At 39.0% G+C, this 288,358-nt stretch overlaps 6 protein-coding genes and 7 long non-coding RNA genes across 14 annotated transcripts; 6 read left to right on the plus strand and 7 right to left on the minus strand.

Moving 5' to 3' along the window:
* The first annotated feature begins 27,365 nt into the window (after window positions 1-27,365).
* LOC124261428 lies at window positions 27,366-31,059 on the plus strand. Its single transcript, XR_006894319.1, has 2 exons — window positions 27,366-27,934; window positions 30,878-31,059. It is a non-coding gene; the product is annotated as an uncharacterized LOC124261428 (long non-coding RNA).
* On the minus strand, window positions 28,002-31,774 carry LOC124261429. Its single transcript, XR_006894320.1, has 3 exons — window positions 30,872-31,774; window positions 30,013-30,015; window positions 28,002-28,030 (listed from the first exon to the last, which is right to left on the minus strand). It is a non-coding gene; the product is annotated as an uncharacterized LOC124261429 (long non-coding RNA).
* A 1,589-nt stretch (window positions 31,775-33,363) lies between these two features.
* Window positions 33,364-78,966, minus strand: LOC124261393 (sphingosine-1-phosphate lyase 1-like). Its single transcript, XM_046695707.1, has 17 exons — window positions 78,848-78,966; window positions 66,974-67,119; window positions 65,429-65,543; window positions 65,349-65,397; window positions 64,927-64,966; window positions 64,206-64,285; window positions 63,109-63,237; window positions 62,450-62,541; window positions 57,429-57,465; window positions 56,966-57,073; window positions 52,052-52,114; window positions 51,047-51,193; window positions 50,026-50,146; window positions 43,545-43,662; window positions 42,193-42,339; window positions 41,078-41,198; window positions 33,364-34,171 (listed from the first exon to the last, which is right to left on the minus strand). The coding sequence occupies exons 2-17, from the start codon at window positions 67,074-67,076 to the stop codon at window positions 34,031-34,033; spliced, it is 1,611 nt and encodes a 536-aa protein (XP_046551663.1). The 5' UTR covers window positions 67,077-67,119; window positions 78,848-78,966; the 3' UTR covers window positions 33,364-34,030.
* Window positions 78,952-121,201, plus strand: LOC124261391 (PH and SEC7 domain-containing protein 2-like). Its single transcript, XM_046695705.1, has 12 exons — window positions 78,952-79,059; window positions 81,039-82,560; window positions 92,219-92,412; window positions 93,825-93,883; window positions 94,616-94,749; window positions 95,432-95,516; window positions 97,072-97,153; window positions 98,076-98,304; window positions 98,999-99,143; window positions 100,259-100,402; window positions 101,090-101,283; window positions 120,719-121,201. The coding sequence occupies exons 2-12, from the start codon at window positions 81,122-81,124 to the stop codon at window positions 120,807-120,809; spliced, it is 2,796 nt and encodes a 931-aa protein (XP_046551661.1). The 5' UTR covers window positions 78,952-79,059; window positions 81,039-81,121; the 3' UTR covers window positions 120,810-121,201.
* On the minus strand, window positions 112,275-128,643 carry LOC124261394. The gene is made up of 4 exons (XR_006894308.1): window positions 128,632-128,643; window positions 117,926-117,931; window positions 113,516-113,518; window positions 112,275-112,379 (listed from the first exon to the last, which is right to left on the minus strand). It is a non-coding gene; the product is annotated as an uncharacterized LOC124261394 (long non-coding RNA).
* An 11,088-nt stretch (window positions 128,644-139,731) lies between these two features.
* LOC124261392 (40S ribosomal protein S14-like) lies at window positions 139,732-153,710 on the minus strand. Its single transcript, XM_046695706.1, is given in 6 exon segments — window positions 139,732-139,828; window positions 139,830-139,846; window positions 149,785-149,861; window positions 151,245-151,406; window positions 152,544-152,690; window positions 153,604-153,710. Coding segments are annotated over 5 exon segments (453 nt in total). The 5' UTR covers window position 152,690; window positions 153,604-153,710; the 3' UTR covers window positions 139,732-139,777.
* Window positions 143,410-149,864, plus strand: LOC124261396. Its single transcript, XR_006894310.1, has 4 exons — window positions 143,410-143,423; window positions 144,257-144,260; window positions 146,938-146,942; window positions 149,761-149,864. It is a non-coding gene; the product is annotated as an uncharacterized LOC124261396 (long non-coding RNA).
* LOC124261395 lies at window positions 150,070-151,238 on the minus strand. Its single transcript, XR_006894309.1, has 2 exons — window positions 151,015-151,238; window positions 150,070-150,976 (listed from the first exon to the last, which is right to left on the minus strand). It is a non-coding gene; the product is annotated as an uncharacterized LOC124261395 (long non-coding RNA).
* A 20-nt stretch (window positions 153,711-153,730) lies between the features above and the next one.
* On the plus strand, window positions 153,731-212,978 carry LOC124261390 (zinc finger SWIM domain-containing protein 8 homolog). Its single transcript, XM_046695704.1, is given in 25 exon segments — window positions 153,731-154,177; window positions 182,547-182,700; window positions 183,911-184,005; window positions 185,760-185,938; window positions 186,293-186,400; window positions 187,220-187,301; window positions 187,930-188,050; window positions 192,808-193,003; window positions 193,878-195,020; window positions 195,907-196,078; window positions 197,875-198,050; window positions 198,475-198,673; window positions 198,946-198,999; window positions 199,546-199,670; window positions 200,038-200,423; window positions 201,488-201,591; window positions 202,681-202,873; window positions 203,753-203,839; window positions 204,204-204,252; window positions 204,254-204,488; window positions 204,990-205,158; window positions 205,160-206,165; window positions 206,167-206,221; window positions 206,824-207,001; window positions 207,949-212,978. Coding segments are annotated over 25 exon segments (5,661 nt in total). The 5' UTR covers window positions 153,731-153,999; the 3' UTR covers window positions 208,166-212,978.
* A 2,880-nt stretch (window positions 212,979-215,858) lies between these two features.
* On the plus strand, window positions 215,859-231,833 carry LOC124261462. Of its 2 annotated transcripts, none has more exons than XM_046695777.1 (8): window positions 215,859-215,940; window positions 216,194-216,261; window positions 216,488-216,568; window positions 222,731-222,772; window positions 223,284-223,340; window positions 224,098-224,154; window positions 224,424-224,480; window positions 231,711-231,833. In XM_046695777.1, exons 1-8 carry the CDS (start codon window positions 215,934-215,936, stop codon window positions 231,771-231,773), a joined length of 432 nt encoding a protein of 143 aa, XP_046551733.1. In that variant the 5' UTR covers window positions 215,859-215,933; the 3' UTR covers window positions 231,774-231,833. The 2 variants fall into 2 exon arrangements, with proteins under 2 accessions (XP_046551733.1, XP_046551734.1); XM_046695778.1 differs by lacking the exon at window positions 231,711-231,833 and adding an exon at window positions 224,762-224,844.
* Window positions 217,334-218,299, plus strand: LOC124261463. The gene is made up of 3 exons (XR_006894329.1): window positions 217,334-217,393; window positions 217,897-217,953; window positions 218,240-218,299. It is a non-coding gene; the product is annotated as an uncharacterized LOC124261463 (long non-coding RNA).
* A 4,447-nt stretch (window positions 231,834-236,280) lies between the features above and the next one.
* On the minus strand, window positions 236,281-241,920 carry LOC124261412. The gene is made up of 2 exons (XR_006894316.1): window positions 241,483-241,920; window positions 236,281-241,252 (listed from the first exon to the last, which is right to left on the minus strand). It is a non-coding gene; the product is annotated as an uncharacterized LOC124261412 (long non-coding RNA).
* A 142-nt stretch (window positions 241,921-242,062) lies between these two features.
* On the minus strand, window positions 242,063-258,024 carry LOC124261457 (vesicle-associated membrane protein 7-like). The gene is made up of 6 exons (XM_046695772.1): window positions 257,878-258,024; window positions 256,933-257,094; window positions 253,582-253,678; window positions 251,460-251,561; window positions 246,120-246,281; window positions 242,063-243,087 (listed from the first exon to the last, which is right to left on the minus strand). The coding sequence occupies exons 2-6, from the start codon at window positions 257,079-257,081 to the stop codon at window positions 242,878-242,880; spliced, it is 720 nt and encodes a 239-aa protein (XP_046551728.1). The 5' UTR covers window positions 257,082-257,094; window positions 257,878-258,024; the 3' UTR covers window positions 242,063-242,877.
* Window positions 258,025-288,358: the final 30,334 nt, after the last annotated feature.

Below are 288,358 nucleotides of genomic sequence, written 5' to 3' on the forward strand. Positions count from 1 at the left end.
GCATGATTCAGCAGGTACGAGAGGTATAAGCAAAATAGTGCGTAAAACGTCCATCAACCGTAGCGTTTCCGTGGTTGCCAGGCACGTACGCACTACCGCTGGTCGTGAGATTGGCTGCTCGGGCATTGTTGATTGTATGTCTTGGTATCCTATTTGAGTGGAACAATGCTCATTAGGTCAGTCACTGGATTGCCTGGTCTAGTCTTGATAATGTACGGACTCGTGCTATAATATTACGTTCAAACACAAAATCAAGAGTGTACTCAGTCAGTACGCTTGGTGTAGTTGTTGAGTTTTAGACAGGAAGACTCTGGATGTAGTTGTTGAGTTTTAGATTGGGAGACGCTGCGCTGGGTATAGTATAGTTTTAGACAGGAAGACTCTGCGCTGGGTATAGTATAGTTTTAGACAGGAAGACGCTGCGCTGGGTATAGTATAGTTTTAGACAGGAAGACGCTGCGCTGGGTATAGTATAGTTTTAGACAGGAAGACGCTGCGCTGGGTATAGTATAGTTTTGGACAGGAAGACTCTGCGCTGGGTATAGTATAGTTTTAGACAGGAAGACGCTGCGCTGGGTATAGTATAGTTTTAGACAGGAAGACGCTGCGCTGGGTATAGTATAGTTTTAGACAGGAAGACGCTGCGCTGGGTATAGTATAGTTTTAGACAGGAAGACGCTGCGCTGGGTATAGTATAGTTTTAGACAGGAAGACGCTGCGCTGGGTATAGTATAGTTTTAGACAGGAAGACTGCGCTGGGTATAGTATAGTTTTAGACAGGAAGACGCTGCGCTGGGTATAGTATAGTTTTAGACAGGAAGACGCTGCGCTGGGTATAGTATAGTTTTAGACAGGAAGACGCTGCGCTGGGTATAGTATAGTTTTAGACAGGAAGACGCTGGGCGTAGTATGGTTTTAGACAAATATTGCTGCTTTAGCACAATGTGGGAGATATTATGTTTATGTTGACTCTTTATTGAGAGTTATTAGATACTGGTTGAAACTTTTGAATTTACCTAATGGAAGGTACCCTAAGCAATGTTATATTATGCTGTGTAATATTGACAGAGCTGGTAGGAAGACATGATGGTATTATGGTAAACATACTTTATTCAATTATGGATTTGGTTATGTATGGGAGTGCACAAGGAGTGGGGGATAGGGAACTATTTTTACAAGAAATTAATCTTAGAGTAAAGGATTGCCATCAACAATCAATTTTTGAAGATTTACATAAATTATCATCTTTAGATGTTTACTCATCAGTTAAACAGATTTTCGGGATTGAACCATATCTAACTTTTATCAAATCTAAAGATGCAAGACGTAGAATTACTTTTCTAAAAATAGGTGCACTTCCTTATTTAAAAATACTGGTTGACAGGATGGATTACCCAGGCAGCAAAGACTTTGTACATTTTGAAATAGTGTTAATAATGAAGATGAATTTCACTTTATGTTTGAGAGCCCAATGTATCATAATCTTCGACGAAAATATTTTAAAGGTATGCCAGTGTACATCGTTAGGCATTATTTCATTAATACACTCCTTTGTAATAATTTTCAGCTTGCTACCAATTGTGCACATTATGTAAAAGATGCGCGTAAATCATATATTTAGTACAAATGTATTATCAAAATACTGATTGATGGACAGGAAGACTCTGGGTATAGTATAGTTTCAGACAGGAAGACTCTGGGTGCAGTTGTTTATTTTTAGACAGGAAGACGCTGGGTGTAATAGTCTAATTTAAATAGGAAGACGCTGGGTGTAGCATAGTTTTAGACAGGAATACTCTAGGCGTAGTTGCTTAGCATTAAATAGACCTCGGGTGTACTTGTTTTGCCTTAGATTGACAGATCATGTCTCAGTAAGGCGCGCATATCATTACTGCCACAGAAGCATCGCTGAACCACAACGTGACTCGTCATATACATGTGCACGGAAAGGCTGATTATTTATTGCACGGTTGTATAACTGTGTACACTGCTATCGTACACACGTCGGCATAAGCTTGTCTCTGAAGTCGGTGCAGCTAATTATTTGATTTAACACCTCACGATAGAAAATCAAAAGTACGCTAGCAATGTATTACTTACATAAGTCTATTCGCCTCGAGACATGGGACTGTGAGATAAAACACACGCCGATCTGGTTGTGCCCCTACAGACATGTCCTAGGGGAACATAAAAAGGGTTTGTTTATCTCAGTTCATCTTATCTTTCATAAGTTTCCTGCGATAATTTTATTTTGCAGTAATCCTGCGGAATACGAGTCTTTGGATTACCAGGGTCTGAAATAACGAGGTTTAATTCTACTGTTACCACCCTCCCCCAGCCCCATGGAAGGAATGTGAACTAAGAAATAAACAAAGTCACAAAGTGGATTGGAATCTGTTTTGGTTTCATCGCTATATTTCACCTCATTGTTCTTTCACATTACACACACAATGTCTCATACAAACAACACACATTACAAACATACAAGAAAGTAAGGGAGGGCACATACGCCGCCCTATCCCCCGAACCCCTCCTCCTTCAGCCCTGTTGTGATGCATGAGATGCAGGAGCTAGATACCGAGACACCGAAAGTTCACATGGGTTCATGTGGTTATTATAAAGCCGCCATTGTAAACCGGTCTGTGAGATCATGTGCACCTATTATCTGTGTCATCCAACTGAAACTTAGTCATCCCACTTACAGGTTGTTTGTTGGTAGAGACTTGAGCCAAGTCACAATCTTCCATGCGGGACGAACCTTTCTCTAATAATACACACGGTAATACACACAGTTAACCCTACATGTGCTATATGACTATGGGTGAGTATTTAGTTTTACGCCGCTGTTAGCAATCTTCCAGCAATACCACTGCGGGGGACACCAGAAATCGGCTTCACACATTGCACCCATGCGGGGAATCGAACCCTGGCGAGCGAACGCTTTAACCACAAGGCTACCCCATCGCCCCAATATGACTATTGCTTTACAACAGCTTTTTTATAGTTTTATTTGAAATTTGCTGTATTTGAGAATTATCCGTGTTCTTTAATTGTCAGCAGTAATTTGATTTAGGAATGTTAAAAGTACAAATAATCCTCAGCCCACATTTTTGCTCTAAGACTGTTGTAAGTGCGGGAGTTACACTGGTCTTGTGAGTGAATGAATTGATCTTTACTCCGCTTTGAACACGACTTCATTTATAACCCGTCTTGGGGGCGGCGGGGTAGCCTAACGGTTAAAGCGTTCGCTCCTCACGGCGAAGACCCGGGTTCGATTCCCCACACTGTGTGAAGCCCGGTTCTCGTGTTCCCCGTCGTGTTATTGCTGAAATATTGTTAACAGCGGCGTAAAACCATTTCACTCACTCGAAATAACCCGCCTTGTCATTATATTAAGTGAGGGAGTACCAAACTGCTGAAACCTATGAGCAAACCAAGGATTTATACCTACACAAGAGCATGCTGGCACGGCCAAGGGACGAAACTCTGTATGCACACAGACAGATCTGATGAGACATACGGGGTTAACAGCATTTATGAAGTCCGTGTGTCACGTCATACGTGCTATTTCCACATATGTGGAACTGGGCACAAGGGCGTGGGTAGGTCAGTTGTTGACACTGATGTCCAGGTGATACCGTGAGATACCACGCCGTAATCTGAGAACGTCAAAGACAGGCACCCTCACGGGTGTGTTAGTGACGGACCTCCCTCCTCTGTACCGTCGCATCGGTCTGGGGTATAGTGTTCTACCCAGGCAACTAGATACCCAAACACATTTCAGTCGGTTGGGCTACATTACATCGTTGAGTGAGTGTTAAAGACTCGTATCTTTGACGGTGAATAGCTTGTAAAACTATCTATTCCACGTGGTGACACTAAGGTCTTCGCGTTATATGTACTGGTGGTAGCTCGGTGGTAATCTCGGAGAAGTAGGCTAGTGATTAAAGTGTTCGGTTGTTACGCCGATGGCCCGGCTTCGATTAACCACCCGGGCACCAGTTGGAACCAATTTGTGTGAAGGCGTCATCTCGGTGGTGACTGTTTGATAGTGTTTGTTGCCAGTATCATCTGTCATGAAGTCATATTTAATGAAGTGTCATCTCGGTGGTGACTGTTTGATAGTGTTTGTTGTCAGTATCATCTGTCATGAAGTCATATTTAATGGCGTCATCTCGGTGGTGACTGTTTGATAGTGTTTGTTGTCAGTATCATCTGTCATGAAGTCATATTTAATGGCGTATTTCATGAAGTCATCTCGGTGGTGACTGTTTGATAGTGTTTGTTGTCAGTATCATCTGTCATGAAGTCATATTTAATGAAGTCATCTCGGTGGTGACTGTTTGATAGTGTTTGTTGTCAGTATCATCTGTCATGAAGTCATATTTAATGGCGTCATCTCGGTGGTGACTGTTTGATAGTGTTTGTTGTCAGTAATCATCATCTGTCATGAAGTCATATTCTGTCATGGCGGCGTCATCTTGGTGGTGACTGTTTGATAGTGTTTGTTGTCAGTATCATCTGTCATGAAGTCATATTTAATGAAGTCATCTCGGTGGTGACTGTTTGATAGTGTTTGTTGTCAGTATCATCTTTCATGAAGTCATATTTAATGGCGTCATCTCGGTGGTGACTGTTTGATAGTGTTTGTTGCCAGTATCATCTGTCATGAAGTCATATTCAATGGCATCATCTCGGTGGTGACTGTTTGATGGTGTTTGTTGTCAGTATCATCTGTCATGAAGTCATATTTAATGAAGTCATCTCGGTGGTGACTGTTTGATAGTGTTTGTTGTCAGTATCATCTGTCTGTCATGAAGTCATGACTGTTTGATGGTAATGTTGTCAATGTTTACGTCAGTATCGTCATATTTAATGGCGTCATCTCGGTGGTGACTGTTTGATAGTGTTTGTTGTCAGTATCATCTGTCATGAAGTCATATTTAATGGCGTCATCTCGGTGGTGACTGTTTGATAGTGTTTGTTGTCAGTATCATCTGTCATGAAGTCATATTTAATGGCGTCATCTCGGTGGTGACTGTTTGATAGTGTTTGTTGTCAGTATCATCTGTCATGAAGTCATATTTAATGGCGTCATCTCGGTGGTGACTGTTTGATGGTGTTTGTTGTCAGTATCATCTGTCATGAAGTCATATTTAATGAAGTCATATCTGGTTGACTGTTGCCAGTATCATCTGTCATGAAGTCATATTTAATGGCGTCATCTCGGTGGTGACTGTTTGATTGTGTTTGTTGCCAGTATCATCTGTCATGAAGTCATATTCAATGGCGTCATCTCAGTGTGACTGTTTATATTGTGTTTGTTGCCAGTATCATCTGTCATGAAGTCATATTCAATGGCGTCATCTCGGTGGTGACTGTTTTGATAGTGTTTGTTGCCAGTATCATCTGTCATGAAGTCATATTCAATGGCGTCATCTCGGTGGTGACTGTTTTGTTGTCAGTATAGTGTTTGTTGCCAGTATCATCTGTCATGAAGTCATATTCAATGGCGTCATCTCGGTGGTGACTGTTTGATTGTGTTTGTTGTCAGTATCATCTGTCATGAAGTCATATTACCCCGTCGCGAATGGCGTCATCTTGGTGGTGACTGTTTAATAGATGGCGCCAACATCATCTCATGGTGGCGACATCTCGGTGGTGACTGTTTTATAGTGTTTGTTGCCAGTATCATCTGTCATGAAGTCATATTCAATGGCGTCATCTCGGTGGTGACTGTTTGATAGTGTTTGTTGCCAGTATCATCTGTCATGAAGTCATATTCAATGGCGTCATCTCGGTGGTGACTGTTTGATAGTGTTTGTTGCCAGTATCATCTGTCATGAAGTCATATTTAATGGCGTCATCTCGGTGGTGACTGTTTGATAGTGTTTGTTGCCAGTATCATCTGTCATGAAGTCATATTCAATGGCGTCATCTCGGTGGTGACTGTTTGATAGTGTTTGTTGTCAGTATCATCTGTCATGAAGTCATATTCAATGGCGTTTAATTGTTTGATAGTGTTTGTTGCCAACATCATCTGTCATGAAGTCATATTCAATGGCCTCATCTCGGTGGTGACTGTTTTATTGTGTTTGTTGCCAACATCATCTGTCATGAAGTCATATTCAATGGCCTCATCTCGGTGGTGACTGTTTTATTGTGTTTGTTGCCAACATCATCTGTCATGAAGTCACATTTAATGGCGCCAGGCTTACAGTGTTGGGAACATCTTGTCTCCTGCCAGTTGAATTTATTGCTTTGGAATAGTTTCACAGATAAATGCTAAATCTACCAGTGTCAGCAACTGTTAAATGAATCCAATACTCTCTCTCCGTCAAAGCTCTTTGTAAAAGCTCTATGAGTTTTATTTTGATGCAACAGAAAGCAATAATCAAGCTATAAGATACCGGTAGGTATATATATTCGTATAGGGACCAGACACTCAAGGGATTCACACCATGAGCATCGATTTACGCAACTGGGATACGATGACATGCATCAACCAAGTCAGCGAGCCTGACCACCTGATCCCGTTTCATTACCACACGCATGGGTAGCTAAAAACCAACGTTAACCCGGACCTGATGGTTAGGAAGACTATTTTGAAGTGTCGATATAATGGCTGGATAACACGTAATAGTGCAAACGTGGGGGTTGACAGACTCAAAGAGTACACTAATTAGCTGAGCCATGCTGCCCCCCATTTATTTAATGATCTGACCCACAGTAACTACAGAGTATAGTAACAACACACTCCTATCTCCTGTGCCCTTCTCAAAACATATTACTGATCCTTTTACTGAACAGAACAGAATAGAACTTTTTATTCTACAAAATCACATGTAGTGACACAGAGTACATACAGCATATTGATACTTATTAAAACATTGAACGAAGTCCAGTTTTGATTAAATTTGGCAACTTTAAAGTTAAGTGGTGAATAATCACATTTCATTAGATAACAAAGTTTTCAATAGTAGGATGTTTACAGAAATATTGGGAAAGAAATTGATTTCTGAGGGCATTTAGTGCTGGACAGTATAATAAAAAGTTCATCACAGACATCTAAATTCACACTATGTTTCCATTCTTTACAATACTGGGACGACATGCTGTGACGTGACCCCGATTTGTGATAAGGCACATGACGGATGAAAACTTACAAAAATCACAAATACATGTATTCATGAATTATGTAATAGCAAATTTACATAATATCCAAAAAACTCACCGCAAAAGTGAAATGGGAAAAGTGCAGAATTTCTGCCGAATGCTATTTTAGGAAAATGAAGAAAAAATATTGGAAGAATTCAATATTGGAATCAGATTAAATAATGAGCCGTTTGAGATATGGCCACAGGCACGGACTTTAGTTGGTTACATAAGCAGAGATTTTATGTACGCTTCTATAAACGAGAGTCAGTTTGATCGGAATCATATATTTTGTTTTTTATAATCAAAGTATAAAAGATCATTGATAAACATTTTGAACTAATTTCTCAGTAAATCGATCCTTTCTTAAACTGACATATTGCTAACGTTTTGGATATTTGAACTCGGGTGGGTTTCAACCTGTTTTGTCTTCTTTTAACGCGATATTTTGATACTGGTTCTTGTATGTTTTTACAAGTACGAAACGTTAAAAGAATAAAGAAATTAAATGTATTCGACTTGGTGAATAAAGGTTGTGCACTTGCAAGGAAACGTCGCAGCATGAAGAAGTCAATCGACTTTTGAGACTTATTACAAGTGAATTTGTAGATGTACCAATCGCACACGCCCAAGATTTGGATTTGACCAAAACTTTACAAACGTCATCAAACCATTGGTAGGCTGAACATAGTCACCAAAACACTGCCGGCTGCAGGTCAAAACCACAACTATTATACCGTACCAAATACATCACCATCGATAACCGTTTCTTAATGCTTAGCCACTATCAAACATGCAAAGATCTAGCTAAATTGATAAATTCTTATTTAATTAAAAGTTAAACTATTGTTATTCAGTCGTTGGGTATCTTTATCTTTCAGTTTAAGTGACTACAATATCGTCTTAACGGACAAACGCAGTGTATGAAATCCGAATCTTTAATATTCCATGAAGATGTATGTTGTGTAGGTATGATCTTCGACACTACAAAACAACACCAGTATAGGTAACTGCTTGTTGTTGAATCACAACACATGTTCAACACTGGTCACTACTTCGTGTAACAATCTACATGGTTTGAAGTGTCAGCAAAACAATGCAACACCATGTCAATTTTCAACTCAAAGGGTGGTTCCCATGTCGTAAGTGAGGTTTTATCGATGACATCTATCTTGATCTGCCCATGTATATCTCTAAATGTCAGCCTCCGGACAATTCTTCAAAGCCCCGCCGCGAGGAAATACTGACCATTATTATCAAGGTTGGCGCCCAGGGCGAGAAACACAGGTCAAGAGAGCCATGCTGTGATGGTTGGTCCTTGCGAGAGGCATTCATGTGAAGCGTGAAATATGACTTGTCATGTATCACTGTCTTAGAGACATAGAGGCTCAACACATATCACAGTGGAGAACCTAATCACCAGTTACACACAACTATAGTCTGTTTCGTCATTTCCGCTACGAAAATGTATCATTTATTTATATAAAACAAAAAAGTAACTCAAGTTAACTGAACTTTCACTTTATTCGATTTACCTTTTTGTTTAGAGTGAAATTCATCGGTACGTTTTCACTGCAAACAGACTATAAGGAGATGATCCACATTATGTAAAGGAGTAATTCACTACACTCACGTATCACACACCTTCAATTATCGAGTTCTTTTATCACCTTTATATAAATAAATGATACATTTTCGTAGCGGAAATGACGTCACCAACGCCATCTTATCCGTATCAAGTCAACAAGGAAATATTTCCCCCTTGAATGTTATCTGAGGGTGGATATTTAACAGTAATGAGGCTCAAACCGCCATCATAGCGAATCCAATGTATATATTATAAGTTATATTACATAATGGAGTTGTAATAACCTGGAAACTCGCAGATACACTCTAAGTGACCTGAGCATGGCCTCCTCGCAAGAACCTGATGATCTGTGGAGTCCGGAGACTAAGGCGTAGAGTTCAAGTAGATTAAGGATGTGTGAAGATGGCTGGATAAGGGGTAAATCTGTTGGATAAGCGGCTATCTGTTGGATAAGGGAATGTCTGTTGGATTTACTGTCTATTCAGGGTGGGAACTCAGTCTGTCCGTATTGATTTCTGCGTTTACCATCTCCCGCCCGCCCTGAATTTCCATTAGTGAAATATATAAAGGTCTCTCATTTTTTCCAGCCTCTGTGGAAATATATGCCCAGATGTGATAAAAGTAGATAGTCTTACCCTTCCAAACTAAAAAAAAACAAGGTCACCTTGGTCTTTTTTCGTATATTTAAAGTTTGAATCTCAATCTACATCATAAATTAACTCAAAGACTACTACCAAGCGATCTAATGTTTTTAAATTTCATACAATAAGTTACACAATTTGTGAAAAACAATTTCTTGCTGGTTGAGATTGAAGATGAGAAACAAATAATAAATACGGATGGCCTAAGCAGTAGAGTAAGAACTCTTTTAAGGTCAGCAGTCATAAAAGGTGAAGACCTTTCGAAAGGACGTTTTAGACACCATAGTTGAGAATTTGCTAGATGTACACTTAACGCCAAAAGAAACGTTACCTTCCTATCTTTATGAATTACTTAAAAACTATCAAAGATATGTTAGAAGGTATTAGTTTACAAGAAAGCTTAACAGCATAGCTTTATGCAAATCACGAAAACAATTTCTCAAATGCATTCATGCAGTCTAGAATGCATGGTATGATCCACAAGTACGAGAAATATGCCACGATTAACGAGAGAGAGAGAGAGAGAGAGAGAGAGGGGGGGGGGAGAGAGAGAGACAGAGACAGAGACATTGGGATGGTGCAGATGGGGTCGACGCGCCCAGATGCCACGTTTCACGGTTATAAGACTTATTGAGCGCTACAAACAGACTGGGGTCACCGTAGACAGACCAAGAAGTGGACGTCCACACATCACAACGCCAGCTGAAGATAGGTTCCTCCGTCATTAAGGAAGGAGGGTAACGTTTCTTTTGGCGTTTAGTGTATATAATCACGATCTCAGGACCAGTTAAATGAAGGTCGCTTTGGTCATTTTGTTAAAGAATCAACACCAAAACACGTGGAGCAACAAAAGAGACAACTGATTATTACACTACAGTTATAATGAATGAGTGAGCGAGTTTAGTTTTACGCCGCACTCAGCAATATTCCAGCCATATGGCGGCGGTCTGTAAATAATCGTGCACCAGACAATTCAGTGATCAACAGCATGAGCATCGATCTACGCAATTGGGATACGATGACATGTGTCAACCAAGTCTGCGAGCCTGACCACCCGATCCCATTAGTCGCCTCTTACGACAAGCATGGTTTGCTGAAGGTACATTCTAACCCGGACCTCCACGGATTCAAACCGCGAAAGAAACGGGGCCATGCATGCAGGTGAGGGTCTGATTAAAATTGTTCATAATCCACTTGGTCTGTTCTACCACATTGCCATATGTATTTCAGTGAAGCGCTGGATTGTGGTCTCGTTACACAGGGACAGTGCCCGTTTCAAAAAGCGATCGTAACGCTACCCTAAGTCAGTGGTAATGTATAGAGAGTTACGATAGCCTAACGCTACGACTGCTACGACCGCCCTGAGAAACAGGACCAACATGTGGCATAATTAAACCGTCCAGTGGCAGTGGAACAGCTTGGCTTTACGCCGCTTTTAGTAATATTCAAACAATATCACTGACACCAGATATGAGGTTCCCACATTGTACCCATGTAGGGAATCGAACCAGGACCTTCTTCATTATGAACACGTTCACCATCAGGCTACTCAAACCGTCTAGACTGGAAATGGGCTCCATCCCTCTTTAAGCAAGGGACCAGAGCCGTTCATTTGTTGATTAACAATATTCAAGCTATACTCATGCCAATAATGGTTGTCACCCCTCCCCAACCCAACCCCACACACACCTCACACCCCACCCCACACCCCCTCTCCAATTAAAAAAATTGAAGGGGGTGACAACCATTATTGGCATGAGTATATTTGACAGCGCCTGTAAATAATCGAATTTGGTCTTCACAATCCAGTGATCGATATTATGAGAAATGATCAACGTCATCGGGGTACGATGTCACGCAATCGATCAAGTCACCAAGCAGGATCACCTGATGACTCAAGTCGTATATCTTATAACCAGCACAGACACATTTCTAACCGGCTAACCTGCAGCTACAGGCGACACCCATGTAGTACGATTGTAGCGGACTGATGTAGTATAATCCTACTACAAACCTAGACGTTCAAATATCACGAGTAGTCGTATATTTTAGCCGAGCGCCAGGGTAACATCAAGTAACATCTTTAAATCTTTTGTATGACAGCTCTCCGGGACAAGGAGGCGGTTCAACCAATAATTGAATAAAGGTTTTACGCTGCTTTAAACAACATTCCAGATAACTTCTTTGTGTGGCATTTAGAAGTTGTTTAGCATTCCAGATATATCACGGTGTGTCAGCTTGATGTGGGAGGAGGTAGTGAGTGAGTATGGTTTCACACCGCTTTTAGCAATATTGCAGCAATGTCACGGCGGGGTACACCAAAATGGGCTTCACACATTGTACCCATGTGGGGAATCCAACCCGGGTCTTCGGCGTGACGAGTCAACTAACCACTAGGCTACCCCACCGAACCTGATGTGGGAGGTAATCCCAAAGCGATGCTAGCCTCAGACGTTTACCACTTCAGTAAAACCTAGATACATAATCAGAGGATTCTGGCGTGTCCAAGGGAAGCAACTCTGCATTGCGGAGTGCATTACTTTAGACACCTGGACCACCCGTGCCCTCTCAGCTAACATCAGTCAACTATGACAGCAGTGACGTGTACGAAGGAATGTCTGAGGTGGAAACAATAAACCATCTGTAGGGGAGGCGTGTTGGAACTCCTTTAATGGAGAAAATTATCATTTTCACCTCTCCAGGCGTTTGTCATTTTTGATGTTGGACGTATTAGGATCTTTACGGTGACTGTCTCCGTGAGCGAATTTTTTTATAAGGTCATCTCACATAACGTTTACCCTTGCTAAACATTGCCACAACTCATGCACATGAATGAAAACGCACTCTATGTTAAGTTGTTTTAGAACGCTTGGATAACAGCGTTGCGAATGAGACATGTCGGAGTATATGAAAGAAGACAGACATTACAAAGGAGAAAGTTTTACATGCGTGTACACTTGCACATAAAACGAATATCTACGGGGCGTGTGGGGGTTTTAAGACACGGGCTGGCATGTTTTGTTTAATCCATGTTATATATGACGAATATTAAAAACGTGTTTTACACATGGGCCTACATGTGTAAAAAGGCGTTTTAATCCAGGCTATAATTATGACTAGTATTAAACATGTTAATATATTTTACAATGCACACAAATGACAAATTTTAAATACATTCATTTTACGATTTTATGTGTGTGGGTACCAAAATCCACCAGAAAAAATCATAAACTGTCAATATACAGTCACGCATATGACCACATTGAATTATGCAGGACAAAACCCTTTTGTTCGAGTGAAGACTGGGAGTGTTTTGTTACTAAATTATACAACTAATTCAATGGCATATTTGTGGCATAGTGTTCACCGTTACACCAGATCTATAGATTATCGAGTGTGTTTAATCAACGTGTTCTTCTGTCACTTACCCGCTTTTCCTGGCCCACACAGATCGATATCGCGAAGGTGAAAATCCAAATCAAGGGGTAATTCATGCCGTCTTGAATCGATGTCCGCTCATACCACTATTGGAATACCAGTGTCGTCTGCGCCAAGCACTAGCCGCGAAACGCAGGTGTGTCGTCTGCAAGTCAATCAAATGCCACTCTCTGAATCTATGATCAAAACTTCTTTCGTTTGATGAACATTCCCTAAACATACAACCAAATATTCTGTCGATGGAGGACGCTTTTTTCAACCCTCCACTTCAATGACAGGTCGGGCGTGTGGAGCACCTACTTTGTGTTACACTGTGTCGTGTCGGGTTATAAATTAGTAGGGGGAGGCGGCGGGGTGCTTATACCTGTCCATGATACACACTGACAGAGTATCTTCCCGAGCGACGTCCAAGTGATGATTTTACGACGACAACTGTCTGATTTCCCCTAGGCCTATAGTTACTCAGTAGACGGTACCTAGTTTGTTGATAGACTCGAGACACTCACAATACCGGGAGCCTTTTGATCTGAAACCCTAACATCATACTTTATACACATTTCGTCGAATGTTTACATGTTTAGAATGGAATCATAGTAAACAAAAATTTGAACCTTGATTTTTTGCATTTGAAGAAGTGTGGTACAAAATATATTATGACAGGTTAATCCGAAATGTTTCTATAAAGGCATCTCCTTGTATATTGAGGAAACATCACGTATTTCAATTTCAAGAGCTGACATTGTTATAGATTGCTTGAGCGGAAAGGTGATTGGAATATAAACTGAATAACTTATCAAACAAACTGGCTCTAAAGGATGGAGAGGGTGACGGTCCAAAAGACTGTATATGTTACAGTGAATATGTATATTTACTGATTCCGTCAGGGGTTATGTATATTTACTGAAATGTTCCGGAAATAGCCATATTTAGTGAAATCTACACTGATTCATTATACATATTTACCGGAATCATGATCTGATACAGGTACAGTTAGCACATGATCAAACTTTAGCAACAGGTTTTGTTTTTACTACAAAACGTGCCGAATTGACCCGATAAATGTGCAGTCTATGAGACATGGCCAGTACAAGTTGATAATGAATTATTAAGATCACCTCAGAAAATTCTGTGTTCTACGACCCCTGACTTCCAAAAGAGCCTTTACACTTGAACATGTGACATAACCTAAACGTCTATATCATCTTGGTCTGTAAGAGACACAGCCATTTAACAAACACGTGTAGAAGCAATAGATTCATCAAGAACAAGACAAAGGAAGGCGTGTTTACGTTCGCATGAAATGCAGGCGGTGTCAGGTGTCGTGACAAGCGGCTTCGTCAATAAAATAAATATTTTAAAACTCTTCAAAGAGCGCAGGTGTCTTGTAAAAACTGACAGTATGGGTAAATTATCAAAACAATCTGCTAGGCATTGATGGATATCTACACGGTGTTTAAATGCATTTAAATGAATTATCTAGACAAAACAAATAATTTACGTGTACAGTTAAGAGAAACGTTTCGCCAGTTTCTCTTTGTGTTAATAGTGAGTGAGTGAGTGAGTGAGTTTAGTTTTACGCCGCACTCAGCAATATTCCAGCTATATGGCGGCGGTCTGTAAATAATCGAGTCTGGACCAGACAATCCAGTGATCAACAGCATGAGCATCGATGTGCGCAATTGGGAACCGATGACGTGTGTCAACCAAGTCAGCAAGCCTGACCACCCGATCCCGTTAGTCGCCTCTTACGACAAGTATGGGTTACTGGAGATCCATATTCCAACCCGGACCTTCACGGGTCCGTTGCGTTAATAACCCAAGACACATCACGCAGATAAACATGTCCGTTTTGTACCTGAAATGACGGTACAAGAGCATAGTAGAAGGTGCTGGAGGCGACCAATTTTACGAGTTGAAATGTTAAACCAGTGTAACGCTGATAAACAAATGATGCGCACAATACATACCTGTGTTCTGAAATGAAACCACATGAAATACCTGTCTGTAATAAGCCGTGTCTCTACAAGCATTAAACAGAGGCATGAGTAGCAGAGCGTTAAATTGAAAACACACGACCGTATTTAACCATCCTCGCAGTTGATGAATGTTTTGTTCAATAATAGAGATAGACATTGATTTCAACGTTAACCGAAATGTTAATTTCCTGTTGTGTTTACGTTGATCCAACGTCAATACCCAAATTACCAGCAGCGTTCAGTATTAATGCAATGAGCCACTGACACTATTAGCCAAACCATCGAAACATGTCGTAAAGTCCCAGGTAAAAGCTTACCTGTTATCCAAGCTGTGTTGATATCGTATGGTGCATTCTGTCTCCATTAATGCCCAATGTTCGCCAGCGTATTATGATGTAATGAATGATTTACCGATGACCAGGATCAATCGATGGATGACTGAATATTATTAATGGACTCCCAACACTGGTAGTGAAGGCTGGAGAGTGTTTTAACGTTCTGCGTTTTTCGAGTCAAATCATGGCGAGCACATTAACATTGGCCATTCGCTTGTTAACTTAAAACAGGTACCATTGTCATAAATATTATGATACCTTATAATTCGTACTGGACATAATTTCTATGCATATAGCAGAAGAAACAAATACATCTTCTAAAATAACTGTATAATAGTTTATCTGATACATGACTGTTTTCGACTGCGTTGAAGATATATTCTTAAGTTTATTGTTACCTTCATTTTGGGGATGTTCAAGTGTGACGATATATGTCTGTCTGTCTGTGGACCGTATGTCTGTTTAGACATTTCTTTTTATCTCATACACTGAAGAAGCAACATGTGAAACAATATATTATATCTGTTGCTGGGTAATTTGTGGAAAACTGAAATGGTTCAATGCCTGTTGGGGTAATATATGACATTGCATAGCCACGCCCCTTTGTGTTTAATTTCCATGTAAAATGTTGAAATGTCATGTACATGTATTTACTTTGCAGTAATAGATGTTCGCCTCCGTGGGCGGAAAGGCTGTCTTCAGCACTTCTAGCACAGCAGCAGTTCACAGTTGGTAACAAAGACGTTTTTGGAACAGTTAAACATAGCAAACGTTGTGAAACTATTACCAGAATATACTCATCGCCGAATCATTCCAAACTTGAGGCGAAAAATACAACTATACAACTTTTCTATCCGTTTGCAATCCACTCCTCGAAAAGAAAATCATTCCTCATATACTGAGAGAAACAAATAAAGGATCACAGGAAAAATCAAGCGTTCCTTTAATATTTTCCAGTTTTCATCACCACACCACTATTCAAAGCTGGTGATGAAAACTAGAAAATATTAAAGGATCGCTTGAATTTTCCTGTGATCTTTATTTGATTCTCTCAGTATATTTATAACAGTCACAAAATGTATTTTCATGAGCTTTTGACGAGCATACCACACATCTAACAGTGTATTCAAAAGCAGTGACGTATATGACCTTGTCCCAAAGTAATAAACCTTCAGTCCTAAAGTACTTTAAAATATGTTCATCCAACTTTTGATCTGTTCCGATGCTTCCATCATGATTGTTAATTACATGTATAAATTGTTAATGAGCAGATTTAATATGTACTTTTATTCGGACATGTCTGTCTTACAATGTCAGTCAGTCAGTCAGTCAGTCAGTCAGTTAGTTAGTTTAGTTTTACGCCGCACACTGCAATATTCCAGCTATATGGCGGCGGTCTGCAAATAATCGAGTCTGGGCCAGACAATCCAGTGATCAACATCATGAGGATCGATCTACGCAATTGGGATACGATGACGTGTGTCAACCAAGTCAGCGAGCCTGACCATCGGATCCCGTTAGTCGCCTCTTACGACAAGCATGGGTTGCTGAAGATCGATTCTATCCCGGACTTTGAACACGGATCATCTTAGTTCAAAACTGAAATGAATTTAAAAGTGTTCCCAAAAAGATGTGATCTGATGTGATAGCCGATCCCATTAGTCACCTCTGAGCTAAATGTAGAATATCTCCCCTGCTGAGATGCGTCATTTATAAACACACACCCAATATGTTCTAGAAGCAGATTAGATCTAAAATAGTTTATCATCTACAGAAAGGATACATTCAACTACTCAGATGATGCTTACAATGTAGGCTACAGCATCGTAGATGATACATACATGTATGTGAACGCACTACTATCGAATTATCGACTTTGGTGACCATTATTTCTCGAGTAGTTGACAATAGTTCCGGGTCTGTTTTCTGCAACTCAAGACTATATCACGGTCTGAGTAACGTTTCGCACGAATATAGTATCTTATATATATGGAGACACAGGTATCGCTTACGACGATGAACATTTCTTCAAGGCATATGTTATTATCTTCTACGTATATGTAAGTATCTTCTACGTATACGTAAGTATCTTCTACGTATATGTAAGTAACTTCTACGTATATGTAAGTATCTTCTACGTATACGTAAGTATCTTCTACGTATATGTAAGTATCTTCTACGTCTATGTAAGTATCTTCTACGTCTATGTAAGTATCTTCTACGTCTACGTAAGTATCTTCTACGTCTACGTAAGTATCTTCTACGTATATGTAAGTATCTTCTACGTATATGTAAGTATCTTCTACGTATATGTAAGTAACTTCTACGTATATGTAACTATATTCTACGTATATGTAAGTATCTTCTACGTATATGTAAGTATCTTCTACGTATATGTAAGTGTATCTTCTACGTATATGTAAGTATCTTCTACGTCTATGTAAATATCTTCTACGTACATGTATATGTATTTGCTACGAACATGTAAGTATCTTCTACGCACATGTTAGTATCTTCTAAGTATATGTATAGTCTGTTTGGGTCAAAACGATACCGATGTATCCCAATCTAACACCAAATCGGTTCATAATAAAACATTATTTAAACGGAGAATGTAATGAAACATCAGACCAACTGTGGAAGAAGGTTTCATAACGTTTGTCTCAAAAATACAAAAGTTACTTAACAAACTATAATAATTTTGTTTTTCCGTGTAAAGTTTTACGAGGGTAAAGTAACAGTAAGCTGCTCCAGGAACAACCTCAAATGGCGGGTGGCACGTGCAATTGTGACGTCACGTCAAGCATAGCCAACCGATTTACTCACACGGTACATGAGACAGTCCATTACTTCCAAAGTTTATGATTTTTTAAGGCGAAGGTGAAATGGGTCGCCTTAAACATGCCCCTAGGTAAATTTGTTAAAAGCACTGCATGTGCAGCTGGGTTGTCTGAAAGACAATTATTTTGACAACGCGCAACCGAGTCAGACACAACTGAGGAGGTCGTATCAAAATCTCCACTTTTGAACAAACTTGACTGTTTTCAGAAAGAGTTAGTAAGAATGCTATTAGAAGAATATATAGCAAAAATACATTCTTTTCCTTGCATTTTGCAAAAGCACATGGATACAGAATATTCGTTGACTATATCCAAATATCGGTTATGGAAACTTATGCATAAATTTGGATTTCGTTACAAAAAGGTAAGTGGGGGAAAACAGGCGGGTGCTATGTGAAAGAGCTGACATCGTGCGATTACCCTGCACATATTTGTAAACGCACTATCAACGTCAAGAGAGATTCGAAGCAGTGTTTTTTGGATGAAACATGGGTGAACGCCAGCCACACTGCAAGCATGTAATGGGTAGATAGCTCCTCTACAGAACCATGTAACTGGAAACTACCATTGGGTAAGGGTGAGCGAATCATTGTAAAAGTGTGGGGTTTATTGATTGTTCACCCGTGTTCAAGGCGAGATCCAAAAAACAACAGAGATTACTACACTGAAATGAATGGGGAAGTTTTCTTAAGTTTGGTGAAACAACAGCTGGTGCCAGCACTTCCTCAGAAAAGTTTAATTGTTATGGACAACGCATCATATCATAGAGTGTAGGATCCAGATGCGAAAGCTCTAACATCCAACAGAGGAAAATGGATATGGCTAGAAAAACAAGATATTCCGTTTCCATCAAAAGCAACTAAACCTGTTTTGAATGACATAATAAAGCGCAATAAAACAATCTATAAAGTAGACCAATATCTCAAAGCTCATGACCACGAAACTTTCCATTCACCGCCTTACCATTGCGATATCAATCCAATGGAACTTATCTGGAGTATCATGCAGTATCTGATGCTGGTCGCAACAATTCCACGTTCAATCTTCGGACGGGATCGGGTGGTCAGGCTCGCTGACTTGGTTGACACATGTCATCGGTTCCAAACTGCGCAGATCGATGCTCATGTTGTTGATCACTGGATTGTCTGGTCCAGACTCGATTATTTACAGACCGCCGCCATATAAAGCTGGAATATTGCTGAGTGCAGCGTAAAACTAAACTCGCTCACTTAAACTTCGGACGTTGAAAGCGAAGTTCACAAAGCCATCAGTAAAATAACCCCAGCAATCTGACAAAACTGTGTACAGAAAGATGAAAATGAAATAGAGAATCGGTACTGGATAAAAAGTGGTTTAGATTATGCCACCATTCAACAAGTTATGTGTGTACAATCTGAGAGTAGTGAAAGTGAATCAGAATTTCCTCAGATTCCAGTCCGGAAGAGTTTTGATACAACCCCTTAATGTTGACATCCTAAGCTGCACATCCTGAGTTTCCTGCCGTTGAGGCTGTTCCTGCAACAGTACTACTGTTGCTTTACCCTCGTAAAACTTTACACGGAATATCAAAACAAAATGATGATGATAGTTTGTTAAGTAACTTTTTCATTTGGAGACAAACGTTATGAAAATATTTTCCCGAGATGGTCTGATGTTTTCATTACATTTTGCGTTGAAATGAATGTTTGATCATGGACCGATTTGGTGTTAGATTGTGATTCATCGGTATCATTTTGACTCAAACAGACTGTAAGTATCTTCTATGTACATGTAAGCATCTTCTACGCACATTAAGTATCTTCTACATACATGTACGGCATCCTTTACGTACATGTAAGTTTCCTTCACGCACATGTAAGTATCTTCTACGCAGATGATTAAGGCTTTTAAGACTGTGGCGCCAACACGCTTCCGTAGTATGCTAACCCAAACTTCAAATCAAATCAGCTCTTTCAAATAATTGAATTCATCGTGGACTCATCAAATGTTAAACGTACTTTTGAAGCCATCGATAATGGAAACCTAGATATTTTGAAAAGCAGCATTGAACAACAATGAACAGCTGTACACGTGCAACAAATAGTATTACTTTTACTGGTGTCTGTTATAGCATGTAAACACATTGTTATGAAGTAAAGATGCTTCTTGTCAACAATGGTATTTGCCAGAATTTTGTAATATTTCTAATTTGCTCTCACGAAAATGCGGAGAAGTGAAAACGTATTGTGAAACAAACTGCCGCACGCAGCGCTCCCGAACTTACAAACTGTGAACTGAGTAGGTCCGAGCCTTCAGATCCAGCATTTCCATTGGCTGCTGGACCGAAGGCACGCGATACTTAGCTGTTGTTCAATTAGTACTTTAGCTTCATATACTGGAAATAAATATATCCGACATGGTCTTCATGCTGAACTGACTCACCTGAACTGACACCCCGGGATCAGATGTCTGAAGGACTTGCCATAGACTTCCTAAGTTCAACAGTATTAGAGGTAAATTTTACAACGCTGAAACCTTATTTTCAAACTTATGAAAGCTTATTGAAACTTTGCGATTGGGTTGTATTGCAACCATTCTGTCCGACCTATTTCAACATCATGATGTTTTTTCTTATATTAATGTCTGATAAAATTATCATTCTTTTTGATTGAAACTTTTAAAGGCGTAGGACTCTAATCAGCGTGTTTCCAATTTTATTCTATACCTATAGTTTGAAAAGGCACGATGTTAAATATTGTTAGCACCGCGTCTTATTTAACAGGTACAAGTGATTACAGGCATTTTCTTTCAATGTGCCTCAAAACCTGCAGTGTTTCGAACGCAAATCTTCTATTCTGGGACAAATTTTAATTGATTTCAAAATTCCGGCTCGAATTACAATTGCAACTACTGAGATAAATAATGGACATACATGCTGGGTATTAGCAAGGGTTCTGTAGAATGTAAGGGATTCTGTAGACAACGTTGTCTCCCCTGCAGGATTCCATACAGGGCGTTAGCGTTCACCGGAATGGCCGACTGATAGTAAAGATACTTGTTCCTTGGGAAATGTCCATACGATACTTGTGGATTTCAAAATTCTTCTCATGGCGGCATTGGTCTGGGTTATTTCTTACAATATAGATTGCCCACAACATTTTTGGAGTGTTCTTAGATTTTTGTTACAGAGAAAATGTCTTTGCCGACACACATTGTTCTCGGGTATCCTGGAGTGTCCTGGAAATTTGGTTAAATTCAGAATATGGTTATTGCTCACTGTTTCACAATTTCAAGAGACATTTACAGTCATCGTTATAAGCTAAAAGTATATTTTCTTCATTGGACAAAGGAAACTTAAATACTTTTTTCATGATTCTTCACATTTTTGATCGAAACATTAACAGTCGTCTGTCATGAACATATTTTTGTTAATTTTCCTTTTGGAAAAAATACAACTCAACTTCCGCTTCTTTCCTAGTACACAATTGCAATAAAAATATCAAGCAATGTGGTGGACTTTAATCTTTTTATACGTTGCATATGAGGAAAACGTTATTTTAAGTATACAAAAAAATTCTGAGGAATTCAGATGTAGCCGAACGAATAAGTTAAAATCTTCCCGAATTGTCTTTAACGCCGTTTTTGGCCCTTTGCGTTAGGCGTGCGACAAGGTGAGAAAGCTGTCGGCTTTTGTCACCGTAGCTCTGGTGAAGAAGCCGTTTCATTTAACACGCCAGGCGTTGTTTTCGTCAACTTGAGTAATCAGCCTCTACAGGTGGCGAAGCCAATCTACGTAAGTGCCTACGTTTGTAAAGGCCACTTGCCGTTACGTCATCATATTAAGTGATGCGCCAAGGTGCCTTGTTTCCAAATATCCGGTGATAGAAGACCCTGTTTGTCGAAGATCAAACGCGTGTGGTAGACTAGGGCAATTACATGACATCATATAAAGACGGCCCGAAGAATGGCCATGGCTACAGTTTGTGTTAATTAGCGTTTGCCATGGGCCTTTGTTGTTCTGGTACAGTAGATTATGTACATGAAAACGTCATTGCTGTACGTACCGTTAACTTCCGCTCTCTCTTAACTTCTTGTGTTAGAGAGAGCGTAGTTTAGTGTGACTCAAGTCTCGACCATACATACTAGGTACGTAATTACTAATACGTTAATACCCGTGAAGATCCGGGCTAGAATGAACCTTCAGTAACCCATGCTTGTCGTAAGAGGCGACTAACGGGATCGGGTGGTCAGGCTCGCTGACTTGGTTGACACATGTCATCGGTTCCCAGTTTCGTAGATCGATTGTCATGTTGTTGATCAATGGATAGTCTGGTCAAGACTGAATTATTTACAGACCGCCGCCATATAGCTGGAATATTGCTCAGTGCGGCGTAAAACTAAACTCACTCACTCACTAATACGTTAATGTGTGTGACGCAGAATAGCAGATAAATAAGTCGTCTGTGAGTCTATCTTGTGCATAGCTTGGTAGCAATGATCTACGGTTTACGTCCCATTTAAAATAAGATCTGGCTTCTGTATCAAACTTACCAGGTCTGCCAGTTGACATATAGACAAATTCCCCTTTCATACGCACTACCCATCACCTTTATCGAACATATATTATTTTGCAAAAGTAAACTGGCAGCCCGTGCTAAAAGGCACAACCTGATTTTATTACCATTGAACAGTAATTTCACTACCATTCATAAACGTGAATCATAACGCCATAACACTTTGGCTTTTTTTGTCAGAACACTGAAAATACAGAATGGACCGCGATACTCCAGAGTCGCTGCTGCAGTTCATGGACAATGTCACGGAGTCAGTTCGGGCTGCCTTGGAGCGTCCTGTGAAAGACAAGGAGGTCGATCACAGCACATTACGTCACAAGCAGCTGTTCGATAATCAATCGGACGCCAAAGAACAGCGACGTCACAAATGGCACGCCCGACGTCGTCGCCACAGATTGCCACAACAACCAAAGAATAGTCATCAGCCTGACCAATGGGAATGTCGATCCCCTCACCAGCTACAGGTCCTCAGCCAGATCTTGGGGATTTCTGATCACACCAGGCACGGCGTCCGTAACGATCAACACCTTACCGAGTGGGAACAGAATCTTCACCAGAGTCCTAACGCGTGTAGAGAATACAATGACGATTCGGCCGAGGGTATGTTAGAATGGCAGGGACAGTTTAACAAAGAACCTCAGCAAGGATCAGAAACCCGCCCTGAAGCGTCTTCTCACACTGATTTACCAATCTACTGTCAGGCGGAGGACCAGGGGAGCAAGATGTACTCCCAGATGACCCAGACTCAGTTTACGTACCAGCACAACAATGCGCCTCGTACGTTAGATGAGGTGCTAAACATGATGCCTGTTGGGTGCCACCTTCCACCTCCTGTACATCCAAGCGTATCCAACTTCACTGCCAAGCGTCGTCCGAAACAGATGGACGCTGCCTCTAGGAGGCGGAAGGCGCACATTATGGGCGTCCCAGAAAGTGATGGACGATACTCTCCACCGCAAGTAACACGGACAGCACGAGAAGGGCCCCCACGTTCCCAGAATCAATATGCCGAGTATTGCTCAAATGACGTTGACCTCCTTTCACAGCTAGTTACAGAACTGGACAAAACGCAGATTTTTCATAAACTTACTGGCGAGAGTGTTTTCTCGCAATCACCCAAAGAAATGAATACTGAGGATATGCGAGCTATAGGAAGAAGGTATGCCGACAAATCTAATCGGGAACCCGGGGAACGGACAGACCAATCAGAGTTTGTATATGAATATCAAAAGACATGTAGCGGTTCAAACTCGGGTCTGTTAGAATGGCAGGGTCAGTTTAACTTGGAACCTCAGCAAGGATCAGTAACTAGCCCTGTACTTCCAGATGACCGAGACTCAGTTTACGTACCGCACAACAATGTGCCTCGTACGTTAGATGAGGTTGTAAACATGATGGCTGTCGGGTGCCACCTTCCACCTCCTGTACATCCAAGCGTATCCAACTTCACAGCCAAGCGTCGTCCGAAGCAGATGAACGCCGCCTCTAGGAGGCGGAAGGCGCACATTATGGGCGTCCCAGAAAGTGATGAACGATACTCTCCACCGCAAGTAACACGGACAGCAGGAGAAGGGAGCCAACTGTCCCCGCTCTCCCAGGTTGAGAATATCGAGTATTGCCCAAATGACGCTGACTTCCTTTCTCAGATAGTTACAGAACTGGACACAACACAAAGTTTTGATAAACTTACGGGCGAGAATACTTTCCAACAATCACCCAAAGAAACGTATGTTGAGGATATGCGATCAATAGGAAGAGGGTATGCCGACAAATCTAATCGGGAACGGACAGACTCATCGGGGTTTGTATATGAAGATCAAAAGACGTGTAACGGTTCCAGCTGGGGACAGTTTGGAAGTCAGGCTGCAAAGCAGAACAGGTTTGCGACTAAACAACACTCTTTGGATCTGGCTTGCACATTACAGGAGACCCGTCAGAACAGCCATAGGTTTCCTGACAGCAGGAACCTCCACTTCGGCCGTCATGTTGGGTTTGGTCTGAATGGACTTAAAAGAAATTCAGCATCAATGGAAACTCTGCAATTCGATACTGGATTGGACAAAGAAAACACAGGCCGGATGCAACTCCCAAACATTGACGTATCATTCCCCAAACACCGCAAGTCGAATCTTCTCCTTGCAATGAATGAAAGAAGATCCATGCCGAATTTGTACAAACATATTCCTCAACAAAAATGTATGTCAAGTTCCAATGTTGAAAATGCAAATATGAAGTTTTCGAATGAACTCCGGTGTTTTCGACGGGACGAGAAATCCCAAGCTGACAGCCTAGAAGATTTCTCGAGTCACAGTCTTGACAACGGCTTTGGGGCAATGGACTTGAATGGTGCTGTTGTGCCAAAAAGGCATCAAAAACTTCAAGATATTAACTGGCAGAGTTCTTATTCCGACTGTGGACAACCTTTGCAGTCTGAACTCAACACAATTTAGGATTCCTCTGAGCAGAGCCCAGCTGCAGCGGTCACATCCAGGACATCAGAACTTATCACTGATGGAGGCGACCTAAGAGGAAGATGGAGGAATGACAGCTTGACATGAGACAACGTCATCTCCCCAGCTGCTACTATGGCTCTCTTAATTCTCTCACCTGCGTTCTTAAATATGTGGACAGCTTTAATTTATTGTAATTTATTTTATATGTGCCTTATTCAGTGCTGAATGTAGTGGTTGCTGCGTTGTGAAGTTCGTATTTCTTTAATTCAGGACATTGGTGTCAAACATTTGACAATGACAGAAAATATCGTCAGATTATGTTTTCGGACGGCAGTGTTTACCCTGTTTAACCAGTCGGGTTGTGTCAGTCAGTCATTGTTAGTACTCGTATGGCGGCTTGTGTTTAAGAGTGAGTGACTTGGGTTTTACGCCGCTTTTAGCAATATCCCAGCAATATCACGGCGGGGGACACCAGAAATGGGCTTCATACATTGTACCTATGTGGGGCATCGAACTAGGGGCTTCGGCATGACGAGCGAACGCCTTAACCACTAGGCTACCCCACAGCCACTTGTGTTTAAGATATGTTTTTCTTCAAATGTTAATTTCCATGACATTTTTACAATTGTTTATGCGTAATTCGAGAAAACAACGACTGTTCTTCAGTCTCCGAAACCCTGTAATTCGAGGATGTATAACTACACAGTATGTGATGTGAATTTACCCTTGTATATAATCGTATTATATTAAGTAGAGTGGATTTGCACATGTATTAGAGGACATATTCTACAATTGTTTCAGGACAGAGTCTAACAAGTACTGTTTGTCACTCACATTGAAGTGTGGCTATTTATCATATATTTAGTGGGATATTCCCATCAGTAGGATATACATGTGAATGATATTGTTATTTGGGGACAGAGTCTAACAAGTACTGTTCGTCACTCACATTGAAGTGTGGCTGTTGTAGAGAACTGTGTTTGTAAACATAGAATATTCACGTGCGTTTATGTTTCAAACAAACGAACGTTCGCGCAAACGCAATGTACTTCTCGGAAGATTTGATTGCGTGAAACACGTGGAGTTGAACCTGCACAAGGTTTCTCCGATAGCAGTTTTCAACATACTTGATAGAACTTCGGACATTAGCGGTCGTGCTTTCGACGAACTGACCAATAATAGTTTTTCGTTATAGTCAATGAATAGAGTACTATCTGTATACATATGTGCAAAACAAAACAGTGTATTATCTGTATACAAATGTGCAAAACAAAACAGAATTAAAGTTGAAATAGATTAGTCACAGTTTTGAAATATTTATTTATAGAACACTGCGTAACAGAGGCTATTTATCATATATTTAGTGGGATATTCCCATCAGTAGGATATACATGAGAATGATATTGTTGTAAGTGTCGTCTATATGGAAATGTCTGTACAGTTAACATTGTAGAAACATAGTTTCCGTTGAACTGGACTAAACATTTGGAGTGCTTTTGAACCTGTTCTGGCAGTAGGATATATCTGTGAATGTTAATGATGTAATTGTCATACACTTAAATTTTATATAGAAATGTTTGTGCAGTAACACATTGTGAAAATAAAGAGGTTTCCATGGAATTTTACTAAATTGTTGGGGTGCTTCCAGACCAAGGGACACTGCAGTTCAAAGAGGTTCTTCCTGCTCCCTTCCAAACGGAATGTATAGCAGTGCATGAAGCAACTGGCATAAGGATATATTGTAATCCATTATTATTGGATTAGATGAGTTAGTGACTGAGTATGTTATAAAACATCATTACAATATCAGCTTGACCATCTTTAGGTAACATTTCTACACAACAGAACCACGTGTTTGTTGTGAAAGGACACAATCTTGTAACATTTATTCGAAAGTGGCCTGTAAATATTCAAGTTTAGACCAGACAAACAGTTGATTGAAATATAGAGCATTAACAGGGAAAAGGCGATACAAAACTCACCCTAACCATCTGATTCATTAAGTCACCTCTTAGGACAGCACAGCTTACTGTAGCACAAATGTCATAATTGCGCAAGTCGCTGTCACCAGTCGCTTCCCTTGGGCATACAATTGTGGGTTCAAATCTTGGTTCACCTCAGTTGTTTCAAGGTTTGTTTGTATCACTCCAGTGTTCATAAGAGAATCAAATGAGGGCTGAATGAAAATAACTGAAGTCTCAAATAGACAATCCAAGATTGACATTATGAGTGAGTGAGTGAGTGAGTTTAGTTTTATGCAGCTTTTAGCAATATTCGAGCAATATCACGGCGGGGGACACCGTCTTCGGCGTGATGAGCGAATGCTTTAACCACTTGGCTACCCTGTCTCCCCTGACATTATGAGAAGCAACTCACATGATGATCACTGTCATATCACAGAGCAGGAGCAGGGAACAGTTCTAGGCCAGAATCTCTAAAGATCCAGGCTATTACAGGACATATCATACAAAACACTCACGTATGATGATGGCAATTTATTCAGCAAAGACATGTTTCTAATGCTGTTACACAGATTATCACAGTCTGCAATCGACTGAGGTAGAACAATGTAGACACCCCCCGCTGCAAACAGTTTCACCAACCACATCACAACATCCACAGTTGGAAGTCTGGCCATTATAATAGTTATCTACTGGTCATCCCAAATCTTACTCATCACTTTCACAAATTCAAAACGGGTAGATGACTGCACCATTTGGATATACTGTACCTTTAACTACAGTATTTAGGAATAAAGGCTGTAGGATGATGCAGTTACCAAACTGGGTAGATGACTGCACCATTTGGATATACTGTGCCTTTAACTATTTAGGGATAATGGCTGTAGGATGATGCAGTTACCAAACGGGTAGATGACTGCACCATTTGGATATACTGTACCTTTAACTATTTAGGGATAATGGCTGTAGGATGATGCAGTTACCAAACTGGTAGGTGACTGTGTCTTGATACACTGGGATAATGGCTCCTTGGGTAGATGGCTTTAACCTTTAACTAGGGGATGATGGCTGTAGGATGATGCAGTTACAGCTAATGACTGCTGTGTCTTGATACATTGTCCCTGTCTACATCTGGTTGCACAAACTGATATTACACCTGTCAATCGGTACCTATAATACATTAATTGATTTAAGTGTGCACAGTGTAAAATATGTATTAATCTCTTGATCCATCCCTGATAATTCTGTTAGTAAAAGGGTCTTAACGTATACATAAACTACAATCGCACTTACATAACAGATATTTGTTCAGTCAGGAGTTAATGAAGCCTAAACACATACAAACAGTTGTTTGAGGTAACAGACTAGCTACAATACATCTCGTCTATTAGGAATGCATTTAGCAAACAAGCATTTGCACCTCAATAAAATCAGTTAATGCAGGTTATAGACATGATTGAATCAAATGCACCATCCAGGCCAGCTTTTGTTCTTCTCGCTCTAACAAATTTGTAGCCATACATTGATGTTTCGTACATGTACTTCAGAACATTACAAGCATACAACTTAACAAGCCACATGTCTTTCCATAGTTAAATGAAAAAACCATACATATTGTGAAGGCTTTTTATACTTTTTATATGGTTTGGGTGAAACAATACAGACAGTTCATGATACACAGAATATGACACGTATCGTGACACACATATGAAGTGAAATAATGTGATAATTTCTTGACTATAAATATTTCAAAGTAGGGTGAAAGGGAAATACCAGCTGCTAAGGCATTTGTTCCAGCGGTCAGTATAGAACATGAAATGTGCAATATTTGAATGATAAAAAACCCTGGGATCACTGAACAAGTTGTAAGTAATTAATTTTAGTAAGTGTATCAACTTCTATTGAAAAAGAAAAAAAATGTGTCCATGTATCGTACCATCACGTGAAAACACACACTGCCCTGGTGGTCTTAAGAATACTTTAACCCTTGTTTTCTGTATTGTACTTCTGGGGGAATAGGGTTTGTTGTTGAAATTAAAACCAGCACTAAAATCTTTAGTTAGAACAATTAGAATGGAATGATAACAATAACCGTAAGCCTAAGTGTGTGCAAAATATTCTCCAACAAACCTAATGTAAATTTTCTTCAATTACAATGACTACTTCTCCCAACCAAATAAGACCACACATATATATCTAAATTGTTGTTCAGTGGATCTGTACACCAAACGTAGTAATAAAAACTCTCCTCCAACCAGACTCATGTAAAAATAGAGGGATTCTGGGGGGTGAAGTTTCATGATAAATATATAGCATCTCAACCCAGACAGAAAAACAAGAATTTGTACAATTAATATTTTTGACCTGTATGTTCAGGCTAACACTGCAATTATACTAGTTCACACTTGTGTGCATACATCACAAAACCTGCACAAGGAAGCAAGTGACAATAGCATCGACCAGACATACAGACAGTGGTTATAGTCACAAGAGATCAGAGTTGCCAGTATCTGATGAGTATCAACCAGGACATGGGTAAATGAGGCTATTTATCATATATTTAGTGGGATATTCCCATCAGTAGGATATACATGAGAATGATATTGTTGTAAGTGTCGTCTATATGGAAATGTCTGTACAGTTAACATTGTAGAAACATAGTTTCCGTTGAACTGGACTAAACATTTAGAGTGCTTTTGAACCTGTTCTGGCAGTAGGATATATCTGTGAATGTTAATGATGTAATTGTCATACACTTAAATTTTATATAGAAATGTTTGTGCAGTAACACATTGTGAAAATAAAGAGGTTTCCATGGAATTTTACTAAATTGTTGGGGTGCTTCCAGACCAAGGGACACTGCAGTTCAAAGAGGTTCTTCCTGCTCCCTTCCAAACGGAATGTATAGCAGTGCATGAAGCAACTGGCATAAGGATATATTGTAATCCATTATTATTGGATTAGATGAGTTAGTGACTGAGTATGTTATAAAACATCATTACAATATCAGCTTGACCATCTTTAGGTAACATTTCTACACAACAGAACCACGTGTTTGTTGTGAAAGGACACAATCTTGTAACATTTATTCGAAAGTGGCCTGTAAATATTCAAGTTTAGACCAGACAAACAGTTGATTGAAATATAGAGCATTAACAGGGAAAAGGCGATACAAAACTCACCCTAACCATCTGATTCATTAAAGTCACCTCTTAGGACAGCACAGCTTACTGTAGCACAAATGTCATAATTCATGCTAAGTCGCTGTCACCAGTCGCTTCCCTTGGGCATACAATTGTGGGTTCAAATCTTGGTTCACCCTCAGTTGTTTCAAGGTTTGTTTGTATCACTCCAGTGTTCATAAGAGAATCAAATGAGGGCTGAATGAAAATAACTGAAGTCTCAAATAGACAATCCAAGATTGACATTATGAGTGAGTGAGTGAGTGAGTTTAGTTTTATGCAGCTTTTAGCAATATTCGAGCAATATCACGGCGGGGGACACCGTCTTCGGCGTGATGAGCGAATGCTGTAACCACTTGGCTACCCTGTCTCCCCTGACATTATGAGAAGCAACTCACATGATGATCACTGTCATATCACAGAGCAGGAGCAGGGAACAGTTCTAGGCCAGAATCTCTAAAGATCCAGGCTATTACAGGACATATCATACAAAACACTCACGTATGATGATGGCAATTTATTCAGCAAAGACATGTTTCTAATGCTGTTACACAGATTATCACAGTCTGCAATCGAGGTAGAACAATGTAGACACCCCGGCTGCAAACAGGTAGAACAATGTAGACACTGGTCATCTGCAAACAGTTTCACCAACCACATCACAACATCCACAGTTGGAAGTCTGGCCATTATAATAGTTATCTACTGGTCATCCCAAATCTTACTCATCACTTTCACAAATTCAAAACGGGTAGATGACTGCACCATTTGGATATACTGTACCTTTAACTATTTAGGGATAATGGCTGTAGGATGATGCAGTTACCAAACGGGTAGATGACTGCACCATTTGGATATACTGTGCCTTTAACTATTTAGGGATAATGGCTGTAGGATGATGCAGTTACCAAACGGGTAGATGACTGCACCATTTGGATATACTGTACCTTTAACTATTTAGGGATAATGGCTGTAGGATGATGCAGTTACCAAACTGGTAGGTGACTGTGTCTTGATACACTGTACTCCTTGCTTTAACCTTTAACTAGGGATGATGGCTGTGGTTGCATTGCAGCTAATGACTGCTTGCTGTACATTGTCCTGTCTACATCTGGTACAAACTGATATTACACAGTCAACGTCCTATAATACATTAATTGATTTAAGTGTGCACAGTGTAAAATATGTATTAATCTCTTGATCCATCCCTGATAATTCTGTTAGTAAAAGGGTCTTAACGTATACATAAACTACAATCGCACTTACATAACAGATATTTGTTCAGTCAGGAGTTAATGAAGCCTAAACACATACAAACAGTTGTTTGAGGTAACAGACTAGCTACAATACATCTCGTCTATTAGGAATGCATTTAGCAAACAAGCATTTGCACCTCAATAAAATCAGTTAATGCAGGTTATAGACATGATTGAATCAAATGCACCATCCAGGCCAGCTTTTGTTCTTCTCGCTCTAACAAATTTGTAGCCATACATTGATGTTTCGTACATGTACTTCAGAACATTACAAGCATACAACTTAACAAGCCACATGTCTTTCCATAGTAAAATGAAAACCATACATATTGTGAAGGCTTTTATACTTTTATATGGTTTGGGTGAAACAATACAGACAGTTCATGATACACAGAATATGACATCGTGTCGTGACACACATATCAAGTGAAATAATGTGATAATTTCTTGACTATAAATATTTCAAAGTAGGGTGAAAGGGAAATACCAGCTGCTAAGGCATTTGTTCCAGCGGTCAGTATAGAACATGAAATGTGCAATATTTGAATGATAAAAACCCTGGGATCACTGAACAAGTTGTAAGTAATTAATTTTAGTAAGTGTATCAACTTCTATTGAAAAGAAAAAAAATGTGTCCATGTATCGCACCATCAATGCATGAAAACACACACTGCCCTGGTGGTCTTAAGAATACTTTTTAACCCTTGTTTTCTGTATTGTACTTCTGGGGGAATAGGGTTTGTTGTTGAAATTAAAACCAGAACTAAAATCTTTAGTTAGAACAATTAGAATGGAATGATAACAATAACCGTAAGCCTAAGTGTGTGCAAAATATTCTCCAACAAACCTAATGTAAATTTTCTTCAATTACAATGACTACTTCTCCCAACCAAATAAGACCACACATATATATCTAAATTGTTGTTCAGTGGATCTGTACACCAAACGTAGTAATAAAAACTCTCCTCCAACCAGACTCGTGTAAAAATAGAGGGATTCTGGGGGTGAAGTTTCATGATAAATATATAGCATCTCAACCCAGACAGAAAAACAAGAATTTGTACAATTAATATTTTTGACCTGTATGTTCAGGCTAACACTGCAATTATACTAGTTCACACTTGTGTGCATACATCACAAAACCTGCACAAGGAAGCAAGTGACAATAGCATCGACCAGACATACAGACAGTGGTTATAGTCACAAGAGATCAGAGTTGCCAGTATCTGATGAGTATCAACCAGGACATGGGTAAATGACAAAAACAATAGATACCTTACCACTGTGGACACAAAAATAAATATTTATATTAACTATACTACATCTCCCCGATCAGATAAACAAAGAAATGACTGTGATTAACAAATATGTCTTAAATGTCAAACATAATGCAAACAATATTTTACTGGAGAGTTAGTGAGACATATCAATATTTAGGACTGATCATAATACTCTCTGTCATCTTGGCCAGGTCTGTGATATTCATCCTGAATCATACTTCATCAATCATATAAACATGCATTACTGAAAACATATTAACTGTTTCTCTATACATCAATAATTATTGTCAAAGATCATCATGCTTTACTGTTACACAAATACTAACAAAGTTCTACCTTTTGTTGAATATTTCAGCTCCAAGACTTGTTTAAGTCGATTTGATGAACGTTATAGTGTGTAACATGTTATATTTGGGATTACACTTTCTTAGTAAAGTTCTCAAATTCTCGTACTTTTTGGGCTGAGTCCCAGATGGGATTCAAACCAACACCCTCAGAGTCAGGCACCTAATCACCAGCACACAAAGTCAGCCGCCAAACCCACTCAGCCACCGCAACTTTCTTTACTAAGAACGTGTAATCCCAAATATAACACGTTACATTCGACCACTTTCTAAATTTTCTAAATGGCATTGTGTAATCATGGTAGTGTGTAGGTGATATATGTTTATTGTCTGCTAAAAGAAAAGATTTTTAAAAATCTTTAAATAAAAATGTATTTATTTCAACTGCTTGTAAAGTAATAATTCTGTAAAGTCTGCACTTTCAGATAATATTCCAATACAATGACAGAACTTATTTTTTCAGAAAATATGTAGCTTTACCTAAAACCTAGTAAAAGTTTCCTTCTCAAATAGTAAAACATACAATATACAAAGAAGTACAAGTATTTGTTCAAAAGTGTATACATATATAAATAGTAAGAACATATTTGTTGACTATATACAGATTGCATTGTTGAACAAACTCGTAAAGAGTTCATTAGATTAAAAGGCAAGATGCTAAGTTCAAACAAATAATCTGAAATTAAAACTGAAAAAGATATATGTAAACAGATGGTCATTTTCTAATTCCTGATCCAAATACAGTCTAAAAGATAACCAAATGGATCCAGTTTTGAGTAATTAGATAAGGATTTGTTATTTTTGTCATAGTTATGTAATAACATATCAAGCAAAATATACCAGTAGATATTGTTCAACTGTACAAGAACTGAATTAATCAATCACAGAATAGTTGGAAATGCAAACTGCAACACCACGAGTGAAACTTAACCAGTTGCAGTGGTTGTAATCTGACAGCCAGATTACGAAGAGCATGGTCGATGTCGTATGTGGAAGATAGGTACTGTCACTGCTGAGTCAAGCTCAGGTCAGTTTCCATTGGGAATACTATGTCCATTGGTAGACACTGAGGTGAGGGATGTGTCGTAACACAGGTCCAGGAATGTCCGTGTCAACTCTGACACAAGGGTACGGTCGGGGATGCTCTGAGCCATACCATAGATGACAGCCTGTGAACCACAATGTATTTAGGAATCAATTGCTAAAGAGGTATTATTGAAAAGGCAAGGTATTTTATGGACAACTTTTTTTTCTATCATGATGTGACATTTCGTTATAAATCCTTACAGTGCTGTCAAGCAAGAATGAAGTAAAATGAGTGAGTGAGTGAGTTTAGTTTTACACCACACTCAGCAATATTTCAGCTATATGGAAGTGGACTGTAAATAATTGAGTCTGCACTAGACAATCCAGTGATCAACAGCATGAGCATCGATCTACGCAATTGGGATACAAAGACATGCATCAACCAAGTCAGCGAGCCTGACCACCCGATCCCGTTAGTCTCCTCTTACGACAAGCATGGGTTACTGAAGATCAATTCTAAACAGCATCTTCACAGGTCTGAAGTAAGATGGCAGAGTACAGACTTATATACATTAAATTAGGTTTAACAAAGACAACACAAAACAAGCTGCTGATTGAAAGCAGGGGATGTGAATAGAATAAAATAAAGCTGTCAGCTTTACAATATCGTAACTTCACTGTTACTTACCAACTTCTTAAAATTCAAATCAAACTAATCAATGAATCAAAGATATCACTGACAAAAATGTAATTTTTAGAATAAAATTGATATTTTATACTTATCCTGACTTATGCTTATTTGCTTGTCTTCTTCTTCTTTGCGAACTTAGTGGAACACTTGTATCTCCTTATTGAAGCTCCCTTCAATAAAACGTGCGTAAAATCACTAATCACTACTCACCAAGAGTTGTCCCTCCTTCCTTTTGCGCGGGAAACTGGCGCCACCCGTCTCCCACATGCTTCACTCTCTCCTGAATACGAGCCCGACACTTGAACTTACAGGGAAATCCAAAGTGTCTTGTGGGGAGGTTGGGAGGGCTTTCCTCATGAGTCAGGATAAGTATAAAATATCAATTTTATTCTAAAAATTACATATTTTTCCTTATCCTGACTCATGCTTATTTGCTTGTAGAATCCGACGGAATAAGGAGGTGGGCAAAAAGGCACTTAGGATTTCATTAGTGAATTTTACGTCAAAATAAACCCCCTTATGGGAACTTCATAATGGCACTGTAATTATGCTAATTTCTGCTGCTGTACACAAAGAGTTCTTTCAGCTGCCAATTGATGGGTGGACCACAATAGTTAACTTGGTCCTATTTGGTTAATATTTAAATGTGGATTTAGCGACTCCAAAGTGGGGAAGCAACCCAAGTACTAGGAATACAAGTACTGGGTTTAATATTTATGCTAGTCCTGAAACGTGCATAGATACTGAAGCAAAACTCTATAGAGTGTAGTCTTGATCAGTCATGAGAAACACGGCGAGACAACGTCTCACCTTCTGTGGGGAACTGTCAACTGCTGTGCGACAACCAGAGGGCCGAAATGGTGAATGCCTGAGACGTCCTCGGTGGCGATATCTAATCTAGCGCATGGATTTCCGATATCCTGGCTGCTATTGCTAGGGCCAACAGGAATAGTGTTTTCTGTGTCAAAAATTCGATTGATGTCGTTTCTAGCAGTTCGTAAACGTTGCTAGTGAGATGTTTGAGAACAATATTGAGGTCCCATGCCGGAGCGTGAAATCTCTGTTTCTGATCCTCCAATGTATAAGAGCGTAACAAGGCCAGTAACATTGGTACCTTTGTTAATTTTGCACCCGTCCTCATAGTTATCACAGAACTCAAAGCCGCTAGGTATGTTGAGAGTGTAGATCCTTTCAGACGTTTGGTTTGTCGTAGGTGACAAAGATAGTCTGCCACTTGAGGATGTAAATCTTTTTTAGCAGCGTAGGTCTCAAAACTGCGCCACTTGTCGTCGTACAAGTTGTGTCGAATTGCGTAAAGCAAGCGTGACTGCTTTTGCCGCTCTGGCTGAGTAACCTCTCTTGTTTAAGCATGCCTTAATACAGTCCACACGTGAAGTTGGAATGCCTCTGGGTATCTGTGCGCTTGTTTTGTGTGAGGATGTACTAGTAGATTCGATCGCTCTGGTAGTTGCAGATTTGGTGGTCCGAGTTCTTTTATGAGAATGGGAAACCACGTTCTCGCTGGCCAGTAAGGCGCGACCAAAATCAGTTGGAGATTCTTTGTCTGCCTGATTTTCTGTAATACCCTCGGTAGTAGCGCTGGCGGAGGAAACGCGTACGCATTTAGGCCTTCCCAGGATATGCTGAGAGCGTCCGTTGCCCACGCTCGTGGATCTGGGACTGGAAAGACGAATGTTGTTAGCTGATTGTTGAAGCGTGTGGCGAATAGGTCTATTAACTGAGGTCCTATTTCCTTGATAATCTGTGTGAATATCTCTGGATGGAGCATCCACTCTGTCGGCGATGGTAGAGCTGGACGGGATAGTGCGTCTGCTAGGACATTCTTGGCTCCTGGAATGTGACATGCTTTTACATGGATGTTCAGATCGTCGATTAGGTCGAACAGTTGAAAGCAGAGATGTAGTAGGTTCATTGATCTTGTTGAGCCTTGCTTGTTTATATAAAACGCCACTGTTGAGTTGTCTGTGTGTACCATGAGATGCGCATGCTGTAGAATGGTGCTCCAATGGAATATGGCGTTGATTGCTGCTTTCATCTCCAGCATGTTGATATGTAGACATTTCTCCTCCTGGCTCCATATTCCGGATGCTACATGGTTGTCGAGATGTGCTCCCCAACCTTGTAGTGACGCGTCTACGTATAGATGGGTCTTAAATTCCGGCTCTGCTAAATAGGTGCCTTCGCAAACATTCGACTTCCGGGTCCACAAAAGTAGATGAGGTCTGAGGTGATTCGGTAGACCGAAGGGTTGTAGGTCGTCGAGATGAGCATTGATGAGGACTTGTAATGGGCGTAGCTGTAGTCTGCCTCTGACTGTCAAGTCTTGAGCGGACGTGAGGAGACCCAACAGACTCTGCCACTGTCGTATGGGGCACAGAGAGAGTAAGGCTTGAGGAATGGTGTTTTGAATCTTGAGCCATCGGTCCTCTGGTACGATGATACGATTCTGCGTCGTGAGAAATCTGATGCCTAGAAACTGTAGGTCCTGCGTAGGTTGTAGGTCCTACTTGAGTAGATTCACTAACCATCCTAGCTGATTGAGTAGATTGATGGTGAAATTCAGTTGTAGTTTGAGACGGCCTGGATCTTGATCTACTTGAATCCCGTCGTCGAGGTAGAATGCATTGCGTAGGCCTCGATGATGTAGATATGTGACTATGGGTTTCGTTACTCTTGTAAACAACCAGGGGGCCGATGATATTCCAAATGGGAGGACCTTCCATTGGTAATGTAGACCGTCTAGTGTAAATCTGAGGTATTTTCTCGAGTCGGGATGTATCGGGATATGCAGGTAGGCATCCTGTAGATCTATGCTTGCCATGTAGTCCATCGGACGAACGAGCCAGATTAGTTGAGACAGATGTATCATGCGGAACTTGGGAGGTCTGCTTAGATAAACTTTGTTGAACTTGCTCATATTGTAGATGAGTCGAAACTTTTCCTTGGAATTTTTCTTTGGCACTAGGAAAACTGGGGAGTAGAAACCTGGTTCGATGTTGTTTTGATCCACTATTTCTATGGCCTGCTTGGTTAGAAGAGATGAGACAGCCTCTCGTAACTTCTCTATCTGTAGTATGTTGCAGTCGAACTTCTGTGGTTTGACTGTCAGCGGTGGATCGTCCTGTAGTTGGATGCGATATCCGTATCTGAGGATGTTGGATACGTATGGATCTTGTAGTATTTCCCAGTTTCTCCAGTGACGTTGTAGACGTCCACCCACTTGTGAAGGTCGTACAGGAACGGTTGGGGGTGGAAGACTCCAGTCGTTCCGAACCCGTCTTTCATCGTCAATAATTCCGGGAGCCTCTGGGTGCCCTGCCTCTTCCGGATCCTCCCCTGTAGTTGCCGAATGGACAGCGAAAAGAGTCCTTCCCGCCTCTGGAGTTGGCCACTTTCTTGTCACGTGCCCTCTGTAACCCTGGAAACTTGGATCTTCCCGAGTATCGTTGTGTTGTCTGCTTGAATATGCTAGCTGGAGTGTCCATGGACTTAATCATTAAGACCTCCTTTGAATCTTTAGTGACTTCCTTGGCAACTCTGTCGATTTCTCCAGCAAAGATGGCAGGAGTTGACCATGGGGCTGTGTACAGTGGTGCTGTAAATTGTTCACTCCAACTGCAGGAGGCGAGGAGACCTTGACGACGAGCCAGAGTTAACGCTGCGGCGACGGATGAAAGGTGATCTGTCAAGAATTGTTGGTCCTTCTTTTGCATACGGAGGGACGAGTAAATCATTCTGTCTTCCTCCGCCGTGGAGTCTTGAAACTTGGCGATGAGCGTTTCGTTGACTGTGCGAGATCTGTTGAGGCCGAAGAACATTCTTCTGGTCATAGCTTCTACTTGAGCTAGCTTGCGGTCCTCAATCTTGTAAAACTTGGCCTTGGCATCGTTGATTACTTTAAAGTTATCATCAATCTCCTGAGCTTTGAGGAAGGGATCCATATTATGAGTGGAGAACTTCCTGGCGTTGAACTGTGGCAAATGTGGCACCTGAGCTTTAGTAGCTGTCTTGAAAGCTGCGTCCAAGTTCTGTGAGACTGTAGCGATGGGATCGATCGGAGGTAGCGTGAGCGTGTCGACGTTGTCATCTCTCATAAGATAGGTGTGGGCCGGATTATCGTTCTTAGATGGAGAAGCCAGGTCCAACCCGTTAGCCATCCAGTAGCGTATATCAGAGTCCGAGAAGATGATGCCACCATCGTCTTCTGTAACCGGAGTGCTGAGGATGGGATGTTGATATTCCTCCGATGGTGAATGAGGTGGAGTCCTGCCTGACTGTGGCGATCTACGTGGAGACCTGCGCGGAGACTTGTAAGGCGAACGTCGTGATGACCTGTGTGGAGACCTGCGTGGAGACCTTCGCGGACACCTGCGTGGTGATCGGCGAGGGGAACGACGTGGTGAGTGACCCGACGAACTGTGCCTGTAGGAAGACCTGTGGGTTCGCAAAGGTGCTGGTGAGTTCCTTGACGATCTACGGGACGAAGATGTCTTATAAGCTGGCGTGGATATCCTTCCCGAAGCTTCATCTGAGTCCGCACTTGGGGAATGACGACTGGTCCTTCGCGAAGGCTGGTCCGAGTCATATTCCGGGGATGAACGATTCCTCCTCCGTGAACGCCTCTGTGATCGTTGATCATCTGTGTCCGTAGTAGGTGTAGCCCTTCGCGAAGGTCTTCGTGAACGCTGATCGTCTGGGTCCTCCACCGGGGTTGACAGGGTCGAGCTATCGCGGAGGCTGGTCCGTTGAAGTTGTGACGTCCTTCGCGAATGTCCTCGTGATGTTGGTAGACTTGTCGCTGATGGCAGGTCCCTCAGAGGTGTTGTCTACGTTGGAGCCTTCGCGAAGGCTCGGACCCAGGGCTGGTCTCTTTTCCAGGCTGTAGCGTTGCTCCATCATTTGCATGATTTGCTGGGAGAACTGCTGTATGAAGTCGCCTGGGAAGGTCTGCGGTGGTACCAATGCTGCTCTATCTGCGTTGGTGGCGACGGGGCCCATGGGACGATCATCTGTTGTCAGCGTTGATACATCGGGTTGACCATGGATCTGCGCTGACGTCACCGTAGCTGAAGTCACTGTAGCTGAGACCGGTCGTTTCTTGTGATGAATGTCCGGGATGATAATCGGCTGATCATCATAAAGGCCCTGTTCTGCGACAGGGAACGATCTCGGCCGAGAAAGTTCTAGACGACTGTGACTTCTCCTTGGTGTTGGACGCTGCCCTAGGGGTGCGAAGTCTGCGCTGGGTGGTAGACGACTTCCTAGTCTTGGGCTGCGACGATGGGATGTCTTGAGATGCCGGTCGCTTCTTGGAGGTGGCGGACTGCGTCCCACGCCTCTCCTCCGAGGGAAACTCTAGCGGAACACCAGACGGTAGGGGGTCGTCCGACAGCAGTTGACCAGTGAGGGACTCAGCCGAGTTCTCCATGACTGGGGCAATCTTACGCGACCTATCAGCAGCACGTCTCAAAACACCAAGAATATATTTATTAAATGCACAAGTTGATAAAGGTTTGGAGATACTGCAACGAGAGCTGAAAGAACATGGTACAGTGCAACTAGGGCATATTAGGTGTGGGTCAGCAGCAGAGAAACGTAACTTGCATATGGAACAGATTTTCATGAACGTAGACTACTGAACAATCACGGAATAACCCGCGAATAAACAGTGAGAAATACGAATAAATATCAAACCATATTGATGAAGGATACTAGCTAAACCTCTATAAGGAATTAATAGAGGTAACTAACTAATTAATCAAAGGATATAGTGCCGTAAGAAGACACAGGCGCTCTCACAACCTGCTCACTGGGCGAAGAAGTAGAGAGTGAAGCATGTGGGAGACGGGTGGCGCCAGTTTCCCGCGCAAAAGGAAGGAGGGACAACTCTTGGTGAGTAGTGATTAGTGATTTTACGCACGTTTTATTGAAGGGAGCTTCAATAAGGAGATACAAGTGTTCCACTAAGTTCGCAAAGAAGAAGAAGACAAGCAAATAAGCATGAGTCAGGATAAGGAAAAATTTCACTAATACTAAATATAATATACATGTCAAACACAGGTGCCCATCATGTCATTGTATCACAATTACGTAGATCGATGCCCTTTTATGATGGATGTTGATCACTGGATTGTCTGGTCCAGACTCAATTATTTACAGACAGCCGCAATATAGCTGGAATATTGCTGAGTGTGGCGTAAAACTCACTCACTCACTCACAGGACAGTAAATATAAAGTATATGTAAACCATATTTTTCCTGAAACATCTCATATCTCTGTCCAAAATTTGTGTACTCCATCAGGATCATGTATAGCTGCTCCGAGTGAAATACTTACGGCGCCTCCGGTTTTAGCACCTGGGTCCTTCATGATGTCGGCCGTCATGGTGCTCACATCATTTACGAAGCTGTCGATCACTCCATCTTTTGTGTGCAGCAGAGTCAAACAGATGTGAACACTGCAACATAAACAGTGATCACATAACACCACAGTAAAAGAGGTGAGGTGAGGTGAGGTGTGGTGAGGTGAAATGGGGTTTAACGTTGTACTTAAGAATATTTCGCTCATATGACAAGCGTGATTGCGTGTGTATGTGTGGCTGCTTGTACTAGCCCAGACTTAAGCTGGTTTTACAGTGCTAGCTCACTGAGATACCATGCTGCAGTTAAGCATGAATACCCCACTCAGACACATTATACTGACTCCAAGCCTACCAATCCTTTTGTACCCAATAATGCCAAGCGCCATGCAGGGACCAACAAGTACAATATTTTAACGACTTTTGGTATGATGCGGCCTTCCACTCTCCAGGCGGACATTCTAACCACTAGCCACGGAGGTGGCCCCACAGTAAAAGGGAATGGGTTGTTTTTTCATCCCAACAACTCAATGGCTGAAAGAGTAACTAGCAAAAAGACATTCGAGAATTTTTCTTGTTAAGATTTCAAATTTTAGATTTACACAGTAACAGTTCATATCTCAATTTCACGCAGTATATGACACCAGAACTTTGATTGCAATAATCATTTTAGCGCTGAACCTGGATTTTTGTATTATAAACAGTACATTGAACATAATAAGGGCGATTTGGGGATACCAAGATGGTTTGTGAGGTAGTTTGGGATATTTTCAAACTCATTAAATTCAGGTCTTAGTGCTTGCTAAAGCTACATGAACATCTTAAGACAAAACAGGAAAAACAAACTTGGCCATATAGATGACTCACAATAACCAACAGTTACAGTACATAACAGCACATTAACACCTTTCACAGTCAACAGTGTCAAACTGGCACCTCCAGTTCCTCACTATGCTTTGAAAGTATTTTGATTAAAGTTCTGAGCCAGGTAGCAGGAAGGGTCCGTCAGAACAACAAACTGGAGCTATTCAAGATCATATTGAACACGGTAATACAAAAAACAGTAGATATGAGCACTTGAGTAATAACTTACCTGGGAGGGAACTGCAGAGGGTTGAGTGTCCAGCCCTTGGAAGCCAGTGCATCAGAGAGTCTGTAGATGTTGAAGTCATCTGATCCAATTGCTATCACAGACACATCTGGCTTCCCAATCAACTTGATTCCATTGATATTGCGCAACCTGTTAGAGACACGTACTACTCATGTACCACACGTTTACATACAGTGTATTAATCACACCAAGTTTGGTAACATACGAGAAAACAAATCAAATCTTAGGGCTCACTTGGTGTAGCAAGCACAAGGATCTGCTTGAGTGATTTGGTTTTTAAATTGTTTTGAACAGCACTATAATCATATCAGTCTGCCAGCATTACATGTAAGGACAATCACAAGTGATGCAGGTGTTAGATGTTTACCACATGATCACAGGTATGGTGTTTACTGCTCAACATGAGCACAGGACCTCCACTTTGGGAGTACCTTTAGAATTCAGCACCACAAATGCATGTGAGGATGATCTCACCAAAAAGTCACATGTCACTGAGACAAGCAGCAGGTTTGTGAGAATCCGCAACACGCAAACTTGCGACCTTTGGATTGTTAGCCTCACAGTTAACCACCCCAGCTACGTCCATATTGTTGTTTTACTTGTAAATTTGTATAGTCTTGTATGAGAGCTACGGAAATTCACTTTTAGAATGATACCGATTACATTTGGCACACTTGTTCTAATATGCTATTTACATGATTGTGAGTGGTGTAAAGAGAGCTGATATGGTGCAGACTGAAAACGGTTGTAGATGTCAGTGGTCGAAGTACGTATGAGTAACATTGGTTATTGGTTTAATAAACCTTTTCAAGTTAATTTTTTCAAATTGCTGTCATTCATTAAAAATATTGAATATCATAATCAAAACTGACAATGCATCTCTCCTTTAGATGGTGGTTCCTGAATTTGAAAACAATATAACCAATACATTTCAAGTACAGATGGAATTCCTTGGTAAAACAATATACACGTACCTCTTTAGGTCGGGCGTTTAATAAAAGGGCTTTCACAAAACTGGCCCTTGGTATATAATGTGCCAGTGCAGGCCGTATTCAGCACACAAATACTGAAATTCTTACTCAATGACAATGCATACAGAGATGACAGATCACTGAGAGGAGATTAGGCACACTTGACGACCCAGCAACAGTCTGATGTCACAGAGCACTGTTTTTTGTAACAAAGATTCACAAATTATGTCACAAGGTATTGTGATGTGTTTGTTAAGTTTGTGGTGCTGAATTCTAAGGGTAGGGATCTGACCTTAGGATTCTGGCTTAACTAAGGGATGTGACACTGTACAGCTTCCATAGCATTGATTCTAAAGGACTCACTTTTCTTCCATGTACTTGGTGGCATTGATGATCTTCCTTGTGGCATCTATATATCCATCTTCTCCTATGTACATCATAGTCGCCCAGCAAGCTGCTATTATGGCTCCTGCTCTGCTGCCTGTTAAAGGGATGAAGAATCAAGTATTGGCTTAAATGCTTTGGAAACACATTCTAAATTTGATCGCATAAAGATTGTTCTGCTTGTTTCATTTTTTTAATTCCCATACATTAAAGATATACAGAAAACATACCATTTCATGCACACTTTGAAATGTGAAATATTACATAGAAAACATCATCAGGGGCCCTAATGTGCAATACAATTTAACACCTGGGCCCTGAAAAACAAGAAGTCATGGTCTTCAATATCTGAATATTCTGTTCCTATTTTGACAACTATTCATTCTTCGTACAAATAGCGATACATAAGTAGGAACAATTACAAGTATTGTTAGTAATTGTTAGTAAACTTACCTCTGGATTATGGTTGCCTTATTCCTGTGGTTACTACAGACACATACAAAAAAATGGAAAAGAAAAACAATCCCTACGTCATAGTTACCCTGGTGGTATGCCCTTCCCCTATGGAGTTATCTCCCCTTAAATCGTGACGTAAGAGCACGCCCTTTTAAACCTCACAATTTTTATGAATAACAGAATCTTCTGCCATGATTAGCAGGGAGGATAAAAACAAAAGAAAAGAAGGGAGGGTAAGCTAACACCCATAATCCAGAGGATTAAGTTTACTAACAATTACAAAGCGTATGCCATCATGTTGTCCCAAGAACAATACTTGTAATTGTTCCTAATTATAGGCTCCCAGCTGTGTGATCAAAATTCCCTCTATTCTGGATTATGGTTGCCTGCTCGTTGGTCCACCAAAGTATCTCTCCATTGAGTTTCTGTGGAAATGGAAGGCCCGTGTCTAGGTCTAAGTGTCTGTTCTGGTGGTTGATCCATACCTGACACTCCCGTAAAATGGATCCGACGCTGCGTTGAGTAAAATCCTCAGGATTAACCAGCGATCTGGCGGAGGATAAATGAAAGACACTCGAGAGTCCAAGATTGCCCCAAAACTTGATTCTTGAGGTTGGAATTAATTCTGATTTGTCGGGATGCAATAATTAGACCCAAAATGAGTAAACACATGGATGAGAATAAATGAAAGACACTCGAGAGTCCAAGATTGCTCCAAAACCTGATTCTTTAGGGTTGGAATTAATTCTGATTTGTCGGGATGCACAATTAGACCCAAATGAGTAAACACATGGATCCGAATAAATGAAAGACACTTTCGAGAGTCCAAGATTGCCCCAAAAACTTGATTCTTGAGGTTGGAATTAATTCTGATTTGTCGGGATGCACAATTAGACCCAAATGAGTAAACACATGGACCTAATAAATGAAAGACACTCGAGAGTCCAAGATTGCCCCAAAACTTGATTCTTGTGGTTGGAATTAATTCTGATTTGTCGGGATGCACAATTAGACCCAAATGAGTAAACACATGGACGATGAACTTGGTTTTGTTTGAGTAGAGTCTGAGTGATAGTATTCCTTGCTAAAATATTGTCCAGGTATCCGTGAATGGCAATGTTCCTGCGATGGAGGAAGTTTAGTATGGGATTCATCATTACGAGAAGAGCCAAGGCTTAGGATATTCAAACGGAAGCACTAGAAACTGAAATCTCCGGCCGTTGACTGCAAATCTGAGATATTTCTGGGAGCCTGGATGAATAGGATTGTGCAAATATGCATCCTTCAGATCTATACTTATCAATTTTGGTGGAGGACGGATGAGTGTGCGGAGGTTGAATTTTGGTGGTTTTAGAGAAAAGTTTTTGTTCAGAACCTTCAGGTCTATAATCATTCGCATCTCGTGTGTGTCTTTTTGGGGGACAAGAAACACTGGAGAATAAAAACCCAGGGAGGTATCGTGACTGGGAAGCTCTATTACCGTCCGTTTCTCCAACAATTGATCTATTGCCTGAGTAGCTGCAGAGAGGCGAGGTTCCTGTAGAAAAAATCTCCGTCCCGTGGGCTGGATCATCACTGTTGGTAACCTGTCCCATGGTAAAATAAAACCCCTTTTTACAAGTGACAGGATCCAAGGGTCCCGTGTGATCTGTCTCCAATTGTCTATGTACAAGAAAATCCGGCCCCTCACAGGGGAAGGAGTAACTGGAATCATAAAAACGTGATATAGCTCTAACTTGGACATAACCGGTTCGTAAGGCTGAGAGGAAAGTGTTCTTGGAACGTGTATGTCAAAGTCTTCTTCCGCCCGCTCTTGAGGAGCGATAGGAACCTCTACCCTTACTTCTTCCTCTGAAACTGCTCCCGAGAAGGAACAGCAAATGAGCGTGGTCTGGATTCCGACATACGTTCAAAAGCCGATCTTTGTAAAGAGTCCCAACGGCCCAATGATGATGAGCGAGACATCATAGATGATGGAGTACCTCTCCTACTTCTAGGAACACTGCTGGATCTATTTTGAGCAAGTAGAGCAGAAGCTAATTGCTGATTAAGATTACGCGAGGTCACAGCATCCCTAGTCGCAATGGCCTGATGACAATGTCCATTAAAGATGGCAGGAGAGTTAATGGGTTGCTGAAAAAGCTGATCCTTCAATGAATCAGGCAGGTTCTTCACAGAGTGTAAACGCTGAGAAGGATCCACAGCAGTCAAACATCCTAAAGTGTTAACTTGGGTATGTGTAGCATCACTGACCCCCTGGTACACTATGTCAAGGAAAGAGTGTGCTAAGGCAACTTTGTGGGCTGACATCGCCACTAAGGTATCCTTCTTTACCCCCGTGTACTCTTGAAATACAGGGGGAAGCAAGGCCCTAACACCGGCCGCAAACCAATTCACATATGATAATATGTCCACAGAAGCTCTAGCTGCCATATCTAAATCACGCACATCCCTGCTAGATAACTGAATGAATTGTTCCTTAGGAGCCGTAGGATCTAGTTGAGAAAAATCATCATCCAGTTTAGGTGGAGCAGAGGGTAATAATCTGTCATGAATGCTGTAACCCAGTTTTTGAGAAACCCTGGGTAAACTAGTTACATTCTTGACCTTGGCAAGTTGTGTGTTATATGTTTGTAAGGCTGACTTAACTAAGGATGAGTGTGGTAGTGAAAGTCTAGAGACACGTTCAGGTGGAAGACATCCTGATGTCCCAAGTTCCAATGGAATTTCCTTCGCCGGTTGATCAGATGGAGGAGGCACCGTAGACGGATAAAGTTCATGAATGAATTCAATTTTCTCTCTAAGGGACCATCCTGGTATGTAATCATCAGCTTCCGTATCCATGGAAGGGACTGTCAACAAACCGTCTCGCATAACAATGGCTGGATGCGAAACGGGGTAAACACTAGATCCGTGCTGATCCGAAAATAGGAGGATTGTCAATATCCAGTGACCCAGACTCCCCAGCCGCCTGATCAAACGTGCCGCCCGTGGCTAGGGTTGACGACCGCTGAACTTCAGCCGAGCTGCACGTCCCATCCAAGCCAGCAGTGCTAACCCTTACTTGACACTGGGCTGACCTAGTGACAGCTATGTGATCACAGACATCCCTGTCAAGACCGCACGGCCTGTGCTGCATGCTTGCGTCTGTGCTAGTATTAGTAATCAGCTGACTGGCACAAATATTTAGGGAATCTGCCGACCCGGGCTGAAAACCCGAGACAGGCAGGCTACCATCGGCCTGTGCCATGGATTTATCCTGCTGTCTGCCGACACAGTCGGCTGTCCCTGCTCCGCTCGAATGCTGCTGCCCCACCCTGGGGGATCGGCGTTCAGCTTCAGACAGGAGATGCCCCACTCTCTGGGACAGAGCTCCTGACCCGCCTATGGGTACTGACCCTAGACTGTGGCCCTGGCTGGCGTCTTACGGTTCTAATCGACTTAAGGCCGATCGGGATTCAAATTGCTTCTGCAGATTGGAAAACTTGAGATCATTACATGACTCCAGCTCATTTAATGATTTGTTAACCGAAGCCGAAAGTTTGTCTTTAAGGGAATCAAACAAATTAGTAATGGCGGCCAGATCAAATGATGCAGAAGACTTGGTTTTTGAGGAAGAACGGGAAACACCTTTGCTTGTGCTATCCGATTTACTAGATTGGGAATCTGAGGAAGATTTAGCACGTTTTTGAGAGTCAGAAGACACAGAAGATTTCCTCTTTTTAACAGAATTCCTGGCGGCGGCCATTTTGATACAGTCGTCAGAATTTAGACTTGAGCACAATAAACACTTATTGTCTATGGTACAGGGAGGATCCTTGAGACACGCTGCACACAAGGCATGAGGATCAAGATCCGACATATACTTCTGACACTGTAAGCACTTGCTTTGCGCCATAGCGTGGGAAAAAAACGGACACAATGAAAAAGTTATTATAAATGTCACAAAGTTGAGAAGATCTTGATAATTCACAATTAATCGATGATAAACGAATCACAGTAGAATCTTTTCCAAATTTCTGGAAGCGTCCTGTGCGTAGCACATACAGAAAAATTGCGAGGTTTAAAAGGGCGTGCTCTTTGACGTCACGATTTAAGGGGAGAAAACTCCATAGGGGAAGGGCATACCACCAGGGAAACTATGACGTAGGGATCGTTTTCCTTTTCCATTTTTTCTGTATGTGTCTGTGGTAACCACAGGAATAAGGCAACCATAATCCAGAGGGAATGTTTACGCCTATAATTTGGTAAATCAGAAAATCTGTTCCCATTGGGGATAATGTGCACTAAGTCTAGAAATGCATGACAACGGCCATAACTCTGTAAAGAATCATAACACGGTTTCCATTTGCGAACTCCATCAAGACATTCATGTCCTGAAAAAACATACCACATTTGGTTTCCCTATCTATAAGAGTTTTTGAGAAAATCTGGCCCCATTTGGGATACTGTAAACTAAGTCAAGAAACGCATGACAAGGGCCATAACTCTGTAACAAATTGTAACATGGTTTCTGTTTTACGAACCCCATCAAGGCATATATGTCCTGAAAACACATACCAAATTTAGTTTCCTTTATCTATAACAGTTTTGAGAAAATCTGTCCCCATCATCTCCGACAGACGGAAAGAGGTCAAACCTATATCCCCCGTCCACTTCTTGATGGGGATAAAAATAAGTTTATTGCCATATATATCAGTATCACCATGGTTATGTTGCCCACATGAACAGGAAATATTAACATAAAGTTAATAACCAGGCAGTGTAATTACATAGATAATATCTGTAATCAAACCTGCATTAGTTAACTTGGAACATTATCAACAAATATATTAATTCTTAGAATTCTACCTCTAACACTAGATTGTCTTTAAAAAGAGAGCAAGAAATAAAGCAATGGTGTTGTCGCTCTTCTGAGTGGTCTTCCCAAGCACTAGCTGTATGTATTATCACCCTGTAAATTTTCTGAGGGTTTGCCTTTCCATTTGGATATAAATTGGGGTAAATCTAAGGCAAGCTAGTATATCGAGTGTCACATGCTCATGGTAATGACTTGATATTTATAGAAATAACAATTTGTAGTAACAGTAAAGGTTCTCTGATTGCACTGCATGTTATTTGCAGAACTGCAGAAAAAACACTGGATATATATATTTACAGATGTCACCATTTCATTTAACAAATTCCCAAATGTCCTAGGGGAGGAGGAGGAGGAGGAAAGAAAGAGAGAGAGAGAGAAGAAGAAGAAACCCCTCAAAACCCCTACCAGTGGTGCCTCCCATTTTCTCTCCAACAATATTGGGTTGGGTTGGGCAGGGCCCTCTCACATCTAATTGCATGGACCCAGGGCTCTATTCATATACATAAAAAATGATCCCTGATAACATTGATAAAGGAAATTAAATGTAAACTCTGGTCAGTTCAGTTGAATCTATTAAGAAATAGAACAACAGACTGTAGAGAGCTATAATTTCCTAGGCATGAGTCCAAAGGCACAAGTCCAGTGATGAGTTCATTTACTTACATGATCCACTGAATGTGCAGAAAGTGAGTTGGGTTTAACACCACTTGGAACCTTATTCCAGGTATATCATGCCATGTTTGCTTTAGTGAGTGAGTTGGGTTTTATGCCGCTTTTAGCAATATTCCAGCAATATCACGACAGGGGACACCAGAAATGGGCTTCACATATTGTACCCATGTGAGGAATCAAACCTGGGTCGCGAACACTTTAACCACAAGGCTACCCCAACGCCCTCCTGGATATGGTGCTGACAAACCATGAAACATACTTATAAGTCTAAACTTTGGATGGGTAGTATATATCGAACTAGTCTTCACACCAAGGATCAAAGGTTGCTGGTGTGCCCAAGGGACACAACTCTGCAAACTGAGTTATGCACCTCAGGTAACTATGCCTCCCATGCTGCCCATAGTGTTAGATGCCACATGAATACTTTATGTACTATGCATTTTGGATCCTCTGTATACACTAAACACATACCCATGAGAGTTGGTGATGCATAGATGCCGCCAGGCCAGTCTGGCTGGTTGAAGAACTGGAAACTGCGGTATTTCTTGTCCTTGTACAAGATCACTGAGGAACCTTTGGGGGCATAGCCATACTGAAATATCATACACAACATTGTCACTAACAGGATGAACAAAGAAATACTGGTGACTGAGGGACCTACCTTGTGAGTGTCTGCAGATATACTGGTGATGGAGGACCTACATTGTGAGTGTCTGCAGATATACTGGTGACCGAGGGCCTACCTTGTGAGTGTCTGCAGATATACTGGTGACTGAGGGACCTACCTTGTGAGTGTCTGCAGATATACTGGTGACCCAGGACCTACCTCTACGCTTGTGAGTGTCTGCAGATATACTGGTGACCGAGGGCCTACCTACCTTTGTGAGTGTCTGCAGATATACTGGTGACTGAGGGACCTACCTTGTGAGTGTCTGCAGATATACTGGTGATGGAGGACCTACGTTGTGAGTGTCTGCAGATACACTGGTGACCGAGGGCCTACCTTGTGAGTGTCTGCAGATATACTGGTGACTGAGGGACCTACCTTGTGAGTGTCTGCAGATATACTGGTGACGGAGGACTACCTTGTGAGTGTCTGCAGATATACTGGTGACTGAGGACCTACCTTGTGAGTGTCTGCAGATATACTGGTGACACTACCTTGTGAGTGTCTGCAGCAGGTGACTGAGGACCTACCTTGTGAGTGTCTGCAGATATACTGGTGACTGAGGGACCTATACTGGGACCTAGACTTGTGAGTGTCTGCAGATATGGTGACTGGGACCTGTGAGTGTCTGCAGATATACTGGTGACTGAGGGACTGCAGCTGAGAGTGTCTGCAGATATACTGGTGACCAAGGACCTACCTTGTGCATGACTGCAGATATACTGGTGACTGAGGGACCTATGTTGTGAGTGTCTGCAGATATACTGGTGACTGAGGGACCTACCTTGTGCATGACTGCAGATATACTGGTGACTGAGGACCTACCTTGTGAGTGTCTGCAGATATACTGGTGACTCCAGGAACACGGAAGTCAAATGGAGACAGTGGGAAGCCAGCTTTTCCCATGAAGGGTATCAAGAAGCCACCAAGGCAACTGTCTACATGAACAGGAATGTTGTAGTATTTGCCCAACTGTCAACAAGCAATAATAATCAGTCAGGAAACACTAAAGAAAATCTCACTCTCCACAAATGCAATAATTTCCAATACTAAATACTGCTGAATATGAGAGTGTCTTGTGGCATTCTTTTACATATAAATATCTCTATACATATGTAGCAATTAACATAAAGATACCATAAAAAGGGCAAAGGTATAAAGAATCTTATGGAGTAAGTCTCACTGACATATTACAGAGCTGTCAACACCACAAAGATTCACTGGATGACCCATGTTTGTCATAAGAGGCTACTAACGGGATCAGGTGGTCAGACTCGCTGACTTGGTTTACATGTCATTGTATCCCAAATGCGTAGATCAATGTTCATGATTTTGATCACTGGATTGTCTGGTCCAGACTTGATTATTTACAAGCCACTGTCATATAGCTGAAATATTGCTGAATGCGGCGTTAAACAATCGAGTCTAAAGTTTGTCTAAGGTGCCTGACTCTGAGGGTGTGGGTTCTCAAAAATTACTAGAATTTGTACTTTACTAAGAAAGTGTAATCCCAAATATAACATATGTTACATTCAGATTTCTTGTTCACAAGCCAAAGTGTACACTTCATTTTCTGGTGTTGTGCAGTAACTCTAAGGACACTTTTATTATGTACAAATGTATTTTAGTTCTTGTAGTTATCATAAGAGCATGAAGTGTATTGAAGACTACCACTCAAACTGTTACAGAGTTGACCATGTTATTTTACAACACATGAATCCAACACTTCAAAAGAGGAACATAACTAGGGATGTCAGATATGTTAACGGCTCTTTGAAAATACTGTTCCTTCTCTATTCTTGTAACATGAGACTTGCGAAATGAACTTACAGCGGCAATTTCCTCCACTGGATCAATCACTCCATGGGGGAAACCAGGAGCTGATGCAACAAGCTGAAATAATACAGAATTAAATGACCCATTGTTAGTAGAACTTGGAAATTTTTAATATAAATTGTATATTTATATACTTATCCTATCTCACGGTATGCACTTCTCTTTCTTGATTTGACACTGAGTGGAACGATGTAAACTTTTTTCCCTTGGCCTCTCTTGTCCATCTGCCCAAGCACTCCATGCTACCCTCATTATAAGACAGTTTCCTAGTTGTCATGCAAAGCATGCAGCATGCACCACTAGCTACCCACGGGACTATCTCTGAATCATCATTCTCATTCTTGGAGCCACTGGAATATCAATCTTGGAGAATCTGCGTAGCGGGGAGGATGGGCGGGAATCCGTCGCATGAGATAGAATAAGTATATAAATATACAATTTATATTTAAAATTTCCTCTGAACTCCTTGGCTTACTAAGCACAATGTCTCCCAGGGAGATGGGTGCTCCCGAGTGATGTGGTGTTCAGCCGCAACCTCCGGAGAAGGACGCAGCTCAGCGAGAAAGGATGTCACTTCACCACGATTTTCAAGGTACCCTCGTAAATTAAAGTCATAGACAATAATCGGGCCAGCCCCTGCTTCGAGAAGACCCCCACAGACACCGACCAGGGGCGGGTGAAAGAGAAGCACAACTCGGAAAACTCACAGTTTTAACGTTCACTTCCAGTCAACATCAAATTGATCCTCACTTCTTTACATAAGCTTAGTCAAAGGATGAGCCTTGCAACTTCGGAGTCGGAACGCAACGAAATCCACTGGAATTCGGGAGTGACACACATCACTGACGTAATTGCTTCGAAAAGTAGAGGTCAGGAAACGTGAAATGTCGAACCCTTCCACATCGTGATACAGAATTGAGCTCCAGATTCGTCCAACTACCGAGGTGGTAGTATCTCTGTGTCTTAGTATAAAACTAAGTGAAGTAGTTCTAACCCATAGGCAATCAAAACATAAGGCAGACATCAAATTCAGACTTATATTCAGGAAAGAGCAGGGAAGCAGAAACCGCGTGGGACCGTCCCCTATCTGCGTTATTGGGCCGTAGACAGCTGTTGTGCGACGTCCTTGACTGAGAGGTCCCGAAGGTAGTGGGAGGAGAAGACAGAGTCAGATAGCCAGAAGCATCCTTCCCTAATGGCGTGGAGAGAGCAGTTACTATGCAGAGCCATCGTAGATGCTAACGCCCGTGTCTCAGGTGGATTGGAAGCTGTCGGGGCTGGTAACCCAACGAAGGTGTAAGCCCATAGGATGGTGGCTTTCATCCAGAAGGATAATGTGGTGCGAGACACTTCCGCCCTGGATGTTGAGGACAATGAAGAGTCGCTTTCGGAGACGGCAGCAATCTTTAGAAGCAGCAAGAAAAATCTTTAAAGCCCTAACAGGGCAAAGCTGAAGGTCTTCATTGTCATGCGGCTCAAGGATCGTGGACAACGGTGGGATGGTAAAAGTACGATCGGGTTGTTCCGGCAACTGATTCTTCTCTACGAAATCCCAATGTGAGACCGAGGAATACTTTGCCATGCTTCTTCCGTTTGAACTGGACTCTGTTAACGTCCAAAGCGTGGAGTTCAGAAATCCGAGCAGCTGTAGCCAAGGCCACAAGGAAGAAGGTCTTGAAGGAGATCTTCTCAAAGTCCTTCTGAGCTAAGGGTTCATAGTTCGCCAAGGCCAAATGACGCAGCATCACAGACAATCCCATGCAGGAGGTCTAAACTTCTTAGACTGATTGGTCAACTTGAAAGAACGGAGCAAATACTGAAGCTCAGGAACTGTCAAAACCTTAGAGCCTGTGGTGGTAGCCAGGACCGAGTTGATCGCAGCAAGGTAAGTGGCCAAAGTCGAACCCTTGAACTTCTAGACGACCGCAAATGCTGAAGAAATTCAGCGACAATTTGAGGTGAACTAGAAATGGGAGATGTAATGCCGCTGGACGTGCAATATCCCTCAAAACACTTCCACTTCTCATCATAAAGTGAGCGGGTGGAAGTCCGATGAGCAGAAGTGAGGGCCATAGCCACTCTCCGAGAATACCCCTTGGCAATTAAGGACTTCTGCAGATGCGCCAAACGTGCAGAGACAGGTGAGGGTGAGGGTGTAACAGTAGGTCGTCCCGATCGGGAAGAAGAACTGGGTTTAGGTCTGCAAGGTGTGTGAGATCGACAAACCAACTCCTCGCTGGCTAGTAAGGCGCGACCAAAAGCAGTAGAATGTGTCTGGTCGCCCGGAGTTTGAGTTTCTGGATGACTCTGGGTAGAAGAGCACAGAGAGAGCACAGAGAGAGCACAGAGAGAGATAGAGAGAGAGAGAGAGAGAGAGAGAGAGAGAGAGAGAGAGAGAGAGAGAGAGAGAGAGAGAGAGAGAGAGAGAGAGAGAGAGAGAGAGAGAGAGAGGGAGAAAAAGAAGAAGGCGTGAGCGTTGAGCCCCTCACACGAAATCGCCAGAGCGTCGAGATCCCATGCTAGTTGGTCTGGTATCGGCAAGACGGGAGCTGATGGTTGAACCGCGTGGAGAAAATCCAAATATTGGTAGGCGGTTGATCCAAACGGTTCAGTGAACCATGTTTCCTCAACAAAGAAGAAAAACTAGGAGAGCCAACTGAGTTCGGCGAATCACCACAAGATGTATGATCCGGTGAAAAGCGCTTGTAGAAAGCCGTTTCAGTGAACATTGATTAGTGGAATGCCGGTCTAAGGTGGACAGTCCGGCGAGAGTCAAGCCGGAGGGGAGCGGACAGGCGAAGTGTGATCCGGCAAACTGTGATTCGATCTGGCAGGCAGAAGACCGAGGTAGCTGGATGCAAGGAACAACACTTCTTTTCGCCGAATGGGAAGGAGACGGCGAAGTAACCACTGACAGGCGTTGAGGCGAGATAGACTGGTTCCTCTCACTACTGGACAAATGACGAGAGCGAGAACGGCTTCTGCGCAGTCAGGCGTAGAGATCAACTGATTCTTGTCCGAAACAGATGAGCCAGGTTGCCGAGATAACTGGTCTGGAGAACGAGAGGCAGAGAGCATAGTTCCAAGGCATGTGTAGAGGCATCCTGAGGGGTGGTAGCAGTCTCGACAACCACTACCCGGGACGTGGTCGAAGACGAAGGGCTCAGGCTGGAATGTTGAGAGCCCAACAAATTCCGAAGGTCTTCCAATAAGTAAGAAGCTGACGACGCTCTCATGAAATCCTCTTCATTCAAGGAAGGGGACTGTGACCGCCGAGGCGACAAAGTAGGACGCTTAAAGTTAAACTTTCCTTTCATGGAGGGACTGGGTCCGTCAAGTGAAGCGGCATAACGAGCTCTGTCAGCAACATGACGAGCGCAAGCCCAAGTGTAGTCACCAAATGCCTCAAAGGTAAGATCCTTCAATTTATCGCAACGAGAGTCCCATTTACACTGTCCCACACAGTCAACACAATATGCATGTGGATCACTCGTGGAGAACACTTTATTACACCGGGAGCATTTCTTCCTCATTTTTGGCTGGTCAACTTCCCCATGTTGTGGACTAAGTTGAAAACGTTGAGCAAAGCAAAACACGTTCACACTCATGTGCAACAAGAAAGAGAATGATGATTTGGAGATAGTCACGTGGGTAGCTAATAGTGCATGTCGCGTGCTTTGCATGACAAGTAGAAAGCTGTCTTATAATGAGAGTAGCATGGAGTGCTTGAGGGGATGGACAAGAGAGGCCAATGGAAAAAAGTTTATATCGTTCCACTCAGTGTCGAATCAAGAGAGAGAAGTGCATACCGTGAGATAGGATAAGTTTAAAAATATGAATTTGTACTCACTACATTCTTCCATCACTTGTGAATACATACACTTTACTAATGAGATGTACACAATGTCATTTACAAAAAACAAACAAGAAGACAAAGTCATCAATATTCCCGGAACGGCAAAATACTCTTTATGAATATGCTAGTTATGATTATGTCAAATGTTTTGGAGTGTATACAGCAAAGTGGAAGGAGAGTATTGAAAGGTTTTTAAGATCTGCTCCAGAAAGGAGCACTACCACCAAATTCAGTTGAAGCCTAACTTGTTGCCAGGGAAATGCAACAAGATGACATCCTCATAGTCACAGCATAAGTCATGTTTCCATGAAAACCGCAAAAAATAAAATTCATATCAGGGTCTAACCCCCAAAAGGCACATCTAGGGATCATGCTTGACATATGTACCAGGTTTGATGAAGCTAGCAAGTATAGTTTAGGAGATCTGCTCCGGACAAGATGACATCCCCATAGCCACAGCCTAAGTCATGTTTCCATGGAAACAGCAAAAAATAAAATTCGCATCTGGATCTAACCCCAAAAGGCACATCTAGGGATCATGGTTGACATGTGTACCAAGTTTGGTTAAGCTATCAAGAATAGTTTCGGAGATATGCTTCCAACAAAGTGTGACGGATGGAACTCGTTTTTATATCCCCCGCAACTTCGTTGTTGCGGGGGATAATAAAAAAAATGTCCTCTTTATTATGTATGCCATTACAATAATCCTAAGAAAGCCCAGTTAGAATAGGCCTCAGGCACCTTACTTCTGGTTGTGAGGGGCTAAAAAAAATTGGATTGATTTGTTTATTGACAATCAACCTCCAACTGCGTGAAATGATGCTAATGTTTACAGTTACTTGTTTGACTAGTCCAGACTTGATTACTGCCAGTCATATATTGGTAACTTCAAACAACTGATATGAAACAACATTCACTAACTCACTTTTCTATTCTGAATGGGATCTGGGACCAGATCCTCAAAAGGTATGATAAACTACACAATTAAGATAGCATGTAAGTCTATGAACGCGTTGTGGACGGAGACCCTGATACTGAAGTACAGAACTCACCATGACAGTGTTCCTACTGATGGCTCTCCTCATGGCTTTCACATTGGCCTTCCTAGTCTCTGGGTCCACGGGAATGTGTGTGATCTTCATGTGGAGAAGATGGGCGGCCTGAAAACAGACATGAAGTCTCCATGACCATAACACAGAACATCTAAATCACAGATCTTCTTCTACAAACAAACTGGTTTGGTGATCCTGTACTTTCATCTTTGTCTTTTACCATGTATTAACTGACTGAATTGCACTTAAGCAACTTTGTCAATGTCTGAGTAACCAGACCTAAAACAGTGCTCTAACACACTTTTGTACATATGTTTTCATTACATGTGTGAAATATCTTACAGAAAAGATATACTTGTGCCTATTTATTGGCCATCATACTTGAATATCCACTATATTGACAAATCATATTACTTTGTTTCACTGTCTTAATCCACGATGGAGGATATTTAACAAAACTCACCTTATCAAAAGCTGCATGAGCTGTGACTGGTACAATGCTGAAAAGAGGATAACTATGTGAATGGGCTATCTGTTCCCTATACATTCAAAATTTCAAACTTTTCCATACCGTAAATAGGCAGTCATTGACAACCAAAACACTCAAACATCATTCGAGACCTTAGCAATTTTGCTGACACATATCACCAATATGTAATTTTTAGTGTAAAATTGATATTTTATACTTATCCTGACTCATGCTTTTTTGCTTGTCTTCTTCTTCTTGTGAACATAGTGGAACACTTGTATCTCCTTCATTGAAGCTCCCTTCAATGTAAAATCACTAATTGGTACTCACCACGAGTTGCCTCCCTTTGCCCTTTTGGTGGGAACAGGTGTCGCCACCCTCTGGCCTCATGCTTCACTCTCTCCTGATTTTGCGAGCCCAACACTTGAATTTACAGGGAAATCCAAAGTGTTATGTGAGGAGGATGGGAGGAGCTTATTCATGAGTCAGGATAAGTATAAAATATCAATTTTACTCTAAAATTACATATTTTTCCTTATCCTGACTCATGCTTTTGCTTGTAGAATCTGACGGAACCGAGGTGGGAAAACAGAATACTTTGGATTTATAATTAGTGATTTGAATAGATATAACTGTAATAACTCCCTCACGGAACTTCATGAAGGCATAGACTTAGGATATTTCCTCTATTATGAACCATAGGTTATATAATGCCATAACTGGGGTATTACATTAATAATATACTGAGATATATTACATAGATATAAATAATGAAATATAAAAGCGACTGATAGAGACGCTGTATAACTGAACATAATATCAGTATAAGCTTAAGGCTGAATAACTTAAGCTAAGTATATACATAGCCCTAGAACTCCGTAGAGTTATAAGCTAGATAATGTATGTATACCATACATAATAATCTCGTGAGGGTAATTTTTAATGCCTACGAGGGACTGTCAGCTGCTGAGCGAGGACCAAGGGACCGAAATGGTGAATGCCAGATACGTCCTCGGTGGTGATATCTCTCAGATAGTGATTAGCAAACACCATGTTAGATTTCCAAAAGCATCCTTCCATAATTGTGTTCAATGAGCAGTTACCGTGTAGGGCGAGAGTAGAAGCCAATGCCCTGATCTCATGGGGATTTGATGCTGTTGGAGGGTCCAAGCCTGCTGCCTTGTAGGCACCAAGTATGACAGTCCTTATCCATATAGATATGGTGGTACGAGAGATTTCTGTCTGAGTTGTTGCCGACAAGGGGATGAATAATCGTTTGAGCAATCTTCGCCTTGTTTTGGAACGTCGTAAATAGATTCTGAGAGCTCTGACTGGGCACAGCGATAAGTCTAGTGTATCTTGAGATCCGAGAATCGAAGATAGTGTCGGGACGTGGAATAACCTGTCTGGTTGACCTGGTAGTTGATTTTTGGCGATGAAATCCCATCTTAATCCCAGGTGCGCTGTGTTTTGATTGTCATCAAACTGTATCCTCTCATAATCCAGAGCGTGAATTTCGGACATTCTGGCTGCCGTGGCTAGAGATAACAGGAAAAGTGTTTTCTGTGAGAGAAATTCAAAGGTTGTCGATTCCAATGGTTCATAAGCCTCACTTGTGAGGTGTTGTAGCACTACATTCAGATCCCAAGCTGGGGCGTGGAACTTCCGCTTTTGGTCCTCCAATCGGAAAGCACGTAGTAAGGCCAGTAACTCTGGCGACTTAGTCAATTTGACACCCGTTCTCATCGTAAGCACAGAACTAAGCGCGGCAAGATATGTTGATCATGTCGAGCCTTTTAAATGTTTGTTTTGACAAAGGTAACACAAATAGTCTGCCACTTGAGGATGTGTAGCATCTCTCGCTGTAAATCCCTTATTTGCTGCATAATTTTCGAAACTGTGCCACTTGTCGTCGTACAAGTTTGGCGTAGAATACCGTAAGGCAAGCGTGGACCGCTTTGCCGCCCTGGCAGAATATCCTCTCTTGTTTAAACACATTTTAATACAGTCCATACGTATGAAGTTGGAATACTTCTGGGCTTCCGATGCACCTGTTTGGTGTGTGGATGTATTAACCGATTTGAGCGCTTTGGGTAGCTCTAGTGCCGGTTGACCGATTTCTTGAATTAGAATGGGAAACCACGCTCTGGCCTGCCAGTAGGGCGCGACCAAAGTGAGTTGTAGGCTCTGTGTTTGTCTGATTTTCTGTAATACTTGAGGCATTATTACTGGCGGCGGAAACGCGTACGCATTGAGGCCTTCCCAGGATATGCTTAGAAGCGTCGTTGCCCATGCTTGTGGGTCTGGGCCTGGTGACACGAATAATGTCGTAGCTGATTGTTGAATCGTGTGGCGAATAGATCTACTAGCGGCGTTCCTATTTGCTTGGTTATCTGTGCAAATATCTCTGTATTGAGCATCCATTCTGTCGGTGACGGTTGATGTGGCCGAGAGAGTGCGTCTGCTAGTACATTTCTGGCTCCGGGAATGTGACATGCTCTGACATGTAGATTTAGATCGTGGATTAGATCGAACAGTTGAAAGCTTAAGTTCAAAAGGTTCGGTGATCTCGTTGAGCCTTGTCTGTTCACATAGAACGCCACTGCCATGTTTTCGGTATGAATCATTAGGTGCGCATTTTGTAGAATGGTGCTCCAATGCAGTATGGCGTTGATTACAGCTTTCATCTCTAACATGTTTATATGGAGCTTGCTTTCTTGCTGATTCCATAACCCTGATGCCGTCCGGTTGGCGAGATGAGCTCCCCAACCTTGGAGTGACACGTCTACATATAGATAGGTTTTGAATTCCTGCTCTGCTAAACAAATCCCTTCGCAGACATTCGATTTCTTTGTCCACCATAGTAGATGAGGTCTGAGACGTTTCGGTAGACTGAATGGTTGTAGGTCAGACGAGATGCATTGATGAAGACCTGTAAGGGACGTAACTGTAATCTGCCTCTGACTGTCATGTCTTGGGCTGATGTGAGGAGACCTAGTAGGCTCTGCCACTGTCGAAGTGGTAACGGAGAGAGTAGAGCTGGTGGAATGGTCTGTTGGATCTTGGTCCAACGGTCTTCTGGTACGACGATCACGGGTTGAGATTCGTGATAAATCGAATGCCTAGGAACTGCAGGTCTTGGCGATGGTACTAGGTCCCGACTTGAGTAAGTTTACTAACCATCCTAGCTGTGTTAGTAGCTTTATGATGTAGTTTAACTGTAGTTTGAGACGCTGTGGATCTTGATCTACTTTGTATCCCGTCAGTCGAGGTAAAATGCACTGCAAGTGAGCCCCCTTGACGCGATGTAAATAGGCTTACAATCGGTTTCGTTATCCTCGGGTGAGCAGCCAGGGGCTGATGATATTCCAAATGGGCTGATTTCTTCCACTGGTAATGTAGCCCGCCTAGTGTAAACCGTAGGTATTTCCTGGATTCAGGATGTATGGGGATGTGCAGATATGCATCCTGTAGATCTATACTGCCCATGTAGTCCATGGGGCTTAATCAACTGTCGTGTGAACTGAGGTAGATGTATCATACCTAAACTTCGTGGTTTTATGCGAGATAACTTTGCTGAAGAAACTCATGTTGTAAATGAGTCTGTATTTCTCCTTGGAGTTTTCTCTGGGTACTAGGAAAACTGGGGAGTAGAAACCTGGTTCGCTGTTTCTTTGATCTATTACTTCTATGGCCTGCTTGGTTAGGAGTGATGTAACAGCCTCTTAACTTTGGTAGTTGATGTGCCTGTAAGTCTAACTTGTGAGGGTTGACTGTCAGCGGAGGCTTGGCCTGTAGTGGGATAAGAAATCCGTGGTTGAAGAATGTTGGAGACATAAGGGTCTTGTAACATTCCCCAGTTTTCCCAGAGAAGTTGAAGGCACTCCACCCACTTGTGATGGTTGTAATGGAACGGCTGGGGTGGAAGACTCCAGTCGTTCAACCTGTCTTCAACGCTTATAGTTGCGGAACCTCTGGGTGTCCTGCCTCTTCCTGACCCTCCTCTATAGTTGCCATATGGGCGAATTTTAAAGAATCTTTTCTGAGCTGGCTATCTTCCTGTCTCTTTTGCTCTCTGTAGACCCGTGAATTTAGATCTCCTGAGTATCTTTGGTGAAGTCTGTCGGATGACGTGGCTGAGTGTGTCCATCGATTTAATCATCAGGACTTCTCTGGAATCCTTAGTGACTTCCTTTGGAGACTCTGTCTATTCCTCCGCCAAAGATGGATGGGGAAGACCACGGGGCTGTATATAGTGGAGCTGTAAAGTTCTCACCCCAGCTGCAGGAAGCGAGGAGGCCTTGACGACGAGCTATGGTCAGTGCTGCTGAGACAGATGTGAGATGATCCGTTAGGAACTGTTGGTCCTTCTTTTGCATAAGTAGGGCCGAGTAAATCATTCTATCATCTTCAGAGGTCGTGTTACGAAATCTGGTGATAAGTGTCTCATTGATCGTTCTAGATCTATTTAGACCAATAGTTAAATTAATGCAGTAACTCCAACGTGAATCAAACGCACAAGGCGTAGAACAACTAGGGCATACTACATGCGGATCGGCAGCGGAAAAACGTAATCTACAAATAGTACAGATTTTCATCAACGTAATACTAGCTGAACAATCACGAACTCACGTGAATAAACAGTAGAACTACGACTAATTATCAATACAAATTAATGAAGGATACTAGCTATACCTTTATAGTAAACTATAAGAGGTAACTAACTAAGAAAAACCAAAGGATATAGTGTGTAAGGGAGACACAGGCGCCTCACATCCTGCTCACTGGGCTTAAGAAGGAGAGAGTGAAGCATGAGGCCAGAGGGTGGCGACACCTGTTCCCGCCAAAAAGGGCAAAGAATAATAGTATTTTGCATTATGGATGAAATTCATTAATTTAAAAATAATACCTTTATCAGTGAAATATTGTGGCCATACAGAACAAATAGCAGTGAAATACATTAATGGATGAGAATTATGTGTACAAGTTTCTAAGCAAAACATGGCACTACATACATTTCTGCAAACTTGATCCCTCGTTCCTCCCTGGCCATGTTTCTGTAGGCCAGGCATGCCAGGAGAATGCTCTCTGTACCCCCGCAGCTCATCTGTACACACAGTGCAGTGATAAAGTCAGTATAGAAGTCAGTGAGTGAGTAAGTGAATATCATTCTGCCTTAGCCAGCCGTACACCTGCTATATCACTGCAGCTTCCATATAATTAATCCGGGTTAGAATTGGTCTTAAGCGACCCATGGGATCAGGTGGTCAAACTCACTTACTTGGTTGACACGTCATCGTATCCCAAATGTGTAGATCAATGCTCATGCTGTTGATCACTGGATTGTCTGGTCCAGACTCGATTTACAGACCGGCACCATATAGCGGGAATATTGCTGAGTGTGGTGTCAACCAACCAACCAAACAATCCATATACTTACATCTGATAGCCTGACATGTATTGACAATGGCATGACAATTTGTTTTAACTTTACAGCACAAGTGTACACTTAATACACCAAGCATCATCACCAGGACCCATTTAAATCCTGGATTCTGACATGACCAAGGGACATAACTGGACAGTACACTGCTGAGCCTAATACCACTGGCCAACTGAAAGTCTGAATCAGTACTTCAAGTAGTCTTCCAAACACAGCTAGATATTTACTTACTGTTCCACAAGTCTGAGGGCCACCATTGAACATAGAACAGGACATCCTGACAACCTCTGCCTCCATCTTCCTAACATCAGGGAAGACCTCGGGATGCAGTGGGTTAGTCCATGCAAACATACTGTAAGCCTGCATAACAAATACATACCAGGTAACTTACAGGGATCAACATAAGGAAACACTAACAACAGTGACCCCTAATTTTAACATTGTAAAGAATGGGACCATATCATATAATGATTTTTATGGAGAAGCATGTCCAATGTAAATGGGGACACCACCACCCACCCCAATTTATGTAAAAAGTAAGTGACACCCCCACCCCCATATGTCATGTACAAAATCATTGACCACCTCCATAGTCCATGTGTACAAAATTGACGACCCATCTACCTCCCAAGAAGAAAATGTGTGACTGCCACTTAAAATCATCATCACACACACCCCATAAATTATGAACGGTCCCTAAGATACTACTGTTTCCTACTGTTCAGCTGAGTGGTCAATATGCCAAAGTGTACAGATGTACAGATGTTTGATACATCTTTTACATACATCATCAATCTTTTTATTTCAGTTCGTAACTATGTACAAATGGTCGAGTTTGGGACTCATGTTATTGACAAAGGACACCTTGGACTAACACATTTATTGAGTAATGTCTGCATACTGATTCAATAAATTTGACTGATTTGTTACACTCTTGGTTCCTTAAAGGTAGACACCAGCTTTCAATTCATCTGCTTGAAAGCTCAGGACCATAGTTTCAGACCATTGGTGTATGACACCTAATTAGATTCTGGAAAAACCATATTTTCACTAGTTTCAGATTAACAGGCTCTTAGTGTTCATGCCTGGGTCAGTAACATCAAGATTAGGCATGTCCCAGGTGCTGCTGTACAAATCAACCTTAGCTCTGAGACTGCCATAAGTCTATGTTAAGGTATTGGACTTACAATCACCTTAGCACTAAGATCACTTTGTATGACAACATGTTCTAATCAGAGTACCCACTACATAAATGATGCTCATACGTAATATTTGTAATAAATCATTAATTATGAACACAACAAAATGCATATTTTTCATTTCCCCACCTTGGTCATGACTTCTGTTAGTACAGGATCACCACTGTAGACTGCACCAGACACCAAGCCCTTCTCCCATGGGATCTTATCTGGTGGTGAAAATACAGCTCACTTGAACATCAGTTATTAATCAATACAGTTTAACCAGGGTTTTAACCTCAATTCACAAAAATAGGGGTTCCGGGGACCTCTAATTATTAGTTTTAAGGGTCCTGTGTAAGTAACGGTGAAGAGGACTGTATGTTTTGATATTATCTGCAGAGCCTGGAATGAATCATTGATCATGTGGACTGATGGGTGAAATGATGCATGTAACTGCTCTGACAGAAACAACCAAAACTTAGCAAAGTCAAAGACTTGTTGTGGGTACAGTGAATAATATTGTGCATCCCTTTGGAGGAAGTGCTTCCATTCTCTACATTTGAACGAACTGGATGCACATTTGCACGGAGAGTAAAACCCTGGTTTATACGCACTGTTTGCATTTTTCATGAATATCACAGATGAGGATACCCACAATAGACTCAACCCATCAGGGAATATATACCTGAACACATTCAGCACTAGGCTGTTAGACTAATGTGAAAGGTACAGTTATGATAAGTGAACAGTAGTAATGCTAAAGGACATTTTGAATAAATACAAGACAATTCTGAACATGTACAATAGAAAACAAAGTGTAACACAAATAGCTTATTAAAAAAAAATTACATTTCGCACTACTACATACCTAAATTCCTGTATCTCTCAAGCTCCTTCATGAGTTCAACCTGGAAAAACAACAAATACAAAGGTATTGTATTCATAGGCTGCTAAGGGCTACTACCTTCCCATGGTACATCATCAACACTTCCTAGGTTTGTATACAATAAGCTCTAGACTAATCTCTGAAAAATGTAACTCTGAGAGAAACAAACAACTCCATTTGAACTGAGGAAAAGCATCATTTAGGATGTTTGTAGGTGAGTGAAAACACAGCATAAAGCTAAATTTCAGCAATACCAGCAGAAATGGGCTAATAAACATGTGCAAGTGTTTTTGTTAGGACAAGTAAATACTTAAACCACAAGGTTACCACAGCCACATAGCACTTTATGATACTCCATTCACCACCACCATCTTCATCATCATCATAAACAACTGACACCTTACCTCTGTCAGGCCTTCTCTTGGTAACTTCAGGACAAAAGCAGATCCCTCTGTACCATGGTATCTCAGTGGGCTAGCACTATAGAGATTCCTCCATTCCTTTCACATTCTTTTCCAACTCTTCCTCAATCTTCTTCTTCACATATGGAATTTTCTTCACCCATTTGAAGAAAGTCCTTTTGCTCCTTACTTGTAAACCTTGCAAACATAATTCAAATTGTGCAAACCAAAAATCCCACTGGTGTGAATCATTCGATAGCAATAACTTTTTTCATTTCTAACATATCAGGTATAATTAATAGAATATCTTTTACCTATTATTTTCTATAGTCAGTACCGAAGAAATCATGAAATCCCTCTAACTGTCACACATATCAAAGGTCACTAGGTGCATGTGACTGTCAGCTACTTCCTTCCTTACCACTTCAACAATAAAATTTGCCATTGGTGACATATCCCATGGAAAGTTGTCTCATGAAAACTGACCACAGACAGCTCAATACAGCCATATCATTTTTACAATAAAACATTGTCAATATTTCAGATCTTCGTGGATTTGTACATGTTCTTGCATCCCCTGTGAATAAACATAGCCATTGTTGTACAGTAGTGAAGTGTGTCTGTTTTCAGTAAACAATGAAAGGAGGCCATGTATTAGTCATGATGGTCAAATGAGCCCTGTCCGGTACATGTTTGTATGAACTCCACTGTTGTCTGATACTGGAGCAATTGGCAAAGTAAATAGCCAAGGGATTGAGGCATATGTTGAATGAGAAATATTGGAAATTTTGAGAATTTAAAGATTGTAATTTTTTTTTTTTTTCACTCATAACTCACGTAACCATAAATTGTATATTTACAGTACAACCAGAATTTTTATTTTTTTTCACTCATTACTCACGCACACGTATTAAATGTGAATATTAGCAGAACATAACTCCAGATTCAAAGACAGGTGAACAGTTAGTATTTTGTCAAGTCACCATGGGCAGCTATGCAGGCTTCAATGAGAGGGGCAGAGGTCAGGTTGTCAGAGGCCAAGAAGTTTGATTCAACTTAGCCTACAGCACGTTTCCACATATGGTCGTAGAAGAAGAGAGGTGCATACCGTGAGATAGGATAAGTTTAAACATTTGTCATTTGTGCTCTGAAATCTGAGCAGTAGATGGTTTCCTTCTCCAAAGAACAAGGCCATGATTTGTGTTATGTATTAAAAGTAGCAACTACTCTGTAAAGTATATGTATGTATTCACAGGTGATGGGTTTGGTTGTTAACGCTGCACTCAGCAATATTCCAGCTATATGGCGGCGGTCTGTAAATAATTGAGTTTGGACCAAACAATCCAATGATCAACAGCATGAGTATCAATCTATGCAATTGGGATACAATGACGTGTCAACCAAGTCAGCGAACCTGACCACCCGATCCAGTTAGTCTCCACTTACGACAAGCATGGGTTGCTGAAGACCAAAGCGGATCTTCATGAGTGCCCAGGTGACGAAGGAACGCGTCGTTTTATAAAAACACCATTTTTCATTTACCATGTTGACCAAAATATCAAGTCAACAATTAGAAAGAAACAACAGGGCTATTGTTGCAATCATTACATATGATGAGTGAGCCTTACTTTCCTCCCCATTCAGGAAGTCTTTGATCGCTATGGCAATGACAGTTCCTCCACATGTGTACACCACTATCTGCCATGGCTCAAGCCCCTTGCACAAAGTCATTCAGTCGGCCCTTAGCACCATCCAGCAGGGGTTGAATAGGACCCTGAAACAACAAATGTAGGATGTTAGTAACATTCTTTCACAATTGTGCATGGCCCAGCTGTTTTAATTACTTGCTTTATGGTCTACAAAATCTACAAATGTGGAAAAAACATGCAAAAAATTTTTATTCAAAAATCCAAAACTACCAAAAGGTACCAGTAGACCACCAGACCTATGTATGTGCCAAGTTTGGTGAAGAAACATTGAACATTTCTGCTCCAGAAAAGAGCACCAATACAACAAGCAATTTCAAAATCAAACTTGTTGCCATGGAAACACATATAATATTTTCTTTACAAATCCAAAACTAACAAAGGCACACATTTACCACCATACCTATCTATGTGCCATGTTTGGTGAAGAAACAAAAGAGCACTACCACCAATTTCAGACAAAGTCAAACTTGTTGCCATAGAAACACATTTTTTTCCAGAAATCCAAAACTACTAAAAGGCACCAGTTCACCACCAGACCTATCTGTGTGCCAAGTTTGGTGAAGAAATATTGAAGGTTTTTATGTTCTCTGGAAAATACGAAAGTGCACGGACGGACACATGGAAGGATGGACAGAGTCCAAAATAATATGGTTTTACCCCCTGCAAAACGCGTTGTTGGGGATAAGTAGGTTATCAACAGGAAGCAAAACAAACAATGCACTTTGAAATTACTAAAAATGGTTTCACTAATATCTGTGTCTCTATCAGGTTTACGAGTTATATGCATTATGATATTTTCTTGTAAGGCTAAAATCAGTAAAATTACCTTTAGGATTACTAAAATCAATACTAAAATCCATCTCAACAGATGATAAACAAGATCAGATGAGCAGAGTTTGCATCACTTTCTTCATTAAAACTAAACACATACCACAATAGAAACAGTATATTCTTCAGTTACTGAAATCCTATCCAGCTCTTTTGGGTGTGATCTGAAAGTATTCCTTTGACTTGAAAGTATTCCATTGATTCCAAAGGATTCCTATGATTTGCATCTCCAAAGATATGGTCAAGAAATGGGAAAACACACAACCAGTTTGAACATGCTCATTCCTGCTACTACAAACACTGCTCATAGATTAGGCCATCAACTTGATGAGGTGTAATAGATTTGAAATCGACTGTTCGGAAGTGTTAATTCATATGAAATACACCTATTGACAAACTGCAGTACATAGTGTCCATGGTGACTACCTCATTCATTATTGATCAACAGTGATTGATGACAACACTATTGATTCATGCTTAATTATTCAACAAAGTATTTAAAACATTCATAGTGTGACTGAGCTGAGCGTTTGTCAACAATACAGTGCAGGTAATTCCACATTCTGTAATCTCATTCACCTGTGAATTGTTGCACAGACTATTTTGCCTTGATACAGCCATATCCAAACAGAGGATCCACATGAAAACAAGGGTCAGACTGAAAGACTCATAGACTTTCCTATGCAAGACTTGGAGAACCAGATTCTACAAACAGTTAATCATGGGACTACTTGCTGGCGTTGGATAGTGACATTGACAGCAGCAGCACTAGGGACGACTCCATCACTCTGATGCATACAGAAATAGAGACGTTCTTCAAAATAAAGGGGTAGGTTAGACACAAAGGAGCTGTTGCAAAGTTAACATGAAAATGATCTGTTTCAAATGAATACTTGTTGGTATGTTTCTGCTTTCTCTTTAGACATAAAAGACCTGTGCTGTTGCTAAGATAACATGAAAATGATCTGTTTCAAATGAATACTTCTTGGCATGTTTCTGCTTTCTTTTTAACATTGTTGAGTGAAGAAGACTGCAATTTGATTCAAATGATGAAAAATGTCCAAAATTATCAAAAGTTTGGGGACACACATGTCGATAGAACTGGCAGCAAGAGGTGTATACACCTGTAAGAAATGTAATAGAGAGGTATAAATACAACACAGATGAGATATGCATGTTGAATAAATCATTTTATGTAAACAAATTCTTTTTTTGATACATAAACAATTTGCAAGATTTGGTGGCAATCAATAACAAAGATGGCCTCTTCCTGGAGATCATCTGGTGATGTGTTGCTAACTGGAGAATCCTGCTGGGAGGGCATCTGGCAGGGATGGTGTTGTCAAGTTCATTAGTTGATGGGGAGGGAAAGTCTGTTATGTAATAAACAGTCACGGCACTGACTCAGATTTCCTGTCAGCATTGAGCAGTGTTATAAAACAAAGACCAGTGCTTGGTTCATTATGTAACATAAAGTCCCACCTGTTTTGAAGGAGCATTAGGTTACTTCTCCTGTTTACCACTGATTTCATGAAGAAAGATGAATCCAGTAAGATTATGTGCTATGATTACTTCAGAACTCATCAAAACTGAACCATATATTTTATCTCACTCAGATGAGTGCGTGAGTGAGTGTGTGTGTATGGTTTTACACCACTTTTAGCTACATTCCAACAATATCATGAGGGACAGCAGAAATGGGCAATGATGATGATGATGATGATGATGTTTTTTTCATTCATTTTTACAAATGACATTGAAGATATACATTATGTATATTTTCACTCACATAACTCTGAAAACAGTTTCAGATTTTCACTCTACATATACATAATACAGGTTTTAAAAAACTGATGTACTGATGCTACTGAAGTGAAAGTATCTTAAAACATAGAAGTCTTTGATGATGTAAATATAGTGTTAATGTAAGCTGTCTAGCTTGCAACTGCATGAACAGCATGGGTTACCTGTCTATCTTGCTACCTCAGTACATGCAACTATTGCCTATAGATATGATAGTGAGCCATCTGACTTACATATTTCCTTTACTAGATGTCTGGGTGCTGAATAATTTTGCACAAGCTGCTGAGCCAGCATCCATCATACAAAGGACAAATTTGCAGAAAATGTCCATTACTATTTATCAATAAATCACAATATTGACAGTAGCGAGTGACCTTGTCTAGATTTGTCACTATTTGTCATGGACACTTGTCAGAGATGTGTCAAGCTAGTCAAAAAATATGACTAGCTTAGCAAATTACATCCATAAAAACTGCTGACCAAAGCAGATTGTTAGTCATTCATCTGCCTTTAAAGGCCTAGTGGTCTCTGTCTGACTCTGTGAAAACTGCCCTGCCTCATATAGTTGTTCTGTAAGAACAAAAACATCCATTTTTTTGTATGGCACTACGACTCATGCTGTTTGAAGAGTGTCAGAGGTGTTACACAACCACCAAGCCAGCTGTTGTTCATTTCTAAATGAATGTCAGTATGTTGTATGTCAATTGAGTGGAGAGTTACAGAACTGTCAATATTTCACACATCATGGAATCATTAGGACACACCTTCATACGACCTTTACATAGATCATGTATATATGAAGGATAACCAAAACGAAGCCTTTATTTGTTGTTACAGAGCTTGCTTTGCCTCTCAAAAGAAACAACACAGTTTGAAGCATCACAGAGTCTGCTCGTGTGAGGCACTGCCTTCATCAGTTGATGAATGTCAACATATACATCTTCAATCCTTAAATATTTACAGCAGCCAGTGACCTCATGTAGATGAACACTGGCAAGCCAGCTGTCATTCATTTCCCAATGAATGTCAGTATGTTGTATGATTACATTGGCAATTGATTGGAGTGTTTGATGAATGTCAACACATATATAACTTCAATCCTTAAATATAAAAGACCCAACATATAATAGAAGCCCAGCTACAATTATTTGAACAGAGCATATGACCGTCATCAATTCAAGGTCGGCATGTATTAGAGGAAAATAGAGGACATATGGTACACTGTTATATATTCCTTAGTCAGTGTTCACAAATGGTGTTTCAAAGTAACAGGACATTGGGTCCTGTAAGTTTCAGATATGTGTCTGACCAGTTGAAAATTCAAAGGACCCATAGAATAAAATTAAACACACATATCAGATTTACCATTTTTTATAATTGGCATTGAAATTATTAACAAACATAAGATTTATAAACAGGAAACAAGTGTTACATGCCACATATAACAACTTCAGTCAGTCATTGTGAAACATACAGTCAGACACTGGGGCCGGTGGGTTGTAGACTTCTATCAGACCGTTGGCGAATCTGCCGGATTTGGTCAGACGCTATTCGTGAACACTGCATAGTACTTACAAATTTAGTCTGTCTCACAGTCCCTGAACCACATTATATCCCTACTGCCTCACCCTCCCTGCAATGCTGAAGCCCTAAATGAAGCAAGTCTAGATTACCTCAGGTTCTGAATTTCCCACCTCACTTGGGCTCTTTTTCAATTTAAATGGGTTATTTTTAGGGTTGGGCGATAATACCGGTTAACCGGTATATCGCAAATTCGAACTTCGCAATACAATATATTGTGGTACACTTTTCGCAAACCGGTTCACCCAATATGATCGGCAATTTTTGTGACTATGATCGGTAATTTTTTCGTGATGTAGTTAAAAACATCATTATACATTAATAGTTTTGAGAATGTATATTGGTCAATCACATCTGTGTCCTGACAGTGGCATTGTTTCAAATGAAAGGAAGACAGTAATTTCATCACCTTAGTTAACCGATTCAACACTGCAGGCCGGAAAACCGGCCAAGACGTCACAAGTCCCCACACACCAAAAGGCCTGTACACCGGCCAGGCAGTAGGCGCATCAAAATGGTATATAATTTTAGGAACCTACCTAACAAAAAGTAACATATGATTCACTTATTAAATCCATCACTTTTCACAATGTCTGAAAATACATATTACATTTCAAATGAACATATATTATCGACAGAATTAGAATTATAAACTATTTTTCGCAATGTTATTGAAAACCAAAAACGATTTGGCAACGGGTCCATATCAAAGTTGCCAAAGAGCAAAGTGACGATGTTTCAAGGAAATAATTAAACAAATTGAATAAACTAAAGAATAAAATCAAGAACCGTACTCATAAAAGTTGTTCCATCTTTTTGAGTGCAATCATGAAATGTAAGCCAAATAACATTTTGGCTTTCGTCGCCTCGAACTTCACGCTTGCACAGGATGTGTAATGCTAAAATATATGCTTGAAGCATTTAAAAAGTTGTCACAGGTCATAACCAAATACGATGCGACAACTAAGTTCCTTAAGGTGGTGATTTTGTGCGTTACCCGTTCAGAATAGGATGATTTTACCCAAAACTTTTGTCTAAATCTAAAGTTTTCGTTTTCGAGGAAGGTATCCATTGCTGTAATAATATTGGTTGCCTTAGCTCACGTGCATGATTTTGACCAATCACGAGCCATATAGCAGACATTCGTAGCTACTTGTGTCATTCCGGCAAGCCAGATGGCGACTCCGACCTCTGTCGTGGCCATGTTCACGACTAGTCTAGGAATAAGAAAAGCAAGATTTATGGATGTCAACTTCTTTATTGTGGACAACACGATGTTTCGGAGTGAGCTCCTTCATCAGGAGCAAGCATACACTCTGAAACGTCGTGTTATTTTGCTTTTCTTATGCATTCCACTTCTAAATGCCCTTCAAAGATTTACTCTAGGAATATTTCCAAAGAAAGATAACTCTGAATTTCCAAACATGGCTACTCCTTGAAAGGCATGTTAAGTAAGTTTCTTATGTCTTTAACAAATATCAGTAAAAAAAGATAATTTTATAATCCCGGAACTAATAATGAAGATCGATAATCGCAAAGAAACTATTTGACTTCATTCGTAACTACTCGCTTGTTTCCGAGACCTACATTATTCGGCTTGTCGGGAATAACACGAATTGGTCACGAATGTATTTGACTCATTTCTTATTTTACTACACGCGATTTTATTGGATTGCCACAATTTTTGGCAATAATGGCGTACTATACAGGTACGAACGAGTCTTCTTGTAGGTCACGGAAAGAGGCGAGTAGTTATGATTGTTATAGCAGATTGTGGCGAAAAAGCGCGCCATTAGAAACCAATGTTAAACCAATAAAATCGCTTCTTACAACTGCGAAAACAATCCTGTTACTCCGTGTTATTCATAAACCTTCGGAAACGGAGGTATTTCCCGCTGTTGTGTCATGTTACCGAGCGGAAAGCCAGTTTTCGGGAAATAGCCATCCATACATACATAAGGGGATATTATGACATACTACAAATGGAGAAAAAGAATCGTTGCATTTTTTGCTTCATTCGTGGTTTATCTAGACATTATAATGTGTAAACTTACATTTTTATTAAAACTTAACCTATTTAAATTGTTGTTGTATTATTACTATCATAAAAAATAACTTTCATATTTATAAATATGATAGGATTAAACCTTTCAAATGGTGCATGACATGTAGTAGTAATGATATTTTACAAGCTGATATTTTCCTTGATAAACATAGGCCTCATCTATGACCTCAGAGTCTGTGGGAACTCGGTGTCATGGCAGTAAAAGCCTTTGGTTGACTGGTGTTGAAAGAACTAGACCATGTGTCACACTTTCACAATATATTGCAATACGTATTGTAATACGCCAACACATATCATTATCGCAATACGAATATTTTGGCGATACCCAACCCTAGTTATTTTGTTACAATCAAAGTTATAGACTGCCGGGAGGCATTAGTCTATTACAAACTATTCATGTCTATTTATTATATTATCATGGTTACTCAGATGTTGATTGTGTTATCTACTTATAATACACTCATACAGTAAAGGTTATTATGTGTGGAAAGCATTGGGCATGTTGAAAAGATGACCAACCCGTTACTGCTTTACTGGCTTTAGTTTTACGACCGTTTTATAAAATGTCAAACCATATGAAGATAGAGCACACACCAAGGGAGCAGGACCTCACCCATTCTACAAATGAAGAAATGGTATTTTCCAGCAGGTCTGAAGTTAGTTGACAACTCGCCAAATATTAATGGATACAAACACAAAGTTGTCTTCATTGCCCAAAAGAGAAGCCTGTTCCTTTACCCTTTCATGGAAATCAGGAGAATCTGAATTTGGACCATAAATATTCACCAATATAAACCCGTTTTCTGCGATAGTAATATCGATCATGATCAAATTACCCATGCCATAATTAACAGTGTTGTGTATCTGGTACTGTGTATCCTCTAGTTAACATTTTGATTAAACAAGATGGCAACCCCACGCAAGTTGCTGTTTTTTTTAATTGAAATAACAATCAAAACCTAACTGTGGTCTAATAATTGACCCCTGATCTTTGGTTTGAAGTGAAGTGTGTTTAAAGTTACGGTACAACTAAGGAAATAAAACATTGCTGGTTTCTGTATAGAATAATTACTCGAATATTAACCACAAGTACTAACACTTTTTGGCTTAAACATAAACATATTCAGAGTGATCTTTGTGTTTTTGTAATAAGCAAAGGGAAACTATTAGCCACTTATTATGGAAATGTGATGTTATTAAGAATTTTTGGAAAGAGTTTCTGCAATGGTTAGGCAAATGTGATCATGTCTACAACATGCAACTATCTGCAAAGCTTGTCTTGTTTGGTGTAAAGGAAATTGTGATTACTGACAAGATATTTGACTTTCTATTGCTCAATGCAAAGTTTTTTTCTGTGCAAATTCCTAAATGCAAAACCACTTTTTACTCTTTTCGAAAAAGAAGCTTCATATAGATATATACTCGAGAGAGAAATTTACAAATAGTAATCAACTCAAGTTTTATAAAAATTGGATGCTTTATCACAAGCTTCTTGAGAGCAAAGCAGCCTAGTGTTAATGAATTCCTTAAATTACTAATGTATTTAATTTTGTTGCAAGGGATCAGTCAACAGAACGTTTTTCTAAAATAATAGATTATTGAAAACTACAAGCAATATTTCGTCATGTGTGAGTGGATGTTGGTGTGTGTATTTTTGTAATTCTTAAAAAAATTGAGATCAATGTAATGTGACATTACGCTGTAAGGGGTCCGGTGGTAGTTTGGACACGGACCTCTAAATGTAACAGGTTTTTATCTGGAATAAAAAAACCCAAAAATAACCACAAAGTTGTATTCCAAGTACAAAATGAACAAAATGTATTCCGATATGTGTAGACATACATGTACAATAACACATGTCAAGCATAAGTTTAATGCTGCTGAGATTATGTGTGAATGTCAGATTTTATGTATGGTCCTATGCAGATAAGTACTAAGAATAATTTGTATCTGTGTCCATAACAGTGGTAACAAAAGACACTGGCCACAAAAAGGATACAGCTGGGATAGTATCAAAACCATTTTTATCAATGGCATTGTGTGCATTCATTTCTATCAAGATAATGACACAGACTTATGATACTAACACATGGACATGATGGAGAATCATTCAAATAAATAATTATCACAGTAGGGCCATCATCAACACCTTGTCCCTGAGTGTTATTGAGTGTTAAATTTAAAGGGACAAGAAACAGAGAAAACCATAGTATTCGGCTAACCTTGACAACTAGAAACAAGTTATCTGGTGCAAAATGTGTCACACTAATGTTGTCCTAGATTGAGTATAAGATAGGCTTCATAAACTTTCATAGATAACCATTTGCTGAGCTAGTCATGTGCCAATACATGTTGGTGCTAAAACTTCAATTTGATTCACACATTACACTTCGAGTCATATTGCTCCAGCAATAACAAAAATTTCCACTTGTTCAAGGGCAGCTCAATAACAGTGATGAATAGTCTGTCTCACAGTCCCTGAACCGCAACATTTTCCCTTCTGCTTACATGCCTTCAATGAAGCAAGTCTATATTTCCTCATGTTCAGGTTCTGAATCTGCCCGGCTCCTTTATAATTTAATGGGATTACTGTAAATGTAATATATATCGCGGAGGTTTTATTTTTGCGCAAAATATTTTACCGCGAAAATTTATACACAGTGAATAAACCTTTCATTCATTGTATTATTTACAGGGATTAAGATTACCGCACAATAATATAACAGGACGAATTCTGACGCAGTCATCAGTAAAATATAATACAGAATACTATTATTTAACCCAACGAAATATATACTAGCATTGTGTAATTTTAATTACAGTTTTTGCTCTATAAATTAATTAAGATTAAGATTACCGTGTGTATTTGAGTCGGAAATAGCAATCAGCTGTGCACACGTTTCCCGGCGAACAAGTTCAAACATGCACAATAATATAACGGGATGAATTCTGACGCAGTCATCAGTAAATTTTAATACAGAGTACTATTATTTAACCCAAAGAAATATAGCCTAGCATTGTGTAATTTTAATTACAGTTTTTGCTCTATAAATGTAAAATATATATAATCAACACTAACGTTATACGGACCCTCATTTCTTACTATCAAACTTACATATATTCAGAAAATATGCATTTAGCTAAGTGGTGAACTGTGGTTCTACATAATATATGTCATATAGGAATAAACAGTTTGTGATTGCATTTCACTGATAAACTCTCAAGTGATGACTATGGATGTCACAATAAATGAAAAAATGTGTCACAATAAATGTAAAAATGTGTAACCAATGGTAACACAATGTAGACAACAGCAACCTTATCATCACATTAACATTTAAGATCTTTTTGGCATGTCAAGTGTAGATTAGACATCTTTCCAGTTCTGAATCATTGTGAAAAGGGCATTTTCAGAGATACACGTATCTTCCAGATTGTGAACATAGTTAGCAATAGTTAGTGTCAAACAATTGCATTCATGAAAGAACCTGCATCTTTGGGTTATTTTAGGTCAAACAAAAGACCAAACTCATAATAATTTGGGGAACTTAACAATCTGTATTGCAAGGACAGGTTTTCAAATGTAAACAATAATGACAACCAAGAATGGTTTAGCATGGATGTGATATATGCTAAACAGGCTAACCACACTAATCCACTGATATAACATTGTGTAGCGTCACTGAGCACCAGCGAAATTTAGGCACTTTATCATGTTTATAATGCATTATCATATCTGAATATAAACTTAATGAAATAAACATGATAAACTTTGACATCCATACAACATGCATGATGTGAGGGGTTATAGCTGAAACGGCCCCAGGCAGAACGGCCCCTAATTGGCTAAAACGGCCCCATGACTATACGACCCCATATTTGCCAAAATGGCCCCAAAATAATCAGTTTATTTCAATGTGTGTCCTTAGTCATAAATGATGGATCAAAACGCATATTTTTCAATTACTTATTAAATTAATTAACTTTGACATTTTCATCATGATTTTATTCTGTTTAAATGGCCATGACGCCAATAATACATGTGGAAGATATGAATCAAACGAATTGAATAATGTACAGATCTCCTAACAATATTCGATGTGAGCAGCCACTCATGATTATACTAAACCACAATTCAACAATTGTAAATTAGTAATTGATGAACACAATAAATAAAAATACAATTTGGAGAAATTCCTTATGACTATATTAATGCTAAATGGGATCATAAATGATTGTGAAAAATGGGCTAGATTTCTTCACCTTTATCATGATTTGGGTACCCTAAGTGTGTCAGCTGTGAAAACTTGATTGCTCGGTTAGTAAAAGAATTAGTTTTTGATCATTATTATTATAAAGAGAAAAATACTGTAAGTCATAAAAAAAATTACATTTTATTAAGCATTTGTTAAAATGGTTGGGGTTGTGTTATTTGCTAAGCTCTAAACATGCTAAATGTAGGCACATGTATGAAATGTGAACGTTTGTATGTGTTGAGAAGCTTTTGATATTTGTCAGTTGGTTTGCTTTAAAATTCTTGTCTCCAGATGACATCTAAATATGAAACAAAGTCAGTCCAATTCCAAAAGTAATTATTTTTACTTATTTTACTGTTTTAATGTTGTCTAATTTTGTGAACCAACTGATATAAAATTGACCCAAAGAGTTCTAAAAGCATTGTTGTGGCTACAGGAACCAACCATGTCAGTTGCCCTGAATTGTCACACAAAGCATTCAGGACATGACCCCAAACTCTATCCATGAATGAACGTGTTATCTGGTGTCATCAACCATGTACTTCTATCATGTTTATTTGAAGAGCCAAGCTATCTCAGTATCCCCATATAAGCTCCAAAGAAAGAACCGACTATAATGCAGGGTGGGTGGAATACCAAATCTGTTTGATCATGATATATTTCCAAACATAAATATATGGTGAAACAGAACTAATTGTGGTAGACTGGATTTGGGGAATGAATGAAAATGTCCGTTGTTAACCTCTTGAGGAAAATGGCCTGCAAAATAAGGCAACATATACAAAGATTTCAATCGTATTCTAACTCCCACTAAACGTCATAGCTTCAGGCAATGCAGCCGCATGGCTGAACATGACATCATGTGATGTGCTTGCGTTAGACTTTGAACTTGATATTCTTGCAATTTATGTAAGTCGAAGAGAATAATTATTTTTTAAAAAAGAACAGTGGCTATTGTTCAAGGTTACTTGACAACCCGACCAAGTGTAAGAGAACAACAGGGTGATCAACGATGAATGACTTATCAATCATCCACCGTAAAAGAATGCTAGCAAACAAAAACGTCCAGCTGATCTGTCGTGTGTCAGGCCTGGAGCAGACGAAATAACACACGAGGATGGTAACATCGACCGATATATCAACACACTGCATCCAAAACTGACCACATTAGAAACAACATTCGTCTGCACTTTCCTGTCAGTTATCGCTACACACTGTAAAATACGTCGCAGTTATAAATGATTTTTCGATCAAACTCACCACCACTGTTTTCACGATTCCTGCCATGTTATTCTACTGATCTCGCAAGTTCTCGTCCAATTTTCATATAGCATGAAAGGGTCACGTGACGGATAGCGGGATTTTGCGATACGACAGCATGGCGGAAGTCGACCGATGTATAAGGATGTAATTCCTTGTTCTTCCATCAAATCATACCTCCAACATTCTCTCTATCAGTGAACTAATTAAAGGTAACTGATTATTGATAGCTTTGGTTCGATTGTATGAACCGATATTTCATCTAATGAGGCTATAGTTACGACGATAAGACTTGAAAGTAGAGAGTCCCTGCGGGGAAAGTTTATTTTTGGTGTTTTACACCCAGTACTTTCCGTATTATTCCGCCCGCTGTCAAAATTTAAGAATCCACACATGTGTCTCTGGTCACGCTTTGATATATTTCTATTCTAGGTTGAGAGTAGACTCAGTTTAAATCAGACTCTATGCATCTTAATATCACATTTACGACTGACCCTCATTATACACCCCCAAAACATCAACAAAATGGATCTGCCCCTTTATTTATTTTTTCGCCCTAGAGATAAAACTTATGTCTTGCAAACGTATTTATGTGAGAAATATGTTTCTTGTTAAATGTTCATAATCAATGAATTCTTGTTTGTTTGTGTATAATGAATTTGACCTATTTGTCATTATTGACACAAGTGTTTTACACACCCCAAAACTATTCAGTATATATGTGTATTGTTTACCAATAGTGCATTCCGATTATGTCTACATCATTAAATTGTTTGACATGTTACTTGTGCAAAGTAAAATACTGAGTCAGCATTGCTAAAATCTTTGAAAGGACAGCTTAAGAGTGTTGATCAAGTCAGAAGCCTTATGTTTAGCAGATACAAATTCTTATGATCATGAATAATCACAGGTGTGATTAGCATAGTTATTTGTTGTATTGACATGTTCATTCATAATACTCATATATGAACATTGTTTGGAAATAAGGATAAACCTGAGCAGTTTTTGTCATAACTCCAGTGTTAAGACTTAATGGTTTTGGAGGTCACACATCTATAAAAGGTAATTAAAGCAAATGTAATAGTATGAAGAACCTTTTTTCGGATACAAACAACATATTTTTAAATATTTCACAGCTGTTTGTCAATAATATATCATGTCACACACATATGTTGACGTGATGTCTGACATTTGAAACATACCACAGCATGAGGAACTAGAATAACAGTGACTCATGACTACTAGTACTATGATGATGAAGAACTGCACAAAGACATCATATCTTACTGTAGTGATTGACTATAGGCATTGTAGAGGTATATTACATTTTGATTTTCTATGTTATTTGTTTCTCTATGAATGTTAATGATATGAATGATTGATGTTCATTTCTGTGTAGTAATAATTGTGAGAGAATACAGGTGACGTTAGCAATGTTTAGAAGCTTGATCACTGTTGATAATTATTCTTTGTTCTTTTAGCCATTCATTTGCAATATATGTAACTCCGAAGTTGTCAAGTGAGTTGTAGAAACGAGTTATGTTCTCCAAAGTTATAGTGTTGCATAAGTAACTCTTTCCAATTGAATTTTAAACAATTTGGGCTTTGCTTATACGTCTACCACCTTAGACCACTTGGCATTTGGTAGAAGACTTACACATGTTGAATATAAAGCCCTTGCTGTCAAAATGTTAATATATCATATGTTACATATATAGTATTAGAAATTAAGCATCACAGTGAAGGTATCCTTGTTATTACCCTTGGGGTAAAATTAAAGATGTACATGTGTTTTTAGATTCATATACTATGGAATCAAACCACAAGAACATTGCATCTGACTAAACATTAAAAATGACTGATAATGATGATGAAGATGATTTTTTTTCTTTTTTGAAATATTTGCAATGTGATCTCTTTAAAGAAATATCTTAGTTTTGCAGGTGAACAATGATTGCAGAATTGTTTTTGTTGTAGAATAACAGTTCAGTAAATGCAAATGATTTAGTGGATTAGTTAGTGGATATAGTTATATTAACATGGCATTTATGAGGACCCCACTATATTCATCAGTTACCAGCAAAATGTGACTCCAGTCTAGACATTCCACAAGTGGTTAACAAGTGGTATTTATACATTTATGAATTACTGTTGCTATACCCATAGTAACTGTTATTTTGTTCCATTTCAGATGGGAGATAACTTTTGCCAGAGGTGTTTGGAGTAATGGCGACTATCTGTGTGGTTTGGTGGTAGGCCTTTGCTGGCCCGAAAATGGCAAGCAGGACAACCCAGAGTCCCTCACGCATTCCAATCCCTGTTCGAAGCCCTCCGCCTCCCATGAATGGGCGTCTGGCAGCTAGAGAACAAAGGGAAGCCAACAAACTGAAGGAAAAGGACAGTCTTACTTTGACGGTTCACGAAAACGGTATTGTAGAGGAGGTGTCTCCTACATCTGTTTCTCCGCAGAACAGGAAGGGAAAAGGCTTTGAAACATTTCTCATGACAGGAGACATGATAATCAAAACTACTCCTCCACATCAGCCGAAATCCAGGCAAGATGGCAGCAAGTCTGGCACCCCGAAGAGTGGCGGGGAGGATATGAGTTACAGTGATGTGGATGGAAGTATACGCAGTGACCAGTCCAGCCTGGCCTATTCCCCTCACCTCAATCTGTCTGGGGTATCGCAGACTGTGAAAAATATACCATCTCCAGCCTTTCCTCTTGAGCTTCCACGGGCACCTGTTGCTACTGTCGAAGACCTTAGTGATATGTCTCAGTCCTCAGGGCGCGAATCACTTATAGCCTCTCTCAATGAAAAAATGCAGCTTTCACAAGGAGAAAAAGTGTCTCCCGTCACTGAGGACAGTTCCCAAGAGGCTGTGAGGTCGCCAGTTGAGGTGATAATTGTCAATGGTGATCGTGGCTCAGACAAAAGTTTACAGGATGTACCAAGTTCCGGTGATAGCGGTGTGCACCCTGACATCCACAGCTCCGACTCAGATGTGGGAGAGAAATCTTCTTCTCTTCCGGAAGTGCCAAATTCAGAAGATGCCATCAATCGGGTCATGGTCACCAGTAAAAGTGCAGAGAAAATTACAAGTCAGCCGAAACAAGCCCAGCCACAGCAGTTAGTAAGAACCAGTAAAAGCCATGAGAATTATTTAGAGTCTGGAAATGCAATGCAGCTCGTGTCTATAGACATAGATGACAACATGGCTTATTCCTTGGACCAGCTTGCCTACTGCAATGACAGTTCCACTGCCTCCCTTGATAATGTTAGTGAGCCTGCTTCCCGGAGTTTACACAACTCTCCGGAAAGGAAGCCAACAGAAAAGACTTCTGAGCGAGTGTTCATGCCTGCATTCATAAGTCTTGATGATCCAAAACCGCTAAAAGCCAAAGTGAAAGATAAACAGAAAGACGATGATTCACCAAATGGCTGTGGTGAAAAACTATCTGTAAATAATAGTGCTTTGGAAACCAGTAGTTCGGGATCAACTCATTCACGTCGGTTTAATTCGAGTGACGAGTTCGATGAAGTACAAGACATCAACCATATAGACCTGGATTTGGAATTCTCTGATGCAGAGAGTCTTTACCATCAGCCAATGAAGGGAGTGGATAGACCGTCTGCTTCCAGACTGGCTAAAAGATTGTTTATGCTCGATGGTTTTCGTAAGAGTGATGTGTCAAGGCATTTATCAAAAAAGTAAGTATTTTGTTTACTCATTGCTTAGGTAGTTGTCAATATGTTTTGTGAATTTTGAATTGAATGGTTTATTTGTCAGTTCATGATAGCTATAACTTATGAAATGTATCAAATCAAATCTTCATCCATAGTTGCGTGAGCAATGGATCATTTGATTTGTTTGTGGGCAGAGGTGGATGGGAATGGGATTTGGCTATGAAATAAACCACAGTTTGTTTGAACTTCTTAGTGGGTAGGTGTTAGGGCACAGTGTAAAACAGTTTGTTTTTGCAACCTGCTCTACCCTGCAATAAAGCTGACTTAAAAAACCTTCTCTTTCTTATGATACAGACTGACATCAGGGTTTCTGTCCATCATAGACTAGAACAATCCCTCCTCATTAAATGTTCAGGATGAAAAGATATTCAGGACTTGCCTGCCAAACTTCATATTCCTTGCTAACCATGAAGATCCGGGTTAGAATTGGTCTTCAGCAACCCATGCTTGTCGTAAGAGGCGACTAATGGGATAGGGTGGTCAGGCTCGCTGACTTGGTTGACACATGTCATCATATCATAATTGAATAGATCGACGCTCATGCTGTTGATCACTGGATTGTCTGGTCCAGACTTGATTATTTACAGACCGCCGCCATATAGCTTGAATATTGCTGAGTGCGGTGTTAAACAACAAACCAAGCAACCATAATATTCCTTGATCATATTGCTTGAATTTATTAAGTTGAAACGCAAAGTATAGGTTCAAGTATCCCTTGGCTTCCAGTTTCATGTATAATTTTGCACATTATGTCTTGCTATTGCAATGATAATACTTAAAATATTGATAAAGGGTATGACATGGTACACTAATTAACAATTGTATCCAAAGTTAAGTAAACAACAATATTTTTCAAAAAGTGATCATTGATTTAGCATTTATTTAATTACAGCCTCCTACAAATCACCCAAATGTGGGCAGGTGAAGTCAGTAAGTTCAGGACACCTGTTTCACCAGGTTAAGCAACATTGTGTATCATCCCATGTTTAAATTACTGAATATGCATATAATGTTTTGGTGTGTATTCAATATGCTTTCTATTCATTAATAATATTAAGAGTGGGTGTAAACAATTAATGTTTAATATTTAAACCTTACCATGCTAACCACATGCTTACCCATCAGATATTTATCGGCGGTGATATCCTGACTTGCAGGATGTAAATTGACTGGAAAACAAACAAGACCACAGGACTAAGCCTGCGAAAAGTTACTAGCACTTACGGAATTAGAAGACTTTCACAATTCAATCTTTATTGTTGAATAAATACATTAAATTATTTAATCTCCGTCAGACTATATAGATTGGGGGAACTTGGAAATTGTGTACTTTAAGAGTACAGCACACCCTATTCTTTCTGAAAATACCTGTGTAGATGTGGGATGGGCATATTTGCAAAATTATTAGCCCAGCGAGTCGTGGGGAAATGAGAAAGTGACATAATGTATACTAAAGGAGAACTTGAAACACCTGCCACTATGACTATACTTGGAAATACCCACAGTATCTCAAAACTCAGACTGTCAAGATAAGCCAAATGTATTCCTTCCTGCCCACGTGTTCAGTAATGATTTCCTTGCCAAACTGATTTTTAAATCAGACGTTAACATGTCACTCACTAACCTTTGTGATCATAAACTTGGAAATGTCAAAGGCAAAGGGCAAATTAAATCTCTGAAAAAAACATTGTCAGCTCTAGCATCTATTTACAACGGCTTAAGGGGCTGTGGGGTAGCTTAATGTTGAAGTGCCTTCTTGTCACGCCGAAGACCCGGGTTCGATTCCCCACATGGGTACAATGTGTTGAGCCCATTTCTGCTGTTCCCCGCCATGATATTGCTGGAATATTGCTAAAAGCATTGTTAAACCATACTCACTCACTCACTCACCCACCCACTCACTCACTCACTCACTCACTCACTCACTCACTCACTCACTCACTCACTCACTCACTCACTCACTCACTCACTCACTCACTCACTCACTCACTCACTCAGGCTGACCTGTCACTTTCAATAATGACTGGTCACATTGATAAGTCAGTAGTCAGCTTGGCTTGTTGGGAGTAAAAACAGATTCAGATTCTGCACACATGCACTTCAAGTTTTGTCAGAGTTCAACCGATTCAGTCTGTAAGTCTGTGGTATAATATTTACAGTTCGGACTGTGGTATATTAAGTTTATCACAGGTTTGGAGGACTATCTATCAATTAGAATCCATTCTTTTCATAATTGCCGGTAATTACGTGTATTGTAAGACAGGTGTTATTTAATGAATCAGTTAACATGATTAAAATATATATGACTGATGGACAGATATTGACATGTATAAATTGACTTTCTGACTTTGTCAGTGGGTTCCATTAATAATCTGATAAGGCCGAAGAAAAATATGTGTGTTTACGGTTTCCCGACTGACCCCAACACAAACTTCCCTACCCTACACATTTTATTTTTTTTAAAAGACGTCGAAACATTTTTGCTATTCCAACAGTATGTACTCCCCAATGTTGGGGGCGACCATATGTGACCTGTGCTCACTTACTCTTGTTTTTAATAAATGTTGAATTTAGAAAGTGTTGATGCTTCAGTTATTAAAATTTTACACTGGCTTCCCCTCTTCTTTTCTTTCAAAACTGGTGCCTGATATTACATAAATATGTGATTTTATGAAAAATATGCAAGTGCATTTAAAAAAAAAATGTAAGAAAAAGAAAGATAAACCCTACCTACGACCCTATTTTATAATTTCATGTTAGTATTTTTTGTTACCCTAAACACACACATATATTTGTTTGGCCTAATGAAAAACTAATGGGAACACTGCTTCTCATACCTGTGTTATTTTTTAGGAACTAGTAACCTTTATCATGTATATTTTCAAACAATTAGCGAATAACATTTAAAAGAGCAGTACGTCTGAAATATGTGTGGATGAAATATATGACCTGTATGCAGTATGTATGGTATGTATTGGTTTGCACAAGTATATCACTACATGGTTTTGTAGGATGCTCAAATGTGCATCTAGTGTTAATGGATGTTGTTAAGAACTAAAGAAGTGAGTGAATGTTGCTTTTAGCCACATCAGCAATTTTGCAGCTGTTCACAGCTAAAAAATATATTGTGTCCTAATTGACACACAGTATTATTCACTATGCCAAATTCTTGACAAGAACTATAAAGTGCATGTGACAAATGTAATCATTACATTGTACAGTAGACATACTGCACTATACGAGTTCATTACTTTACAGGTTCCTTCAAATTAGTAATAAGGGATCTTCTGGACCTTTTTGTACGACAAGGTAAAAACCTGTCACAAACAAGAAAAGCCATTACATGATAATACATAAAAGTAATCCTCCTAGATTACTTTGTGAACATGAATTCTTATTTTTCTTGCCCCTTGATTCAGAGAAAATGAAAGTTTTTACACTACTGGTCAAAGAACATACGTAATAAATATACCATTTTTCCTGTAACAACATGAAGAAGGACCCAGGGTGTAACTGACAAAGGAGGGCCTTGTTGAAACTATATGCGAAGTGATGAATCTGTTATCCAAGATCTATAAGTGGAAATGAAGAAAGTTATTTAGTATTTTCTGTATGGAGTCTGTAATACACACCAGAAAGAATGGGCTGTCATGTTAATTTTCGTCCTTTGTAGGTATTGTACACAGTACTGACACATTGGTTCAGAAGTTGATCAAGGGGTGCTTGTTGGAGATGGGAGTTTAATTTGGCAAATATAGTACATATGTAGAACGTCATACTAGTGCATTTGGATGTTTTGTATTGAACGAGAAGATGTCATTGGAGCAGAGAAACAACAAGTTCGAAGAGCGAGTTGTTTCTCTGCTCCCATGACATGTTTTTTCCATACAAAACATCCAAATGCACTAGCATGACGTTCTATATTTGTTATATACCCTCTTATCTTGCATTAATCTGTTCCTTAATAAAACAAAATCGGCAGAACCGACAGGGGTTCAATACAGAATCTGAGGTGCAATACGGAATTTGATCTTGTCATCCGTATTGCACCCATGTGTTACTATCCTAAGTTTACATGGGTGTGTAATATATAATAATATCACATGTAGTTTCAAAATATTGCAACCATCATCATTATCACCTGCATTAAGTCCACCTCACAAACATTCAGCCCTTATTATTTCGTGGTTGATTACTTCAGCATTTGCATCAATTGCTTTGTAAACATGCATGCGTTACTTCTCTGCATGTTTATGTGGAAGCTGGTGATGGTTGAACACCTGTGGCAGCTTGTTTGTGTTAAACTTATTTCCTTATAAACAGGAATCATATGTCTGTGTTATTTATTATATACACGTGAATATAGACAAGAATAATATACGAGAAGTACTTCTCTACATTGGACTGACTCTATTGCCTTGGGGATGGAGGGACTGTCCATGAGTGGATTTCAGTATTTCAAAAGATGTCGTACCAAAAGATGTTACGTATGGTACTTGTTGTTACCTTGCCTGATGACATGGTAAAAACTAGGGCTGCAACGAATACACTATGTGGCGAATATGATACGTATCACAAATATTGGGCAACAAATACAAATAATTATTCACGAATACAATATTGTAGTTGCCCATGTTGATACTAATGATAGTGTTAATTTGTCACAGCAATAACCAGTGATCTCCTGACACTCAAATTGGGTATGTAATAGTTATAGATGACAGTACCATGTGCGACCTTGGCGAACTAACATGACTTGCACTACTGCAAGGCTTGTACATAAGTCATCCCTCGCCATAACGCGGGTCTTGGGGTCCATGGATGACCCCCAAGTTATAGTAACTATTACATAACGCGGAACAAAGGCCAAGTACAATCGTATTTTCCATGGACATAACAAAACTGCTATTTCGTGTATTGTGCCCTGTCAAAACTATATCGTATTATTGGACGTGAAAAAAACCAAACTTTGTAAATGAAAATAGATGTATGTACAGGAACCTTGCAATCAAACATCACAAGACATGATCATTCAATTGTTGTTCCTGTTATGCTACCTGTTATTCAACTAAGCCGGAAATAGCATTCAGCTGTGCACAGATGTTTTGGTCCAATGTAGCAGTGATTCAGTTAAAAACAATCCGATAACATAACATCAGAGAATTTGTATTCCATTATTAGAATAATTTATGTCTTAAGCAGTTATTTTTACAGAGATATCACATATTGCTATCGTATAAGTATAATGCATGTTTTCTACGAACATATTTAACATAATATTAAAATTAACATAGGCTAAGCACTTTGGGTTACCTGGCTGGATACATTTTACATAGGAGACATTTTGACAAGTCACCGCTGACTTCCCACGGTACGTGCCACTTTGATTGTAAAAACAAATTGTTGGCAATTAATTGTCAAATATGACTTCAATGAGTCAATAACGCGGGTCTTGGGGTCCATGGATGACGAGGCTGTAATCTGTTCCTGATTGCTGAGAAAAATGTGAAATTGGTGCTATCACGGTAGGCGTGAAAAACGGATCCTCACGAATGTGGTAAGCAGAAGTTGTATGAAATGAGGTAATGCCATTTCACTCACGGTTTCTTCATTGTTACTGTAAGCAGTTATAAAGTATGAAAATGGGATTGAATTTAATCAAATAAAATGTGTTTTATGACATCATACATTCTCGGATGGCAGTGTTTACCCGCGCAATAACACATCGTGTTGCATCACAGCAAGAATTGTAAGTATTCGGCTGATGGCATGTCTCTATGATAAAGTTGTCTCCTATAAGTTATTACAATTTTTCGCTGTTCATCTGATTATTATTGAGAAAACCCTGCATGTTTTAAGCATCTGAAAAACCATGGATATGTATGATAAACACTGTTGATTGCACTCCTCACTGAATTTCACAACTTTACAACGTGATTAACCAGAGCTCAACAGCGGATTTGTTGATGACAGCTATTTTCGATGACATGAAGATGTGTGATCGCCGGGCAACTTTTTTATGGGAGCCAAGGATTACCCCACGGTTTAACCGAATCCACGGTATCGCGGAAAGCGTTATTGCGAGAGATGACTATTCCATTCTTGCATATCGCACTTTGAAAAAGGATTTAAGGGGTCAAGTAAAGCTCCCTTTAAAAAAAAATCGTAAATATTCATTGATATTCTGTTCTGGTGACTGGTTAAAGTGGTATGTTTGCAGTTAGTATACTGTGTCTTTAATACTTGGATATCCAAGTCAGTCGGCTCGGAGTCAGTATACTGTGTCTTAGTTGGGTGTCCATGTTGAACTGGTCAGCTCGGTGTCTGTATACTGTGTCTTAGTTGGGAATCCATGTTGAACTGGTCAGCTCGGAGTCTGTATACTGTGTCTTAGTTGGGTGTCCATGTTGAACTGGTCATCTCGAGTCAGTATACTGTGTCTTAGTTGGGTGTTAGTGTTAAACTGTGACATGGGACTTGTTTTGGAAGCCCTATAAACATATACATGTTGTTGCATAAATATACTGTGTCTTAGTTGGGTGTCCATGTTGAACTGGTCAGCTCGGAGTCTGTATACTGTGTCATAGTTGGGTGTCCATGTTGAACTGGTCAGGTCGGAGTCAGTATACTGTGTCTTAGTTGGGTGTCCATGTTGAACTGGTCAGCTCGGAGTCTGTATACTGTGTCTTTGTTGGGTGTCCATGTTAAACTGGTCAGCTCGGTGTCTGTATACTGTGTCTTTGTTGGGTGTCCATGTTGAACTGGTCAGCTCGGAGTCTGTATACTGTGTCTTAGTTGGGTATCCATGTTAAACTGGTCAGCTCGGAGTCTGTATACTGTGTCTTTGTTGGGTGTCCATGTTAAACTGGTCAGCTCGGTGTCTGTATACTGTGTCTTTGTTGGGTGTCCATGTTAAACTAGTCAGCTCGGAGTCTGTATACTGTGTCTTAGTTGGGTATCCATGTTAAACTGGTCAGCTTGTGTGTCTTTGTTGGGTATCCATGTTAAACTGGTTAGTTCTGTGTCAGCATAGTGTGTCTTAGTTGGGTGTCCATGTTAAACTGGTCAGCTCAGAGTCTGTATACTGTGTCTTAGTTGGGTATCCATGTTAAACTGGTCATCTCGGAGTCAGTATACTGTGTCTTAGTTGGGTGTCCATGTTGAACTGGTCAGCTCGGAGTCAGTATACTGTGTCTTTGTTGAGTGTTTGTGTTAAACTGTGACATGGGACTTGTTTTGGAAGCCCTATAAACATATACATGTCGTTGCATAAATAATAGTGCAATAATATTGAGCATGATGTCAACCCCAGTCCACTTCACCTGACCTATAGTATGATCAAGGACTATTAGTATTAGTTTCTTTGAAAGGTGTACAGAGCAGAATATAAATACATGGTGATAGTAACAGACACTCAACATTTGCTCTCCATTGCTCACTGTTGATCTTGATCTGGAGATAGGAAGAGGATCTGACCATGTATTTGTGTAAGCTAGTCCCAGTATGGACACAGTGTTGGCCTTGATTATTGCATCAAAGGTGTGTTGTCCTTCAGGTTACTTTCACTTTAAATATCCTTCATCCTACATTTGCTGTAATCGTCATGTGTTGGATTATCTGGCTCCCACGAATCCATTCTTTGTGCCCTTTTGACAATTTGTGTATATCGTCATGATCGGAAGGATACATAGATTATGTGATCTTGGCTAAAGTTGTCGGCCTTGAATTGTTTTGTGGATGCCTCAGTGGCTAAGTGGGTTAGATTTTTGACATGTGCTGTCGATTTGGGGCCTTATTCTGAAAGTATGGGTTTGAATCCTGGATGGAGCTCACCCATAAGGTATTAAACTGTGTACTTAACATCGAAAGTACAATCCCAAATATAACTTGTTACATTTGACTACTTTCTAAATGCACTGAAACTTATAGTGAAAGGCATTTTATGTTCATCATCATCATCATTATGATCATGGAACTGTCACAATACACAATATCTGTGACATACCTTTTATTATGAATCATGGTAAAAGGTATGCCACGTGGACACAATTATGATATGTACACTGATCAAATTATATGAATGCCAGTCTATCTATAGTCCACTATCTTTGACCTGGACACTCCCATGAATCTACCGTGTCCAGTTGTGTCAACCAGTACTATATTATCAACATTCAGCCACACGCTACTTGTTGAATCAACCTGATCAGTTGATAAACATGTTTAAGTTTGCACAAATAAAGTTGCTATTTTGTTCTCCTCATGTAATTGCCATAAATCTTCTTATTTCTGTATAACTGATAATTAATACAATTGTATACAGTACAGTAACATGAAATATGTTTTAATGTTATATACTTTGCTGAATGGATATATTTTTTTAAAAGTTAAGAGGTCACTGGTGTCACTGACCTATATATTTCTTTGTTCAGAGTGGGAAATGGCATAGCTTTTTATCATAGAGTGTATTTCAAACGCCTCACAAAGCAAACAATTGTTGGTAACAGTAGTTTCATCTGTCCCAAAATAAAACTCCAATACACTGAAAAATATGTTAGTACAAATAATTTCAATCAGATAAAGCTATTATTACTATTGCAGGGTTCATACATCATATAGTACTTTGGTTTCAGGCTTGAATTAATTTTTGCCATATCCGGTTTTCATACCAGTACGTATTATCTATTTATTTCTTTTATTTAATACTGTTAATATAGAAGCATTGTTTATTTATCTATTCAAGAACCAAGTATTTGGGCAGGGTGATGGTGATTTTTCTTGTGACGAGGTTCACAACCAGTTGAACAGAGGACATGACATTACCTTTGAGCTGATTTGAAAGTATATGTGGAAGTTATTGATGAGACAGGAAGGATGGTCAACATCTGATTGAAGTGTAACATATTGAATAGTATAAGCTTATCTGAGGAGAGTAGAAGGCCGTACTAGAATTCGGCTTCTGTGGCCTTTGTGACTGGCATCAATTCAGGCCATTGTAGACTAGCGCTTAGTCTCTGAATATATATGATTTTCATAGAAACAGTTCTTTTTAAATTAATAAGGAGTACCTGTGAGTTGGGAGATCCAGAACCTGAGGAAATCTAGACTTGCTTCTATTTAGGGCTTCAGCATTGCAGAAAGGGCTAGACAGAAGGGGAAAAACTGTGAGAAAGACTTGTTGAGACGATGATAACTAAGACTATGAGAAACTTTGCTCACATGTTCAAAGTGGGGCCACAGGTGGAATCATTATAAACGCTGCAATTCGCTGTACAGAGTTGTGGGTACAATATGTAAGGCCCATTTCTGGTGTCCCCGGCCGTGATATTGCTGGAATATTGTCAAAAGCAGTGTAAAACTAAACTCACTCACTCACTGTACAGAGTACACTGTACTGAAAACAATGATCATGGAACCAACGCTAGTTTGTCCATATTATGTTTCAAGGTTTGCCAGTAATATACCCAAAGATGTAAATATCCCAGAATCTGCACGACATCTGGCTGTCCTCCAATATCAAGCTGACATTCTGTGATATAACTTGAATACTAGCTTGACACTCACTATCAGTTGAACACAGTGTTGAACTCACTCATACATATTATGAATCTTTTGTTTTTAGAAATGAGTTCAGCACACTTGTGGCGGAGGAGTATCTCAAGTTCTTTGACTTCAAGGGGCTTTCGCTGGACGGGGCTCTTCGCAAGTTTCTGCTGCAGTTCTCACTGAGTGGGGAGACACAGGAGAGGGAGAGAGTGCTGGCTCACTTCTCCCACCACTATATGATCTGTAACCCTGGATCATTCAACTCAGATGGTAAGTTGCGTTGTCCTGAAAGGTTTAACCCTCTGGGCATTTTGGGTTATTCTGGGTGCCCACTAACAGGTGTCATATTAGAAGACTGAATGTAGACTTGGTTGATTGCTTGTCATATCACCATGGCATCATGAGGCATTGCTCATGATATCAATCGCTGCATTGTCTGTCCTATATTAAAATAGTTACACGGGCGGTGGGGTAGCCTAGTGGTTATGCATTCGCTCGTCACGCTGAGAACTCTGGTTCGATTCCCCACATGGGTACAATGTGTGAAACCCATATCTGGTGTTCCCCTGCCGTGATATTGCATGATTATTGCTAAAAGCAGTGTTAAACTAAACTCACTCACTCACTCAAATATTTACAGGCTGCTGTCATACAGCTGGAATATTGCAAACAAGCCCAAAAGGTCTAGAAATTTCTGTCTTTTCCCTATGATTTGTCAATCCTGGTGATGATCCTGGTTGTCAGCCACTTGGTAATCTCAGTTCTCCAATTGGGGTAACTCCAAGTCAATATTGTAGATTTATGATAGTCACACTCTAGCCCAGCTGAGATTGCTCCCAAGGGGATCAAGGTTACAATAGGACACCAGCACTCATTTGCTTGTCCTGTGAGGAGACAAAATTGGATTTGGTGGTTACAGGGTAGGATTGTTGACTTAGTCAGGGATAGATCTAGGACATGTTTGTCAATGTTGGATTGCCACATTATGATTGACAAATTCATTATATATGCATGGTCCTCTGGTACTCCTGTTTATCAACAGAGAGTAATCAAAACTAAAGGATGACAAATAAAACAATGGAAAGGAAATTTTGTAAAAAGTTATAGTGCTATTACAGCACAATATTGAATGGTATGAGTATTTTGTATGCCCCAGTTTCTTCATAGAAATCATGATTTATTTCTCGAGGTCTGTGAGCACCTTTCACATAAACAAAATCCTAGGCTGATCACTGCTTAGTTGATCCCATGCCATCATACACTGGAGACAACGATTCTTGCTCACCTCACTGGTTTGCTTTGCCGAGACTTCAGTGTTAACAGGGTACTTTGATTTAGTTGACCGTTGACAATGGTGCTTTGCAACAAGGGTAAACCTAGTAGTTAAGATGTTCGCTCCTCACGCTGAACGTCTGGGTTCAATTCCTCACATGGGCACAATGTGTGAAACCCATTTCTGGTGTCCCTCGCCGTGCTTTTGCTGGAAGATTGCTAAAAGTGGCGTAAAACTACACTCACTTACCTACTTTGCAACAAACCAACTCAGTTTTGTGGAACTGTGAGGATAAACTGAAAGAATAACCTGGCTCTTGTATAATTCCCATAATTACATTTACCATGATATTTCATTTGAGTGCCAGTTCGTTTATAATTTGTAAGTAAGTATCACCCATCTGTTGCAGACGCTTGTCACACCTTAACATGTGCAATAATGCTGCTCAACACAGATTTACATGGACAGGTAAGAGTGTTGACTACAGTGTTGCTTTTAGCCATATGGTCAGTTATTTATGACATCACGACATGTTCGTGTTTCAACAGGTGATTCTTCTTTGTTATTCCAGTTTTGGAAAGATATTTATGACACACGAGATAAGAATGAGTCTCATTGAAAATGAACCAATCTGAAATACTGTTAGAGTATCTTGGCCTGGTTTGAGATGTTTCTCATTGGCTGTATGTTGATGTTTCATCATGTCTTCAAAATGATTAATACCACAGGTGAAAAAGATTTATTTGATTACTAATTTTAAAATAATTTTTTATATATTTTTCATAGTAATATTGTTTATAACTGCTCTTTGGACTTTATGAAGGAGTTAATAGCAAACAATGGGGCGGTGGTGTAGCCCAGTGGTTACAGTATTTGCTCATCACATCAAATGCTCAAGTTCGCTTCTCATAGGGGCGGTGGGGTAGCCTAGTGGTTAAAGCGTTCGCTCGTCACGCCGAAGACCCGGGTTCGATTCCCCACATGGGTACTATGTGTGAAGCCCATTTCTGGTGTTCCCCTGCCGTGATATTGCTGGAATATTGCTAAAAGCGGCGTAAAACTGTACTCACTTACTCACTCACTTCACATAAGCCCGAGTCACTCCCTTACAGTGAACAAAACTGATGGTGGAAAGATACACTGTTATATGTATATATACATGTATATGTTCTAAGTCACGACTTATGTCTTCTATTGCAGTTTGTTGGGAGGAAAATGACCTGTTCTGAATTTATTGATAATTTATCTGAGCTTAATGATGGTGAGAACTTCCCCAGGGAAGTCCTGAAGTCAATCTACCAGTCGATCAAGTCGGAGCAGTTAGACTGGGCAGTGTAAGTGGAAGAGTTTATAAAAAACTGAGATATGTTGATTGTAGTATAATTGATATCCAGTTATTTTTATTATCTACAGTGTTTGCTGTATCTGTTTCCCAGTTGGAGTTTCCGTCATTGGTACTCTACTGAACTCTATACCACAAAGTGATTTTAGTGTCCTAACTTTTATAAGTCCATGCTAAAGTATGGGAGTTTCAGTTACCTTAGTGCTAAGGCTACTTTGTGGAACAGGGTGCCATTATACTGTACAAAACAACCTTAGCTATAAGACCACCTTAAGTCTGTTAAGGTATGGGAGTTGTGGTCACCTTAGGGTTAAGATCGTTTTGTACAACAACACCCAGGCCGCTGATAACTAAGTGAGGGTCAGTTGGTATCATTTTTTTATAAAGTAGCTTTTGAGGAAATTGGGAGTGTAAGTTCGAGGCTTCCTTGAGATTTGTGTTGTAAGTACTTAGTCATGAAATAAATAACATACAACCTGACAAATTCAGAGATAACATGAATCAGATATGTTAAGTAATATCAGATCAGTCACAGCAGGAAGTCTGATCTCTGCAGATGTCTAGTAGTTGTACATCTGATTATATAGCCATAAAAATAATATAACAAAAGGTGTGTTAGTGTTATTTCAGACATTGTTCTACATACCTGTAGCTTCTAATTACCTGTGTTGCAGGGATGATGATGTGCCAGAAGCAGATGCGTCCCAGGAGGCTCAGTCAACCTCTGGACCTATAATAGGACAGAACCCTTTCCTAGATGTGAGTAAGGCTACAAAGCTGTGTCTCAGGTTCCACCTTTGGGATTCTGGGGCTGTAACACCATGGGGATTCTGGGGCTGTTATGTCATGGGGATTCTGGGGCTGTTATGCCATGGAGATTCTGGGGCTGTGACAACTTGGGGATTCTACTGCTGTTACACCATGGGGATTTTGGGATGTTACACAGTGAGGATTCTTACACTGTGGGGATTGTGGGGCTGTTACACCATGGGGATTCTGAGGCTCTTACGGCATGGGGATTGTGGGGCTGTTACACTGTGGGGATTGTGGGGCTGTTATATCGTGGGGAATGTTTGGCTGTTACACTGTGGGGATTGTGGGGCTCTTACACCGTGGGGATTGTGGGGCTCTTACATCGTGGGGATTGTGGGGCTGTTATATCGTGGGGATTGTGGGGCTCTTACATCGTGGGGATTGTAGGGCTGTTATATCGTGGGGATTGTGGAATTTGTGTGGCTGTTACACTGTGGGGATTGTGGGGCTCTTACATCGTGGGGATTGTGGGGCTGTTATATCGTGGGGATTGTTGGGCTTTTACATCGTGGGGATTGTGGGGCTGTTATACCGTGGGGTTTGTGGAATTTGTGTGGCTGTTACACTGTGGGGATTGTGGGGCTCTTACTCCTTGGGGATTGTGGGGCTGTTACATCGTGGGGAATGTGGGGCTTTTACATCGTGGGGATTGTGGGGCTGTTACTCCTTGGGGATTGTGGGGCTTTTACATCGTGGGGATTGTGGGGCTCTTACATCGTGTGGGAATGTGGGGCTTTTACATCGTGGGGATTGTGGGGCTCTTACTCCTTGGGGATTGTGGGGCTTTTACATCGTGGGGATTGTGGGGCTTTTACATCGTGGGGATTGTGGGGCTGTTACTCCTTGGGGATTGTGGGGCTTTTACATCGTGGAGATTGTGGGACTGTTACACTATGGGGATTCTGGGGCTCTTACACTGTGGGGATTTTGGTGCTCTTACATCATGGGGATTCTGCGGTTCTTACATCGTGGGGATTCTGGGGTTCTTGCATTGTGGGGATTCATGGGTTAGGAACTAGTTGACAGCATGGCATTGTAACACTATGTTGTGTATTGTTCATATTTTAAGTCTACCTGTGAAGATCCATGTTAGATGTTAGAATTGGTCTTCAGCAACCCATGCTTGTCGTAAGAAGTGACAAACAGAATCGGACTCTCATGCCCGTTGACTTGGTTGACACGTCATCATATCCCAATTGCGTAGATCAATGCTCATGATGTTGATCACTGGATTGTCTGGTCCACTCTTGGTTTTTACAGACCGATGCTATATAGCTGGACTATTGCTGAGAGCAGTGTGAAACAACAAACATATTCTCAGTGTCTAAATTTTGTGGTCAAGACCTTCATTGCTGAGTGCTTTGTTAAAACACAAACAAACAAAACAAAAGTTATTAGTATATCCACATTCTTTACAGTAATGATCCCTTTTCATAAATGTTATTGTGTATTGAACATATCAAATGTGTGCCTTGAATGTTATTGGTCCTATGTCTCACAGACTCCAGACCCAAATAAAACAATGGAGTACAAGAAAGGCTATGTGATGAGGAAGTGCTGCAAAGATATGGATGGCAGAAGAAGTAAGTGCATGTCATAATTACACATGTTAACTTGATCAACATCAAATTGCACTCCTCGTGTGTATGAAACCTATGATCAGGGGTTGTAACCCCAGATTTGCTCAATGAATTTACGTTTGTAAGCACTATACTCTTGATCATGTATAAACACCAATTCATCACTCAGTGTTTTTCCTAGGCTCACTGGGATTACAATAGAATTACAATAAATGAGAACATTATTCAGCTCATTTTGTCTTTATTAAGTTTGTTTTTTTTTTTAGTTGTTTTTTTTTCCCGACCGACCCATGTTCAGAATTTGGTGTCTATGTGAATCACATAAAAAAAATGATGCCCTTATAGGACTATATAGTGTTTAATAAAACGTTACTCACTTTACTGTAGAGTGATCAGTATTAAGTATGAAGCCTTCACATCCTGCTGCAGGGAACTAAGTGTATTCAGTGTTGGTGTAATATTTCTTATCCTCATACCTCTGCTAATTCCCTCTGTTACATAACACAGAGTTACCTCCCCATGGACCCTGACTTTCCTTGTCAAGCTTCAGTGACTTGATTTACCTATAAGCGAACAACTAAATAAGATTAATGTTCTAATGCATTTTTAGGAAAAATTGTTTGTCATGCTGTTTATGGTACTGGTGCCAAGGTGCACAGGGTTCAAAATTAACACACATGTCCTTGTCTGAGAACTTGTTTAAAAGTACTATAAAACTCAGGAATTGTGTCAATTCCTTCTTTTTCCTTATGGTAACTTTGGCAAAGTTTTGCAGATTTGTGAAATTAAAGGTAATTTCTTATCTAGTCTAGAATCAAGTGAGCTTATGTTTTCCTTTTTAAGGAAGTGACAGTTCTGTAAATCCAATACATCTATAAGCATTTAAATGTAGTTTGTTATTTACCTGACATCTGTTCATGTCCAGCCCCCATGGGTAAGCGAGGCTGGAAGATGTTTTGTGCTGTGTTGAGGGACATGATCCTGTACCTGTACAAGGATGAACACCAGCTGAAGAAGGGAGGCTTTGTGGAGAGTGCCAATAACTCTATCCGTATACACCACTCACTGGCCACCAAGGCCACTGACTACACCAAAAAACAGCATGTGTTCCGTCTACAGACAGCAGACTGGTGCGAGTACCTCTTCCAGACAAGGTCAGTCACATCCCAGGGTGGAACCCCAGGTCTTTTATTACCCATACCCAGCAGCCCAATGTTGTGGGTGGAATGTGACAGGGTTCATTCAACGTCCTCAGGAGGGGAAAAAGATGATCCAGTTGTCTAATTGGCTGCACATAGCTGTTTCCTGAGGGATCTTGAAACCTATTTTTACTGGGTCAAAACTGAAATTTCACCGAGTATATATAATTGGTTACAGAATACAAATGGCCCATTTGTCTAAGGTAGCATTATTCACTGTGCAGACATGCTTCCATTAGGCTAGTCTGTCTCACTATCCATGAACCACATTATTTTCCCTACAGCCTTGCCCTCCTTGCAATGCTGAAGCCCTAAATGAAGTCTAGATTTCCCCAATGTCCCAACTCACTGGGGCTCCTTTTCAATTTAAATGGGTTTATTTGTTACCATCAAAATTATATACATTCAGGGACTAAGCGTTAGTCGACCATTAGGTGTGCCAGAAACCAAGAGTTGTGGCTTCAAATCACTGTTAGCTCCTGTAATGCATCTAGGTTTGTTAACATCTCATCGCTGCTCATGGCTTTCCCCAAAGTGCCATTGTCTTAGAACTGCAACATGTATTGGACACTCGTCATTTGATTACCAATTTATTCATGGTTTGGATGAGGTGGCAAGGACAATATTTGAGCTTTTTTGTCTGTTGCAGTGACAGTAAAGAACTGCAAGAGTGGATTGACACCATTAACATGGTTGCGTCCACGTACTCCGCTCCCACGCTTCCTGGAGGCTGTGGCTCCAAGACCAGGTTCCAGCGCCCTCTACTGTCATCCTGCTACACCAGGCATAATATGGTAAGTGCTAGCTGACTGAATCATTTGTTAATGCATTATCTGTGAATTATCTACAAGTACTACAGTTGGAAACATCCAGTGAACAATGTTATGAATGTAAGCCAGAAGAAATAGTGGAAACAGAGTCTCAGTCATTGAGTTGTTATTTCAGCTTTATATCTTAAATACAAACTATTAATCCAGTATTGAAACTGAAATGCTGGGATGTCTTGGTGTCCTGGAGGTTCCGTCCTTTATTATTAACACTGTGTTGTTGTGTGTATGTAAACATCAGGCCCCGATTTCTTGAAACAAACTTAAGTTTTTACTCAAATTTCAAACTGAGTTGGACAATTCCAGATCATCAAAGATGTGAAAGTAGAATTGATTGGTGCCTCAATGTAGTGAATGGTGTGAACTTACAACTACTGATATGATCACATAGATTTTCATAAATGTGATTGTATTTGTATTAGTTGAAACAGGGCGGTGGGGTAGCCTAATGGAGCATTGGCTCGTCGTTCAATCCCCACATGGGCACAATGTGAAGCCAATTTCTGGTGTCCCCGCATGCGTGATGTTGCAAAATTTGCTAAGCGAAAACCAAACTCAGTCAGTCAGTCAGTCAGTTGAAACATGGTTATAGAGTCGTTCAGAAGTGATGAAGCAAAATTTGAAGGAAATTATTTAAGCAGTTTCTCAAAGTCCTGGATCACATTCTAGCTGGTCTTCACATATTCATGAGACAGATCCTGTGATCCAGTTCAAACATCATCCATGACAGCCCCTCCCTTTGTGTCAAACTGCCTAGTGGTGTCGTGTCTGCCTAGTAGTGAGAGAGTGGAAGGTAGGGGTTCTATCCTACATCATACCAAGAGATGTTAAGGGATGACACTTGTTACCCTAGCTGTTTCATGGCATTAAGGGAGTGTACTGTGACTGAAGACAGGATCCATGTTGGACTGTGACTTGGTATCACAGCAGACTGGCACTATAGATCCATGCTGTTGCTACGTCAAGCAAACCCAGCATATGTTCGGACTAGTACAAGTAGCAACACGTGTGTGTGTGCACATTGCTATATGAGTGAAATAATTATGCAATGTTAAACCCTTTTCCTGATGTCCTCTCAACAGAAGGACCAGCTGATGACCCATGAGGACCATGTGAGCAACCTGGAACAAGACCTTCACCAACACCGAGCCATGGCACCAGAGAAGGGAGCCAAGGCCAGGGTCATACAAGACTACCTTGATAAGGAAAACTACCTCGAATTTGAGGTAAGTTTCTTGCTTTGTTTAGTGTCAAATTGCCAGTGGAATTCATATGATCTTGTGTTCTGCCATGTTTAGCAGTCTGTAAGTCTATAATGCATATAAATGTTGTTTGTGGAAGTTTATGAAAGACCTCTTGTAGATGTTATGACTGTCATCTCTGGGGGACAGTGTATAGGTCATGTGACTTGCAAGTACATTACATTAGTTTCTTTGGGTTTGTTCAGGTATCAACTAAAGATTTTGATTTCCTATGAGTGCATCATGTTTTCCCTTGCCTTTAGGGACCATTTATAGTTTATGGCCGGGGGGTTTGATGATTTTTATGGAGAAGCATGTACAATGTGAATGACACCACCACCCCCTAAAATTAATGTACAAAGTAAGTGACCCCCCTGCATGTCATATACAAAGTCAATGACCCCCCCCCTTCCTTCCATATTTTTAAAGCATAATTTTTAAATATTCTTGTGTACAAAATTGCTGACCCCCCTAGAAACATGTGTACAAAATTGCTGACCCCCCACCTCCTCAGAACAAAATGGGTGACCCCCCTTAAAATCATCATCACCCCCCTAGCCATAAATTATGAATTAGTTGCTTCAGTGTAACTAAGAACTCACAGAGATGATGTTGTATTTTCCTACCATCAGTTTTTATACAATATCTTCATCCCATATTTGTTTCTTTCAGCTTAAAAGATACAAAACTTATGTGTATCTCCTCCAAGCCAAAATGACAAGCTTTCCCGAGCTTGAACCCTCTCTTGTCGAGACTGCCATTGGGGAAGATGAGGAAGTAGGCATGGCAAGTGATGTCCCCCGGGCGCCAGCTGTTCCTCCCTTCTCCACCCCAGCCAAGCCAGTGCAGCGTAGTCTTTCTGATAGGTACAGTTATCGTGCAGCCATTTATCAGACTGATCGGGTAGAATATGACATAATCTGATTCATTGATAATCTTGCCATTATTTGATGAGATCAGTAAACCAAGAAATTAGCAATGGGTGAAATTGGCTAAAGGCAGTGATGGCGCCTGTCACGAGCTCCTCCAAGGGATGAGTGTGGAGCAAGGTTTAAAACCAATGTAGCTGTTCATACCGGCTATATGAAGATGGAATATGTGGTTTCCGAAGTTGATTTCACATCACATTTAATCAGAGGGGTAAACTTCTCTTAAAAGCATCTGTGATGTAACTGAGAATTGTTTGTTGCAACAATTTGAATTGACTTGTCAGTTTCTATCAAAGGATTCACTTGACTATATTTTGCAATCTATGTATGTAATGTCATGAAGCATAGTTTCTTGGTTTACTTTTGATTATGATTATAGCTGAGTGGTAGCTAGATAATCCTTAAGAATGTGAATTGCTTCAACATTTTAACATATATATTGACTTGAGTGATGCTACCAATGCTGTGACCTGTACACTGTTAAATAAGTATTGTGGCTGTTTTCACATGAATGATTGCACTGAATAATTAATGCTTTTGATTTTACTTTAATCACTCTTTGTAAGATTCATGCTTATCATTATTATGATTTATAAATTGCAGAACATGTGGGTGTATGTATATGTGTGTTAATGAGTAAGGCATCTTTTGGACAGTTGAAATAAGGAAGTATAGATCTAACTGAGGGGTCAGTCCCAGGGAGTCCTGTAATTTTGAAGGTAGCAGTCACTTCAAAATGTCTCCCAAATATTTTATTGATACCAATTTTGTCGCAATTTAGCCTGTTTTTACTTTACTATTTTGACTTACATGTCTGTTCATCCCTGGCTTGTTTACTAGGATCATCAACTAATTCCCATTGACCATTGTTTACAGATATGTACTGTTGCTTCAACCCACATTGCACTAATCTCAAATGTTGCCATTCGCTTTCCATGGGAGACATCTAACATGTGTTTGTTTCAATATCATTCTCCTGGCTATTAACTGATTAAGCAAGCACACTTTGGTAGAATTTTTTTTTTTTAAATCTAATTTTACACCTTTATTCTTTCTACATCTCTCATCATTGATTAAAAAATATTGACTTAGAGTTTCCACAGCAGTTAATGTTGTTAAAAAAATAGTTTCAGTCCAGTGTTATAGTGCTATCAAACAAAACCAACATTACATTTAATGTATATGTCAAAGATCCATTCTTATTCAGTGTTGTGATATGGAGAAATCCCACTATTTGTGAAACATATTTTAAAATTTAGACCTTATGACTTACTTTGAAATCCTCATCCTCATCACAAACGATTCCTTTCCTGTTGCATTTTGCATGTTCTACAGTAACTGGTATTGTAGGATTTGTTATCTTTGCTCATCTCAGGATTTCCTTTGCTCCAGTCTAGTCATTTGTACCATACTGGAAAACAACCAGGAACCTCCTTGTTAGCACAGTGGTTTCTTCCTTTTTGTTTACTCTGGTAATCGCATGCTGTTTACCAAGCTTACACTTTATCCTTGATGCTTACATTTAGATGTTACTTTGGCAGTATTTTATTGCTTGTGTTGTAATTGGTCAAATAATGGTCCACGTTGAATTCAGAAGAAAGACTATTTTTGTACCTATTTATTTTTTTGTCATTTTCAAACCCTTATTTTGTTTGACGTCACATCATTAGAAACCATCTCCAGCTCACTGGGGCCTTGAGGCTTCCTCTTCATGCAGTACTTATCTAGGTCGGTTTCCTCTTCCTGTAGTACTTATCTAGGTCGGTTTCCTCTTCCTGTAGTACTTATCTAGGTCGGTTTCCTCTTCCTGTAGTACTTATCTAGGTCATCCTTGCTTTTTTGGTTTGATGAGCGGTTGTTTCAACTTCACAATTTGTAGATGAATGTGTTCCAGTATCACCTTGCAGTTAGTTAATAACAGATATTTTACACCATGGTTTGACTTTTGTTTTATCAAACAATGTAATCATCAGAGGTCTGAATATTGTCATGGCTTTTCTTCTTGACTACTGTAGTTTCAGGGTGTTTGAATTAAGTCCTTGATGAAATGTGTACAGGTTGATGTTTGATCTTCAACATGTTAGTCAAGTACTAATATCACAATCATCTGGAGTCACAAGCCGAGGCCCTCAACCTTACATTTACCTGGGGATAGGTATTTCCATTCTGCCAAAATGTTCATCTGTGTAAGCTTTCTAGAGAAATTGGTGTTAATCAGGGGCTGTTCATCGAAGTGGCATCATGTGATAACAATCACAAACTTAAACAGCATCTTGTGTTTCTTCTGCCAGTTGCCACTGTCTTATTGGATTAAGACCTTGGCTGGAGGTTTATTATGTAATTAAAACATTGTTGGTTAATGTTCAGGTTCATGTTCAGGCAAATGTTTCTACACAAGATATCCTTTTCATCATACTAAGTATTTGTTTTCCGATTCCTGTAAGACAAGATAGTGTTTGTTCTAAGTTCTCTGTTCACTGTTCTATGTTCCACTTACCAATGTCGTCTCCTAGGATAGTGGACCGCCGCCATATAGCTGGAATATTGCTGAGTGCCGCGTAAAACTAAACTCACTCTCACTCACTCCTAGGATAGTGTCACAATATACATTACAGACTTGTTGCTCTCAGGCATACCAGAATCCAATGAATTCCACATTCATTCTAGTTATGAGTCTTGATTTGTGAACACTCTGTCTATGCTTGTAGGAAAACCTGTAGGTTGTTCATCACTCTGTGTTATCCTGTCACATAAACTGACATTCAGTGATGTATCTGAAATACGGTTCGGTATTAGATCAACTCACTCACTCACTCACTCTCTCTCACTCACTCACTCACTCACTCACTCAGTGTTCCCAGGACAATCTGTTGACTATTGTGCCTTTCTGCTTTATTGGAAATATGTCCAACATGATGATATTCACAACATTTGCCAAAATCTTGCAATGAACAATCACTAAGAGACAACTGTTGCTTTCTGCTATGACAAACTTTACATTTGAAACACGACTTCTGGGAGACAAAGTATGTTGGGTGTGAACACCTAACCTTAGAATGATGATTATTCTGACAAAGGGTAACCAGTTTCCAGTTCTAGCCACTTGTCCAAATCACAGTTCAGAAAATTTATTCATTTATATACATCCAGTTGATAATAATCAATTGTGACTCACAAACTCTCAGCAAAGCTTTAACATTAAACAGGGTGTTATCATGGCTATAGAGGAATCATATGCAATTACAATATATGGATTACCTTGAGAAGGCATTATTTTAAATACATTTAGTGTTTTGGTATAGGAAGGCCCGGATATTGTCATTGTTATATATACCACATTAAAATCTGCTACTTCTGCAGTAAGATTGGAGGACATCCCATTCCAGGTCAGTTAAGAACTACCTTCCATCTCACCAATCTCCCCACATGGGCACAATGTGTGAAGCCCATTTCTGGTGTTCCCTGCCGTGATATTGATGGAATATTGCTAAAAGCGGCGTTAAACCAAACTCACTCACTCATCTCACTAATCAAAGTTTTGCTTACGAGATAACGAGGTCAGTCTGTTTTCTTATAATGCTAGTCCAAGAAGGGTAATCCAGGGCATATCAAACAACAGTAAATTTTGAAATGGAAGACTTTCCCCTTTCCAGACAAGTCTGTTTTTTGTTTTATTCAGTTTTTCAAGTTTGGAATTCAAAATTTCTAAAATATTTGTCAAAACATACTTGGGAATGGAAGTTGCCATTTTGAAACTACTGTTATGAAGCTTGGGAAATTTGATTTCTGATTGCCTAATTTCAATTTCCTGTTAGTCATTTCATTGTCTGGTCAAAGTTCGCAAAGGGTCATTTAGATGTGACCTACAGTGGGTTGTTGTCAGATCTTTGAGCAGCACCTGCAAGCACCAAGGTCTGATTTGAATGAGATTTTAGTGACACTGGTCCTCAAGCATCTTAGTAGAACCTTCTTGAAAGACATGGTTTAGTGTCTACAGTGTATGAGCACGTACAAGCACACTTTCTCACACTACCAGGAACCACTTAAGACAAGTTTGTTATCACCAAAGAACACAATATTTGTCATGTTATGTCATGTCAACCATACCTATATCCTTTATGGCAATCAGTTTAAGGTGGCAATGCGTATGTATTGTTTGCAAATCCATTATTTATGCAAATACTACCCTTCACTAAGTTCAACAGCCCAAAAATACTTAGTTATATTACAGTAGGGTCGTTTTTTTATCTCAAAGAGACTTTGACATTGAAACCCTCTCTGGAACAGGTGATATAGCTGGAGGGTATTCAATAAAGAGATATTTCACTACTTCTCGATACCACTCTGTATGAAGAGGATATTTCCATAGAAGGTCGCTTCAAGTCAGCTCAGGGCAACATTTGGCAACCCAGTCTAAATGAACAATATATAGTACTTGATCCACTGTGTAAACTTTCTAAAATGATTTGTCTAAATTTCTTTACCATGTTTGTTTGGAAGTTTATGCTAAACTAAAGAAAATTCCCCCAAACATATATGCCCAATTTAGTACCAAACCACCACCCACCCCATATATATCGACAATAGTACTCCCTTTTGGGAGTAGGTGTGGTGGGGTACCCTAGTGGTTAAAGCGGTCGCTTGTCAAGCCGAAGACCCGGGTTTGATTCCCCACATGGGTACAATGTGTGAAGCCCATTTCAGGTGTCCCCTGCCGTGATGTTGCTGGAATATCGCTAAAAGCGGCGTAAAACCTCAATCACTCATTCACTCACCTTTTGGGAGTAGATGCCATGTTGCTTAAAACTTGATGGGATGCGGGATGTATGATATTCCCTCAACAATAGAATAGTGTGATTAGATTTCAGATTTCTTAGCAGTCAGAATGTTTCTGAAGGTCCTGCTCATTTGTACTAAGAATTTAGAGGCATCAATGCCTGTTGGTTTATTATTCACCTGGCATGACCTTCTATGGCAAAGTCCTCCAAACGTCAGGCAGGGATGTTGAGTATACAAATAAAAGATCTCATATTGATAAGATTTCAGTGCAGTTATTGTGAAAGGGGACAGAAGTGGGTGCCAATTGTACCAAAATATCTTTTGACATTACTCTCATACTCAGTGTTCATACATACATTAATTAAATCATCTTAGAAGACAAATCATTGTATTTGACTTATCTTCAGGCTGGTTGATGAAGTCACTGACTGTGAAGGCTTTATTTTGTCCCATCATTCTCTGTTAGGAAAGTGTTTTTCATGTAACTAAACAGATTGTACAGCCACCCTATCATTTTGATCTTACAGCAGGGAAAATCAGTGTGCTTGCTCTACTTTGTTTTTCCCAATGTCTACATGGAAATGTATTTGTTCTCTTTTGCTGTCGCTCTTGCCAGTTTGTGTATTGATTCGATTTTGAAATTCTTGTCTCATTTTCTTCAGTATTGAGAAAGAATTACATACAGTGCTCAAACACAATAAGTGTGTATATCTCACAGACTGCCATAACTTACAGCATATATCTCCTCAAATACCATACTGCATTTTACAACTTTGCTTTTGAAATATATTCTTCTCATCAACTTGGTTTTAACTTCGGCTCAAGAGGGAACTCAAGGACAAGCTTGCCTCAGAATGTCTTATTCTGTGTCTTTTCATCAAATATATATCACAACAGTATTGATACGTACACCTATATCAAACAGTTGTACATGTTATGTGTGTGTTTATTATAGTAGTCAGGATATGTTTCATTGCCAGAATGTGTCATTGGTTATAATTGGGGTGGCAAGGCTATGCACAATCCTTATAAGGTAAGAAAATATTCAGGGTTTTATTGAGGCCAGTATTTAGCCTTAAGTTTGCTGTAATTTTTAGTAAAATAACGTTAAAACAATTGCCTTGAATGAGATGACTGAACCGATAGCAAGCCCACAAAGAGAAAAGTTGATAAATTTCACATCATTGTACTGAATGCAATTTTAAATTTGTTGTTAAAATACATCTGAAAGTAACAATGATTCCAAATTCAAACAAGGTAACACTTTCCCAATTTACCTGCCAAACAAACTTAGTTCGAAATTCAAGATAGATGTGTGTCAAAATTTTGAAATACCATGGGACTAGGGTTGGGAATCGGAAACCAAATCCACTATCGATTATCGGAGGATTGTGGTGAACGATTATTGATTATAATCGAAATATATACATTTTTAATGAAATCACCAATTTGAAGGGTTTTTCTCCAGGTTTTTTCTAGTAAAGGTCCCCTATAACTAATACTGTCATGCAATGAAATGCATGCATGCAAGAAAGACACTGGAATTGTAATTAAACAATAAAAGTAGTTAAAATTTTACAATGCGCATAGATTTTCACTGTTGAGCGCATGTTTCTTCGTGAATATTCATCAAATTTAATCGCTGGTTTACTTCATTCAAGTGTGTTAAATTAAAACAACAAAATTCAAATTAATTGAAAATATGTTTTTTTACAATCGATAATATCATTTTAATCCTTCTTTCGATCGTTTTTCTATTATTTTCGATGATCGGAACACCACTACATGGGACCTCATTTAGTTAGTACTTCATTATACTTTTTGCAGTGGGTGTTTCTTTTAAATAGTAGGCATAAATGATATTATATTCACTGTATTTTCTTGTATATGAGACACATAGCATTGAGTGTAATGCACACAGCTCAGTTAGGTGTCCTGTTTGGGGGGGAAAGTGCTATTATATATGGATAGTGCTACTTCAGGTGAAGTCTTGGCTTGAGTGAGTACAAGATAAAACATAATTGTACATTTGTGATAGAAGTAGTAGACATATTTTTTTACACTTTCATTTGTCTTTCACCTTGCTATTGATAAATACTTGTATTTGATTTTCTTATAAAGTACCCTTGAAATAACAATGGATTTTCCGTTCGTTTTGCATTGTTATGCCGAGATTATTGTTTAAAATTGCACCTCAAATCATAGCAGCAATGATTTTGAAAGCAAAATAAGAATAAATTATAGTAGGTAGGTATAATAAAGTCATCTTCCTATTTATGCTGGTTTCTTTTGAAAAAATATATTAGAATTAAAATACATCATTGGTGTAGCACTGGTCAGATTTTGGAAACACTGATAAGTTTCGATGAAATGTTTACACTCTGAAGCCATAGGATTACCCAAAAGCTGACTACGACAAGCCAAACGGCAACAACTAGTATAAATCAAAACATGACATGTGATATATTTTCATCTCGATCAAATCTCAGGATCATGCTTGTCGTACATGACAGTGAGTTGCTACAGTATGTTGATCAGGTCACATATGATCAGCAAACTCAATGTGCACAGGATTGAAGTGCAGAGTAAAGTTAATGAGATGTATCAAAATCTTCAAGCCACACTGAACATGCAAGTACACAGCTATCCAATAAACACGATGAAGGGCCTATATTTTTATATGGATTTGTTGACATGCCATGTCACTGTTGGCATGCATGATATGCAGACCCCTCTATACAGTTAAGATTGTGTGAAAACTAAACTTATTAAACGCAAGGAAATACAGTCTAAGTATTGTATGACTATCACTTCTCATATCAACGACCCCATGAAGATCCGGGTTAGAATTGGTCTTCAGTAACCCATGCTTGTCGCAAGAGCCGACGAACGGGATTGGTTGGTTGAGGTAAAACTTAACTCACTCACTCACTCTCATATCAATGCGTGATGATTGGTACAGATTTCTTGCATTGTTTATAGAACAGTTTAACTCGACCCTCATTCTCACAATAGACATAATTCCACCCACAAAAGAAACATTGTACCTTCTGGATATGGGACAGGATAATACTTCAGAAATTGTGGTTGGTAAGAGATTGTTATTATTTTGGTGCCATATTTGTCAGCTGAAACACATTTGGAGCTTGGTATTCATCTCTTTAAGTAATTGTTCTGATGTAGATAGAAGATGGAAAATATAAGAAATATTGTATGTATTGTCACGCTAAATAATTCTGTTATAAGAATACAGTGCAAATTGAACATATATTTCATGTGAATAGGGGAAATTGACAGACACGTTACCTTGTGTGTGCATGACTTTGAGACATTGAAAGGAGATTTGAGTATATAACTTGCTGGAAGAGCATCATTACTTCATACTCAGTGGCATTTCTAGTTCGAGATTTTGTATATTTCATGTCAATTTCTTGTCCATTGCACTGTCATTGACTCTTGGTGTATAGCAGTTCACTCGGTATATTTGCATGGTGTTCATAGACTATTTCGTGTTTTTTACTGATTTCAATCTCGTCTTTAGCCAAAGTTGAGTTAAAATGCATTTACCAAACAACCCAATTTGGAATAGGTAGCAGAAATACCAGCTTCTTTGATAACAGTTTGCACTTGCAATGTTTTTAGATTTTTTTTACTAAAGATTGAATGATACTGATAATACAAGTGTATTCATGTTATATTAATTCTTGTGTAGTTTGTTATTTTCCTGAGACCTGTCTTGTTGCAAGTTTGTGAAGGTGTACAGTAGAATAGGCCAATATTGTTATGGTCATCATCAAGTTGTTTTGCAAACACCTATCATTGAAATCCATGTATAAATATTTGATGGAGGCATAGGTCACTTATGCAGACTGTAATAGCACAAACCCACGGCCTTACTGGAACAAGTCCATCTGGTGATAGAGCTTTCATCTAAAATGTATTTTGTGTTTCTAAATGATGTTCATGTTTTGAATATTGTATAATATTGCTTCAAGTGGTCATCTCTAGGTTATGGTATGTGTTATCGAGGCTGGCTAGTTTGTTAACATTGAGGGAAGAATTGTACTGACAATTGAGGTGTGACATCCTAAGGGACTGTTCATAATTAATTGCTAGGGGGGTGATGATGATTTTTATGGAGAAGCATGTATAATGTGACTGACACCCCCTGAAATTTATGTACAAAGTAAATAACCCCCCCCCTGCTTGTCATGTACAAAATCAATTACTCCCCCTTCAGATATTTTTCATGCATAATTTTCAAATATTTTTATGTACAAAATTGATGACCCCCTAGTGCATGTGTACAAACTTGATGACCCCCTACCTTCCCAGAACAAAATGGTGAACACACCCCCATCCCCTTAAATCATCATCACCCCCCTAGACATAAATTATGAACGGACCCCAATAGTCATATATGATTTTATTGACAGTTGGTCATTTGTTTTGCATTTGCTGCCATAGCAAAGGAAAAGTGGAATCATTTGCAAACCATATATGCTTAGATTATCAGTTATGGTTTTGAAAGCAGCCATTCAAATAATGAAAGGATTTGGTGTGATGGATGCCGTCTGCTCAAGGATGACTTGCCTTTGCAGTCCTTGCAGGACAGGTTATTAATGTTCACTTTGTCCCCGAACAATACTCAGCCTTATTAATGATGGGTCACACAGATTTTAGTAAATAGGGTAATCACACAAATACATCATGCTCCAAGAGTGAAGTTCAGCTGTCACTCTCTAGCCTCTTGTCATGCATTGCACATGCCCGGGCTAAACCTCGGGTTGGATTCTGGGGTTGATTTGGGTAGCTTTATCCATCACCTTCGATATTGGTCATTTCACTGTGTTTAATACTCATTGTCCATTTTTCAAGTTTCACAAACGCATCGCCATTGTTACATAGGCATAAACAACATGTTCTCCAACTGTTGATCACACTGTTAGCATTCTCCAACCTGATGATTCTTGGCATGTGTTATGTTTAACTCCCTGCGTACCTAGGTGACCCTTCAATAATGATGTTGAGTGTTTATCATTATGTATGTCAGTCTAGCAGATTCTATTGCCCTAATTTACCGACAGTCAGTATCTCACCTACACACATGACATATATAACAACATGTAGACCCTGGTTTGAAGTTACTGGATCATGGAGCTGAATTCCCTTTATAGGGTGAGCTTGGTGCAGTGTACGTAGGTGTTGATGAGGAGCAGCAGGAGCGAGTGAATTGTGATGTCATTGTTGTGCATCACATGTTAATTACAGTCAGGGATGGCAATTTTCCGCTGATCCACGGATTTCCGTTGATATTAGTTCAAATTGATCAATTCAAACCACCCATTCGATGACACAAATGTTAATTACAGTCAGGGATGGCAATTTTCCGCTGATCCATGGATTTCCGTTGATATTAGTTCAAATTGATCAATTCAAACCACCCATTCGATGACACAATATTAAGTTTTCAGCTGAAAATAGATTTTCCTGTTGCCATCCCTGTACAGTTAGAATAAGTATTGCGGTATGATGCTTTATCAAGTAGCTGCACCAGGATACAATGACTGTGGTTTCAGCTGGTAGCCTCTCATCACGGTGCAATATAGTAACATGTTATAGAGATCTCATGAAACGTCTTGTACAGCTTTTGTTGATAAAGTTAATCTCCGGGAATTCTGTTGGTTGTGTTTCCACTTGTTTTTCACTATTTTAAGATGTAGAAAATGTACAGTCACCTGTAGGTTAGCTTTTACTTATTATCATTGTACATATTGCATTGCCATCACACTTCACGTGTAGAGGTTCTGTGTGTATAAAAGTTGTCTCCCTTGATCTGAATGAATTATCTCCCCTGTTTTGGGTATTGTTGAACATAATTGTTCCCATCTTGGCCACCAAGTACCATTTTTAAATCTTTTTGCTTTTAAGAACAGATTTGTGATATGGAAGGACATTATTTGAGAAAGAAATGAACACTCTTGTGTTTTTAATTGTGCACGATTATTCAGAATGGTATCACATTGATCAAATTTGTGATGTATTGTCACTCTCCATCATATTTTAGGTTTGTCATATTTTACTCTTCGTCCTCTATAGTTTGGTGGCCAAAGAGGGCATTTATGTGATGCACAATCATATGCTTCATCATGCTTCATCAGATGTTTGTGAATGATCACGGCCTTCAGTTTTTCTGTAAGATGTGGTATGTTTTGTTGCATTGATGGTGAACGCTTTTCATCTTTATACTGCTTCTTTTATCCAAACCACAAAACATTAATTACACAATTCAAATATTGAATCACAGGCATAGTGTTTACAAGTAGTTACCTGACGCAACGACGACATCCTGGTTATCTTGGCATATATTTCCAGTGACGTTTTTGTAAATTTCTAGAAAATAGTAGAAACAAATCTGTTTTATCTATATGATATATGAAAATATTTCCATCTGTCTACACTTACATAAAGATTTTTTGATTATCTATTGCATACTACTTAGCTTGTGTAGGGACCATTCAGTATTTAAACTTTTGCATAATATCCATATTTACATAAGCTCTTTTCTATCCTAAGATGTCTTCCATGTGGCTTTCGTACTGCACTATTTAGTTACTCCCTCACATCCCTGTACAAGGGTAAAATGAATGTTGTTAGTGTTGACAGTTCATGAATGTTTGAGTGTTAATGTATTGTAACTATGGTAACAGGCCTGTGTAGATTTCAGACATGTAAATTTAGAATGATAAATCTCTAATTTCCAGTGAAATATTCTTTTTCTCTTTCCTGCTTATACGAGATTTCTAGGGAAATATTGAAAGTTTATATTTTGATAGTATCTTGATTTGTACATAACTAAAATGAATATGTATTTGTATCTTTTCAAATTTGTACCTGAAGTTTGCAGATCTGACTGATGCTACGATGAAGTTTTGATTGAAATTATTACATCATGCATGGAGGTTGTATCAGGTGTAATGATAAAGGTTAATGTGTTTGATGGAGTTCAGTATAAACTATTGGATAATATCAGAGCATCATATTGTATCATGAACAGTTGCTACCATACCCCCCTTGTCGTTCTATCAGTGATCCAAGTTGGTCAAACAGCAATATTCTGATAGAACTGTCAGCTATATATCCAGTACTGATATTTCAAAGGAGTTGAATTATATGGAAAGTACCAACTTAACATGAACAATGTTAATAAGAGCATTGGTTGGAGCTTGAAACTTGTCATGCCTGTGGTACTTGTAAATATATGTCCACAGACAAACGGACTTGATCCTTAATGGGACAAGTATTAAGTGTTAATTTCTTCTGGGACAATGCTATAGTAGGTGTGTTATCATTCTCATCTAATATCAGAGATCAAGTATCGTGACTATACTATCTATATTTGGAACTCTCATATACAGAAAACAAATGATGTACTTTTCTAGTAAGAAATTGACAGCGTAATGAGTAAACTTCATGCTGTTTGGCATGTGAAGTAAATCAATGCCTCACAACAGAGTTATTGTATCGCTGATGACATGAAAACAAATCTTTCAGTTTTATAATGGTTATGTTTGGAAAGCTTATATGGAAGATGCCTAATTAGATACTAATATACTGAGTAAACTGCATGTTGTTTGGCATTTGAAGTAAATCAATGCCTCACAACCATGGGTTTTTATCATTGATGGAATGCTTACATGGATTATGCCTAATGAGATACTAATAAACTCATTTATTTCATTATAAATAAGCAGTTGTGGTGTAATCTCTGCTGTGATCACTGGTAGGAAGACCTGGTAGTATGTATTGTCCTGTAGGGAAGCATCAGATGGCTCCTGGTGTGTGGGCCGTGCCCACTGCCTGCCTGGCCTGTTGTACATAGCCCTCTTCGTCTGTACCTAGAGGCACTGGTGCTACCGTTATAATGTGTCATCATCTGTCGACTGCAGTCATCATCTGGAGACAGGTGCCAATCATTCTTAATGTATGTGTAATTTTACTTAGTCCAGACATAAAAATGTTACAACAGTATCAGAAGTTTTGTTATCATTTCGTGTAAAGGATTTTGACAAAGTAATTATTTTCAACATTGCAGTATTTAATTTGGTTGCTATTGATAATGCATAGACCCAGGGGGTTCTCATAGTTCTATGATGTAGTTGATTTTGGTGTGTTTGGATGTGGATTTGAAGCAAGACGGAAACAAGTGATCATGTGTGTGCTTACATTGGAGAGTGTTCACCATCATTCTGTATTTCCGATGTATATATAAAGTACACTTGGTGTGAGACACGAAGGAGCTCAGTACATCGGTCCTGATTTCAAGCATGATTGCCTCTGTTCTTGTAAACCCTACACACAGACTCTCCCAATACTGATCTAAGGACAGTATAACAGTGCTTCACCCCTTACAGATTAGGCTTACAAGACCAGCTAACGATCTGTACTCAATATATACCTGTTACACACATCACAGAACACCAGGACTGGAGAAAAAAGATAGAACAGGAAGCTGTAGAAAAGAGTTATCAACAGGTGAACTTAATTTGATTATATGTGAAACTCAGATTTTCTCTGTAAAAGATTTGAATCAGTGGAACTTGAATAGAACTAACATTTTGACCTGATGTAAAAATGTGTCAGAAGGTTAAATCCTGTTCTTAGTTGAATTTATCATAGATGATTGAATAAAATCGAAACCATCTCAGCACCGTGCTTTGAAGCAGTAGAATTGTGGACAACAATTACCGTATTCACTCTAATAAGAGCTAGCTGATCTAAAAGCCAGTAATAGGCACTGGCCTTAATGAGAAATGGACATGAAGCAGTATACAACACAATAACTGCTTGTTTCTTATCGTCGTTTGGGTTATGCTTAAATTACTTCCTCAAGCTCAGTCGAAATATTAAGCAACATGTGCCAAATTACTGCCAGACCTCCGTACAATCTGGTTTTGGAAGCTCATGAAAAGAATAGCAGAGCTCTTATTAGAGGAACATGGTACTTTGGATCACCAAAAGCTTGGAGAGTTTTACATCTTATTTCATCAGGGACACTATTGTTGATTTTTTTTTACAGAAATACGTTTTGGAGGGCTGGATTAAATGATAATTATATCAAGATTTTACAGATGTATGTGAATTGTTGAACTATTCATCACAATCATGATTATCCTTTTTAAGGTGATAATTTTTAAATACCAAAGAATATGTACTATCAAACAACAATGTAGACTGGTTCATTTAGTTCAGCCTTTTCTGAGAATCAGTCCACCTAGTTTACAAACTTTTATACACAATCAGACATTGGATAATTTCCTGCTCACATTTAAAAAAATAGTAATTTCCAAGAACTTGTGGAAAACTGTATTAACCTTGATATCCAAAGTTTGTTTCACAAGCAATAATTTCAATATTGCTGTTTTGTGTGGCAGCTTCTGGTCCCGCTGCAGAGAGGCAAGTTAACGTGTCCTTACCGCATGATGTAACACATATTAATAGAACCTTGATTAATGTTCTTTAATCTAATCAGGCTCTGTAATCTGGGTTGAACTTAACACTTTCACCTCTCCCTTGTACAAAGTGGTGATGGTGTCTGGACATATGACTTGATAACCTACATCGTTTGGGTCAAAGTCAACCGCACTACAGTACTATAGCCTTGTTATGATTATACAGTGTACACGCAGTTGTTAGCACAGGTGAATGATGTTCCAGGAAACTTGGTTTCACCTGTTTTATTTCCTCCAGTTTGAATTCTGAGCAATTTGAGAGAGATAAATGTCACTGATACCTGAAAGAAACTGCTCATCAGTTTCAGATTTAAAAGAAACCTGGATATCTAAATGCAGCTGATCGCCTAGGTGATGCACACATTAGCCTTTTCCATGTTATTCAGTCTTGAAGATCTTCATCAGATATACAGAGTTTTCATGTCAGTCTCTTAGTGTTCCACACTGAAACTTTAAATGGACCCTGTTAATCCAGAAACCTGCCTTTCATGCATCATTAAATCAGCACACAAAGAGACATTACTCCTTACCCTTGTTGGTTTATCAGCCAATCTGGACAGGTTTTTGCAGGAATGCAAAGGGAGTCACTGTCTACATTACAGTCTTGATTAACAGGGTTTTACTGTATACAGTAATGTCTGTATTAACAATGTTTCATTGCATACCGTACAGTCTGGATTAACAGGGTTTCGCTTTTCACATTACGGTCTTGATCAACAGGCTTTCACTGTATTCAGCACTGTCTGGATTAACAGGTTTTATCTGTATATGACACATGGCGAGGAATAGGAATATACGTGTAAACATATTCTATCCTATTTAAGCAAACCTGAAAGTGAGAATTGCACCCTTATGTCACACATTGTCAGTACTTTGGATATTTATCAAGTTCAAGTGGACACACAGTTGTAAAAAGAGGATCAAGAAAAAATGAAGTATAAGTGAAGATCTCCAACGGTGCCGAGACATCAGCAACAAGTAACCATGACAACCATCACAATTATCACATTATTTGAAATGTGAAAAACAAGACTGTTAATTATAAATGTTGTTGGGTTCTGTGTTTCTATTTCCTTTAGAATTATGTGAAAAATTAAGAGCAAATGTAACTTTGATAGTATAGTAACTTTGATAGTACCAGACCGTGTGATAGGATCGTTTAGATTGTATGATTTTTTATAACTTTACTTTAAAAATATTTTCATAATAACAAAGCAAGTACATTTATACCTAGAAACTGATTAGATGATTGTAAGATGAAGTAAGGGAAATCATTAAATCTTTGCGTCAGGTTCATTTGCACTGTTACAAAATAACCTTTCTACATTCTACAAGAATGTGACCACTACATGATTAATTTTAATTTCAAAATAATTGTAATAATGCTTTAGATGGGCGTGATGTGTATAATAACCTGATTTCTTTGCTTTTGCTCCCATGCTTTGGAAATCTGCTGGCGACAACCACGGAGAGGATAGCGTAGGTTTGTACCTTCCTTGCATGTTCATTGCATGCTCTAACATGCTGTAGGCCTCAGATTGGCACGTAGCTTGTCAATAGCAGCGTTAATTTCACGTACACTTGCAATGCAAACAGTCGCCTAACTGATCAGTTGATACTTACAGTGTGTAGCTGTGTAATTATATAGCTAATTTTCTAACACATTAGATTTTTCTGTAATAATTGTATTTGTATGAACCATTCTTGGAATTAATATTACAAATTTTATTTTTGGGTAAAGTTTCAAAATGTATTTATTATAAAATTATATTTTAATTTAATTGAAGTTGAATGGATGCTGCTGACCAATAGCATATTTATTTAGAAAAACTGAAGTTTTAAATTTTATTTATTCAATTGAATGTATGATGTAATCGATGTGGATGCTATTAATATGCGAATATGTAATGCACTGCATCTCTAGACATGATGGAAGGACTATACATTGGTAACCAACAAACAGATGAATCACCTTTTTACCAGTGTTTTTACCATATTTTCAGATCACTTATTTGTATAACATATCACAAGAATATAATAGATGTCCCTCACTAGAATATTGCAAGGTTTCTCAGAAGCAGCATGGCTATGGATAGCCAGGTAGTCATAGGCACCACAATTCACTGCAGAGTTGTGTCCCTTGGTGTGCCTGATCATGGGTTCAAATCCTGGTGTTTCCCTGATTATATATCCAAGTCTATCAGCACCATAGATAGTTGTAGATTTTTAAGAACATGTTGTAAAGTACCAGAACTATTGTTCAAGATAGTGTTAAACCAAATTCACACACTTTACTGACCTGATTGAAAACCATCCAACTGATAATTTGTGGCCCTGTGCATAGAGCCAGGGTAACAAATCTGTTGAAGTTAAGCAACGTTGGTGGCGGACAGTCCTTGGGTGGGTGACCCTGTTTGGCAGCTTGACTTCTCACAGTTTCTAGGACTCAGTCCTGCCCCACAATAAAGCTGACATGACTCTTGTGGTTTCTCCTTAGGCAAGTGAGTTTGTTCATGAATTGCCTCTGTTCCCCAGCAGTATGGGTACCCGGTGGGATAAGTCATATGACTGTTAACCTTCTAGCGCCTTGACAAGATATCATTGTCTTTATTTTGTGTCAGTGCAGTGAGTATTTGAGTATTAGGGCTGGGATGGGGTGGGTATAGGGTTGAACCCGGGTACTTATCACATTACCCGGACATGCTTTGATCACATGACTAATAAATGAAGAATTAATTGAATGCATTTTGTCTTTGTGCCTGATGCGACGGATTCAAAATATTTCCAGATGCCACTCTTAATCTTGGCCATGACTGAATTTATTGAAGGGGGATAACTCATAATTACTGTTATAACAGGTACCCGGACGGGTAATAGAGTGTCAGGTACATAGGTAGGAAAATTGGACCCGTCCCATCCCTAGTGAGTATAAATTTGGTGTGTCTTGTGGTAAATGGGGTCTTTCTCTTCTGTTCTCTGTCTTTGTGGTTGGTTTTCTGTATCCTTTCTATAGTCTTGTTTGTACACAACTCTTGTCACGCGATGACTCAAGTGCGTCACTGCACATGAAGTTGTACTTCACACCATGTATGACATGTATGCCTAGCCGCGACAGTGTTTTCAGTTCACGTCTTGCAGTATGTCACTGTAACATCTGTTCATTTCATGTCTATTGCACTCTCATTTTGTATTCAAATTTTCTGTTTATTCGTACGTAATTTTTGTTTACGTAATTTTTTGTGAATGTTTATTTTTTTAGAATTTTAATTTTGGTGAATTTTTATATAATTTGTGTAATTTTGTGTCATATAAAAAACACAAATAACAAAATATTGTGAAACCTAGTTAATTTATTTTTATTTTTTTCAATTATTATTTAATTTCTGAGTCCCTGTTACATGTAAAAACCTAATTACATTTGTAAATTGATGTTGGAAAAAGTATACAATTATCAATTTTGTTAATTAGATTTAAAAATTAAAATTAAATCATCTGAATTTATATTTAAAAAATTGTTAAATCTTATAGGGTGATCCTGGCATATTGTAATAATTTTCTTAGGTTTCACTATTTTGTTTTTTCATACTGTAAAATAGAATCACCTGCAGTGCAGTCTGCTAACAGGCATGCTTAGACCAAGTACAAGTGAGTTCAGCGGTTAAATACTAGAGGTCATTGCATAATATTTCTGTAAGACTAATTTTATACTATCAAAGTGCTTGGCCAAACTGCATTGTAGGTTTGTTTCTTCTGGGGATTAAAATGATTGTTGATTTATTTATTTTTATTTGATATTGTTTTTGTTTTGTTTTTCTCTTATTTTGAGTAACATTTACCTAGGTAAGATGTGTTATATATTACTGCGTTTTTAGGAACATTTACTCACAAAGAAGCCTTACATCTGCTATCTGCTAATGCTGTTTGCTGCTATTAATCATTGCCATTTGAAAAATGTAGAAATAATATCAGATATTTTTTATTGCATAGCATTAATTCTGAACTCATATGCTATTCATAATATCACTATTAACATTATTAACCCATAATAGCAGCTTCAGGTTTCATCGAAGGCAATGAGTATTGATTAAACTGAATACCCCTGTAGATTGTTTCATGTTCATGTTCATGTTTTGATGCAACAGCGACAATGTGTACACCAAATAATCTGTCTTCAATCATGACAAATTCACTTTAGTCATTAGAATCACCAACCCTGATCTTCAGAACAATTCTGTAATCTTATCCCTGTATACTGATTCATGGAGTGTTCACAAGATGTCTATCGTTTGTTCTGTTAACGTGTGCCCCCTGCCAGTTCTGTATGATGGAGGTGCGGTAGGGTAGCCTAGTAGTGAAAGCATTCTCGTGTCACGTCAAAGACCTGGGTTTGATTCCCTACATGGGTACAATGTGTGAAGCCTATTTCTGGTGTCCTCTGCCGTGTTATTGCTGGGATATTGCTAAAAATGGCCAAAAAACATACTCACTCACTGTTTATGATGGAGATAAGAACTCTGTAAGTAAAAAAAATTTGAGGAATTTTAAAACAAAAGGGAAATTTGCTGCCTCCTTGTAATATACCGGTACTAACCTATGCTGGAGCTAATACCTGGTAATTAATTGTTTTCAGGTTTCAGTTTTGTCTTCTTCTATCAATGCCTGAAATAATATAACAAACTTATATGTGTTTATTAGTCATCCACCATTGGCTCCAACATATAAATATACATCACATTCCATGTACACAATGTCAGGAATCGAACCCGGGTCTTCAGCGTCATGAGCGGAGGCTTTAACGATTAGGTTACCCCACCGCCCCTTTCTTGGTACCGTATAGACATCGGTCTTGTACAAGCATCCTTCTCCTTCTTGGCATTATTGGGGTGGTGGGGTAGCCTAGTGGTTAAAGCGTTGTCTCGTCACGCCGAAGACCCGGGTTCGATTCCCCACATGGGCACAATGTGTGAAGCTCATTTCTGGTGTCCCCCGCCGTGATACTGCTGGAATATTGCTAAAAGCGGCGTAAAACTAAACTCAGTCAGTCAGTCTTGGCATTAAAGCATGTGTTCTTGCTGTTTCAGGTTGGAGGACAAAGCCGACCATGATATGACAGCTGTTCCTGGCAGTGAGTTTCTGTACATCAACGTTGATAGCTTCGATACTTACCTGTGATACTTCCTGTGATGACATCGCGACCTTAGTGTAGAATGGTAGTGTGAATGCATTTTCACATAGAGATTGTGATGGCATGGAGGAGATGCTTCTGACAGACCTTATATAGATTATAGGTGGAAACTTAGGCCCTGCTGACACTGCTGTCATGAAGACATTGGGACTATGTTATTGTCTGACCTGATGTAGATTACACGACCCATTGACTTTGTTGTGAAGGTGACCCGATGTTGTAGATCACAGATGGAAACCTAGGCCCTGCTGACATTGCTGTCATGAAGACATTGGGTCCATGCTATTGCCTGACATGATGTAGATCACAGATTGACACTTAAACCCAGATGACTTTGTTGTGATGAAGCCATCATTGAGGTGATGCTACTATCTGACGTAAAGGTTACTTAATGCCGTAGATCACAGATGGAAACTTAGGATCTGATGACTTTGTTGTGATGAAGCCATCATTGAGTTGATGCTACTGGCTGATGTGAAGGTGATCCGAAGTCGTAGATCACAGATGGAAACTTAGGATCTGATGACAAGTACTGTCATGCACACATCACTGAGGTCATCTCTCTGACCTGAAGCTGAACTGATGTAGATTGTAGGTGGAATACCCTGTACAGGATGCTATGAGGAAGCCATCATTGAAGTCAGGATTTGAATGGATCTCTCTCTGAAAACAATAAAGTATGACCAACAGCAGCCATCTTCTACACTAGCCTCCAGGTCATGTTGTATATTAAAGTGTCATTTGATCCACAGTCATAGGTAACCAGTCACAGTACAAGAGTATCTGATCATCTGCCTCATCCTTAAGCCTTCCTGCTGGACATTGAATCGGTTGCATGACCCCAGTGACGGACATTGAATCAGTTATGCTTCCAACATCTGTAGGTCATCATGATCCTCAAGCTCTGCTGATGACCCCAGTGACGGACATTGAATCAGTTTGCTTCCATCATCTGTAGGTCATCATGATCCTCAAGCTCTGCTGATGACCCCAGTGACGGACATTGAATCAGTTATGCTTCCATCATCTGTAGGTCGTCATGATCCTCAAGCTTTGAGTCCATACATACAAAGTCAATACCTCACCACCACTGTCAATACTTCATGGGTTTATATACACTGCATCACCTGTAAATACATACAGCCACTCTGTTGTATAACAGTGACATGTGACTTGTTTTGATAATGTAATTAAATGAGGCCTTTTTAAGCTCACCCCAGGTCATGCTGTCAGTGCGATGTAATGTGAGCGCTCTTTCATCTGAGTAGATCTTTCTCACTAAAACCCTAGCTTTGTTAGATTCATTGGTTAAATGTGTTCATGGTTGATGCAATACTGTAGTGTATACAGACCTCTGAAGTAGTTACCTCACTAGTAGATGACTCTGATCTCAACTCCCTGCTGGATGGAAACTTGGAGACCACTAACAAGACTATTTTACCAGTTACTGGACGTTACAATCTGATCTTTCACCTCAAGTTTTGTATGAGGACCCAATGCAGACTTGGATAAGTGTTGTTGGTGGCCTAAGTATGAAGTATCGTGAGAGGTAGTTTGATTAGGCAACATCTCAGTTGGACATTTCTTACCAATGACGGTTAGTAAGAAACATTTAAGTTTCAAAGGTGTGGAAATCTGTTGGAAAATAACGCAGTGTAATTTCTACAGAGTGATCAAGACTGTGAAATTTGATTTCACACTTAAACTTGTCTCCTCCTCAATTTGTTTGATGCAGTAAATGACAAAAATCTGTGATAGACTGAAAGTATTAAAAGCCTGCAAATTGAATGTTTAACAACAAGGACAGTTATGGGCCAAGGGAGATAACTCTCTCACCTGCCTGGACAAAGTGGCTACAATCTCTTCATGCCGATCACACTTATCTGTGAAAAGTCTACCCACAGAGAGTGAAACTGTGTGATGATGTAGTATAGATCTTTTATCAGTGAAACCACCTTTATTCATCAAGCTTATTGTGCTGTCAGTGGTAAATTTGATTTCTTCCACTGTACCTACCTTTCAAACAGTGTGCAACCTGCATCCTAAGAGGAAGCCTCTGTCTGGCTGTTGGGGTTGGTAATGTTCGTGTGGGTGATCTTCAGATTATCAAACTATGGAAGATGTGCAATTTTGAGGGTCATGTGTTCAGAAGATACTTAAATGTCTACAGACAGTATGTCTGAACAGGATTTTATTGTTAATATATATTTAATGTAAATATGCTAAAAATTCACGTTTGGGGAATATTTTTATGAATTGTGCATTGGAAAAAATACCCCCCAAACATATTCTTGATCTGTGACTTTACTGTTTCCAGTCTTCATATATGTGTGATTGTGTTTAAATGTCAACATTGTATTTGTAATTTTTCTCATGGCGTTGTAGCTTGGCCTGCAATTATACAGCTGATTTCGCATGTACCTGACCTTGTGTCACGTCATGTCATCATGATGTGATAGTTCAGTTATTCCGTCGGTCAATGCTAGTGTATTTAGAGTTATCTCCCCTGCCAGCTGCATGGCAACTATAATAATGTATTGAAAAGGGTTTAGAAATGGGGATGTATAATACAGGCCAGTTGGGAAACTGTAAGATAACAGAATCATTACTTCGATAAGAAAAGAATCATTACATATGTTATTTTCGTGAACATTTTGTGTAAGCTAATCAAAATAATAAGAACGATTTGAGAAGAGCAAGAATTTAAGTACATTTTAAAAAAAGATGTGTACATCAAAAACTCTTTATGTTGTTTTCTTCCTATTTTCTAAAATGTCTGGTTTGCTTGTTTGTAATTGTATAAAATGAAACATTAGCCCTTTGTTCTATAGAGATAATGGTGACTGGATTTTCATTCTGTAATTCTATACAGGGTATTTTATTACACTGGAACCAGTATTTGCTTCTACAAGGAACCAGCTATAAGTAACCAGGGATATTTTAGTCTGTCACCTATTCAAGACATACAGTTTTCCCTCTTGGTAAGGTGGAGCCACAACATGTTTAACATTGGATATCCACCATGTCCAGAGAAACTTGAGAGGGGGAACCTTTTTTGACACAAAAGAATCCTGGACCATCCCAGAAATATATAATGACTGGTTCCTTCTTATATATCCAGTATTTGCTGCAAATGGCAACTAGCTGAATTACGGTTGCTGCGCTGCTTGTTTGCTTTGTTACCTCATCAGTCTTTGTATACAACAGTATTCTCTTCACATTATAGCAAGCCTGATTGCCAAATATGTTAGTTTATTTATCAAAGTCTTATACAGGCTTCTAGAGATGAAACCATACCTCTTGTGATCTTGCATATATTTTTGAAGATTCAACCAGTTAGTCTTCTATATATCTGTAATCAAATACCTAGGAATTTCTAAAGAAAGACTTCTTTGTACATTTCTATTTTGAAAGAAATTGCTCATGTATAGTATATATGTTAAAAGATCTGGCCCCGATTTCTCGAAACAAACTTAAGTCTGAGTTTTGACTTAAGTCAGAGTTTTTACTCAAATTTGAGAAAACACAGGAAAATGCATTTCCCAGAATAAACTGAAATCAATATTAAACTAAAACTTAGCAGACAATTTGACTTTGGTGGATAGATTACTTAAGTTTTTTGGGAATTTTTTATTTAAAAAATGCAGTCGAGTTAAAAATTTAGCTGTTTCAAATTGTCAAACTCAGTTTGAAATTTGAGTAAAAACTTAAGTTTGTTTCGAGAAATCAGGGCCAGGCTGCTAACAAAAGATTTGATTTTGTTGTATGTATTATATTATATGATGGTAAAGTACAACTTACAATGAAGAAAAAGCTTCCTAATGCTGGTATTGGTGGTAGTGAGGGTTGAAAGACTTTGTGCCAAAGAACCTGTCTTTACAAACTGTCTTTTTTGCTTCATGGCAGATTTTCAAGTTGCACAAACATATTTTAATCATTTGTTAATTGCCATTGACAAATATATTTTCATTCTTCTCATATAGACTTTCATCCTTCACATGTCGACTTCCTCCTTCACATGTCGACTTTCATCTGTCACATGTAGACTTTCATCTGTCACATGTAGACTTTCATCTTTCACATGTAGACTTTCATCTGTCACATGTAGACTTTCATCTGTCACATGTAGACTTTCATCTTTCACATGTAGACTTTCATCTGTCACATGTAGACTTTCATCTGTCACATGTAGACTTTCATCTGTCACATGTAGACTTTCATCCATCACATAAAACCGTCATCTGTCAACTGTAGACTTTCATCTTTCACACGTAGACTTTCATCTGTCACATGTAGACTTTCATCTTTCACATGTAGACTTTCATCTGTCACATGTAGACTTTCATCTTTCACATGTAGACTTTCATCCATCACATATACTTTCATCCTTCACATCGACCTTCATCCTTCACATATAGTCCTTAATTCTTCACATATAGACCCTCACCCTTCAGATGTAAACCTTTATCCTTCACGGATAGACCATCTGCCTGTACATATAGACATTTAGATTATAGCATGTGGAGCTCACATTGCCACAACACACCATCTTTGTGTTTCAACTAGAACTTATCACCATTTCATGGTGAATTTAGATATGTTGACAAGAAATGTGGGAACTGATGATATGATAGTGGAAGTAGAAAGATGATAAATATTTCTATATTAATTTGGAGCATGTAGATCAAACTCTGGTGAGTCCAACTAAGGGTGTTACATGCAGGCACCTTGACGCCCTGTTGTTGATTTACCTGGATATTGTTGGCCTTGATATTGACCATCCTCCTGTCTAAAGATGTACCCAACTCTAGGCTGTGTTGGCTGTCTGGCAGTTTTATTTTGCAGTTTACAATTCCTCACAATAAGTTTTGCACATGGAAGTTAATTTTTGGCAAGCGCTGTTTGAAGGACAAGGGACATAACTCTGGAAATATGTCACTAGGAATTTTACTACCATGTTTTCTGAGCGATTTGGTGTAATTTTAATGTTGCTGTTTCATGGAATCTTTTTTAATATACATAATAAATATTAATTCTGCATTTAATTGTCAGTGAAAAAATCTACGTGCAAATTTGATATGTTTTTACAGTTTTGAAGGAAACAGAGTCTGCAGATCCGTGATTTAGTTATAAAAAATAATGGTCAGTTCTATGATGATCCTTTAGTATCAATTTGAAATATATCAGAAATTATCTTGTAGATATATATGACTTAAGTCACTACCAGGTTTAAGATCAGTGTACACACTGTAACACTGACTGGTTGCAATAAAGATTCTTTTCAGAATTTTACATATTGAGACAATTTTCATAAAACAATTAATTGAATCATAGAAATGGCCCAGGATATCCAGGACTTGTAAAAGTTATATTCTCGTTATTCTTGTCTCTCATGGGGTACATGAGACCCATTCTACCTCAAGATTTTCAATAGGGCTTGATATATTGAGTGAATATTCACATTCACTATGACATTTGGTGATAAATTCTATACAATCCTGACTAAAGGTGAAGTGAGTCTTTAATGTGTAAATTCATAAATATTTCCCGTCGTCCATGGCAGTTTTTTTCTGAAAATATTATTTTTTCCCATTGCTCAGCAGTTTGAACATGTATGTTGAAATTTCTTATACAAGGTTTAACATATAAACATGATTTTGGCACGTTTTTTATCAAGCTACAGCCTTGACCTTGGAACATTTTATGAATGATCCCACCAAAAGCATTTCAATGCTGATTTTATGCTTGACGGCATTATTTCTTATATTTGTTGAGGTGAGCTTCAGACAAGGTGAACTTTAGACCTTTGTGGCTCAACTTTTTATTTACTATGATCATAGATAGTCTGACCCAGACGGGTTGGAAACATCAAGTCTAAAAAAGCAAGATTTATTTTATTCGTGCAGCTTGCAAAATTGTGCATAGAATACATAACTGTTATGAACACATTATATGTATTATAAATACACTGGACTCCCCGAACCACTAAGATTTATTACCTGTAATGCTGACTATATAGTATTCTGTGTTTTTCTTCTGCCGTCCTGAAGTTTCATTCCAAGGTGAAATGAAACATAGTTTTCCTGTCTCAATTTCCCTGCCTCATGTGATACGAAAATACTTTTTCACTTGCCCACCCAAAACAACACCAATGTCAGCTTGATATTCCTTCATCTAGTATTATTCAAAAATTGTTTCAGAAGCAAAGAGACTTGATCGACATCATAAACCAATTTATTGACTAATACCAAGTGATCTAAAATTACATATTTTAGAAAGCACGTCACACAATTAGTGAAAATGTGTTAGTCTAACGCCCTTACTGCTGTATGAAGTACCGGTGATCCATTTAGCTTTACAATTCATGAAGACTTGTAACAATGCCTGCTGAATTTTCTGTTTAATCTTTAATTGTTTGTCATATTTTATTATTTCCCATGATGTTATCATAACAAGGCTTTAGTTTTATATGTTGCTTTACAACAAGCGCTTACTCCGCTTACTCTTACTTGCTTAAAACTTACGCACATTTTTCCAGACAAAAACCATTTTGTTTGTGCAATTCTAATTTATTTTCAGTATATTTTTACCAAATTATTTCAATTTTTTCAACTTACATTTTTGAGGTCTCAGTTCTGTTCTATTTTAGCCTGATTCATATACCACTATTTAAGTATGATTCATAATATGTTACATATATACTTGAAAATTATTATTGTGTGCTATATATATATATATATATTATGTACTAGGTAATGTTTTATATCGTGTATAGAATCTGTATGTCTCTCCCGACAATTGTTTATTTATCTGGTCACAAATTGCTGTCCTGAAAAAGCTAACGACTGACACTTGATTGGCACAAGAAGTAACCCATTATTCATTTAAAGTTCACTCTGGGGTCACCTAATGTGACCCTATGGAAGGGTTTAGCAAATCTTTGTGGCGAACAAAACATTTGAGTGAGATTGATGTGGTCATGAGCGTGAGAAAACAGACAGCTACAATCTCTTGTTGATTTTTGTAAATCAACAGAGCACCTGCATCTGAAAAGGTAAATCTACATGTGTAGTGATGTTTAATTTCATATCTTCACTTACCAAGTTGTTTTCTCTTGGTCGTTCACATGAAATAATATGATGTCAATTTTTCACCTCCAGAACAAAAGGGTTCATGACAGTGTAACGTTTTACCTAAACTAATTTCTATCTACAAAATGCATCTTCTTGACTCATAACTTGGCCTATCTACAGTTGCATAAGGTATACTTAAAGGTTTTGTGTTGGTTTGTTGTTTAACGCCGCTCTCAACATTTTTCCTTATCCTGACTCATGCTCTTTTTGCTTGTCTTCTTCTTCTTGCGAACATAGTGGAACACTTGTATCTCCCTAATTGAAGCTCCCTTCAATTTAAAATCACTAATTAGTATTCACCACGAGTTACCTCCTTTCCACAAGCGCGGGAACGAGGGCGCCACCTCTACCCATGTGCCTCACTCTCTCCTTCTTCGCCCAGTGAGCTGGACGTGAGAGCGCCTGTGTCTCCCGACACACTATATCCTTTGAATTATATTTAGTTAGTTACCTCGTATAGACATCTATAGAGGTTTAGCTAGTATCCTTCAACGATTATATATTGATATTTAGTCGTTTTCTACAGTTTATTCACGGGACGCCGTGTTTGTTTCAGTGGATTACGTTGATGAAAATTCTGTACTATTGCAGATTACGTTTTTTATGCTGCTGCTGATCCGCCTTTAATATGATGTACGGCGCCATGTTTATTATATTCACATTGCAGTTGCGGTACTAATTTATCCAATTCTACCTTTTATTAATATTTACTTTGCGTTTGGCACGCACAGCAGATAGGTCGCGTATGCAGAGTCTAGTATGACTGATACACGGAACCCCTCGCCAGTCTACTGCTGTTGGCCGACTCCCCTCCCGTGTGGTGTTCCGCTAGAGTGGTGGAGAGGTGTGGGACGTAGTCCGCCATCTCCAAGAAGCATCCTGCTTCCCCAGACATCCCATCGTCGCAGCAGAAGACTAGAGGGTTTTTCTACTACATCTCAACAACCGAGACCGTTCCCATCGAAGTTTGGGCCTGTATGATGATCAGCCGGTCATCATACCGGATGTACATCAAAGATTGACCGATGTCGGCACAGATCAGCATGCAGCCTGATGTACCAACGCAGATATGCGATGATCGTCCTGAGGGTCCCATCATTACCAACACTCAACGCAGACGTCGCACACCCAGGGCAGCGTCGACCTCTGAGGGAAAATCAACGAAGTCTACTAGGACTTTCTCAACCGAGATTGTTCCAGCCGATGACCTGGACCTCTACGATGATCAGCTGATCATCATCCCCGACGTACGCCACAAGAAACGACCGGTGACAGCTACAACGACATCAGCAGAGATCACCATGCAGCCTGATGCCTCTACACTGATGTCGGACGATTTTCCGGTGGACCCCTCCATTAACACCGCAGATAAAGCACCGACGACCTCGTCGCAGACCATCCCAGAAGACATGATGCGACAAATTATGAACATCATGGAGGACCAATATCTGCGGTAGCAGGGTCCGAGCCTTCGCGAAGGCTCCAACGTAGACAGCACCCCAGAGGCACCCCCCGTCAACGTAGCAGCCAGGACGATGTCACCTTCGCGAAGGAAGTCACGGACCACCTTGACGAAGGACCTAGATGTACAGCCTTCGCGAAGGCCTTCGCGAAGGCGGAAAGGACCTAGATGTACAGCCTTCGCGAAGGCGGAAAGAACCTAGATGTACAGCCTTCGCGAAGGACTTCGCGAAGGCAGGATAGATCATCACCTTATGCGGTTTCATCCCTAGATGTGGACTCGGACCATCAGACATCACGGAAGCCTTCGCGAAGGTCATATCGTCGTTCCCCCGGACCGGACGCAGAGGAAGCTTCGCGAAGGCATGCGCGAAGGACACCTGAATCAGATCATCATCATCTAGAAGGACATCGAGGGACTATACAAGAGCTTCGCGAAACTATCAACGTTCCCCTCACAAGTCTCGAGAAGATCAACCCATAGACAAGTTGATCATCGATATCAAGTATAAGAACTACAATCGTATATTGGTTCTGTTGAATCCATGACGAGACGTATGTTCGCTGGCCTAAATAGATCTAGAACGATCAATTAGACACTTATCACCAGACTTCGTAACACGACTTCTGAATATGATAAGATGATCCATGCGGCCCTACTTAGGCAAGCGCTTCGCCGATCCCACATCCTGTTAAACACAGAGGCTGTTCACGAAGCAAGCGCTCATATATATATTTATATATATATATATATACTAATCGGGCTTTGACTCGACACCTTCGCGATGGTCGCGAAGGCTAAGTGGCTCCAAGTCTACTTCACCCAGAAGATCTAGAAGGGATACTTCGAGAACTTCGCGAAGTCTCCGGCGTTCACCGAGGAAGTCTCCTCCAAGGTTTCCATATACTAGCCACTCGTCATATATAGCTACTCGTCAGTCCGTTCAAGACGTCGCATAAGTTGATTATCAACTGTATGCCAGATGCCGTCTATAAGCCTACGCGAAGATAATTGCTCAGGCTATTTACAACACAGAACGTCGCTGTATTATTAGTCAACGACATTTCATAGATCTTCACAGAAATCAACTATTCCGTATAAATTGCTAATATACAATCCCGGACGACGATACGATTATCTACATGCGTGACCATTACGCATATCTGCAGACACAATTCAATATCGAAATTGAACAGCAGCCTTGTTACAGCGAGTATAACTCTTAATCGTCAAAGTTTCTGAGAAGAAATATGTACAACAAGTTCAACGTTAATTCTACAATTATGACGATACATTCATGTATACAGTCTACAAGCTCACAACTTGCAAGTTGTTTATACCCTTATATATAAGGAAGTCGGAATTATATTCAAAACTGAAATTACTTTCACGACAACCAGGAAAATAACCTACCCAGCATAAAATTACAGAGCGAGATATTTCGCGCCGGAGGTTTCGCGCGGTTACCATTAACCCTCGAAACACGTGGTCACTCGGATAACTTCGGGGAAGCTACGGTGAAGACCGACGTTTATGCTAATATCAACGACGACAAGAATTTATTCAAGGTGGGTTTTTTCCCGCTACACCGGTGACATCACAGCGCGGGTATTATACAGAATCAAAATGCCTTGTTCTGATTGGACCGCGAGGGACAACGACCTACACAGAGGTCGATCTCTATTCACAGTTCAAGACTTACGTCACAAGTGACAACTATATATCAGTGAACGAGCAAGCCTCATTACAGTCCAGTTAACCTGAACATTCATGATTAGACTGCCTTTCTTCAAGTTAGAGACCTCCCTGTCAAGTTTAAGACGAGGGATCGGCAGTCAGGCGATTTTACATAAAGTTCAACGAGGACAGACACACCTGGTTGTGCACCTACATCGTCAAGGACTTCGCAGCGAATTACCTAGACGAAGATACAAGTGGATCTAAATCCACAGCGTTTCAGACTACAGCTGAATTTCATCAAGCGACTAACACAACTAGATGGTTAGTAAACCTACTAAACTTCTGTTTGGAGAATAAAACGGAAATTTCACGCCCAACCTGGGGATATGAATATAGTGCTCCAACACCTCACAAGTGAGGTTTATGAACACGCCTGGATGACATACTTGGACCCCATGATACGATGATTCTATCAAGATGGCCAGCAAGAGCACTGTAAATTTATCTCCACCAAACCAAACAGGAGGAAAAAATGCAACAGATTATTTCCTCTATCATCAACTTACGCAGAGTGAAGTCTCATGTACTATATCTCCATTTGGATCAGAACTGTCATACTACGTGCATATGCGGATGGACCTATTCCGACCCTCCATGAGCTTAATACTCATGATATTATAGCGCTAACTTCTACAATTGTTCTACACAAATGTGATTGAAATAATGGAGGGTTTATTTCTGGAAATCCGATATGGTGGTTGCAAACCATTATCTGAGAGATATCACCACCGAGGACGTCTCAGGTATACACCAATTCGATCCCATGGTCCTCGCACAACAGCTGACAGTTCCTCGGAGAAGATAAGTCAATCTAACAGATTTTTACTTATCTTATAACAATACTAAATAGCTTCATGCTATATATAATTTACTTAAGTTCCTTTTATCATCACAGTACTATGATTATTACATCATACAATATATAAGTTAACAACTCTACAGAGTTTGTTATTATATATATTTACCTTAAGTTATTCATATCTTAAGAGTAATACTATGGTTACATGATAAATGCATTAGCTAACAAACTCTACAGAGTTTTTGGCTATTTTATACATAGCTTAAGTTAATTAAGCTAACAAACTCTCTGAGGAGTTTTACTATTATATAGGTAACTTAAGCTAATTATACCTTAAGCATGGTACTATACTCATATTATTAAAATATATTGGCTAACAAACTCTAAGGAGTTTTGCTATTATATAGGTAGCTTAAGCTTATTCATATCTTAAGCTTAGTACTATGTTTATATCATATAAGTAGATTAGCTAACAAACTCTAAAGAGTTTTTGCTATTTGGCTTAAAGTATCATCATATTTCTAAGCAATATGGTTATATTATAACATGTATTAGCTAACAAACTCTACAGAGTTTTAGCTATTATATATGTAACTTAAGCTTATTCATATCTTAAAGCAGTACTATGTTTATATCATATAGGTATATTAGCTATCAAAACTCTAAAGAGGGTTTTGCTATTATATATTTAAACTTAAGTTTCATCATATTTTAAGCTTTATGGTTACATTATAACATGTATTAGCTAACAAACTCTACGGAGTTCTTGCTATTATATATGTAGCTTAAGTTTTCCTTCATAAGCTCAATACTAGGTTTATATCATAGCTAACAAACTCTAAAGGGTTGTTTTAAGCTATTATACAATTAGCTTAAGTTTTCATCATATCTTAAGCAGTATGTTTACATTATAAAGGTATTAGCTAACAAAACTCGACGGAGTTTTGTTATTATATATATATAGCTTAAGTTTCATCATAACTTAAGCTCAGTACTATGTTTTTAACATAAAAAGTATATTAGTTAATAAACTCTAAGGAGTTTATTTTGCTATATACATTTAGCTTAAGTCTAATCTTATCTTAAGCTTAGTACTATGGTTACACTATAAACATATTAGCTAATAAACTCTACAGAGTTTTTTTGGCTATTATATATGTAGCTTAAGTTAATAATATCTTAAGCACAATACTATACTCATATTGTAAAATATATTAGCTAACAAACTCTGGGAGTTTTGCTATTATATATGTAGCTTAAGTTCATTATATCTTAAGCACACTACTATACTCATATTGTAAAATATATTAGCTAACAAACTCTACGGAGTTTTGCTATTATATATGTAGCTTAAGTTAATTATATCTTAAGCACACTACTATACTCATATTGTAAAATATATTAGCTAACAAAACCCTACAGAGTTTTGCTATATATATATGTAGCTTAAGTTAATTATATCTTAAGCTCAGTACTATACTAATATTATAAAATATATTAGCTAACAAACTCTACAGAGTTTGGCTATTATATATGTAGCTTAAGTTAATTATAGCTTAAGCACAGTACTATACTCATATTATAAAAATATATTAACTAACAAACTCTACAGAGTTTTTGCTATTATATATGTAGCTAAAGCTTATTCATATCTTAAGCTCAGCATTATATCTATATCATATAAGTATATTAACTAACAAACTCTAAAGAGTTTGCTATTATATAATTAGCTTAAGTTTAATCATATCTTAAGCTTAGTACTATGTTATATCTTAAAGTATTTTAGCTAACAAACTCTAAGGAGTTTATACTAGCATATTAACAAGCTTAAGTCTATTAGTCTTAAGCATTGTATTAATGTTATATATACTTTATCATAATAAGTACATGGTAATAACCTTTTATATGGCAGCTGATAAGTTAGCAGCAGGAATTCATCAGTTCAGTGCCTTTATGAAGTTCCCATAGGGTTATTACAATCATCACAGTTCAAATCACTAATTATTAAAAATCCAAAGTATTAGATATTCCCACCTCCGTTCCAGTAGGATGCTACAAGCAAAAGAGCATGAGTCAGGATAAGGAAAAATATGTAATTTTGGAGTAAAATTGATATTTTATACTTATCCTGACTCATGAGGTCAGCCCTCCCATCCTCCCCAAATAACACTTTGGATTTCCCTGTAAATTCAAATGTTGGGCTCAGTATATGAGGAGAGAGTGAGGCACATGGGTAGAGGTGTGGCCCTCGTTCAGCTTGTGGAAAGGAGGTAACTTCGTGGTGAATACTAATTAGTGATTTTAAATTGAAGGAGCTTCAATTAGGGAGATACAAGTGTTCCACTATGTTACTTAGAAGAAGAAGACAAGCAAAAGAGCATGAGTCAGGATAAGTATAAAATATCAATTTTACTCCAAAATTACATCTTTTTTTAAAGTGAAAAATAGTATTTGATTATTAAATACTGATTGTATTTTGCAATTCATTGCCCATAGTGTAAACTACTTCATGAATATAATATTTCAAACTAAGGACGATGTTTTATAGAAAAATTTGTGATTTCTTTCCAACATGGCCTAAACAGCTGAGTTTATTCAAATACGACTTAAATATTGTTTTGATCATTAACGCTCATTAGTTAATCGTATTTTCTTCATGTAAGAGCATTAAACGTAATGAACCAGGCAATATGCCATCTCCAGGAACAAATAAGTTTTCCTAAACTGTCCATTAAGAAGCAGCCTGGAAAGAACAGAGATTGTCAACAAAGGGCATCTCTGTAAGAAGTTGAGACCTAAACAGGACATCTGTACAATTTTCTGAACTTTTCTTCTTGGTGTAATCCTCTAACCAATTCAGTCAAAAATAATACAATTGGTGTGTAAATACTTGGTCTCATTATAGGTAACTGGAGAATTGTGCCAAGCACGATGGAGGGTGTTTGTTTTTCTAATTTGTTTTAGTCTGTTAGCCAGAATGCGTCAGATTTAGTAAAATACTCCCAACTGAAGGCATTTTGTACAAACACAATTGTAGAACTCAAATTTGTCCAAAGGAGAAAAGTATTCTGATTTCTCGACGAAGGTGCTTAAAAAGTCAGCTGATGCATTATTGTAAGCATCAGGTGGAATTTGTGAAGGTTTGTGCAATGTGTATGTATTCTAGACCAGTGTATGTACATGTTTGAATTTAGACTGTCAGATTAAGAAAGGGCTTCTGTACAATAAAAGCAGCATATATTACATCGTGTTTGTTCTCATTCTGCATGAACACATCAGTAAAACACTATATATCACTCACATCTTGGTGGTTCACCTACACAAGAGAGGAAGGCCATAGTCAACACAACTACCATATTTCCTCTGATAAGCGCTGCGTCTCTAATAAGTGCCGGCCTCCAATGGAAAAAGCAACTGTTCAAGAAATAACACTGGGTCTCTAATAAGCCACATGTTTACAATGGAGTTTTCAAATACAATACCAATGGAGAATCTATATTTATTTCCATTGAAACTTAACTCAATAAGCACCACAAAGGGACACAACTCTGCACATGGATTGCACTGCCGCAAGACAACTTGTCTCTTCTTTATACCATATTTGTTGTTTGACGCAAGTCAACAATTTTCCAGTAATTTAATGGTGGTCTGTAAACAATCCAGCATGGACCAGACAATCCTGTGCTTGACATTATGAATACTGAGCCAAGCAATTCGGATTCAATGACATGCTTTAACCTGATAAGTCCCAAGAGGATCAGCTTGACACGTCATCGTATCCCAATTGCGTAGATCGATGCTCATGCTGCTGATCACTGGATTGCCTGGTCCAGACTCGATTATTTACAGAGCGCCACCATATATACTAGCCACATAAAGAAACTGTGCATTGTGCATTATCCCAGTTGATAAGTACGATAACAATGTCAAAGGTACATATGAACTTTAATGGAGGGATCATGAGACCATAAGTCGGGAGAATTTCAATTGAAAAGTCAATCACAATGACGTCACGAGTCCACAAGCGGGACAGGGGTCAAACGTCCATGTCACAAGCTCAATAACGGGTTTGTCCACCATCGGCATTGAGAACAGCAGTGCATCGACGACGCATAGAGCCTATCAATCGTGCAAGGAAGGCTTGTGGGATGTCACGCCAGATTATCTCAAGTTCTGTTGCAAGGTCAAGGACGTTATCTGGCGGATGAGGAAGACAGCGTAGACGTCGATCCATCTCGTCCCAAACATGCTCTATCGGGGAGAGATCCGGTGAATTTGCAGGCCAGGGCCATGACGTTGCAGAAAAGGAATTGCCACAGGTCGAAGAATCTGATCCCTGAATCTGATCCCACACCAGTTACGTTGCCCTGAACAATCACCAAAGGAGTTCTTTGGCGTGCTGTTATTCCACCCCAAATTATCAAGGAACCACCACCACCAAAGCGATTCCTCTCCAAGACATGTATAGGCACGTTGACGTCCATCACTATGGGAAATGTTAAACCTGGATTCGTCTGTAAAAACATTTCTCCTCCAAAACAAGGGTCTGCGGACATGATTTCGGCAAGTTTGTCGATGACGTTGTGTCAGGATAGGACGTCGTGGTCTGATCCCGTGATGACGTAGACGTTGTCGAACTGTGTTGGGGTGGATACGGCGATGTCCTGGGATGGTTCGGGCAGTCATCACTGCAGTCTGAAACCTGTGGCGAAGATGGGTCACCCTTATCCATCTGTCCTGTCTTGGCGTTGTTGCACGTGGACGTCCAGAACATGGCCGATCGATGACGTCATTTGTGTTCTGGTAGCGTCTCACCAGTGCAGAAATGGTGTTCCCGTGCCAGTGGAAATGTGCAGCCACTGTCATTGAGACATTCCCAATGGCCTCATGACGTGCATGTGAGCCTAAGGCTATGTGTTTCAATAGCCGTTTAATTTTTTGAATGATCGCAAGGGCAGGGGTTGAGCTTTCAAAAGTAACAGTATTGTGTGGCATTCATTTGCTCTGTTTCTTTCCCGGAATGCATGTGCAACAACGTATTGCACGTCTCAAGGACGAACCCACTGACGTCACAGAACGTGGCATGTGCATGCTAGTTGGATACATGTCACTAATCTCTTAGTTTTAATCCTCATGTGTCTACACAGGTTTGATCAATTTAGATTTTAAATTTTTGTATGCACAGTTTCTTTATGTAAGTTACAAAGTAAGTGTCCCCCTTGCATGTCGTGTACAAAAGCAATGACCCCCTCTCTTCCCATAATATTTAAGCTGGTATAGCTGGCATATTGCAGAGTGCAGTGTTAAACAACCAACCAAACAAACAACACAATCAAGTTAGTCACCTCTTACAAGTTTGAGTTACTTTCTACAATGAACCCTGTGCAGTCACCTCAGTCTTTCAGAGTGCAGTATCACCATTTCCATCCAGTCATGGAGCGGAGATCAGTTCATGGCTCTGTGAGCCTTATTTCCCTGATCCTGGAATAACCTGATGGGCCACTTCATATGAAATATAATCCCGGTAGACAGTGATGGGGCAGTTTAATCTAATCCAGGTTAAGTTTGATGGGCCACACAATTAGATCAGCAAAAGGTGATCATGTAAAAGGTGATCCAAGTGCAGACTTGCCCACCCCCTTTTAAAGAAAATAGTAAGATCAGCTAAAAACATAGTAAGGCATGTTAATGTCAAGAAATAAAGGAAAAACATTGCTGGTTAAAATCTTAATACATGTATAGTGTTTAATAGTAACATGTGTCGATCTAATTAACGTTTTTTGAAAGTCTTTCACTTTGAAATAAACTTTACCACCACTGTAAGATGCAAAGTTTATTGACTTATGTTTATGATGCGACTTCTTTTTTCCAGTACTTTGTGTACCGTAAATGACTCTATAAATAGCATGGGCACGCCTATATCTATAGTACTGTCGGAAATAGAAAAAAACTGTTTTTAGGCTGTTACTCTGTATCCCTAAAATTTACACAATTGCAAATAGCATATGTCGAAATAACCCACTGCGGCCTAACTGGGCGTTCAGTGGGATGCGTAATACGATATCCAGAAAAGCATGTTTACTCGTGAAATCGGGCAAAACTTAGAAAAAAACCTAAATAGCTGCTGAAAACAATAGGTCAGACTGTAGATGACAATTAGGTCGCTCAGCCAGGTATGACTACGGACCATCGACTCACCTGGCATGAAATGTACGTGCTGCCTACAGGCACAAGGGGTCAACTCAAAGATATTTTGTGCTTTTTCTTGTGTGTTGACTATGTCTCATCTATTGATTGACATCTAAAGTGTCTTTCTTTCATATAGTTCATGTTGAGATATGTAAGAGTATGAAACCCGAAAACCATAGAAACGCATCGTAGTATATAGCTGGCATGACCACCCGAAGATCAAGAGGACTTGATATTATTTGTTAATTGTTATGACGTGCCGTGTACCTCCCCAATATAATTGCCCTAAAGGATTATCTTATCTTCGCTGATATCTCTATCCCCAAGCCCCAACCCATGTTTTGCTTTTGAGACGACCCCCTGCTATCTGTTTCTTTTTATAGTGACAGTGAGACTGCATGGTAGCTATATCCTTAATAGTTTCAGCATAAAAGTTATTATTTTTTACGTCAGCTATCGTTTATAATGAATCTACGTCTAATTTCAAATTGGGCATTTAAAAAGTGTCCTTTGTAATACAATAGCGTCGCACACTAATTTGCATAAAGCCATGGTCTGTTCCAAATAAGTCTTTTTGGACTTAGAAAAAAACCGCATTGCTCATTTCTGCACTAATTTCCCCTCAGTAAAGTCCCTTTTCTCCGTTTCCTATCTCTCTACCACGGAGACTGTAGTTAGGCCGAACATAGATTAACAGATATTTCACACTTTCACATATCAACTACATAAATTGTAGAGATAAATGAGAAAATACAGTTTTTTCTATTTCTGACAGTACTTTAGTATTCTACCATTTATTTGTAGAAGTCGTAAGGAATGTCAGTATGACCGTAAGGTCGTAATTTAGCACCAAAAATAGTAAGCCTCACGCCAAAATCGTAAGGATAGGCAAGTCTGCAAGTGGTATGTGTGATGTGTGATGTGCTGCTCAAACTGAGAGAAAACTGTACTGTAATCACAAGTTCAAGATGCTTACAAAGCTTAAAGATGACTGCTAACAGAAATCTGGCAGCAGATCCATAGCAGGGTACTGTTGTTAAAAACCTTAGGGCAGAGACTACCCTAAGTCTATGTTAAGGTTTGGGAGTTTCGGTCACCTTAGCCCTAAGATCATTTTGTACAAGGGCACGAAGGATTGTAACCGTGTTTAAAATTCAACAATTAGTGCGACCAAATTTTTTTTCTCCCTTAATTGAAGCACTCAGCACTTTTGAAATCAGTCAGTAATCTTGAGAATGGTTTGTTTTCACTTTGTAGTATAATCATACATCATCGATAAATATATTATTGTGTATTTTGTAATTCTGTATAAGTGGCAATGTCTGCACTCTGTAAGCCACCTTCTAATAGACTGAGCGGGTATGGTTTTTCACTGCTATTAGCTATATTCCAGCAATATCAAGACGCGGACACCAGAAATGGGCTTCACACACTTTACCCATGTGGGGATCAAACTCAGGTCATCGGAGTGATGAGCAAACGCTTCAATTAGTTTGGGTACCCCTGCCCTGTAATTCTGTGCAAGTGGCAATGTCTGTACTCGGTAGCCACCTTTTAATAGAGAGCAAAATTACAACAAACGCTTGTTACTGCTAAGCACATGTTTATTACATGCACATGACCAAGTATAATTTACAAACGACGACCACGGCGACCTCCCTTTCTTCTGGTGCTGTCGGAGGGGGATGGGAGTAACATCCTCTGGAACATAAATAATGTCAATATTTAAATCCTGGTGGTTCATTCAAGAACTTGTCATACTGTATTTGACGTATTAAACACCACGCTCACGGAGTTCCCATATAGTTGAATGAACTGGGCTTAACACCATTTTGTACAGTATTCCACAACTAATTCGGCAGCTTAATTCGGAGGTATGCTGAAAGTGACGGAGACGTCCGACATTTACCACTTGCGCAACCCACTAAGATGGAAATGGTGCTGACAAACCCAGAACCATAACAGCTGAACCAGGATTTAAACCCACACCCTATGTACCAAGTGGTCTTTACATAGAAACTGTGACATCGTAGATGATTGGACCATCAACGCTCCCTTCTAGGCCAAGTCATCTTAATAAATGCAAAGTACCAGATCCAAACATGTACATGATAATCAGCATTTTCTTGATATACAGTCGAGCACTGTTGTCTCGATATTCATGGGACCAAGAAAAAAATGTAATTTTTTGAGTAAAATTGATATTTTATACTTATCCTGACTCATGCTCTTTTGCTTGTCTCCTTCCTCTTGCGAACATAGTGGAACACTTGTATCTCCCTAATTGAAGTTCCCTTCAATGTAAAATCACTAATTAGTACACCACGAGTTACCTCCCTTCCACAAGCGCGGGAACGAGGGCGCCACCTCTACCCATGTGCCTCACTCTCTCCTCATATACTGAGCCCAACATTTGAATTTACAGGAAATCCAAAGTGTTATTTGGGGGAGGATGGGAGGGCTGACCTCATGAGTCAGGATAAGTATAAAATATCAATTTTACTCAAAAATTACATATTTTTTCCTTATCCTGACTCATGCTCTCTTGCTTGTAGAATCCAACAGAGCGGAGGTGGGAATATATAATACTTTGGATTTTAATAATTAGTGATTTGAACTGTGATGATTGTAATAACCCTATGAGAACTTCATAAAGGCATTGAACTGATGAATTCCTGCTGCCAGCTTATCAGCTGCCATATAGAGGTTATTACAATGTACTATTATGATAAGTATATATAATATTAATACAATGCTTAAGACTAATAGACTTAAGCTTGTTAATATGCTAGTATAAACTCCTTAGAGTTTGTTAGCTAAAATACTTTAAGATATAAACATAGCACTAAGCTTAAAATATGATTAATTTTAAGCTAATTATATAATAACAAACCTCTTTAGGGTTTGTTAGTTAAAATATTTATATGATATAGACAGTGCTGAGCTTAAGATATGAATAAGCTTAGCTATATATATAACAGCAAACTTTGTAGAGTTTGTTAGCTAATACATTTTTACAATATGAGTATAGTATTGTGCTTAAGATATAATTATCTTAAGCTACATATATAATAGCCAAACTTAGTAGAGTTTGTTAGCTAATATATTTTTACAATATGAGTATAATACTGTGCTTAAGATATAATTAACTTAAGCTACATATATAATAGCCAAACTTAGTATAGTTTGTTAGCTAATATATTTTTACAATATGAGTATAGTACTGTGCTTAAGATATAATTAACTTAAGCTACATATATAATAGCCAAACTTAGTAAAGTTTGTTAGCTAATATATTTTTACAATATGAGTATAGTACTGTGCTTAAGATATAATTAACTTAAGCTACATATATAATAGCCAAACTTAGTAAAGTTTGTTAGCTAATATATTTTTTACAATATGAGTATAGTACTGTGCTTAAGATATAATTAACTTAAGCTACATATACAATAGCCAAAAACTCTGTAGAGCTTATTAGCTAATAGATTTATAATGTAACCATAGTACTAAGCTTAAGATATGATTAGACTTAAGCTAAATGTATATAACAAAAAACTCCTTAGAGTTTATTAACTAATATACTTTTATGTTATAAACATAGTACTGAGCTTAAGATATGATTAAACTTAAGCTATATATATATAATAGTAAAACTCCTTGAGAGTTTGATAGCTAATACATTTTATTATGTTGATTTAGACCTAGTATTGAGCTTAAGATATGAAGTAAACCTTAAGCTAAATATATAATAGCAAAAACCTTTTAGAGTTTTAATAGCTAATATACTTATATGGTATCAACATAGTATTGAGCTTAAGATATGAAGAAACCTTAAGCTACATATGTATAGCAAAAAACCCCGTAGAGTTTGTTAGCTAATACATGATATAATGTAACCATAAAGCTTAAAATATGATGAAAACTTAAGCCCAATATATAATAGCAAAAAACTCTTTTAGAGTTTTGATAGCTAATATACCTATATGCTATAAACATAGTACTGGCTTAAGATATGAATAAGCTTAAGTTACATATATAATAGCAAAAAACTCCATAGAGTTTGTTAGCTAATACATGTTATAATGTAACCATATTGCTTAAGATATGATGAAACTTAAGCCAAATAGCAAAAGCTCTTTAGAGTTTGTTAGCTAATATAGTTATATGATATAAACATAGTACTGAGCTTAAGATATGAATGAGCTTAAAGGTCACATGCAACGTAAAACACAACTTTGCAGATTCTGATACCTTTCGGTATTGACTTACCGAAACAAATCATCAAAAATGCAAATTCAACTTATAAAGTTGAAAAATAACGCGATGAAAAAAACCGCTTAAATCGGAGTTCAAACGTTTCACTACTTTTCCCCAGACTTTTCTGGGAATACGGTTTCAACAGCTGGGCTGTGCTCATAGCACGATGCGCGAGTGAAATAGGTTCGGCACTTAACTTGGAAGCGGGCTGTCTGGTGAATACTTTCGGTGAAGGCTTTGGTGTGAGCTATTTTCTAATGTTTTGTTGATATCTCTCACAGGCCTGAAGCTTTTATATGTTATGACAGTAAATAAACTGTTTATATAATTTCATTTGTCTATTTCACCACACGGTCTTCTTGCGAGTCACTTTCTCAGTTCGATACTTTAAAAGCAATGTCATTATTTAGCGTTGACACAATTTCTAACTGTGATATAGATATGTCGCTGTCACAGACAAAACTCAATGTCTTGTTTTATTGACACCTGTGTGTCTGCCTGCCTGTCCGCTAATGACAATACTCAATACACAACTGCGATCACTGACCACATGCAATTTGAACTTAACACCAATCAGGCTATACACCATAAACAAAACGCGCATTGATTTATGGCCCGAGTTCGGTCTCAGTCACATTATGTAATTACACAGACAGGCAGGTGTGATACTTGAACACATGACATGTTATGATGTCTGTTGATTGCAAAATGTTATACATAAAAATGAGCATGTATTTACAAAACCCAACATCTCTATATATACACACACAATGACCCGCGAAAGGCGGCATCTGCTAATGAACCAACCGTTACACTTGAGTGCACACCCACCCACCTCTGACTGGGTTCGTATCCCGGCTGCTTCGTTTCGAGGGAGTAAACCCAAGTACAAAATATTGCACTTTTGATTTGCGATTATGCGCTTATAATTTTGTTTATTTGTTTTTTCATAATCAGCAATGCATATTATATGTCATGAAGAAGTGATAATTGTGTTTTAATTATGTTTGATTTTTTGGTTGCATGTGACCTTTAAGCTACCTATATAATAGCAAAACTCCGTAGAGTTTGTTAGCTAATGTATTTTTACAATATGAGTATAGTACTATGCTTAAAATATACTTGACTTAAGCTACGTATATAATAGCCAAAAAAAACTCTGTAGAGTTTGTTAGCTAATGCATTTATCATGTAACCACTGTGATGATAAAAAACGAGCTTAAGCAAATTATATATAGCATGAAGCTATTTAGTACTGTTATAAGATAAGTAAAAATCTGTAAGATTGACTTATCTTCTCCGAGGAACTGTCAACTGTTGTGCAAGGACCATGGGATCGAATTGGTGGATACCTGAGATGTCCTCGGTGGTGATATCTCTCAGATAATGGTTGGCAACCACCATATATCGGATCTACAGTAATAAGCCCTCCATTATTTCAAATAACATTTGTGTAGATGAAATTGTAGAAGTTAGGGCTCTAATATCAAGAGTATTAAAGCTCATGGAGGGTCGGATTAGGTCCATCTGTCTTGTATGCACGTAGTATGACAGTTCTGATCCAAACGGAGATATAGTACGTGAGACTACACTCTGCGTAAGTTGATGATAGAGGAAAAAAATCTGTTGTATATTTTCTTCCTGTTTGGTTTGGTGGAGATAAATTTACAGTGCTCTTGCTGGCCAGCGTGATAGCATCATCGTATCATGGAGTCCAAGTATGTCATCCAGGCATGTTCATAAACCTCACTTGTGAGGTGTTGTAGCACTATATTCATATCCCCAAGTTGGTAATGTGAAACTTCCGTTTATTCTCCAAACAGAAACTTAGTAGGTTTACTAACCATCTAGTTGTGTTAGTAGCTTGATGATGAAATTCAGGTGTAGTCTGAAACGCTGTGGATTTCGATCCACTTGTATCCACGTCGTCTCAGGTAAATCGTTGCGATGTCCTTGTGATGTATGTATGTCTAACAACCGGGTTTGTGTCCTCGATGAACTTTATGTAAAATGTCGCCTGACTGCTGTGCCCTTGTCTAAACTTGACAGGGAGGTCTCTAACCTGAAGAAAGCAGCCTAATCATGAAGGTTCAGGTTAACTGGGCTGTAAGGAGGCTTGCTCGTTCATTGATATAAAAGTTGTCACTTGCAACCTATGTCTTGAACTGTGAACTATGCTCGACCTCTGTGTAGGCGTTGTTCATCGGGGTCCAATCAGAATAAGGCATTTTGATTCTGTAGAGTACCAGCTGTGATGTCACGGTGTAGCAGGAAAAGGAACCTTGTATAATATAGTGCGTCGTTGATATTAGAACAATCATCGGTCTTCATCGTTAACTTCCCGAAGTTACCCGAGTGACCACGTGTTTCGAGGGATTAATGGTAAACGCTGCGAAAGCTTCATAAAAATACCTTGCTCTGTAATATTAATGCTGGGTAGGTTATTTTCCTGGCTGTCGTGAAAGTACTTCAGTTTTGAATATAATTCCGACTTCTTTATATATAAAGGTACAATAACTTGTAAGTTGTCAGCTTGTAGACTGTATACATGAATGTATCGTCATAATTGTAGAATTAAAGCTGAATTTGTTGTACATATTTCTTCTCAGAAATGTTGACGATTATGAGTTATACTACGCTGTAACAAGGCTGCTGTTCAATTTCGATATTGAATTGTCTGCAGATATGCGTAATGGTCGCATGTAGATAATGTCGATATCGTCGTCCGGGATTGCATATACTAGCAATTTATACGGAATAGTTGATTCTGTGAAGATCTATGAAGCGTCGTTGACAAATTAATACAGCGGCGTTCTGTGTTGTAAATAGCCTGTGCAATTGTCTTCACGTAGGCTTATAGGCTGACATCTGGCATACAGTTGATAGACAACTTATCGCGATGTCTTGAAACGGACTGAGGAGTAGCTATATATGGCGAGTGGCTAGTATATGGAGACCTTTGAGGAGACTTCCTCGGTGAACGCCGGAGACTTCCGCTGAAGCTCTCGGTATCCTTCTAGATCTACTGGTGAAGTAGACTTGGAGCCACTTAGCCTTGCGACCTTCGAAGGTATCGAGTCAAGTCCGATTAGAATATATATATATATATATATATATATATATATATATATATATATATATATATATATATAAAACTTGCTTCGAATGGCCTCTGTGTTTAACAGGATGTGGGGTCGTGGCGCTACTCCTCCTTGGCGTCCTTGTAGCTGGTGAGGCTCTAGCTCCTTCAGCGAGGCTGCCTGGGACTTGCTGGTTCTGCATAAGTAGGGCCGAGTGGATCATCTTATCATTTTCAGAAGTGGGTGTTCACGAAATCTGGTGATAAGTGTCTCAATGATCGTTCTAGATCTATTTAGGCCAATCGAACATACGTCCTCGTCATGGATTCAACTGAACCAATTTACGATTGTAGTTCTTATTGTTGATATCGATGATCAACTTGTAGTTTTCATCGATGTCTTAAGCCTTGAAGAAGGGGTCCATGTTGTGCGTGGAAACTTCTAGGCGTGAAAGTTCGGCAATTATGGTGTCTGAACTTTGTGGCTTTATGGGATGCTATGTCTAGATTCTGTGCTACCGCAGCAATGGGCTCGTCGGAGAGTAGGGTGATAGCATCTCGCGTCGTCTTCCTTTCATCAGGTATGTCTGCGTCGTACTGCCACTCTAAGAAGGTGATGTAGACTTGTGTGCAGACTTGTGTGGTAACCTGTGAGGCGTCGATGTGGTGATGTGCGAGGAGATCGGGAGACTATTGACAGCCAGCGAAGCTCTTGAGTAGTCCCTTGACTCTGTTAAATGGCGATCTATATTCGGTGTCCTTCCCGAGTGCCTTCAGCGAATGCCTTCGCGAACGCCTTCAGCGAGCATGTAGCGAAGCTTCCTCTGCGTTCGGTTGCTGGGGAGCGGCGATTTGAGCTTCGCGAAGGCTTCCGTGAGGTCTGGTGGCTGAGTCTGCATCTAAGGATGAAGCCGAGGAATGTGATGATCTATCCGCTTGGCGAAGGCCTTGAAGGCTGTACATCTGGGTCCTTCCGTCAAGGTGGTCTGCGACTTCCTTCAGCGAAGGCTGCATCGTCTTGGCTGCTCGTTGACTGGAGGTGCCTCTAGAGTGTTGTCTAAGTTGGAGCCTTCGCGAAGGCTCCGTACTCTGGGCTGGCTGCTTCTCCAGTCTGTAGTGACCCTCCATCACGACCATGATTTGCCGTAGTAGCTTCGTCTGGGATGGTCTGCGGACGAAGTAGTCGGTGCCATCTCTGCGCTGTTAGTGGTGGGGCCCTCAGGTAAGTCGTCTGACATCAGTGTAGAGACATCAGGCTGCATGGCGATCTCTGCTGATGTCATTGTAGCTGTCACCGGTCGCTACTTGTCTCATCGTCGAGGATGATGATGATGCTGATCATCGTAGAGAATAGGATTCAGCGGCTGGAACAATCTCGGTTGAAAGTCCTAGTAGACTTCGTTGAATTCCCCTCAGAGGTCGGCGCTGCCCTGGGGTCGAAGTCTGCGTTGAGTGTTGGTAGCGGCGGGACCCTCAGGAAGATCATCGAATGTTGATCTGCGCTGACATCACTGTTGCCGACATCAGTCATTCTTTGATGTACATCAGGAATGATGATCGGCTGATCATCATACAGGCCCAAATCTGCGATGAGAACAATCTCGGCTGAGAAAGTTCTAGTAGACTTCGTTGAATACCCCTCAGTCTTGGCGAAGGGATGTCTGGGGAAGCAGGGCGCTTCTTGGGCGGCGGACTTCGTCCCACGCCTCTCCACCATTCTAGCGGAAACCCAGGCGGGAGGGTCGACCAACAGCAGTAGACTGGCGAGGGTTCAGGTGTATCAGTCATGCTAGACTCTGCATCGTGACCTATCTGCTGCGCGTCTCAAGCGCAAAGTAATTATTTATTAAAGGTAGAATTGGATAAATTAGTATCGCTTAACTGCAACGTGAATCACATGAAACATGGCGCGGTACAGCTAGGGCATATTAAATGCGGATCAGCAGCAGAATAAAAAGCGTAATGTGCAACAGTACAGAATTTTTATCAACGTAATCCACTGCAACAGCACGGCGTCCCGTGCATAAACAGTAGAAACGACTAAATATCAATATATAATTGTTGAAAGATACTAGCTAAACCTCTATAGATCTCTATCTGAGGTAACTAACTAAATATAATCAAAGGATATAGTGTGTCCGGGAGACACAGGAGCTCTCACGTCCAGCTCACTGGGCGAAGAAGGAGAGAGTGAGGCACATGGGTAGAGGTGGCGCCCTCGTTCACGCGCTTGTGGAAGGGAGGTAACTCGTGGTGTACTAATTAGTGATTTTACATTGAAGGGAACTTCAATTAGGGAGATACAAGTGTTCCACTATGTTCGCAAGAGGAAGGAGACAAGCAAAAGAGCATGAGTCAGGATAAGGAAAAATTATTGAGTTATCCGAACTTCGAGAATCCGACCAGGGCATATCAACACATACCATTTAGAAACAACAACTATCACATGTTAGTTGTGTGATTACACAAAACCCTCACTGTATTCTCAGTATGTTTTGATTCGAAACTATAATCCGTTATCAGTCGTGTTTAGTTGTAACAATAATTCCTTCTTAATTAATCCTAATTAAACAAGCTTTGTCACTAAGGAGACATAATCCCCCACCGCAAATGATCAAATCAACCTTAAAAAGTAATGAAAGTTTAAGATGAAGTTAAATGTCAACAAAAACATGACCAGTCAACCTCTCTTGATACCTTGTCTTTAGTTGTTCAAACACACAAATATTTTCAAGACAGACTTTGACCTTGACATGAATGTCATAGTGTATGAAATATGCAAAAATGGTACTAAAGAAATTGCTTATTGAAAAACATTCAAGGGAAGTCTTGAAAGTCTTTGAAGAAAATCCAGTGATTTCAGGTTAACATGCTGAAATCTTCAAAGTGTCGCAGAGACCTTGAAAATTAAGTGAAGGTCACCAAAAACGACTGGGCCCTGCACTTTCCCTAGATAAAGCTTGGTGTTGAATATGAAGAAAACCCAGTAAAGCGGTTCTTAAGATAGCTTAACATGCAGGTTAACATGCTGAAATCTTCAAAGTGTTGCCATGACTTTGAAAATTATGTGAAGGTCACCAAAATAGACTGGGCCCTGTGCCTTCCCTAGATAAGCTTGGTGTTGAATATGAAAAGAATCTAGTCAACGATTCTTAAGATATTCTAATTCGTACGGACGGACGGAGCCTAATATTATATCCCCCGTGATAATAACAAACAAGTGATGCCTAAAACTCAATTAGCCCAAATTAGTGTACTCTACCGCATCCCTTTGATTCATGCCGCACCGTGTGCAAACGTGTAGAAACAACCACAGTTCAGAGCGATACTTGCCCATGAATAGGGTTTCTCTGCAAATATCAAGTTAAAGGGGTCATTTCGCATGTTGGGACCATGAAATTCTATCGAGATATGCGAAATATTGAGACATCCGTATCGAGTTAAAAGAGCTTGCATAATGATATGTTATGAAGGATTTTGCCAGGACTGAGATGTTATATCAAAACAACTGAGATATCGAGTTATCAGAGTTCGACACAACGGTGCTCAGCTGTATATTAGACTTTCTAAAGGACATGAACAGTAAGTCAGACAAGCAATATCATGGCAGGGCACACCAGAAATATGCTTCAAACATAGTACCCATATTGGGAATCAAACACTGGTCTTCAGCTTCATGAGAGAACACTTCAACCAGTAGGACACCCCATAACCCCCAGGAAATCAATAGTGTAGAAGTAAGCGGTGGTCCGATTAAAAAAATATCGATGATTGGTCGCAGTGACTAAACGACCAAGCAATTGATCATGTTTTCTCATAATGGAAAACAAATAATTTCAGAACACTTGTTTGCATTAAAAACATTTACATGAGGTTGGTTTTATCTGTCATTAAATTTACATTTCATAAGCACTACAAGCTCGTTTCAAGTCATGAGTAATTCATCTTAAAGAAATTTATGTTCTTAACATACTAGTCATCCTTTAAAGATGTGAAATTTGCAATGGCATCTTGTGCAAATTGGCAAAAAAAAAGCCAAAAGAACTACATATTTTTCGTTATCTTTTTGTGCATTAACAACCATAACAGGAAAATTTGATAAATGATGCTAACCAATTATTTTCGATGATTGATCCATTGTAATGAGATTTTCAATTATGAGATTTTAACCAATTGCTAACACTAGTAGAACGTAATAATCTATCAAGAAAACTTCTGATCATTCTGGACAAGTCTGGAATTGGTGGGACAAATTCAGCTTTGAGGTTGACTATAGTTGCACTGATTGTATTTTATTTACCGATTCTTCCGATCTTCATACCGGAACGAGCCAGAGCTCGGAGAGCAGACTGAGCTCCAGGGCCAGGAGTCTTGGTCCTGGAAAACAAAAACAGGGTTTGTTGCACTGTGATGTTCAACGCTAAACCCTGTCAACTAACAGACATCGTGCCCCTCAGTTTGAAATCACTTCCTAAATGATATGCCTTGTAGAAAATCATTCCACAACTCCTTATGCACAAATCACAATGGCAACTGACTTCTTGTAATCTAACACTGAAGGCAATACTGCTATTATACGCTTTCCTTTTGTATATACTTTGATATACTTGTTCTTGCTCAATAATTATATGTATTTACTTGTTCCAATCACTGTTCCAACAATTTTTAATAACTCAACATCATATAACACTGTACAACGTACCTTCTACGTATTTATTATTCAACAATAAGTGTCTATGTCCTTACACCTGCTCCACATCATTACCATTGACCTGACCTGCCTCATTTCAATGTCTGCAATGGTATTTCTTGCTATTTGACATAATCAATGAACCCAACTTTTCAAGGACAGTAACAAAGAAACTGACACAAAGATGGTTGAAATTTCTCCTTGCATAATAAACAGACTGAAATTTAAGTCAAAGGGACACAACCCAACTGTTTAACAGTTATCTCCCTTGGCATGTCACTGAAAACTTTCCAAAATCCAACCTAAAAATGTTTAGAGAGGACTTAATCTGCAGTACTGCAGGAGAATTTTACTGCATGATAAATTACCTTGTACATGTCAATACTTCATTACTTTCAGATATTTGTCTCATCCAAGCAACAAAGCACAATTTAAATGCTACTGTACAGTTATGTTATGAGTACATTTACCTTTTAAAGATATCTTGGCATTATTCATCAAAATGAAAATGATACATATCAGCATTCTTTCATACTTAAAATCAATAGTGAAGTATGGATGTGAATCATCAATGTTTTACATGATAAATTTCTATTTTATCACAAAGATGGGCTTAATTATATACTTAATTACTTACACTGCTAAAAAAAAAATTGATAAATTGCATTCAATAAAAATTCACTCATAGTGATGTGGCTTGCATGAGTTCTGAATAATGCTACATTTGATAGTGCTAGCCCACTGAGATACCATGCCAAGTATTACCATGGATAGCCCTCTCTTAGTAAAAAATAAATTCAAGCTAACCAGTCCTTGTCATACCCCAATAGTGTTGGGCACAAGGCTGGGCAAGAAGTCCATCATTTAACAACCCAGGGAAGGCGCATTCACAACATGACAGAACAGGGCTCCAGATAAGGGCCGTATTGGCGTATGTACAGATATAAAATAAACATGATACTGACGTCCTATATTGAAAAAATAAGGAGTATGTACTCCTGATCATGAAAAATTATCTGAAGCCCTGCAGAAGATGCACCAGCATTAGCATCGACCAGTGAACACCATACCTGTTTCCTCCAGTGGCCCTCAACTTAATGTGCAGAGCAGTGATACCGAGATTCTTGCACTTCTCAGCAACGTCCTGTGCAGCCAACATAGCAGCATAGGGGGAGGCCTCGTCTCTGTCAGCCTTCACCTTCATTCCTCCTGTCACACGTGTGATCGTTTCTCTGCATCACATAAGATAAAAAATATATTCATCATAGTTCAAAAAGGTCTAAAAAAAAGTATGCATAGTGCTTATTACCCACTACCAACAGAAAAATGAATTAAGAGGCCTATCACCATAGAGACCAACGGGAAAAAGGTCCTAGTAAGACATCTAATAACTCTTCTAGACCATAGAGCTTAATGTGTCTGAAGATAACTTTCTCAGGGCTACCACTATAAAACCAGTAAATAACAATATTTTGGTTTGATTCTCCACAGGATTTCCTGTTGGCACATTCTCTAGTTGTAAAACATTGACTGGTTGTGTTGCAGGACATTGACTGTTGTGAGCATGTAGTATGTTCACCATGAGGTGAAATGGATTTCTGTATCATGTTCCAAACTATGTTGCTTAACCAGTGAAGTGTAAATGTGGGGATTCCAGCTTAGAACTTCAAATTCAATCCAACCAATGACAGTTTTAAGAGGTAACAAAATGGATCAAGTTGTCAAGTTTGGTGACTTGGCATGTCACTGTTTCACCCTATGGCAAGGATTGCTGCTCACAATATCGATCACTATATCTTCTGGTTCTGGCTCGATTATTTACAGCTTAGGTCAATGGTTCCAGTATTGCTCGAAAAATGATGAAAACAGCTTCTGCTTAGTTCAAGTGTTCTACTTCGGGACATCACACTAGGACACAATGTACAGTGAATGAGTGAGTGAGTGAGTTTAGCTTTATGCCGCACTCAGCAATATTCCAGCTATATGGCGGCGGTCTGTAAATAATCAAGTCTGGACCAGACAATCCAGTGATCAACAACATGAGCATTGATCTACGCTGTGGGGAACCGATAACATGTGTGATCCAAGTCAGCAAGCCTGACCACCTGATCCATTAGTCGCCTCTTACGACAAGCATGGGTTGTTGAAGATCAATATTCTAACCCAAATCTTCACAGGTCCACACTGTACAGACTCAGCGGCCAATATCTTTGGCTTATCACATTTACAGTGTGCCAGACAAAGTACATTTTAAGTACCATATTTTGGGGTCTTTTTGAAACACCATGAATTAAACTATCAACCTTCCGTCGACAAGTATGCTACAACTTATAATGGGTAACTTTATCAGGTGGTACTTTTATACTCACTTTCCAGACAGGTCAGTAACATGGACAAATGTGTCGTTGAAGCTAGCATAGATGTGTGCTACTCCAAACACATTTTCTCCTTCTTTAGCTTGGGGACCAAGTACAACTTGCTCCTGCTGTTGAGTCTTTCCTTTACGTGGAGCCATGCTAAAATTTATGTAACTTGTCGTTATTGGGGTTCTAATAAGAGCATAAATAGAAATGGCAATCATGTGGAAGAATGCATGATGAATAGATTATTTCACAATGGATTACTTTTTATCATTTAAAATATTCTGATCAATATGATAACATACTACTATTTTACCTTCTTGGACAAATCACTGTTTATAATTAATCAGGAAAGTCAACTGCTCCTTTCTTTACCTATAAATTGGAATGTTACAGGGAGTCCGAGTTTAGCATATTTAGACAAATAATCAGTGGACGTTTATCTGGGATATTTCATAAAAATTGTACTGAATTGATCAGTTGATGGCCAAAAATCATGGGACATAAAGGGGTTCATCAGAATGGTGGGGTGATTAAGGATACAGTAGCATATACAATCGTAACTAAACTGCGGACTGAAGACCCTCGAGAGATATATCAAGCAAGATCTCTGATTAATCAACACCTAATTTGATAGATAATCTGAGAGTAACTCCAACATACACTTGACCCTGCCAATTCGTTAGCTGAATGTTGCTACATTTTCAAAACCGGCTGTTCGCTTAGAAAGCAAGTGGATATGTTACAATTAGCAACATTATCAATGGATGACTGGTAATATCATCTATAAGAAACAGAACGTCCCAGAATAACAGGTTCAGAGGTAAAATATCAAGTCAATCTTAAAAATTTCACTAACGAAATTAGGGTACAGTTCTACAGTTCTCACACATCGTGACTTCACTATACTCAATAAGCAAAATATTTTGTTCTAGCCATCGGCACGGAAACATTTGGTAATCAATCTGACAATCAACGTCTAATTTATCAGACAGCCATTCTTAAGTGAAAAAATGTCGCATGATGGAGTCGATAAAATTAGGATTTCTCCCTATATTTTGGTTTTCACCTTGCGAGTCGCTGAAATCTCGCGGAAAAGGCCAATTCTCGCAGGTGCCCGAAGTAAAACGAGATTCTGATTCGTCAAATACCGGAAAAGGCCGAACCCTACCGATGTCGTTTGTTATTGTTGTACACTTCAACATGACCAGTCATCTAAAAAACCTCCGGATTTGACCTTCTTTCTATATTATACTGCGGCCTACCCACAGTAATAATAATATCTCCTGTTAGATATACCTTTCAACTTTACATATGGGTGGAATTTGCCTTGTTGATCGCTATATCTAAAAATCCCCGATAGTTTTGTCGGGGTAACCTTTTCTGTCGACCGTCTTAGGTTCAGCCGGGAGTAGTCGACAGAACAAAAACCTTGTTTTCATTTTCCCCGTCACTCTGAAACATCATGGACTTGATGTTTGACTGGGAATATGAAGGAGATAGGTTCTCATTTGAAGATAGCGACCGTTTTGAGGAGGATTCCCTCTGTTCCTGGCTAAGCGAGCCAGAAAGCCTGTGCAATAATTGGCGAGGTTGGAAAAGGCAAAATGGAGGGCAGACGGTTCCTAGCATTCGTGCACAGGGTGAGTAAATAATGTTGATTTCATCCTCTATCAGTAGATTTACATAAAAATACATGGTATGTTAGTATATTTGTCAAAAATAAAGTCCTACAATAGTCCCCAGAGGTTTGCAAATGAGAAGGAATTTTGCATGATAAGCCTAGCTGTCACCTAGTGTAAGCCTGTTGTAAATGGCTAATGATAAAGCAGGCTGTCTTCACAAAGAACATGTTGACTGTTTTAAGCAGAAATAAGATTGTTTTGCAGATTTACTGGATAAATAATGATTGTTGAAGGCATGAAATATGTTCACTTCCATGGAATCAAAAGCATTTGTGTTAGAATGCAATATGGTTGGGTTGAACAGACAAAACACACCTTATTTAGTCAGGATTGTGATCACCTCTTTACCTTGCAATTTTCAAAGGTTTGTAAAAAGGGTAACCTAAAACTGTTAAATGATATGTGGCATATGGAATTACAGCAATGGATGTTGCATAAAAAAGATATGATGGCATTTAGTTCTAGACGTCTACTTGTTGCTGGTAGAATTGTGAAAAAGAATTGTTGATTCTTTATGAAATGTTTACTTATTTTATCATTGATTATAGTAGAAATAGTGAGTATTCTTACAAATCATCAAGTTTGGTTATGGTAGTTATATCTTGCCCTAGATGTAAATTATATTATCTGTATATTTGGTATTCTTGTTACACATATGCTAAATCATTGCTTGAATCCATCAGAAAAATACGATCTTACTGAACTCAAGAGGCATGGCTACAAGATTTTTGCCTAGTACATTTTTTTCAGTCTTATAACTTTTTATTCAGTTTCTTAAAGCTGTCCAAGAATACCTGTTTTTATGGGCATGGTTACTTACAGTCAGCAATTTGTAAACAAATAGAATTATGCTAGTAAAACAAATGAAACCACCAGTAGATTAAAAATAGACATGCTCAGTCTTTCCTGAACTATATATTCCGAAAACAATGGGCTCTATTTGCATTTGAGCAAGGGTTGGTAAAGTGTCAGTTGTGAGAGAGCAAAGTAGGGCAGTTTGCTGAGGCGTATTGAAACCACATGAGGTTGAAGTGAACTTGCACTGGGGTCACAGAGGTCATGACAGAGAATAGCAGCTGAAGTGGACAAAGGTTTTCAATAACAAAGAGAATCAATGAAGTGTTTCTCAAATCCAGCCTGCAATAACTCAATCCTGTTTTTCCTCTCATATAACAGTTGTATAAGACCATGTACTGTTTTCATTGTTTCTTAATGATTCATCTCAGGGCACTGATAAAAGTATTGTTTTCCTGGTCCAGTTACTTAATTAGCATGTGGATGTTTATTATGGTGTTACATCATTAGTCATAATGTTACATACACGTGTAGGTAAGAATGCTGGGTCGTTACTTCATGTTGTGTAACCCTGGTCTTACCCAATGCCCCTTATCCCCTTCCCAATGTGCAATTATCCTCTTTGTATATACCAGGTCTATGGTATTGTTGAGAGTCATTAGTCGGGGGTCACTGACACCTGGGTCCTGTTAAAACTGTTAGAACCATTGCCTTCCCCATTGATTAATGTTAGCAGGCATCACTCAATTCTTGTCCACCACCCCCTGTGTTGAAGTAGCTGAAATTTTCATAATCATTAATATTCACCCCAAGCTTCATGCATCACAGTGACTAGTATTCTATGAAATATGCAAACCTCTCTGGCATGATCAGTGTTTAAAAATTCTGTGAACTTCAAAATGTGAATTTTTGAAGTTGTTGTTTTCAGCAAATTTGGATGCATCTGCTCAATCTAAATTAATCTAATGTTCAAACTTGTTAACACATCACATGACAAATCGATGATGGATCCCTTTGCTTCATTGCTTCTTTTCACTTGTCTTATATAAGGTAATAAAGCACAGAGTTTGTTGCCTTAGTACATTAACAATGTGTCAGCGATTTTATCTGAATCATAAAGGGCATAAATGGCCCAGTCGTTTCAGGTGCCTCAATTTGCTGTACAGAGTTGAGTCCCTGGGCAGGCCAGAAACCTGTGAACGTGGGTTGGAATCGTGGTTTGCCCTAGTTGCGTTTCTAGGTTTGTCAGCACCATGTCCATGTTGATTGATTTCATCGAAGTGATAAACATCTTAGACTAGCACCACTTCAGGCTTTCTCCCACATTAGCTCATACATGAAACAGAGTGGTTCTAAACCTCACTCATTCACTCACTCACTCAACCACTCATTCATCCAACCACTCACTTATCAACTCAACCACTCACTCACTTATCCACTCACACACATACACTCACTCAACCACTCATACACTCACTCAACCACTTACTCACTGTGCAATCATAACCTCACCCTGCCACATAGTCTTAATAAGTGGTCTTAGATAATTCTTTAGTTGGTAATGGCTTATCAAACTCCCTTGTGGCTGCTTGGTAGCAAATAAATAAACAGTTTATGTTCATAATGGACTCCCGTTTGTCTAACTTACTTTTGTCAGTTCCATGAACTATAAGTGCACCCTGTCCATTATAGGAAACTGCAAAAAATCAATCTTTGGTAACAGGATTTGTAATTACATGAAAAAAAATTGACACAATAGTTTGGACCACTCGTAAGGAACATGTGACAGGTGAAAATATCTTCAGTCTGTACTTCCAGACTGATGAGTACAGAAGTCCAGTATGTCGACAATTATTGCAGTAACTCAACCTGTGATTGAAGTGCATCTGTAAAACATTAGTCTTCAGAGACAGAGGTACAGATAAGCTGCGTATCTACATAAATTAGGCAAATATTTACTTGAAAACTCAATTCCTAATAAGTCTGTTGTGTACAAGTACACTTGAATTTTTGTAAACACTAAAAAATTTGATCTTACATGAGTGCCTACAAAAATGTCAAATCTTAGCTTGCGTACTGGTGAATTAGTTTCTGTCATGAAATCTACTATATTTTGGAGTAAGCAGACCCATGTGCTACAGATGGAGGTTACCGAGGATAGATAAAATAACTGAGGAATATTGAGAGGTTCTGTTTCGTTTCTCATATTACAGATCAAATATAAATAACAAACACGTAAACAAACATTTAAACTTTATTATAGTTTTACAATTAATGGAAAATGGCAAAATACCCAATTGGGTTTGAGTGAGGTGAGTTCAATTTATTTGGTTACTCAAAGGAAAATTAGGATACCCAATTGAGATGAACACAAGCGAGTACATAACTCAATGACCCAAAAAGTTATCTGTAGCTCTGAGAGAGTTTGTCAATTTGACTGTTAATAAATTTGACTGTTGATGTAAAAATGGAAGTGAATTCTCAACACTTATATGGTAACACTATTGAGATACAGTAAGTCTTTTTAACCCATAAGTCAAGAATGTGTGCTTCGAACAAAAGATATATTCTGAACTGTTTCCAGTTTCAAAAAAATATGACATGTTTTGAATTTACATTCTTGGAATAACTTGTTTATCAACACTGAAGTGCAAGATATTAACACCAGTGGCATTAAATACAGACAGTACCTGGATGGTGGTAAAAAGTATGGTGTTTATAATGCAACTTGAGAAAAATTTGAAATATTAGCATGGGGTATTCAAATTTGAGTTCAGAGACCTGAAAACAGATTTGTTTTATGGTCATGTGACATTTGATGACAGCTTAATATTTTCTGTTGTGTGATTAATAACTTACTTGAATGTTGAACAGTGTCTTTATTTTGTTGGGCTGTATAAAATAATGCTGCTGAGACTAATTGTTTGTCCTTAAGTTCCTTAGCTCACCCAATATTTAAATAAATTTACTAACATTGTCCCAGTGAAGGTCAAGGTCACTGGAATGGTCATTCTGAACATGTTCAGCTTCTTTTTGTTTGGCAAGAAACAATGTGGATTTACCTAGTTATTTAGTAAGTTTATAATCCCAGTATTGGTGTCAGGTATATTGAAATCATATTTGAGCTTCATACTTAAAGTTGCAGAAATTTAAAAATTTGTGAAATAATTTTTCAGTGATGGCTAAAGGGGAATGCTATTGCTCTTGTTAGTATATCATGTACAGCAAAACATTGGTAGAACAGTATGCTATAATAGAAAATGCACAAAAACTAGTATTATTAGAAAGCACAATGTCGGAAATCATACTGTGTGATATAAACCATTGTGAGATAGGCCAATTCTTTTTATGCTTATATGTAAGACCAACAAAACATAGCAGTCTAAAGGAAATAATATGTCCATTTTGGTGGTGTTTCTTAGTGTATGTGTTGCATACAAAATATATAGTGATGAACTTAATGAAACCAGATAACACATGCCAACACCAGATAGTCTTTTACTAGTAGCACGAGTGAGGGGTGAGTGAGTGACACATATACATTGTGTATACCTTAAATAGTAACCTGTATGTTGTTCTCAACTGTCATCAGTCACAATTTCAATCTCCAATTTTCCATGATTTGTCATTGTTTCCAGGCCATTGACCCCTGAATAAATAAATGATTAATTTTTCAATCAATATAGGAAAATGCCCTGCCAAACATTTCCTTTCACAGTTAATGGATCACTTTGGCTTTAATATGAAGCTCTGAGTATCAACTTATGAAAAAGGGTAGATAAAAATCTTATTAATCTAATGCTATCAACATCATGAGAAACAATGTCTGCAAAAGTTATCCTCATTTATGATTTATTGTTTAAAGATTATTTTTAACTCCTAAGGTAGCAAGATGAAACTATAAAATGTTGTTGAACAATTAAACAAGGATAATGCTAGACCTGGCCCACCTTCCCTACATGAGTCACTGACCCAGGATCTATTAATAGGATTAATATATGCCACAAATAGTCTTTTAGCTCCTAACCTGAAATTGTAACGGTGGACTGAACATGCTGAAGTCAGTGTTAAATATTTACTTGTTGCACTACAGTGCACAATAAGCACGCTCAGTTCATACTTTCAGCTTAGTATTTTTATGTTGATTGTCATCAGTCATCACTGACATGGTTTGGCCTTCCACAGTATCTTTCTTTTCTTTTCACATTTGTTATGGTTATATAGTTTTTCATTGTGATCATATGGCTAGTATTCTATACTAACACTAGTTGAAGTAGGGTTGTCTATTGCTGTTCTTTTCACTATTGTTGTATTACATTGCTACAGTATCAAACCAGGTTTAAGATTTGATGATTAATTAATGTACAATAACAGAAGTATTGCTACTCACACCAAAGGGAAGTAACTCTAAGCATAAGTTGTCATAATCCTTGCAAATGATCATATTGCTGGTCTGAAATCGACATCAAAAATGAGTTTTGTGGTTCATAATTTATGATATATTTGTAACTGATTGACTATTGAAACTACTATTATTGTTGAGCATACTGTTGATAATAGTCCCTGTCAATAAGCCTAGTACAATCATGTTGGCTTAAAACCAAATGTGAAAAGACTGTATGCCGTGCTTTCCTTGACATTTGAAGTAAGTTTTACAAAATATGTGCCACTTGGCATTTTTCTAACTGTTTGTAGGCGTTATTATGACTGATACGGTTCTCCCTGATTTTTTTATCTTGTGCAATAAACCTTTGACCAGCAAGGCTGATGTCATTATCTGTATCTTATTGGTTTAGAAATGATCTGTTTTTCGTAAGTTGTCTTTAATGTTGTGAATTCAAGGACATCCCTGGTATAGTTTTGAAAGATTGATGGATGTTAGCATGTGGGATCTTTTTCACTTGTGCCATGTTCATGTGCCACGTTAAAGTGTTTTCTAACTTTACTGAAATCAACAATTACAACTACTGAACTAGATTTATTAAAGAGCCAAACTGTACACGGTATTCACTGATCATTTGCTGATTGGAGAACCTTGGGAATGATTAGTCAGACTAGGAATAAAACCTCAAATAGTTACATATCATGGCTATAGAAATACATTGTGCTCAGGATAGTATTTGTTTAAAGCACCTTGAGCCTTAGCTCTCATTATGAGAAGTCAAACCTGAATTCTGACTGGCATTGTGGTAGCGCATGAATCTTTATTTTCTGTACTTGGATTCCCATCTGTAGTAATCTGACAGGAATTACTGCAACAAGCCAAACGGTTGTAATTGTTTAATTGGAATGGCTCATTTCTTGCACATGGCGGCACATATTACTAGCTCTGGCATAAAATGTATTTTGGGCCTTATACAGGTAGTCAGGCAGCTGTGACCTACGCCTACCGGCTGAAGATAATCTGGCTTTCTCAGCTGGATTTCACTTTCAGACTGACAACTTATGACTCTAACTTTATTAATGGATTTAATCATAAGATATTAACTGACAACACCCATGGAGCGGGCTGCCTATGCCATACCTTGGCTGAAAGCTTTATATGAGGTCATGCCACTTATTAGCTGCAGAGCCCTCGCTGCTAAATTCACTGAAGTATTTGTCTGCATTCAAGTTTGAGAGACATTTCGGGATGCTGCAAATGGTATTTGAAACAAAGGCTTTAGACAATACCTGTTGTATGTGGATAGTAAAGTGTAGTGTTCAGGTATATATTATGATAGTAATGTTACCTCTGAATGCATATGAAGCATTGTTTTAAAGGTTAAACTTACAATATCGGAAATTAAACCAAGTTCTTATGTTTCTATCATGGAATAATAATTCATACAAAATTCATTATTCATTATTACCACTACAAGCAATATATTAGGGTTATAATGAATTTTGTATGAATTATTATTCCATGATATTTCACTTGGAAGAAATCTGATGGGCAAATGTCATTATATGTTATGTGAAGATACTGTATCAAGGTTTGACAAATGTAATGTTTTGCACATAGCCACTGGGACCAGTTTAACAGAAAGTTGTGTAGACAGCTATGAAACAGAATACAATATTATTCTTATATGCAACAGAGAGAAATCAGCCTGTTTCTGTCTCTGTTTAAGAATAACAACATTGGTAAACTGTTATTTCTTTTCTACACCAGCCTGTTGGATAGCTTGGATTACTTGTAGATCTGTGTGTGCATGTGCATTTGCATGGTTACTTTGAAATACCTGTGGTGGAAACCTTCACCACTTTGGCAAAACCGACCAGCATGGGTATGGTGCAGACAGACCTAGATAAACAATAATGTTCCCTGGATTCAAACCCCAGGGATTGGGAGACAGGGGCCATGGGCCATTTTGCACATTAGAATAAAAAGTTTACTATTGACACAAGGGCAGTGGCCAATTTAAATTCAGAAAACGGCCAATAATCCTGAAAATGGTCCATTGCCATGAGGCCAACAGTACAACATGTATAAAACAGTATGGTAAAGACATGCATTACATATTAATTTTTGTTTGTAACAAGTTAACCACTGTCTTGCTTAAATGTTGGTTACATAGTTGGCAGACACTAAAGGTGCAGGAGATTAATTTGGATTTTTAACTAACCATCTGTGGCAGGTGGTACCTAATTTTGGACATATAACAAACATTCTAAAAGTTGATTTCCCAAAATTCAGAGGTTTTCTATGCATACAGCACACTCATTTAAACTAAGCATTGAAATTTCTGCCCAATAATTGTTATCAAACTGATTTGTTAACCCAAGAATTTTTGCTCTGACTGGGGACATTTTGCTGACTTTCCAATATGTTGGTCTATGACTCACTGGGAATTGGATACTGCAGATATCAACCTGATATCTGATCTGAGGGTATTCATCAAGGTGAATATAAATTCTTAATGCCTTTGTTATCACTGCTACATGTTCGTTGGAATTGAATGGTCATGAATAGTTTAGATTTTTGTAATTTATATTAACTGTCGTAGAATTATTATCAGATATTACCTGTCCTTTTCCAGACATTCATTTGAGATGTGCAGCAAAGAAATTGTGAATGTCACTATACAAGTGCTATTACATGGTTAAATTTTTTCAATCCGATCAGCATTCAGAATGTTAAATAAACATGAAAAAAGGTATAAAAACTATCACTATGATAAGGTGACTTTAAGAATGCATGGATCAATTTTCTAATTTGATCCTGTTTCTGAATATTTATTGGCAATTTTAGCCAAGTTTGGGTTTATGTGGGAGCATGTTCTCATGGAACTACGAAGGAATTGATCATATTCTGCATGATCTGGGTCCCTTGATTATTACCTCGCGTCTGTTCACACAAAGTACTATGTGGTGCCTGCTGCGCCATCAGCCTGCAAACTTGCAGTTGAGGTTTAAATTTGTGATGGCTTCCCAGCTAGAAATCAATAAAACATACAGGCCATTCACCTTCATTAAACTGTTGAAAGCAAATCAGGTTTTATTTAACATTATTGACCAACAACCTAGTGTATCTATTCAGCTTCTTCATAAGATGGGGTGGTGCAGGATTTGAGGTATAGTTCATGTATAAGAATCAAGACTGTTTGGACAAAGCTGTAACCTTGACTGGCTCCTATCCATCAACCTTGAGAGGAAGGTTCATGTCCAATTGTTTTCAGATTTGCCATAATGGCAGGCTTAGTGCAAAGCATGTGCGGCTCTTGGCAGTGTCTTGGTTTAATGCCATGTTGTTTTCGATAGTATTTTACATGGGCTGTTCAGTTATATTACAGATATATTTTTTTAATATGATATAATGGTAGGTAGTCTCTCCTACAGACCCAGATCATATATTAAAAACAAACCTCTCCTTTTCCATTCTCATCCATTCTCAGTTCTAGCATCCATACCCATTTCAGCTCTAGCTCCCGAAACTGACATACTTGAGGGGTGTTTTATTACCCATGGGTGGTTCTCTTGTAGAATGCTGCTGTTTAATCATAAAACCATAACCATGTTTAATAATTCTACATAATATTATTCATAACATTTCAGGAACTAACTGTTAGTCAAGATGGAAGTCTGAAGGATGGTATACTGATTATGTACTTAGTAATGGTGTTTGCTCATCACAAAACCCAAGTTGTCTGGCCACATTGGTGCAGTGTGTGAAGTCCATACTAAGTGTTTTGGGTTCTAAAAAGCTGGGTAAGGCAGCACACACTCATTATGGAGACATTATTTAACAACATCTAGTCTCTGAAATGAACATATTTTGCAGGAAAAACAGTTTTTATGTTATGATTATAAAATACACTGAAAAGAGACTCGTTTGTTTTCATGAAACTGTGGTAATCTAGACTTACCACACACTTGCATGAGCTGCATTGGGTATATTTCTCTCAGGGTTGAATTTCATAATACAGGGTAAACACAAGTCCCTATTAGTGTCACAACACCCTCATTAATTTGATTTTCAGTGATTGTTTAATCCGTTTTTTTATTCATGTTATTTAGTTTATTTTAAAAAATTGACATTCACCACATCACCATGGTTACAAATGCATGAGAGTAAAGGATGCACCCTTTAATTTGATTAAATTATTTAAAAAAACCAATGAAAACAGCATGTTATCTCTTTCAAAACCCTAATTCACTTATCGAAATTATTTGGCAAATGCTGGGTGTAGGGTATTTTTGTTGTACTCTTCCCTTGTTGATGTGCAGGGAATATGTATTCCATAGCTCCTGACCTAGAAGTGCCCACCAAAATAGATCCATGATTTCACCATAGATCTGCAGAAACAGGGGTCAACACAAACAATATAATTTTCTACAATGTTTAGATATAGAGTTATCTACATGATAAGTAAACACTGTTCTCTATCTGTGTCTATCAATATTTACCACTTGATCTGTTATCTGACTATCGCCAACAATGGCAGTGTCTGTCAAAGATTACAAGATAATGTGTATTTGCTCTGTATCAGTGATTGTGATAATGAATAGTGCTGATAATGGGGAATAAGCTTAAACTACAAATACCGCAGACTCTGCATCTATTTCATTTCACCCCATAGGGATTCCAAATTGGTACCAGACTTGTGGATGAGACACAGAGTCTCCACATAAGCCTAAACAAGGACAGGGAAGCAATATGGAAACTTGGTTGTAGCGTATTGACCTATTACATCCCCCTTCCCTCTTCTGAAAGGCAACCGCCTCCATGGTGGTAGTGGTTAGGGCATCCGCCCGGAGAACAGAAGGTCGTGGGTTCGATCCCTGATCGCGTCATACCAAAAGACGTTAAAATATGGTACTTGTTGGTCCCTGCCTGGTGCTCGGAGTCACCAGGCTCGGAGTCAGTATAATGTGTCTGAGTTGGGTATTCATGCTTCACTGCGGCATGGTATCTCAGTGGGCTAGCAGTATAAACCAAATTCAGTCTGGGCTAGTGCAAGCAGCCACACATACACATACACACGCATGCACATCATCATATGCGCGAAATATTCTCAAGCACGACGTTAAACCCAATTTCACCTCACCTCTGAAAGGCAAACTTATGTGTGGTTAGCATATTGGGTTTACAATGCATTTTACCATTTTTCAGTTTACTTGAAGCATTCAAAACTGAGGTAGATCCTAGTTTCTATGCATGTGGCTTCTGTATAATTTGAACCTAATTATGTAACTTTGATGCAGTGTCTAAAACTAAACTCACCCACCCACCTTAACAAAGACCCTCTGAATTTCGAACACTGAAAATAGCACTACAAATGTTTAGCCTCTGAACAGTTTGAAGTGCGTTATCTGTATTTCCTGAGACATCATGTATTCTGAAGATAAAGTGATATCGGTTATTCATCGTACTTTATGTACTGTGTAGTAGTACTAGTACTGATAGTGCACCAGCAATGCAGTCTAAAACTTGTTCCATTGAGTCTTTAAATAACACTATTATTATTATTATAAAATAAACAATCTAGAATGTTTTATCGCGTGGACTGGTTTTGACAAAATGTGTTCTAGCTGTTCTTCCCATGATGCAAGACTAACAGCCAAAGCCTCAGCCTTCACCAGTGAAGTCATTGCCCAGTGTTTCTGCCCATGAATACAAATACTGTGCAATCATCATGTTTTGCTCTTCCAGTGTCTTGTGTAGCTGAGGTTGATGGTGAAAGCATTGATTTTGCCTCTCGATGTTGAGAGCTGTTTGCTGTGATGTAGGTCTGTGCACTGACTGTACCACACACACCTGTACCAGAGGAAACAAGCTACACATACCACACACAAACAACCATCAATAAAGCAACTATTGTCTAAACCTCGTTCAGTACACTGCAATGTCCTAAGGACTCTATGGGCAAGAATACTTTGAGACAAGTTTCTGTGCCTTGATTCACACACATTGGGAATGAGATACCAGCAAGGTGCAGTCCCCTGCAGTCACGGAGTTGTATTATTCACTGCTATAATGATGTGTACTGTTATAATGGAATCGATAACTGTGTCCCATCTTATCCCTCTTAGACATTATCACTGCTGGCAGGGACATAGATCTCATTAAACACTAACAATATTTTTAAATAGCAATCAATAATCTTTGTGCCTTGTTGAAGGGAATCAAGATTAAGGTGTCAAAAAAATTGTGAGAAAGTGCTTGATGGATTTCTTAATATGATTTCTTGGCTGGTGCATAGATGGTGACTGTGGATGGACTCACAGCTGTATCGTTACACGCTTACCCTGCACACCTGTATATATGTAGAACAGTTGTCAGGCATATAGCTTCACACAGGAAGGAGGCCATTCAGTTCAGGTTTATTTTATCAAGTGTGGTGGCTTTGTAGGCTTTTTGATTAGTTACTAGGTTGGAGGTTGGTGATGTGGTTAGTGTGTTTGATGTTCATTACTAGGTAGGCATGTTTCGAGTAAGTTACTATCTTAGTGGATTTGAGGTTAGTTACTTGGTTAGTACCAACAGATGGGAATTTTATTACGAGTTTAGCGGGTACGAGGGTCAATTATGAGGTTAGCAGGATTGAGTGAGTTTAGTGTTACACCGCTTTAAGCAATATTCCAGCAATATCACAGCGGGGACACCAGGAATGAGCTTCATACATTGTACCCATGTGGGAAATCGAACCTGGATCTTTGGTGGGATGAGCAAACACTTTCACCACTAGGCTACCATTCTGCCCCAGCAGGTTCGAGGTTAGATACTTGGTTAGCAAAATCAGTAGATCTCATCATATGATCATTCTTGAAAGGAAATCATAATTTTGAAGCTAGTACTCTTTCAAATTGTTTTTCAAAGAGCTATATTTGCATTTATTAAGGTTACTGATTTTATTTGAACCTGCACTCAATATTTGCCAAACTGACATTTGCCTGTTTTTGGAGATTAAGGGCCCATAGTTTGGTTCACACGCATAAAACATCTTCAGCTGATCATTTTTAAGAATTCATAACAAGCATTGCTTAACTGTTGCTAGTTTGACAAGCATCCCTTAACAGTCGGTAGGTTAAGTCATCATAAATCCTATGTGTTCTACATGTTTTACTCATAAGGATGGGAAAGCCACACTAACTCGGTGCGCCTAGTGGCTGCAAGAGTTTATGCTCCCCAGGGAGTTGAGATTGATAATACGACGTTCCGTTGAGATTGACATCCAGTGATCAAGGGAAAAAAACAAAGCCTTTGTTGAGCAGCTGAGCTGGATATCGGCGCTTTCTGTTCACCATGTCTTTAATTTCTATTTTCTTGATTCTTACTGAAACATCACTTCAGTATGCACTCATTCAGCACATGCTACATATTGAATAGACTCTTGAGAGTGTGGCGTCGAATCTCAGCAGATACTCAACCTAAAAAGTATGATATTCCGTACTTTACTGAGAAAGTGTAATCCCAAATGTAACATGCTAACATTGCTTTCTTTTGCGAGGTATTCAGTATCAGCTGTTTGCATTCAGGGAAACATTTGGAGGAGATAGTGTGAGACCATGTGGGAGGCCTTATGCTGTATTCAGTCTTATGGTTTTAAACTATCTTCAAGATTGTTCTCTTGCCAAAAACAAATATCTGGCACAAGAATATGAAGGCAACAAATAGAATGAGGTTTTGTGGCATTCATGTTTACTTCTCTATCCCATACAACTATCCATCTTTTAAGTCATTGAGATACTTGCATCAATTTCAGCAACATTGGATTTAGCATTGTAGGTTCAAAGAGTATCACTACATGTGTCATTTTGACATGGAAGGTATAAACATGATAAACTTGAAAGATATTATAAATGGCAACGTGAGATGAAAATGTCTGTTTAGTCTTGGTAATAAGTTACTAATAACCATTACTGAAATGAACACTTCTTCCTAACAGTAATAGAGAGCAGTTGTCAGAATCGCAGCCTGCCTTTTTGGAAGAGCAACTTGTTTATGTACATTGTCAGAGGGTTATGTTTTTAATATTTTGGTGTCTTATATTTGGCCCTTGAAAAATGGGCAAGAGAAGTGCTGACAGCCAACAGCAGTCAAAGCACACACACACCTCCATGGTAACTTCATGGTAAATCAGGCTAGCTGAAACTTAGGGTCATGTTGACCTGGATTTGCTCTGAACATGGTCAATTTAATCTGTTAAGTGAACACATTTGAGTTATTTGTATCATTTTAGTTTGTTTAAAAACTGAATGTTAGAGAGTATCATGAAGGTTTGAAGATTTGAAAAGGTGAGTTATTAGATGTGTATGTGGGTTTGGAATGTGTCTAAATTTAGTTCTTGATAGGAATGGTTGAATTAAAGGAACCCTCAACTGATAAACACAAGTATTTTAGAATGTATTCTAAATTTAATTAATCAATTTAAAAATAATAAACATCTCGGAATCATGCCTATAATGTTACAGCGTACATATGTGGCTGGTCCTCAGATTCATACAGTACAGATGTAAACTTAATGAACCCATTTTAATTGATTCATGCTCCTGTTAGTGTTGATGGCGTTGTTAGGGGTTAGTGCTTTAGACAATGCATACTGAACTTAGGGTCACTCCCTGCAGGGTTTCTGAGTCAAGCTTGGGGTTCATGTTCCACTGTGGAAACAGTAGAAACCTTCACAAGCTGACCAGTGCCTCTCAGCTCCACAAATCAGTTACTTTGACTTTGTCATAAGTCTGTTTACGAATGGGAGTTATGAAGGTCTTTATGCTGTGATCTGCCATAAGTGGGTGTTAAATATAGGACTTACGAGTGTCTTAGCACAATGAAAGCTTTGTGGACCAGAGAACGGTTGTCCTAATGGATAGACCTAAGTGGGTGTAGTGCAGACCCTACTGCCCACACAAATGTTGCAGCAATATGGAACAAATTGATTTACTACCTGTTTCTTAGTGCAAGGATTAGCCTTTCAAGTAAACTTGTAAATGTGTTTGTTTTTATTCAAGGTTTACATTACAATCAATTACTTTGCAGTTTAATAAAATACTTGATATTTGATATTTTTTGTATGGGCACTGATCAAGCTGTTTTTATACGAGGTTGCCTATATTTATAATTGTTTGATCAGCATTCTAGAAGTTCAGTTGATAGCTATGTAAGAATCAACATTGAAACATTGCTTTGTGAAATAAACTAGAACTAGTTATCTGTATTTATGAGCATGTCATGTCAGAAATTTGGGATTCTTTGGTAAAATACTTTGTTCAATCATACAGTTACCGGTTGTGCTGGAAATTTATTTTGAATCATTTGTTTAGAAATGGGGAAATGGTGAAAAATGTTTGGTATATTTATACAGATAGATGTTTACAATGGGAAAATGGTGAAAAATGTTTGGTATATTTACACAGATAGATTTGTTCCTTTCACGAAAAGGTATATCTGCAAGCAAGCCTTAGATAGGGATCTTCTATAACAGAAGATATGATGCACCTGTTAGGCTGGAGGAAGCATTGAGACTGATGGCAGGTTTAACAGGCTGGGAGACATCACAGTTCCATCACAATGTACAGTCACATTGATAAGTTCTTGTTTCAGAGAATCAGAACAGTGGCATGATGTGTGATGTTTTTACAGATTGCTGCAGCTACTGTATATGTATAAATGAATACATTGCTGTAGGTTTTGTACATGGAGGCTTGATAGTGTCATGATTTGCACTGGAACCGTGATGCCAGTGGATGATTGTAAGTGAATACATCATGTGATTATAGTATGACCAGAAATTATTGAGAATTTTAGGAATATGTTTAATCGGATTTCTAGTATAAACAACCTTAACCAGCTATCAAGTACTTGGTTTCATTCAAGAGAGACAACTCCGTTAATCCTTTTTCATTAGTTTGTGACGAGTTATCCTCCTTTGTTTACTTGCTAGCAGACGACATTTCAGTGCTCCTCAGTATGGATGATTTAGAGAAGAGGAAGTTGATTTTAGAGTGTTATAACAAGGACATCACATAAGCTAAAGTGATTTCAAGTAGAACAGGCATCCCTTTGTCCACTTTTGATCGTGTTTTGAAAAATATTGCAAATGGATATGGCATTGAGCACCAGAGAGGCGCAGGTAGGCCAAGAAAATTGACTGTCGTGACAGGAGGCGGCTTGGTATTCTTGTTTCTAAAAACAAACGAAGGAGTTTAGAAAACTTAAGGCTGGATATGATTGATAGAGGAACTGTGGCTGTCGGTAAGGAGACAATAAGAACTGAGCTGCATTCAATGGGTTGGCAGAAAAGTCAAGGAATTCCATCACCGATCATGAAACCTGAACAAAAGGAGCAAAGGTTGAACTGGTGCTTACAGCATAGAAATTTTAATTGGGACAATGTCATTTTCCCAAATGAAAGTTCTGTGTGGCTGTTTCCTAATACACTGAAATTCTGGACCAAACAAACTGAAAAACCTTTGTATCAGCACCCAAAGTACAGTCCGAAATTTAACGTGTGGGGTGGCATATCTGTGTTAGGGGCAAGCCCCTCTGTGTATTTGAAGGGAATATGAACAGTGAACGGTACACAGATATTCTCGAGGGACATTTACTTCCATCTTCTCATGTTTTCTTTGAAACAATTTGAAACAATTTTCAAAGCATTCACAGGCCTGGTTTCGAAACCAAAATATGACATTATTAGATTGGCCAAGCTATAGCCCTGACCTAAATCCAATAGAAAATGTTTGGGGACTTATGAAGGAAAGTGTCAATAAGAAAAATCTGACAAATATTGCTGTAATGAAAGAAGAGGTGGTCTGATATTGGGACAGCATGGACCACGACTTTCTAATTTCTTTGATCAGTAGTATGCCCCGCCGCATTGAAGCCTGCATTGCTGCCCTTGGTGACTTGACAAAATACTAACTGTTCACCTGTCTTTGAATCTGGAGTTATATTCTGCTAATATTCACATTTAATACGTGAGTAATGAGTGAAAAAAATAATTAAAATTGACAATCTTAAATTCTCAATAATTTCTGGTTGTACTGTATGAGTTGCTCCAGCACACTGACACTGAGAGATGCAAGTGAATATGTGTAAGTTATACTAAAAGAACCTTTCACATTTGTAAGCACTACATGAATGTGTGTTGATATTGTGTATTTTATTATTCAGCCACATTGGTGACTGCCTATGTTCATAGGCCTAGACAAAAGGACTGCCAGGCTAGTGTTAGTATCTGATGAAGAGTCTATTTATTATTAATGGAGACTTAGAAAGCTCCAACCTGTGGAAAGATGCATTAGTGCAGCTGGTTTCTAGGACCATGTTAAGCATGGCTTGGCAGATGCAATGAATACCCTTGCTAGTTGAAAGAAGCAAGTATAGTTGTATCTCCTGCCAAGCCTGTTCTCCAGTGCATTCATATATGGGCTATACTGGAATGATCATTGGCGAGTTCCTAAATGCATAGAACTGCCTGGATAACATCTTTGAATCTCATTTTCACCTAAATTTCTCTCAGCTTAATTTTGTGGAGCATTTATCTTGGGGACTTTTTATTTCTTGCTAAATTTGTTTACCATATTCTCTGCATTATATCTGGGAGATACGGTATTTAAACGTTTTTGGTGTATGAGATGATGAATTTATGCAGGTCTCCATTGACGAATACATTCAGCCCAGTAGGAACGTGTTAAGTCATGCTTATGTATGGATATATAATACTCTAAAGTAATTTTACATGTAGTGCAGAGTGAAAATGTAAATGATGCCTAAAAACATGGTTTTCAGTATTCAGTGTTCAAGTTAACAGGGTCTGAAATTAGCACTAGCCTGAATACCTGGATCAGTTTGCTTATGTCAAGGGTTTCCTAGGGAATGGGTAACATTTTAAAGAATTTTAGGGTATTGCTTTATGTTGGGTAGTAGGTGTTTTCGGTCAAGTTCCATCCCCACTAAGTATTTATTTTATACATGAACGCGTTCGTGCGTGCGTGTATGCGTGCGTGCGTGCGTGCGTGCGTGCGTGCGTGCGTGCATGCATACATACATACATGCGCGTGCCCACACTCACGCACACACACACATGCGTTCATGCATATCAAATTTAGGTGGTCCCTCGATTCAAACATTACAGTAGCAAGAACAAACCTTGATGATGGCAGTACACTCTTTAATTTCAAATACTGCCAGCAACACATCTTTAAGGGCAACAATGTGTATCAGAGTGAAAGTCAATACACTGATGTCATAATGGTTGAACACTTGACTGAGTTAGCACTGATGCACTCTGAGTGTTGAATGAGGTTATCAATTATTGTAATCTGTCGACTAGTCTCAAGTAACATTCATTGTAGAATTGACCGAATATTGGTGAAAGGTTGTAGAACAGTTTGGTTCAGGGAAATGAAGTCCATGACAATGCAGGAAGTATCTGTACTGTGTTATATTGCAGTGTGAGAAGTTGAAGTGATAATGGGTCCTGGAGGCCTTGGCTGCTGTTCCTTTTAATCTGGGGACTCAAAACTGTCATTTGTTTGGTCACCTCATAGAAAGTGAAGGGAGCTTATGTCATGGTGCTTTGTACTAGGGCAGTGTATTAGTAAATGAATGGCACTGCTATAAACTGTGATACAGGCCTCTATATTGCAATGCATATTGTGTTTTGTGGGAGCTAAAGTGTTCAACAGTGAGTGACATATATTGTACATGCATATCCTATTTTCTAAAGCCCTAAAACCAAATGATATGGTTCTAATAACATCAATCTCAAAAAGAAGCTGGATAGTTAGAGATTCTTTTTGCTTTAAACAATTTTCAGTTTGTAAATTAGACTTGAATGAAAGTATGTGTAGATATTAACTTAAACCATAGAAATTATGACAAAAGTTGTAATAATATTTTATCCAGTAATAATAATAATGGATATTTGTAAAGCGCCAGTGTTCACCCACTCATGCATGCTCATGATGCATTATATGCAGGTTTACAATATAAAGGTTATCAGAAATAATGCTGCAATGATACTTTTGCCTGTCAATGTTTCATGTAATATCCATAATTATGTCATTAGCTAATGTCTGTGTTTGAGCAAAATTATCTACAGTTACTGTCGATAAGAAGTTACATTGACTTACTGGTCTTCAGAGGATGCTGTGATGTTGTTGCTCTATTTGTTTGTGACTGGGGTGGATCAATGGACACTTGAATTTTCTTGTCACTTTCATCCCCAAGTTGGGGTGGTGGGGTAGCCTTGTGGTTAAAGTGTTCACTCGTCACGCCGAAGGCCCAGGTTCGAATTCCCACATGGGTACAATGTGTGAAGCCCATTTCTGATGTCCCCCGCCGTCCCAGGTTCCCCGCCGTGATATTGCTAGAATATTGCTAAAAGTGACATAAAACTAAACTCACTCACTCATCCCCAAGGTATACCAGCATCTTATTTCTGTACAACGAAGACTCTTGTCATTTGATCATGATCATGCAACCCCTATAAGTCAAGGAAATAAAAACAATTTATAATTGGACAGAAATAGTCTGAAACCCCATTACCTATCAAACTGTTAAAAATATCTGAGGCATCACACAGAGTTATGTCCCTTGGTTGTAGAGTCTTCTCATTGTGGGTTTGAATTCCAGATTCTCCTGATTATCATTTTATTACCTCTCTGTCCTTGTATATGAACAGTATCCGAACATCCTTAGATTTGGTTTTTAGGACTCCACAGCGATGCTTTTTGATTTCAACACAGTCATCTAAGGTATGCATCACTTTCGTCTTTCTTCCAACACTCAAGTGATACACTGATCTGACTAAAACAATGTTTAATAGCAAGGTGGGCAAGGATGAAAATCTGTTAAAACTGTTAACAAATAAGTTTTTTACAGCAACGTTTTCACTTGTTGGTTTTTCTCATGCCTCCAAGTTTGACCAATCTCAGCAATTTCTGTGATTTTCTAACAGAATTGGTTGGAGCTCATGTTGAGGCCATGTACCTATTAGTAGTTGAAGTGTAAACACAACTAGTGAAGGGTTTGCTTTATTGTAGCCAAATAAAGCATGATCCACTCTGTTAGTGGATAAAATGAGATCCTGTAAGTGCCCAAGATATATTGGGGATTAGTGACAAATGTCAGATTCATAAATAACTGATTAGGCCTTGATGAACTTGTCAATAATGAGCCAATCCTTACTGTTTAGTTCTATTAGTAACTTGCCTCTAAGTATGTGATGCAAGTCATGAAATTTTCAGGGCGGTAGCCTAATGGTAAAGTGTTCGCTTGTCACGCTGAAAACCCGAGGTTTATCCCCCACATAGATACAATGTGAATTTCTGGTGTTCCCCTGCCGTGATGTTGCTGGAATATTGCTAAACCGCTGTTAAACCATACTCAATCACTCATGAAATTGTCATCAGGCAGGTGAGCTAATAGTAATTTATGAAATTAGTAAGGGTGGAGGGGTACAGTAATGGTTACTGCATTTGCTCATTAAGTTGAAGATGCAGGTTCTATTTCCCACCAGGATACACTGCGTGAAGCCTATTTCTGGTGTCTCTGTTATGATGTTGCTGGAAATTTGCTAAAAATGGCAAAAACCATACTCACTCACTCACTCACTCACTCACTCAGTTGTAATGACAACTGGAGGGATGAAAATATATAAACATGGAAAGAAATATGATACTAAAATCATGCCCAAGACGGAGTATAGGATGATTCCATGAATGCCCATGTTGACAGTTTTGACAGTTTTGATTTGTCACAGCAATAACCAGTGATCTCATGACACTCAAATTTGGTATGTAATAGTTATAGTCGACAGTACCATGTGTGTCCATGGCAAACTAACATGACATGCGCCACTGCAGTGCTAGTACATAATCAATCCTTGCATATCTCACTTTCCAAAAGTACACAAGGGTTCAAGTAAAACATGCTCCCTTAAAAAAATCGTAAATATTCGTTAATATTCAGGTCTGGTGACCACAAATAACGAATTGAATTCATGAAGGGCTTCGGTTCGATTCACCGAATATGCGAGTGAATCGTTACAGCCTTAATAGATACTATAATGCCTATCTGTTTGAGATGTATTTCTTGTATTGCCCTTTACGGGCCTGCTGTGTCTATAAGATTCATACAGAGTTCCCCTCAAGCCCCACCAGATAGATACTGTGTCTATAATGCCTATCTGTTTGAGATGTATTTCTTGTATTGCCCTTTACGGGCTTGCTGTGTCTATAAGATTCATACAGAGTTCCCCTCAAGCCCTACCAGATAGATACTGTGTCTATAATGCCTATCTGTTTGAGATGTATTTCTTGTATTGCCCTTTACGGGCTTGCTGTGTCTATAAGATTCATACAGAGTTCCCCTCAAGCCCTACCAGATAGATACTGTGTCTATAATGCCTATCTGTTTGAGATGTATTTCTTGTATTGCCCTTTACGGTCTTGCTGTGTCTATAAGATTCATACAGAGTTCCCCTCAAGCCCTACCAGATAGATACTGTGTCTATAATGCCTATCTGTTTGAGATGTATTTCTTGTATTGCCCTTTACCGGCTTGCTGTGTCTATAAGATTCATACAGAGTTCCCCTCAAGCCCCACCAGATAGATACTGCTGTGTCTATAATGCCTATCTGTTTGAGATGTATTTCTTGTATTGCCCTTTATGGGCCTGCTGTGTCTATAAGATTCATACAGAGTTCCCCTCAAGCCCCACCAGATAGATACTGTGTCTATAATGCCTATCTGTTTGAGATGTATTTCTTGTATTGCCCTTTATGGGCCTGCTGTGTCTATAAGATTCATACAGAGCTCCCCTCAAGCCCTACCAGATAGATACTGCTGTGTCTATAATGCCTATCTGTTTGAGATGTATTTCTGTTAGGGCTGTTATCTAGTGCAACCCAGGAATAGAAAATGCAGAATTGACTGGCCATACAATACAGATTTAATCTACCCTTGTGAATTATGTCATCTCTCACAAGACTGCCCCCTGGAGAGTCAGCAGTAGCATCTGTTTCCTTGATTAGTGTTTTGTACATCTTCAAGATAGATTTGTCATTGCAAAGAAAAAGTATACAATCCTCATTAAGAGGAAACAATTTCTGCCAGGAAAGTAGCATCTAAGTACATGTTGTCAGCATGACGTATTCATTTGGACAGCTTCTATGGTATCTAAGAATACCATATTCATCATATTAAGTGCACAGTGATCACGTTCTAGACCAATATGAATGTAATCTGATATCAATACTAAGCCAGAAAGTGGACATGACCATGCATATTATTGTGTGTGTATTATAGATGACTTACAGAAAGTGTGCAATTGTCTAGTAACTCCAACATTTGAACTGCAGATATTATCTTCTACTTCATTATTGACAGTAAAACTCATTGTGTATGGTTTAAGTTCAAAACATCCTTTTTGTCAATTTTGTAAGCATATTACAGCAAATACATTACCTTATTTTGTAAAGTACTGTTAGTCCCCATGGTATCTACAGATCTACCTTCAGTTGCTGTTGATCTATAGCCCGTTTTTATGTTGTAAATGTCCTTAATAGTATATGATTTTAGTTACCGGTACATGCTAGTTTTAAATTTCTTACTGTGATATTGTAGTTATTTTGGCAACAGGTTTTATGATATGAAATAACAATTTTATTAATTAAGTATGACCTGTTTTAGTCACGATAAGGCTGAAATATTGCTGATGTGACTTTAAATTTTAACTCACTCACTGTAAAGAACATTGTAATTGTGAAATTAAGATGTCCATAAAATTGAGTACCCTTTGGAGGAAATGCTACTGAACTGAAATTTTGATTATTGTTCACATCAAACAGAGTTGGCTTGCTGTAAATAAGCGACCAGGTGTTATTCTTAATTCGAAACGGGGCGGTGGGGTAGCCTAGTGGTTAAAGCGTTGGCTCATCATGGCAAAGACCCGGGTTTGAATCCCCACATGGGTACAATGTGTGAAGCCCATTTCTGGTGTCTCCCGCTGTGATGTTGCTGAAATATTGCTAAAAGCGGCGTAAAACCAAACTCAGTCAGTCAGTCAGTCTTAATCCGAAACACAGTAATTTGGCCGATTCATGAAGCAGAAGGATCGAGTCAGGTTATGCTGTCAAGGTGCCTTTACACAGAAGTGTAACCAGAAGCTTGGCAGATTTCCACGTGGGGATTTCAGGGCAGTGACATAGAAGTGTAGCCAGAAGCCTGGCAGATTTCCACGTGGGGATTTCAGGGCAGTGACATAGAAGTGTAGCCAGAAGCCAGGCAGATTTCCACGTGGGGATTTCAGGGCAGTGACATAGAAGTGTAACCAGAAGCCTGGCAGATTTCCACGTGGGGATTTCAGGGCAGTGACATAGAAGTGTAGCCAGAAGCCAGGCAAATTTCCATGTGGGGATTTCAGGGCAGTGACATAGAAGTGTAGCCAGAAGCCAAGCAGATTTCCACATGGGAATTTCAGGAATTTTAATGAGGACAGGGCAGTGCAGTGAATGACCTGATCTGTCATATACCTCAGCAGCATTGATTATTGTTTGTGAGAGGAAGGTCGGAGGTTCCGTCCCCAGCTGTGTCATACCAAAATATGTTAATTATAATACTTGTTGTTGCCTTGTCTGGTGCTCAGAATAAAGAGCATGAAACAAAGACTGGTTGTCTCACCATTAGACTAAAGCTTAGTCCCTGAATATATATAATGATAGTAACAAATAAACCCATTTAAATTGCTTGTGTACACCGGTACAGTGGCACATGTAAAATCACTTGCCCTGATAATTTTTCCTCTATACCGGCCGATTTTCTTGTTGATTTTTTAAAATAAACAATATGATTAACATTGGAAAGTCAACTGGACATTGGTACAGCGTGATATACAAATTTGCTTGCCCGACTGGAAACAACACTGGACTCGGACACTGGACTTTAGGTTATTTCCACCCCTGGTTCAGGGACTGTGAGACAGACTATGTCACCATCAGAATGCCATGTTTGAGTGGGGTGTCAACATTAAGCTGTGGCGTGGCCTTAAACCAGCATAGGTCTGGACTTACTAAGCACAATCATCCTCAACGTGCGCATATATACACATCACTTTATTAGTGAAATATGCTAACTCTGCTGTGTTTTCAATGGCTGGAAACATGGGTGGTGGGGTAGCCTAGTGGTTAGGGCATTTGTTTGTCACGCCAAAGACCCAGGTTCGATTCCCCACATGAGCACAATGTGTGAAGCCCATTTCTGGTGTCTTCCCGCCACGATATTGCTATAATATTGCTAAAACTTAAAACTGGCGTAATACAAAACTCACTCACTCACTCAATGGCTGGAAACACTGACCCAGATGTGATTATTCATTTGTTGCCTCTATCAACCTGGAGCTTTCCTGACTGCAAAACAACGTTAACTAGTATATGTTCTATCGTCTGCTCTCAAGTACCCAGTTTCCCCAGCCCATTACAATGCTTATCATTGTTATGGTATCAATGGGATTTATTCAGTGATGACCTGACCAGTTTCATTCCTGGAATCCCCAGCAATAGTTATGAATATATATGATACATTAAAAAATTAACAGCATGGAAAAGGTATAATGTTACAAACATGCAGCAGACTAGTTAACAAAACTGTGCAACTAACAATGTGATGTTATTGATCTGGTATTTATCATGGTAATGTTGTTTTGGGTTCTTCATGGACCACATGTCATTTCCATACTGAAAGTTCCTATCATTTGCGTACCACCATGACAACTGTATATTTGTACATTTTGTTGTAAGTAGATATGAAAGTCCCATCACTATACCCTCTTGGAGATATTGTACCAAAAGAATACATAGAAAGTACCTGTGTCATACAATAACTTAGCTTGAAGAGTTGTGTCCCTTGGTCGTGTAAAAATCAGTGATTTGGGGTTTGAATCCTAGATTTTTCACTGATTATGATCCTTGCTTTGTCAGCACATGCTTATGGGTTTAACCTCAGTGTAAATATTTAAGAACTGTAGGACTTCAGGATTTAGTCCCACTGAAGGGGTGATGGGGTAGCCAAGTGGTTAAAGCATTCTCTCGTCATGCGGAAGACCTGGATTCGATTCCCCACGTGGGTACAATGTGTGAAGCCCATTTCTGGTGTCCCCGCCAGTGATATTGCTGGAATATTGCTGAAGTGGTGTAAAGCTAACACTCACTCACTCACTATTACCACTGAATATGATTATGCAATGGTATAAAGCATAAACTGAAATACTGTTCAGAGGAGCAACTACCCACTGTCTCCCTTGTCATGAATCTGGAATCTTTAACATTTGGATCAGGACCAGGGTGCTGCTGTACCTTTACACTAAGACTACATTAAGTCTATGTTAAAGTAATGGAGTTACGGCCACCTTAGCGCTATGATCGCTTTGTACAACAGCTCCAACATCTCTTGGACTTCCCTGCTTAATGTTGAACACTGATACTTGATTAACCAGGTTCATTGAGTGTATATCCTTATTGACCAGTTACGTCACATAGCAGATAATGACTAGCTCCCTATCTGATGTTTGTAATGGTTGTGTGAATGGAGATAAGTCTGCTCACATGTTTTTTATCCCAATTTAACCATGGTTATTTTGTATGGTAATTAACAAAATTGGAATTGATAATTCTGAAGACTAAGAGAGAGTGCTTGATTATAATATATATGTGTGTAAGTTTCTACCTGAAGAAGTGAAATATGATGAACATATTTCCTGATGTTTCAAAATCTTGTTAGCTTGATATTAATCATGCGAAGACAGTGATTTGATATTTGTATTCCATGACAAGCATCTTTGAAGACACTCATGCCATATTTTAAAAAAATCTTGTTTGAAGTATGGGTCGCGGTGGGCGAGCTGGCTAAAGCGCCAAGCTAGTGATGCAGTGAGATTGAGGTGTCGGGATCAAGCCCACCTGTCACCGGGTGTAAAAACCTTGGAGTCCACTTTGTGTGCAGACTCTTTCAGTGTTGTCACAACCCCTAGTGTACAGTACACAACCCTGTGCACTTAAAAGAACCCAGAATCTGTTGGTATATGACCAGATGGTGGCCACATGAATACGTGCAAACACCTAGTTACGGGTACAGCAACATGCAGTAAACTTGGACAAAGTACTGTGACTATATGCGTCCCAGTCCACCCAGCGGTAAATGGGTACCTCAAAAGGATGGGAAAGCCGCAATAACTCGGTGTGCCTTGTGTCTGCAAGAGTTGTATGCTCCCCGGGGAGTTGAGATTGATAATACGATGTGCCATTGAGATTTACATCCAATGATCGAGGGAAGAAATACCAGTGCCTTGAGCATGTACTAGTTGCGTGGATATGTGCACTATATAAATATCCTGTGATAACAAAGTACATTTGTAATTTGAAGGTTCTCCTGCATTTCTTACAGTACTTGTTTCTGAAACGGTGAGCTAACATTTGTTTTATTATGTGTGTCAGCGAGGCAGTAGAGAGAAATCCAGAGAGTAGTTGGATTTGTGATCCAATTAACAAATGGAAGCCGCGCTCACAAAGTCACTTCATGACATGTGGGTACAGTTCTAATCTTGGTAATAGGTGTTCATGGAACGACAAAGATCTGAAGGGCCCTTGTGGCAATAGAGTAGGATCACCACCTAGATAGGCTATCTACTACCATTGTGTATCTGGTAATGTTGTTCAAATTAGTCAAATTTGTTGGTGTTGGATTCTGTTTCCAAGTAATAAAGTATGAGTAACAGCACTTTATGGGGATATATAGGTATAGTTTCCCGAACAAAGGTTGTGACACGAAGCTGGTCCTTCGTGTTCTCCCAGCTACTGTTTTGCTGAAGAATTATTGTCACTAATAGTGTTGGTAATTGGTTATATCTCATAATTGATGATTGGCTCGTTACAACCGATCAATCATCGAAAATAATTGGTTAGCATAATTTATCAAATGTTCCTGGTTATGTTTGTTAATGCACACAAAAATAAAGAAAAAAACAACTAGTTTTTTCCCCGCTTTTTTTGTGTGTGTTGTTTTTGTTTGTTTTTTTGAAATTGCACAAAATGCAGTTGCAAATTTCACTTCTTTCATGGATCTATGTTATGAACATAAATTTCCTGGGGCTTTTAAGATAATATCAATCATGACTTGGAACGAGCTTGTCGTGTGCTTAAATGTAACAGGTAAAACCAACCTTGTGAAAAATATTGTTAATGCAAACAAGTGTTCCAAAATTGTTGGGGCGATGGGGTAGCCTCGTGGTTAAAGCGTTAGCTCGTCACGCCGAAGACCCGGATTCGATTCCCCACATGGGCACAATATGTTAAGCCCATTTCTGGTGTCCCCCGCCGTGATATTGCTGGAATATTGCTAAAAGCGGCGTAAAACTAAACTCAGTCAGTCAGTCAGTCCAAAATTGTTTGTGTTCGATTATGAGAAAACATGATCGATTGCTTGGTCGTTTAGTTACAGGGACCAATCTTCAATTATTTCAATTAATTGGACCACCACTGGTCACTAATCCTCTGTCTTAGGTCTGTTTGAGAAAGCCAGATACTCTAGTTCCACAAAATAGTTATGTGAACAGTTTGCAAACTTTTTGCTTTACGCTCAAACATATGACATATACATCTGTGTACATGTCAAGGTACTTGCAGATTGTATATATGTGTATTGGTTGGAGTACATTGTCAGGATATATTACTACAATGCACATGACCTAAATAAATAAAGCCCAATGAATCAAAGGCTGTAGCATGACCTAAATGAAGAAAGTCCACTGGATCAAAGGCTTTATAATGTACTGCTAGCTGTGCTTTCACCAAGGAAATAATTGTAAGTTTTGGATCAAATAATTTAAGTATTTGTTAATTTTATTTACCTGAAGAAAACTGGAAAAGAATGTTTTAAGCCTGAGATAATTTCATTCTTGTTCTGAATTGATAATAAATTGGGTTTTCAATCCAATGATTAACACCTTTAACAGTTTGAACACAATTATGTGATAGATATGAATCAACTTTATTCCAAGGCTTTAAACGTGAAAAACTAGTAGCCCATCTTCCATAGCTGTCGACTCCTCAAAGTATAATCTATTTACTTACAAATTTTTATTTGGAATGCATTGGTGTTGCATGAAAAATTAGGACCACTTACACCAATGTGTGACAAGAGGCTTTTATTCATTCAGGAAGTGATGTAGCATGTTGGGTTTTGTAACATTTTCATGATTGACATGTATCACTGAAACCCGTTGACCAATGTGTCTCTTTTAAAACTTCACTGTCAGAGGATAAGACGATGGGGCTTAGGATCCCATAGGCAGCAATGCAGAGTTACATCCCCTACCCATACCAGGATCCAGCTGTCAAATTGAATTTCTCCATAACTTTATGTTTCCCCTAATTTGAGATTCTTGATCAGCACTGTACCCTTGATCATGTCTTTTAACGAGACATTAACTTCTATGCAGGGTTTTACGAGATGCGCAAATGTGCGTCCAGTATGCACAAATGTAGAGAATGGATGCAGAAAAAAGATGGATGCACAATATTATTCATTGTACAACACATCTATGACTTTGATGAATGTTTAGTTGTTTCTTTCAGAGCAGTTAGTTGCATCATTTCACCCATCAGTCCACGTGATCAATGATTAATTCCAGGCTTTTTACTTATCAAAACATACAGTTCTCTAAACAGCTACTTCACAGGACACTCGTATTGCCTGCAAGGACCCGTAAAACAAATAATTAGGGGTCGAGGTAAAGTCCTATGATGAGCAAGGTTTAACACTTTCTGAATTTCTTTCTGAAATGGTGGTTCTATTGTAAAACAATAGATAATCCACAACCAGACAAAGTCTTCAGTGACAGTGTTTGTTTAGTTGCACTATATGAAATGTGCCTGTGCACCCATTTCACTCAGCTCTGTATCACTGAAGCTGCTATAGTGCATTATGGTTGCACAATAGCCATGGTCGCAGCAAGCATGTGTAGTGACATTTAAGAAGCCATTATTTGTAGACCACCTACATTAACAAACACTTCAAAGTCTCAGTTGTTCATTTATTTTCTTCCAGAAAGCAAAGTGACTCCACTGGTGGAGTTAGCAGCGCAGGCCGTGGCTTGTCATATACCATTTGAAGTAGTGGAGCACTTCCCTCAGCCCATTCCTGAACAGCTGCAGCTGCGCATCGCGTTCTGGAGCTTCCCGGAAAATGAAGAGGATATTCGGTAATTGTCACAGAAATGGCTTTGTTAGTATGACAGGTTTCATAAATCAAGGAGCGTGTTGAATTTCAGATCAATAAATATTATTTAGAGTCTTTAAGTTAGATATTACCATGGGTTGTATTTGTTAATCATTGTTTATAGTTCCTTTGGGACCATTACATTTTTTAAGGGGTTTTATCAAAGTGTAAGGACTATAAATCTCTCTACCAATGTATCAAATTGAATAAAATGTGCTTCTGATTTATTTCCATAGATCTAAATGCTTCGTTCATTAACTTGTGAATAATGAATTGATTTGATGGGTAATAAATAAGCAGACATAAAGCATGCAAAGTCGGCAGTGTTCATAATACATTATTGTTAACATTGTTAAGGAGAGGCTCCACGAGAAGGAACACTACTGTTACACGTGGAGATGGCTAGTATTGATTGTTACAGCCATGTGACTGTGACTTTCATTGAAAAATTGATACTCTCATCATAACTGCACAGGATAATTGATCTAAACATACTGATTCTTTTCATTCTCATCTCCATGTTTAAAAGCTAGATTGTCAAAGAAGTGTTTTGAAGTAGGTGTGTATTGAGTCACACATGTTCGGTATTAGAACATTGGTTGTTTCTAAATGATTGTGAATCTTTGTTACTGGAGGTTTTTGCTGTTGTTTAAGCTCTTACGTGTTTCTCGGCTATAATTGCATGAAATTGGGAACAATATGAGCGTTATAGTACTTGCAGTGTTCCATATAGAGGCTGAAAGTCATTGGCTTGGGTCTTTGAATAACCTTATGCAAACAGCTAAAAACTTAGGTAGTCCTTAGATTCAACTACAATAGGAGTAACCTTCATTGGCTGAAGGACCTCCCTGAATTTCAAACTTGGGATTTTTTATTTAATGTTAAAAATTTTTAATGTTGATACATGTTATCATATATAAATATTGAAAAGAACATGGCTTGTATCAGTGTGCCTCTGTCACCATGTGATATATCATATATCTCCCAATATTACTTATACATAGAATTGTCTGATTTTTTGTCTCCCTGGCAGAAAATGCCTGTTAGAAGCTTCAGTTGTTTGACATAAGTTTTCCTCAAACAAGTCATCATCCGACAGGTTTGTTTTCTGTATGCAAGATGTTACCTGAGGAGTGTGTGAAAACGTGTGATATGTAATTGATTTGCTGTAAGGAGTTTGTGTTTCCACACAGACTGTACTCCTGCTTGGCTAATGGCAGTGCGGATGAGTTCACCAAGGGAGAGCATCTGTACAAGAGCAAGGCAGTCAGGGACGCTCTACAGATAGGTTTGTAGAGTGGAGAAAACATACTCAGCTTTGTCCTCAGTCATGGTTGTAGATGTAATTTAGAAATTGCTTTAGAGTAGTTTTATGTCAAAAAATAACCCCAATTCCTTTAGGAAGGAATGCTGAAATACATAATTTATACAGCCAATCATTCGGGCATGAATGTACAGGAAAGTTGAGGAGATATTGTAAATAATGTTAATATGCCCCGAGGACTGTTTTTGTGAGAAGGTCAGCGAACAAAATGTACAGTGGTGATGCAGTTCTGTGAATTGGTGAAAGTTTCAGAAATACAAAGGCAAAGAATGAGAAAATGTTTTATTACATCCTTTTCTGCAGCCACTTTTCTTTCTTTTTCTGTCCTTGATTGTAATTTATATAAGTATAAGTATAAAGTGTTTATTATATACTAAAGGCTGTTATGTTGCATTGCTATTATAAGCCAACCCATGTAGATTCCAAATTAGAACAGGTCCTACCTTTACTACCCATAAGAGGCAACTAACTTGATCAGGTGGTCAGGTTCAGTGACCTTTTGATTGCTTGTCATTATACCCAAATGCACAGATGTGTGCTCACAATATTAATCACTAGATTCTCTGATCCAGACATTTTTATTTTCAGGCTGCCATATGCATATTTTCAATTAACAATTATACTCTTGTACGAACACTCCATAGCACAGTAAACATATACGGATTGGCCACTAAAGTTTTGATACAACAGTAGTTATTGCCTATTTGTTTGATTAGGATTAAATTGGTTGAGTTAATGGGTATATACCCGGTAACCTACTGCTGAATTATTGTGTCAGGAGTAGCAGGTTTTGGACATGATAAATATACTCAGTCACATTGTTATGGTAGACTGAAGATAAGTTTCACTTGTTATCACTGTCATACTTTGAAATCTCTTCATTTTTAATGGGGGTGGTGGGGTCATCTAGTGGTTAAAGCGTTAGCTTGTCACGCCGAAGACCCAGGTTCAATTCCCCACATGGGTACAATGTGTGAAACCCATTTCTGGTCACCCCCGCCATGATGTTGCTGGAATATTGCTAAAAACGGCATAAAACCATACTCACTCACTCACTCATTCTTAATGACTTTCAAAATTCATACACAGGCCTTTGTCCCACATTTTGATCTTTTGTTGATAATGTTTCTGATTGTTCTGATCAGTAATTTACTGATGCTACTCTGTGGGACATTCTTTCATTTATGAGGAACAGCTAAACCCTATAATGACTGGGGTTTTTCATCACTCCTGTGAGGGTACAGTCGACTGAGGCTCGATATGGTGCTCTACAGCATTATGTGTCTGTGATTGCTGGTTCAAGACCCAGATTGCCATGATAATGTTTCTAAGTTTGCAGTCACCTACCCATGCTCTCATAAACACCTGGATGGTGGGTTAGCCTAGTGGTTAAAGTGTTCACTCGTCACGCTGAAGACCCAGTTTCGAATCCTCACATGGGTACAATGCGTGAAGCCCATTTCTGGTGTCCCCTGCCGTGTTATTGCTCACACAAAACATCTAAGACCTGCAACTTGTGTGTCTTTCTTGCTTAATCAGATTTACAAACTGTAATATATATGGTGTTAAACCCAGCTCACTCACTCAGTGAATTACACTTGTCGAAGCAGTGACAACACCAAAGGTTTCTACCTGTAATATGAACACCTTGACTCTGATTACCAGTCTATGATCATCCAAAGGGAGTATGTTGATCATGGTAATATTTCCTGTTGCAGGCTTCCATCTGAGTGCAACTGTCATCCATCTGAACCTGACGCAGACCCAGGGTAAAGGAAGCTACAATGTTGCCGTGGTCTTTGACCGGCGGCGCATCTCCTCATGCACATGCACTTGCAACAGCAGTCCCTCTTGGTGTTCGCATATTGTTGCATTATGTCTATATCGTATACATCAGGTGAGACTTTACAGGTGTATCATGCTGAACTGTCTTTGTGTAGGTTCATGCAGTCAGTCATGGAATTGGACTTTATTACTGATAACCATGGTTAAGTCTTGTTGCTGTTAGAACTTTAAAATGTTTCAGTTATGTATGACTTTAGCCATTTGTAGTAGCTTTTATCTGAATATATTCTCTTTATTTTCATTACATCCATGTCATTATATATGGTAAAGTAAGCAAAATAATGTTTTCTCCATAGCAGATTTTAATGTTATCTTTTGGGAAAAAAAAAAACAGAATTTGTAATGTGTTGATTATTGTATGTGCTGAACCCCTATGATAAACCCCATCTTTGTTTTAAATTTTTAGGCTACGTCAGTATGTTTGCGAGCACCAGTGTCCGAGTCACTTTCACGTCTTCATAGAGATCAACTACAGAAATTTGCTCAGTATCTTATTACTGAACTGCCACAACAAGTAAGTCAGTAATTATCTCCCTTAGACTGCTATCAGCAAACAAGTATCACATTTCACCACTGTCCCAGATACTTGTGATTTGGTAGAGTTTTGTCATACCTCATCTATTTCATGTGCATGGATTTCTTTGTTTTGAAATATTTTTATGAACATAGTTTATTTCCTATTGATAGTATCGGATCAATTTTCCATACACCATTACAGAGTTTTAATAGCTGTGGTATTATGTATACCTGTACTGCTACCTATAAACATTAGATACTTGTCACTACACAGAGTTAAGCATTGTTCCATAGTGTTTTCCTAACACAAACAACCCTATCATAATGTATTTTAATTGATTTCTTATGAGACCTAATTTGCTTCCTAAACCACTAGCCTTCAAATATGTGTACTCATATTTTCAGTCAAGCAACTTTTTATGTACTTTTCGCATGGAATCATGCAAAAAACAATATGTGTTTTGGTCACAATCTTTACAGCTCCAGTTCCCAACTAGATAAGTAAATATATTGTTGCTTAAAAAGATACATCAATATTTTATAGAGACTAATCAAAACTTTTGTGAAATAGCTGTGATATTGTTGAAATATTGCTAAAAGTAGCATAAACCTCAACTCACCCACTCACTCACTCACCGACAGTTATGGTCTGTGCTTAAAATTAGGGTCACTATTCTCTTAGTTTTGCCATCTCCAGATACCCTAGGATGATACAGTCCAGGAATATTATCATTTAGCAGATATTTATAAATACTACCTTTAGAATAGAGTACTGAAATGTATGTCAACGGGGTAAAACTTCATGACTTTGTTTCAGATTTTACCAACAGCTCAACGGCTTCTAGATGAACTGTTATCTTCTCAGGAAACAGCTATAAATACAGTGTATGGGGCACCAGGTCAGTGCTTTAGTCCATACAGTGGTGTGGTTAAGGTTCGTGTTTCTGATTTGAGCAATAGTATGATTGGCTTGTACTACATGGAACAATACACTTTTCCATTTGACCAGCAGTATGCTTGGCTTGTGCCATGTGGAACAGACCCATGAAGATCCAGGTTAGAATTGGTCTTCAGTAACCTGTGCTTGTCTCAGTGGCAACTAACAGGATGGGATGGTCAGGCTCACTGACTTGGTTGACACGTCATCGTATCCCAGTTGCATAGATTGAGTATCCCAGTTGCTCATGCTGTTGATCACTGGATTGTCTGGTCCACACTTGATTATTTACAGACTGCCACCATATAGCTGGAATATTGCTGAGTGTGGCGATAAACAAGAAACCAACCAACTTGATGGGTATAAATGGTATAAATCCAATTCTCACCAAAGATTTTGATCAATTGTGGACATGGTGACAAGTGAATTCAAAACATTTTATTCACTGTAGAATCGAATCTTCCAGCTGCTTCTGTAGCCAGCTAACTCTTCTTTGCTGTAATTTTGGCCATTTTTATGTAAAGAGAAATCCCTGGGATAAGTGTTGCACGAGAACACAGGTTATTTTCTATTGATTGCTGTATTTCCAGATCCTACTGCTGGGCCTCCTGCAAGTGAGCAGACCTCATGGTGTTTAGATGAAACAACGCTTCATGAAAATGTGAAGAAAACTCTAGTCAAGTTCTGTGTCCCATCTCCAATAGTATTTAGGTGAGTCACTGGGAAGTGATCAGGTAAAGGTTCATGATCTCTAAGGAGTGATCATTTGATATTATATGTCACTATAACTTTGAATATTTAATTCTAAATATGTCATGATATGGCTATCTCCCAATTGGATACATATCACAATGCTTTGTTCATATGTGGATTCATTTAATGTAGCATGATGATTTTGAATATTAAATACTAGCTATGGCATGGTACAACAATCTCCTTATGGGATGAATTTCACAATACTTTGTTCACAATCCAATGCATATTGTGATTGCGTATAAACATTTAATCATATATGATTTTGAATATTGAATATTAGCTATGGCATGGTACAACAATCTCCTTATGGGATAAATTTCACAATACTTTGTTCACAATCCAGTGCATGTTGTGATTCTTAATTCACAACACATTTGGATGAATCTGTCATATTTTTTAAGCCATAATGACTATAAGAAGGATTGAGAATTCACATTTCCTTCCATGATTGATATATACAACTGCACTGTCAACACCTTTTAGAAATAATGTTGAACAGAATTCTAGTTTTAATACTATGCACATTGTTCAGTGTAGATGTAGGGTTAATTAGTAACAACCAGAATTGTGTAGAACACTTATAATACCCATTTTGCCAAGTGAGTCTTCTGTGAAACAATAAAGGATTAAAATATGTGGGACAAGATTAAAATAGGTTGTCAATGAGACATTGTTTAAAAAAACGCAGCTGTTGGTGGCGGTGGGGTTGGGGTGGTTGTAAAATCCTAAATATATCCGAGAATAAAATACAATAAAATAATGGCTACAGAAGTGTTGTAAAGAATGCATGGCAGGGAAATACGGTATTAAATAATATTTCAAGAGAGTAGTTATTAAATGCACGATTCACAGTATATTAATTATTTAACCCTATTGGCGTTGATAAATATCTTTAATGCCTCATCATGTGTATATCCCTATTTGATGACTACTTGTATATATTTAAATTGCATAATCAAATTTAGATTTATGGATGAGAAAGAAACTTGATTTTGCACGTTAACTTGTATCTACTTGTAGATTACTTTAATGATAAAGTAAGACAAAATCACTCCATGACCTAAAAGAGATATCAGTATGTTGAGCTCTGCAATGGGCATGACAGACTGTAACGGCAACGGCATATGCCAAGGGAAACCACTCCCATCTTTAGCATGATAAAGTAAAATTATCTGCTCTTGAGTTAATGAAAAGGTCAATGCCATTGTTAATCGTGATCGCGGACACCATTCACTATTATCCTTTCCTGGATTATCAAGAAGGTATGTTGTTTCACACTTATTCCAACATTGAATCGGTGGGAATAGTACTTTGTGATATCGACTGATAGTTATGTGTTTCACTACAGTAAATAACAATGCATCCGGGACGTTAAATCAGTTGTGCATTCTCCGTGTTGCTGAAGTGTTCGAGGCTTAACCACACAGTTTTATGCAATATAAATGCAATCTCCAAACGTGAAAGCTGATTATTTGCGTGAAACAGACACTAATTTGAATGCCATTTCTAAGATGACTAAAATGATCTTAGCTCCTTACAATTGGTCTGGACCAATTGTAAGTTTCGATTGTAACTTACAATGATCTTAGCCCTTACAATTGCTTTGTGCAAGTAGATGGCGATTGTAACCCGAAGCCTAAGATCGCGATCTTAAGGAATTACAATAATTGTAGCGCTAAGATCGTTCTGTGCAAGTGGGCCCAGGTCCCTTCATCAGGTGAACTGGCAGTTAGGACTATGACGTCGTCACTATGACGTCATAACTGAGTTATGACGTCACAATGCAAGTGACATCATAGTACACTAGGGAGAGTACTGTATAAGTGAGTTTGAAGAGTTAATTACATAATGATGAAATTCATGCTAATACACAACAACTGCTATTAACACATTTGCCCGGAGGAGTGTCTTAATTCTCTAGCGGTACAGCAATTAAGACACTCCTCCGGGCAAATGGAAGAGGATCTAGTAATGGAAGCCCCAACCCTAGAGGATGTGTATACCAAATACCATGCAGCTGTGGTGATCAATATATTGGCGAGACTCTCAGGCCCATTAACACCCGGGTTGCTGAACACAAGTCATCAGTATGCAAACAAAATGATAAGTCAGCTATATCGGAGCACAAGGCAAATAACCCAAGTCATGTAATCATGTGGAACGATATTAGGTGATTTCGAAATAACAATGACTGGCGTCGGAGAAAACTACAGGAAGCTGTCGAGATAAGGAGACATAAACCAGCAATTAATCGTGATCAAGGTGTATACCTGCCAAGTGCATGGGACCTCTTGATTAACTTTTGATGAACTTTAGATACAAGAAAAAACGAGTCTACTATTCTTTTTGGAAAGCCTGCTATCAAGGAACCTTTGTGTTATTAGCAGTTGTTGTGTATTAGCATGAATTTCATCATTATGTAATTAACGGAGCACCTTTAGAATACAGCACCACAACTTCTCGTGAGGACGATCTCTGCCGTAGGTCACGTGTCATTAAGACAAGCAACCAGTTTGTGAGAACCCGTCGGACGCGAACCCGCGACCTTCGGATTGTTAGCTCGACAGCTAACCGACTGAGCTACGTCCACACTGTTGCACTTTGTGCAAATTTATCGAGTCATTCCTGTGACGTCACGGAAATGAACGGAAAGAGTCGAATAGGTCACGGACAATTACGAATGCTACGGTAGACTTGGTGTCATCGCGATTTTATTCTACGGACAGTTGCCGAATGGATCCGATGCCATTTGGCACACTCGTCCCATTCCGTAATCTACAAATTAACGTAAAGCGTGGAATGAGCCCGATATGTCTCAAACGGAAAAGGGTTGTTGGCGTCAGGCGTCAGGAGCGTAGATTTCACGGTGTATGCATGAATGGCGCTTTTATATAAATCTGTGATTTTGTGACAGAAAAGTGATGTAGGGAACACTGTAAAGATAATGTGGATCGCAATAAGGAGCGAGGGAGACATGAGCATGTGTAGTGACGGCCGCGAAGGTGAGTTAGCCTCCTCGAATCATTACTTTACAAAATTTATGTTGCTTAGCGTGTGAAAGAGGCTTCAGTGCAAATTCAGGCCAATTTCCATTAGCCCAAAATTTCTACATTAACCCATTTCATAATGTACTTTCGGCGCTTTTGGTTTCCCGTTTTTTGTGTGAAAAAAAAGTATTAAAATGAAAAAAGAAAAACAACAAATGGTACTCACGTATTACACCGGACATGTACCTACTATATTGGATTAGGTCCCTAACCCTAACCCTAACCCTAAACCCTAAACCCTCAGCCCTAACCCTAACCCTAACCCCTTGAAATAATCCTAATAAATAGAATGCATTGACCGAACCACCGGACATGTACCTACTATATTGCATTAGGTCCCCAACCCCAACCCCAACCCTAAACCCTAAACCCTAAACCCTAATCCTAGCCCTAACCCTAATCCCTTGAATTAATCCTAATAAATAGAATGCATTGACAGAACCGGCACAAACACGACTGGCGTGTCTAGTGTAATGCATTATTAACGCTTCGAAATAAAAAATACTAATAAAACACTTTTCTGTGTAATGGTGCAACTTACTGAATGACAAAAATATATATGTAAATTTAAAAAATTACAAATTACAAAATACACAACACTTAACACCCCAGCAGCCCGTAATACAAATAAATATGAGCGGATTAGTGAAAAAAGAAAAATATTTCAAACTGGTGCTTGCAAAATATTGCGCATCCGCCGGTATACAACTACTGGAAACTCTCAACATCGTTGGCCTTATGCAATGACATAGCTCGTAGAGATGAAACGACAGTGAGCAGAGCTTATACGCGCTCGCTGAGCCAGACAACCGTGTTGCCATGCAGGCGTCATAGGGCATTGTTTCGAAATCGTTCTTTCGAACACAATCACATTACATTACGTAAAAGGGTATTATGACGTATTTTTAAAGTTTGTGGTGCTGTATTCTAAAGGTAGGCCTAATTAACTCTTCAAACTCACTTATACAGTACTCTCCCTAGTGTACTGTGATGTCACTTGCATTGTGACGTCATAACTCAGTTATGACGTCATAGTGACGACGTCATAGTCCTAAGTGCCAGTTCACCTGATGAAGGGACCTGGAATGGTCTCGAAACGTTGTGAGAGAAATTAAAAAAGAAGTTTAATCCATAAAAGAATCTTGGACAAGATTAAAATACTAATCAAAGAAAGTCTGTATCATATTTTGTATCATCTAATAATATTTTCAATGTATTGATGAGTTGTGACATCCCCAGTAAATACTTTCTATAGTAGTTTGACATACCTTGAACCCTAGTAGATCATATACTGTAAACGTATTATATTTCGCGCAGGTTTTATTTTTGCGCTTTTTGCGCAAAACATTTTAGCTCGAAAATTTATACACCGCGAATAAACCTGTCATTCATTCAGTCTATCCACGCCAGCTTCCTGAGTTGTTACCATAACACATCACGCTTGAAGACAGAAATCAACGGGAATCTTAAAATGACGACTGATCATACTTAACTGTCGCTGTAATGGATTTCCCAAAACATAATTAAATAATGAGCCAAATCCCATTGCCTTAATTAGCTTAAAACAGCAATGTGTTTGTGGCGCCATGGAAATTGGTCACATGACATGGTTTGATACAAAACAGATTACCTATGCTTAACAACCTGCCCCCCCTCTTTCAACAGTGATGTGAACTACCTATCAGCCAGTGCACCTCCTGCAGCTGCAGAATGGCAGAGTCTACTACGGCCACTGAGGGGGAGAGAGCCTGAGGGCATGTGGAACTTGTTGTCCATTGTGAGGGAGATGTTCAAGCGACATGACAGCAATTCTGTACCCCTGTTGGAGATTCTCACAGATGAGGTTCTACAGTGTGAACAGGTACACTAAAGGAGCAAGACACCTTTCTTATAGGGATTGGTCCCAACCCCAGGCTTTGGAGAGGATAATGGTTTTACTTTATCAATACACAATGCCTTTTGGAAAGTGGCCACTTCAATCGCTCATTTTAAAATGTCACGGTGGCTTTTTTTTGTATGTATCTTTCTTACTTAAGTACAAATTTTAGTACTTTTGTTTTCTGACATGGTGAGGCACCAAATTGCCAGTGCACCAATTCATCAGTCTAACTCAGACAGACTAAGAAAGGTTATTATCAAATGTAACGTTTGTTACAGTGTTAAATTGGTTACACCCTCTGACCTTGATGACTGTGTATTGTCGTACTATCAAATGGTAGCAGTCAGTTGCTGTCAATCACTGTTTTTCAAATCCCAGGCTCGATTATTTACAAGTAGTCAGGATATCATGATGCCGCCGACTGATTACACCAAACTCATCAAGCGTATCATGAAATTCCGTAGCAATGATTAATGTTGTGTAAACATCATCATATTATTTTCAACAAGTACTCCTGGATTATCACACATATTCTCACCACTCTAATGCTTTACCAGTAACAGGTAGCATACTGCTGTCACTAAATTGATTGGATTCATGTCTAAGAGGGGTGGCGGGGTAGCCTAGTGGTTAAAGCATTGGCTCGTCACGCCGAAGACCCAGTTTTGATTCCCCACAAGAGTGCAATATGTGAAGCCCATTTCTGGTGTCGCCTGCTGTGATATTGCTGGAATATTGCTAAATGCGGCGTAAAACCAAACTCTCACCCACTCTCTTATTTCTAAGATTATGTACACATGAAATGTGATCTTGCAATTAGTAAATGAAAATGTAATAAGTTTTTCTTCCTTACCAGATACTGATTTGGTGGTTTGCCACAAAGGCCTCAGCTTCTAATAACAGTAATGCTGTACACTGTAGCCGAAGTGGAAACAGCTCTGCAAATGCCACCCAGCACGCTGCTGCGAGTCTGTGTGAAGAAATAGTAACTCTGTGGCGACTAGCTGCTCTCAATCCTAAGCTCTCACCGATTCAAGCTGATGATCTATGCACCAAGTTCAAGGAGTGGCACATCCAGACAATAGAGAAAGTCAGGAAAGCTCGCGGATCTAATTCCAGCAGTTCAGGAGGAAACATTAAGAAGAGTGACATCGAAAACTTTCCTGGGTTCAAACCCTCTATTGAGGCTTGTCAGATGACATGGGAAGACTACCCTATTCCTGGGGTAACCTACTCAGACAAAGATGGATCTCGGTATGTGTATCACTTCAGCTCTAAGGGCTCTGATGGGGAGGGAAAGAAACCATCCAGGGTGCAACCAGTCACTATATGCTCAGAAGACATTATTAGCACTGATAATTCTCGAACTCTTGCTCATTCCCAAAGATCTCAGGATGCACGGGCACGTGCCCGCCATGAAGGACGACCGATGAATATGCGGAGAGACTCTGCCATCAATGATGGAGCAGCAAGCTCAGGTTCAGAAGGGTTTTGTGAGCCCGAACGTGGATTTCGGGACTCTGATTCTAGTTACGATAACAAAGGATTTCACTCTAGGAGTAACTCCTTGGATGAGCCAGATCCTGGCCATGTATACCCAGGCCAGGTCTCACACAGGGAGAATGTACGTGTCATGGTGCATCAAGACAGTGATGTGTTCGATGATGGGGTAGTAGACGACCGGCCAGACCCTGTTGGTCAGGATCTGGCCAACCCAAGCCCCCAGGAAGAAGGGGCCATGCTGTGCCCTGGAGCTTCAGCGCAATCTAGTCAAAGTCTTGAAGCTGGTGCCCCTGCTGTTCGGCCTGTTGAACAATCTACCTCAGAATCCCAGCAGTCTAGTGATGAGTATCAGATGTATTTCTATGACCCCAAATCAAAGCTGACTGATGCAGACAAGAAGAAAAAGGACAAGAATGAGGAGCCTAACTATTTTGCTGGCCTGAAGAACCCACAGGAGGTCGGCAAAATCCCGGAGAAGAACCCTTCATCTCAGGATGTAAGTTACATATACCATTAAAAAAAGTAGGGGATATTCCATTTTGCGAGCATACCACTAGCCAATGCCAATGCAAATGAGAAAAAGTAATATATATCCATACAGATGAAACATTTCCAAAGGAATGAAATAAATTGTCACATTTTCCCTTAATTTCTCTTCATCATCTTTTTCCTCCTTGGCTTCATCATTTGCATTTTATCAATCTTGTAAATCAAATATGCCTTACTTTTTTGAATGGTATATATCTCAGATTGTTTTCCCTCAATAACTATCATTTAACACTGTCTTTGTAGAATCAAAATTCCAATTAATCAAATCAATATCTGAAAATATGTCTACATGTCTGAAGGTCAGTGATGATTTCTTCAGTTACTAGTTATGGTTTTATTAGGCTTCCTAGCTGGTTCAAAAATTTGTAATCCAGTTTCTGTGATTCTAGTTTAATATCATAAATAATCAGTTGTATTTTTGTTAATGAAACTATTATTAATAACAGGTTCGAATTGTTAAACATTACATTAAGTTCACAAGATTATATAATGGATTATTGACAGGAATTATTGTGGAGAGAATTCTTCTGTTTGGATACTTAAACTGTAGCTATTTCCACTGTTTTTATGTCATGAAAGCAGTGTTTCTGATACAAACAGTGTTAGGCAAATTATTTCAATTCTTCACATATCTATATGGTTGCGATACATGACTTCCAAATCACATGATTCACATATAGAAACAAGATCATTAACTTTTATTGTAGTAGGCATTTTCTTCAACTGTTTCAAAGAAACCTGTGTATAACTGAGAGGAAAATTACTTCATGCATGACATTCTAATTGTAATCAAGATGACAAAAGTGGCATTAATCTCTCTTCTCCACCAACAGAACTTCCAAACCTCTGCTCCTCTGTCGCATATACTGTTTGCTCGGGCAGAGGCCCTCCATGCACATGGCCACACGAAAGAGGCCTGTGAGTTGGCCAAGCAGTTAGCCGAGGACTTGCTGACCAACCCACCAGACCTAATAGCTGAGTCGGCCAATGTGCCAACACCGAAGTGTGAGTAGCCTTTTTGTCCCCCGCCGCAACCTGGAACGTGGGAATGTATTCAGCGGTGTCCGTACATACGTACGTCCCGATTCTTATTAGTGCGATATCTCATGAACTGTTGTACCCAATGTATTCAAATTTGTTGACAGCCTACATTGGGGGATTACACAGACACCAGTCGATTTGGGTGACCTTCACCTTATTTTCAAGGTCACCACGACACTTTGAGCACTTTTCAAACTCTTGTTATGGATATCTCATGAACTGTTGTACCCAGTGTCTTCAAATTTGGTGACAGCCTACATTGGGGGATTACCCAGACATCAGTTGATGTGGGTGACCTTGACCTTATATTCAAGGTCACCACGACACTGAGCACTTTTCAAACTGTTGTTAACGTGATATCTCATGCACTGTTGTAACCAATGTCTTCAAATTTGGTGATAGCCTACATTTGGGGATTACGCAGACAGCAGTTTATTTGGGTGACCTTGACCTTATCTTCAAGGTCACGACGACACTTTGACCACTTTTCAAACTGATTTAAACGCAATATCTCATACAACATTGCACCCAATGTTTTCAGTTATGTTGACAGCCTACATAGGGTGATTATGCAGACACCAGTTATTATCAGGCATCTTGTATGTGACCAAAAAATAAAAAGTAGTAAATATAGATATTCCATTCTTTAGCGCCGGGAGACAATGCCATATCAGTGGCAAGCACTTGTCTTTCTTCATTCAGAGTTGTTTTCATAATATATGTAATGTCATTTAATTGTACAGTTATTATAATATACTTGAGAAATACTTGAATTACTGAGGGTGAACTGTGGGCAATGTAATGGACATACATGTACATTGTAATAGAATGAAATTATCATGAATATGAACAAATCTTTCATCGAATAAAACATGAGAGTATATTGAAATACTTTACATTCCCAATGTTGGCTTCCGGGTTAGAATTGATCTTCAACTACCTGTGCGTGTCATAGGCGACCAATAGTAGCTGGTCAGGCTCGCTGACTTGATGGACAAATGCCACCATATCCTAATTGTGTAGATTGATGCTCATGAGGTCAATCACTGGATTGTCCACTGCTGTCATAACCTGGGATATTGCTGAGTGAGCTGTTAAACAATAAGCAAAGAAATCCTTGATATATAATAGTTTATTTCATAGTTGTTACAGTTCATGTGCAGGTACGCGTGTATGCCCCACCATTTTCACTTTTGTTTTAACAAAGAGTTTTTTTTACAAGAACGTGTACACTTTCATGCGTAATTTCAAACAGAACTGTAGATTCACAACAGTCTTCACAGTCAGTTTACTGCTCTTCTCAGTAGTGTTGGGAATTGGTTAAAATCTCATAATTGATGATTGGTTCATTACTACCGATCAATCATCAAAAATAATTGGTTAGCATCATTTATGAAATTTGTTAATGCACATTAAAATAAGGGAAAAAACCATGTAGTTCTTTTGGGGTTTTTTGGCAAAATTTCATATCTTTAAAGGATGACTAGTATGTTAGGAACATAAATTTCCTGGAATCTTTAAGATAAATTCAATCATGACTTGAAACGAGCTTGTAGTGCTTACGAATATAACAGACAAAACCAACCATGTGAAAAATATTGTTAATGAAAACAAGTGTTCCAGAATTGTTTGTGTTAGATTATGAGAAATTATGATCGATTGCTTGGTGGTTTAGTCACTACGACCAATCTTCGATTATTTCAATTAATCGGAACCACTACTTCTCAGTTCCGTACAATGTCCTGCAACATGTCTTCCAGCCAAGAAGAAGAAGGCCCTGAACAACATCAGCCTGTTAGCCAGTGCCACACTGTCCAAGGCTTCCTTCCTGGTCAGCGTTCTTTGTGAAGGGCTCGACTGCCACCATCTGGCCTTCCAAGTTGGGATGTTTGGACTGGAGCTTGCAAGACCACCTGCATCCAGCAAGGCACTTGAGGTAATACATCAACCAGAATGCTAGTACCTTCACAGGCAGACTGGTCAGTGGGTTAGCCCAGTAGTTAAAGCATTGTCATGTCACTGATTCCATTCCCGTTTGGTTCATTGTGTGAAGCCCATTATCAGTATCCCCTTCCATGATATTTCCTGTATATATGTAAGAAGAATAATCACTCTCTCATCCTTTCCCACAGAACAAAGAACTAATCATGAGAGGTTGTTGAGCTGTATACATTTTTTGGTAATTCTTTCTCAGTGCCTCTTAGGTGTCATAGTAAACACTGAATGTAACAAAATCTAAGGGACCGAGAACAATAATGATTGAACAGTAAGAGTTAGAATTGACTTCAGCAAGGCATTGTACAAAAATTGTGAACTTTTTTGGGGCTACATGAGTTACCTCTGTTGGTTGTCTCCATTAGGTGAAGCTTGCCCACCAGGAATCTGAGCTGCTGCAGATGTTGAAGAAGATCCCTCTGTGGCCGGCCGAGCTGGGTGTCCTGCGGGAAAGGGCAGAACAGCTGCGTGACGGCAAACTGCAGACAAGAGGCGACGCTCTTCTGCCGCTACACCTTGCTACTTTCATCTTTGACTCACTTTGTCTTCCAGGTGTTGTTGCAAGTAAGCATATTGATTTTAACTTTCAGCTGATTCAAAGTTTGTGGAGTGATTTCAGTAAAATGATGATCAGGTGAAGTTCACCATTATGATCAGCTCTAGTGCTGAAAGTTTGAGAGTGATGTACTTAATCATACACATGATGGAATAGAATTAACCTGCATTTGTTCCAGTTACTGTTTCATGTTTCTTAGATTATGCTGATGTTGAAACATACCCAAAAATGTTCCTTCATGGGGTATTTTACTTAATTCATAATGTTTAACTTTTTTCAGACAGAAGCTTGGCAGATGAGAAGCTTGGATTTGAGGCTGCTGTGACAGCATTAGGTGGGTGCTTTATGTTAGTGTGACAGAGGCTATGGTTATAAATGTAGTCATGGTATGCCTAAAGGGAGATAAGTGGTGTGCATAGTACCAGTTTTCTCCCTTTCTTGCAGACATTTTCTTCTTATAGGAATTACAAAGACTGGCCATCTGGGATGGATAACTGAGGTTGGGTGGGTCCTGAGTTAGCCTGGGTACCCACAGGACTACCCCTGATGTTGTACCGAGATGGCTAGTTGCAGGATATATTATTTAATATCAGTAAAACTTCATGGTTAAACTGCATGTCAATAATGTTTGCATTTTCTTCTGACCCTTATTTATTAAAATAATTTCAGTGTATTCATGGTCAGATAATTTTATACGTGTATGTAATTAGTTTTTGCTAGAACTCCAGAAAAAAGTAATCCCCATTGGACATTTTGTAACCAGCTCAGGTATCCATGTAGGGTCGGGTAGTAATTGCAGAAGATCCATCCCAGCCTTACTGCCTATGTCTTATTGTGTGTTTGTTAGTTGCCTGTTCACAATGTGTGTGTATGATTTAAGGTTTAAAAGCGAATGTGTCAGAGGCTGAGCATCCGCTGCTTTGCGAGAGCACACGGAGACAGAGGGGAGAGCTAGCCATGTCCATGTTGGTTCAGTACAAAGATGACCAGGTCAAGCTTAGTAAGGTCAGTGTCATAGTCGAAAATGGCCTATCATTTGTGTCATTTGTAACAGAGTCTACTTCTAGATACTTGCATTGTGTATTTGAACCAAAAAATGTATACATTGTTGTGAAACTTAATCATGTGTTCATGTAATTTATTCTTGAGGAACTAAACTGCCTTTTCAGTATTGAGTTAAATGTAAATAGTCATTGTTTCCGTTTTGACTTTGTTGAGACAATAGGTTTTCTGGACAGATATTATGTTGTTCAAAGTGCTGCTTTATCAGTTTTCTTCTGATGATCAATATTTAATTGTAATGTGTAAAAGCTAATGAGAAAGTGAAAGTGAAATAAGCACCAATTGCAAACATTGACTTTTACTTCTGCAGATAATGGACAAATTGCTGGACAAGGAAGTCCATCAACACTTCAAAGCTCCGAGCCTGGTGACCTACCTGTCGAGTAGCAAGACCTCATCTAGTCAGGGCCCATTACCAGGGCCTAGTCATGCTGCCGCCCAGGGTGATCTGCTGGGAGCTGTTGGAAACATCTCCGCCCACCCCAACTCAGACATGGACAATTTGTTTGTACCAGACCGAGCACCAATGATGGGAGGTGGCAACCCTGATATAGGTGGCCAGTGGCAGGATGTAAGACCTGGACCGTCAGGGGGAGCTGATGCCCTTCCCCCTCAACACCCCTCCCACTCTGGCAGTGGGATGATCACAGGAGGGGCCAGGCCCAAAACTTACACTCACAGATATAATATGAACAGGTTGGTATTGTCACAGATATATCATTAACACGTCAGTACACTCACTGATATGACATCAACAGTTAGTTACACTCTTGGAAATGACAGATCAGTATACTCACATGTATAACATCAACAGGTCAGTATATTCACATGTATAACATCAACAGGTCATTACATTCACATATAAAACATCAACAGGCCATTACACTCACATGTATAACATCAACAGGTCATTATACTCATATATATATCATCAACAGGTCATTACACTCACATATAAAGCATCAACAGGTCATTACACTCACATATAAAGCATCAACAGGTCATTACACTCACATATAAAACATCAACAGGTCATTACACTCACATATAAAACATCAACAGGTCATTACACTCACATATATAACATCAACAGGTCATTACACTCACATATAGAACAACGTGTCAGTACATGGGCAGATACACATCAACTGGCCAGTACACTCGCATATACAACATGACTGTGTCAGCTCTAAGAAGGGACCATTTGTTGTAAGGGACCGTTCATAATTTATGACTAGGGGGGGTGATGATGATGTTTATGGAGAAGCATGTACAATGTTAATCTCTCTCCCCCCCATAAATTAAATGTACAAAATAAGTGACCCCCCTGCATGTCATGTACAAAATCAATGACCCCCTTCCCCCTTCTCATAGTTTCTAAGCAAAATCAATTAACACCCCCAGTACATGTTTACAAAATTGATGACCCCCCAACTCCCCAGAACAAAATGGGTGACCCCCCTTAAAATCATCATCACCCCCCTATCCATAAATTATGAACGGTCCCTAAATACAGCATTGTGCAAAGGGCTGTTTAATTGCCTTGTAGGAGTTCACAAAAACATTTTGCTTTTTCGACTTCTTAACAAAGTTTTCAGTTTTCTAAACACCCATGGACCTTTGTTAAGGCAATCAGAGTATTATTTCTTGGATGTGATTTCAAGAATCACCAGCTTACAAATATGACAACCCTGGTCTACAAGACACTATTTGATGGTGATGTGGAGGGTGCAAATAGTATACAGACTGTTGTGTTCCAGTGGCAAGGACACTGACAGCTCTGCCCTGGAGGAAGAGGGAGATGACATCAAGGCTCTGGAAGCCAAGATCAGGTGTCTGGGTATGAAGAAGAAGCCTTCCCAAGGTCAGTAGACAAGCAGTGAAAGTATGAGTGTAGTTTGTGCCACAGTCAGCAAAGTTTCAGCTAAGGCAGTCTGTTAACACAGTCAAACACTGTTTTGTCCAAGTTGAGGGGATTTACAAATATACATTGAGTTATCTGAGTTTTGACTCGTAAAGGTGTGACTAGGTAAGACTTTGCATGGACCAAGTTTTACTTCAAGACAAGTACACTCATCAATGTTTGACTGGACTCATGTTTGGGCCAGCAAATAATAATATCTCAAGCAACATACTATAATGTTAGCTACGATTGCATGCAGTAAGCTAAGTCAACAAGCCAGACCACCTCATCCATTTTAACAATTACTACAACAATAAATAGAGTGCTGGTGTTTATCCAAGACCACATTAGGTTGGAAAATCTTCTTAATACTCACTAGGGAATCGGTTATGATATCCTGATCTTAAGTTTGAAAACGTAGTTGATGATTTGTGAGTTATTGACCATTAAAGGGAATAGACACATTTGGCATATAGGACAGGTGATCTTCTGTGGTTATAGTCCAAAGTTACCCTTTCTGTCAGTTTGATATTCCATGTTTCCCAGTTGTCAAAGGCACAACAGTTCACCAAGCAGAATTGCCCCCAAGGCATGCCAGAAACTTATCAATATTTGCCTAGTTATGTTCTAAGTTTGTCAATATCATAGATGTGCTTATGGATTTTATCACCCGTGAAGATCTGGGTTAGAACTGATTTTCTTCTCGCTGACTTGGGTGACACATGTCATCATACCCAGTTACGTAGATCGATGCTCATGCTGTTGATCACTGGATTGTCTGGTCCAGGCTCGTTTATTTACAGAATACCGCCATATGGCTGGAACATTGCTGAGTGTGGCGTAAAACTAAACTCACTCACTCAATCATTATGGATTTTATCACAGTGGTGAACATCTAAGACTTGCATCACTGTTAGGGCATTCTCACACACCAACTAACGTGTTGTCATGTAACAGAAATACTGTCCAAAGAGGCGTTAAACCCCACGTTCACTCACTGTATGAGATTGAGACATCAGAGATGTAGGAACTGTACTCTGTGTGTTGCAGGTATGGCCAGTATTGACAGCAGTGCACCGGAAACAACATCAAGCGACAACTCCCCAACCCTGGTGCGACGCAACTTCGGCAAACACCAGGGTCCCGGCAGCGACTGCGGCAGCAGTGGGGACAGCAGCGACTCCCTTGGCTCCAGCAGCTCTGGGGACAAGGGCGCTCGAGGCCTGCAAAGAGACAACGAAAGGTGCGCTACTTATCTTGCTGATCATGGGGGCCGATGGCAATTTATAACCAAGAACTAGTTTCTGAATTTCATGTCAAATTTTATGGATTTGTCTTTGGTTTTTGTTATATTCATGTGATCTCAACATGAAGTAGACCATCCAACTTGTACCAGAGCTTGTGTCTATCATCCAGCCTGTCATTCCACCTCAAGAGTGATCACTCAAGAATAATAAATAGCCAAATTGGTCAATGTTAGGTAGGGTAAAATGTCACATTGGCATTCAGATGGTTTCCAAATCCTGAATACTGAATAATTTTCATACTTGCAAAGCACAGTATGTCACTAACGAGATCACATGAGACCATAAGTTTTTCTGAATGGTGACTGAAACCATTATTAAAGAACTTTATACAATTCGGTTTGACAATCTGTTTTCATAATCAGTCTGATGTGTTGATTTTAATGACACATGACTGGATTCTTGACAAATATCAATGTACTTAAACCCAATTTAGATTGTGTTTAGTCATCTATTTTGAAGTCCTATATTTGTCAAATGCTTTCTTCCATAAATGGTTGTGAAAAGTCTTTTGAACTGAACATGTGCAACACTTACACTTGTAACCAAACAGGGCAGTGGGGTTGTCTAGTGGTTAAAGCGTTGGCTCATCACACCGAAGACCCGGGTTCAAATCCCCACATGGGTACAATGAGTGAAGCCCATTTCTGGTGTCCCCTGCCGTGATATTGCTGGAATATTGCTAAAAGCGGCGTAAAACCAAACTCAGTCAGTGTGATCAAACAGGGTCAATTGTAGAATGCCTATCAATATATAAGATTCAGCACAGTATGCCCCTGACAGACAAGGACTTGTCAACATCTTCGATGTATTTCCAGTCCGCCCAGTCCATACATCAACAGGATCCTGCCCTCACAGCTCATGATGGACTCGAGAAGCTCAACTCCAAACATCAAGGGAATTAGGTAACTTAACATTGAGTGTTTGATGATATTCTCACTTAAAATAATTCTGGAATGTGTGTTTATGGTTGTTGTAATTCTGAGATTTCCACATTTTTTTTAAGAAAGCAGATATATTGTTGTCTAAATTCAAGAAAATGGTTGGTACATGTAAATGAGTGGTCCTCCAGAATCCACTCCAGTATGCAAACCCAATTTAGATCTTTAATCGCAAGAGATGCCCATTGGGTCATTATCCCAGTCTGCTGTAGATGATTGGTCAGAAAAGCCGGTAAAGGGGACCATTTGTGACCTGCGGCTCCCAAAATGAAGAAACACCCTGATCTACACCACATGTTAGCATCACAGTGTATGTAATCTGTTCTAGGTACAAGGGAAAGAACCGCATCATGCCAACAGTGCCCAACCAGCCTAGCTGAAGCTTCTGCCCACTTCATGTTTGAGCTTGCTAAGACTGTGTTGATGAAGGCAGGAGGTAACAGCTCAACGTCACTCTTCACACAGCCTTCTAACAGCAACAACCAGCATGGCCCTCACAGGAACCTGCATCTATGTGCGTTCCAGATAGGCTTGTATGCCCTTGGACTCAGCAACTGCGTAGCGCCCAACTGGCTGTCTAGAACTTACTCCTCCCACGTGTCATGGATCACAGGTACGTATGTTTTAGGCTTGGCAAATGTTTCTGAGCTGCAAGACCTTCATACTGCTATTATTTTGGTGTAAAATATTCACTGGTTGTCATGCATAGGTGCAAGCATACCAATCTGTCATAGTTTAGCATTCTTATAGACATGTTTTCATCTAGTCTGGACTATATTATTAAAACCAAAAGTAAAAGCAAACTGTTCATTAAAAAGTAATGTTTCCACTTTTAAGAAAGAGTGAATATGAGATTCACTGGTATGGTTATTCACCTGATAAGGTAAGTAAGCAGCTTCTCCTGCACAAAATAGGTTTTGTTTTACAAATTTAGTGTCACTGACATATTCAAAGAAATATCAATGCAGTTAATAGTATCTTAATGCTGAGCTTCCAAGTTTTGGACGACAGACTTTCAGTATTTGTCAATGCAGCATTGTGTCATTTAATTCATGTGATAGAAATGGAATGAAATAATTAATTAGCATTAACATTGCTCATTGTACTGTTGTAGGTCAAGCCATGGAAATTGGCAGTGCAGCAATCAGGATACTGATCGACACATGGGAGGGTCATTTGACTCCTCCAGAGGTGGCCTCCCTCGCAGACAGAGCAGCAAGAGGGCGTGACCCCAACATGGCAAAAACTGCAGCAGAGCTTGCTTTGTCCTGCTTGCCACATGCTCACCCTCAACCCTACAGAGGTGCAGCGAGCCTTGTTCCAGTGCAAAGAGCAGAGTCAGGAGATGCTGGAGAAGGCATGTCTGGCTGTGGAGACTGCAGCAGAGGGAGGGGGAGTCTTCCCCGAGGTGCTCTTTGATGTGGCCAGACACTGGCATGAACTATCTGAGGAGGCTGCACAAAAGACATCATCTGAAGCTGTGGATGTCTGTGCCAACGCTGCCAGGGCAGTGCGAGTGGAGCCCGAAAATCAGGCTCCTGTGGCTGTTCCTGTTGTTGCTGCTCCTGTCCAGCCGGTGGCTAACAACCCTGACAGGAATAGCCCCTCAGCCCACCCAGTCCTTCCCTACAACCACAACCCACCCCAGAGCCAAGCTAACGCTACAGCTAGTCCTCAGCTCCTGACTCATAGCAGCAATCCTGTGGCACACCAGGCCGTTGTACTAAGCCCCTATGCTATTCCACAGACTGGTCCTCACCATGCACAGCTACCTCAAGCATATGTACAACACTATAATAACTGTTATGTTCAACAAGTGCCTGCTGCTGCCTTCAGCCACTACTCACAGCCACACTTAGTACACCCTCAAAGTATCCATCCAGCCTACGTGACCCAGTACTACCAAAACCAGGCTCCATACGGCAACATCCAGAACCTGTCTGGACACTCCCAAGTGTATCACACATCTGCCACCCACATCCGACCAATCACCCCAGCGGTTCCCATCTACGCTGGAGCTAACTGCCAAGTGGCAACAGTCCAAAACATCTCCAACCCCATCTCCAGTCACATTCACGGACTCCACCAGCTGGAGCCAGCCACCAGCACAGCCTCCACTGGGACAATCGGTCAGATCGCGGTCGCCAGTCCCCAGCCAGCCGCCCAGCCCCCTGTACACAATCAGGAGCAGCTCAAGTACCTGATGGCAGCCTTCAGGGTGGGCATGTCGGCTATGGAGACACTTGCTCGTCGTGTCCACGACGACCGCCCTCAGACAAAGTATGCTCGGGAACCCACCCTATGGGGAGGATGTGAAATGGCTCCTGGCTATAGGCATCAAACTAGGTGAGTTCACAGTCATTATTTAATGATATTGGCCTTGTTATGTTTGGCGCATTGAGGTTAAAGAGTGAGACCATGAACCACTTATGATTTCCAACATGGCCATGACACTGATATTTCTCACAGTTGTGTTGCTACAACATTGTCCAGGCTTAAAACCACTTACTTGATAATTGAACAGAGATCCAGATCCACATGGAAACATAACATGCTGTCCTATATTGAGGCAATATTAGGACGTGTAATTAATTAAATCATTTTTCACTTCCTGATGTCAGTGAGTGAGTTAGTTTTATGCTGCACTCAGCAGTTTTCCCGCTATATGCCGGAAGTCTGTAAATCATTGAGTCTGGAACAGACAATCCAGTGATCAACAGCATGAGCATCGGCCTACGTAGTTAGGATACAATGACATGTCATCCCGTTAGTCTCTTCTTGTGACAAACATGAGTTACTGAAGATCAATTCTAACCCAGATCTTCACAGGTCTCCTGATGTCAGTAATTTACATACTTTATTGCAGAACATATTGATTATCAGCACATATTACTTGTATACAGTAATTCCATGCAGTTCCCATAATGTAGATGTGTTTGTATTTGCAGGAACATCAACTCTCCAGCAATTCTGTGCCAGTGCAGTGAATGCTGTAGTAAGCCCCTTCGTCCTGTATGACCTAGCATCCGAGGCAGCCCGCTTCCTGGCCAGGAACAACCAAGCCCATGTGCCTAGTCAGCTTAGATCCAACATCCTCAACTCCATGTTCCAGAAGTGTCTGCAGATGTCAGTACCTACTCCTATCTACTTACATCTAGAAACATTGTTTCAAGTATCTCGATAAACTGTAAACCAAAGATTTGATCCTTCATTTTAAAATTGTCACTATTTCTCTCTGTTCTTTCAAGATTTCTGGATAGTCATAGGATGTGTGTTTTGTTTATAAAATGTTGATGTTTGCCATGTTATCAGGGTCTTTTTATCTATAGAGATGATGGTGAGCATGTAAAAATAGCTGAGATTTCAAATAATGTCATCAATTTGACTAGATCTTCAAATTGGTTTGGTTGTTTTTTACCTGTTCTGATTTTCTCCAATGTTGCTGATGGCCTAATTCCTGAGTCTCTTAATTCACAGTGCAGAGTAATGTCCCTTGGCTATGCCAAAAACTTCTTTTCACCATTAACATGATCCTTAATTTGTCAGCCTTTAACTCTTGGATTTAACCAAGGTGGCTGGGTGGGTTAGATAGCTGATTAGGTGTCTGAACTCTGACGTTTTGAAGCCCGGAGGGTACTCAACCTAACAAAAGTGCTGGTAAAGTACTTTACCAAGAATGTGTAATCCCAAACATAACATGGTTACATTTGACCACTTTCGAAATGGCATTGTGTATTCCTACCTATGTTCTGTATCAATTGAGAGGAGATTCCAGGTGAAAATAGTTTGCCAGAGGTGACTTGAAGGATCAGGTGGTCTGGCTTGATGACTTAACTGGCATTGCTCATAAAATCAGTCGATGGTTTATCTAGTCCTGACTCAAATATAGAGGCCACTCTAGTACAGCTGGAATTTTGCTGAGTGTTTGTTCCACATTCGTGGACATGCTGTGATGTGATGTTCTATTACTCCATCTAGTACCACCCAAAACTTCGGCCAGGATACATGTCCAGTCTTTTTAATGGTCTTTACCTTGTTTTGAGTAGTTCCTGACGTGCCTTATTTAATTGCAGGTTCATACAGTGTGCCCATCAGAGAATTCATCACATCACATACGCTGACTACGACGACTTCGTCAGCACAATCTGCAGCGCCCGTAACGCATTCTTCATGGCCCCTGGTGGTGTCGTGCAGTTTAATGAACTTCTACAAAGCCTGCGACGCTCAAAATCGTGTCGAAAAGACCTATGGCAGAAGATCATGGGAGGTCTAGCTACAGGCAGTGTTTGACGACAGGTTTTAGGTCCTTAGTCAATTGTAGTTCAGATATTGTGTTCAGATGTTGGATGATAATGACTTATATTTGTAGCAAAAATGAAGTCCTGTTATTTTTTGTCTATGAAAATGAAAAAAAAATACATAAAAAATTTACCAACAAACTGCCAGGATTTTTGTGTGTGTTGAGATGTGAATGCACACTTTGTGAGGCACTTCTTGGAAGTGTATATATACATGTATTACGAATAGTAATTGTTAGAATTTTAACGTACTTAAAACATTGTACCTGTTCTGCATGTTATTTTAGATTGTGAGAAAGTAATTTAAAGAGTATTTTTGAAAAATGCTTAATAAGCTGTTAAGTTGTTGAGCTTTTTCAGCATTCACCTGTATTTCCTCATCTTATTTCCCTTCCTTTTTTCGTCATGTATTTAAACTTCATATTTATATACCCTTGTTAATCATATTTTATACATTCATTAGTTTGATTTCATTGATCTTTAGATATTATTGGTTATGTTTTCTTTGCATCTGTTGAATGTTGATTCCTTATTTTGCCATATCTTACAATTTCTACAGAACAATTTCATATTCTGTTGTTGTATTTACAGCTTTATTATGGTATTTTGAATAAAGCATTATTTTACATATCCAAAGATTGGTCACTTAATTTTGAAACAAGGAAATTAGATTTTCAGCTTTATTCACTGATTTCAGACTGCGTAAAATTTCAATTGACATGTAGTTATAGACACAGGGTTTGTTCATATTATCTCACAGTATTCGTCATAGGATTCAGGTTGTGTCACATCATACCACTCAATGTGAAATTGTTTTGTTGACTTCTGTATACAGAGACAAAGACTATTCTACGTTTATTTTATTACCCATTGGGGTTCTTGTTCTACAAAATACTGTTTATCAATGCCATCACCAAATATATACATAGAAACGAATCATGTCAGTGAAACTGAAGTTATTATTTCTCATCACAAACCCATCACTCGTTCACAGGGAACAATTACCCTGTTCACTCTTCTAAGAAACCAGCTAATGGCTAAATGTTAATAATGTTTAAGTGAACTGTGTTTCTTCGAAAGGAAAATATTTACATTCTGTGAAATGGGATTGAGATGCGCCACACAGATTATATAAGCCATAGTGTATCACTAAATCTTTCTTCACATTCCATTTAGATTGCATCTCTTTAAACCGCTATTCCATGCATACAATTTACAGAGGCATCATTTCCAACACTTCAAACGGAACTAAAATAATAAGTATAATATTCTGATATTGTTTCAGTTCAATTCCAGACAACTATTTCTCATCTTTGGGGAGAAGTGAAACATTGATAGGTGTCAGTCCAAGTTAATTATGACTAAATATTTGATATGCAAAGTAATACTTTAAATCCTATGCAAAAGAATTCAAAACAACAGGTTCATTTGCCCAAACACATTATAATCTACTATTCAGATTTCATGATTCATCCGTTGTCTGAATGTCTATGCAAAAAATCATGTTGAGGTATCGCATATACAAATTTTAAATACTGCAGCGTTGTGAAAATAGCATAGAGCTTGCTACACATTGCAGAATTAATTTATTTTTGTACGCTGTCAACCATTAGTGACTTGTTTATTTGTAACATTTGAATCCACATATAGATCTTTTAGCAGTTCTAGGACATGTTGTGTTATTTCTGAGACATTTCAATTCAAAATCAACGTTTGTGCATCCTAAGCGATGTTACTTGGGTAGTATGAATATGATTTTTTGTAGTGATATTTCAATAAATCAAATATACATGTGCTTATGTAGTGGAAACGTTCAAATGTTTAAGGATACTGATCAGACCTTGTTATTTGAATCGCCAATATGAAGTTGCTCAATTTCTTTAATTTCTGCACAGGTAGATTAATGAGTAATAATATTGAGATAAATAATGGTTTAGTTGAACGATCATGTGACCTATGTAATGAGTGACAGATTTAGAGTGTGTCCATTCTATACCTCAAAAGTAGAAATGTGTTGGATGGGAGATTCCTGTAACAAATGTTTCATGAGATATTGTTTTCACTTATCCCATGTTTGGCAAAGTATGACTTGTTAGGATCGCCTAGCATATAGAAAGATTTCCTTACTGTATCAGGCTTGCAACAGGAGAACAGTTGGAGATGCTTGTCTGAGATAAAAATGGTAATTTATTTCTAAAAAGATAAGAAAATGAACATATGTTGTCCACATTTGGCAATCAAAATGTCATGCATTCTATCTACCATTAGTGTATAGCATAATTTCAGCTGTGAAGGATTCCACCAGGATATTAATGCTCAGGATATATTTAAACATGCAGCTAAAGGTTTCTCAGATTGAATAATTGGATTAAACTTGACTGTTTCATTTGAGTAACTGTTCTCGAAAGGAATGGTTGTTAAGCTACAAGGGCGCTGAAATCCAGATAGACAGCCTCTACAGCCCTGTTTGCAGGTTTAAGCTTATGGAAGACTTTAGCATTCATTTATTGCAAGTGGTGAAAGTAGGCTCCAAGCACCTGTCGCTTCCTTAGTGATCTTCCATTGACACAACAGGGTCTTGAATAACTTCTTAGGCTTCCATGAACCTCAGTCAGGAATAAGAAGAGCTCACTCAGAGGGTATTCTCGAAGACCAGGGGATGAACTGTGTCAAATACTTGTTATAAGGAGTCTTAAAAACGTGTTAGAGTTTATTTTGAAAAGTTGACTTCGGGGAAGATTTGTTGATGCCCATTTTGTACTGTGTGCTTGTAAGTTGTTTATGAGGACTGTTCTCTTGCTTCCTCATCTATTTAGGTGGCTATGTTGTCGTTAGTTCCATCAATTGCAGCAAGATCATAAATGCCATTCTGATGTTTTCTGTTGAAAATCATACATTAGAATGTTCAAAGTTGATTTTGAAATTCAAGTAGACTTTAAATTGTAACAAGGATTGTTAATTTAAAGGTCACTTATTTGCCATGAAGAAATTATGATTATTCTTCAGGTATCAGGAGTAAAACATTGAAGCTTTCATGTAAACTGTGCAGTTTTCATGGTTAGGAAGATGCAATTTGATGTAAACGAAGTGTATTAATATCATCTGAAACTAAGAACACAAGGAACTGTACCATTTTTAATATGAAAGCAAAGAAAAAAGTTTCAGTTGTAAGAGTTACTTCAAATCAGTGACCATTTCAGCAATATTTCATTGATTGTTTTCATAACTCTCATTTGTCACCATTTGATGTTTTATGTCATTTCTGAATGAATGTTAATCTTTGTCAAATTAAATACAAGAATGAGTGCAATAATAATAATGACTTCATTTCAATTGTCATACTCATTTTCCAAATTACCAGTTGATCATTTTTATAAGTAGATGCTGATATATTTTCTTGGTTTATTTATTCCTCGGAATTGCTCATTTATTTATGTGTGCAGTCTTGTTGCAATGTTGAGAACATGACACATGGATTGACAGTTCGGCAGGTTCTCAAGTTATGCTGTTAAAACTATTTTCAAAAGTGATGAAATTCAAGACCTCAACAAAAAACATGGTCTTATCAAGATAAATATTTTATATCAAAATTCAAACATAAGGTCCAAGATGCATTTTAGCTTTGAAAAAAAAGATTTTTATGGAATTATTTTTGTCAGTCAGATACAAGCAATCTGATGCCTCCAAGAAATGTGGCATTACATTGCATGCTCGTTTGTCCAGTGTATTATATCTCAAGACAATTTTCACAAATACCCTCAACTCATTCCCCATTGTAGGTTTGTTTTGAGCTGAACAACAATAGCATGATGCTTAAAATGGTCATTCAGTCGAATTACTCGAATGAGTTAAGTCAGAGAGAAAAGCAGTTGTTACTGATACATCACTTCCGAAATAAAGCTGTAGTGGTGACTGGGTCCAGGGTATATATTCTAGGAGAGAGATTTCAAGGGAGATAATACACTGTATAAAATAATCTTGGATGCTACCTTGCAGCCCATGTGCCATTAAGATGCCAGTCCAATGTTCCATTTTGAACTATTTTTTGAGAATTAGTTGATCTCTTTAACTCATGCCTCCATGATTAGAATGTCTGCGAATCATTGCAGTTATGTCATGAACCTGTTAAGTATGTGAAATGTGTTACTTCTTTGTCGAATGTTGATAAATCACATCACTTTAAGAACTATTAATTCAACTTTATTCAATCCGCTCATTGTTTATAAATTTTCATGGCCGCCTATTCATGGTGCAAATTTTCAATGTCACTTGTATAAAGATGTTCATGATATAAGCTAATACTATTCTGCAGCGCTGCTTCTTTTACATTAAATTATCATTCAGTAACTTCTTTAAAACGTAACTGTTCCTTTGTTTGAAGGATGTGGCTTTTGTCAATGTTGCCTCCATTCTTTGGATCAGAATATATAGATTCAGAATGTGATTGACTATCATCACAGGTAACAGCCCCTCTTCAGGAATCATACTGTAGAAAACTACCATTTGGGGAAAAAATGTTTGCACTGAACTTCCAGGATACCAGAAAATTCTTGAACCATTCACCTTCGAGGCATTGCCCACCCTAATTTTGTACCTTCCATTCTGTACCATCACTGAGCTGGGAAACAGTGTAAGAACAGTCACTGCTTGCTTTGTTTGATTTCTGCTTTAGACAGTATTAAATACGTTCCTGTCAATTAATTTATTGGTTAAATATGCTGTTTCTATCAGCCTTGTACTGTTTGTGTCTGTGAATTTGGTGATGATAACTTTGTTTCAATAAAGAACTTTGTCCAACAACCTCAGAGAGTGTTTCTGTCTTTGTTTTTGCAAAATCTGTGCAATGTTTTATACAGTTTACACTTTGATAATGCAAAGTCATATCAAGTATAATGAACAATTATGTCAAGAACTTGAAGCACAGGTTATTTCATCATTAAGGCATGAATGAATGTTGACAATACAAAATCTATAACACGTATGACACATCTACAGTGCCATCACATATCACAAACTCCCATCATTCTGCTTAATGAATTTAGGGTAGAAACAAGCACAAAAAGAATGGCATGGTAGGCCAAACCATTGCCATTACTTGATATTTATTTCTTTTGAAGTGCACTACTAACACCTATTTCAAGAGTGTTGTGAAACTGACATGTAGCTATAACCAAGGCCTTTCAATGGAACATGGAAAATGACATTTATTTGTCTAAAGTTTGGACCAGTGAAACTTCAGCTTTGCTGGAAGAATAGCAACAATAACTAATGATGACTCCCTTCTGCTGAAAAGGCCAAGGATTCTATGTCGTGGGATGCCAGGGTGGCCATCATCATGGACATTTTTCCAAAAAGCCAGACAATAAATGGAGAATAGTATGAAACATGTTTGAGCCAGTGACAGGATGGCATTATGATGATGAAAGATGGAAATATTGTGCTTACATCAGTGGCCGTATGCATATGTCGGGCGTAAATCAGTCACGGCTACATTCCAGAAGTGAACTCCTTCAGCACCTTTTTATTCTCCAGGGTTTCGTTGTACAGAACGACCTAAGCGCTAGGTCTTTCGTAAAGCTACGTTGAAGTATGGGACTTACGATCACCTTAGAGCTAAAGTTGTTTTGTACAACGGCACCCTGATCTGTCTGCACCCGACTTCATCTGTTCCTAGCCTGGGTGGCAGGGGATAATTGATATTCTCATGAACAACCAAAGGGTAGCACCTTATGCGGTTGATATGAATTATGCGGTCCATATTGACTTGTGGCCCCCGTTAGAACCTTCATTCCGCTATGCTAAAATATGGTGTATATCAATGTCTTGTAAATATTGTGAAAATAAACGAAAACAAACACATAGCCTTTATCCACGTATGATACTGAACAATCCTAAATGTTGAACAAAATATGCGAAAGATACGCAAAATATACATTATAACAGTGTATGAAATAAGGCCCGTCCGACCGCCCGAGACGGGCTAGATTTCTGACGGACGGTCTAAATTTACATCTAGCCAGCCCGATGGTCTGGTACAAGTTTTAAATGTTCCATACATCTAAGTTAATTCACCATATTTGGTCTGGTTAAATCCATTTTGGGCTGGTAACATTTTTAAGTTACCAGTCCTGATGTCTGGCTGGATTTTTGGCTTATTTCATACACTGATTAAAATGAAAATAAGCAGCAGGATAGGAAAGGATGCTTGCTCTTATTCAACCGACCTTCACCTGAAAGAAATATTGCCAAATATATACAACAATGTTGACCTGTGACAACATTAGCGATGACTGAATTTTTCAAAATGGCCGGTTAGCTGATATCAGTAAGAAGCATTTTGCGAAGGTCCTTCCCTTGACTTGTACATAAATATATGGTGTAAGTAATCAGAAACATCCTGACTATCTGCGTATTGTTAGTTTGTTGTTGTTTTTATTGTAACCAAAAGAAGTTGTCAGAAATGTTGATAAATACCGTTGTCGTTGCGCGTGATATTGCGTCAGTCATTGCGTCTCAGATAGGACGGAAACTTTGACAATTTCGTTTGAATTCACCAAATTATTGTTCTGAAAGTATTGTTAATTCCCTTATTCTCCTTTTTTTAAAAAATCTCTTCCCATGCATATTCCAAAATTGCAGAAACCAATTAATGTATGCAACGAATAGACAAATGGATGTCTGAAAATGAAGAAAATCAACGTGTAAAAACTGAATACCGTATTTCCTCTAAAAGCGCCGGGCCTCTAATAACCGCCGGGGATAAAGCAGTGCTTAAGAAATAAGCACCGGGCCTCTAATAAGCGCCGGATCTCTAATAAGCGCCGGGTATAGACCTTTGCATTTTTTAGCAAATGTATTCTCCCTTGGTCTAAAAATAAATATATTAAGGAATGGTCCCTTAAATCATAACTTCATGTACTCATCCCTGCTTTTAAAAATACAGTGTATTTTAATAAGCGCCGGGCCTCTAATAAGCGCCGGGTCTGGAGGTCCGTTGAAAAAATACGCGCCAGGGGCGCTTATTAGATGAAATACGGTACTTTGGGTTTTATATATTGCAAACAAGGGCAATCTTACGTGCAATATAGTATTTATTATTTCATCTAGATACTTGCTATTGGTGAAAAAGACAATGCGTTGGTTCATTCGCCGCACTCAGCAATATCCCAGCTGTACGACTGGGGTCTCAAAATAATCAAGTCTGAACCAGACAGTCCAGTGATTGACGTCAAGCATCGATCTACGCATTTGGCAGATGAAATGTATTAAGCAAGTCACGGAGCCTGACCACTCGATCTCGTTAGACGCCTCTTAAGACAAACATGGATTGCTGAAGGACCACCTGTTGTATACCATGAGATCATTTATGGAATTGAAAAGCAAATGTCTAAACAGTTGGAATGAAACGTGTTTTTAAAGATTTCATTTTAATTACACTAATTAATAAAGCATGTGGACTTTCCGCTCTGTCGAATGGAAACGGTTTGATCAGTACTGGAACGAGGGCGCCAAGGAAACTTAATGTCCACTGAAAACTGTTAGAATCACACACGTTATATAAATGAAAACGTATTTTAAAGTGACCCGTTTTGAACGAGGGCGCCAAGCAAACTTCGCGTCAGAGTTGCGCCCCTTGGAAAAGTAGTAGCTATGACGACATCGGCATTGTTACGCTGACGTTCTGTGATGTAACACGTCTATTGGAACGAAAGCATTTTCACGTTTTGACAGGATAAAAGATTCACCATTTAGCCGTAGTAATGGCAGGTAAGTATTGCTCATCAAGGGAACACCATTAACTCGCAGTTTGTTGTATTTCCTATTTACTAGATGTTATTCTTTGTCAATGAATTCATTAATTTGATTAATATGGCACGTTTACTGTTATCCCAAAGAAATGTCCAAATCTCTCTACAATCTCTCTTATTCTCTGCTAACTATACCCATTTCATCAAGATATTAAATAAAGTTTAGTCGTTGAGAATATTGGTAATGTAGGCAACATGTCTTCTCTCTGCAGAATTTGACGCCAGACAATATTTCTTGCAAACCCGTATAAACAGCACTGGAGCTTCACTCTTTCACCAGGTGAGACTGGACCCTTCATCTACCCATTTTATAATTATTTCCCATTTGTGTGAATTCCTTTCGTTATTATTTATGAATTATATACATAGTTTGCAAATCAATAAAAAAAAATCACACAGCTATACGTGATGTTATTTTTAAGATCTGTGGATCCGATATAAAACTGGAACTGCATGCTATGACAGAAGATATATTATGAACTAATTTCAATATTTTGTGGTCACAGGGGTATCTATTGAGGCAGCAGTACCACCTCTACGACAAAGATGGTGATGCCTTCATGTGGAACCAGGATTCATTGACTGGGGTATGTGATTTCATGGAACTATAGACAAACAGGTTATTTTTATACACGTGCATTATTGCGATTTGTGATCGCCTTTCTGGCGCACCTCGCCGGATATTGCTAAAAGGATGCTAACTAGCGCTGTAAATCCGCTATAGCGATTAATAGTGAGAACCGAATAACAATTAGAAACCGTCACTAGGAAAGCTTTTCCGCCGTACGTGAACATTGTCCACAGACAGTACGTACAAGAAGTGTGATTAAGATTATATCTATGTATTTTCAGGAGTTGCCAATGGACACAACAGAGACTCCAGATGATTCGCAGGTAAATATATAGCGGAAGTTAACTGGCAGAACATGTGCTTCTCCTGTCAATATTAGTGAATCAATGATTGGGACCATTCGTTTTTAGCATGCCTAAACATAATTTTAGAGTTTGGCTATTTGATTATACTCCCCAGTGACCTGTGATTAGATGATTGATATAGATCGGGTGGTCAGATTCGGGGATCGAGTGTCATCTCACCTGGGATGTTGTTGCTGATAATATCAACCACTGGTTTGTCTTGACTGAAACTCGATTATCTACAGCCTGACTATATACTACTTACCTAACCCAGTCGTTAATTCTTATGATATAAGTAAACCACGCCCCATGTTACTCATGGTGCGGAGCATAGAACGTTGTATCTGTCCCGAGGCTGGGTGGATACAGCTGAAGGAGTGTCTGTGTCTGTGTGTCTGCGTCTGTTTCCTTGTCTGTATCTGTTCCTCTTACCTCTGCAGATGGACTCTCTTCCTGCTCAAGGTGGATACATGCAGTATTCCGTCTTCCACTCTCAGGTATAGAGGTTCAACCAGTTCTCAACTCATTGTCACACTTAGGAAATGACAGATCCATCATTACATGTTCCGGGAGAGTTGGAGGTGCACAATGTTTGGGCCATTTGGGACAGAATATGGGCTCTTTTCTCCAACTTGTTTGGTGCCAGTGGGCATGTATCGTTTTAATGTCCAGTTTTGTCCCTTTTGACCTGTTCCCGTTTTAATATATAACCCCAAGTTTACGATCTGAAATCTCTGACTTGCCAGTAAGAAACCAGTATATGCCTTTCAGTATGTTCAGATACAATCAACGAAACATGTTAAAACTCATCCTTATCAGATGAGAAACATATATTCAGGTGATATGATTTAACTAGAATGAAATCTAAGGGGGGATACGGGCGGAAGTCTTTCCTAAATCTTAAATTGCTCCTCTTGTAGAGGTTCCATATCCCCTTGATTCAATATGAAAACTATCTTGCGTTTGAATAATCCAGGTGATCCTTTTGTCTACATTGTAGATGGACACCATTCCTGCACAGGCAGCGTATGCTCAGTACTCCGTGATGAAACAACAAGTAAGTCCTTTTGTAACACGTTAAAACACTTTCAATAACTAACGTTAAATTAGGTGAAAGAATTTGCTTCTGAGAACTGAAGTAAAACAATTAATCACTGGATGAAACATATCTTTCATTGCAAGTAATAGAGGCTGTACACGTTGTCTCCCTTTACTGCCAATGTTTTAACTATTAATAAAGTGTTTTAATATTTGTCCATGGTTAGCTTTTTTGCTTATCATATCTTAGTAATGAAACATTGTACGTGCATGACATTAAGTGAATGAGTGTATCTACTTTACAGATGGCTGCTGGCCCAGTATCTGACAACACACCACCCAACTGTGCAGGATCACCAAGGGTGAGGCTTGAATGAATTGAACTCAATACATTTTCCAATCTGTTTTATATCCTGATTTTTAATTAACATCAACATATTGTATCTTATAAAGTTTAAAAACAATTCATTTATGTCATTAAGAACTGTTATAGAATCATTATTAGATATATACAATCCTAATTATATTCTTTATCACAATAGTCTCTTTATGACAGACCATTAGAAGTATTAGACTGAACATTAAATATTTGGACTACCTGTTGGGACACTGCATCTATAAACGACCTGTCTCTTGTTTTCAGGTGCCTGTGAGCTACCTGGCCAAGCCAAAGTTACAACTTGTACAGTGGCGATATGGATCCTAGATGGAAGCATTAGTGAAAGGGGGGAGTAGAGGGGTCAGGGGGAGGGTAGTTTACATTCTCTTGTATCACATATCAGAGTGTGTGTGTGTGTGTGCGTGTGTGTGTGCGTGTGCGTGCGTGCGTGGCACACACTTGAGAGACGATGGTTGCAACTGGCAGAGTCATGGCAATATATATAATGATGCATTGTTATGTTAGCATGTTGGTACTTCCAAGAGAATGGATAAGTGGACTAACTTTAAATTCTCGGAGATATGTGGGGTAATTGTAAATACCTGGACGGATTTTACACAGCTATAGAAAGCCAGCAGAGAAAGAATCCCCGTCATCAGTCGATGATCAGTTCACTTGACAACTGCCAGGTCTCTCTAATGTTTAGGGTAGGAGCTGGGAGTAGTGTGTGACATGGAGGTCCACCATTAACCATGACATTGGTCAGAATGTACACTGTTGATGTTTGCAAGGGATTCAAATCAACGGAAAACAAACATTAGAGGTCAATATAGATGATTGGCAGCTTTGAAATGGTGCTAAACTGGAGAATATAGAGAAATATATACTGAATTTTGATAAGCTGCTTAAATGTTTTAAGATGTATTCACCAAAGGGTGACACGTGTCTTTATGAATGAACATTTGCTGCCATCACTGAGAATGTTATTTTACTCCAAGCTGTTTGTACTGAATATACATCTATTTACTGTTACTTGTGATATTGTAAACACGTACTGTGTCATACTGACATACCTTCTTTTGTTATCAAATCTTAATGTTGTTGATATTTATGCATATCTATGCTGTATTGTTACTATACTTTGTGAATGTACTTATATAGAATAAAGAAGTTTTATCATATTTTTGTGTTTTTTTTTATATTTTTAATACTGAGGGTTGCTTATGGATCTAATATTATAATTACATACTAAGATAGAGACCTGAAATAGAATGATGAACCAGTTACGTATTGAGTGCCATAAGCATACACTGGTCAGTTGGGACATGAATCAACACAATCATTGATGTTCAAACCCGGGTCAAGTCAAAACATTGATTACACAACAGTGTCGTTTCCTGTTGACTGGGTTCCGTTCTATTGCGCAACTTACCACAATAACCAGTCAGAAGTTTGCGACCAATTCATTTAGATGGATACATAAATATTAATCAGTATTATTAGATACATCTACGCACTTGTATATTGCAACACTACGCTCCTTCTAATCCCCGCAAACACGTCGTGCAGCGTGCTCTGTCGTACAGCGAGCTCTGACAAACGGAAACCTGGAAATTGTGGAAATATCATAACGAGGCTTTGCCGCTAGAAAAGTTTGGCGGTCTGGTACGGAATTGATATTATATCAATCACATTGTGCGTTACAGAACTACACTGAATAAGCGCGAAAAATACATAACAGGTGTAACCAGTGAGTCAGATGCAGTGTAAATCATTTTACGACCTCATCAAACAGGGGCAATCTGTGACGTCTGAGTTAAGGTCATGCTGCCTACACCTCGCCATAAAATATAGACATTATTAAAGTTTAAAATTAAAATTCATTTGTAAGTACCGTTTTCTTATGAAACAAGGAATTGGAATTCAGTGGAACCATAGTTGTTTGTGATGTCTATTTTTACTTTCAGACGAGAAAATTCGGATCGGCTGAAAGGTAGGTCATTGTCTGAATAGGTTGATGAGACTCATGAAGGGGACATTTTTCACTGATCAACATGATGATTCTGTAGATAAAGAACCATTCCCAGCCCCCGAGCTACTATGTGACTATTCCTATATCAACAAATTCACTCATGACTAGAAAAAAAGTTTTTGTGATTTAGATGAAGTGCCACGGTTGTGAGGGACTGGTCATATATTATTTTTGGTGGGTTGGGGGTGTGGTGGTTAAAGGTAGATCGGGTCTTTGAAATGGCTATTATATTGGCTGTTCCCCTTTCCCCACCATTAACAAATCCCCTCAATGCCACTGTCGGTTACATTCGACTGAGTGTATCACTAGAAGTGCCCCGGCGTAGAACCCAATCGTTCGTGTGTTTGTTGTTTAACGCCAGACTCAGTAATATTCCAGCTACATGACGGCGGCCTGTAAATAATCGAGTCTGGACCAGACAATCCAGTGATCAACAGCATGATCATCGATCTACGCAATTGGGATACGATGACATGTGTTAACCAGAGAGCCTGACCACCCGAGTCCGCTAGTCGCCATTTAGAACAAGCATGGGTTGTTGCTGAAGACGAATTTTAATCCTGATCTTCAGGGATCCGAACCCAAACAACAGGCGAACAATTTACCAAGTACGATTTACGCATCATTGATTAATGTATGGTGTACATACATGTTCATCTTTCTAAATATCAAACCTTTAAATGGTTTATGTACCGCGGGAGGAAACTCCCTCGAGTTAAAAGGGTATTGGTAAAAGTTCTCGGCACACAGCCACCCGTAACAGTCGTTGTTGACATCAGGCACCTCATGTCGAGTGGGAGGCAGTCTCTTATTTCCGTATCATGTAATCGTTTAATCAGTTGATTCTATATGGATTACTGACTGAGCTAGACATGTCACCTTGGACTGATACCAACTGAGTGCCCACTAGCCCTCCCTCTTCAGAAAAATCAGACACACTGTATCCTTGACCCTAGCATTATGGGAATTCAAATTTCCGGAACGGAAAACTCATTGGATATAATTGTGGCTTTGTTTAAGTCTCCCACTCACTCAAACAGTCAGTGACCTTCACTCACAAATCAATTTACTTATTCGCTCTCAAACACATCAAACTAGTTAATCATGTTGGTTCCACCACATTTTGTATGCCATGACATCACTGGTGGAAATAACAAATGAAACAGTTAGAATCATACACGTTTTATAAGGAAAATTCTTTCTAAAACTCAGCCTAAGTAAGTTAAACGTTTCGAACGAGAGCGCCAAGAAAACTTAGTGCCAGAGTTGCGCCCCTTGGAAGAGTAGTAGCTATGACATCATCGGCATTGTTACGTTCGTGCTCTGTGACGTAACACTGTCTATTGGCAAGGAAGCATTTTCACCTCTTGACAGGATAAAAGATTCCACATTTAGCCGTAGTAATGGCAGGTAAGCGTTGCCCATCAAGGGAACACCATTAACTCGCAGTTTGTTGTATTTACTATTTACTAGATGTTATTCTTTGTCAATGAATTCATTAATTTGATTAATATGGCACGTTTACTGTTTACGTTTACTAACAGAAATGTCATTTTTTTCTACAAACTTGTGGGTTGCTACAACGAATCCAAAAGTGTTAGCTTTATTACACATCAATTGCGCTGTCTTAAATGAACTATCAAAGCCTTATCTGATAAGTATACATACTTCATCAAGATTTTGTATAAAGTTTAGTCACTGAAGACATTGGTAATGTAGGCAGTGTGTCTTCTCTCTGCAGAATTTGACGCCAGACAATATTTCTTGCAAACCCGTATAAACAGCACTGGTGCTTCACTCTTTCACCAGGTGAGACTGGACCCTTCATCTACCCATTTTATAATTATTTCCCATTTGTGTGAATTCCTCTCATTATTATTTATGAATTATATACATAATTTGCAAATCAATAAAAAAAATCACACAGCTAGACGTGATGTTATTTTTAAGATGTGTGGATCCGATATAAAACTGGAACTGCATGCTATGACAGAAGATATATTATGAACTAATTTCAATATTTTCTGGTCACAGGGTTATCTATTGAGGCAGCAGTACCACTTCTATGACAAAGATGGTGATGCCTTCATGTGGAACCAGGTTTCATTGACTGGGGTATGTGATTTCATGGAACTAACTATAGACAAACAGGTTATTTTTATACACGTGCATTATTGCGATTTGTGATCCCCTTTCTGGCGCACCTCGCCGGATATTGCTAAAAGGATGCTAACTAGCGCTGTAAAACCCGCTATCGCGATTAATAGTGAGAACCGAATAACAATTAGAAACCGTCACTAGGAAAGCTTTTCAGCCGTACATGAACATAGTCCACAGACAGTACGTACAAGAAGTGTAATAACGATGATATCTATGTATTTTCAGGAGTTGCCAATGGACACAACAGAGACTACAGATGATTCACAGGTAAATATATAGAGGAAGTTTACTGGCAGAACATGTGCTTCTCCTGTCAATATTAGTGAATCAATGATTGGGACCATTCGTTTTTGAGCATGCCTAAACATAATTTTAGAGTTTGGCTATTGGATTATACTCCCCAGTGACCTGTGATTAGATGATTGATATAGATCGGGTGGTCAGATTCGGGGATCGAGTGTCATCTCACCTAGCTGGCCCGGGATGTTGTTGCTGATAATATCAACCACTGGTTTGTCTTGACTGAAACTCGATTATCTACAGCCTGACTATATACTACTTACCTAACCCAGTCGTTAATTCTTATGATATAAGTAAACCACGCCCCATGTTACTCATGGTGCGGAACATAGAACGTTGTATCTGTCCCGAAGCTGGGTGGATACAGCTGAAGGAGTGTCTGTGTCTGTGTCTGTTTCCTTGTCTGTGTCTGCGTCTGTTTCCTTGTCTGTATCTGAATTTGTTTCCTTGTCTGTATCTGTTCCTCTTCCCTCTGCAGATGGACTCTCTTCCTGCTCAAGGTGGATACATGCAATATTCCGTCTTCCACTCTCAGGTATAGTGAGTGAGTGAGTTTAGTTTTACGCCGCACTCAGCAATATCCCAGCTATATGGCGGCGGTCTGTAAACTCTCAGGTATAGAGGTTCAACCGTTCTCAACTCATTGTCACACTTAGGAAATCAGAGATCCATCACTACATACTTCAGGAGAGCTGGAGGTGCACAATGCTTGGGCCATTTGGGACAGACACTTTTTTGTGCCAGTGTGCATGTATGGTTTAGATATATATTCCCAAGTTCAATATAGAACAAACTTTATGGATAACAACTTCTTTTTATTCGTGAGTGCGACGTTTCGATACAGATTCTTGTACCGTTGTCAAGCATAAGGCAGAAAGTTGATGAAGCCAGAGAGTAGACAAAGGACAGGCGTGGAAGCCAATGATGTTCAAATAATAATGAGATGTTTAAACAGCAGAGTTTATACAGTAGATTGGGCTTGGTTGATTAGTGCATTACATTGTTACATCCAGTATATATACACTTCCCCCCTCTTCATGTCCCATTATGCTTGACAACGGTACAAGAATCTGTATCGAAACGTCGCACTCACGAATAAAAAGAAGTTGTTATCCATAACGTTTGTTCTATATTGTACTTCCCAACTTCTAAAATGCCACTCAAAGAAGTATTCCCAAGTTTACGATTCGAAATCTCCGACTTGCCAATCAGAGGCCAGTGAATCTTGTAGAGGTTACTCATTCCCCTGATTCAATATGAAAACTGAATTGATCCTTTTGTCTACATTGTAGATGGACACCATTCCTGCACAGGCAGCGTATGCTCAGTACTCCGTGATGAAACCACAAGTAAGTCCTTTTGTAACACGTTAAAACACTTTCAATAACTAACGTTAGATTAGGTGAAAGAATTTGCTTCTGAGAACTGAAGTAAAACAATTAATCACTTGTCGGATGAAACATATCTTTCATTGCAAGTCTCCCTTTACTGCCAATGTTTTAACTATTAATAAAATGTTTTAATATTTGTCCATGGTTAGCTTTTCTGCTTATCATATCTTAGTAATGAAACATTGTACGTGCATGACATTAAGTGAATGAGTGTATCTACTTTACAGATGGCTGCTGGCCCAGTATCTGACAACACACCATCCAACTGTGCAGGATCACCAAGGGTGAGGCTTGAATGAATTGAACTCAATACATTTTCCAATCTGTTTTATATCCTGATTTTTAATTAACATCAACATATTGCATCTTATAAAGTTTAAAAACAATTCATTTATGTCATTAAGAACTGTTATAGAATCATTATTAGATATATACAATCCTAATTATATTCTTTATCACAATAGTCTATTTATGACAGACCATTAGAAGTATTAGACTGAACATTAGATATTTGGACTACCTGTTGGGGCACTGCATCTATAAACAACCTGTATCTTGTTTTCAGGTGCCAGTGAGCTACCTGGCCAAGCCAAAGTTACAACTTGTACAGTGGCGATATGGACCCTAGATGGAAGCATTAGTGAAAGGGGGGAGTAGAGGGGTGGGAGGGGTCAGGGGAGGGTAGTGTATGCTCTTGTATCACATATCAGAGTGTGTGTGCGTGTGTGCGTGCGTGCGTGCGTGGCACACACTTGAGAGACGATGGTTGCAACTGGCAGAGTCATGGCAATATATATAATGATGCATTGTTATGTTAGCATGTTGGTACTTCCAAGAGAATGGATAAGTGGACTAACTTTAAATTCTCGGAGATATGTGGGGTAATTGTAAATACCTGGACGGATTTTACACAGCTATAGAAAGCCAGCAGAGAAAGAATCCCCGTCATCAGTCGATGATCAGTTCACTTGACAACTGCCAGGTCTCTCTAATGTTTAGGGTAGGAGCTGGGAGTAGTGTGTGACATGGAGGTCCACCATTAACCATGACATTGGTCAGAATGTACACTGTTGATGTTTGCAAGGGATTCAAATCAACGGAAAACAAACATTAGAGGTCAATATAGATGATTGGCAGCTTTGAAATGGTGCTAAACTGGAGAATATAGAGAAATATATACTGAATTTTGATAAGCTGCTTAAATGTTTTAAGATGTATTCACCAAAGGGTGACACGTGTCTTTATGAATGAACATTTGCTGCCATCACTGAGAGTGTTATTTTACTCCAAACTGTTTGTACTGAATATACATCTATTTACTGTTACTTGTGATATTGTAAACACGTACTGTGTCATACTGACATACCTTCTTTTGTTATCAAATCTTAATGTTGTTGATATTTATGCATATCTATGCTGTATTGTTACTATACTTTGTGAATGTACTTATATAGAATAAAGAAGTTTTATCATATTTTTGTTTTGTTTTTATATTTTTAATACTGAGGGTTGTTTATGGATCTAATATGACATACTAAGATAGAGACCTGAAATAGAATGATGTACCAGTTACGTATTGAGTGCCATAAGCATACACTGGTCAGTTGAGACATGAATCAACACAATCCATGATTTTCAAACCCGGGTCACGGTGCACTCATAACTGTTTCTTACGCGCCTATTTATATAGCGCTAAACCCCACGCCAGATATGTTTATAGCCGAAGCTGCCTGTTAGGCACTAGAACGTTATAGTCACATGACTTATCCCACCGGGTACCCATTTTCTGCTGGGTGAACAGAGGCAATTTTGCCTAAGGTGAGACCTACATGTATCATAATGTGCTTCGTTGTGGGGCAGCACCGAAGTCCTAGAACCTCTCAGGAGTCAAGCTGCCAAACACGGTCACCCATCCACGGACTCTCCGCGCCCAGCGTTCTTGAAAACTTCACCTGATTGAGAACTGAGCTCTTTGCACAGGACCACATACCACCACAAACCTATGTGTGAAAACTAGTATCGAACCTACAGTAGTTGGCCATAAGTGAGTCATCATTTGTGAGTGAGTGAGTTTAGTTTTACGCCGCTTTTAGCAATATTCCAGCAATATCACGGCGGGGGACACCAGAAATGAGCTTCACACATTGTACCCATGTGGGGAATCGAACCCGGGTCTTCGGCGTGACGAGCGAACGCTTTAACCATCAGGCTTCCCCACCGCCCCCCTTCATTTGTGAAATTCCTATAGACTTGCATGTTAATTAACTCTTGCAAGACTAATTTTCATAAATTTAGTTTCGGTCGAATTGCTTTCAATACGTATGTACCAGCAGGGAAATCATCTCAGCTACATACACATAATTTCCATTAATTTTTCCGATCATTATTAAGAAAACTGCAACTATTTAAACAACGTATATTATGATGGCTGTCTATGGGATAGATTAAAAGTTGTACTTATATATAGTGCTTAATCAGGTGTCATTCGATAGTAATCAACGGAAAGATGAAAGAAAATTATGTACACGTAGCTGAAGATGATTTCCAAGATTTTCGCACAATATCAAAATACAGTGACTTCTACTCAAGTTGTGAAAATTATTCTTGCAACAGTTAATCAACATGTATAAGTCTATTAAAGTTTCACTAATGATTACTCACTTATGGCCAACTACTGTATGTGTGAGATCGATTTCCACGTCCGTGATTGGCTACTCCATGGTGATGACCTAGGGTCAGATTATGATGGACCATTTTCCCGATTGATACGTTACTCAGCTTCAAACGAACGCAAACCACACTTACAAAACAACACGAATCTAGTTTTTCTAACCCCCTTTGCCGTTTTCACATTTAGATTCTAGTGATGAGTTCAGAAGTGATACACAGTGCTACTTGTGAATACCGCCGTTAGAGTGAGCTAAGGAGGTTGGAAGGGGAGGGCTTTGAACATTCAAAATGGACAAATTGTTACTTTTACTGGAGAAATGAGACAAGTAACATGCATCGTTTTGAAAAACAATACCTGACATAATACGGTCTGAGTCTGTACACTGTACATTTGTCTCGTGGTTTCATTGATGAACTCATGAAGGGGACATTTTTCACTGATATTGATAAACATGATGATTCTGTAGATAAAGAACCAGTCCCAGCCCCCAAGCTACTATCTGACTATTCCTATATCAACAAATTCACTCATGACTAGAAAAAAAGTTTTTGTGATTTAGATGACGTAACAATCGCCAAATAGCAGATGGTTGGTTGCCAAGTGCCACGGTTGTGAGGGACTGGTCATATATTATTTTGGGTGGATTGGGGGTGTGGTGGTTAAAGGTAGATCGGGTCTTTGAAATGGCTATTATATTGGCTGTTCCCCTTTCCCCACCATTAACAAATCCCCTCAATGCCACTGTCGGTTACATTCGACTGAGTGTATCACTAGAAGTGCCCTGGCGTAGAACCCAATCGTTCGTGTGTTTGTTGTTTAACGCCAGAGTCAGTCATTTTCCAGCTACATGACGGCGGCCTGTAAATAATCGAGTCTGGACCAGACAATCCAGTGATCAACAGCATGAGCATCGATCTACGCAATTTGGATACGATGATATGTCTTAACCAGAGAGCCTGACCATCCGAAGCCGCTAGTCGCCTTTTAGAACAAACATGGGTTGTTGCTGAAGGAGAATTCTAATCCGGATCTTCAGGGATCCGAACCCAAACAACAGGCGAACAATTTACCAAGTACGATTTACGCATCATTGACTTATGTATGGTGTACACACATGTTCATCTTTCTAAATATCAAACCTTTAAATGGTTTATGTACCGCGGGAGGAAACTCCCTCGAGTTAAAAGGGTATTGGTAAAAGTTCTCGGCACACAGCCACCCGTAACAGTCGTTGTTGACATCAGGCACCTCATGTCGAGTGGGAGGCAGTCTCTTATTTCCCCCCGTATCAAGTAATCGTTTAATCAGTTAATTCTATATAGATTACTGACTGAGCTAGACATGTCACCTTGGACTGATACCAACTGAGTGCCTACTAGCTCTCCCTCTTCAGAAAAATCAGACACAAAATGTCCTTGACCCTAGCATTATGGGAATTCAAATTTCCGGAACACAAACTCATTACATATCATTGTGGCTTTGTTTAAGTCTCCCACTCACTCAAACAGTCAGTGACCTTCACTCACAAATCAATTTACTTATTCGCTCTCAAACTCATGAAACTAGCCAATCAGTGTTGGTTCCACCACATTTTGTATGCCATGACATCACTGGTGGAAATAAAATATGAAACAGTTAGAATCATACACGTTTTATAAGGAAAATTCTTTTTAAAATCACCCTAAGTAAGTTAAACGTTTCGAACGAGGGCGCCAAGGAAACTTAGTGCCAGAGTTGCGCCCCTTGGAAGAGTAGTAGCTATGACATCATCGGCATTGTTACGTTCGTGCTCTGTGACGTAACACGTCTATTGGCAAGGAAGCATTTTCACCTCTTGACAGGATAACATATTCAACATTTAGCCGTAGTAATGGCAGGTAAGCGTTGACCATCAAGGGAACACCTTTAACTCGCAGTTTGTTGTATTTACTATTTACTAGATGTTATTCTTTGTCAATGAATTCATTAATTTGATTAATATGGCACGTTTACTGTTTACTAACAGAAATGTCATTTTTTTCTACAAACTTGTGGGTTGCTACAACGAATCCAAAAGTGTTAGCTTTATTACACATCAATTGCGCTGTCTTAAATGAACTATCAAAGCCTTATCTGATAAGTATACATACTTCATCAAGATTTTGTATAAAGTTTAGTCACTGAAGAATTTGGTAATGTAGGCAACGTGTCTTCTCTCTGCAGAATTTGACGCCAGACAATATTTCTTGCAAACCCGTATAAACAGCACTGAAGCTTCACTCTTTCACCAGGTGAGACTGGACCCTTCATCTACCCATTTTATAATTATTTCCCATTTGTGTGAATTCCTCTCATTATTATTTATGAATTATATACATAATTTGCAAATCAATAAAAAAAAATCACACAGCTATACGTGATGTTATTTTTAAGATCTGTGGATCCGATATAAAACTGGAACTGCATGCTATGACAGAAGATATATTATGAACTAATTTCAATATTTTCTGGTCACAGGGTTATCTATTGAGGCAGCTGTACCACTTCTACGACAAAGATGGTGATGCCCTCATGTGGAACCAGGATTCATTGACTGGGGTATGTGATTTCATGGAACTATAGACAAACAGGTTATTTTTATACACGTGCATTATTGCGATTTGTGATCCCCTTTCTGGTGCACCTCGCCGGATATTGCTAAAAGGATGCTAACTAGCGCTAACAAGCGCTGTAAAACCCGCTATCGCGATTAATAGTGAGAACCGAATAACAGTTAGAAACCGTCACTAGGAAAGCTTTTCAGCCGTACGTGAACATTGTCCACAGACAGTACGTACAAGAAGTGTAATAAAGATTATATCTATGTATTTTCAGGAGTTGCCAATGGACACAGCAGAGACTCCAGATGATTCACAGGTAAATATATAGCGGAAGTTAACTGGCAGAACATGTGCTTCTGCTGTCAATATTAGTGAATCAGTGATTGGGACCATTCGTTTTTGAGCATGCCTAAACATAATTTTAGAGTTTGGCTATTGGATTATACTCCCAAGTGACCTGTCATCAGATGATTGATATAGATCGGGTGGTCAGATTCGGGGATCGAGTGTCATCTCACCTAGCTGGCCCGGGGTGTTGTTGCTGATAATATCAACCACTGGTTTGTCTTGACTGAAACTCGATTATCTACAGCCTGATTATATACTGCTTACCTAACCCAGTCGTTAACTTATGATATAGTAAACCACGCCCCGTTACTCATGGTGCGGAACATAGAACGTTGTATCTGTCCCGAGGCTGGGTGGATACAGCTGAAGGAGTGTCTGTGTCTGTATCTGAGTCTGTTTCCTTCTCTGTGTCTGCGTCTGTTTCCTTGTCTGTGTCTGCGTCTGTGTCTGTGTCTGTTTCCTTGTCTGTATCTGTTCCTCTTCCCTCTGCAGATGGACTCTCTTCCTGCTCAAGGTGGATACATGCAGTATTCCGTCTTCCACTCTCAGGTATAGAGGTTTAGTTTTACCATTCTCAACTCATTGTCACACTTAGGTAATGAGAGTTCCAGTTCTACTCATTGTCACACTTAGAGTTGGGGATCCATCAACATATTTTGGGCCATTTGGGACAGAATATGGGATCAGTTTTCTCCAACTTGTTTGGTGCCAGTGGGCATGTATCGTTTTAATGTCCAGTTTTGGCCCTTTTAACCTGTTCCCGTTTTAATATATAACCCCAAGTTTACGATCTGAAATCTCTGACTTGCCAGTAAGAAACCAGTATATGCCTTTCAGTATGTTCAGATACAATCAACGAAACATGTTAAAACTCATCCTTATCAGATGAGAAACATATATTCAGGTGATATGATTTAACTAGAATGAAATCTAAGGGGGGATACGGGCGGAAGTCTTTCCTAAATCTTAAATTGCGCCTCTTGTAGAGGTTCCATATCCTCCTGATTCAATATGAAAACTATCTTGCTTTTGAATAGTCCAGGTGATCCTTTTGTCTACATTGTAGATGGACACCATTCCTGCACAGGCAGCGTATGCTCAGTACTCCGTGATGAAACAACAAGTAAGTCCTTTTGTAACACGTTAAAACACTTTCAATAACTAACATTAGATTAGGTGAAAGAATTTGCTTCTAAGAACTGAAGTAAAACAATTAATCACTGGATGAAACCAGATACCATATTATATAAATCGTCTGTGATGAAACATATCTTTCATTGCGAGTAATAGAGGCTGTACAAGTTGTCTCCCTTTACTGGAAATGTTTGTAGCTACATATTTGTCCATGGGTTAGCTTTCTTGCTTATCATATCTCAGTAATGAAACATTGTACGTGCATGACATTAAGTGAATGAGTGTATCTACTTTACAGATGGCTGCTGGCCCAATATCTGACAACTCACCATCCATCTGTGCAGGATCAATCCAAGGGTGAGGCATCCATCTTTTGCAATCCTGATTTTAATGAACATCAACAAAATGTATCTTAGGTTTAAAACAACTCATTTATGTGAACAGTTATAGATTCATTATTAAATATATACAATCTAATTATATTCTATATCACAATATTCTACCATTTGGATCATCAGGGTGAGGCTTGAATGAACTGAATTAATTTGCCATCAGTTATAAATCCTCATTTGATTTTACATACACCATGTTATATTTTGATAGTTCAAGAAAGTTAACGACATTGTTCTCATTGAGAGATATTGTAGAAAATTCAATATTTTGACTTCCAAATGGGAGACTGACAGACCATGTAATCATTAAGAAATATTAGACTGAACATTAAATATTTGGACTACCTGTTGGGACACTGCATCTATAGAGAACCTGTCTCTTGTTTTCAGGTGCCTGTGAGCTACCTGGCCAAGCCAAAGTTACAACACATACAGTGGCGATATGGATCCTAGATGGAAGCATTAGTGAATGGCAGTAGAAGGGTGGGGGTAGGGTATATGTTGGGGGCTAGTAGGGAAGGTCAACTGAGATCAGGCACCTTGGGTCAGGGTTCTAAGATAGACTGCTCACCACATAACTGTTTGAACTCTAAGGCAGCACAGATTAAATTAAGTATTATTCTAGGAGAATCATGATTTTATTCAAATTCTTTGGGAATTGGTATGTGGATTCATTATGTTTCTTGGAGAACTGACATATTGGTTAGTTATGATTCTGGGAGAAAAACAGGCAGCAGTGAAACACGCCAAGATATAAGTGATAATCAGCTGACTTCATAACAGTCAGAATATGACAACAGTAAGTTGTCTGTAGGTTTGGGGTTGGTGGTTGGGGATATGAGATGAGATGGGGGTGAAGAGGTGACTGGGGTTGTGTGTGTGTGCGTGCATGTGTGTGTGTGTGCTTGTGTATCTAGGTTAAAGATGACACGGGTCAAAATCAGCATTATGAATGTTTACAAGAGGGTTAGATCATCAGAAAAATAGACATGTAATATATAAAAAGTCAATATACATGAAGATGATTGACAACCTCTAATCAATGTCATTCTAATGATGTATATTTCTAGACATTATACAATTAAATTGATTGAATCTGTGATGATTGTAAATAAATCTAATGGTGCTTAATCAGATAACCCAATGAAGAAAAATACATTTGTACTTTTGACTCTTCATAAACTCCTAAATAGCTAAAAATATGTTAAACAAGTGGTGAAACATGTTTTCATGACTGAACACTTGCCTGCAATTTGCAGAATGGAGATTGTTATTTTACTATAAACTATTTTTCTTAAATATACATGAGTTTACTGTTACTTGTGATAGTGTATATGTACTGTGTCATATTCATATGTTTACTTTTGATATGAATATTGAATATTTTAAATTGTGTTGATGCTGTATTTTTACTGTATGTTGTAATGTAAATGTATATGTATATGTAGGAGGTGAAAATAAAAGTTTTTAATTTAAAAGTTGAATATTTTTGTCCTGTAGTATTTTTTAATGGCTTAATGTCAAGTTTTTGTGTCTGTAATATCTGATAATGGGAAAGTACCTTGAAGTGCACAAAAGCACAAGGAGCATATTCAGTGTCATAAGCTTGTTCAAGCACAAGCAGAAGCTCTGAAGGACCCTACATTACATTTCATATTTTAGGGTTGGGTGGGGGTGTGGGTTGGGGTTGCATGTGCATGTGCTCGTGCATGCATGCATGCATGCCTCTGTGTGTATGGGGGGTGGGGAGTGTTAAGGATTCTTTGATTGGGTCTTGATAGGGCTGTTATATTTGGTAGGATGGGGATATAACCATCAGCAGGTCAGTTAATTTTTCTGTCCTCCATCTCTTTTCCTGACCACAATCTTTATGCTTTAGTAGTAAAACTTGCTATAAAGATCAATATACTGGTGAACTGGAGCCTTTGGATATTTTAGGATATTTAAAGATACTAAAATTATTTTTTTTCACTCAACTGCTGTAGGTATCCAAATGCAATGAGTAAGAAATGGGTATAAGAAGAGAAACTCCATTTCTGGTGTGTGTGTGTGTGTGTGTGTGTGTGTGTGTGCATGAGTGTGATATCTCCTGATGACATGACCATCTCACAAATTTGAAGAGTCTGGTAGAATTGGCCTTCAGTGCGTGCGTGCATGGGTGTGATATCTCCTGATGACATGACCATCTCACAAATTTGAAGAGCCGGGTAGAATTGGCCTTCAGTGTGTGCGTGCATGAGTGTGATATCTCCTGATGACATGACCATCTCACAAATTTGAAGAGTCTGGTAGAATTGGCCTTCAGTGTGCGTGCGTGCATGGGTGTGATATCTCCTGATGACATGACCATCTCACAAATTTGAAGAGACGGGTAGAATTGGCCTTCAGTGTGTGCGTGCATGGGTGTGATATCTCCTGATGACATGACCATCTCACAAATTTGAAGAGCCGGGTAGAATTGGCCTTCAGTGTGTGCGTGCATGGGTGTGATATCTCCTGATGACATGACCATCTCACAAATTTGAAGAGCCGGGTAGAATTGGCCTTCAGTGTGTGCATGCGTGCGTGTTATATGTCCTGATGACATGTCCATCTCACAAATTTGAAGAGTCGGGTAGAATTGGCCTTCAGTGTGTGCATGCATGAGTGTGATATCTCCTGATGACATGACCATCTAACAAATTTGAAGAGCCGGGTAGAATTGGCCTTCAGTGTGTGCATGCGTGCGTGTTGTATGTCCTGATGACATGTCCATCTCACAAATTTGAAGAGTCGGGTAGAATTGGCCTTCAGTGTGTGCATGCATGAGTGTGATATCTCCTGATGACATGACCATCTAACAAATTTGAAGAGCCGGGTAGAATTGGCCTTCAGTGTGTGCATGCGTACGTGTGTTATATGTCCTGATGACATGTCCATCTCACAAATTTGAAGAGTCGGGTAGAATTGGCCTTCAGTGTGTGCATGCATGAGTGTGATATCTCCTGATGACATGACCATCTCACAAATTTGAAGAGCCGGGTAGAATTGGCCTTCAGTGTGTGCGCGTGCATGGGTGTGATATCTCCTGATGACATGACCATCTCACAAATTTGAAGAGCCGGGTAGAAGTGGCCTTCAGTGCGTGCGTGCATGGGTGTGATATCTCCTGATGACATGACCATCTCACAAATTTGAAGAGCCGGGTAGAATTGGCCTTCAGTGTGTGCATGCGTGCGTGCGTGTTATATGTCCTGATGACATGACCATCTCACAAATTTGAAGAGCCAGGTAGAATTGGCCTTCAGTGTGTGTGTGCATGGGTGTGATATCTCCTGATGACATGACCATCTCACAAATTTGAAGAGCCGGGTAGAATTGGCCTTCAGTGTGCATGCGCGTCGCGTCGTGTTATATGTCCTGATGACATGTCCATCTCACAAATTATCTCCTGATGACATGACCATCTCACAAATTTGAAGAGCCGGGTAGAATTGGCCTTCAGTGTGTGCATGCGTGCGTGCGTGTTATATGTCCTGATGACATGACCATCTCACAAATTTGAAGAGCCAGGTAGAATTGGCCTTCAGTGCGTGCATGCGTGCATGGGTGTGATATCTCCTGATGACATGACCATCTCACAAATTTGAAGAGCCGGGTAGAATTGGTCTTCAGTGTGTGCATGCGTGTGATATCTCCTGATGACATGACCATCTCACAAATTTGAAGAGCCGGGTAGAATTGGCCTTCAGTGCGTGCGTGCATGCATGGGTGTGATATCTCCTGATGACATGACCATCTCACAAATTTGAAGAGCCGGGTAGAATTGGCCTTCAGCAACCCAGCTTGTCATAAGAGGCAACTTATGAGATTGGGTGGTCAGGCTCGCTGACTTGGTTGACACAAGTCATCGTATCCCAACTACACAGATCAATGCTGTCATGTAGCTGGAATCAGAGACCATATATCTATTATATGGTCTCTGCTGGAATATTGCTGAGTGAGGCGTTAAACAAGAAACAAAAAATAGCATATTTTTCTTTCATCAATAAGATAATGTTGAAAGTCTCTTCCCAAGGCTTGGGTTTTACAAAAATGTTCTTAAAATTCTGTTGGTATTCACCGAGGTGAATATTTAAGGATTCAAATCCCATCCATGTCAAGCCATGTTTTCCAACAACTGTTGCACACTCTCAGTGTAAAGACATTCACAACATAATTGTTGCACACTCTCCGAGTGAAGACATTCACAACATAATTGTTGCACACTCACCGAATGAAGACATTCACAATGTAATTGTTGCACACTCTCAGAGTGAACACATTCACAACATAATTGTTGCACACTCTCCGAGTGAAGACATTCACAACGTAATTGTTGCACACTCTCAGAGTGAAGACATTCACAACGTAATTGTTGCACACTCTCAGAGTGAAGACATTCACAACGTAATTGTTGCACACTCTCCGAGTGAAGACATTCACAACGTAATTGTTGCACACTCTCCGAGTGAAGACATTCACAACGTAATTGTTGCACACTCTCAGAGTGAAGACATTCACAACGTAATTGTTGCACACTCTCCAAGTGAAGACATTCACAACATAATTGTTGCACACTCACCGAGTGAAGACATTCACAACGTAATTGTTGCACACTCTCAGAGTAAAGACATTTGCAACGTAATTGTTGCACACTCTCCGAGTGAAGACATTCACAACATAATTGTTGCACACTCTCAGCATTCACAACATAATTGTTGCACACTCTCAGAATGAAGACATTCACAACATAATTGTTGCACACACTCCAAGTGAAGACATTCACAACATAATTGTTGCACACTCAGAATGAAGACATTCACAACATAATTGTTGCACACACTCCAAGTGAAGACTTTCTCAACATAATTGTTGCACACTCTCCGAGTGAAGACATTCACAACATAATTGTTGCACACTCTCCGAGTGAAGACATTCATAACAGAAGTACATACTGTTTATTGCAAAGCTGTATCCAGCAAGTGGTCATGACAAGTGAACTGTATACATGGAGACTGTGATGGACAGTCACACAACACTATCTGCTAATACACTACTGCAGTATCACCATGTTTGACAATACATGAGTAATAAAATTCTGTGACCAATGCTTTAAACTAACCTAAGGGGCATCCTCTACCATTCAGGGTAATATAACTCTATCCTTATAAATACCCTGGAACCATTCACTACCATTGTGTCACTAACCCAAAACAAATAGCTTGATCTGGAAATACCAATCCAAACAGATTACACTCATTACTGAGATAAATTCTGTGTTAAGTTAGAGCTTGGAGTGATTCACTTCACTTCTGAATCGGATCTATGGTGGTGAGTTGGTTCAGACTATTTATTAATATAAAACAGAGATACAATATGCTGGATAATCAAGGATGTCTATGGAATTTCGACAATAGAGAAACACAATGAACTAAAAACAAATTGTGGTAACCTAGTATGCTCTTTAAAGTTCAATACATTAAATAACCAAGGTCTAAATCAACACAGCTAATGATCCACAGACAGTGATGAAGTGGGTAATAACTACCCATTGTTTTCAGTCTGCTTGTGATCCTGCGTAGACTATAAAATTTGCTATGTTTATATCATTCCTGGACATATTATCAATCATAGTTTAGCACTTCGACATACAAAATGTGACATTCAGCACTGGTGCTTTACAAAGTGTTTATTATTTTCACCTCTATATTGTCATGATTAGACCAGTGATATTGCAAAAAATGGACACCTTTTAAAAGCTTCCTGATCATAACTTGGACAGAGTGGTGTTATTTGATGGTCTCCCTGCACCTGACATGAACCTAATTTGATATATTTTGTCATTGTCGTCCAAGTTAATGAGATCTCCCTTCTGGCAGCTTTTAGACAGATGGTGATCTGCTGGACAGCTACCAGATATAACACTGTTATACCCCACCATAGATGACATATATCACACTGGTGTATCACCAACTTGGCTTATATTCCCCATAAAACAGATATGTCATAACACATGTTAATTCCCCATGTATGTCATCTGTGTATTTTATTTTTAACTTGCTGTTAGTAATTAGTAAATATTACACTAATTTACTAATGAGTAAGTTTATAGGTTTTATGCCACTTTCAACAATATTTCAGCAATATCATGGCGGGGGACACCAGAAATGGGCTTCACACATTCAACCCAGGTCTCCAGCATGATGAGCGAACGCTTTAACCACTAGGCTACCGCCCCTACTAGTTTACTAACAAACAGATATTTGTTACTGGAAAATGCATATTTAGCATGTGTTTTACTGAAGATAATGAACAATATTAATGTTATAATGCCCTGCCATAAATCAACTTTAATGAAAACATTCCAAGCATACATAGATTCCAAGTGGGAATATATTCACCCTTAATGACGAGACTTTGCCATAGCAGAAATGAGAATAATCCCATGTTGATTCCATGAGATGGTAGATTTGGGAGACTAAATAGATCACACTGTCATCATTTTGTTGATTGCCTGTCGACATATCCCAATTGCGAAGATACATACTAATGATGTATGATGTGAATCACTGGATTGTCTGGTCCAGATGTGATTATTTACAGACCACCATTGTGTAGCTGACATATTGCTGAGTGGGGCATTTAGCAGCAAACAAAATAAAATTTATCACCAGAAATAGTTTCATAGAGGAATAGCATGTTATAGAATAATACATTTTTGAGCATCTTAGTTCTAAGAAACAACCTTTTAAGGAACACTTTATAACTTGCCCTCACATCATTGTCCACCTCTGCTGTTAGTATCCATGTGCTATGACTGTACATAAGATTATTGCTATATTGCACCTTCCACACAATCTCAGCTTGAACAAACAAAACAGTCAATCAAAGTAAAATACACATCTAAAGGAATGGTCCAACAAATCCTCTAAGGAATTCCTTGTCAGCAGTTTGGCATGGGGTACATCATAACAGAAATCACTAAACAATAACATGGAGTAAACCCCTAAAATCTGTGGTGGATCTGAGCATCAGCACTGGTAACACACAACTGAGTGCTGATAACAACATCATATACATTGAGCATCCGATAATCTATACAACTAATGTTATATCTACCCCATGAGGTAAATGATTTCCTGATGAAGGAGTAAGAATATATGTTGTGTTACCAATGTTAACGTGGTCACATTTTCCCCTTTTGTTGTGTACCAAAACCTAATGCCATTCAAAGATTTTAAACATTTATCACCCTAGCTACAGATATTATTATACAAGTTACATGTTGATCTTAAATAAATACGAAAAGAGCTTGCACATCCCTTAAGTCATGCTCTGGTATCACATATGGCAGTGGGATAGCCCAGTGGTTAATGTGTTCGCTCATCACGCTGATGACCTGGGTTCGATTCCCCAATATGGGCACTTTGTGTGAAACCCATTTCTGGTGTCCCCTGCTGTGATATTGCTGGAATATTGCTAAAAGGGGCGTAAAACAATACTCACTCACTAACTCTGGTTCCCGTATCAAATATGTACTTTTTGTGATTTTAGATACACTTGCTTCAGTTGTAAGTAAAACAGTGAAAAGGTCCACTGTTACTCATTGATACAAAGAGTGTGTGAGTGAGTATGGTATTACACCGCTTTTAGCAATATTCCAGCAATATCACGGCGCGTGACACCAGGACTGGGCTTCACACATTGTACCCATCGTGTGGGAAGTCGAACCCGGGTTTTCAGTGTGACGAGTGAATGCTTTAACCACTTGACTACCCCACCACCCTTCAGTTGTAAGTAAACCAATACGTAAAAAGCTCCTCTGTTATTCATTGATTCAAAGATCTTCCACATTATAAAGTAACATGTTCAGACAAATATCAATTTGATCGTCTCTCATCTTCTAGAAGAAGGTGTGTTGTAATGAATACATGATTCATCTACAGCCTTTATACAACTGACTAGGTATTGTGAGGCAACATGTCAGGGTACACGTTATACAAAAGTCTTTAATAAAACATAACAAAACCCACATTTTAGTTGAAATATTGATCAGAACAAACAAGGAACTGAAGCTTTTCAGTTGTCATGTCAGAATATGTGCTACAGATCACCAATATATTTCACAGACATATACATGAACCATACTTAAGTCTACAATGACAGTGGAAGTGAAAATAGCTGGACATATTCCTTGCATCATGTTCATGTGTAGAGGGATCTGTTCCACAACTATCATAAAAACGTTTAGTAAAATGGAGACTGATACTATGTGAATGTCTGGTGGGTTTGTCATTAAGTCAGATATGTCTAGACAGACCCCTGACTAATCCAGATTTCTGTCAATACTGGACCACATTTAAGGACCAAACTATACTTGACAAAATAACATTTTTACAAATTTGTTAAATTTAATAGTTCTTACTATAATGCCACTACTATTGATCTCCGTATTCGATGGATTTCAATTTCAGCCTCAAATACTCAAGACTACCTCTGACTAATCCACACTTCTGTCAATACCGGACCACATTTATGGGCCAAAATATGGAATATAGAACTTGACAAAATAAGAATACATTTTAATTTTTTTTAGTTAGATTCATTTCTTTATCTCTTAGTATAATGCCACTACTTTGATCTCTGTATTAGATGGATTTGAATTTCAGTCTCAAAGAAGCCCTGCCTTGATGGATTTAACTATAGTTGATATTCCAGAATCTCAAACAGACCTAAAAACTCATTATCTAATAACTTCAGTGAAAGCTCTTATTTTGAATGTTCTTCTTCCCAGTATCATTTGTTCAGAAGTTGTCTTAAAAAGACCAAGACCATATTTATGATCCAAACTTCAAACTTTACATGCAACATGTCTCAGATAATGCCCCTTTACCCACTTCATGGTCTTGGTAGAATATCCAATCACCAACAGTTAACAAGGCAGAGAACTAAAGCAACATAACCATAATCCCTTGGGCACATACATATAGAGAAAGGCACTAAAACACTGGTGTAGAACAGTAAACCACAATGGATAGGGCTAAACATGGACATTTTCAATATACTGGTAATCTCATTTTCTATGACAATAGTTGTTTCTTTGTGAAAACCTACAGACACCTCCACAGAAGGTCATGGGAGGTGAAATCTGGGAGAACTATGATAACCTAATCTAATGAAGAGCCTCAGGTCTTTAAGTCAATCAGAAAACATCTTTTTAAAATGCTCCTGCATTTTTTTTCAAACTAAATTCAGGAAATTTTGAAATATTACAAAGAAAAGCCCACACAGAACACAATTTTTCCTTTGATGGCACTATCTTTTGTATGTAACCATCAGAAGGGCTTGGTGTCTAAATACATACACAACAACATAATAGTGCTGCCTTTATCATTTACATCTGGAACAGGCTGATTAACTTCATTTCAAAGATACAGACATCAAACATGCTTGTCTCAATGTTTGACCCTTGTCCCAAGAAAAGTCTTGATGTTGATTGGCTGATTACAAAGTTTACATGATATGACCAATTATGATGGCGCTGTCGGATCTTCACACAGAAAGATAATACATCAGAGTAAAAGCTCTGATTTCAAAGAGATAGGTAATAGATTATTCCACTGTGGTCAAAACAAAACAAGGACATTTCCAGTTTGATACGAAAATGGACATTAAAAGTACTTATTACATATGTTCAAAACATACGTTGAACAGGTTACTAAACAATGGAATATATACATGGTGTCCTATGAAATAACATAGGAGTTGCAGTTTACCATGGAACAAAACAAGATAACACAGTGTTTAAGAGAAACAATTATCATCCCCAGACTTGTACTAAGGCACTGTAATATTACCTCATTGGCATCCCTTAGCTGTGGCAGGATCTTGGGTTTAAAGCCTTACGCCATCTTTTTTAAAATTTTTTTATCACTTTATTTCTTTATAATGGGTACCTAATTTATGCATTTGTGGTACATGTAAATATTATAAAACAAGGACATGGGTGGTAGATAATCCGTAGGCTAAAAGAATACATTTGTTGTTACAATTTATGTGAAGAGGTTATGGCAAGATGACCAAAAGGTGAAGAATTTACCATGGTTGTAGTGCGAAAAGGCAGCACATTTGTCAATTGCACCATCTTGGTTACCGGTATGTTTCTGGTGGGCTGTGCCAGCATCTGATAATTTTGGGTTTGAGTTTTAGGTTCACCCCAACTGTGTTTCTAGGTTGTTATGTCCCCTAGTTGAGCCAGGATGTGATGGTCACGGGTTTGAATCCATGATTCACTGTCAGCACCACCATACTCACACTTACTGATGTCACAAAAACTGTCAACATCTTTGATTAGCAAGACACTGGGGTTTCCCTCACTAAGCTAGCATGTTGTAATATGTAACATGTACAAAGCAGCATAAAACCATGTACTCAGCGATAAAGAAAAATGCAAGTTTAGTGAGGGAGTGAGTTTAGGTTTATGCCGCACTCAGCAATATTCCAGCTATATGGCGGCAGTCTGTAAATAATCGAGTCTGGACCGGACAATCCAGTGATCAGCAGCATGAGCATCGATCTGCGCAATTGGGAACTGATGACATGTGTCAACCAAGTCAGCGAGCCTGACCACCCGATTCTGTTAGTTGCCTCTTACGACAAGCATGGGTTACTGAAGATCAATTCTAACCCGGATCTTCACGGGTACGCAAGTTTAGTGGGGGTGGGGGTGGGTGGGGGAGCTTGGATTCAATATTCAATATTTTTATAGGTGCTTACACAACATTTTATGTTGCCACTCAACCAGAAGGCAACAACTGTATTTCTTGAATAGATTTCTTACTTTTATTAACCTCAACTAAAGCTGGACATGTTCCATTTTTATGGCAATGTGGGATACTGTTTGTATGACGCAATCTCCAACCAACCAATCACACAAATTCATGTCCCACAATCAGGATATCCCTTCCATCTGTAGCAGTGTGTTGTTCTACTGGACAGTCTTGATACAATGAGGCTTAAAGTCCCTTCACCTTGCCTCAGTGTATAAATAACACTTATTTCCCAGCATACACACAGACAATGGGTCCAGTAAAGGTTTAGCCTCAACAACCAATGGTATTACTTGAATATAAACTAATAGTTGCATTTCATTATATAAACACTGACAGTGGAGCATATGCACCGACATGTAATATCATAAAACCAACTCTTCACTTATCATTTTCAATTTAGACTTTTACATTAAAACACTAGACATGATTAACCTTTGATTGGCTGTAGCTGGCTGTATAAGTTTTCATAATGTGCAGCTATTATATATATGGATTATTCATCAAATAGATAGATCATCAGGAAAAATATGTATGAAATATCAACAATTCAAAATATATATTTGTTCTCCAAATTTAAAGATTGTGACCAGAGTCAGAGTAACAAAAGTGTGACCATGAGATACCTCACAAGAACATCAATGTATGTTACCATGGCATTCGACAGACCTAAGTCTGTACTACTTTAGATGATGGAGGACAGTTCCTCAAGATGATGAAGGTGATGTGACAACAGCAGGGGCTGCTGTTGTTGTTGATCCACCCCCGCTTTTGAAGGCGCCAGTGGATGCCAACACTGCCACCACGATGATGATGATGATGACAATGACGACTGCGATGAGGATTAGTGTCATCTTGGTGTTCTTCCACCAGTACTTCTTCTGAATCCGACGGGCCGTCTTCTGGAACGAGGCCGACTGGAAGAACCCAGGCATTAAGAATGACTTTATGCCACATTGTAAACCAAAAGTCACTGTGTTCTTTAATCTGATTGGTTGAAAAACGTGATCAAATGGTATTTGATTCCCGGAAATTCTCTGCGTATTAATACATACAAACATCGCTCACACCATTGTATTGTAACGTCGTCAGCTGTGATGACGTCATTAAAATCATATTGTGACGTAAAGTCCGAATGACGTCACAAATGAGCAGTTCCAGATGCTACCATGGGAGACAGCGAAGCGGCCGGCACGGCCGGGCTGATGACATTTCACTGCTGTACCCGTGCTTTCGATGTCAATCAGAGCAGACACAAAAACGTGTGTGGACCTTCGGGTTTACTTTTGTGCTTACAATGTCGATAAACATCATGTGTTGGCGAATTACCGGGTGTTATTGAGTATTTGAAGCGGGAATATTTCATTTGAAACCTCCGGCTGGCGCCGTCGGTTCCAAATGAATTCCGTGCTTCAAATACTCAATAACACCGGAAATGTCAACACATGATGTTTATCTCTAAATGCAGAAACAATAAAGTGACCTATGCTTGCATTACTAATGTGATGTATTATATATTGAGAGAGAAGAGTACAGATATTATAAGGTCTATGCTTCTGTCGAGGGTAATTCTATGCCTCTTTGTAGCAGTGTCACCGAGCCATGTTAAACACTGCTACAAACTACATCATGTTTACCCGAGGGAGAAGCATTTTCTTACCTCCATGTTAAATGTACAAACTGTCATTTTATTTTATTATAAAGATCGTGACCGACTATATGACATGTAAACAAAATGGCATCTGCCTCTCGACAGGATTTTTTAAATCAGTGAAACATATTCTGACAAGGTTAACACTGCTATCAAAATGGTTAATTATGTTTAAGTTGAGTGTGCAAACGATTCAATGTATAAAATAGTTTAAATATAGCAGTGAAAGTCGGTAAAATAAATCTGTACATAATGAACTCAAAAACAGCTAGAACTGTTTTAGAACTCCGGACACTGAATGCGTCATATTCGTGATGTCATATAATTGTTAGCGATAAAGCTTCTTGGCAGAGAGTTTGGCGGTTACCGTGGCGGCGAGTAATATTTTTTCCAGTTGTCACCCTCCTGGGAGGGGTGACACAGAAACTTGTTAAAGCATCATTGACCAATGAAATTAAAGTATTTCACATGAAGGTAAGATAAATTGCCATGTAGGGGTGACTATTGAGGGAGAAACAACTATTGCGATAGTGATAGTCTATTGCGACCAACTATTGCAATACTATTGCAATAGTCTTTTTCTCCTTGAATTATCTCATTTGAAGTCATTTCCCAAAAAATAAATGTATGGTTTATATGACTCTTTTGATAACTGACAAGAAACTTGAAACCCAGATAAGTGTGTTTAAGAGGTAACATGGGTGGATAACTCCAAATCAAAGTGAATGAATCTGGTACTTCCTGTATTTTGCGCTGCACATGTATTTTGTGCTGCGCCAATAACTAAATTATCGATAGTCATACATACTATTGATGCATCTACAGTTTTTCGTTTCTGCCATCGATTAATTGCTATCGGAGACTCAACAATTGCAATCCATTGATAGTTAGATGCATCATTACAGCCCTACTGTCATGTCATCCTAACTGCAATGGTGGAAACATATTTAGTAAAGCTTCTTGTCAGGACTTGTTTGTTTATTTCAGCGAATGAACACTTTAACCACTAGGCTACCCTACTGCCCCTTTTTCTAAGTACACTTAGTAAATAATCTTAGACATACCAGCATAACACTGTTCATTCACATTGTGAAAATCTCCAACAACAGCAGCCTTAGTTAATACATACAGTTGCTATTTATGTTCCAAAGTTTGCCGTAATTTGTGTAGGTATATGTCCAAGGTCAGTGTAACATATCTTTTCATATTACATTTATGGCAAAACAACATTTTCAGTATAATATCAAAATAAGATCAAGCAAGCTACAAAATAAAGAGAACTCTGTTATTAACTGACCTAATGATACACAAGTATTGATGGTTAAAGGATATCCTCACAATCATCAGCTGGTTTCATAATATCATAAATACTCTGATCTTAATTACACTAAATCTTGTCCATGAGGTCTTCAAGTCTGTCCCTCCATCCAGAACCTTCTTTACATCCTGGAACATGATCTCCTCCCTCTTGTCATAGTTACGTTGGCTTCAATCTCTCTGTCTTGTCTATCAAGTCTGTCCCTCTCTCCAGACCTTCCATATAATCTAATATAAAACTCCTCCCTCTGCTCTAGATCTTGATACTTACACTGGCTTCAAGCTCCTCTGTCTTGTCCATGAGGTCATCAAGTCTGCCCCCTCTCTCCAGAACCTTCCATATAACCTAATATAAAACTCACTCCCTCTGCTCTAGATCTTGATACTTACACTGGCTTCAAGCTCCTCTGTCTTGTCCATGAGGTCATCAAGTCTGCCCCTCTCTCCAGAACCTTCCATATAATCTAATATAAAACTCACTCCCTCTGCTCTAGATCTTGATACTTACACTGGCTTCAAGCTCCTCTGTCTTGTCCATGAGGTCATCAAGTCTGCCCCTCTCTCCAGAACCTTCCATATAATCTAATATAAAACTCACTCCCTCTGCTCTAGATCTTGATACTTACACTGGCTTCAAGCTCCTCTGTCTTGTCCATGAGGTCATCAAGTCTGTCCCTCTCTCAGAACCTTCCATATAATCTAATATAAAACTCACTCCTCTGCTCTAGATCTTGATACTTTACACTGGCTTCAAGCTCCTCTGTCTTGTCCATGAGGTCATCAAGTCTGTCCCCTCTCTCCAGAACCTTCCATATAATCTAATATAAAACTCACTCCCTCTGCTCTAGATCTTGATACTTACACTGGCTTCAAGCTCCTCTGTCTTGTCCATGAGGTCATCAAGTCTGCCCCCTCTCTCCAGAACCTTCCATATAATCTAATATAAAACTCACTCCCTCTGCTCTAGATCTTGATACTTACACTGGCTTCAAGCTCCTCTGTCTTGTCCATGAGGTCATCAAGTCTGTCCCCTCTCTCCAGAACCTTCTCAATGTTCTGGGACATCACTCCCTTCACCTCATCCACCTGTGTCTGAAGCTTCACCACCCCAGTGTTTCCAGCTCCAGGCTTCGAGTACTTCTCCTAAAGCAGCATTTTATCAACACAGTCACTACCAGAGGAATGAATGAGTGAGTTACATCAGTGAGTGAAGTCACTTTCATAGCAATACACTTTCACACACAGCCATTTGGGAACTTCCACACTCAGCAATATTCAGCTATAGCTATATGGCGGCGGTCTGTAAATAATCGAGTCTGGACCAGACAATCCAGTGATCAACAGCATGAACATCTATCTGCACAATGCGTCAACGAAGCCAGCGAGCCAGAGATCTACACAGAAATGCTACTCAGCCTAAAAAGCATGTGTGCTCTCTGCTGTCACAAAGTATATATAGAAATGGTACCCATAAATGTAATTTTCTGAATAAAATTGATATTTTATACTTATCCTGACTCATGCTTATTATGCTTGTCTCCTCCTTCTATGCGAATGATACTGGACCACTTGAAATCCCTTGTAGTTCCCATTAAAGAGGACGCATAAGTACACTCACCCACTAGTTGTCTCCCTTGCATAGTTTCCCGCCAAAACAGTCACATGAGTAACCATGCTTGTCACTCTCTCCGTAATATGCCCCACACTTGGATTAACTGTGAAATCCGAAGTGCCATTAGTGGGGAGGTTGCAAGGGCTTGACATCATGAGTCAGGATAAGTATAAAAAAATCTATTTTATTCAGAAAATTACAAATTTATCCTTATCCTGACTCATACTTATTATGCTTCCAGAATCCGACGGATTGGTGGTCAGGTCACCTTCTCGGAATTATTGGCTGTCCTGTATCTACCCCCATGGGAACTATCATACAGCATTTCTTGACAATCCTGTTCTTCCAACTTCCATCTGCCAACTCGGGGGTACCACATCTTGTCAGACTTCTTTAAGACAAGTGAAACTACAATTCATGTGGATTTAAGATATACTAGTGTATCCTTGCTAGATATCTATAATAACTCATGTAAGAAGTATCTTCTAAACGTAAGAGTTACGACCCTTCTTACGTACAAGTACTTCCGTACAAGTACAAGGTCTAAATCACTCATGTTGGTCTGTTTTAGACGTAAACATGGATTCTCAACCAAGACTCTCCAGAGCGAAGGTTATCAGCAAGTCACGTGATAAGAGGGTGAGATTTTCAATACGATTTTCCAACGATCTTCTGGGACTACGATGCGATTTTCTATTGTGACGAACCTTATCCCTAGAAATTGTAGATCCTGTGTGGGTTCCAATTCTGATTTCCGTAGGTTTACTAGCCAACCCAGTTGTGTTAGTAGCCTTATGGTGAAGTCCAGTTGTAGCTTGAACTGACTGGTTTCCTGATGCGCTTGAATACCGTCGTCCAGGTAGAAAGCACTGCGTAGGCCTTGATGATGTAGAAAGGCGACTATGAGCTTGGTTACTCATGTAAACAACCATGAGGCCGAAGATATTCCAAACGGCAGGACTTTCCACTGGAAATGTCGACCTTGGAACAGGAATCGCAGATATTTTCTTGAGTCCTGATGTATGGGGATGTGTGGGTACGCATCCTGCAGGTCTACGCTGGCTAGATAATCTGCTGGACTTAATAAGTCAGCCAGAGTAGTTGAGGAAGATGGACCATCTTCAGTGGCAATGTCTCTCAGGTTGTGGTTGGCAAACACCGTATCTGATTTCCAAAAGCAGCATTCCATTATTGATGCTATCGAGCAATTCCCATGCAGAGCGAAAGTAGACGCCAAAGCTCTAACTTCGTGTGGGTTGGATGCACTCGGAGGTGGCAATCCTGCAGCTTTATAGGCCCTTAGTATAACAGCTCTCATCCATACTGATATTGTTGTTCGGGAGACTTCTGTGGATGTCTCTGTAGACAACAGTATAAACAGCCGCTTGAACTTCTGTCTCCTTGTTCTTGTCCAGTTAAGGTAAATTTTCAATGCTCTAACCGGACATAGAGATAAATCCTGTACATCTTCCTGTCCGAGGATTGTTGATAAGGCTGGTTCATTAAACTGTCTATCTGGTTGACCAGGTAGCTGATTCTTTGCCACAAAATGCCATCTAAGTCCTAAATGTGCTGCCGCACGATGTTTTGTGTCGAACCAAGTTTGTCCAAAATCCAGCACATGTATCTCTGATACTCGGGCTGCCGTGGCTAAGGCAAGTAGAAACATTGTTGTCTGCGTAAGTAGTTCGAGTGACATTTGCTCTAACGGCTCGTAAGTATCATTGGTGAGATGTTGTGGTACTACATTGAGATCCCACGCAGATGCCTTAAATTTCTTTTTCTCATCCTCCAGCTTAAAGGAACGTAATATAGCAAGTAGTTCTGGTATTTTTGTCAATTTGCTTCCTGTATTCATGGTCAAAACTCAGCTAATAGCCGCCAAGGACGTGGATAAGGTCGAACCTTTCAATCTCTTAGTCTGTCGTAGATGACATAAGTAATCCGCCACTTGAGGATGAGATGCTTTCGTTGCTGTGAAACCTTTGAGCCGAGCGTATTGTTGAAACCTCTGCCATTTGTCATCATACAGGTTGCGAGTAGATCTGTAAAGACCTAGAGTGACCGCTTTCGATGCTCTGGCGGAATAACCTCTCTTCCTCAAGCAAGTTTTGATACTGTCCATGTGTGAAGCTGGAACACTGCCGGATTCCCGTGAACTTGCTTGGTGTGCGGATGAACCAGTAGTTACAGGTTTTGCTTTCCTAGTTCTTGAATAAGATCTGGAAACCACACTCTCGCTGGCCAAAAGGGCGCGACCAAAATCAGTTGGAGGACTGTAGTCTGCCTGATTTCTTTTAGTGCTTGCAGGATTAGAACCGGTGACATGTTCAAAGCGTCTATTGCAATGCTTAGTCCTTCCTACGAAATGTTCAATGCATCTGTTGTCCATGCTAGCGGATCTAATACCGGTGAGATGAATGGCTGCATCTGTCTGTTGAACCTTGTGGCGAGGAATGTGACAGATCTATAAGTGGAGATCCTAACGTCCTTATGATGAGACCAAACCCCCCTGGATGAAGCATCCATTCTGTATAAAGTGATGGTTGCTGTGGCTGAATACTTCGCTGATCAGAGACTTCTGCCAATGTTGTAAGCATGTTGACTGCTTTCATCTCTAGTTGATTGATGTGCAGATGTCGTTCCTTTCCGACCACTTTCCTGCAGCTACCTTGCTTTCGAGGAGCATGCTCCACATCTTGTGTCGACGCGATCAGGTACAGATGTGTGTCGAAGAACCGCTCTTCTAAATAAGTTCCTCCATAAACATTCGACTTGGTTGTAGGATCATTCTTCCTCTGCGAAGGTGAGCAATCAAAGTCATCATCAAGCATTCTGTAAGTGAGTGCTTCATTCCGTTCCTTGGATGGAGATGCTAAATCAAGACCACTCGCGATCCATGAAGTAACCTCTGCATCAGAGAAGATCCCATCGCTGTCTTCATCCTTGTCTGACGAGCTGTGTCCTTGCGAATCCCTTCGCATGCTCCAATCGCTGGGTCCTTCCGAGGATCCTACTTTCGCGAATGCTTTCGTCACAGCTGGAATCTCTTGTTTCGCGAATGATCCTTCCTGTAGGCGGTGAAGAAGATCTATGACTGTAAGATCTGCTTGATACTGACGTGGTGCGTTCGCACCTCAGAGGAGATTCCCTGGAGATGGAGCGACGACGTATCTCGAATATCCTCATTCATCCCTCGCTGGTCCTCAGAATGTTGAATGCAGAGCGTTGAAGACCTTCTTGAACACTGGTGATCCTGCGTCGTGATTGCATTTGTCGAATGATGATCTGCAACTGTTGTGTTCGCCGACTGATGATCCACGAATGCTGCATCCTGTGGAGTGGATTCCATCCTAGGTACTGCAATCGCCGAAGCTTGCTGTAACCTCTTCTCTTCGGCAAACCTCTGCTCCATCAAGGATAGCATCTGCTGGGTGAATTGCTTCATGAATGCACCCTGGTCAAAGTTCTGCGCTGATTGATGAGGAGTAGACTACGCATCCGAGAACGTGGACTCATCTTCTAGTCTGCGTTGTGAACGAAGTGAAGAAATGCTGATGTTCTCTCTGGCACCCAATGTCTGTGAGGCTGACGGACAATCTTTAATCATCTGCTGCGCTGATGAAGCGGCTGAGGACGTAGATCTGGCCGGCGACGGCTGCTGCGACACCTTGCTGACTAAGGTAACTTCTGGCAGCAAAATCGGCGGGTCGTCAAAGATGTCTGCCTCTGCCAGGAGGACAATATCTTCGTTGAATGACGTCTGATGAGCAGGTCTAGTAGAGCTGGAAGACTTCGAAGATGATTTCGACGCAGACTTCTTCTTCTGTGAACTCACACCTGACGACTTATGCTTCTTAGACTGCGATGAAGCCAACTCAGACGATGCTGCCCTCTTCCTCGTAACAGGAGTCTGCCCCTGTGACGAACCCGGCAAATCACTAGAAACATTAGTTTCATTTGCAGATGACAACACACGGTTACTGATGTTATCTCTCGTTTTATCCGCCATGCCTCGTGATAACCTCCACACCTTGTCCTTAGAACGTCTAAATAAGGCCAACAAATAGTTATTAAATTGGAACGAAGATAAATTTATACAATATTGACAGTGAAAGCTGGAAGAGCATTGATTAGTACAAGAAGGACAAAGGGGGTGCGGATCAGCCGCAGACAGTTGGTGCCTGCAAAAAGAACACGATTTCATCAAATGTAAACAACAAATACAAGTGATGAAAAACAACAATATTTACGTAAATTTGAACATAATTCCTATATACACTGAATAATAATACAGACCGAAAACCGTATACAGCTAAATTTGGGCTAAGGGTCAAAATATAAAAGGATATAGAGCCGTATAGGGACTCCCATGTATCCACAACCATCCACCAGGGCGATGGAGGAGAGAGTGACAAGCATGGTTAGTCATGTGACTGTTTTGGCAGGAAACTATGCAAGGGAGGCAACTTGTGGGTGAGTGTACTTATACGTCCTCTTTAAAGGGAACTACAAGGGATTTCAAGTGTTCCACTATCATTTGCATAGAAGGAGGAGACAAGCATTATAAGCATGAGTCAGGATAAGGAAAAATCTGTATTTTTAGCATGGAAAAAAACAAAAGAAAGAATCAACATCAGGCATCATCACCATGACAACAAGACTTAGACAGCTAAACACTGACAATGCTGCGATATGAGGCGTATTACCATTTGCTGTGACATGATGAAGCCAAAGTCACCGTCCATGTCATGTGATTCTGCTGTTGAGGCCTGCTTTGCAAGTGGACCACTTTGGAACCTTTTCTTGACCTACAGAAGGAAATAAGATTTTCCATACAACTAATTCAGCTGAAAAACTGTTAACACAAACCTGATTCATATACAGTGAAACCTTGCTACTCCAGAAAGTACAATTCCCAAGTTCTGCAGCCCGTTTCACAAAGCGATCGTAGCACTACGACTGTCGTAAGTCTATGTTAAAGTATAGGAGTTAAGATCATCTTAGTGCTAAGACTGTCGTAAGTCTATGTTAAAGTATATGAGTTACGATCATCTTAGTGCTACAATCGCTTTGATGAATGGGGCCCCCGATTAATGAATTACTTGTACAAAGTGACATCAGTTTAATCAACAGATATGCCACAACCATTCCAAAGCAAGGTGTCCACATTAACAGAGTCTGTAATAACAAGGTTACACAGTAGAGAAACAAGACAGATAATTTTACAACATCTTTAGCAAGATCATGCTTCATGTTCAAACACCATGCCTACTTTAACCTTCATTGAAGAAAAAAGGTGTGAAAAATATTATATGCAAAGCAAATAAATAATAAAAATAATAGCAGCAGTTAACAAAAGGATGTGAACAGTTGAAGAAAGATAGAAAATGCATAGAGTTGTTTATTAATAAGATCACTTAACTTAAACAATGTACATAAACATAACCCTGCTATTTTCAGGTACAGGAAACACATTCTTTTCCCATTAGACAGATGGGTGAGAAGTTGTATATAGACACTTAACATCTTCATTGTCTGACTGGCAAATGGACAGCACTACAGAAGGTCTAAATAATTCTCTCAACAGATGTCTGAACGACATAACTGACTGACTGACTGAGTTTGGGTTTACCCCGCTTTTAGCAATATTCCAGCAACATCACGGCGGGGGACACCAGAAATGGGCTTCACACATTGTGCCCATGTGGGGATTCGAACCCGGGTCTTAGGCGTGACGAGCCAACGCTTTAACCATAAGGCTACCCCACGGCCCCTGAACGACATAACTTCTGGTACATAATATTACTGTATTCCAAACTTTTGTGGCATCTAAGCACTGTATCAATAACTCTCATTTTAATGAGAATACCCATCCATTATGCAGGTTGGTATTCTTTAGAGCGACTTTATGATATAAGTGGACAGTGAGGACTTCAGTTATTGACAAGAACAGTTTATTTATAGGGATGCAAATAAAACTATAGTCCCAAAATGGTGATAACATAACAAGACATCTTGCCATTTTTCACTCCATGTGAATTATGTTTTTTCAGTGAACCACAGCACAATTAACTTGTCATTTATTGCAGATGGGTTGGGATGTTAGAAGGGAAAAGAAGATGTTGGCAAATGTACATCCCTGGACAAGGTTTCCCACCCCAAATACATGACAGGTGTCCTGAAGGAATCATCAAGTGGGGATTAGTCACTATATGACTTATTACTTCTCAATACATTGGCATATCCACGGTAGCCTTATCAGATGAGTTGTTTGCTAATGATATACAAGATTTTCATGTTACAAAGTGGCTGTGATATTCATGTATTGTTAATATGATCTGCACTTTAGAATTAACATGATCCTCCTAAAAATGTTACATGATCTGCACCTATACTTGACATGATCTGCATACAGTTCACATGATCTTCACATAACTTAAACACAATCAATAGATTTAACATGATCTGTACTTATTCTTAATGTGATAATGACCTATATTTGACTTGATCTTCACCTATACTCGATCTAATTTACACATATATTCAACAAGATCTTAGCCTATATTTCACATAATATGCATATTTCATGTGATCTGCACATAAACATAGCATGTTAACATGTTCTGCACATATACTTCCCATGATCTTCACATATATTTGCATGATCTTCACATATACTTCCCATGATCATCGCACATATTTGGCATGATCTGCGCACATATTTGGCGTGATATTCGCACATATTTATTATGATCTGCACACATATTTGGTATGATCTGCACATATATTTTACATGATCTTCACATATATATGGGATGAGTGATGTACCTCTGCTAGATATGCGTAAGGTTGTTGTTTTCCAAAATCTGGTGATGCAGCACACATATATATAAGACCTCTGTCTACCACACAATGAAATGCATAACTGAAACAAACCAAACAAAAACATAGCAAATGAAGAAAAACAAAATCAAGCAGATAAAATTATGCATAAACAGGTTTTTGGAGTCATTGATAAAAACAAATATGTCTGAGCTGACCAGTCTTTGTTGTACCCATTAATGCCAAGCGCCAGACAGGGACCAACAAGTACCATATTTTAACGTCCTTTGGCATGACGTGGTCGGGGATCGAACCCAAAACCTTCCGTTGTCCAGGCGGACACTCTAAGCACTACACCACGGAGATGGCTGATACCGTAAAGGGGTGGTGGGGTAGTCCAGTGGTTAAAGTATTCGCTTGTCAAGCCAAAGGCCCGGGTTTGATTCCCCACATGGGTACATTGTGTGAAGCCCATTTCTGGTGTCCCACGCCATGATGTTGCTGGAGTAGTGCTAAAAGCGGCATAAAGCCCAACTCACTCACTCATACTGTAAAACAATGGATTGTCTGGTCCAGATCAGAATATGTTACAGACTGCTACACAGGATGCTCAGAATTAGGTTGGGAGGTGTGGCGTCAAACTGGTGTACACGCCAAATCAACTATAACGTATGTAACATGATAAAAAAATAGTGGTGTGGTGTAGGGAGATTAGGCTATCAGTGGTGACCTTCTAAATCCACATATCAATAATATGATTTCATGTCATTTTCTGCAATTTTCATGATGGGATGAACTCCAAAGCTACTGACACAGTTAAATGTGAAACTAATTGTTCTGACCATGTAAATTTATGCCAAAATATGGCATGCTCTATAGATTTTGCTTTTGTCATTTTAATTGTTTTTGTCAACTCAGCAGTATTCCAGATATAGGTCTTGACCAGACAGTCAAGTGATTTATATCATGAACATCAACCTATACCACTGGGATATTGTGACATGCATCAACCAAGTCAGCAAGCCTGACTCAGCACCTGCCTACATCAAGCTTCGGCTGCTGAAGACCAGTTCTTACCTGGATCTTCATGGGTAGTTATAATTACTGAAGACCTGTTCTTACCTGGATCTTCATGGGTAGTTATAATTACTGAAGACCTGTTCTTACCTGGATCTTCATGGGTAGTTATAATTACTGAAGACCAGTTCTTACCTGGATCTTCATGGGTAGTTATAATTACTGAAGACCAGTTCTTACCTGGATCTTCATGGGTAGTTATAATTACTGAAGACCTGTTCTTACCTGGATCTTCATGGGTAGTTATAATTACTGAAGACCATGTTCTTACCTGGATCTTCATGGGTAGTTATAATTACTGAAGACCTGTTCTTACCTGGATCTTCATGGGTAGTTATAATTACTGAAGACCAGTTCTTACCTGGATCTTCATGGGTAGTTATAATTACTGAAGACCAGTTCTTACCTGGATCTTCATGGGTAGTTATAATTACTGAAGACCAGTTCTTACCTGGATCTTCATGGGTAGTTATAATTACTGAAGACCAGTTCTTACCTGGATCTTCATGGGTAGTTATAATTACTGAAGACCAGTTCTTACCTGGATCTTCATGGGTAGTTATAATTACTGAAGACCTGTTCTTCTTACCTGGATCTTCCTGGATCTTTCACCTGGGTAGTTATAATTACTGAAGACCAGTTCTTACCTGGATCTTCATGGGTAGTTATAATTACTGAAGACCAGTTCTTACCTGGATCTTCATGGGTAGTTATAATTACTGAAGACCAGTTCTTACCTGGATCTTCATGGGTAGTTATAATTACTGAAGACCAGTTCTTACCTGGATCTTGATCTTCAAGATCTTCACGGGTAGTTATAATTACTGAAGACCAGTTCTTACCTGGATCTTCAGGGGTAGTTATAGTTAGGCATTGTTCATGTATTGATACAATGACATGTATCAATCAAGTCAACGAGCCTGACCACCTGACCCTGTTAGTCACCTCTTACAACAGCTTTGGTTTGCTGATGACATATACAAGCTCGGCGCTTCACAACAAACAGCAAACTAGTACTATAACATATTAAAACATTAATGCATCCATATATTGAAAGACAGACTGACAGACAAATCTGAAAACAAGGCAAAAACACCCGACTATATTGTAATGAAAACAATAAAATACAAAGAATCAGATGTTGTGATTGTGTGACACAATATAATTAATTATCATGAATTAAAAAAATGTCCTTTTTTCTGTGACCATACAATACTTTCAGACATAAATACATTTTCAAAATTAATATCTTTTTCTCACAGACATTTATCAAATGATGTTGTCTTTCAGTTCTAACATGATTAAATTCATTGATCATTACATGTACTTCTACAATAGTGTTACTTGTCCATTTTGAATCATCAGTATTTATTCATGATAAACTGATTTTTACAACAATAAATTATAAGGCTATAATAAATAGAGGATATTGTATGAGTGCTCATATCATACTATATTTAGGCACGAAGTGTCGTAAACATAGTATGATATGGGCACTCATATAATATTCTGTTTATTACCTAAGTCGTTAAATTGAGGAAAATAAACCCAAATCTACTTTCAAACACAGGCTGGCTACCCGCCATCGTCGCAAATAAAATTCCTCAAAATAAAATTAATAAAACTTAAATTTACTTATACATGTATTTCAATGTATGTAGTTGTATAATGTTGCACAAATAGTGTGGCCTGGGCGTCACTGTCGTTACATCTCACAACAGTGGGACATCTGACTATAATGAAACAGATAGGATATGGCATTTATATCCTGCTTCTTTTGAACTGCTTTTCAAGTTGATAGATGTGTTGATGGTGGGTGACAACAGTTTGGACATTAATTAGCCACTTCCTTATTTTATTTAACTTGACTTGATGACCTTCGTTTTTTAGGTCAACACCTTACATTGCAAAATAAAATACTGTCCCAGCCCTGGACTTGTCATACCAAAATAATGATTCAACATTGGCATAAACTGGGAAGCATTTCTGGTGTCTGACAATAATTATTTGATAATGCTGGAATGTTTCTAAAATGTGGAAAAATCAAACTCACTTTGTGTTAATTAATTATTTCAGGTTCAAACTTTAAGTAAAAAGAAAATAAGTGTGAGTTACTTTTATGCTACTTTTAGCAATATTCCAGCAATATCACCGTGTGGACATCTGAAATGAGCTTCACACATTGTACCCATGTGGGGATTTGAACCCTGTTCTTCAGCGTGATGAGCGAACGCTTTAACTACAAGGCTACCCCACATATGTCCTTTTTCTGTTACTTACTCATTTGATGTGTAGGTATTTTTGCCATCTGTGCTGGTTGATATATTCGGAAGTATAGAGTCAACTGTACTTTCAAAACTACCAATGCCATTCTGTCGACTACAGAGGACAACTGTCCCTCTGGAAATACAACTGTACTCGATAGGCATGTTTGCTGATAACCTGAAAAATACAAAATGTTAAAACATCATATCTTGAATATGATCAGTGAATTCTTTTACGGTTAGATATGATGTCATGCAACTTGTAATAATGATAACAATATCAATTATCATACTACTGGTGATACAACTAATGTTATATAAACATACAGTGGACAGTGACATCCATTGGGATCTCATACTTATGATGATTCATCTTGATTTTTGAATCTAAATGAGCCTCAATAACATATACACTGTCAATTATGACTGTATATCAGACAACTCTGATACTGGTTTAACCAATGGGGTTAAAAACAACAATGATAATAACAATATCAGGAAAACTAATAATGTTATCACAAAAATTACAATTGTGTTTGAATTGTGAGATTCTAGTCTCAACATAATTCTGTATGTGAAGATAAAAGAAACTTGAACTTCTTTGCTGCTATGTTTTAATGCTCAAAATATATATGAGTCAAATATGTCGAAACATATTTGACTTATATATACACAAGTGAAGCGGCTTATAATCCCCTCAATATGACAAAAATATAATAAATGGCAGCTGAATAACAATCTGATCGGTTAAATAATTTTGTTCCATATTTTATAGGCCCTCTAGACCCCTGCATAACGTTTCGTTGTGTCTCATATGTAGCACATCAACAAATGCAGACATCTTGCGAGAAAAATAAACACACGGAAATGAAATTGAATCTTCGGTGTTAGAGCAAATGAGCTGTATCAATGATAAACAAACACACAATCGCAAGTTTACAATCTATTCAAGATTACAAACCAATACAGAAGTTAATATCCGTGGAAATCCGGTTCCTGGTGTTGTGACATGAGTTTCAAAACTTTTCCAATGATCGAATTAATGCAGTGTCTGCAACTAAATCTCAATCAATACGGCAAGGAGGCGTGACTCACTCAGACGACAACAAAATAACGGGAGTTGTCTCCCTTATACCGTGAATTACCGTCCCATGGCTCACAAGCTAAATATAGCCTAATACTGTTATCCAATCAGCTTATGCGTAAGGGGCTATCTAAGCCAATCAAAGTATCTGTTAGGCAGCGTGCGGTATCAATTAGTTACGGTGGTGATTATTGGGTCAATCGGCGTGAGGGATCACTCCAAGCCGAAAGACACATTCGGCGGCAATCAAGAAATTCTGTGAAATTTCAGAAGAAGCGTGCAAATAGTAGCGTGATATTATCAAAACAGTAAGTAGATATTTATATACGCGTCTTTTCCGTCTCTGTAAGTTGATAATGCAATTGAGTTGTCACTGGCGCTTAAGTCCAGAGTTGGGCGAATAAGCATGCACAAATCGGTGTCACTTCAACACAATAATATCACTGATCATTACGTTTTGAAAGAAAGCACATTCAGAACGTGACAACGCCGCTAGGAGGCTTAGCGCGTCATTGCTATTTACATAATAATGTCTAAGGTGTCGATTGCCGATCAGTCATTGTTAATTGCAGTTTTGACAGGATTTTAATTTTTCAAGTCGTTTGTTTTGTTATGACACTGTGAGTTGTAATCTTTGTTCTTGGTGCGTTGGAAAAAAAAAATCTAACGCAAACATTTGGTTGAGTTGACAGATGTCTTATAGCAAGCGTGCTGGTTGACTCCCAAAATAGACGCGCACGTGGGATTCCACGCCTGGCTTGTTAAAGACATAAACAAGATAAACATTTCCTGCCCATCTGTGTTGTCTGAGCGTTACTGGTTTTACCAGTGTATATATGTGTTATAAAGCAGATAAGTGTACGTTGCCCTTTTCGTGTGTTTTTTTAGATGTTTGGAGGATATTTACTAAGATTTATTTATTTTGTTATATATCTATCAAATCAATGTTATTTTTGCACTTTAAATTTTTTTTGAAAATAATTTAATGTATCCTTTCTTTTAACTTGATAAAAAAAATCTATCACCGACATATGATATTTTGTATCAAAAGATTAGGGATGTTTTTCTGATATATTGTACCATTAAACCTTTTCTTAAAGGTTCCTTAAGTACGTTATGTTGTCTAAACTAACAGTTTATGTTGCCTACCCAGAAAATAAATGCATCTCACAAATTAATATTTAGAATCTTGAAGATCTGGGTTAGAATTGATCATCAGAACCCATGCTTGTCGTAAGAGACGACAAACAGGATCGGATTGTCAGGCTCGCTGACTTGGTTGACACATGTCATCATATCCCAATTGTGTAGATCTATGCTCATGCTGTTGATCACTGGATTGTCTGGTCCAGACTTGATTATTTACAGACCACCGCCATATAGCTGGAATATTGCTGAGTGTGGCGTTAAACAACAAACCAACCAACCACAATTAAGAATGGTCAAAAAGGAAACATTGTTGGAATAGACGTGTGGAGGGTAACAATTTTGTTCATATTTGTCTTGTAACTGATAAATCAGTTTTGAACCGGCCAGTCAAGGATCACAAATCAAGTGCCTTTAATGCCTAGTACTGGTGGTATTTACACAATAGAAGACTGTTAAGTAAAATAAAAGCTGAAAGATTCACTTGTGCACCATTGTGTCCACTGCATACAGTGAACCCCAGTTGATCTGAACAGGATTAACAGATTAACAAATATCCAGAATCATGAAATCCTTAATAACGAACAGATTTCACCTGGTGGAAATTAAGTGTTCAAAGTTGTAAAGGTGAGGGTTCTAGATTAACAGGTTCCCGGACAAGTGAAGTGTCACTGCAAATATTTAGGTTGAACATATCACTGATATTAACATACTGATAGGGAACAGTTTTTAAATTGTAAAGGAATGACATATTAGGCATGATATTTGTAGTTACCCATGAGATTATCCAGCAGAGTGATGATGATGATGGTGATGATGATGATGATGATGATGATGAAAATATAATGCATTCTTAATGTTGGACCATCTACATGTTTTACACAATCATTACCCTGTACAACATAACAGTGTGCTCTCAAATTACATTCTCAGCTCCCTTGGAAGTAGATAACTTTGGATACCTGTTAGGAGCTAGAGGTTTTGCATTCATATTTCCATCTCATTCTACCTTATTAAAACAAAAAACTGAAAAGGGATGTAACCAAATGGGGGGCCAGAAAATGGACTGGGTGGTTGAGTCAATCATTGAAAGAGAATGTTGTTTGATAGCTTGTCCGATGAGAGCAGTGGTCAGTGCTCAAAGATTTGATCACTGGATTTTCTGGTCCAAACTTGATTATTTACACATTGCCATCATGGCACACCATGTGTTCAACTACAAACTAACAATACTTATTGTTTATAAGTGTCTGTTTAGAGAGCTTGAAGTATGGACCACAAACAAGTTGTCAAAAGGATATACAATAACATCAGAAGCAGAGAACACGGTAACAGTGCTTAATTGTGTATGTTTATTGGTTAATATTAGTGAAAAAAGCAAACAGCACTGTTAAGTAATGAAAATGGTCAAAGATTTTTTTCTACCTACCCCTAAGGAGCTACTACTGTGAAGGAAGGCTGTTCCAATATCACTCATGTAGAATATGGCAGGCACAGAATCAGGGACTAATGACTGAAAACCAAACAGGGCAATACATCGATACAATATACATCCCTGTAAATGAAACCATGTTTGGTCTCATACAAATTCTAATACTGATATCACAATGCTGATACTGATATTGCAATGCTGATACTGATATTGCAATGCTGATACTGATATTGCAATGCTGATACTGATATTGCAATGCTAATACTGATATTGCAATGCTAATACTGATATCACAATGCTGATACTGATATTGCAATGCAATGCTGATACTGATATTGCAATGGTGATACTGATATTGCAATGCTGATACTGATATTGCAATGCTAATACTGATATCACAATGCTGATACTGATATTGCAATGCTGATATTGCAATGATATTGCAATGCTGATACTGATATTGCAATGCTGATACTGATATTGCAATGCTAATGCTGATATCACAATGCTGATACTGATATTGCAATGCTGATGCTGATATTGCAATGCAATGCTGATACTGATATCACAATGCTGATGCTGATATCACAATGCTGATACTGATATCACAATGCTGATGCTGATATTGCAATGCTGATGCTGATATCACAATGCTGATGCTGATATTGCAAGGCTAATACTGATATTGCAACGCTAATACTGATATCACAATGCTGATACTGATATTGCAAGGCTAATACTGATATTGCAAGGCTAATACTGATATTGCAATGCTGATACTAATACTGATATCACAATGTTGATACTGATATTGCAATGCTAATACTGATATCACAATGCTGATGCTGATATTTCAATGCTGATACTGATATCGCAATGCTGATACTAATACTGATATCACAATGCTGATACTAATACTGATATCACAATGCTGATACTGATATCAGTGTGCTTAGATACTAATACTGATATCACAATGCTGATACTAATACTGATATCACAATGCTGATACTAATACTGATATTTCAATGCTGATACTGATATTGCAATGCTGATACTAATACTGATATCACAATGCTGATACAAATGCTGATATCACAATGCTGATACTAATACTGATATCACAATGCTGACACTAATACTTATATCACAATGCTGATACAAATACTGATATCACAATGCTGATACTAATACTGATATCACAATGCTGATACAAATACTGATATCACAATGCTGATACTAATACTGATATGACAATGCTAATATTTGCTATTGCAATGCTGATACTGATATCACAATTCTGATACTGATATTGCCATGCTGATATCGCAAAGCTGATATTTCAATATTTCAATGCTGACACTAATATGGTCATGCTAACTAATACTTATAAAAATATGCGAAACATATTTTTTCTCACGACACATTTCTGGTGACCTGGATCCGGTTGTATCATTGCTTCATTAACTAATGTCAACATTAAACCCTAATGATACATTAAATCCTTAATGCATCATTAGTTGGCATCATTAAAAATGGTTGTATCAAACACTTATTAGCGTATCATTATCTAATGACGTCCTAATGTAAATATTTTCATTAAATCCGGGGATTCCCCTAATTTTTTCCCACAATTCCGCGCTGTAAACATGTAAGTGTTACTCTCGGTCGTCTGTCAAAATGGCATATTTAGGGCTAAACCTCGGAACAAAAACAAACATTTCGACTGCTGTGAAGAAACACGTCTAAATAATTCTGAAACGTCACCGATAAACCTAGAATCGGTTGGGATGTTTTGGAAAATACACGTACATGAACACCGAAGTGAGCTTCCGCCATGTTGGATAGTGTTTACAAAATCAAGTTTCGCTATGGCCAGTCATAGGACGCCTGTTACATCATGTATACTTCATATTCAGTTGTGACAAATATATCTCTGAATTCCTCATACATTTTAGAATCAAATTCCAAATGGTCTTTGTCACTAAAACCAAGTGTCTAAGAAAAAACCTAACATATTGGGTGTGAAAACGGGACGTTGTGCTCATTACACAGCGCTTCCTAGAAATATAAACAAAGCAAAAATCAGATTTTATACTGTGCAGCATTTTCTCAATTTTTTAGACATCAGTTCGTCTATTCGTAGCATGCATGAGCTCAATATTTTAAGAATATGCACGGATAGAGTATCGTAGCAAGAACTAGAAAACTTAAAACAGATACAATACTGAAATTTGATATATTCATACGAAAATTCTGTGCAGCGTGGACGCCATGCGAGACTAAAAATCATGGAGAAACGACATAGGCAATTATCGGCATTTCTGACTTTTTCAATGAAAACAATAAAAACAAACAACATAATGAGACAGTCAGAATGTTTCCGATTACTTACATCCTACATTTATGGACTAAGGTTCCTCAAGAAAATCGTGGGCACCCATATCCAAGAAGCCAAAAGAAATCGGTCATCGGTAGTGATGTCATACATCAACATTGTTGGACATATGTGGCAATTTCTTTGAGGTGAAGGTCGGTTGAATAAGAGTAAACACAATCACACTGTCCTGCGGATTACACTTGTATTATTAATGAATACTTTGCGTATCGTTCACATATGGTTTCATGAAACTAATTATCAACATTTAGTATTTTAAACCTAAGTAAAACTGACATAATAAATAAAAATTATTTATTTATTTCATGAAATGTATATATGCACACGTTTTTAAAGGATATGTCTTGTTCATTGAATTTGTTTATGTTGTGTAATAGACAAAACAATGGCGATAATCATTGGCCAGGTCTTGGCGTTTGCCAGACAAATGTTTTGAGTATCATTGTTTTCGATAATTCCGTGAACAAAACATCACAAAAATATGGTGTCCTTATTCACAGCAAAATCTCGCCAAGTGATCTGAGTTACAATGACATAGTATCTAGCATACCGGAGTGAGGCCCCCTTATGTTTATAAGCGAGTGACCTTTATGTAGCCATTTGACGTCATAGGGGAAAATCCATTTTCAACACATATTATGAGTCACTTTTAAGATTGAGTGTATAACGTTATACATAAGCACACAAACTAATTTAATACATACCTATGTCATTCAGGTATCAGGCAGAATTTTGTTAAGCTCACACTTTCCGTAAAGATGCCAGATTGAAAATATAGTAGCACAGTACTTTCATCAGTGCACGATAAAAGCAGAGAAATTTACTGTTTTAACATAGAACAAAATTAGGAGTAACATTCAGCAGTGTCTACTTTTCCCACTGAGTTTATACCATGAGATACGACATTTAATACTCTTAATTTCTGTGTAATTTTATAGCTGTAGGTAGATGCAGTGCGGCGCAAACGAAATGTTCACTTTTCCAGGAAGTTTAATGACGCTCTAATGATACCCCAGGACCTTCATTAAGTTAATGACGCACTAATGACAACAGAGCATCATTAAAATGTTAGTACAACAGAACTTAATGATACATTAGTTAATGAACGTTTAATGGCACGTTAATGCTTCATTAAAGTTTGATACAACCGGGTCCTGGCATATTTCTAAAACTCACTCACTCTTTCATGCTCAAAACATCACGTTTCTGATACATATTGACGCACCACACAGCTGTCAAATCCCAATTCGTTCTTAATTGGCAGTACTTATCCCAAGTACAGTCCATGTTTTTATCCCAGCAGCTGAATGTGTTTAAAGGGTCGGGGTGTGCACATACGCACACCTGCACCGCGAGAGCCGCTATGTTGATGCACAGCGCCACCTGTAGCTGGAGCCATGTAGTGCTGTCCATCTGCAGGTGTCACTCCATTCCAGATTTCCCAAGATGCAGCATCCAGTTCGAGAAAGGATAGCCTTCCAAGTGCCTGTTGCTGCGTCACTGCTTTAGGCTAAATATGGACATTCAATATCTAGAAACCATAGTAACTACATTTTGAAATTACTTTTTACAGGCGCAAATGTGTTGAAATGGACATATGAGTGTTGTACTCTGGTGAGTTGTATGAATATGAGGTAGAGTACCGGAAGGCTTAGAGGCTGACCATTTCAGATTTTGAAGGGCTCCCATAGACCTTTTTTCATAGGGAACCTGTTTTTACTGCAAGATAATATTGTAATCTGGACATGCGGGATGTTTTGGAAAATAATGTGTTGTTTAGAACAAATAAACCCTCTCCTCATGCACAGACAATATGAGGACTTTATTGTATAGACATTGATAATATATGGACTTGATTGTATATCAACTTGATTATGTATAGACTTGATTGTATATAAATATAATTTGAGTATATATACTTGATTGTGTATAGATTTGATTGTATATAAATTTGAGTATATATACTTGATTGTGTATAGATTTGATTGTATACAGAGTGAGTGAGTATGGTTTTGTGCTGCTTTTAGCAATATTCCAGCAATATCACGTCAGGGAACACCAGAAATGGGCTTCACACATTGTGGGGAATCGAACCCGGGTCTTCAGCATTTTGAGCGAATGCTCTAACCACTGGGCTATCCCATCCACCAATTGTATATAGACGTAATTGTATATAGACTTGATTGTACATAGACATAATTATATATAGACTATTGTATATAGATTTGGTTGTATATAAACTTAATTGTATGTAGACTTGATTATATGTAGGCTGAATTATATAGCTAGAATGTTTCTGATGCATAAAACAACATTCAGTCTGTGAGATTTGTATCTGTCCATGTCTTCCATAATGATGTCCATTTACCCAACACAGGCAAATTCTTGCCATCACTTACTGTAGAAATAATGTGGATAACATATTGACGCTAAGAAATATTATCTGTCCAAATGAATGTTCAACATAGCTCCAACCCTACTTTACAGGGACCTTTGATACTTGTCCTGGTGTATTTCTATCTATTAATTCATAATTTGTTTCAAAATAGTAAAGGGCATATTAGTATAATGGTTGTCTGTTAAATTGCTGCAAATTGACCCTGTTCCCGGGAGCAAATGGTCAGGAGGCCCCCTGATACATATGTCCGAGCTGTGGTGTCCAGCGGCCTCTATGTCTTCCATATCTATCTCAGACAGACATTTGTCTAATATCTTAGACCCTGTGGGAAATCTGGATTAGAATTGGTTCTCAGTAACCAATACTTGCTGTAAGAGGACATTTGATGGATTGGATGGCCAGTCTCGGGGAATTTGGACGCTGTTCATAACATCTGTTCACTGATTTGTCTGGTCCAAAGCTGGGTTATTACAGGCTGCTGGTATAGTTTGAATATTTCTGACACTGACGCAGAACAAACAAAGTAACTTTGAGAAATACTTTTTACATATCGACGCCTGTTCTGTTCAGCATTGAACCCGGGGATGGTACGGTAGCCAGATGGTTAAAACGTCTGCTCGTCACGCCGAAGACCCGGGTTTGATTCCCCACATGGGCACAATGTTTGAAGCACATTTCTGGTGTCCCCTGCCGTGATATTGCTGGAATATTGCTAAAAGTGGCATAAAATCATACTCACTCACTCCTCACTTATTCATCTCACTCACTCACTCACTCATTCACTCACTTACTCACTCACTCTTATGTTACATCATTGTATTGTGTGGGTGACAAGTAATATCAAACCTGAGGACATCCCAGTTAGATTTGGTCCTCGGCAACCCATACTTGTCCCAGAAGGCAGCTGTGCTAGTTGTCGGAGGTAACAAATGGAACCAGGTGGTTAAGTTTGCGGACTTGGTTGATGCATGTCATTGTATCCTAACTGCATAGATTGATGTTCATGATGTCAATCACAGGATTGTCTAATGGATATTCGGGCGGTGGGGTAGCCTAGTTGTTAGGACATTCGCTCGTCATGCTGAAGGCCAGGGTTCGATTCCCCACATGGGTACAATGTGTGAAGCCCAGTTCTGGTGTTAACTGCCGTGATGTTGCTGGAATATTGCTGAAAGCAGCGTAAAACCATACTCACTCACTCACTCACTCACTCACTCACTCACTCACTCACTCACTCACTCACTCACTCCGGATACTCACTCACTCACTCACTCACTCACTCACTCACTCACTCACTCACTCACTCACTCACTCACTCACTCACTCACTCACTCACTCACTCACTCACTCACTCACTCACTCACCCACCCACTCACTCAGGATATTCAGAGACAGCTGTCATATAGCTGGAATATAGGGTACATTACACAAGAAACCAAACAAGTAAGATTAAATGAGATTTGAGAAGACATTTTTCTGCTGGTTTATTTATGAGGCATCAAAGTCCTATTTTAATAATTAACTCAAATATATGTCTCATTGCGCTATTCAGTGAGCATGGCTTGTTCCAAGGCAAGTGTCAAGTTTTAATATGCTGGTTTCTGTATCGTATAAGTGTGTGAGTGAGGGAGAATGTTTTGTGCCACATTAAGAGGAGCATCACTGCGAGGGACACCAGAAATGATGTACCCTAGTTGGGAAGCAAACCCAAATGTTCAGCATGGTGAACCGACAGTTTAACCACTAGGCTACCCCATTTCTTATGAAGACCCTACAGTGGAGATAAATATTGTATTGTATCAGGTGAATCATTATACTCTAAATGGCAAATGTGTAGAACCCACAGAAGAAAGATTTACTGTTAGCAATGGCACAGGCTTTAGAAAACACTATCTGACGGCCATCAGGAATGAGTGCCAAGATGGCAATGTGAACCAATCAAATATTTATCTGGGCCTTTTTATGAAATGTCAGAACACTAGTTAGTTGTCGATAACTTAATACAGGTCGTCATAAGTAGTCACCTGACCTGCTAGATCACCTTTGCCCACTTCTATTTCTGCTGGTCACAGGCCAATGGACCATCATAAAGTTATTTCCCTGAGAAAGAAATGGTCTCTCAACACCAACACTGGGACTAGTCCAGCAGAAGGTTAGTATTGTTGAAGCTTGAATTGCAGATCTGGTTTGAAATACTTTTACAGTTTATCATATGTTGACATGGAATCAGATGATGGATGGTTTTTCTAAAACTAGGCATAGAAAACCAACAAGTATATTTTATACCCAAGAGATAACTGTTTAAGAATTATATTTTACATGTATTTCCTAGGTATTGTTAAAGTTACGTCAAGAGGAAAGAAAGACAATATGTGTTTTAAAAATTGTTTTGAAACTGACCCTTTGAAACACCGTAAACTGTAAGACCGGTCAGGTCAATGTGGTAAGCTTGCAAACTAATGTGGACGTGATAAACTGTAAGACCGGGCGTCAAAACTCGGCTTGCAAACTAATGTGGGCGTGATAAACTGTAAGACCGGTCAGGTCAGCTTGCAATGTGGGCGTGATAAACTGTGTGGGTCAAGTGATGAACTGTAAGACCGATCAGGTCAGCTTGCAAACTAATGTGGACGTGATGAACTGTAAGACCGATCAGGTCAGCTTGCAAACTAATGTGGACGTGATAAACTGTAAGACCGATCAGGTCAGCTTGCAAACTAATGTGGACGTGATAAACTGTAAGACCGGTCAAGTCAGCTTGCAAACTAATGTGGACGTGATAAACTGTAAGACCGATCAAGTCAGCTTGCAAACTAATGTGGACGTGATGAACTGTAAGACCGGTCAGGTCGGCTTGCAAACTAATGTGGACGTGATAAACTGTAAGACCGGTCAAGTCGGCTTGCAAACTAATGTGGACGTGATGAACTGTAAGACCGGTCAGGTCGGCTTGCAAACTAATGTGGACGTGATAAACTGTAAGACCGGTCAAGTCGGCTTGCTAACTAATGTGGACGTGATAAACTGTAAGACCGGTCAAGTCGGCTTGCAAACTAATGTGGACGTGATAAACTGTAAGACCGGTCAGGTCAGCTTGCAAACTAATGTGGACGTGATAAACTGTAAGACCGGGGTCAGCTTGCAAACTAATGTCGGCGCTGTGCAAACTAATGTGGACGTGATAAACTGTAAGACCGGTCAGGTCAGCTTGCAAACTAATGTGGACGTGATAAACTGTAAGACCGATCAGGTCAGCTTGCAAACTAATGTGGACGTGATAAACTGTAAGACCGATCAGGTCAGCTTGCAAACTAATGTGGACGTGATAAACTGTAAGACCGATCAGGTCAGCTTGCAAACTAATGTGGACGTGATAAACTGTAAGACCGATCAGGTCAGCTTGCAAACTAATGTGGAACGTGATAAACTGTAAGACCGGTAAGACCGATCAGGTCAGCTTGCAAACTGATATAAACTGTGGACGTGATAAACTGTAAGATCGGTCCGGTCGGCTTGCAAACTGCACTCATGGAAACAAATGGAGGGACTTAACCCCCCCTGGAAAGAAAGTTTGAGGGTAGAGGTGTTTGACAGAATCACAACAGTTTGTGCCTTACACAAGAGTATATATTATTTATACATTTTCTAAAGGAATCATATTTCTTTGTTTTATCTGAAACCACTGAACCAGTGACGATGAAATTAACCCACATATCAGGTATATATATATCTTTGAAATCTCTTTTGGAAGATAATATTTCATAGGGTATTCAATAAAAAGTCATAGAAGTAACGGATAAATTGATAAACTAAGGTGTGCAAGATAGAAAATACCATTGTTTTCATGAAAGGATTATTTTGAGATATTGTTTCATATATATTAAAGCTCCTGTAATTGACCAGATCAATAAACAATTATTTATTTCTCATGATCTTGGAAAGAATAAGGATGAAGAATTATTGGATACTTAATCTTTACTGTACATATCTTTACATTAAGTGTCTAAATTTATCAACTGTTATAAAATGCTAATGGTGAGTTTGTATTAACTCAGGGTAAAAGGTGGCATTGTATTTATAGGGAAGATGGTGGCATTGTATTAATAGAGCAAATGGTACCATTGTATTCAAAGGGAAAATGGTGGCATTGTATTCAAAGGAGAAATGGTGGCATTGTATTCAAAGGGAAAATGGTGGCATTGTATTTATAGGGAAAATGGTGGCATTGTATTCAAAGGGAAAATGGTGGCATTGTATTCAAAGGGAAAAATGGTGGCATTGTATTCAAAGGGAAAATGGTGGCATTGTATTCAAAGGGAAAATGGTGGCATTGTATTCAAAGGGGAAAAGGTGGCATTGTATTTATAGGGAAGATGGTGGCATTGTATTAATAGGGAAAATGGTGGCATTGTATCATGTAGGTTTCAACCTGGTTTCCATGTTTTAGTTTGTTGTAGGTTTAAACCTGGTTTCCGTGTTTTAGTTTGTTGTAGGTTTCAACCTGCTTTACATGTTTTAGTTGTAGGTTTCAACCTAGTTTCCAAGTTATAACCTAGTTTCCATTAAAACTGAAACTACATTTTGCACCAGTATCTGGATAGTATCCATGTCGGGACTTTGCCCACTCGTTCATGGAGGCTCCTGCTGGTGCTTAGTTTATTGTTGTTTCCAACCTAGCTCTCAGCTTATAACCTGGTTTCCATGAAACTGAATCTGTTGTGCTGGCCCCTTACCCGCTCCTCCAGAAAAGAGGTTGTGTTTCATGCAACACACATACCAAATCAGGTATTTTATACAATTGCACAATGGTAAAACCGCCAAGATGACAAATAACAGAATAAAACACAAAGTCATGATAGCTTTATTTACATTCAACAATTTGCTGATAACTGATATTTGGAATGTTCACATTAATAAAAACTGAATTTTCAAAGTGCATAAATAATTAAAAGCAATAAGGGAATAAATAGCAGTGAGTATGGGATGTTTTCTTAAACTCATCAATGTAGATGAATCCATATTATTTGGTTTTCCAATTTGAGAAATGTTAACTCTTTCCCCAAGAGAGGAATAACTTTCTGTTTCTTCTCCGGACAGTCAATCGTTGTCAGGACCTTCCTCCTGCTTTCCAGCTTCTGAAAGTTAGAAAACAATAAACAATCAGTACAAACAAGCATTCACAACAATATCGCTAGCTGGAGAAAAGAAAACTGTCCAATGTTCCTTAAGCTTGAGGAAAAATAAACTGTAACCACTGTCCAATAAGCACGAAGTTCAACAAATCAAAACTGATAGTTTGACCAGAAAAGTGACAAAAGTTTCAATCGCAGAAGAACTTAATGAAATTTGTAAGAGTAGAGAGACAAGCGAGAGAAGGACATATTTCCTTAGCTTGGGTTGGACATTTGATGACTGACAAAAAAGTTTTCTTTCACTAAATAACAGTTGTGACTTATAGAAAACATTGACATTGAATTAATAACATTTCTTAGGAATGCACACTAAATTCATGCTATCATTGCCTATATTTCCGAGAAATTCTCATGTGAAAGCTATAACTTTTTCTGAATGTTACATGCATTATGCTTTGATATTATATGTATAGAACTACTTAATTATCCATTATTCTGAAAATAATGTGAAAAGAAATATTTGGGTTTTAAAAAATATAATGTGGGGTCATTCTGGCAGACAAGAAATTGAATGGGGTCATAGGCGGACCTCCATAACTATCTCATACTGCAAACATATTGACAATTTGTTTGCAGCTACTATTTAGTGGGGTATTGTTAATAAATTGTTAATTGATGTGTGCAAGGTGAAAAATGTCCAGACCAAACCATAATGTACATTGGCGCTTTACTATGTACTATTTAAAACTCTTTTAGCTGCATATTTCTAATTATACATTGCACGTATTAAACAGTGCTTATTTTGAAAGTTCTTTGGAATATCAGTGCACATTTTCAAGAAATTACATTAACTTGATTTTTTTGCAAATAAGGTTTTCCTTAAATTTTAACCTTTGTAAGATGAGAATTGAGAACGGTTAGAATTTACTTACACGTCTGAATCTTTTGTTGTTCTTTGTCCCACTTCTTTGTCTTCTAGGTGAACGAACCCTCTTGTTCATCCAAAACCGCCAAACTGCTTCTGAAAGGAGATGTGTATAATTGGAAAATATTTCCAGTTGGAACTTTCGAAAATAGTGGTTGTGTAATTTTTATGTATTTTTCTGATTCATGGGATTTACATTATTTGGATAATTTTATGTACATCATTTACTGAAGGGTTTGGATTACACATACCTGTTGCAGGTCAAGATCAGTTAGTCATCTTCAGTTTTTCGAACACTGCCCCAATGGAATGCTGGAAATATAGAAATTAAGGGGAAAATCAGGAACTTTCTAAGTGATATTGTACTCTTGATAACAATAAGGCATGAAAATAGAAGAATAATATCAATTTGCAAGGTGTAGATATGCTAATATCAAAAGAAGCAAAATTAACAAGTTCATATAATTTTAGGTTGACAATGTACATCAATGTATCCCCAACATATCCTATTAAACGTTCTATATATCCAACTTTCTTTGCAAACTTCTGTTGTGGATCTAACAAAATCCACATCTCTTCATTCAGAGTTAAATATCTTGACATTGTAAGTGTAAAATTGTTTACATCAGATGATTAACTTAAATTACCTCATACATCAGTAATCTATCCTATACTGACTTGAAAACCTATTAAAATACAGTTTCCAAAGATATTGTCTTGACAATTTATCCACTCAACAGCATTATAGTATCATGATAAATATCGTCTTAAAAGTTGGCTGAAAAATATTGTCGATTTTTTTGTCATAGGCTGTCTTACAACTCTAATAACTAGACAAAGAATTTTGAAACTTCACTCTTACCATGCACTAAATCTGGTCAGAGAATTCCTATAAATGCAAAATGACTCACTATCCCCCACTGAATTGTTTTCAGTGGTACAAATATCAAAAGTAATTTTTCAATAACAAACTTTAAAATAGAACTTCCAATCACTGGATTTCTTGCAATAATATTCGAATACTTCTAAATACGTTTGGAAGTTATCTTGAGTCGTGACATTGCTGGATATATTTGTGGTTCATATTGTTCTTGCAAAGACAATATTTCATACATTACGATAATGAACCATTTAGTCGTATGTGACCTGATCGAAATCACAATCGAGTTCTTGAGTTGACTAGTAAAGGAAGCCATATCTCTTGCCAACATTTCGACACGCAATTGCTTATCGAGTTCCATCAAGTCTGTAGCTTTAATTTCATATTTATTGTCATAGCTACTTATGTTCATTAAACGTTACACATAACATGAACTATTGCTTAATTCAAGAAATTTACACTGTACCTGACATGGTCGTGGGATGTTCCCTTTCTCCCTCCGCGATCGACGACTGCTCCTGTTTTCAAGTTTTCACATACCCGAGCCTCCAAAGCTTCTAGTGTAATTCCCATTACCATTTTCTTGATTCAGATAACATGGACAATCGAAGGAATAATTCATTGTGCTGGGTTCCTTGTTGTGTTAAAAACGGGAGACACTTTGGCCCACTTTCAAAACAACTTCTCATGAGTTCAAGTGACAAAATGGCGGCAATTGTGTGTAGGGGCATTGTGGGTAATAACAAATACCAAATCCCTTTTCGATTGGCAGGTATGAAAACATTATCTGACCCAATTTGGTTGTGATTTCAAGACATAAAAGACGAAAATGACCACTTCAGTACATAAAAACATTGCTTTTATAAAATGTCACGAAGTTCACAAGGCGTCCCACGGATTACCCACTCATTACTTCTACAGCAATTTAATTTTGATAATAGGTGCCCGTTAAGACGAGACAACCCCAAGGAAGCCGACACACAGACCTCGACATACAAATGACATGACACTGATTGTTTGTCAAGTACTTGAACTCACTGTCAAAGCTTATACTAACTTTAAATGCTTTTAATGGTAAACATTACTCACAACCTCAATTCATAGTACAATTCCCTGATATTCTAGTTATTGAGAAATCAGTAATGTATGTACTGGATTGACAATTGTTTGAATTACATTATACTAAACTTCCTAAATGCTTATACTCTTTCACATTCTAAAGCAAAAATAATTAAACCAAGTTTTCCATCAAATTTCACGTTTTGACGTTTAAGCTTTTTCATATTACTACAGTGAAAATTGTTACTCATCGTAGAATATCATCCATCTATTTAGATTTTCAAAATTCCCCATGATATGAAATGATGATAAATAATTGGTATTTAATAACAATTAAGATTGTAATAAATGATAAAATTTGATAACTGAGGATTGTTCATCTAAGCTTGTCAGACTTCACAGTTATTGTCGAACACAAGTGAAAAACTTCATGTGTCATATATATCAAAATTATAACAGTATGGTGATTTGGTGTCCCACAATATCAGTTCTTTCCACATACTCAACATGTTGGTTCAACAAAAACAGGTAAATATAAAGTTGACCAATGCGTCAACAACTATTTGGGGTAACCTTTCTTCTGGTTCATCTAAGCAATCTTACAAATTACGTACTCTTTCAAATGTAAATCTGCTGTTCCTTCCCCAGGCATATTCATTTTGAATTTGAAGACCTCATAATTATTCTACACAACTACTGATAATGTAATATGATATGAAAGTAGTTAATCTTCGAAACTAAGTTTCAGGAATTGAAACCAACAGTATACACATGACCATAGTTTCTTGTTGGTTTCCATTACTGGAACAATAAGTTTACAGTATCCATTATGGATTCTATTAGGAAACTAGGTTACCCAGTTTCAATGAATGGATACCAACTGGATGCCAGGATGGTCAACTTCATGCCAAATACTTGCAAATTTTAAGTTACTCAGTTCAACACAGTGCACAGGAAACCAACATGAAACTACGTTTTCTGGTTTTATGTTGGTTTCCATTTCATGAAACCTTCAATTGCAAATTCCAGGAATGGAAACCGACAAGAAACCTATAACCTTAGTTTCTTGTGGGTTTCCATTTACTGAAATGCAAAAATCAAAGAATCCAAAATGGAATCTAGTTGGAAACTCAGTTACTCAGTTTCAGTGAATGGAAACCAACTGGATTCCCCATTTACCCAGTATACGGATGGTTTCCAGATTTCAGGAAACCAAGTCATTTTTGTAGTGTATTCAAAGGGGAAAAGGTGGCATTGTATTTATAGGGAAGATGGTGGCATTGTATTCAAAGGGAAAATGGTGGCATTGTATTCAAAGGGGAAAAGGTGGCATTGTATTGATAGTGAAAAAGAGGACATTGTACAGAGCTACAGATAACTTTTTGAGTCATTGAGTTATGTACTCGCTTGTGTTCATCTCAATTGAGTATCCTAATTTTCCTTTGAGTAACCAAATAAATTGTTCTCATCTCACTCAAACTCAATTGGGTATTTTGCCGTTTCCCATTAATTTTAAAAATATAAACAAGTTTAAATGATAGTGTTTGTTATTTATGTTTGATCTGTAATATGAGAAACGATAAGAAAGACTGCAAGTTGTCAAGTTCATGTCCTGAAATGGAACCTCTCAGTATACCACAGTTATGTTATCTATCTACCCGTACTCAAGCTAAGCTTTGACATTTTCGTATGTATGCATGTAAGATCGCATTTATTGAGTATTTACCAAAATTCAAGCGTACTTGTACGCAATAGACTTAATAGAAATTGAGTTTTCACACAAATACTTGCGTAATTTGGGTAGATACGCAGCTTATTTGTACCTCTGCATTGTATTAATAGAGCAAATGGTGCCATTGTATTAATAACGAAGATGATGGCATTGTATTCAAATGGGAAAAGGTGGCATTGTATTGATAGTGAAAAAGATCTCTTTGTATTAATAGAGCAAATGGTGCCATTGTATTAATAGGGCAAAAGATGGCATTGTATTTAATAGAAAAAATGATGGCAAAAGATTATTTTGTCAGATTTTGACAACATATAGCATTGTTATGAGGAAAAGCAATATTGGACCAAAACAGGTCGAGAATGTGATGTGTAGCTTGTGTTTTACTGCCACACTCAGCAATGGTTTAGATATGTGATAGCAATTTGTAAATACTTGCATCTGGACCACACAATCCAGTGACTGACACGATGAACACTGACCTTAGCAGCTGGATTGCAAGGACATGCAATCAAATGACAAGGATCATCCCCTCTGACAATAAGCTTAGTTTGTTGAAAACAAAAGCTAACCCAGGTTTCCAAGGGCCTTTTTATGCAGTGATATGTAAATTGTATCATGTCATTGAAAAGTTCATAGATGGACTCACTAGTTCAAGCAGTCTTGATGAGTAATTTGTTAAGGACTTACATGGGAATGAGGAGATGAATGATGACCTTCAGTGGCACAAGTAAAGTCAAACTCATGTTCTTGATAACTTATGGGCATTCATGAAAGGTGTTTGAAATATGGTTCTAAATTAAATATTTTTTCTAATTCATATGATGCCCAAATAACGCCAAATCCTTGAAAAGGTAAGACATGACATTGCTATTGGTGTGATCCAAAGTATTCTAGTTGAATCGCTTGAATTCTAAAGGGCATATTCAAAAGTCCTGTTGAGGGACCTTTAATATGCTTTAAAACAAATGCATTTATGTCCATGGTAAAATTTGCACACACAGATGTCAATATCAGTAAATTCCAGCTGTTGGCTACCTCCTCTAGCTTGTACCAGTACTAGGGGTCACCTTAGATGCAAGGTCACTTTATACGCTGTGATATAGAGTAAATATACAGTCTCTTCAAGCAGGACTAGCTACGAACTCTGAAGGCTTGTGAAAATGATTTCTACTGGTCTTTAGGAGAGATCATAACCCACCCCAATTTTGGAAGGCTGCAAATATGTCCACCCGATCTGAAGGCTTGTAAAATATGGTTTCTACTAGTCTTTAAATTAAGTCTTAACCCACCCCAACTTTTGGAATGCTGCAAGTATTTCCTACCGATTTGAAGGCTTGTGAAATATGGTTTCTACTAGTCTTTAGGACAAAACATAACCCACCACAAGTTTGGAAGGCTACAAATATGACCACCCGATCTGAAGGCTTGTGAAATATGGTTTCTACTAGTCTTTAGGACAAAACATAACCCACCACAAGTTTGGAAGGCTACAAATATGACCACCCGATCTGAAGGCTTGTGAAATATGGCTTGTCTTTAGGACAAAAAAACATATGGGCTTATCTACTAGTCTTGAGGAAAAATCTTAACCCTCCCCAAATTTGGAAGGCTGTGAATATGACCGCCTGATCTGAAAACTCTGAAAACTCCTGAAATATGGTTTCTAGTAGTCTTTAGGACAAATCATAACCCTACCCAAATTTAAGGAAGGCTGCACATATGTCAACAAGATTAATTAATCTCCTGAACAAAAAATGGGTAGTTGATACACCAGAAACTTCCATTGAATTATTGGTTAGTCCAAGCCATCAGATGTTTTTCGAGTTCACTGTTGAGCTTAGATGCCAAATGACACAGGATGATGTTACCAAGTCACAGCAATACATTTACATCAGGAAAGTGGTGGGTAGGTTTCTTAAACAATTCATAAAAAGATGATGGGTACTCCCAACCTTTTTTAGACTTAACGAAAGATGGATAGCTTGTCCGGTGAGCTGGAATGAAGTAAGTCATTCATGTAATTTGTACAGATTATCTCATCTTTGCATATTCTGTCAGCAACTGGAGGAACAAATACATAACAAATGGCATCCTTTCATCTATAATGCCAGGAGTGGATCAAGTCTTAAATGTGTAAAAAGAGACAGATCAGTCCATCTCTAATATCTACATCTTACTGACGAGATGATGACAACAGCAGAGCAATAGTGATTTGTCTGTGATGGGGAATAACAGGCTGTGAGTAACTGGGAGATTTGTCCATGACAGTTGGGAATAACAGGCTCATAGTTATTGGGAAATTTGTCAATGACAGTTTGGAATAACAGGCTGTGTGTAACTGGGAGATTTGTCAAAGACAGTTTGGAATAACAGGCTGTGTGTAACTGGGAGATTTGTCTGTGACAGTTTGGAATAACAGGCTGTGTGTAACTGGGAGATTTGTCTGTGACAGTTTGGAATAACAGGCTGTGTGTAACTGGGAGATTTGTCTGTGACAGTTTGGAATAACAGGCTGTGTGTAACTGGGAGATTTGTCTGTGACAGTTTGGAATAACAGGCTTGTGAGTAACTGGGAGATTTGTCTGTGACAGTTGGAAATAACAGGCTGTGTGTAACTGGGAGATTTGTCTGTGACAGTTGGGAATAACAGGCTGTGTGTAACTGGGAGATTTGTCTGTGACAGTTTGGAATAACAGACAGTTGGACAAATAACAGGCTGTGAGTAACTGGGAGATTTTGTCTGTGACAGTTGGGAATAACAGGCTGTGAGTAACTGGGAGATTTGTCTCAGTGACAGTTTGGGAATAACAGGCTGTGTGAGTAACTGGGAGATTTGTCTGTGACAGTTGGGAATAACAGGCTGTGAGTAACTGGGAGATTTGTCTGTGACAGTTGGGAATAACAGGCTGTGAGTAACTGGGAGATTTGTCTGTGACAGTTAGGAATAACAGGCTGTGAGTAACTGGGAGATTTGTCTGTGACAGTTGGGAATAACAGGCTGTGTGTAACTGGGAGATTTGTCTGTGACAGTTGGGAATAACAGGCTGTGTGTAACTGGGAGATTTGTCTGTGACAGTTTGGAATAACAGGCTGTGTGTAACTGGGAGATTTGTCTGTGACAGTTGGGAATAACAGGCTGTGTGTAACTGGGAGATTTGTCTGTGACAGTTAGGAATAACAGGCTGTGAGTAACTGGGAGATTTGTCTGTGACAGTTGGGAATAAACAGGCTGTGAGTAACTGGGAGATTTGTCTGTGACAGTTGGGAATAACAGGCTCATAGTTATTGGGAAATTTGTCAAAGACAGTTTGGAATCACAGGCTCATAGTAATTGAGAGATTTGTCTGTGACAGTTTGGAATAACAGGCTGTGTGTAACTGGGAGATTTGTCTGTGACAGTTTGGAATAACAGGCTGTGTGTAACTGGGAGATTTGTCTGTGACAGTTGGGAATCACAGGCTCATAGTAATTGGGAAATTTGTCTAAGGCAGTTTGGAATCAGAGGCTCATAGTAATTGAGAGATTGTCTGTGACAGTTGGGAATAACAGGTTGTGAGTAACTGGGAGATTTGTCTATGACAGTTGGGAATAACAGGTTGTGAGTAACTGGGAGATTTGACTGTGACAGTTTGGAATCACAGGCTGTGAGTAACTTTGAGAGTTGCCTGTGGCATTGGGAATCACAAGCTCTAATTACCTGAGAGATTTGTCTGTGGCAGTTGGGAATCACATGCTCTAAGTAACTGGGAGATTTGTGACAGTTGGGAATCACAGTCTGTGAGTAACTTGGAGATTTGTATTTGAGAGTTTGGAATAACAGGCTGTGAGTTACTGGGATATTTGTCTGTTACAGTTCGGAATCACAGGCTCATAGTAACTGGGAGATTTGTCAAAGGGAGTTTGGAATCACAGGCTCATTGTATTTGGGAAATTTGTCAGTGAGAGTTTGGAATCAAAGTTGGGAATAACAGGTTGTGAGTAACTGGAAGATTTGTCTGTGACAGTTGGGAATAACAGGTTGTGAGTAACTGGGAGATTTGTCTGTGACAGTTGGGAATCACATGCTCTAAGTAACTGGGAGATTTGTGACAGTTGGGAATCACAGTCTGTGAGTAACTTGGAGATTTGTATTTGAGAGTTTGGAATAACAGGCTGTGAGTTACTGGGATATTTGTCTGTTACAGTTCGGAATCACAGGCTCATAGTAACTGGGAGATTTGTCAAAGGGAGTTTGGAATCACAGGCTCATTGTATTTGGGAAATTTGTCAGTGAGAGTTTGGAATCAAAGTTGGGAATAACAGGTTGTGAGTAACTGGAAGATTTGTCTGTGACAGTTGGGAATAACAGGTTGTGAGTAACTGGGAGATTTGTCTGTGACAGTTGGGAATAACAGGTTGTGAGTAACTGGGAGATTTGTCTGTGACAGTTGGGAATAACAGGTTGTGAGTAACTGGGAGATTTGTCTGTGACAGTTGGGAATAACAGGCTGTGTGTAACTGGGAGATTTGTCTGTGACAGTTTGGAATAACAGGCTGTGTGTTACTGGGAGATTTGTCTGTGACAGTTTGGAATAACAGGCTGTGTGTAACTGGGAGATTTGTCTGTGACAGTTGGGAATAACAGGCTCTGTGAGTAACTGGGAGATTTGTTTGTGACAGTTGGGAATAACAGGCTGTGAGTAACTGGGAGATTTGTCTGTGACTGTTGGGAATAACAGGTTGTGAGTAACTGGGAGATTTGTCTGTGACACTTAGGAATAACAGGTTGTGAGTAACTGGGAGATTTGTCTGTGACACTTAGGAATAACAGGCTCTGTGAGTAACTGGGAGATTTGTTTGTGACAGTTGGGAATAACAGGTTGTGAGTAACTGGGAGATATGTCTGTGACAGTTGGGAATAACAGGCTGTGAGTAACTGGGAGATTTGTCCTTGACAGTTGGGAATAACAGGTTGTGAGTAACTGGGAGATTTGTCTGTGACAGTTGGGAATAACAGGCTGCAAGTAACTGGGAGATTTGTCTGTGACAGTTTGGGGTAACAGGTTGTGAGTAACTGGGAGATTTGTCTGTGACAGTTTGGAATAACAGGCTGTGAGTACCTGTGAGATTTGTCTGACAGTTTGGAGTGACAGGCTCATAGTAACTGGGAGATTTGTCTGTCTGGTCTGATATCAATGTACGTGAGAAATATGTCCATAAAAATTACAGGCTTCAAGAGTTTTGAATCTGATTTTCAAAATGGGTGTTATGACATGAATGTGACTTTTTATTCAGGTGAGCTACAGTACATTACTCTGGGAACTGCAAGTATTCCCAACTGAACCACACCAACTGAACACTGCACTGGATGACTGACACCACTCTGTAGGTTCATCTGGGGACATTCTGTGCTGGAACGTTGTCTTTGTGTAACAAGACATTTCTAATCACAATAATAAAGTGATTTTGAGAAGGCAACGTGTAATTATGCCTCCATTGTTTGTGTCCTTCTTTCGTCTTTGTTGGGGGTCATCAGTAACCGAAGATCACAGCCCACTGATACAATGAGGTTTGATGTTATGTAATTATAGTCTTGTCAAGCCTATAGTTAATTGATCTGTCAAATCAATTTCTCTTCATAACAGTGTTGAGATGAAGAACATAGAAATGGCCTGTATTGATCCGATTGTAATATACTGTGTGTTTGCCCAGACGACAATGGGGAAACATTTGTTTATGTCTAAAACAGGGTGGAAAGTGACATTACAAGACATATGTTAACGCTTGACTATCAGGAAGGAAGATGCCATATTGGTTTGGAACTCCTTATGATTATCAGGATGATGGTTGCGGTGACAAAGTCGATAATTTGGTTCATCAGGATCAGGTCGCTTGTTTTGATTTCTTAACATATTGATATGATTGTTATTGTTAGTGATGAAAAATATATGCTTTGATAAGGATGATATTTTCAATGATAAGGATGGTATAAGTGACAAGTGTGATATTGTTTATGGTAGGGATGATATCGTTTAAGATAAGGATGATATCGATATTGTTTAAGATAAGGATACTGTTGGTGAGAAGGATGATATTGCTTATGATAAGGATGATATGGATTCCTTGAAATAAGAATGACGTAGGTCAGGTAAATGATATGGTCGTAATAAAGATGGTATTGCTAGTGATGAGGAGGATGTAGGTGATGACAATGATGTGGTTGGTAAAAAAATACAGATGATATTGCTTGTGATATTGAGGATATTGTAGGTGATGACAGTGATATGGTTGGTAATACAGATGATATTGCTTGTGATATTGAGGATATTGTAGGTGATGATAGTGATATGTTTGTAATACAGATGATATTGCTAGTGATATTGAGGATATTGTAGGTGATGCCAGTGATATGGTTGGTAATACAGATGATATTGCTAGTGATATTGAGGATATTGTAGGTGATGACAGTGATATGGTTGGTAATACAGATGATATTGCTTGTGATATTGAGGATATTGTAGGTGATGACAGTGATATGGTTGGTAATACAGATGATATTGCTTGTGATATTGAGGATGACAGTGATATGGTTGGGATGATATTGCTATGTGATACAGTTGATATGTAATACAGATGATGGTGAGGATATGTAGGTGATGACAGTGATATGGTTGGTAATACAGATGATATTGCTTGTGATATTGAGGATATTGTAGGTGATGACAGTGATATGGTTGGTAATAAAGATGATATTGCTCATAATAAAGAGTTAGTGAGTTTAGTTTTATGCAACTTGTAGCAATATTCCAGCAATATCACCGCAGGGGACACCAGAAATAGGCTTAACACATAGTACCCATGTGGGGAATCGAACCCGGGTCATCAGCGTGTCGAGCGAACGCTTTAACCACTAGGCTACCCCACCGCCCCAATGATAAAGAAGATATTGGTGGTGATGAAGATGATGTTGTTTCTGATAGATGGAAAGAATGTAACGACCTTGCTCTTACAGCTTCATAGTTTGAGTGTCAGTAGTCATGAATATTAAGTGAAAATAACCATTCACAGCAGTAATTTTATTCCATAATGATTAAGCATTAAAAATAGACATTCACCTTCAAACAATATTTTTGTTTCACACTGAGTGGCAATTTGCAATTCTTTATTCAGTTGCAATTGACAATCTGAAGAGATATCACAAGGCTTCCTATTACCGAAAGGAGAAACTTCTTAAATGTTATAATTAACACATTCATCGGACATATCCCCTGTCAAAATGCTGAACTCATTTTACCGAGTGTAAGAAAGAGCTTGTTGAATGCGCACATAAATAACCCCACATGTTCAGCATATTTAATCCCTGCGCACTCCATATCAATGTTTGATATGTTGGCCCAAAAACCAGAATCAGGGGTCGAGTTAATATCATACAGACAAACTCAGAAATGGCGCAGAGTGTCAACGGTTGATTAAAATACTGCTTCTTTACGAAGATCGCGTCCTCGGATGACATTGCGTTGATGGGTTTCTCAGGAACTTGCCGAATTGATTTTGAGTTTAGCGCTTTCCATTAGCTCGTGTAAAGAAGGAAAGGACTAAAAATGATGTTTTTGCCAAGACCATCTCCAGAAATTACTATTGCTGAAAGTCATGGTGATAGAGAAAAAATCATTAAGGCCTTCCCAGCTATCTGAATCTAGGGTATGGGCTTGCGTGTTCCAATACTTAAGTTCTGGCGATCGAAGCTAAATCCTGTTTTCGGCGGGATACGTTAAAGAATGCAAAGTGACAGTGATGAAACACTTGCCGTATTGAACATCACAAGTTTCGACTAAGTGAACACAGAATGAATTCTGCAGTATTTCTTTGTTCATGTTTATGGTACCATGTGTGGAAACTGGTTTCTTGTTTAATGTATGATTTTGATGATAATCTTTTGTGAATGTGACAGAAATAGACTCTGTTGACATCTGATCTTTGTCGGTATATCGTGTGTCAATTTCAGTACCATCCTGGCTTCTAAATTATGATTAATTCATCTGGCTGATAGCAATCCAATTATTCTACCTTTTGTAGCAGTGTTGGAGAAATTAGTTTTGACATAAAATCTACAATAGTGTTTAACACGTGCTAGGAGGCATTTACTCAAACTGTTTCTATAGGATAACGCTGCAATTCTTTGATATTTTATGGTAATACTCATTATATACAGCATTAGTTTGTCTACATCAGGAATTTAATCTTAAAGTGTTTAGTTGTTTGAAGTTGATGAGGTTAAAAGAGAGGAGCCTTTGTTATTTACCTAGTAATTCAATAAAAGAAATGTGGCACTATGATAATATAGGATACTGATGAAGTTTTTAGGCAATTTCTTAATTAAAGTATGTCAGTCAACACTACTGCCTTTGTTGTTTAATTCTTTACGTTAGATATACATTTAATTCTTATTTCTTAATATCAATTGACTTGAAACATTTTTTAAACTTGTGCCTGCTTTTATTATACATAAATTTGTAGTGTCCACCTTGAAAAGCAAAGTGTAACTTACTATATATTTCTGTGTAAAATAGCCATATTGAAAAAATCAGATTGTGTATTAATTTTTTGATGAAGTATGTATTTTTGTTTAGAAAGTGGCATATTCATCTTGAAATACAATGGGCTGTGTTGTAGCCTAATGGTTAAAGGGGTGGTGGGATAGCCAAGTGGTTAAAGGTATGAGGGGGTAGCCTAGTGGTTAAAGCATTTGCTCTTCACAGGTTTGATTCCCCACATTGGTACAAAGTGTGATGCCCATTTCTGGTGTCCTGACCATGATATTGCTAGAATATTGCCCAAAGTGGTGTAAAACTAAACTCACTCCCTCACTAATGATTAAAGTGTTCTCTTGTTGTTGGATTCTCCACATAGGTGAATTTCTGGTGTCATCGAGGTGTGATACTGCTGGAATATTGCTAGAGTAAGCATCAAACCATGCTCACTCACTCACTCACTCTGACTCACTTGAATACACAGACCAAGATTGATTACTTAATGTTTTGTTGCTGTTCCATGATAGAAGTTACTAATTACCCTCCTATCTGCTTCCACTGCAACTGAGGTGGTGGGGTAGCCTAGTGGTTAAAGCGTTCGCTTATCACACTTAGGACCCAGGTTTGATTCTACACATGGGTACAATGTATCAGTTCGGAATGTATGAAATTAAAGATGATAAGGTGCTTGATTCATTTTCTGATGTATGCCTTATTCAGGTTAATAAATGACCTGAAAATTAACAAGGGGGTACACAGATTGAAACCATGTATTATTTATGCTTGATGTCTGATTGAGTGGTTCAAATGTGAGTGGATCCAATATTTTTTATAATATTTATTTGCCAAGTACATACCATTTTACACTTAACATCTAGTCTCTGAATTGAACATATTTTACAGAAAAAAACTGTTCATAAAGAAGAATCATAAAATATAAAGAAAAGGAGCCAAGAGACTTTCTTCATTTTCAAATCTAAACTTGCCACATATTCTAGACTTGCATGGGCTTTATCGGATATATTTGTTTCAGGGTCTGTATGACAGACTAATACCCTTTCTACCCTGCTATAACCCAAGTTGGATGGAATTGCTTATTTGAACATACAGAATGTTCCTTGTGAACCTGGGGCGGTGGGGTAGCCTTATGGTTAAAGCGTTGGCTCGTCACGCCGAAGACCCGGGTTCGAAATCCCACATGGGTAAAATGTGTGAAGCCCATTTCTGGTGTCCCCCACCGTGATGTTGCTGGAATATTGCTAAAAGCGGTGTAAAACCAAAGTCAGTCAGTCCTTGTGAACCTTGTCACCTGATAGATTGCTGGACCAAATGGTTACAGGATAATTGAATGTCTGCAAAACTTAATAATTTGTGCTTAATGATTATCAGTTAAAGGTGGGTTACATCGAGCATGTTTACTGGCTACCTCCCTGGCAGGTCCTGACGACCATGATCTGATGAAGGCAATTAGACAGGCCATGCCTTGTAATATCTCAAGTGAGGGATATGGGCTTATGGCTACATCTCAGAAGGAATATCAAGTGCGATGTCAGAAAAAACACATTGATCAAGTACAGGCTGTCGTCATCAGAATATTTTTTGCATCAGATTGATCACAGAATCATTGCCTGAACTGTGTTTAAACAGAGATATGACCCATATATACACCTGGAAATATGTTTAGCACCACTTACATTATATAGTCATATACAATAGTTATTTTCTACAGTTTTCTTTTCATAATAAAGTGAGGGGCAGTGGAGTAGTCTAGTGGTTAAAGCGTTAGCTCATCACACCGAAGATCTGGGTTTGATTCCCCACATGGGTACAATGTGTGAAGTCCATTTCCGGTGTCCTCCCACCATGATATTGCTGGAATATTAGCTAAAAGTGATGTAAAACCAAACTCACTCACTCACTCACTCTTAATAAAGTGAAAGTATTGAAATGTATTGATATGTTTTTTGTCTGCTTTACAATGATACTACTACCTCACCTTCTTGTACAGTAGACCACCCGTGGTGTAGTGGTTAGAGCGTCCGCCGGAATGATACCCGGCCGCGTCTACCAAAAAGACGTTTTGGTACTTGTTGGTCCCTGCCTGGCGCCGGCTTTAGGACTAGTCAGGTATAATGTGTCTGACCATGCTTCACTGCGATGGTATCTCAGTGGGCTTCTATAAAACCAGCTACAGTCTGGGCTAACAATCAGTGCTTGATATAGTAATATTCTCAAGTACGACGTGAAACCCAATTTCACCTCACCTCACCTTCTTGTACAGTATGGTGTGACCTGATCTGCTTCCATCAAAATCAGTGCTTGATATAGTAATTTCAAAAAGACGTTTGAAGTTCAAAGGACATGGAATTATAGACAGGTTGGTGAGTACCTTCATTTCAGGTGTATGTTTTGTTATGCCTTCATATTATTGTAAGTAAATATGTGTGAAGTTTCAATATATGTCCAGCTTGAGTGAGTGAGTATGGTTTTATGCCGCTTTTAGCAATATTCCAGCAATATCATGGCAGGCTTCACACATTGTACCCATGTAGCACAGTTTGAGTGAGTGAGTGAGAGTCCGCAACACACTAGCTATCTCACAGGAATCTGTGAATAATTGAGTCTGCACCAGTCAAACCACTGATTGAATGGGTACAATGTGTGAAGCCCATGTTTAGTTTCCCCGGCCGAGATATTGCTGCAATATTGCTAAAAGCGGCGTAAATTAAACTCACTCACTCACTGATTGGAAACAACAACAATTCATGCCATAGGGCACTTTTTTGCACACAAATAACCTTGTCACCAAACCTACCTATTTGACAGAGATTAACACAGGTGGCTGGGGTACAATTCCACTCCGCAGTCTCCATGGGGAACTCACGCAAACAAAGAAAAAGCCACCGTAATAACTGTTGTCACCTTTAAACTTGCTTCAGTGGATGGCTTATAGTGCATTACACATATTTGTTTATTATCATTATTATTATCAATATTCTCAGGGGAGTATGCTATTTGAATCCACATTCAGCAGATCCTGCAGACAACTAAGAGATACAACTGCACAGTGAGTTGTACCTACCAACTCCAACAGTTCTTAGTGCAGCAATTTTTGCACTACCTTCCTCAAAAGACATCAAAGGCTTTTTAAAAAAATTATCACTGAATGACTGAAATTTCTGCCTTTTAAAAAATAAACCTTTCTTCTTATTGGATTTAAAATCAATATGGAAAACAAATGTCCATAGTCCGTGATAAATTTAATGATTCCGTGAGCTTCTCATGCTCCTATGAAACATCAAGCTTTAAAACGACAACGTACGTTGGAGTCTGTCAGATCACAACAAACGTGTGGATAGCAACACCTCCTTTACATTTGTGTATGTCGTCCGCCGTACGTCATGTCTCAGCAGAAAAGTCAACCAAAAAACTACAGATATGTATAACCCATTAGCCAAACTATTGCAATTTCGATCACATGCAGCCAGGCTGTAGTAATGGTGCTCTTCTCTTATAAGTTGTCGAGTATGTTTGACAATATCTTGACTGTGGCAATTCAGCACGGATCGTGTCCGTTACCGGGTACGTTGGGATGGATCCCAGGTGAGGATTCCTAGCAGGAGACAAAGGTCGACCATTTAATAACATGCTATTGATTATGTGTCTGTGTGAGACTGCTCTATGGCATGTAGTCTTACATTGACGAGAAAAAGAACAAGAGTATTTTATGACATGGCGGTTATTACATTGTAAGTGGGAAAGCTATCTGTACTGCAGTTTTTGTTTTGCGTCTTTGTTTTTATACTTGAATATGTCGAGTTCAGAGAGAGGTGAGATTTATTTGGGTTGTTGGGTGCGTGTTGTTTAGATTCTTTGAAAAATAACTACTTCACGTGTTTGTGGAAGACTTAGCGAAAATGTAAGTCTAAACGACAACACTAAAATTTACATTAAATCTTATGGTTAGATTTTTAAAGGATTTAAAGAGTGTAAACATTTTAGGATATGTGTTCTTTTTTGTTCCGTATTATTACTCAGTAGTAATTGTTCAGTATATTGTTCATTCTGGTGATCACTGGATTGTCGGGTCCAGACTCGATTATTTACAGATTGCCAGCATATAGCTGGAATATTGCTGAGTGTGGCGTTAAACGACAAACACAAGTAAATGCATAATCAACTATTTCTCAAAATTTGAAAAAACCCAACAAACTGTTTATCTCAAGTTCTCAAGGACATTGACTGACATTCGATCCGATACAGCAACAATGATGTGTTTGATTATCACGTATCTCAATATCCAGGACAACTTCATTTCATTTGCTAAATATTAAAAAAATTGAATGAGTGCTTGCAAAGTGTGTCAGTATTAATCAGTGAGAGAGTGTTATTTCTTTACAGATGTGATTTTTAGAATATTAAATGTTTTCTAAAGCAACATTTTCATATTTAGGCTCATTGCTGGCTGTATGTAATGTTATTGATATTTATTATTTGATATTGAGTGGGCTGAACACCACTTTGAAATGTTTTTCTGTTGAAATAGCTTGTCTGTTTAATGTCAGAGGAAGGTTCAAAGTGATGGAGAATGTAGATGTTCAGCATTTTTTTAAAAGCAAAAAACGTAGGCATTGTGCTGTTTCACAAATATTGAGATTTTGTTTAAATGGTAACTCTGTCTTGGCTTAGATTAAATGCAATCAGGAATGTGTGATTTTTATCCCAAACCATCCAACTGATTTTGGT

This window comes from Haliotis rubra, unplaced genomic scaffold, assembly GCF_003918875.1.
Source record: "Haliotis rubra isolate DU_JTF1 unplaced genomic scaffold, ASM391887v1 Scf8, whole genome shotgun sequence".
Taxonomy (NCBI): Eukaryota; Metazoa; Mollusca; class Gastropoda; order Lepetellida; family Haliotidae; genus Haliotis; species Haliotis rubra.

Coding starts and splice junctions, on each gene's coding strand:
- LOC124261462 (XM_046695777.1), top strand. Junction 216,569..222,730: donor ACCAGGATTCATTGACTGGG/GTATGTGATTTC, acceptor ATGTATTTTCAG/GAGTTGCCAATGGACACAAC. Junction 223,341..224,097: donor ATTCCGTCTTCCACTCTCAG/GTATAGTGAGTG, acceptor TCTACATTGTAG/ATGGACACCATTCCTGCACA.
- LOC124261391 (XM_046695705.1), top strand. CDS start 81,122: ATGGCAAGCAGGACAACCCAGAGTCCCTCACGCATTCCAATCCCTGTT. Junction 93,884..94,615: donor ACACAGATTTACATGGACAG/GTAAGAGTGTTG, acceptor CTTCTATTGCAG/TTTGTTGGGAGGAAAATGAC. Junction 94,750..95,431: donor GAGCAGTTAGACTGGGCAGT/GTAAGTGGAAGA, acceptor CCTGTGTTGCAG/GGATGATGATGTGCCAGAAG.
- LOC124261393 (XM_046695707.1), bottom strand. CDS start 67,076: ATGACTTTGTGCAAGGGGCTTGAGCCATGGCAGATAGTGGTGTACACA. Junction 65,544..66,973: donor CTTCCTGAATGGGGAGGAAA/GTAAGGCTCACT, acceptor TATGTTTGCAAG/GTTTACAAGTAAGGAGCAAA. Junction 57,466..62,449: donor GGGATCAAGTTTGCAGAAAT/GTATGTAGTGCC, acceptor TCCTCTTTTCAG/CATTGTACCAGTCACAGCTC.
- LOC124261457 (XM_046695772.1), bottom strand. CDS start 257,081: ATGCCTATCGAGTACAGTTGTATTTCCAGAGGGACAGTTGTCCTCTGT. Junction 253,679..256,932: donor AATACCTACACATCAAATGA/GTAAGTAACAGA, acceptor GGTTTGTTTCAG/TTATGCATTTCATTGTGTGG. Junction 243,088..246,119: donor CAGAGGAGCTTGAAGCCAGT/GTAAGTATCAAG, acceptor GGGTTCTTCCAG/TCGGCCTCGTTCCAGAAGAC.